The sequence below is a fragment of the Chionomys nivalis genome, chromosome 6, assembly GCF_950005125.1.
Source record: "Chionomys nivalis chromosome 6, mChiNiv1.1, whole genome shotgun sequence".
In the NCBI taxonomy this organism is placed as follows: Eukaryota; Metazoa; Chordata; class Mammalia; order Rodentia; family Cricetidae; genus Chionomys; species Chionomys nivalis.
This window is the reverse complement of record NC_080091.1, coordinates 67,846,561-68,103,708: the sequence shown is the minus strand read 5'-3', so window position 1 is coordinate 68,103,708 and position 257,148 is coordinate 67,846,561. Positions and strand designations below refer to the sequence as shown.

Sequence of the window (257,148 nt, the reverse complement as noted above, 5' to 3'; positions counted from 1 at the left end):
ATGAGTCCATCGGAGAGTAAGAGAGATGCTATAATGACTCATTCTGATACCCTCAGCAGTTCTAGAGAGAATGATGAAGAAGGCTGGAGATACAGCTCATGGTAGAGTGTGCAAGGCCCTGGGTTTAATCCTTAACATTGCAGAAAACTGTGGTGGGAAGATGTATTCCCTCAGCCAGCACTTAAACAGTTCTGTCTCCATCCAGTCTCCACTGTAAACACTAGCATATTTTATTAAATCCACATACCTACCCAATAGGGAGAGAACTGAGGCACTGCGAGGTTGAGCAATTTGCCCAAGGTCACAGAGATGAACAATCTCTGGAATAGGACTTGAACTCTAGGAGAGTGACTCCAGAGTTTAAAGTCTTTAGAGACGTATGTTGCCTTTCACGGATATAAAAACCATAGCTCTGGTGCATGGAATGCAGGCATGAAGCTCTGGCCAGCACTGCATAAACCAGATGTGGTATTGCATGCATGTAACTCCAGCACTTTAAAGGTTAACAGAAGGGCTAAGTCATCCTCAACTACACAATAGGTTTGAGGTCTGCCTGGGATACACGGGACTTTGTGCCCAAAAAGAGTCAAACAACAACACCAAAATGCCATATATATAAAAAGAATATAACTGTTTAGAGGGCCTGGGTGCAGATTAGTAGCAGAGAACTTGTCCAGCACCTTGGGTTCTAGCTTCCCAAATGCAAAATAATAATTGCCATAGATAACTCTGGGTCTGAGTACACACACAAGCATTCATGTCTACTTAGTTTTGTCCTTGTCTTCGGACAGGGTCTTATGTAGCCCACATAGATCTCAACTTCACTATGTGCCTGAGGATGATTTTGGCTTTCTGATCATCCTGTCTTCTCCTCTCAAGTACCCTATGTAGCTGGAAGCTTTTCTGTGTCTCACCCTGTCCCACAGTTGCTTATGAAATAATCACTCAGAGGCTTAATATTAATTATAATTGGCCAATGGCTCAGGCTTATTACTAGCTAGTTCTTACATTTAAAGGAGCCCATTTCTATTAGTTTATATTTTCCACAAAGCTCATGGCTTGTTACCTCACATCTTGCTTCTCTAGTGGCTGTTGGCATTGCTCTCAACTCTGCCTTCTTTCTCCCTGTCTTCAGTTTGACTTTCCTGCCTATGTTCTGCCCTGCTATAAGCCAATGGAGCTTTATTCATCAACCAATAAAAGCAACACATATTCTCAGTGTACAGAAGAACAACCCACATAACCCCTGCTTTTCACTATTGTTGTTTTTAATGTATGTGTGTGTGTGTGTGTGTGTGTGTGTGTGTGTATACATGTGAATGCATATGTGGAAGGCAGAAGTCGATGTCCTATTTCCATCTTATTTTAAAGACAGGATCTGTCAGTGAGCTCACATTTTGACCAGACTGACTGGCCAGCAAGCCTCCAGGATCCAACTGTCTCTGTCCCACCAACGCTGGGGTTACAGGCATGCACTGCCACACCCCACTTTATTTTTCTTAACACAGGTTCTGGCCATCTGAACTCAGGTTCTTGTGTTTGCACAGAAAACCCTTTACCCAGTGAGCATCTCTCCACCCCCTCATTCCGTAACTGAGCTTGACCTTGTTGATCTCCTGCCTCAGTCTTCTGAACTCAGGGTTTGACAGTGAGCAGAGGTCAGAGACATTTGAAGGATAAGGACTGAATGTGTAGCTGTAATTGCTGGGGTGAAGAGGGAGGAAAGAAATGTGGGCATCCTTAGAGAGCCCAGAAAGGTCCCTGATGCTTAGCCTGAAGGAGACAGGACCTCGGTCCTACCCTCTAAAAGATGATAATTCTACTAGCAAGAACTTGCTGAGAAGAGCTCTAGGTGTCAGCAGAGGCCCCGCCCCTTGTGAGACTGAGCATTGAGCTCAGTTAAGCCCACTGAAACTTCTGAGCTCCGAGACGGAGGCCGAGGATACACACAGGTGTGGCTCCCATCATCTCTGTATGCACTAATAATGTGGAACACTGCTACAGAGTCGATACTGCGCAGAGGAAGCAACTGTGGCTCACGTAACTTAACTGGTTAGATTAGGTAGATTAGCAGCAAGAATCAGTTAAGGTTGGATTTGACGTAGGTAGACATTCCTGCCTACATTGATTGCAGATAATGAAAGAGAAATCAAGTGCTCCCTGACTGAGGAAGGGGTGAGTCAGATTCCTACGTATTTTTAGACTCCAACATAAAACTATCCCGCACAATAGCTTGGTTTTCTGCAAGGATGGGATCTGTGGGAGGGGCCGTGTTGGCTTGTTAAGGTGCGTGACTAGTCTCTCTTTTAACTAAAGCACAAGGTGACTGGTTGTCTACACTTGAAGAAGCCGGATGGACATAGGTAGATCAGCAGCAAGAAGCAGCTAGGGAGACAAATGGCTGGTCTTATTTACACACTGAAAACACACATGAGAGAGACCTGTCAGTTTTAAAAGGAGGAGCTATTGCAGTTTGTCAACTCCAGCTTGACCTGCCCACTCCTGTGACCTTTCCTCCTTCCGCCTTAGGGTCCTCCGCTCCCTCCCCTCCCGTCAAAGGGCCTACCTGCTCTCCTTAAGTAGCCAAGCCTTACTAACCCAAGCACGGGAGGAACTAAAGTTCTTCCTGCCTTCAAATATCTCCTCAAGAGGCACTTACTTTTTTATAAGATATGGAGTATGCATGTAGCCTGTGAATAGTGCTCGCTGCCTGTCTTTATAACCTCACCCTATTTTTCATATGTGTGGGGTTGGGAAGGGTGGTGCCAATGTGTCCACACGCCCGTGAGTACCCTGACGCTGGCATCTCCCTCTGTCCTCCACAGGAGTTTGTGAGACAGCTTCTCTCACTGAACCGAGAGCTCACCACTTTGGCTAGATTGGCTGGCCAGTGAGCCCCAGATCCTAGGGGCTCCCTATCCTAGCACTGGAATTGCAGGTGCTTTGTAGATGGGTGGGTCTTGTTTTTTTTTTTAATTCCAATACTAAGGGTTGCACCTAGGGCTGGATATCTGCAGACAAGTGCTCTGCTGCTGAGCTACATTCCCAGTTCCCTGCTTAATTTTTCTTCCCTAGCATTTGACAGCCTGATACACTTACATGCAAAAATGTACAGGGCTAGTGCTATAGCTTAGAGGCAGAGCCTAGCTTGCAGCATGTGTAAGACCCGCAGGCTCCATCCCCAGCACCAAAAGATACTTAGGTGCATTATCAGTTAGGACAGAAGGAGACTTGTTTTTGTTGTTGTTTTAAAATTTATCGATTTATTTTTTTATGTGCGTTGGTGTTTGCCTGCTTGTATTTCAGTCTTGGGGTGTCAGATCCCCTGGAACTGGAGTCACAGACAGTTGTGGGCTGCTCTGTGGGTGCTGGGGATTGAACTCAGGTCCTCTGGAAGAGCAGTCAGTGTTCTTCACCGCTGAGCCAATCTCTCCAGCGCCAGGAAGGAGATTTGTAATCCTAGTGTGGAGGAGGTAGAAGCGAGAGAACTGTGAGTTTAAGGTCACTTTGGGCTATCTAACAAAACTCTGTCTAAACAAAATGAAGAAGAGAGATCAAGCCGGGGGTGGGGGGAGTGGAGATGGGTGGGACTCATAGGCTGTAGCTCCACGGTAGACTGCTTGCACAGGTGCTCAAGACCCCAGGTTTGACCTCCAATGCTGCAAGAATCAAAAGAAGGAAGGAACCCTGCAGCCAGATGTGCTGGAACACTCCGGCAGTACTGGCACTCAGGAGGGGGAAGTAGAAGGATCATAAATTGGAGGGTAACCTGTGCTACATAATGCATACCTTAGGGTTTCTATTGTTGTGAAGAGACACCATGACCATGCAACTGTTATAAAGGGAAGCATGTAATTGGGACTGGCTTACAGTTCAAAGCTTTACTCCACTGTTACAGCAGGAAACACAGCAGCATGCAGGCAGACATGGTGCTGGAGAAGGAGACAAGAGTTCTACATCTGGGTTGGCAGGCAGTAGGAAGGGAGAGGGAACCTTTGGTCCTGGTTTGAGCTTCTGAAACCTCAAAGCCCATCCCTAGTGATGCACTTCCTCCAACAAGGCCACACCTCCTAATAGTGCCTCTCCCTATGAGCCTATGGGGGCCACGACAGGGCATTTCAAGATGGTCTGGGCTTTATGATGAGACTCTGTCTTAGCAAGACACACATACACACACAAAAAAAAAAAAAGAAAGAAAGAAAAGAAAAGAAAAAAAGAAACAAGCTACAACAAGAACAGACAGGCCAACAAAAGTAAGCCAAAGGGGATCCCCACACCTCAGGGGTCAGAAGTGTTCTTTCTGTGAGACACAACAAGATGTTTTTCTTTCAACTAGTGATAAGCGCTAAAGGAGGAAATAGAAGACGGTGAAAGCACAGATGGTAGGAAATGCAGAGTGAACATTACCAGAGAAGACCTTCCTGAAGCATTTCCTTAGACGACGAGACAAAGCCAGCTGTGGACAGACCAATCCCGGCAAAGGGAAGGGTGAGCATGGCTGACTAATAAGATCTCTGGGTGGGAAAGGCCGGCGTACTGCAGCTCCCTGCAAGGTGAGGTGGGGTTAGCTACTGAGGAGACAGGTGAGCACACACACACAAAATAAATAGGAAAAAGACAAAAACAAACAAGCAAGTCTTGTGATGGTGGCGCACACCTTTAATCCCAGCACTCAGGAGGCAGAAGCAGGAAGATCTCTGTGAGTCTGGGGCTGACCTGATCTAGAAAAACTTTGTCTTGAAAAACCAAAGAAGATGACAAAGGAGTAGTCCTGGTGGTGTTAGGAAGCAACAGATAATCCCTAAGGGCATGCCCTCCAGGACCCATTCTATCAGTTTGGATCCATCTTCTAAATTTGATGCAGAGCCCCTGATCTGCCCAACCTCAGACCGACCTCTGAACCTGCTGTATTGGTTTCTGCGTGGGAGCCCTTGAGAACGGTCCCCATCCAAACCCTAACGCTGGTGCTCAGAGCACTTCGAAGCAACTAATTAGTTTTCATAATGATTGTTCTCCATTGTTAATTGCCTGCATCACATTTTACAGGCACTGGGGAAGAGCAGGTGCCTGTAATTTGCCTAAAGCCGTAATAAATTGTAGAACTAACAGCAGCACCAATTAATTCCTGGAGTCTCATGCTCTGCCAGTCTTTAAAGGAGTATTTACTTATCATGTATATGTATGTCTTGGTGTGCACCACGTATGTGCAGCTGCACTTGGAGGGCAGAGGGTGTTAGCTCCCCTGGAACTGGGGTCATGGGTTGTTGTGAGCTGTATGATGTGAGTGCTGGGAACTGAACCTAAGTCCTCTGCAAGAGCAGTCAGTGCTCTAAACCACTGAGCCACCTCTCGAGCTCGCCCCCCCCCCCCATCTGCACTTTTTTTGAGACAAAAAAAAATCTCATTTATGGAGTCCTGGCTAGCTGGAACTCATGGATATCTGATTCCTTAATACTGGGAATAGAGGTGTGTGTTAGCACACTGGGTTTTTTAGTGGTGGTGGTTGTAATGGTGGTGATAATTTTTAAACGAGATAGGGTCTCTTTGTAGCTCAGGCTATCTCTGAAATCACCATCCCCTTGCCTCAACCCTTGAGGGCTGAAATCACAGGCACACAGCACCACATCCAGGTCTGACCCTCTTCAGAAACCCTTTTGGTTAGGAAGGGGAAACTAAATAGCATTTCTGGTGAGAGAAGGGCATGGATTTTCATAGACCTGGCATCATGTTTTGACACTGCCTCTTGTTACGTATGAGACATGGGCGCATACATAACAAAACATTCCTAAGACTTGGAGTGAGGCTCAGTGGCACAGTGCCCGCTGGCAAGTACCTGGCCCTACATAGGATTTCAGCACCAAAAACAGGGCATACTCTGGAGCCTCGGTTTGCTTATTTACAAAATACTCTTCTTTTTATTTGTTTGTGGATTTTGTAGCCAGTCGCTGTCCTTGTTTTTGAAGCAGGATCTTACTATGTAATCCTAGCTGGCCTGGTTATGTAGACCAGGCTGTCCTCAGACGCACAGAGATCTGCCCACCTCTGCATCCCGTGTGTGCTACATGTCTGACCCTTTAAGGTTTCCTTTGATATTTATTCATGTTGAGTGTGCTCAGGTGCCCGTGTGAGCATGTGCACGGCATCAGATTTCCTGATACCCAAGTTATTGATGAGTGGGAGCCGCCAGATATGGGCACTAGAAGCTGAATTCTGGTCCTCCAGAAGAGCAGCAAGCACTAAGCCATCTCTTCAATCCCCAAACCTCCAATTGTATTTTAAACTAGCAATGTCTCGCTTACAATAAGTCAAACAATGAAGCATACTGGGAAAAGCATGGAGCTGGCAAGATAGTAAAGCCCTCATAAGGTAAGGTTGATGACCTCAATTTGACCCCCAAATGCATGTAAAAGTGGAAGGAGAGAAATGATTCCAAAGTTGTCTCCCTGGCTTCTACATAAATGTCGATGTGTGCATGCCTGTATTCTCTCTCTCTCTCTCTCACACACACACACACACAAAATACTAAAACATAAAAAAGTTGAAATATAATTTTTTATTTTAAATAAATATTTATTTTATCATATATGTATATGCTTGTATGTTTGTTTAAATAACTATATTAAAAGGCCAGGAACAGAGTTGCATATCTTTATTGCCTTTATTTCAATACTCAGGAAGCAGAAGCAGGCAGATCTCCATGACTTCAAGACCAGGCTGACCTACATATCATATTACAAGCCAGCCAAATCTACACAGTGAAAGCATATCTCAAAAAAGTAAAAACACAAAAGCTGGGTGGTGGTCGCATATGCCTTTAATCCCAGCACTTAGGAAGCAGAGTCAGGTGGATCTCTGTGAGTTCGAGGCCAGCCTGGCCTATTAAGCGAGTTCCAGGACAGTCAGAGTTGTTACACAGAGAAACCCTGTCTCAAAAAACCAAAACAAAACAAAACAAAACAAAATAAAAGCAAAATTAAAAAAAATTAAAAACATATATACGAGTTCTGGGCTTGGTGATACACACCTTTAATCCCAGCACTTAGGAGGCAGAGGTAGGGGGATCTCTGTGAGTCTGAGGCTAGCCTGGTCTACAGAGTGAGTTCCAGGACAGCCAGGCTACATAGGAAGACCCTATCTCAAAAAATAAAGATACAAATAAATAGGAGCTGAACAGATGGTTTAGCAGTTAAGAGTGCTTGCTGCTTCTCCCAGAGGACCTGAGTTCAGTTCTCAGCATCCATGTCCTGTTGCTCACAACTACCTATAGCTCCAGCTCATGTGCAAATACACACACACACACACACACACACACACACGGAGGGGGAATTAAAAAATATAAAACAAAAGGACATTTAAAGCTGGCTAATCAGTTGCCGGGCGTGGTGGCGCACGCCTTTAATCCCAGCACTTGGGAGGCAGAGGCAGGCGGATCTCTGTGAGTTCGAGACCAGCCTGGTCTACAAGAGCTAGTTCCAGGACAGGCTCCAAAACCACAGAGAAACCCTGTCTCGAAAAACCAAAAAAAAAAAAAAAAAAAAAAAAGCTGGCTAATCAGTAACAAATATTTCATAGGACAGACATAAATCTAGAGTATCATACAGACATTTGCTTATGCCAAAAGAACCTTTCTATATTCTACTCTTACTAGCAATAAGAAATGTGAAATAAGTAATCAGTACAAATATCATTAATAAGTGTCTTAGTTACTTTTCTGTTGTCATGACAGCTCACCATTACCAAGGCTACTTAAGAAAAAAAAGGTTTTTAGTTTAGCTTGGGACCCATTATTCCAGAAGGTTAGCCACCATGACCCTCATGATGGGGAGCATGACAGCAGGCACACTCTGTAGACCAGGCTGGCCTCGAACTCGCAAAGATCCAACTGCCTCTGCCTCACAAATGCTGGGATTAAAGACGTGTGCCTCCACATCCAACTGAGCATGGGCTTTGTAAGCCTCAAAGCCTGCCGTCAGTGACCTGCCTCCTCCAACAAGGTCACATCTCTTAATGCTTCCTAAATAATTCTACCAACTAAGGACCAAAGATTCAAATGGGTGAGCCTATGGAAGCCATTCTCAATTAAACCATCACAATGAGATAGTGACGCCTAGCTTATTATCTTAGTTATTCTTCCATTGCTATGACAAGACACCATGATCAAGGCAATTTCACAAAGAAAGTACTTAAGTGAGCTTACCGTTCCAGAAAGTTCAAGTCTATGATGGCAGAAAAAGGCGTGGCAACAGGCAGCTGGAGAAGCATCTCAGAGCTCACATCTTGATCCAGGTACACAAGGCAGAGAGAGAAACACACTGGGAATAGCATGAGTCTTTTGAAATCTCAAAGCCCTTCCCTAGTGACACACCTCCTCCAATAAGACCACACCTCCTAATCCTTCCCAAACAGTTCTACCATCAGGAGACCCAGTATTCAAACATATGAGTCTATGAAAGCCAGTCTCATTCAAACTACCATACTTATCCCCAAATGATGTCCCCAAACTCAATCTCACTTGCTTAACTGGTACTTCTGCCAGGATAGTGTGTTTCAGTCTAGTGATAAGTACCAGACCTCCCAACTGTGAGACTTCTATAAAACAATGGAGTCAAGTGGTGGTGGCACATACCTTTAATCCCAGCACTTGGGAGGCAGAAGCAGGAGGATCTCAGTGAGTTTGAGGCCAACCTGGTTTATAAGAGCAAGTTCCAGGACAGGATCCAGAGCTACAGAGAAACCCTGTCTTGAAAAGACAAAACAAAACAAAAAACAAAAACCCACAATGGGCTGTTGAGTGTCATGGTCGTGAAGCCAATGAACAGGCTGATGCGATAGCTAGATACAGTGTAAGAGCCAGTGTGGGACCACGGGCAGTAGCAGAAACTGATGAGAATCAAGTAAAGTTCATAGTTCACCTAATAAACTTGCATCTGTGTTGACTTCCTGGCTTTCATCATCAAACTCTAGTTATATAAAATGTGAGCATTAGGGAAGGACGGCTAGAGAGGCCTCTTTGATCAGATTTTACTGAATATTTGCTTCTCCAGTTGCTTAAAGGAGATGAGCGAGGGTAGAAGGGGTCAAGAGAGAGTGATGGGCTGAATATGATCAAAACAGTTCCAAACATGCATGACAATGTCATGATGAAGGATATGAAGGCTGCTGTCATTGTTGTTATTATCGTTTTGAAACATGTCTCGCTCTGTAGCCCAGACAGACCTTGAGATTTCAGTCATCCTACCTCAGCCTCCCAAGAAACAGCAGCCAGACCCTGCTTTATTACGTCAGATGTGTGTCTCCAGATCAAATCAAACCAAGCATGAATTCCTTAGGCCCTAGGTAACTGTGGTGGTCTGCTGAGCAGTTCAAATCCCCCCAGTCCCTCGGCACATGAGACTTTGGCTTGCTGGGCTCACTGCCTTTGCCCCTGAAACCTGGGGAGAAAAGACTCCTTTTCCAAACCAGGGCTCAGTTCTCTGTTTCTTTTTTCTCTAAACAAAAATAGAGGCAAATGTGTGCTATACAATCAGCTAGTGCACAGAGCAGGGACCCCAGCTTCCTGTCCGGAGGAAACACGCAAACAAAAAGTATTGGTGACTCAACTCAACGAGAGAGGCAGAAAATAATACGTTAAGCAGTGCGATTGGGCTAGAGGGGGAAGGGAGGGAGACGAGAAGTCGATTCATAAAGTCTGGTTCATTTGAAAAGGAAAGTCACATGCTACGAGATTGGGATTTGTGCTCGCTGTGCTGAACTGAAGTCCTGAGCCTTTGTCGTCTCAGGGGTGACTAAGCCATTATTTCACCCCGAGCACAAAAAGCTCTTGCTTCCCATGCCCCTCACTGTAATTAACTCTCGCAAGCAGAAGATGAAGAATTGAACCTGAGAGGTCTTTGGCTACCGGCCAAGCACTGGGAGTTATTTATTTTATTTGGGCTAAGGAAATAGAGAAGGCCGTGTCTAGAAAAGGAGGGGTCGACTTCGTGGATCACTTGCTGCGACTGCAGTGCAATGAGATGATAATTGTGTGTTTTTCTGTTGGAGGGTAAAGGGGATTTCATTCAAGAGCCCTGTGGGGCTGGCGCATGCCGTCTTAGCTGGTAGTGTGCTGGTGAACATTTAACCAACAGCTTGGGGGGATGGAGAAGCTGGTTTTTGTATTGTCTCTGGACTTCTGTAGTGACATGTAATTCTGCTCTAGCGCATGGCCGATTCTAGGCTCCTCACCCACCACCCTGGCACACCATGTCACGCTATTCCCACCACTAAAATACAATGGAAAACAGACGACTGTGGTATAATAATCAGGGGTGAAAACAATGAACTATTTTCCACTTTGTTTTAAATGTAATTTATGGAATCAAGTTTACATAATTGTATTTTCGTAATTACTGTGTTTGATTACCAGCTCATCAAATTCTTGGAAAGTGTAAGAACCAGCTATTCATAGTCTGTCTGAGCTAATACCAGCCAGGTATGCCACTAAATAAGTGTATAATTCCAAAGAACAGAATGACAACTTTGGGGTCCTCCTGGGCTGCATAGCAAGTTTCAGGTCACCTGGAAAAAAAGCAGTGAGACTCAGTGTGCTGGGTGCTCTTCTCACTCCTGTGATGAAACATCAGACAAGAAGGACCAAAGGAGAAAGGTTTAGTTCTGCTCATACCTTGCGGGCAGAGCCAGTCCATCACAGTGGGACAGGCACTGTGGCAGGGACACAAGACATTGGTTACATTGTTTCTGAAGCTGGGAAGCGGAGGCAGATGAACGCTGGTGTGCAGCTTTCTTTCTCCTTTTCTCTCTGTCCCAGGTCCCCAACCCATAGGATGGTGTCACCTACATTAAGGGTGTGACCTCCGTGCTCAGTTAAACCTCCTGGAAATGCCCCATAGACATGTCTGCAGGGATGTTTCCACGGTGCTCTGGCTTCCCTCTGTTGCTGCGGTAAAACACCCAGACCAAAAAGTAGCGGAAGGGAAGAATAGGTTTATTTGACTTACACTTCCAGGTCACAGTCCGCCTCTGAAGGAAGACAGGACAGGAATTGGAAGGCACAGCTGCTTGATCTTATTCAGTATCATCACTTCAGATCAGGGAATTCATAGCTCAATCTCTGGCTTGCTCATGCTCAGTCTCAACTACCTTCCTTTTATAGCCTACAACCACCTGATCAGGGAGCGATGCCACCCGGAGCGGACCCTGTCCTCCTGCATCAATTGGTGAAACAGTTCCCTAAAGACATGCACGTAGACTAACCTGAACTCTGCAATTCTCAATCAAGGCTTTCCTCTCCAGTGACTCTAGGCTCTGTGAAGATGACAATTAAGGCTAACCAGGACATGAGGTCTTAATCCAGTCAAGAGACAATGAAATTCATCTCCACCACCACCCCCGAAAAAGATCCAGCGCAAGGAGCTCTGGCACAGGACCACTGCGTAGTCCGGGACAAGAAGCACAGCAGGAACGCGCTTTCATATAGAGCTCAAGAGTTGTCATCAAGTGCTGCTTCTTCTTCTTTTTTTTTTTTTTTTTTTTTTTTTTTTTTGGTTTTTCGAGACAGGGTTTCTCTGTGGCTCTGTAGAACAAGCTGGTCTCAAACTCACAGAGATCCGCCTGCCTCTGCCTCCCAAGTGCTGGGATTAAAGGTGTGCGCCACCACCGCCCGGCAAGTGTCTGATTTTATAAATGAGGAATGGAAAGCAGCAAGTGATGAAGATGGTGATGGAACTGAAGTCTGATCCTCAGGAAGAGCAGCAAGTGATGAAGATGGCGCTGGAACTGACGTCTGGTCCTCCGGAAGAGCAGCAAGTGCTCTTCACTTCTGAGCCCTCTCTCCAACCCCTTATTTTTCCAGACAGGATCTTATGCAGCTCAGACTGGTATTAACTTCACTGAGTGGTTTAGAATGGCCTTGATCTTCTAACCCTTCAGCTTCTATCTCCCCAGCGCTGAATTAGTACTGTCTTTTGACACCATGCCTCATTTATGTAGTGCTGGGTATCACGCCTAGGGTGTTATGCTTGGAAGTCAACCACTTTACCAACTGAGGTTCTCAGCCCTAATATTCTCATTTTAGACATAGAGAAGTCAACACACAGAGCTTCGCATCATTTCTGATTCTACGCTACAAAAAATGCTGTATGAAAATTCTGGCAGTTTGGCCAAATGCTGACGCTCAACATCGTGGTGACTGCACGTATGGTCTGTGGCTGAGGTCGAGTGGGGTAAGAGCAGGTGTCAGGCGTACGTTTCTCAGCTCTTTGGAGCCACCACTGAAAAACTGTAGACAGCAGGATGTGGTGATCCAAGGCAGGAACTCCAGTGCTTGAGAGGAAGAGGAGGGAGACGGTGAATTTCAGACCAGGTTGGGCTTCACAGTAAATTCTAAGCCGCTTTGGTTTAGATAGGCTAGCAAGATCCCGTCTCACAAACAAACAAAAATCAAGAAAATATTTAAAAGAAAGAAAAAATTCAACAATTTGGGGAACTAATCTATCGTTCCAATTCCTATTTCTTATGTGGCAAATAAACGTTTTAGTCATACATGGCGGCACAGGCCTGTAGTCCCAGCACTCAGGAGGCTAAAGCAAGAGGACTGTCAAAAGTTTGACACTAGCCTGAGCTACATAGTGAGTTCAAGGCCAGCCTGGTCTACTTGGTCTACAAGATCTAGTTCCAGGACAGGCACCAGAGCTACACAGAGAAACCCTGTCTCAAAAAAAAGAAAAAGAAAAAAAAAAAAAGAAAATAACCTTTTCATATACTCTTTATTTTTTTTTTACTTTCTTGAATGGAAAAAAATAGTGGTTTTTGTTGTTGTGTTTGTTTGTTTGTTTCTTTGTTTTAAGACAGGGTCTCAACAATGTAATCCTGACTGGCAAATCTGGAACTCACTATGTAGACCAGGCTATCCTCAGTCTCAGAGATCTGCCTGTCTCTGACTTCTAAGTGCTGGGATTAAAAGAGTGGACACACCACATACTTTTTTTTTTTTTAAATAATGTAGATTTATTAGGAAAAAGTGAGGGACTGGAGAGATGACTTGATGACGAGCCCCTGCTTCTCTTCCAGAGGACCTTACATGGCAACTCACAACTATCAGCAATAACATTCCAGGGAACTAGAAGTTATGGTAAAAATTGTGTTGTTTCCTGAGTAGCTATAGCAGGCAGCAGGTTCCGAGACCACGGCAGGCCATGAAGGCAACCGTCCCAGGGCAGGGAGCCATATGGTGGGTGAGAGACAGAGACAGGGATAGGCACACACTGTGCAGAGTGAGGTTGGATATTTTCTAGTGGGTGATGGAGGGGAAAGGGAAAGGGGGAAGGGGAGAAGGGAGAAGAGCAGAGGGGGCAGAGAGACAGAGAGAAACAGAGAGAGGGGGAAGGGAGAAGTGGGGAGAAGGGAGAGAGGCAGAAGCTGCCTCTTTGGGAGAGAGATGGAAAGGAAAAAGCTCAGACTGGAAGCAGAAGGAAGATCTGCCTGCCTCAGTGTGTGTGTGTGTGTGTGTGTGTGTAGTGGGTGGGGTTGTCTCTTAAAGGGACAGGACAGACCATTACACTAGACACCCTCTTCTGACTTCCTTGGACAACAATCAAGCAATATATATATATATATATGCAGGCAAAACACTCAAACACAAAAAGTGAAATAAGCAGGTTATAGGACAGTCAGAGGAAACCCTGTCTAGAAAATAAAATAAAATAAAATAAAGTGTTAGAGGGGTTAGTGATATGGGCCAGGGGTTAGGAGCCCTTAATTTTGCAGACCTGGGTTTGGTTCCTACCACCCATGTGACAACTCACAGTTGGTCTAAATTCCACCCTATTTTGGCTGTCACAGACACCAGGCATGCAGGCAGGTAAACACTCATACATATAAGATAATTTTTTTTTAAGATTTATTTTATTTGTTATGTATATAGTGCTTCTGACTTCCCTGCAGTCAGAAGAGGGCATCCGATTTCATTACAGATGGCTGGGAGTCAGCATGGGGTTGCTGGGAATTGAACTCAGGACCTCTGGAGGAACAGTCAATACTTTTAACCTCTGAGCCATTTCTCCAACCCAAGATAAAACATTTTAAAAGCTTAAATTAAAAAAAAAATAGCATGTCTTTTATCCCATAATTTGTGAGGCAGATCTTCATGAGTTCAAGATCAGTCTGGTCTACTTAGCAAGTTCCAGGAAGGAGAAACCAGATGCAGGAGGAGGAGGAAAGAAGAAGGTCCACGCACTATCTCTTATATCTTCATTTGCTACAGATTGGGTAGATCGGGCAGTTTCTGTTTAAGAAGGAGGAAATAGAAAGTCAGAAAAAAAAATAGTTGGGCCTAGTGAACAACTGGCTAGGAGCAGGTGGAAACTGCCCGGAGCTGGTGAAAGTGGGTGGGGCTGCATTCTAGAGGATTCCTACCCTAACCTCGTCTTGTGACTTTCTCTCAGTGAGGTTTGATCATTGTTTAATAAACAGGGAACTTATCTAAATCTGCCCCAAGGCCATCACAAGCAGAAACTCTGGAATCAGGGAGCCTTGCTGTGAATCAGGCTAACCTAACCTCACTGTGGTTCAGGTTGCCTAGATGTAAAACCACCAGGAGAGACCAGACATGGTGGCTTGTGCCTGTAATCCTAGCTCTAGAGGGCTGAGGCAGAAGGATCACTATGTTCAGAGCCAGACTTGGCTATATAGAGAGACTGTTTAAAAAAAAAAAACCAGATAAACAGACATAAAACAAAAGAAGAGAAAGAAAGAAAGGAAAGAGCGGGAAAGAGAAAAGAAAAAGAAAAGGAATTCCTGCTGTAAGATATAGACTACCATATCGGCTGAAGACAAACCTGAGGTTTTGCTCTACTTGGGTTTCTTTTCTTTCTTCTACTGATGGGCATTGAACCCCACCTTTCACATGCCACAAGCTATGGCCCCAGCCAAGCTCTTTGATGTAGTCCACTGTATCCTGCATTATATCCAATAGGTACACAGTAAATGTTTCTTTAAACCAGGGTCAAATATTTACTCTAGACCCAAACACACTGAGGTGTTGGAAAACATTGTACCAATATTCTCTGTCAACTGCAGTAGGCTTTTAGGACTCTCTCTCTCTCTCTCTCTCTCTCTCTCTCTCTCTCTCTCTCTCTCTCTCACCCCTTTTGGTAGTGAAATATACATACTAAAAATCACTGCTGGGAGGTGGTGTTGCAAGCCTTTAATCCCAGCACTGGGGAGGCAGAGGCAGGCAGAACTCTAAGTTTGAGGCCAGCCTGGTCTACAATGTGAGTACCAGGACAGCCAGGGCTACACAGAGAAACCCTGCCTTGTGAAAAACAAACAAAAAGTTGCTTAGTGCTGGAGGGGTCACTCAACAGTTAAGAGTACTTGCTGCCCCTGCAGAGGACTCATTTTCAGTTCCCAGCCCCCACAGGGTGACTCAGAACAGCTTGTAACTCTAGTTCCAGGAGATCTGATGTCCACTTCTTGAACTCAGGGCTGTGCACATGGCCAGCAAGGACACACTCTACAGAGCTGCGCACATGGCCAGCAAGGACACACTCTACAGAGCTGCATCCCCAACCCGTGAAGAAGGAAGGGGTTAAGAATGATTAAGGATGTCCCTACCTCTAACTGCCTTGAAAGCCTTCCTCCCTCAGTGTGTCTGCAATCAGTTTTGCCTTAGAATGTAGATATCACATGACATTCGTGTGTCCCAAGATGGAATCTAGGGCCCTGTGAATGCCAGGCAAGAGCTCTACCACTAGGCTCTATTCCTGTCTTAGTTAGGGCTTCTGTTGCTTTGATGAAATTCTGTGACCAAAAGGGAAGTTGGGAAGGAAAGACTGAATTCTGCTTATCCTTCAGCATCCATCACTGAAGGACATCAGGGCAGGAACTCAAACATGGCATGGAGGGGTGTTGCTTACTGCTTGCTCAGCCTGCGTTCCTATAGAACCGAGGACCACGAGCCCAGAGGTGGCACCACCCACAATAGGCTGGGCCCTCCCCCATTATTTACTAATTAAGAAAATACCCACAACCTGATCTTATGGAGGCATTTTCTCCATTGAGGATCCCCTCTCTTAGATGGCTTTAGCTTGTGTGAGGTTGATATAAAACTCTCTGGCACAGTTTGCTAGCCTAGAGCCAGATTTTTTTTTTTTACAAGGAATCTTAAGAAATTGGAGTAAGTAGGTTGAGAGTAAAAACTCAACCCCAAACCATAAGCAAATAAAAGTTGGAGTAATCAATGGGAATGGGATGGCTCAGCAGCCTTGCATTGATGATACGGCGAGACCACACCTCCCGGGGTTGTCTGGACCACCTGCTAGAGCCAGGCTTCCCACACCCTTTTGTTTTCAGACAGGGTCCTCTGTAACCCAGGATGGCTTCAGACTCACTGTATTTCCTTCACCGTGTGGAAACCAGGGAATGAGTTCAGGTCATCAGGCTTGGCAGCAGGCAAATGAGGCCAGTACCCAGAACATTATTTTTGTATATATGTGTGTGTTTAATTAAAAAAAATTTACGTTTTAAAATTAATTTTACGCTGGGCGGTGGTGGCGCACGCCTTTAATCCCAGCACTTGGGAGGCAGAGGCAGGAGGATCTCTGTGAGTTCGAGACCAGCCTGGTCTACAAGAGCTAGTTCCAGGACAGGCTCCAAAACCACAGAGAAACCCTGTCTCGAAAAACCAAAAAAAAAAAAAATAAAATAAAATAAATAAATAAATAAAATAAAATAAAATTAATTTTACTTTGTGTATGTATCACCCATGGAGGTCAAAGGACAGCTTCTGGGCGTCAGTTCTCTCCTCCTACGGCGTGGAGTCTGGTGACGAAACTCAAGCTGTTAGTGGCCTTATTTACACAGCCATCTTGCTGTCCCTTCTCTTCTTCTTTAAAGGAACCACCCTGGTCCCTCTGCCCTGACAATCAATGTCTAATTAACAAAGTCAGTTTCCAAAAGGCCAGAAAAAAGCCAAGCATGATGTCACACCTCGAATCCCAGCACTCAGGAGGCAGAGGCAGGAGGATCTCTGTGAGTTCCAGGCCAGCCAGGGCTGTGCCTCAAAAACTAACTAAAAGGGGGTGAGGGCAGAAAGATTCTTTTCTAGCCTTGATGACTCACCAGGACGGTTCACAGTGCATGTGTTTCTGACTACAGCCCAGCCCATGTCCCACTAATGGGAAAGCCAGTGCATCGCTCTGTTTTCTGAAGTTAAACCTGCCAGTTGCTAATCTCTGGGAATGTTCTGGCGTTCTGATGACTTTAGCCAGATGGCACTCTTAGTGACAAAATTGTTGAAAGGAATTTCTATATTTTCTCTCTACTCTTCCTCATATATGTGCATCTCTGCTCATAGACAACCCTGGCTGTCCTGGAACTAGCTCTTGTAGACCAGGCTGGCCTGAAACTCACAGAGATCTGCTTGCCTCTGCCTCCCAAGTGCTGGGATTAAAGGTGTGCACCCACCACACGGCAATAAACACTTTATAAATCCTAAAACACAGACCATCTATGACGGAAATTGGTGTGGGTCACCACCAGCATCAGAGTAGCCTCAAAGCATCACGTAGACCCTGTTTAAGCAGTCAAAGAAAATTATACATATTTTCCTTAGTCACGCTCACATTTTGCGGGGAAGAGGGTGAGAAAGGGTCTCACTACATAGCCCTGACTGACCTAGACCACACTGTGTAGACCAAGCTGGTCTCAAACTTGGGACTAATCCTCCCTATAGCTCGGATAAAGGCCGTGTAACAAACAACACACATCTGTAATCCCAGTGGTTTTATGGTGAGATGTGGGCAGAGTTCAAATCCAGCCTCAGTTATCTATCAAGTTTGAGGCCAGCCTGCGCTGTATGAGATCCCATCGTGGTGGTAATGGTGGGGGGAATATATACCAAGCTGGATGAAGCTGCCGCTCTGATCTTCCCGGTGGACCTTCAAGTTGCTCAGTCTCAATGTCCCCATCTCTAAGAAGTGAATTGCCAAGTGTGATTTATAATGTTGGAGATGAATCTACAGATAGAATGCTAAGAGCCCAACTCAGTGCCTGGCACACAAAGTTCTCTGGGAAGTATTATTAGCTACATCTGGTTCAGATCCAACGGGATAAATACAAGGATTACGTTTTCACTTTAGTTTTTCTTCTACATCCCAGGTTAGCTGCAAATGTGAATCTCTGATCCTCCTGCCTCTACTTCTGATGTGCTAAGATGACAGCCATGAGATGCCATGTCCGGTTTATGCAGGGATTGAACCCAGGACAAGCATTTTGCCAACTGTGCTATACCTCCAGCCCTTTCTTCTTGTTTGTTTGAGACAGGGTCTCACTAATTGGTATTAACATCAGCAGGTCACCTAATGCGACCCTTGAAACGGCACAGTCCTACGACCGAGTAACAAGGCCTCTTTGGAAAATCGCTGCTTTCCAGACAAGACTCTCCTCCCACGTTTCTGTTTGGCTCTTAGGACAGCAGTAAGAGGCTTTCTCGTGACATAGCTAAGCTTTCCTCCTTCAGACTTCAGAACCGAAAGTAGGGTAGTGCGTCACCCTCCCTGCCTCTCACTGGGTCTTTCTGGTCCTAACCAAGTGTAGAAGTGCGAGCCATCCTTACCCTGCCCCCACTTCCTCTCTTCTTTTTGGAGATTTCCCAAAAGTTGAGTCAAAAGTCTATTGCGTGCATGTGTGATTCTGGGACAGGAAGCCAAGGCCCCAAGCAAGCAAGGTGGGCACTCTCCTACCGAACTATACCCTGCTCTAGACTCAGCTCTGACCCCCCCGCCCCCCTGCAGTTGTAGTGTCTGCCTTCCAATGCACTCAAGGGCAGGGCACTTACAAAAGCAAAGGGAGAAAAAAACATGTGCCCAGTGTTGAGTTAGGACTTTGGACACGTGACCTAAATCAAACCATGAGAGTTATCATGTGCTTTGTATTGAATTGCATATGAATTATTTTGACCTAGGTTTCATTCCTTATTAGCAGGGAGGCCTGGGATGGGTCATTTAACCTTTCTGGGTCTCTTTATTTTTTTCATTTGTAGGATAACTCCAAGAGCTCAAAAGGTTGGTTTGTGGGATAAATGGGTGCCACCTGCTTGTCACATGACAGCCCCAAATGCCAACCCCCTGTCCCCTTACCTAATTATTTGCCTTGCTATACTCTGCATTATTGCCCCCACAGCCAGCATGGCTGAACTCTGGTCACTTTGCCCTGCTGGCTCCCTATTTCCTATGCCTCAGGCTGTTTGTTCTTCTCCCTTTCTGCCCAGCAGGGAAGGTCCACTTTCCTTCTCCAGGCTCGGGAGACATGGTTCTGTTTGTTTGTTTGAAGTCTCCTGTTTCAGGGATGGGCCTATGCCATCCCGTCCTATTGCTGAAGTCTTCAGAGGGCATCAGGTCTCCCTTGGCAGCAAACATTTAAAACCTCCCCAAGGCTAGGTTCAGAAAGTCAGCTGAACCGGGTGTGCGGGTGTGCGAACCTCCGGCTGCAGCTGCGGCCCCACCAACTGCTTTGGATGCCTCTACAGGATCGCACCCCCCTTGGGGCTATTTACCCAGCCTCAGCTGATACCAAGTTTGGGTTTTACCACCATCCAGTGATAGAAACTACAAATACAGCAGCTCCCTTTGAGGACTGAAGGCCTTTAGGTGCCTGAGTCTTATCTACAGTCATTTTCATAAAGTGGGCCCACTGTTTGTGCTAGCCCTCAGGCGTAGCTTCCTTCACACCCTTGCAATTTACTCCCTGGATTCCTGGGCAAGGCAGCCAGGAGACCAACCCGGCCAGGAAGGAGAGGGTCCACGTCCTCTCAGATCTTAGGGGCAGGCCCTGTGGGCGGAGCCTCGGAGTTCTAACCTCTTCTCCAGGTATGAGAAGAATGCCCCGGGCCAGGACTGTGGGTCCGGAAGAGGGCTTCTGACTGCGTTCTGTGAGCAGAGTTACACAGGAAATCCGCGAAGCTTGAGGACTCATTTATTCATTCATAAAATATTTATTGGGCTTCTACTCTGTATAAAGCATCCTGCTGAGGCTTTGGTTTACAAAGACGAGTAAGTCACAGTTTCTAGTGAGAGCAAAGTCAAACACGCCCACAGACGATTGCAGGTAGAAGGCTGTGTGAAGGCCCAGGACCTTAGGGGGAGGAAGCCCTCAAGCCAAGGATGATGGAACTCGAAGGGTGGGATATGACGTCACAGAACCTTCCAGAAGGGGAAGCTCAGGAAATAAATGACGTAAGGGCCAAGCCAGGGAGAAGGGGGCTGCTGGTTTGGAATCCCTGGAAGAAGGCCTGGGAACAAGGACTGCAGTGCCGTGGCTCATTTAGACGGTCCCAGGAAGCAGCAGCCCCGAGTTGCCATTGGGGAGGTTACAGGAGTCCTTGTGGAGCACATCTAAAGGTCACCAGGAGGGCAGAGCTGGGTGGGGAGTTGCTCCAAAGAAAAGCCGCAGGAAGAGCACGTGGGTACTGGTGGCGTTTATTTTCTTTTCGTCTTTCTGGGTGTGGCGTGTATGTGCGCACGCGTGTGTGAGTGGATGCCAGAGGACACCACGTGTCTTTCTCTAGGCACGTCCACCTTATTTATTTTTAAAGATTTATTTATTTGTTTGTGTACACTGGATGCCTATGTGAGTTTATGTGCACACACCAAGTGTGGGTCTGTGGAAGCCAGAGAGCCCTGGATCCCCTAGACCTGGACCTGAAGGTGGTTGTGGCAGCTGGGAACTGACTGCAGATCCTTTGCAAGAAAAGTTGGTGATGTGAACCAAGAAGCCATCGCTCCAGCCCTTTACTATCAAGGGGCCGTTGCTCCTGTCTTCCTCTGCTTTCTCTTTTTGAGGCAGGGTTTCCTTTTGGTTAGATTGACTGTCAGGAAGTCTCTGGGATCCTCCTGTCTCTTTCTAGGCCCCAGCATTAGAGTAACAATCACATATGGAAATCTCCAGCCTTTTCTTTTCATTGTTTCTTTCTTTGTCTTTTTTCTTTTCTTTCTTTCTTTCTTTCTTTCTTTCTTTCTTTCTTTCTTTCTTTCTTTCATTTCTTTATTTCTTTTCTTTTTTTTTTTTTTCTGAGGTAAAGGGTCCTGGTTGTTCTGTAACTGGCTCTCTAGACCAGGCTGGCCTTGAATTCTCAGAGATCCACCCATCTCTGCCCCCCCAGTGCTGGGATTAAAGGTGTGTGCCACCGCCGCCCCCCAAGTAATTGCCTACTTGTATGTGGGCGCTGAGGATTCGAACTCAGGACCTCAAGCTTGCACAGCAAGTATTTTACCCGAGTGAGCCATTTTCTAGCCACACCTGCCCCCAAAGCAACGTTTAAAGTGTAAAGTAAATGCAGCCGGATGTGGGAGCGGCTGCCATACTGACTGTTCCTAAGAAGAACAAATGACCTGGAGACAGGAGGGGACGCCATATTTAGGGGTAGGCCATTGAAGCGACAGGGATCAAACTTTCCAAGCTACTGGACTTGCTAAGGAGCTGGATCTCTTTTTTTTTTTTGGAGGGGGGGTGTGGTTTCGAGACAGAGTTTCTCTGTGTAATGGTCCTGGCTGTCCTGGAACTCGCTTTGTAGACCAGGCTGGCCTTCAGCTCATAGCAAACAGTGTCACTAAGGGATCTATAGAGCAGAGTGCCAAGTTCAGAAACACATAGGCTGTGTCTCGGAATGCAGAATGGCACACAGGCATTAGCCCCACCAACACACAGGATGGATCCATTGGCAGCATTTATTTTTATTTTTATTTTTTTTTCATTGGCAGCATTTATAAGGTGTGAATGCATTAGAAGTTCAGAAACCTCAGCCACTATTACCTGCCTGTGTTTATCCGACCAGAACAATGGCTTATAGCTGTGATTTCTGGGTTGTTGTTGTTTTATTTTCTTCCTTGCTTTTATTATTTATTTACTTATTTATAGTGTTTCTTTGTTTTGAGGTAGAGTCTCGCTGTGGAATTCCAACTACCCTGAAACTCTCTAGGTAGACCAGACTGCCCTTGAACTCACAGAGATCTGCCTGCCTCTGCCTCCCAAGTGCTGGCATTAAAGGCCTGAGCCACCACCACACTCTACCTTTTCTTGTTTTGAATTTTAACATTTTTCTTTTTGAGACAGGCTCTGCTGGTCTTGACCTTACCGTTGTCCTCCTGCCTTCACTCCGGAGTGTTGGCATCACAGATAGGAACGATCACGCCTAGCTTGTATTGTGATTTCATTTTCCAGAGCCCAGCTCGCCTTGAAGGGACTAGGGAGATTGCTGAGAGATAGGTCTGTATTCTACCTGGAGTCTCTCCCTGTGCACCTTGAAGGATTATCAGATGCCAAAGAGCACTAGATTGCCTAGTATATGTGTCTTTTGGAAGCGACCTGGAAAGGCAGGGCTGGCAGGATGCAGAATTTTGTAGCTCCTCCTGTCCCTCACCCCACAGAGCACCTTTCTTTCCCCTGTGTAGCTCCAGCAAGCCCTCCGTGGAGCTCTGCCTGATGGGCAACTCCCTGCAAGGTCTTGTGCTGTAGCTCCGGCATCATCAGAGGTGCCTGGACTTTCCCTTTGGCCTTGGCCAACTGAGTGGCCTAGCGCTCTCTCTCCGTAGATGGATAATAGTTGCTCTGACTGCCAACGAGCAGAAGTTATCCCTGTCATTCAACAACAGGATGGTTTTCTGAAGTGGTTGTGTGGCTTTTCCAGAAAATCCCCATGGAAAAGGAAATATCCTAATGGTAAACAAGGGAAAACAGAAGCATCCAGAGTGCAGAAATCCTTCCTTGAAGGGAGCTACACACCCAGTGGTTCTAACACAGACCTCAAGGTCACGGGGATCCAGTTAACAGGATTTTTCTGTCACAGAGTCCATGAATGTTGGGGGGGCGGGGGCAGTGTGATTTACTCCACTCTGTTACTGTAGGCACAATCAAACTTAAATCATTGCGTGGATTTTTTTGTTTTTGTTTGTTTGTTTGGTTTTGTTTTCTTTCCTTTTCTTTTTAGAGACAGGGTTTCTAGCCCTTGCTGTCCTGGAACTCACCCCATAGACCAGGCTGACCTTGAACTCACAGAGATCCACCTGCCTCTGCTTCCCAAGTGCTGGGATTATGGGTGTGCACCACCACTGCCCTGCTTCATTGAGAGCTTTACTACAGTGATGTTAGGAAGAGATTCATCTCATCTCATGAAGGATCAAAAATGTCTTCAGGTAAGACATCTTTCTTAGAAATAACAGAGTGTTGCCCATCAAAATCCCAGCAAAATTCTTCAAAGACCTTGAAAGAATGGTACTCAACTTCATTTGGAAAAGCAAAAATCCCAGGATAGCCAAAACAATCCTGGGCAATAAAAGAACTTCTGGAGGCATCACAATCCCTGACTTCAAACTCTACTACAGAGCTACAGTACTGAAAACAGCCTGGTATTGGCATAAGAACAGATAGGAGGACCAATGGAACCAAATAAAAGACCCGGATATCAATCCACACATCTTCAAACACTGATATTTGAAAAAAAAGCAAAAAATATCAAATGGAAAAAAGAAAGCATATTTAACAAGTAGTGCGGACATAACTGGATATCAACATGTAGAAAAATGAAAATAGACCCATATCTATCACCATGCACAAAACTCAAGTCCAAATGCATCAAAGACCTCAACATAAAGCCAGCCACACTGAACCTTATAGAAAAGAAAGTGGGAAGTACACTTGAATGCACTGGCACAGGGAACCACTTCCTAAATAGAACCCCAGCAGCACAGACACTGAGAGAAATAATTAATAAATGGGACCTCCTGAAACTGAAAAGCTTCTGTAAAGCAATGGACACGGTCAACAAGACAAAATGACAGCCTACAGAACGGGAAAAGGTCTTCACTAACCCCACATCAGACAGAGGTCTAATCTCCAAAATATACAAAGAACTCAAGAAATTGGACACCAAAAGATCACATAATCCAATAAAAAAAAAAAAAGGAGTACAGACCTAAACAGAGAACTCTCAACAGAGGAATCTAAAATGGCTGAAAGACACTTAAGAAAATGTTCAACATCCTTAGTCATCAGAGAAATGCAAATCAAAACACAATTCTGAGATTCCATCTAACACCTGTAAGAATGGCCAAGATCAAAAACACTGATGACAACTTATGTTGGAGAGGTTGTGGGGTAAAGGGAACACTGCTGCATTGCTGGTGGGAGTGCAAACTGGTACAACTCCTTTGGATGTCAGTCTGGTGATTTCTCAGAAAATTAGGAAACAACCTTCCTCAAGACCCAGTAATACCACTTTTGGGTATATATCCAAAGGATGCTCAATCGTGCCACAAGGACATGTGCTCAACTATGTTCATAGCAGCTTTGTTTATCATAGCCAGAACCTGGAAACAACCTAAATGCCCCTCTATCAAAGAATGGATAAAGAAAATATGGTACATTTACACAATGGAGTACTACACAGCAGAAAAAAATTAATGACATCTTGAATTTTGCAGGAAAATGGATGGAACTAGAAAACATTATTTTGAGTGAGGTAACCCAGACACAGAAAGACAATTAACACATGTACTCACTCATAGGTGGTTTTTAAAACATAAAGCAAAGAAAGCCAGCCTACAAACCACTATCCCAGAGAACTTAGACAACATAGAGAACTAAGAGAGACTTACATAGATCTAATCTACATGGGAAGTAGAAAGTAGAAAAAGACAAGATCTCCTGAGTAAATTGTGAACATGAGGACCTTGGGGAAGGATTGAAGTGGGGAGGAGAGAGGTAAGGAGAGGAGCAGAGAAAAATGTAGAGCTCAATAAATATCATGGGAAAAAATGTTTATTTTCATTTTATAAAGGTTGGTTATAAACGATTAATGGGGGGGCTAGAGAAATGGCTCAGCGGTTAAGAGCACTGACTGCTCTTCCAGAGGACCGGGGTTCAATTCCCAGCACCCACATGGCAGCTTACAAATGTCTGAAAATCCAGTTCCAGGGATCTGACACCTTCACACCAATGCACATAAAGATAAATAAATCATAAAAAATGATTAATGTTCAAAATCAATTTCTAAGAAAAACAAGGGGGATATGATATAGAGATGAATACTTTGCACTGGTATGGATCTTGATCTATTGATATATATTTAAGGTCAATATTGTTACACTGTGTATATGTATTTCAGCTGATTTTTAAGGTGTTTGTGAAGCTCATTTAAAATTTAATGTATAGGCCGGGCAGTGGTGGCGCACGCCTTTAATCCCAGCACTTGGTAGGCAGAGGCAGGTCAGATCTCTGTGAGTTCGAGACCAGCCTGGTCCACAAGAGCTAGTTCCAGGACAGGCTCCAAAACCACAGAGAAACCCTGTCTCGAAAAACAAACAAACAAACAAAAAAATATATATATATATAATGTATAGTTAAGAAAAACAGATTAATATAGTCATCTGTAATAATCAAGCTTTTAATTATGATAGTTGAGATTTTCTAGATATATAGAAATTATTTCAATTAGATAGATGTCCTTCAACACTTCAAAGACCTACAGAATATGGCATTTAAAAGGTTTTAAGAGCTGGAGAGAGCCAGGCTTGGTAGCACACACCTTTAATCTGAGCACTTTGGAGGTAGGGCCAGGCAGATCTCTGTGGGTTCAAGACCAGCCTGGTCTACAGAGTGAGTTCCAGGATAGCCAGGGCTACACAGAAAAACCCTATCTTGAAAAAAAAAAACAAGAAAAAAGAGAGAAAGAAAGAAAGAAAGAAAGAAAGAAAGAAAGAAACTGGAGATGGCTCAGAAGGTTATGAGTTCAATTCCCAGCAACCACATGGTGGTTCATGACCATCTATAATGAGATCTGGTGCCCTCTCTGGCTTGCAGGCATACATGCAGGCAGAATACTTCATGCATAACAAATAAATAAGAATTTTAAAAAAGAGAAAGAGAGAGAACAAACAACTTTAGCCTGGCAGTGGTGGGGCACACTTTTAAACTCAGCACTTGGGAGGCATAGGCAGGTGGATCTTTGTAAGTTTGAGGCCAACAAGAGCTAGTTTCAAGATAAGCTCCAAAGCTACAGAGAAACCCTGTCTTGAAAAACCAATAAATAAAAATAAATAAATAAAATGAGTCTACAAGAGCTAGCTCCAGGACAGGCTCCAAAACCACAGAGAAATCCTGTCTCGAAAAACCAAAAATAAATAAATAAATAAATAAATAAATAAATAAATTGAAAATGAAAAAAAAAAAAGAACTTAAACTTTTCACCAATTACTTCAGAGAGGTTAATGGGCACTGAAAAAAGTCATGGAAATTGCCTTCAGTGTGACAAGGGCAAGAAACTGCTCTTGTCTGGACTGCTCGATGGTATGCTATATAAACTGGACATGCAGGACCCACAAGAAAGTGACAGCTTTTGTGAGCTGTCACCCATGCTGGGGTGAGCCTTGCAGCTGTCTGTGAGTCATTTCTGCTCCTGTAAGTAACCCCTCGTCCATACTTCTGTAAGCATCCTCAATAAAGTTTATTGGTTTGTTTTGGTGGTATCTATACTTCAGTCTGTCATGGGCCCCCTATTTGGGTGAGTAAATGTGTGTCTTTAATCTCACTAGGAAAAGCTTTGTTACCCAGAAGTTGTGTTTGAGTTTTCTTTTGAAAACACACCCTTGATCATGTAACTTAATACTCAAAAAATCTTTTCAACTCATAAGAACAAGGATCACCATCCTTTCAAATCTTCCAGTCTGGTCCCTACTCCCCTCCAGTTGGCAACCCTGCTACTTCATCACAGGGTCAAGCTTCTGTCACAGAAGATAGTCACCGCCTTTTAACTCCACCCTACCCACTTCTTGTTCCGGAGTATCCTGGCTAGAGTGTCTTTTTTTTTTTTTTTTTTTTTTGGTTTTTCGAGACAGGGTTTCTCTGTGGCTTTGGAGCCTGTCCTGGAACTAGCTCTGTAGACCAGGCTGGTCTTGAACTCACAGAGATCCGCCTGCCTTTGCCTCCCGAGTGCTGGGATTAAAGGCGTGCGCTACCATCGCCCGGCCTGGCTAGAGTGTCTTGTGGCTCTTTTGCTTTCTCACTTTGAATTCCCAGTCCAAATGTTTCCAACTCAGCTGGGAGGGGCGATGCAGACTTGGAATTGCTGCATTTAAAAAGCTGAGGCAGGAGACTTGAGAGTTTGAGGCTAGTTTGGGCTATATGTATAGATCTTGTTTCAAAAAACAAAAGCACATGTTACCCTTCTAAGAAATTCAACTCAGCCGGGCGGTGGTGGCGCACGCCTTTAATCCCAGCACTTGGGAGGCAGAGGCAGGCGGATCTCTGTGAGTTCGAGACCAGCCTGGTCTACAAGAGCTAGTTCCAGGACAGGCTCCAAAACCACAGAGAAACCCTGACTCGAAAAACCAAAATAAATAAATAAATAAATAAATAAATAAATAAATAAATAAATAAATAAGAAATTCAACTCAATTCAATTCCACCTGGCATTTTGTATCCACTGCTATGGTCTCCTCACTTTGTATGATGGGCACTTATGTATGTTTGTCTTCCATGATGAAGATAATGGATCTTGCTGCTTTTTTCATCTATGTATCCTCAGTGTTTAATTCTTAGTAGATAATAAATGTATACTAAATAAATAGATGGGCGGGTAAATGAATGAATCCTCCTGTGTCTTAGGGACCTCAACTCTTTCTTTCCTCCTTTTCTTTCTTTCTTTCTTTCTTTCTTTCTTTCTTTCTTTCTTTCTCTCTCTCTCTCTCTCTCTCTCTCTCTCTCTCTCTCTCTCTCTCTCTTTCTTTTCTTTTCTTTTTTGTTTTTTTGAGACAGGGTTTCTCTGTGTAGCCCCGACCATCCTAGAACTCATTCTGTAGACCAGGATGACCTCAAAACTCAGAGACCTGCCTGCCTCAGCCTCCCAAGTGATGGGATTAAAGGTGTGTGCTACCACTGCCCAGCTAGGGACCTCAAGTCTTATTTTGTTTTGAGAAAAGATTTTACATAGCCCAGCCTGGCCTCACTATGTCAATAAAGTTGCTTTGAACTCTTAACCCTCCTCCTTCAACCTCCCAGGTACCAGGATTACTTGTGTGTTCTACTGTGCCTGGCTGGACCAGCTTTTCCCTTTCCTTTATAAGTGTTCTTAAATTCTTACTTCAAAAAGTGCTCCCAGGCGGGAGTCCTGGGTCATGCCTGGGTCATGCCTGGGTCATGCCTGGGTCATGCCTGGGTCATGCCTGGAATCCTCATACATAAGAGGTAGAGACAGAGGGGCAGGAGTTCAAGTAATCCTGTGCTGCCCATCAAACAAGCCTGTGTGAGGAAAAAGACAAAGAAGAAAAAGAAGAGGAGAAGAAAAAAGAAGGGGAAGAGGAAGTGGAAACACTGGGCAAGGAGAAACGATAGTGTTGTGACTCAGCAACATGAACTGTAACTGATGCAGTATTTCTCCTAATCTTCCATCTCTTCTCTCCTCCATGACCTGATTGGTCACTACGCTTTGTGACTTTTACCCTCACGTACATCATGAATCCTATCTTCTTCCTCTAGTTTGACACGACCGTGGGCTCACACCGATATGTTTATTTTATTTTGTTTTGTTTTGGAGACAGGGTCTCATTATGTAGCCCAGGATGGCTTCAAAGCCTACATCCTCTTGACTTGGCTTTTTCTGAGTCCTGGGATTGATACCATGCCCCCAACCCAGCAGGACATGAAAACCTTGGGGCTGCACAGGACTCAATTGTAGATCCCTAGCACCCATGTTAAAGGGGGAGCCGGAGAGATGGCTCAGTGGTTATGAGCACTGTGGCTCTTGGCAAAGGACCTGCGTTCGATTCTCAGTGCCCCCAGAATGGCTCACAACCATGGGTAACCCCAGTTCTCCCAGTCCAGGGGATGCAACAGGCACACATAGTGCATATACGTGAGTGTGAACAAAATATCCATACGCACAAAACCAACCAACCAAACAAACAAACAAAGTCAGATGTGATCTGTGTATCTTTAACTCTAACATGTGAGCAGTGGGGTCGAATGGGGTGGCAATGAATCGACTTCCATGTGTGCACTCACACACATCTACCCTACACATGTATGCATGTATACAGTCATACATACACCATACATACATACACCCACACAAAAGAAAACCTTTCTGTAGACAGGTGTGTTGCTGTCTGCCTGTAGTCCTGGAACCTGAGAGGCAGAGGTTAGAAGCATAACACACCTGAGGGCACCCTGGGCTACAATAGTGAGACCCTGTCCTAAAACAAGCGAGCCGTAAGTCCTTCTGCACTCTCATTATGGCAGACAGGATTCCTTATGGCCACCAGCCCACCACTCTCTCAGTTTACTTTCCACTGTCATCTCATCCTCTAGCCCCAGAGAACTCCACCGCGCACTCACGTCCTGCATCTCTTTGGTTTCCTGGTGGCCTGCTGAAGGTACTTCCCCCCCTTTTTTTTAAACCTAGCTAACTCCTAGGCTACCTTCACGCTTCTCAGCTCTGCTTTCGTCTCCCCAAACTGGCTCTTTAGAATGTGTGTGTCCTCTCACAGCCTCCTGGGCTTCCAGGCTGTATGGCCATTGGCTGGTTGTTCATTTCTCTCTAAATATATGCGTTCCTTGAGGATAAGAGCCAAGTCTCGTTTCTCTTTTTTATCTCTAGCATGATGTATAGAATCTGACACATAGTATCACCTGATAAATACTGGGGGATAAAAGAATAGATGGAGCTAGGCATGGTAGTGTACTTCTGCAATCTTAGCATTTGATGTAAGTGGAGGCAGGAAAATTAAGAGTCCATGGGTTCAAGCTCATCCTTCATTCTCTGAAGCTAGCTCGTCTAGGCTGGCTGAGACTCTATCTCAAAACAAGAGCAAAAGATTCCTTCAGTACAAAACAAAACAAAACAAAGGATTTAAGGTCATGTAAACAATCATAACACAAAATGCCAAGATGGAGTTCAGCTGGTTCTGTTCCCAGCACCCTGTAGGCCATTCATGGAACCTCTCTAATGAGATGGGTAGCAATGAGGAGTCTAAAGACCCCAGTGGTCAAGAGACTTAATCATAGGGCATTGGGACAGAGAACAGGTTTGGTATTTGGCTCTAGACTGTGTTCTTTTGGAAGGAAGGTCAAATGGTAGGGTCTCAGGGAACCAGGGCACACTTGAATTCTTGATCCTCCTAAACTGGAATTACAGGCGTGTGACCCCACACTTGGCCAACTGTGTTCTTAACTATTGTGCTTACACTGTGGATGGGATGGAGGCTACCCTGAAGATGGATGGATGGATGGATGGATGGATGGAGTGTACCTTGTGATGAACGCATGTAGTGTACCCTGCAGACGGACAGATGTAGTGTACCCTGCAGATGGATGGATGGAGTATACCCTGCAGATGGATGGAGTGTACCCTGCTGGTAAACAGATGGAGTGTACCCTGTTGATGGACGGATGGAGTGTACCCTGCAAATGGACGGATGGAGTATACCCTGCATATGGACAAATGGGATGAATTATGCTGATGGATGGATGGAGAGTACAAAACCAAAGGTATTCCAAGCAGTGAAACAATAGAAGCAAAGATAAGAATGTTCACTTTGGGGGCTGGTGGGATGGCTCCCTGGGTAAAGGCACATGTATTAAGCACATGACCCAAGTTTGATCCCTGGGACTCACATAGAGAAAGGAGAAAGCTAACTCCCACATGATGCCCCCCAACTTTTACAAGTGCCCCCACAATGCACATACACACTAAATAAGTAAATAAAAATAAATAAAAAATTTAAAAATGTACTTTTTCAAACTTTTATTTTATTATGTGTATGTATGTGTATGTGTGTGTGTGTGTGTGTGTGTGTGTATGCAGGAATGCATTATGGGTGCTCACTTAAACCAGAAGAGGATGTTGGATTCCTTAGAACTAAAGCTAAAGGCGGTTGTGAGTCACATTATGTGGGTCTTAGGAACTGAACTTGGGTCCTCTGGAAGAGCAGGCACTCTTTAGCACCCAGCTATCTCTGTAGCTCCATCTTTTACAAAACTTTGAAGCAGAGTCTCTGCTTCACAGACAAGGTTGACCTCAAACAAGCTCTTCCTGCCTCAGAATGTGAGCCCTAGAATTATAGGGATGGGCCACCATGCCTGGTAGTGTTTACAGTGTTCACATCATTTTAATGTGGTTTTTATGGCCATATGTCCAACTAATTCTTTTCTGTAAAATGGTCATTTCCTATAGTATACGTCAGATTAAAACCTTTGAGAACACACTCCTCAGCCTTGGAAGTTTTTTGTTTGTTTGTTTTTAGTTGTTAGGAAAACTGAACCAAGGGTTTGAAGCAACACAACTAGCCAAGCGTTTTATTTGTAAGTTACAGTCAGAGCCTTGAAATCACCCTTCAGTCATTCTCACACACGACCCTAAGCCAGAGCTGAGCTGAACTAGACTCCACTTCCCCGATCCACCGCTGGAACATTAGGAACCCTACTGTTCAGATGTGCAGCCACACTTTCTACTCAGTGCTAGGCACTATCTTAGTTGTGTCCTGTCCTGCCTCCCCAGCAGCAGCCCCTTCCCCCTACCCCCACCAAACAGGGTTTTTTTTTTTTTTTTTTTTTTTTTTTTTTTTTTTTTGGTTTTTCGAGACAGGGTTTCTCTGTGGCTTTGGAGCCTGTCCTGGAACTAGCTCTGTAGACCAGGCTGGTCTCGAACTCACAGAGATCCGCCTGCCTCTGCCTCCCGAGTGCTGGGATTAAAGGCGTGCGCCACCATCGCCCGGCCAAACAGGTTTTCTTTGGGGCCACCTAGCAGTTCCCAAATCACAACAGAGAGACTTATTGCTAGTTATAAATGCTCAGCCTTAGCTTAGGCGCATTTGTTGCTCTTATAATTTAATTTTTTTTTTTTTTTTTTTGGTTTTTTTCGAGACAGGGTTTCTCTGTGGTTTTGGAGCCTGTCCTGGAACTAGCTCTTGTAGACCAGGCTGGTCTCGAACTCACAGAGATCCGCCTGCCTCTGCCTCCCAAGTGCTGGGATTAAAGGCGTGCGCCACCATCGCCCGGCCCCGGCTTATAATTTAAATTAACCTGTTTCTTTTCATCTAAGTTTTGCCTCGATTGCCTTTTACCTTCCTTTCATTCTGTGTGTCCTACTCCTTGTCTCCCTGGCTGGCCCCCAGTGTCTCCCTCTCCTTCTTCCTCTTTCCTTGTTCTCCCTGAGTCTAGATTTCTTCCTACTACTTATTCTCTCTGCCCATCTCTCTACTATCTAGCTTATGGTTGGTTCAGCTTTTTCTTAGACCAATCAGGTGCCTTAGGCAGGCAAAGCAATACATCTTTCCGTCGTTAAACAAATGCAGCATAAACGAACGTAACACACCTTTACATAGTCAAAATAATATTCCACAATACCCTCCCCCCATTCCCAAGGGTCTTGCTATGTACTTGGCCTTGAATTTACTAGCCTCAATCTGGAAGCAATCTCTGGCCTCAGCCTCCTAAGAATCAGGACTGCAAGCAGGTGCCACCACACCTCACTCGAGCACTCTGCTTGGCCCCATTGGATACAGCCGGGAGGATAGCCACCCGGATTCATATGGTGCAGTCCTAGACAAACATGGCGTCCTGTGAGAGGCCATGGGATGGCCCGGTTAGGACCACGAGCTAGGCTGCCTGGCTCTGCCGCATTCCAGCTGTGGGTCCTTGGCTGTGTCACCTACCTGCTCTGTGTGCTGATGTCTTCATTATTAACAGGAACATCACAGTGGTCTCTACCTCATGGCGTTCCTGTAAGGTTTACATAGTATATGTGAAGCACACGATACTGACATCACAGTGGTCTCTACCTCATGGCATTCCTGTAAGGTTATCATAGTTAGTTATGTAAAGCACACGATACTGTCTGGCAAACACTTGAAGAAACTGTTAATAAATATTAGCAAATTTACACTGGCAGTCTCTTCTGGTAAGTTCTGCAGGTTTATTGAATTCTTGTGTGTGGCTGTTTCCTTTATAAAATAAGCAGAAAACTGGAGATCTGGTGGGAGAATAGTCTTAAAGAGATACAAAGGAACTGACGGCACTTGTTTTGGTCTTGAGTGGGTCTTCAAGGGCCTATAATTTACATTAGTGCTCCCTCCTCTCAGTGGGACCGTCTTTGGCAGAGCCATTTGTGCGAGAGGGACGAAGGTCAAGGGACTCCCGTCTTGAAGTCCTTTTGCAAAATGAAGGATTGGGCTTCTGATTAATGTTCAGAGGGAACCCCTGCTATACTTAATTCTCTTTTCTGTGAACTCAGTACATTTTTAAAATTCAGTTAGAGGCCCTCCTACTGTGTGCCATGAAAACTGCCAAGCCAGACTCCTTCTAATAGATTCCTGAATGGCCCTTCGCACTCTGGGGTTTGGCCACTGGTTTTAATCCTTTGGATTAGAGTGTTTGGGGAGGGGATAATATGTCTTGTATTTGCACATATTAGATCCAGTGGGGGATTTAGTATTAAAGTTGGATATTAAGTGTTTTTTTTTTCTTTTTTTTTTATGATGGGGAGGAGGGAGGAGAGGACTTTGAGTTTGGTTGCATGTTCTACATTAATGTTGGATTCAGTTTTTAAATGATGAGGAAAATATTACCAGTCTCCATAGAGTTTGGGGCCCAGGTGGGTGGTTTTATCTCATCTACCAAAACTTGCTCTGGTTCAGATAAAATTGAAAGAAATGAAAGTGAGAAGAAGGAAATAAAATTACTTTTATTATATCTTGATGATATAGTCAACTCCCATGAGAAATAAGTGTCCCTACCCTAGCCCAACCAATAAACACAGTCATTTATCATGATTTCATCGTGATTATGGCAAAATATTGCTATGTAGAGAAACAAAAGCACTGATACCCTGTTCCAGGCACCGACTTAAGCTCTTTGCACACAGTCCCTTAGGCATCACACGGACCAGTTAAGGGAAATAACTAAGGGATGTAGCTCTGTGGTAGAATGTCTGTCAAGCATGTAGGGAGTCCTGGGTTTCATTCCCCAGCAGTAAGAGAATAGAAATCAAAGTGATTGGTGAGTAAAAACTCTGTGTATGTGTGTAGCCATTCAATCCTCAAAGTGAACAGATAGATTCTGCCATCATCCATAAGGTGACGTTTGGAAAAGAAAATAAGTTAGGACGTAGTAGTCAGGGACTGACTATGTAGCCTTGGCTGTCCTGGAGCTTGCTGTTTAGACTAGGTAGGTGAGGCTGGCCTTGAACTCCTAAATATCCTCCTGCCTCTCTCTGCCTCCCGAGTGCTAGAATTAAAGGCATTGGTCAGCACACCTGGTCAAAAGCCACCATTTTCAGCTCCCTTCATCTGTTCCTCAACTGGGTGCAGGAAAAGCAGCCACAGCTTCCATAGCGTGGACTAGTGAGAAACCGCAGCTCGGCCTCAGTCACATGGTAGAGGCTTGGAGGAATCGCCGCCAGCCTCAGTCTTCTTATCTGAGCACGTGCACGACTTGTGCCTTGCCCATCTTACTACACACAGCTGTGGTGATCAGAACTGATAATTAATGCGTCTTTGGAAGTGTTGCTGTGCATGTGTAGTTCTTATTATATTGTGGTTCTTTACAAAGGTCCGAGGCTTGCCTCTTTAATGAGAATGTCTTGGCATAGCACTGGGCTAAGATTTAAATATAGGGAAGACAATTCTTTTGAGAGTTCTGGAGTAGGTGTTTTCCAGGTATCAAGGGAAATAACATTTCCTGTGTATTTTCTAAGTGCCAGGAACCATGTTGAGAACTCACCTCTCACTTAACTCCTAAAGACCCAGAGGGTAGATGTTGTTTCACAGACGAGGGAACTGGAGCTCAGAGTAGCTCAGCCGTTTGTGCGGCAAAGAGGTTAAACCGAGATCGAATCTCTCTGTGTGTATGTGCGTTACGTGCGTCTGACATACATATATGAATTGTGTATGTATGATCAAGCTTGTATGTGTGTATGTTCATGAGCATGCGTGGAGGTCAGAGGACAACCCTGGGTGTTGGGCCTCACCTTCCAACTTGTGTGAGACACAATCTCTTTGTTGTTTGCCATGGTGAGGGACAGGCCAGCTGGCCCGCAGGCTTCTGGGGGAGTCTCCTATTCCTGCCTCCTGTCTCAGCATAGCAGCATTGGCTTATGTGGGTTTTGTGGGTTCTAACTCAGGTTGCCACACTTGTGCAACAAGTGTTTACCCACTGAGCCAACTCCCCAGCCCAGGGTTCAAATCGTGTTCTTGGTGCTCGCTCTAGAACACCGCCTCTGAGGCGGGATCGGACAGAGGTGGAAGGCCCAAGTCAGGGGTCTCAAGCCTTAAATGACTCGGAGAGTGGGACTCAGCAGGCAGGAAGGTCAGCTACAAAACAGAAATAACAAAAGCTTATATTTAGTTTTCCATAGTCTGTCATTTAAAAAGTTTATTTTAGCCAGGCGTCGTTGCACTGGCATAGGAAGGTGACTTAAGTATATAAGTTCAAGGTCAGCCTGGGCAATGTCGTAAAAAATAGTTTTTTTTTAATTAAAAAAAAAATCTGGGCTGAGGTTTCTGGGACTGTTGGCGAGCCGGGCTTCCTTTTTCCCCCGACATCTTAGGGAGGCTGCAGCGGTCGTCGCCACTCTCCGAACTTCATCATGCCGCCCAAGGATGACAAGAAGAAGAAAGATGCCGGAAAGTCGGCCAAAAAAGACAAAGACCCAGTAAGTAAGTCCGGTGGCAAGGCCAAAAAGAAGAAGTGGTCCAAAGGCAAAGTTCGGGACAAGCTCAACAATCTAGTCCTGTTTGACAAGGCTACATACGACAAACTCTGTAAGGAAGTTCCCAACTATAAACTTATTACTCCAGCCGTGGTCTCTGAGAGACTGAAGATTCGTGGTTCCTTGGCCAGGGCAGCTCTTCAGGAGCTCCTTAGTAAAGGGCTTATCAAGCTGGTTTCAAAGCACAGAGCCCAAGTAATTTACACCAGAAACACAAAGGGTGGAGATGCCCCAGCTGCTGGTGAAGATGCATGAACAGGTTCAATCAGCTGTACATTTGGAAAAATAAAACTTTATTAAATCAAAAAAAAAAATCTGGCTAGGCAGTGATGGCGCACGCCTTTAACCCCAGCACTCGGAAGGCAGAGGCAGGCGGATCTCTGTGAATTAGAGGCCAGCCTGGTCTACAAGAGCTAGTTCCAGGACAACCAGCGCTGTTACACAGAGCAACAACAAACAAACAGAGTCTGTGTTACCTTTACCATGTTCCCAGGGAGGGGAATGGAGAGTAGTATAAAGAATTTTCCATGTTTTGCTTGGCCAGCCTGGGCTACAGGAAATCTTGTCTCAACCCTCTCCTCAATTCCCTCCCTCCCCAGTCAAAAACAAAACTCACAAAGGAATTGCGCCCACTTGGAAGTGCATGCATGCAATCCCAGCCCTTGGGAACCGAAGCAGGAAGATAGCGCCTTCCAGGCCAGCCTGGACTACAGCGCCACACTGTTTCACAGATGAGCCAAACTGTGGCCTACCCAGTTCACTGTGCCAGCGGGCAGAACAGAACAACAGGCAAGGACGTTCAGGTCGCCTTCGAGCATTTTGGCGGGAAGACTCAGAAGCACTTAGGAAGGCTTGCTTTCTGGCTTCTGGGAACCTCGGGCTCTGCTCCCAGGTGCAGCTAGCTCTAGACCACCGGCTTTCACACATTCACCTCCCTCCTAGCCAAGTGCTCAACCTCTGAGCTATGGCACCTCCATCTTCTTCCCTTCCTCTCCCTTCCTTTCTTGTGGACACAGGGTCTTGCTGTGTATATTCCTGACCTTAAAAGACACCTTGCTGGACTTCATTCCAGTGGTTCTTCACCTTCCTAACGCTGCATCCCTTTAATACAGTTCCTCATGTTGTGGTGACCACACCCCCAGCAAACTGTAAGTTTGCTACTGTTATGAACCTTAATGTAAATATCTGATAGGTGACCCCCCCAAAGGGGCCTCAATGCCCAGGTTGAGAACTATTAATCTAGTCTATTATTCATGGTCCTTGCTCCTCAAGGTTTAAACCTATTCTGAGTCCTCCAGTTCAGAATGTCCCTGACGCTAACGAGTCTCTTCAGGCTGAGGTCCTGACAGAAAGGCAAGGACACTCAGGCTACTGCAGAGCTGGGTTTCCAAGCCATCACAGCTGCGTGCTGGTTCCTGCCTGGCTGTATCAACCCTTAGGAACGGATAGTGCAGGAACTGGGGGTCCTACGGTCAGTGATTCCCTGCACACCCGTGCGACCAATTGACAAAAGTAAAGTTCTGGAGTTAGAATCCGGAACCCGGTTAAACTGGTCCGGCTTGCGTTTTGTTGCCTAAAAAGATAAAAGCGCAAAAGGGAGCTAAAGCTTCAGAATTCCTGACTGGCTTCAGAATTACTTTTGTCAATGGGGTTAAGACGTTGCTTTTCCATTAGACCAGAAGGTCAGCGCGCTCAGGGGAAAATTGGACTGATCACCTAACCTCTATACGGACAGTGTCTCACCTCCAGAATTGGGACAGACCTGAAGTGAACTGGGTGAACGTGTAACACAGGCCTCAGCATAAGGAGATTGGGAAGCCAAAGGGCAGAGGCATGGATTCCCTTTTAGCCTCCAGTATGCCTTAGTATTGCTATTTATGAGTTCTCAAAGCATTTTCTGAGGTCCATTGTTACCTAGCACTGACTTTTAACCAACAGAGTAAATCGCAGGAGGACCCTGCAGGCCGGTGCCTAAGTCTGAATCAGAACTATGCACCGTGACACAGGCACTTTTTCCCAGAGTCCACTTGTGCACGTCGTGGACCGCAGAGAAAATTGAGTTGTACACCCCTCTACAAAGACTTGATTTTTCCCTTCTACCTAAGACTGTCCACAATGAACGCAAAACTCCCACCCGTAGACTCTTCCAGAAACTCAGGGTTGACGGCTAAATAATTTGCTCGTATCCTCACAGATAGTGAGGCACAGCGTTGGGCTGGAGTCTCCTAATCTCACTGCACCTTCTCTACTGGAAAAAAAAAGCCATAATACACAATAATATCATTAACAATGGCGGCTAATACTGTATATTATTATTAGAAGTTAGTCTTCTAAACTTCATGTTAATCCATTTAACTAGAGGGGGGGAAATGGTACAGCATTTTTTAAATTAAAGTAGCCCCCTGCGAAACTATATATGTATGTATGTATGTATGTATGTATGTATGTATGTATTTTCTGTCTCTTTCTCAGTTGCATGACACTGCAACCCGAAATCACAACTTGAGGTTCCTGGTGGTGCCCGCTTCCTCTTCTAGTTTGTTTAGTCACAGAATTCGATTCCTGTTGGCCGATTCCGCGCCTGCAAACAGGCTTAGCGCTCTATTGAAATGCGTGGGGCTCCTTAATTCTTGTATAAACAGGTAACCCGAGGGGTGGGGCGGGGACCGCGGCCCTTGGGTGGGTTTCGTGGGAGTGGGAATGGGGTCGGATCTGGAGCCAGTTTCCCAGTGATCAGAGGCAAGGCTAAGAGAGGGCTTGGCTGTAGCTTCTCCAGGCACTGTTTTTGTTCCCTTTCTAGAAACCAGCTGTAACACTAGGTCAGAGCGCATTAAGAATGAGCCACTTTGAACGTGCGGCGCCCAGGCCCCAGGCCCTGCTGTGAAGGCCCCGGCAAAGGTCAGGGTTTGGGCCCCGTGACGTGCCTGCTGGTGCTCTGCAAGCCAAGCTCGGCCCCAGGTAAGGACAGCTCGGGAGGTCCCGGCTTCCTGCAGGCCCGCGGCGGGGCTTGCTGCCGCCCTACCTGCTCAGCGCCTTCCTGCCCCGCGAGGCCGGTGGGGTGGGGTAGTACTGCTCGCCTGGGATCCAGGCGGCGTAGGGTCCTTAGTCCTCGGGTGGCTTACTCTGTACAGCCCCAGGCGGCCGGAAACCACTCTCCCAGATGTCCCCGTGTGGGGCAGGTGCCACTTCTGGGGTCCCTTCTGGATGTCTGAAATGGATGCGAATTTTTTAAGCGGCCAAAGTTCCTATATCTTTTCATCGGGGCCAGTTCGTCATGATTTTTTTCTTTTTAAAAAAACCTTCAGCTAAGGTATCTGCGCTCCTAAAACAACAGGAATGTTGCACTGGCCTTCGGCCAGCGGAGGCTCAGCGAGCTGGATAAAATTTCAGTACAGATTTACGGGAAGTTGCCGGTGTTGGGAGTAAAAATCTGGTTTGGTGAGTTTAAGGGAAGGGAGTATACTAGACAACCTTGCTACTGTGAGGCGAATGGCCTCGGCTGGGGGAGGGCAGGAGGCGGAGGGAGGGAACCGGGAAGAGCCGGGATTGCAGAGGCACAGATTGCTGCCGGACTCCGCCGCGCGCTCCGCGGGATCCGACCCCGCGCCGCTCTGTCCGGGCCACAGCCGCCCCACAGCCCGCCCGTACAACCCAGTCCCGCAGGTCGCCGAGCGCCGGGACCCCGAGAAGCCACGCTCTGGGTTGGGGAGTTTCTCTCCTCAGGTCGCCCAGGTTAAGAAATTGTGACAATCTGGAATTCCCAGAGCCCGAGAGAGTTAAAGCCTAGAGCGAGCGATCTGTTGCTTTAAGCTACACGGTGGGAAGGAGCTTGGAGGCTCCTTAAACTTGGTTTTCTGTTTAAAAGAGGGCGGCCAGAGAAGATGTTGTAGGTGGCTGCCTAGCCTGGCCGTGAAAGGTGTTAATTTCTGAAGTGGGCGACACCAAGTACTTACTGAAGGTAAGGTGGACTTTTGGCAGTCTTGACAACTGTCCCCGAATCTTCCATAGGGTCCTGATTTTTGCAGAAATTTTTGTCTTTCTCTCTCTTTTTCTTTCTTCTTTAGTACTTATCTCTCATTTGACCGCCTTCCTTCTTGAGTGGGAAGTTAAAGGGTTTCTAAATAGATTTTTAAAGCGTCAGCTTTTGGAAAAGCAGATAATCACACAGTCAGCCGCTTCATGTTTCCTGTAGAAATGAGCCTTTTTCCATAGTAAAAAACAGTTTTTTGGGTTTTTTTTCTCCTTGAAAAAAAAAGGGGGGGCCTCTTTGAGGCACAGGTGACTAGCCGGGATTATTAGCGTGAGATTTCGGAATTTCAGGTGACTGGGGCTTCTGAGTTAAGTGCTAACCAAAACAGAGGGGGGTCTTCCTGTAGACCTTCACCTCTGAAGGTCTCCGCTTTGCTGTTGTTTTCAGTGGAAAATTCAATCTGGAGAAACGAGTGTGACAGCTGACAAGGTCTGCCGTTCCGGGGTGTTTAAGAAATCCATGCAAATGAATGGAAGTAGAATTTTTCCAATAAATGACTCTCTAATTAGGTAAAAGTTGACTGGCAAGCTAGTACCATCCTAAGGCACTTTGGGATGTGGCTTCCTTATTAAGTCTTATCAAAGCGATAAAAAAGATACGGTCTTCTAGGCACTTACGGGCCACTTTTGATTTGTTTTTGTGTTTTCCATTGCTTATTTGAATTAAAAGCCAAACTTCTTTCCCTTCCAGTTAGCATGTCAGTGACTCACTTAGGAGTTTTCCTGTGTGCTTCAGGCCCGTGAGGTCTGAGGCTCCTACCCCATGGTGTCCAAATTATCCCCTGATTTCCACTCACGGTAGTGGCACCCCTCCAATCAACCAATTAACTAATAAATTTAATTAAATAAATAATAAGATGTATTCTTAGGTCAGGCATGGTGGCTCATGCCTTTTAGTCTAGCACTAAGCAGGCCAAGGCAGGGATTTGGAAGGTTTAGGGCCGCTGGAAAGCAAGGCGTGGGGGCTCACGCCTTTAACCCCAGCACTTGAAAGTCAAGGGCAGGAGGATCTGTCTGAATTCAAAGTCAGCCTGGAATACAAAGCAAGTTCCTGGCCAGCTGGGACTGCACAGTGAGACTCTATTTTATTTTATTTTATTTTATTTTATTTTTTTGTTTTTCGAGACAGGGTTTCTCTGTGGTTTTGGAGCCTGTCCTGGAACTAGCTCTGTAGACCAGGCTGGTCTCGAACTCACAGAGATCCGCCTGCCTCTGCCTCCTGAGTGCTGGGATTAAAGGCATGCGCCACCAATGCCCGGCTGAGACTCTATTTTAAATAGATTTTATTTAAAATAAAATAAAAGACCAACCAAACAAATAGTAACTAAGAGTCTTACTGCCAAAGTCAGCCTAAGGAAAGCAAAGGGCGGACCACACAACTTGGAGGGTGGGGGTTTGATCACCAAGGGGTGGTTGGTCACCAGAACAGAAGTGTTTGAGAATTGCAGATGTAATGACCGCCATAAGATTATTTTGTTACTGCTTCATAACTGTAATTTTGCTACTGTTATAAATTGTAATGTAAGTGTGTGATGGGGGGCTGCCGTGAAAGGGTCATTCGATCCCCTTAGGGGTCATGAACCACAGGTTGAGAACCACCGCTCTAGCTGGACCAGAGCCCCCAGCCAAGGGGAGAAGGTAGAATTTTGTGGGGTTCAGGCAGCCATTCGTTTATACAGTCGTCTCTCAGAGCCATATGTGATGGCTTTGGGGGTGCTGCTGAAAACACAGCTGTCGGGGGGCAACTTACAGAAGAAAGGAAGGAGAATTTGGCTTCTTGTATTTTCTATGTTCTCCTTGACCTTCCCCTTGCTCTGCTGAGGACACTGGAGGCCTCTGGCCCACCCTCGCCTGACTAGAGAGAATGCACTTGTTTCATCTAGAGCGCTTGCAGTCCGAGTCCCAGTGCCACACAGGAGATGTTGTCCTCATCTGAGGACTGAACTCGGGGTATCTAGTGCACCAGGCCAGTGTGTTACCACCAACTACATTCCCAGCAGTCTTAATTTCATTATATATTTATTGAGATAGGGTTCTTTGCATTGTCCAGGCTCGCCAAAACTTGTGAACTTCCTGTCTTAGGCTCTTGAATAGGTGGAGTTATAAATGTGCATAACACTTGTGCCAGCAAGTGTATTTTTTTTAAATCCAAATTCTTAATATAAACAGAATTATCTTTCTGTCCATTATTGCCTTGTCAGAAATGTGTAGGATTCAGAATTTAGCGGTGTTATTTTATGACAGTCTTTAGTTTTTAAAGACTTTTTAAGTTTATTAATATTATTATTATTTTATGTGTATGAGATTTTTGCCTGAGTGTCTGTGCACCACATATGTATCTGGTGCCTTTGAAAGCCAGAAGAGGGAGTTGAGTCCTCTGGAACTGGAATTCTAGAGGGTTGTGAATCTCCATGTGGGTGCTGGGAATTGAACCCAGGTCCTCTGGAAGAGCAGCCAGTGCTCTTAACCAGTAAGTCATCTCTCCAGTCCCAAGTCGTACATTATTTGTGTGTGTGTGTTTGTGTGTGTATGCTGCATGTGCGTCTAAGGAGATCAGAAGGAGTCATTTGTGAGCTCACTGTGGGGGCCAGGATCTAAACTCTGGAAGTTCTTAGGAAGAGCGGCAAGAGCTCTTGACCTCTGGGCCCCCACTTCAGCTTGTGCAGTGTTTTGTTTTGTTTGTGTATGTATGTGCACAAGTGTGCAGGTACCTGAGGAAAGAAGAGAATGAGGCAGATTCTCTTGAGCTGAAGTTACAGGCAGTTGGGACCAACTCGGTGTGAGTGTTGGGAACTGAACTTGGGGTCCTGATATGCTCTTAACCCCTGAGACATCTCAACAGTTTTCTTTAAAATAATTTAATTTCTGTGGGTGCGCATGTGTGTGTGTGTGTGTGTGTGTGTGTGTGTGTGCATGAATAAGCCCTGGTGTATGTGTCTATGTAGGGCCAAGTGACAGCTTTGTGGAGTTAATTCTCTCTTGCACCTTTTCGTGAGTTCTGAAACTGCACCCATGTTGACAGCGCCTTTACCTGCCAAGCCATCTCTCCTGCCCTCTGTAGTTTAAGTAATCAGCATACTGACTTTTTGAGACAGGGTCTCACAGTCTAGCCCATGCTGGCTTACAACATCTGGTTCTGCCTCTGCTGCTCAAGTGCTAGGAGACACTCTATTTAGGAGACAGAGTTCTACTTTGTGGCTAAGGCAGTTGGTGGTACTGAGGATTTAAAAAAAATCAAGGCAACAATGTTTTTGGATCCATGTTCTCTACACTTATTGAGTACTTAGGGCTTAGTCTCTTCACCTATTCAGTACTTTTAGAACTTAGTTTCTACCCTTTTTTTTTTTTTTTTGTCTCTATACTCAGGACTGAAAGTTTTATACTGGGCTACATGGTAGTCACAAAACAAAACAAATTAAAAGATTACGTTCATTTTTTTCAAATGACAAGAATATGATGATTAAATATGATGATTAAACCTTTTCATTTACTAGTACAACTGTTTTAAGGAATGATTTTTTAAAGGTTAATGTAAATAACATTTTTCTTACATAATGATTGGGTTCGCATTCCATCTTCTATGCCCTTTACTCCCAGGTGCTGGGCGACCCAGGGCCTGAAAGACAGTAGACAAGTCACTCTACCACAGAACCACCCCCTCTCTCCATCCTTAAAACTGTCGATTTTTGTGTTTCTTTTTCTTTTGAAGTGAGTTCTCACTATGTAGCTGATTTTTTTTGTTAATCTCCAATTTTTGTTAATCTCCCTCCTTAGTCAAGGCTAGCCCAGTTTCCCAGAATTACTTTTTTTTTTTTTTTTTTTTTTTTTTGGTGTTTTCAAGACAGGGTTTCTCTGTGTAACAGCCCTGGCCATCCTGGAAAATGCTCTTTGTAGACCAGGCTGGCCTCGCAGTCACAGAGATCCACCTGTCTCTGCCTCCCGAGTGTTGGGATTGATTAAAGGCATGTGCCACCTCTGCCCAGTTCAGAATTAATACTCTTAAGCTCAAGATCAAAAGCAAATTACATTCCAAGTAATTGAGCTTTGACTGGCATAGAAAAAGATCTGCTTGTGTGAGATAGCTCTTACTCAAGACTTCTTCCTGCTTTTCTGGATTGTCAAGGGTTAATATTTGGATGCTAGTGAGGGAATGGAATTTTCCTTAAAATTGGACCTAGGCTAATTTTTCTATGGTAGGATATAACCGTAAGGGGAAAAAGAAAAAAGTCTTGCTCTGAGGGTAATTCATAGGACTTTGAAAAAAATGTGTATGTATGTATGTATATATATATATATATATATATATATATATATATATATATAATTACATGAGTAGAGAATGCACATAGCAGACTTTTATGAATCTACAATGGAGACATTAAACACAGCTTGAAAGGCTTGTCAGAATGATTCCAAAGTAAAGGTCATATTGGAGCCCTTGGATTTCTGGCCTGATTGAGAGAGAGAGAGATGTTTCCTCTTGGGAGCAGTCTCTGTATCTTGTGATGATGTGGATTTTCTGGTCTAATATCATACAAGGTGTGTGTGTTAGTCAAGACAACCACTTGCCGAGACTAAGTCCTCCAGAGAACAGCTAGTTATGGATTTCCCATAGCAGCAGCAGCGTATACATGACTTGGGTTCCAAACTAGGAGGCCTGGTGGGTGGGGAGGACCCCTCCACAGAAATTGGTGTAAAAATGAGCTTGGTTATTCAGTTGTCGCCTCAAATTATTGGAAACACCCTTGACTGAGAGATCTGGGTGGAACTAGTACCCTGTCACCTTCTCTGTGTGGCCCCGAATCCCCAGGTCAGTAAAACACTCCAGAAAAGGTCTGAGCTTGACTCCTCATTGGTTCTGTTTCTCTGATAGTTGCTTCTCCTGTGTTCTGTCAATAACCATGTACCAGAGGGGAGGGGGCAGGAGATAGATGCCCCTTGGTTCTCCCTCAGTACACCGTATTAAACCCGGGGCTTTGCATATGCCAGGCAAACACTCTGCCACGGTTCTCAGTTGTTCTCCTTTTATTTGAAAAGGGAGTCCTGGTGAATTTCCCAGGCTGGCCTTGAACTTAGAGTTCTTCCTTAGCCCCTTGAAAAGTTGAGGTTATAAAGCTACAGAATTTATAGTCTAAAAAAAAAAAACCCATGAAGGGGTGGAATTTTCCACTGAGAGTAGAAAGGAAAGTCTCTGGAAAAATAAGCGACCGAGAAACAGGTGATTGCTGAGTGTGCCAGTCTTGTGGCATTTACCAGGAGCTCACCTGGAGATTACCAATGCCGTCAACTACTGCAGGCAAACTGGCCACTGTGGGAAATCGGGACTGGACTGTCTCCTTTCTGCCTCTCTGTTTGTCTGTTTGTGTCCATTCCTTTCCATGTCCTTGTCTGTTTTTGTGGCTTTCTTTTTTCCTTCCTTTGTTTTGATTTTTGAGACAAGAGTCTCACTCTGGAGCCCAGACTTGCCTTAAGATCGCTGCCGAGCTCCTGTGTCAACCTCAGAGTACTGGGATTACAGATGTGGGCTACTGTACCTGGCTCCCGCCCCTCTCCTACTGTGTGAATGTTCCTAGCAGGCTGCCATAGACACCAGTTCAGATGAGTTCAAGATTCAACCAGAGACCTGTTTGCAAAGGGCATAAGTCCTCCCACAGCGTTTGCTCATCATAGGAACTTAGATTGTATAAAAATGACTTGTGGGTGTGCTTAAATGTATGTGACAGACGTTTATCAAACAGTATAAGGTAAGTATGCAGGTAGGAGAGAAGAGGCAGAAGCACAGCCAGGCGGTGGTGGCGCACGCCTTTAATCCCAGATCTAGGAAGGCAGAGGCAGGCATATCTCTGAGTTCGAGGCCAGCCTGGTCTACATACAGAGAAACCCTCCATGTGAGGGGTGGTGGGGACCAGAAGCACAGTCACGATCGTGCTGAAGGTCATCAAGACCAGGTGTCTATCATTAGAACACAAAGTGCCCTGAAACCCTGTGTGTACTGGGAATGTAGCAGTCCTTTGGTTTCCTGTTTTAAAAATCTGTACTTCATTTTGAGATTACAGTTAGGTCCATTAATCAAGAAGACAGTATCCATCTAGTCTCCCCAGCTCACAACGTTTGTCTTTGGGGCTAGTTTTCATGAATGAAGTAATGGGTATGGTGAATGTCTGGATGATAGGGGTCCCTAGATTCCTAATAGAGCCTCACTTTATCTCCTGGCCAGTTTTGGTCATACTCCTTGAGAACGGATAGAAGACAGCCCGCTCCCGGAAAGGATGGGTGAGCCTTGCATGGGTGAGCAAGGGTTATCTATGTGTTCCGGGATGATGTGGGCATGTGCGCTTGTGCGCAATGAAGACTGCACATTGTGCAATGAATGGGGACAGGGCGCTTATACCTGACAAGGAAATGCCAGACTGTAAAAATTATCACAGAAATATTATTTACCTTGGGGGTAGGGCCATAGCTGGGTGGCAGAACAGGTACTTCACACGTGGGGAGCTCTGGGTTCTATCCTCTGTACGTGGATATAGACATGCACACACGCTCACAGATGGTGTCTACATGTCTTTGTTTCTTAGCACTGTGATCTGGCTTAGTCCTGTGTGTGTGTTTCTGTGTGTGTGTGTGTGTGTGTGGTGATGTGTGTTTCTGTATATGTGTGTGTGTGTGTGCACATGCATATGGAGGCCTGAGTTCGATGTCAGATATCAGCAGTCTCCACCTTACATTCTGAGACAGGGTCTCTCACTGAATGTGGAGCCGACTGATTCAGCTGGCCTCCCCCACCAGCCAGCTCTAGGGATCTTCCTGTGTTCATCCTCCTAGTGCATGTGTTCCTGGGTTGTTATGTGGATACCAGGGATCCAAACTCAGGGATCCATGGCTCTGTAGCTAGCACTGCACCAACTGAGCTATTTCCTCTACTTATAGCTCTCATTTCAAAAAGCATTTCACAGGTCAAAAGAAAGGAAAAATATTGCCAGGTGTAGTTGTGCAGGGCTGTAATCTCAGCACTCGGGATGCAAAGGCACAGGGATCGCCATAAATCAGAAGCTAGTCTGGTTTTTATAGTTAATTTTGGGACAGCCAGGGGTATATAGCAAGACCCTGCCTCAAACAAAATACTTCTCTTCCCCCTGTCCCCCAAATCAACCTTAAGTAATGGAACAGAATTTTAGTGTTTGGGACAGAGACTTGCAACGTTGGCCATCCTGAACTTACGGTGGATATCAGACTGGACTGGAATGGGGGGCAGGGATCCACCTGCCGAGTGCTGGAATTACAGGTGTGTGCCAGCACACCAGCAAGGCTTTTTGTTGTTGTTTGTTTTTTTAATATACTTCCCTCGGGTCAACTGGATTCCTGCTAAAATAATATTTCTTTTTGTTCTTTATTTCCAAAAATAATGACATGGTTCTCAGGACAGCAAGCCCTTGCCAAGGGTAGGCCCACCTTCTCAAGACAAAGTTGCCTTCTGTAAGCACAGCTAGGAGGATTTGGTGCCACGGAGAACTCAATGGGGCACTGCAGCTGTGTTGACAGAGGATCCCATGCCTAACGTTGTCTCTTTGTTTGACATCTTACCAGCGAAGACCTGCAAGGTCTTTCTCTACGTAGACAACCCTGCTGTTTTAGACTTGCCCAGGGAAGAAGTCCTTGGTTGTTGATTCACCATGGGGTTGTCTAGATGACAAACAGCTATCCAGCCTTGAACTTGAGATCCACCTGCTGAGAGCATAGGCCAATACCTCCAGGCCTGGCACATAGCTCTTGGGTTTTTATCTCACATCCTCCTCTGAGAAAGCCCTTTTTTCTGGGGTCTCTCCTAGCTGGATCCATAATTCTTTTCCCAATGTCACATGCAGCTTTCACTGAAAGACCATTGCCAATGTATTTAGACCCTGTTGCTGTGTGACTAAATTTCCTGGGGAAATGCAGCACTTACTCACCCCACATAGGGAGCCCACAACACACCAAAGTTTGAACACCACCAAAGTCCAACTTGGTGAACCACTGAGTTTCATTGGGGTTACTTACAGGAATGTGGGTGAGGGGTTACTCACAGGAGCAGAAATGACTCAAAGGCAGCTGCGTCACCAAAGTCCACCCCGGCATGGGTGACAGCTCATAGCTCTAAGAGCCTGCAGGCAGATCACAGGTTGGAGAGTATCCTCTCCAGCTGCCTCAGTTGGTCTAAACCTCTTCAAAATGACTCAGCTGGCTTTTTCTCTTCCGGGCAGATTGTCTGGCCTTAGAGTCTTCCCAACTCAGCTTCAGTCTGAGGGGGACTCTTAGCTTTAATTGCTTGTTCTAGCAGAATCTAGTCAGTTTCGGGGACTTCCTGGAGCTGTTTTGAGTTGTTTAAGTAGCTTCATGTTTCAATCTCAGAGGAAATTGTTACTTAACATTTTTCCTGTTAGTTTTTTGGTATTGTAGTTGTGCTACTTATAAAGAAAAACACTGTTTAGGAATCACCAAGGAGTACAGGAATGATACCGGTTAGCTGTTAGTGTATTATTGAAAGTGGACTCCGTTCTGGAGGTGGCTAATATGAATTAGATGTTGTGTTTATATAAAATTAAAATACTTCAAACTCGTACAGTTCTTATTGGGCCTTATTGGCTAGCATTAACTAGCCATAATCATTATATGGGACCTGTGTGGCCCCGACTGGCCTGGAACTCACTATGTAGATTAGACTGGCCTTGAACTCACAGAGATCTGCTTGCCTTTCCCTCCAAGTTCTGGGGTTAAGGTGTGGACCACCATGTACTTTTACATATGCACTTTCTCCGGAACGTGGAGTAAGTTCCCGGGAAGCAGGCAGCGTTTGCGTCTGAGTAATAGTCACATCCCTCAGGTTTGTGAGGGCCCTGACACAAAAAGCAGACGTTTCCTCCAAGCACGTTATCATCTAAAGTGACGTTTTTGCATTTCATAGATATGTGCTCTATGTAAATAAATACACTTACCACATAGCATCCTCTGTTTTCTTCCAAAAGCATTTGACCAAAATTTGTCAAAGATAAGATAGGTTGCTGCAGTGAGCCAAGGCGGGAAGGAGCCAGAACCGAGATCACCCTGTAGCAGCTAAGCGTCTGAAGCCATGGCCGAAGGGGTGTGGTGGGGACTGTCGTGGAGCTCAGCTCCCGTGCTCACTACCCTGTTCTGAAGGAGCAGTCTTTAAAATATTGAAGTTGCTGAGCTTTTGTTCTGTGTTTTGTTTTTTTTAGCACTCAGTGCCCGGCAGCTAAACCTCCACACATCCAGCCCCTCTACTTGCTGATGCACAGTTAAGAAAAGGAGAAAAAAGACGTTTCCTCATAATTATGAAATGCTTCTTAGATAATTATTAGGAAAAAGGTAGACTCAACTTAATTTTGAGAAAATCCCAAAGAGGAAGGTCACTCTTGGGTGACTGTCCCAGCCCAGGAGCCTGGGTACCAGTGTGGCTTTTCTGGTGGCTGGAGGTGTGACTGTCAGCTGAAGAGGGATGAGGAAGGACGGTGGTTGTGGGAAGTCAGGGGAGCTACCTCTAGTGAGTTGGCGGAGCACAGAGAAACCAGTGAGAGCCAGTTCCTGCCACCTCAAGTAAGCAGGAGTACTGCCCAGGGAACTTCTTTTGCTTTTTACTTCATATTGTGCTTTCCAGAATCTACCTCGAGGTATATGGAGATTTTTCAGTGAGCAACAGAAACCACCAGCTGAGCTGGTGGTAGTGAGCCAGTTGGACCCTTCATAGCACCTGGGCCCTGAAATGAAGTGCCTGTGACCTGTGTTCTCACACATCCCACAGACAGGCTCTTTCTACTTTGACCGAACTCCTCCCTTGCCTTCTCCCCTCCCCGTGTAGGCCCTGGTCCATCAATCACACCTCAGCCTTCTGAGTGCTGGGATTACAGGTATGTGCCACCAAGTCCATGTTTTATATGGTGCTAGGGATTGAGCTCAGGGCTGTGCATGCTCCGCCGCAGAAGTGCTGTCTGTCTGTCTGTCTGTTTCTGAGATGGGTTCTCACCGTGTTGCCAGGCTTGGCTTGGCTCCAGTTCCCAGGTTCCAGCGATTCCTCTGCCCGAGTCTCCTAAGTTGCTGGCACTGTAGGTGCAGATTACCTGCCCCGGTCACAGCCTCCTGTTTAAAACAGCAGTTCTGTCTTTCATGTTGGTTCTCTCCTCACTCTTCTGACCCCTGTACTCCCCCCAATTCCACTTAAAAAGATTTGGTTTAATTACGTGTGTCTGTATCTGTGTGGTTGTCTGCGCACTTGAATGCCTGTAGACTTTAAAGGTATTGCATCCCCAAGAGCTGAAGTGGTTAGGAGCTGCCTGATGTGGGTGCGGGGGGGGGGACCAAACTTGGACCTTTTGCAAGAGCAGTATGCAGACTTAACCACCGAGTGATTTATCCAGCCTCTATTTATCACTTTTCAGCATGCTGCACAGTTGTGCAGCTTATAGTCTGTCTGTCTGTCTTTCTCTCTCTCTCTCCCTCCCTCTCTCTGTCCGTCTCTCTCTTTGTCTGTCTCTCTCGCCCTGTCTCTCTGTCTCTGACTCTCTGACTGGAATGCCTTGCCTACTTCATTTATTGCTATATCCCAAGCACCTTAGCGGTGTCCTCTGCCACAGAGTAAGGGGCTCCATAGATACTTGTATGAATGAGTAAAACAGCCAGGCTTTTACTTAGCACAAAGCATGATCCCAAATGTATTATACCTTGTTTGTAATCATCAAAACACAACCACGGGTACATCTTCTCAATGAACGTGTGTTTTCTACTCGACCTCTCTTAAGCTGCCATGTTTGTTTCCTGTGGTTTCATTACTTTCTGTGTCCACCAGCTCTTGCTAGAGTCTGATGACTAGATAACATCCGGGGCAGAGCCAAGAGCTGGGATGTCTCAATCCTGTCAGCACTTCCCCATTTCCAAATCAAAGCCGCCCCTTTGGCTGTCTCCCTGTGAATTCCACTTAAGTCCCAGTCCTCCGCGTGGAGCTGGTCTTGTGAATTGCGTGTCCCACGGATAATTGCACGCGACGACTAACTCTTGTTGCTCTATTAATTAGCACATCTTCCTGTTGTTTAATTGGAATGAATGGGTTCTGAAAGTAACTGTTGACAGTGTTCTTCATTGTCTTTTTTGGCTTCTGAGGTGTTGCCAAGTGCCAACTGCTGCTAATGGATTTTCTCCATTATGGTGCGTGTGTGTGTGCGTGCATGTGTGTGGTGCTGGAGATTGAACCTGTGTATGCCAGGCACACACTCTACCACAACTACCCCATCCCCTCACCCCTTCACCCCCTCACCCCGGCAGCCCTTCAGTTAGGTATTTCGCCTTGACCTGTCATGCAACAGAAGTGCTGGTATCTTTACTATTGCTGGAGAACCTTTGCATGAGGCCTTGGACCTGCCTTTTACTGATGAGTGGCAAACATCTTTCTGGTCTGTCCTACCATCCTAACTGTTAGCTCGTTAGCTCTGTTTCTCCTTCCCTTATAGAATTACTTTGGTCACTTTCTCTGCTTTTTAGTTTTTTGAGGCAGTTTCTCTGTGTAGCCCTGGCTGTCCTGGAATTCACTCTGTAGACCAGGCTGGACTTGAACTCACGGAGATCCACCTGCCAGTGTGGGATTAAAGGTGTGCACGCCCATCCCCAGCTACTTTCTCTGCTTTCTGAGGCTCCGCTCCCCTTTGCTTGCCCTTCCTTGTTTTCACTGAAATGGGCTTCCCCAGTGGCTGGTAGAAGCCTGTGGTTGCTAGCTAATGCCTGTGGTTATTAGCTAATATTTATAGTTTTGTCGTTGTTATTGTTTTGAGACAGGGTTTTGCTATGTCACCTAACCTGGCACTCTCCTTGCCTCGGCTCTCCAGTGCTGGGATTATGGGCATAAATCTTCATACCTACCTAATATTTTCATTTTTTTCTGCCATTTATTTTATTTCTTATCACGTATATTGAATGGGATGATAGGGGTAATTTATATTGCATGTAAATTTGAAATTAGATTTTTCTTTAATAAAATACTATGTAAAGACTGTCTTACGAAACAGACACAAAGCTAAAATACTATAAAGGGAACCTGTAGTAATGGCTTACAACAAATAGAATAGATATCAAACTTTTAGTTTAATCTAGATACACTGAAGGTGCCTGTTTTTCTTAGGTAAAGAGAACCTCAACTTTGTCTTTCTTGAGGCACAGCCCCATGTAGCCCAGGCTAGTCTTGAACTCCTGATCCTCCTGCTTCCACTTCCCAAATCCTGGGATTCCCGCCGTGCTCCTTGACACTCCGCTTTGGATGCAAGACTCACGGTTTGGAACTGTGTGTCCGACCGTAGTCACTAGTTACGAAGTGGTGCACGAAGATTGTCCGCTGTGAGGAAGCTGTTTTCCGTGGTGGAGATGGTGCCTGGCAGAATCAACCAGCCCCTGAAAATAGAGCACTCTGGGGTGTTCTGGGATGGCCTGGAAAGGGTGTTCCAGCTGGGCCTGGTGACGCACATCTGGAATAGCAGCACTTGGTTGGCTGAGGCAGGAGGAGTGTGAGTTTGAGGGAGGCTTGTCTCAAAGATAAGAACAAAAATGAAAAGGAGTGCAGGAGAGAGGGTTTGGCCAGCAGTTCAGAGTCCTTGCTGCCCTTTTAGAGGACCCGAGTTGAGTTTCCAGCACCCATGGCAGGCAGTCACAATTGTCTGCAGTTTCCAGGGGATATGTTGGGAGCAGTGAGCCCCCAGATCCTGAATTTCTTGTAAGCAACTTGTTTTCCCCTGATCTGAGTGCCTACAGCTGCTCTGAGCACAAGACCCTCAGGAGTTCCTGATGGCAGGGGAGTGGTTTCTGGTGCTTTTGGCTGGGGCGTGGCTATCCCTATATAAGCTGCCTCTGGATACAATAAAGGGAGCATTCTTGGGGGCATTCTGGCTTCAAGGATGACCTGTCTCTCTGTCTGTGAGTCTTTGTGTGTTTCAATCTCCTTGCCCTGCTCAAGAATGGTTTGGCGGTGCATAGAGCCCAGACAGGCGTGGTGTGCCGCAGGGGTGTGCATATGCCTGAATATATATATATATATATATATATATATATATATATATATGTAGCGCACGTGTGCGCGCGCACAAACACACACACACACACACACACATGGCAGGGTAGCTTATTTGCTAGTGCGCTAACTTGCATGCACAAAAAGTCAGTGTTAGATCTCAGCACTGTGTAAACTAGAAGTGGTGGCTCACACTTGTAGTGAGGTACAAATAGGAAGACCAGAAGTTCAAGGTTGTCCTTGGCTATAAAATGAGTTCCAGACCAGTCTGGGATATATGAGATAATCACATGGATTTATTAAACATTTAATATTTGTATTATATACTTAACATGCTGATTAGTTTTAAATGCCAGGTAGACACAACCGCAACCAGTAACCATCTAGAAATAGTGTCTTACTGAGGAACTTTCTACATCAGGTTAGCCTGTGGGCTCGGGAGTGAGGAACTGTCCTGTTTGCTAACTGATGGGACGGCCCAGTCCATCATGGACCATGCTGTTCTTTCTTTCTCTCTTTCTGGTTTTTTGTTTATTTTATTTTATTTCAATTTTTTTTTTTCGAGACAGAGTTTCTCCGTATAATCCTGGCTGTCCTGGAATTTTCTCTATAGACTAGACTGGCCTCAAACTTACAGAAATTCACCTGCTTCTGCCTCCTGAGTGCTGGGATTACAGGCATGCATCACCCACGCTATTCTTATGTAGAAGCCCTGAACAGTGTGTAGTGAGGGCTAGCAAGCAGAAAGCAAGGCTACATACATTTGTTGCTTGCTGCTCTTACCTGTGGATGTGATGTGACCTGCTTCAGGTTCCTGCCTTGATTTCCCCTCGGTGATAGATTCACCAGGAATTTCAAGTCAAAAACCCCTTCTCCCCTTGAATTGCCTGTTGTCAGGGTATTTTATGACAGCAATAGAAACTATTAAACTTAATGCATAATTCATAGTAGTATAAACCTATTCACTTTTATATCAAATATTGTATTTTCCATAAATAGTTAGTACTGGATATTATTTCAGTATATGCATTGTTTTATATTGTTTAATATATTTACATAATTTACAATATTAAATAACACTTAAACAGCAGGGAAAGCTAAGTATGAATAGTTACATAAACAAAAACCATCTCTTCAACATTATAAAAGATGCAAGGAGATATTGTAGGACGAAGTGGTGAGTTCCCTTGTTAGTTCCAATTAATCAAAGGGATGCAGATTTGTGCTGTAAATATCGATATCTTATAGGAGATACATTTGGGACATCTAAACACCTGTGTTGCCTTTTCTTTACTAACTTTGTAAAAGGTCTCCACACATGTGCCTGTGCTGGGTAAAAACTGAGACCCGTCCAATGTGTTCAGTTATGGGAGGCTGATGTGTGGCTCCGACAAAATCAGGTTTTATCAGTTGGGCGGTGGTAGCACACGCCTTTAATCCCAGCACTTGGGAGGCAGAGGCAGCGGATCTCTGTGAGTTCGAGACCAGCCTGGTCTACAAGAGCTAGTTCCAGGACAGGCTCCAAAACCACAGAGAAATCCTGTCTCGAAAAACCAAAAAAAAAAAAAAAAAAATCAGGTTTTATCATTGGTCTTCAAAGACGAGGTTGCAGGAAGTCCAGGCTGGCCTTTAATTCATTATGTGACTGAAGCTGACCCTGAGTCCCTTGATTTACCTACCGAGTTCTCAGATCACAGGTACCTACTGCCATTCCAGACAGCAGTCATTCTAAGACAAAACACTTATGCTTCCAGATCCATTGGAATAAAGAGTTTAAGATGTTCCCAGCTGTTCGAGCTGGCTGGGAGTGGGAGAGAGGTTAGGGATGGATGTGGTTTTGCAATCACAGCTACAGAAACCCTGGGTAGTTGCAGCAAGCTCTATGTCAATGCCAGAGCAGCCTGGGTAGCGATTGAGTTTGTTATTGCTTAATTGGGTCAAGTGGTGTGGGTTTTGCTTTTGTCCGAGATGGGTTCATTTCCAAAGGGTTGATAGTGCCTGGAGTTTTCCCTGGAGTTATTTCAAGTTTGTTTTAGCAGTTTGAGGGTAAGAAAGGTGGGTTAGCGAGCACCTACAGCAACCAAATGCACGGTGAGGAGGGTGTACCTGCGGACCTGAGGGGCAGTGATTGATGAGGTTAACGAGACAGGCTGGCATAACTCTGTGCCAACACTTGGTCAAGAGTCTGAGGCAGGAAGATGAGTTTGAAGCCAGCTTGGGTTGCATAGTAAGATATCCTCAAAAAAGGAAGGAAGGAAGGAAATAGGGAAGGCAGGAAGGAAGCTTTACAAGAAAGTTAAGAACAAATAGTAATGTCTAGCATTTATTAAGTGCCTATTGTATACCAGGTGTTACCTAACCTGATTAACAAAATCACCCCTAATGAGTTGCTTACACGCTTTAGGCCATGTGTCAGGTGTTGGGACAAAGCAAGGATGTGTTGAGTAACTTGCCCACTGTAAACGCTGGCCAGAACCCAGGCTACTTATAAGGCCTCCTTAACCAGGTCAGGTTTGGGAAAACTTGATCCTTGGAGCAAGACCAGGTCTTCTCACCTAGATCTGCTAACCACACAGCTCTAAAACGTTTTTCTCAAAGTCGTCTTGTTTCCATGGTTCAAATACGAGTCTTTCGTGTGTCTCCGAGGGGAAGTTCAGAAGAGGAGAGAATGGGGGCAAGGGAATTGCTAGGCTAGCTGACTGGTTCTAAATCTCACAAGATTCTTTCAGAGCTGGGTACTGAAACCTGAATCCTATGTGAGACTTGGCATTGCTGGTGTATGGAGCAGGGTAACACCAGTCACTGGTTTTCCACAGGATGTTTTGTCTTCCAGAGAACCTTTGACAAAGTCGGGAGACAGTTTGGTTGCCGTGTTCTTAGGGCAAATGAGGACCAAGCTTTCCTCCTCATAGAGAGTTGATAGAGGCTGGCATGTGCTTAAATATCAGTACTACAGTGTACCCCAGAGCCACTTCCAGCCCAGAATTCTCCTCTCTTTCAGCAGTGTGGAGAGTGAGAGTCTGCTTTCCCGGTGAGTCTTCACTGGGGCCACGGCTGCACGCATGCTCCCAGGACTGTTCGTTCATTTTTTAAAAATATTTTTAAATGGGGAGGTTAGAAATTGAAAAAAAAATTATGTATGTGCACATGAGTGCAAGTGCATGTGGAGGCCAGAAGAGGGCATCAGATTCCCTGGAGCTGGAATGAAAGGAATTTGTGAGCACAAGAACAGTATGTACTGTTGACTACTGAGCATCTCTCCAGCCTGTTTTATGCTTATTTATTTATTGCTGAGGATAAGCCCAGAGCATCACCCCTGCCCCAAGCCCCACCTTGGTTGTGCCCACCTCGTACTCCCTCTCCCCCTTCTCTTATTTCCTCCACTGCAATCCTTTTAACTCACTGGGTAGCTCACTGTGGCTCTGAGCATCTGCTTCCTGCCCAACAGCTTCAGCTTCATTTGGGGTTTACCAAAATGTTTTTTGCTTGTTTGTTTGTTTTATTTTTCAAGACAGGATTTCTCTGTGTAACCCTGGCTGTCCTGTAACTCAGAGACCCACCTGACTTTGCCTTCTGGGTGTTGGAACTAAAGGTATATACCACCACGACTGACTTTTTTTTGTTTGTTTGTTTTTTCAAATCCCAAATGGAGCCAGCCTCCAAAAAAGTATTAGCATCCTTTCAGAATTAAGGACACTTCAAGCTTAAAGGTTTGGGTAAGGCAGAATGAAATTGTCCTGTCAAAACTGATGATGATATCATGTAACATGAAAGCTATTTGAATAGCACTGTCAAGTCCAGGAGAAGAGCTCCAGGAGATGAGTAGATGCCTGGATGGAGCTGTGTGGTCAACATCTTTATGAAAACAGCAAACATCCAAGGATAGCTAGAAACAATCTCTGTGGACTAAGCAGGTGATTATCCTTTGAAGAAACAGTTTTGGTCAATATTTGATGTCCTGTAGATTTGGGACAGAGAGATAAACACATTTGTTCTTCATTGTTTACCTTGTTTCTATAAAGAAGTAATTATAGCTAGCCCTACCATATTCCCAGCCCTTGAGAAGTGGAGGCAGGAGGATTGAGGCAAATGTGAAACAAGTCTTTCTACTCGTGGAATTCTAGACTGGCTAGGGGCTGTAGTGAGACCCTATCTCAAAAACCAAAACGGGACCAGTGAAATGACTGAACAGGTAAAGGCCACTGTCCCCAAACCTAAATGGAACCCACACGGTAGCAGGAGACGTGTGTGCACATAGCAAATAAGTATGATAAAGCACCAACAAGAAAAATAGTTATAATCAAAGATGGAAGACCTGGAGCTTACAGATTTGGCTTGTCTGGCCAGCCAGTGAGCTCCTGGGATCTGCCCGTCTCTGCTCCCACCAGCACTGGAGTTATAGATGTACTCTGTGTTCCAGATTTGGGGATTTGAACTCAGGTCCTTACGCTTGTGTGGCAGGCTGAGCCATTTTCCCAGTGTCCCTTTATGTCCCTTTAGACTGAATAGATGGGAAAGCAGTGTGTACTGAGATTCTGAGAAATTCTTTCACGACTTTTGGTGTTGTGCCAAGCCAGTTAAGTTCAGAGCAATTGTGACAGACTCCTCACTGGATCGGATTAGAGCATGTCTCGTCCTGGTGCGCACCTGCAGCAGGGTTTAATGTATACATATGTGGATTCTGTCATTCACTGAGGTTTTAGCTGTGCAGAGTTTTTTGGTATTTTTTTTTGGGGGGGGGCAGGTTTCTCTGTGCAACCCTGGCTGTTCTGGAATTTGCTCTAAAGACCAGGCTGACCTCGAACTCAGAGATCTTCCTGCCTCTGCTTCTGGAGTGCTGGTATCAAAGGTGTACGCCACCACCCCTGGCTTTAGCTATGCAAATTTAACGCTGGATATGGATTCCAAGTGCCTTGTTTTATCCTCATGCCAAGCATTACAGGTGTCTGAGCAGTGAGTTTGTTCAGCTTCTCTGGGAATGTCTTGTTCAGTCCTCAAAAACTGGCCTTCACACTTTACAGGTAGCTCCTTAAACTTCATTGGAACTCTTGGTTTGTTTTTCCTACTACCAGGTATTGAACCTAGCACCGCATCTTGCTGGTCAAGTGTTCTGTTGCTGCACTGTATCTCAGTGCTGACTTCTTATACTTTTATATTTGAATCTCATTCCTTCTCAGTTTTCATCTCTCGGTTCTAAGGAGGCCCGAGTCCTGTGTGGAGCATTCACACCTTATTATCGGGGGTCACTTCTTTCATATATCTTGTTGAAGAAACCTTTCTTCTTGGATGCTGGGATAAAGATGTGGGCTCTCACAGACAGCATTACTATCATTCATAAGATGCGACATTTTTGTCTCAATTAATCTGGGATGCTCTGTGTTTTTGCCCAGGTCTTGAATACTGATTCAACTTTGTCATCAAAACTCTTCTGCCGGGCGGTGGTGGCGCACGCCTTTAATCCCAGCACTCGGGAGGCAGAGGCAGGCGGATCTCTGTGAGTTCGAGGCCAGCCTGGTCTACAAGAGTTAGTTCCAGGACAGGAACCAAAAGCTACGGAGAAACCCTGTCTCGAAAAATCAAAAACAAAAACAAACAAACAAAAAAAAACAACAACAACAACAAAAAAAAACTCTTCTGCAAGATTCTGGGTGGTATTTGTCTATCACCCATCCCTCTTTCTTTCCTCCTCCCTTCCTTCTTCCATTCCTTTTTTTTAAATATTTATTTATTATGTATGCAATATTCTGTCCGCATGTATGTCTGAAGGCCAGAAGAGGGCATCAGACCTCATTACAGATGGTTATGAGCCACCATGTGGTTGCTGGGAATTGAACTCAGGACCTTTGGAAGAGCAGGCAATGCTCTTAACCGCTGAGCCATCTCTCCAGCCCCCGTTCCTTTTTCTCTTTTTTTCCCCCTCTCTTTTTGGTAGTAATCACTCCTGACACTTCTTCATTGAGTGGATACAGGTTCTGTATCAGGCATCCTGCATCCAGCATTAGAGATAAAATGTGTAGAGGATGCTCTGGGTAGCAAAGGCGCCGAGACATGCAGCAAACGAGGTTAAAAGTCCTTCGTGCTTTCTGTGCTAGAGTCCTCATTCCTTCATCTGTTGGTTTACATTTTGGGACTACGTTGACCTCCTGGAATAAGAAAAGACCCCCTGTTTTAATGTTGCTGTGTTCTACTACAGAGAGGCTGACTATTATGGACTATTGTAGATGCTGTGGTAGGAATCAGTAGCATCTGTTTCACCTGAAGAGACGTCTATAGGAACCTATTTCATATACTTGACACTTGCAGAGCCTTTGTTACGTGCCTGGTTTTGTCCCAAACACTTTGCAAAGATGGTCTCGTTTAATCTGTTATGAAGCTCACCTAGTTATTATCTTTATTTATAGATGGGAAGATAGACCCAAAAAGTTAAGTTGCTCTGTGTTACAGAACTGGAAAGGGCAGAGTCAGGATTCTTTCTAATACAGGCGATTTTGCACCAGAATGAGAGATGATTCTTGAGTGAGTCTTGAAATAGATTCAGAGATGTGCTTTAAAAACATTTCAAAAAGTCCCTCCATCTTTGGGGAATCCCTGGGCTTCAGAGAGCGACAAGGTTAAAAACACAGGGAGAAACTTGGTTATAAAGATCTCACCCTCTGGAAAAGACATTTTATAGACAGCAAAGAAAAATGGAAGCTTTAAAAACTATCAGGAAAATAAGCTGGTGCCGACTTCCCAAAGAACCTTATTTGCTTTTTGTTGTGCATATTCGGAGACAGGGTCCCCTGTAGCCCATCCTAGCCTTGAACTTGCTCTGGGGTGGAGGGTGACTTTGAACTCCTGACCCTTCCGGCTCTACATTCCAAATGCTGGGATTGTAGGCATGTGTGTTAGCTTGAGTGCCCGTTCATACTCTTCTCACATAGCTCTCTCTGAACCCTATGGCAAGTCTGTGTACTTCTGTTTCCCAACATCATCTCACCTGTTCCTTTCATGACCCCTGTGACAGTCCTTGTCCCACTGCCGGACAATGCGGCTCCACGGAGACAGGTGCTTAATCCTTAGTGAACTTAAAATGGAATCCAAATGCTCCAGATTTTCTTTTAGCTGGACTTTTATTATTTGTTTGTTTGCACATATAAACGTGGGATAAAACTCATCATTTAAAGTGTAAATTTCAGGTCCTGAAGAGATGGCTCACTGGTTAAGAGCATGGTCTGCTCTTCCAGAGAAACCCAGGTTCAGTTCCCAGCACCCACATATAGCTCACACCTGTCTGTAACTGTAGTTCTGGGTGATCTGACACCCTCCCTTGCCTTCTTGGGCAGCAGCACAAACGTGGACAGACAAACATGCAGGGAAAACATACACATAAAATAAGTAAATAAAAATTTAAAGTAACAAAGGGTAAATATTGGGGCTGGCAAATGTAGCCCAGTTGGTAGAGTATTTGCCTAGCTTGTGTAAGGCCCTGATTTGATCCCTGTCACCACACAACTGTTTTCATTTTTCTTTGAGCCGATCACTTTTGCTCTACTTGTATTTACTACAGTGGTGGCGCACGCCTTTAATCCCAGCACTTGGGAGGCAGAGGCAGGCGGATCTCTGTGAGTTCGAGACCAGCCTGGTCTACAAGAGCTAGTTCCAGGACAGGCTCCAAAACCACAGAGAAACCCTGTCTCGAACCCCCCCCCCAAAAAAAAAATTTCTCTGGGCATGTCTCTCTGAGTGTGCTGTTTGTGTGGGTTCTCAAGAACAGATTCAGATCCATAGTTGTAGGCAATAGTGAGCTGCCTCATGTGGCTGTTAGAACTATCCTGGGTACTCTGGGAGAGCAGCAAGTGCTCATAGCCACTGAGCCATCTCTTCAGTCCCATTTTTGGATTCTTGAGACAGTGGTTTGTGTTAGTCAGTGTTCTATTACTGTAAAGAAACACCATGACCACAGCAGCTCTTAGTAAAGAACGCATTTAATTGGGGCTGGCTTATAGTTCAGAGGTTCAGTCCATTATCATCATGGCAGGAAGCATGGCGGCATGCATGCAGACATGGTGCTGGAGAGGTAGCTGAGAGTTCTACACCTGGGTGCACGGTTAAGTGAAGCAGTAGGTTCTCCAATATCCATGGTCTCTATAGTCCATGGTTGGCTAGCTTTCTGATACCAGGCTTCATTTCCCTCCTGTTGGTAGATCTTAAGTTCAATCAGAGAGCTGTTGGCTGCCACCAAAATATGAGTCCTGCTATTGCACCCCTAGAGTTATCATACTATGCTGGTTGTCATGATACATAGGTGTTCCAGATGGGTGGGATTATTGGCAGCTTCCTTCCCTTGGAAGCAGGGTACCATAGTACCAGAAGGTGCCATGAAGCTAGCGGAGGACTCATTCTTTATCCTCACTCCTTAGACAAGAAAACCAAAGTCTACAGAACGTTATTTTCTCTAGTTTAGGTGATACCAGAATCAAAACAGTTTCCTCTAGGCCTTGTTCTTTTTGTGGTAACTCGGGGTTACATTGGGTGGAGAGTTGCATTGGGCTATTTTTGATCTTGGGAATTGGGAGTAGTAGAAAGAGGGCGTTGTTTAAGGTGTAGAACAATGGTAAGTGGTGTGCAGAACTTCAGAGGAAGCTTTGTAACTTACTACATCTACCACTAATATGTATATGAGTTCAACCCTTTGTTTCTTCCCTCCCCTTCCCTTCCCTTCCCTTCCTTGCCCTTCCCTGCCCTTCCTTCTCCCTCCCCCTTTCCTTTCCCTTCTTCCCTCTTTCCCTCCCTCTCGCCTTCCTTCCTTCTTTCTTTTTTCCTTAGATATAGTTAAGGGTCTTAAGTACAAATTAAGTGACCAAATTAAGTTACCAGAAAGAGAATGTCATTGACTTGATTAAGATGTGGTTGGAAGGGCCTTGGGTAAACCCCAGCTTTCCAGAATGGCTGTGGAGTCAGAGGGCATGTTTTTCAGTTGGACAGGCCCACAGGGGATTTCTGATTTAACATTTTATTTTGAGTAGAGAAGCTTCTCCAGAATTAGTGGTACTCAGATCTGGTACCTGTGTGCACAGTTCCCTGGCACGGCTGTTCTAAAGTCTAGTGACTTTATTTTACAGAAAAGCAAATAGACTCAGAGAAACTAAATAGTTTTCCCTTAAAACGAGCATCCAATTAGACCCAAACAGACCCAGTCTCGAGGACATCTTACTCATTTATGTAGAAACAGGATCGTAGCCCTCATTGGCCTACAACTCGTTATGTAGACAAGGATCTCCCTCTGTCTCTCAAGTGCTGGGATTAAAGGCTTGTTCCTCTCTCTCCCCTTTAAAAACTAGTGTCTTGCTTTGTAGTCTAGCCTGGCCTTGACCTCATGATCTTTCCGCTCTGTTTCCCAGATGTTGGAATTATAGACGCGCCACCATCATGCTTGGCTAGAATTTTCTCTCATATAACTTTGATCCGTTCTGCCTACTTCTGCCTGCAAGACTAATAACAAGGAAGATCTCTTTTGGGATGAAAGCCACCCTTCCAGGAAGGTGAAGAGTTATATTGGTTTAGTTCACAGAATGTTTCTGGGGCTCCAGTGATTCCCAGTGTCACCAAACCACCTATTAGGTATGACAAGCAGCAACAACTTGTCTCTTGATGGCTACATCTCCGTAACATTGTCCCTCAAGATTGATGAACTTCTAAAAAAGTTTTTTTTTCCCTTTTAGGGCTGGTCATGTAGGCATACCCCTTTAATTCCATCACTTAGTAGGTAGTGGGTGGCAGATCTCTGAGTTCCAGGCCAGCCTGGTCTACATGGTGAGTTCTAGTACAGCTAGGGCTAGAGAAACCCTGTCTCAAAAAACTGGGAAAAAGAGAAAAAGAAAAGAACAGAAAGAAAACAAGAAGTAGATCAGTGTTAGTTCCAGGTCACAGCAGCCGCAGCAGCTGCAGCATCCACCCGGGTTCATTGGAGCGTCCGCGGGAGAAACAGCAGAATTTGCCACACACCAAACAAATCTTTCCTAATCCCGCTTTCCTGGTTGTGGGCAGTAAATATTTTTTTTTTTTCTGAAAGTCCTCTTAGTGAACTATTTTGGAGCATTTGGACTTTCGAGAATTCTTCTTAAATAATCTATTTAGTTATATATCACATTTTTTTCTTTTAAGATTTATTTATTTTTATAGACATTGGTGTATTGCCTGTATGTGTGTCTGTGTGAAAGTGTCCTCAGGTCCTCTGGAGTTGGAGTTACAGATAGTTGTGAGCCGCCATGTGGCTGCTGGGAATTGAACCTGGGTCCTCTGGAAGAATAGCCAGTGCTCTCAACCCCTGAGCCATCTCCCCATCCCAATATCACAATTTTTATCATTGTGAATTATTTATGGAAGGAATAATATATCCACTATCCAAGCATAGGTTTTTCACCTCTCAGGACCTAGGGTATCTTGTATTGGGCAAGTGCTCTACCGCCAGGCAAACATCTCCAGGCTTTTTTTTTTAATATTTATTTATTTATTTTGTATACAATATTCTGTTGTGTGTATGCCTGCAGGGAACCAGAGGGAACCAGAGTTTATTACAGATGGTTGTGAGCCACCATGTGGTTGCTGGGAATTGAACTCAGGACCTTTGGAAGAGCAGGTAATGCTCTTAACCTCTGAGCCATCTCTCCAGCCCCCATCTCCAGGCTTTTAAAAGTTGGTTGAGATAGGGTCTGGATAAATTTTTCTGGGTGTCCTTAAGCTCACTGGGTGTCCTCTTGCCTCAGCCTTCAAGTAGCTGGGATTATAGGTGCCCTCTACCGTGGCAGATCTTGTGCTAATGCTTTGTAGCTAGACCATGTCAGACAAGTGGGGTGTGGCAGCAAATACCTTTAATCCCAGCATTCCTGAGACAGAGGCAGGAGATCTTTGTGAGTCTTGGTCTACCTAGTGAGCCCCAGGTCATCCAGACTACATAGCAAGGACAGAATGATTGGATGCCATGAAATAAATATAGAATGCAAATACCCATATCAGTAATATATCTTTCAAAGTTTATTATATAATTTTAATTATTCATCATTGTGTAAAGCATTTGATCCTTTCATCTTCCTTTTTTTTTAATATTTATTTATTATGTATACAATATTCTGTCTGCAGGCCAGAAGAGGGCACCAGACCTCATTATAGATGGTTGTGAGCCACCAAGTGGTTGTTGGGATTTGAACTCAGGACCTTTGGAAGAACAGGCAATGCTCTTAACCACTGAGCCATCTCTCCAGCCCCTCCTTCCTTCTTTTTAAAAAGATCTTATCAATTGCATTTATTTGTTTAGCGTGTATGTGTGTGTGCTCACGCCACAGCCTGTGTGTGGAGGTCACGACTTTCAGGTGCTGGCTCTTCTCCTCCCATGGGTCTCTGGGACTGAACCCAGGTCATCAGGCTGGGTACAAGCACTTTCACCCTCTGAGCCCTCGCGTTGGTTCTCTGTCTCTCCGAGATAGGATCCCACCTCCTAGCCCTGGCTAACTTGGAACTTGCTATGTAGAACAGCATAGCCTGGAATTTGTACCTCTCCTTCCCTAGTGCTGGGACTTGAGGCTTGAGTCACCGCACCCGGCTTTGACTCTTCCATGTTGCATTTTCAAGTACGATTTCGGTCAGTCATAAATCTCCCGTTGGTATGCTTTGTTTCTCGTTAGAAGCAGCGGCCGGATTCAGGGGCAGTCTCTAGCTGTGTCAGCTGAAGGAGTCCATTTGTTTCTAATCTGTTGATCCTTGTCACACTATTTGGCTATGCAATAATACACTGAAGAATTTTCAGAAGGTGCCGGGGACTCCGTGTAGCTCTCCGCCTTAAAGTCCATTGTGCGGAGTTCAGCTGGGCGCTGGTGTGTACTCTGGCCCCAGAGGGCTGTGTAGAAAACAGGAGCTGCTGTGTGCTCAGGAGAAAGGGACGTCTTGGCACTGGAGATGGCAGTCTGTGTTTTGCTGGACGCTTTGCTTTCTACTGCTGGAGACACTGAGGAAGAAATTCCGTGATAGAGCGCTGATTCAGAACCTGAGTTAACCCGGGCGGTGGTGGCGCACGCCTTTAATCCCAGGACTTGGGAGGCAGAGGCAGGCGGATCTCTGTGAGTTCGAGACCAGCCTGGTCTACAAGAGCTAGTTCCAGGACAGGCTTTTTTAGAGTTTTTCCTAAGCAGGCATGGTGGCTTTGTTTATTTGATTTTTTACAAAAAAGGTCATTTTTGCCAAAAAAAAAAAAAAAGAGTTCTAAACTTGGTAAGTTCATTTTAGCTACCCTTTAAAAACCAAGATTTTAATATTTATTTTTTCTGTTTTTGGTTTGAAGATATTTTTATGTGTGTGTGTGTGTGGTGGATTAGGTGTACAAGCGTGGTCCACAAGGGTGTTGTCGTGTCCCCCGGAGTGAGATAAGTTCTGCGCTGCCTGAGTGGGTGCTGGGAACCGAGCCCGGGTCCTCTGGAAGAGTGGTCTGCAGTTTGAACCACTGAGCTCACTCTTCAACCTGATTTTGCTTTCTAAGATGGAGTTTGCTGTTTAGCCAAGGCTAGCCTCAAACACACAGCAATCATTTTCCTCAGCTGCTTTCGTGTATTGAATTTAGTTTTTTTTTTCTTTTTTCTCCTTTGAGCTATTTTGGACTAACTGTTACAGGGACTAGAACCCCAAACGTTCTGTCCCCAGCCAGAATGAGACATGAAGCGCTAGAGAGAGAGCAGACCTCTGGAACTGTCTCTGGAGTGGCTACTCCTACCCATGACGACTGTGTTACCCACGCTTGTCTTTTTGCTTGAACTACATATTATTTGTACCCACATGCAATTTGTAGGCCTCTTTATTCTTTTTTTTTTTTTCTTGTCTTTTAATTTTTGTGGTTCTGGGGATCAACCCAAGGGCTGCGCACAGGCTAGGTGAGCTCGACCACTGAGCCACAACCACAGCCCTACTTTTTACTTTTTATTTGGAGGCAGGGTCTTACTAAGTTTCCCAGTGGGCCTTGAACTCACTCTATAGCCCAGGCTAGCCTTGAACTTGCACTCCTTAGTCTCTGGAGCAGCCGGGGATTCCAGGCCTATACTACTAGGCCCAATCTTTTCATTCTTTTCTTTTTCTGTTTTTTCAAGACAGGGTTTCTCTGTGTAGCCTTGGTTGTCCTGGAACTCACTCTGTAGACCAGGCTGGCCTTGAACTCAGAGATCTACCTGCCTTTGCTTCCCAAGTTCTGGAATTAAAGGTGTGTGCCACTATCACCACTCACTTTGCATTCCTTTTTTTTCTTTTTTTTTTTATTGATTTTATTGAGCTCTACATTTTTCTCTGCTCCCCTCCCTGCCTCTCCCCTCCCCTTCAACTCTCTCCCAAGGTCCCCATGCTCCCAATTTACTCAGGAGATCTTGTCTTTTCCAACTTCCCATGTAGATTAGATCTATGTAAGTCTCTCTTAGGGTCCTCATTGTTGTCTAAATTCTCTGGGATTGTGATTTGTGGGCTGGTTTTCTTTGCTTTACGTTTAAAAACCACCTATGAGTGAGTACATGTGATAATTGTCTTTCTGGGTCTGGGTTACCTCATTCAATATGATGTTTTCTAGCTCCATCCATTTGCCTGCAAATTTCAAGAGGTTGTTACTTTTTCCTGATATGTAGTACTCCAATGTGTAAATGTACCACATTTTTCTTATCCATTCTTTGGTCGAGGGGCACTTAGATTGTTTCCAGGTTCTGGCTATGACAAACAGTGCTGCTATGAACACAGTTGAGCAGATGTCTTTGTAGCATGATTGAACAACCTTTGGATATATACCCAAACCCTTTTCATTCTTAATACATGGAAAAGTAGATGAACAATCTTTTGTGACTTAAAAACCATCTGAAGTTCACATTTCGGTGTCCATAAGTGATTTTTCTTGTGGGGAATGAAAGTCTTACATATCCAGCAGATCTGAGTAGTTCTGATAGAAGCTGTATGGCTTAAAAAAGGCTAAACTGTCTATGACCATCTCTTGTTGGCATATGGAGACACACACACACACACACACACACACACCAGTAATCCGGTTAGGGGATGAGTGCTGGGAAGTCTGGGCCAGGGGGAGGCCGAAATGAACAAAGTCTTTATTTTTAAAAACCAGGAATTCTCCTGGTCCTTTTATTCTCGGAGATGAGGACTCACTGACTTGTTCTCCCGTCATCCGTCCCCAGAGCACCGCCTCTTACCACTCTGCCTCTTTCCTCTTGCTCTCCATCTTCCCATCCTCTCATCTACAAGCCAGCAAATTCCACCTGTCTGTGACAGAAAGCCCGGCTCCCAGGACGGTTGCCTGCCCCTCTTGAGAGTGCTCTGTGGGCTTCGCCCGTGTCTCCTTTGACTCCAACCGGGCACACCATGTTCCCGTGCATTTGCCTTGGCCTTTGTCTCTTCGGCTTCTTGGCTTATTGCTGGCAGAGACTGTGTTCACACTGGCCGCAGAAAGAGCAGCATGGCGAAACTGAGCACATAAACTTTTAAAGATAGACTGCAGGAGCCAGGCCTCGTAGTGCAAGCCTTTGATCCCAGCACTTGGGTGGACAGTGGCAAGAGAGTCTCTGTGAGTTTGAGACCAGCCTGGTCTACGGCGTGAATTCTAGAGCTACATAGTGAGAACCTGTCTTGAACAAAACAAAACGAAAAAAATAAAAAACAGCACAAACAAACAACAAACTAAAGAGTCTGCGGGGATGAGGTGATTTCAGTTCCTTTTGCGAGTAAATCAGAATGCAGATTCTGAGTAATATTCCATCCTTATTTTGTAATTGAGAGTTTTCTGCATTTCCTACTGAGATTCTGCAGCTGCGGTTGTGGCGATTTCATCTTCCAAGGCTAGCTGAGGAATGTGTAGTGATAAGCCCCAGTGATAATCCTTCGGTGAGGTTCACAGGGGCTCTGGGGCCAGGCTGCACATCTGTGAGCGGTGAGACCTTGGTGTTTGGTTAGCAAAGGAAAGAGGAATGGCTCTTCTAGGGACCCTCAAGGTGCCTGCCAAAAGCAGAGAGCCTGCAAAGATGAGTCATACGATAATTCTCAGGCAGCAACCTTGAAGCGTTGCTAAGTGACGTAAGACTGTGAACACAGAAAATGATGAGGCTCCCAGATGAGCACTCAAGGTCCAGAGCAATGAAGGTCATATAGGAAGGGTACTAGGATGGAGGTGAAGGAGGGGGCCACCTGAAGGAGGCGGCAAGAAAACCACAGGAATGTAGAGCAATATGAAATGTACAATGAGAATGTTCTGGGCTCCGGCCAGCCTGAACAGAGACAACAAAGCAGAGATCCATCAGGCTGTACATGGGAAGCAGGGAGCCAACAGTGCTGGTTGACACCCTCAAAGGGGAGAAGGAATAGAGTGGGGTTGAGGTCTGTCTTGGCAAGGCTGCTTCATGTACCCACATACCAAGTCTTCCCTGCTGAGCTCTGACCTCAGTTCTGCAGGGCTGCTGGGTGACAGAGGCCTTGACTTTCGGTGTCCTGGTCCAGTGTCCCTCCAGGCAGATTTGCTATCTCCTTTCAAAAGATGTCTTACAAAACAGGCAGAAAGAACCGCATTGTGCTTCTGCTTTTGTATCCTCGGGCCTAGCAGAACATGTCCTCTGTTGAGCTGGTGAAAGAGGCCGCGGTCGAAGCTGTCACATTTGAAGTGAGTGGGCGTGGGGGAGAGGAGAACAGTTTCTTTCCCAAGCCCTTCCCTTGGCCCATTAGCGTCGAGCTTTGATGGCTGTGCTGGCACCTGTGGCGTGGCTTCTGTGGGGCCTTCCCTCACTAAGGTACTGTTTGATACTTTTGTACAGATTGATCATAGAGTGTAAAGTTACTTAATGTGTGTGTTATAAAGTGTGCCCCGGGTCGTTTTCATTGACATTAAGTTGGGTAGCAACTAGGGTTGAGAATGCTGTTTGGGAATCTACATGAAGGAACAGGAAGGTCTCTCTGTGAACCCTTGCATCAAAGTGATACCAGACTAGTCCTAAACTTTCAAGTTCCCATCCCAGAATCCCAGACCTGCAAAATAGGGATATGGTTGCAAAGTCTCAGAAGTGTTTGTGAGTGTGTGTGTGTGTGTGTGTGTGTGTGTGTGTGAGAGAGAGAGAGAGAGAGAGAGAGAGAGAGAGAGAGAGAGAGAGAGAGGGAGGGAGGGAGGGAAGGGGGGGAGAGAGACACTAGGGATTGAACCTAGGGTCTTGTTTATTCTGGGTAAATGATCTGCCACCAAGCTATACCTCCAAATCTCTTCTTATATTTTATTTTGAGGCAGGGTCTTACTACTAAATTGCCCAGGTTGTCCTTGAACTTGTGTAACCCAGAGCATTGTTTACTTTTCTGCTGCTGTGATACTGTGATGGATGACCGCAGCCGAGGCAACTTTTAGAAGGAAGGCTTTTTCTTTCTTTCTTTCTTTCTTTCTTTCTTTCTTTCTTTCTTTCTTTCTTTCTTTCTTTCTTTCTTTCTTTCTTTCTTTTATTTTGCTTCCAGTTTCACAGGGAGAATCCATAACGGTGGGAGAGACGTGGCAGCTGACAGCCCGATCAGGAAGCTGAAAGATGTTCTTCAGCCTCAAATGTGAAATAGAGAGAGTGAACTGAAAGTTGGAGCAGGCTATGAGCTCCCACCGTCCATCTCCCAGTGATATCCTTTCTCCAGCAAGGCCAGCAAGGTCATCCCATCTCCCAAACAGTGCCACCAACCAGAACCCAGTGTTGGAATACCTGGCCCTATAGGGGGACAGTTTCATTCAAACCACTACACTCAGGCGGTGATCCTGTGATCCTCCTGCCTCAACATTCAGAGTAGTTGAGATTATAGGTGTGTGCTGCCAGCCTCCAGATACGGGTAGGGCGATCTCTATTCTGACTGCCACTTCAAGGGAAAACAGTTCTTTTGAAAAAGTTTTTCTATGTAGAAAAATATACATAACAGAAAATCTATCACTTAATCTTTTGGTTTGCTTCCCTTTGGGTTTATAGAACAGAACCCAGGGTCTCCGCCACGCCAGGCAAGTGCTTGGCCACTGAGATATATTTATTACCAGCTCTCTAGACATTTTAATGTTTTTATCTGCAAATATTAATTATACATATTTCTAGTGCTGGAGAGATAGCTCAGTAATTAAGAGCACTGTCTGCTCTTCAGAGGACCTGGGTTCAATTCCCAGAGCCTACCTCAGCTGTCTGTAACTCCAATTCCAGGGGACCCTGGACAACATACATGCAGGCAAAACACCAATGCACATAAAAATAAATAAGTCTTCTAAAAATAGAAAAAATGATCCGTACTTCTATGTTTTTATTTGTGTGTAGACAAGTGTGAAAGATAACTTACAGGGATTAATAATCTGCTTCTACCATGTGGGTTCCAGGATCGAAATCAGGACATCAGCGTTGGTAACTGATGCTTTTCCACACGGAGCCATCTTGCTTCCCCTCTACCAACCCTTTACTAAGAACAAAGTTCAAGAGTAGCAAACCTGTTCACAGTGTTGTCTAACCATAACCGCCGTCCATCCCCAGAGCGCTGTCTTCTCCCAGACTGAAGCTCATCAAAGCCATTCCGTCACCCCTGGCAAGCCATGGTACTTCTTGTGTTTTTTTAGGATTTTTGAGACAGGGTTTCTCCGTAGCTTTTTGGTTCCTGTCCCGGAACTAGCTCTTGTAGACCAGGCTGGCCTCGAACTCCCAGAGATCCACCTGCCTCTGCCTCCCGAGTGCTGGGATTAAAGGCGTGCGCCACCACCACCCGGCTTACTTCTTTTCTTGAGGAGTTTGACAACCCCATTTTCTCATAAGCAGTTATATTTATTTATCTTTTTCTTTTTAAATTCTTTTTTCTTGTCTGGTTGTCCAGCTCAGGCTGGCTTTAAGATTCTCTTGCCCAAGGTATGGTGCTGGGATTACAGGTTTGAGTTACCAAGCTCAGTTTAATATTTAATCTTTTTGTGACTGGTGTATTTCACTTAACATAAAGCCCTCAACGTTCTTTCAAACAGCCTGTGTCCTAAATTCATTCGTCTTAAGGCAGAGCAGTAATGTACTGTGTGTGTATAGACATTTTGTTTGTGTCTACACATAAACGGTGGTTGTTTCTACCTTTGAACTGTTGACACTCTCTGGGAATTTGAGGCCAGCCTGGTCTACAAAGCGAGTTCCATGACAGCCAGGCTTTTACACATAGAAACCATGTCTCGAAAAACCAAACCAAACCAACCAAATAAACAAAAAACCAGAATTGTTGTCCCAGGCCCGTGGATGTTGGTAATGATTGCCTCCCTGAGGCTCTGCTTACGTGTGTGCTGGCTCTACGGGTAATTCTTTTTCATTTTTAAAGAAGTGTCCATGTCCTTTTCTGCAGTGATTGTACCACCTCATATTACCCCTTGCAGTGACTTAATCTCAACACTCTAGTGGCAGAGGTAGGCGGATCTCTGGGTTGATGCTAGCCTGGTCTGCCTATTGAGACCTAGTATTTGGAAGGAAGAAAGGGAGGGAAGGAGGAAAGGAGAGAGAGAGAGAGAGGAAGGAAAGAGAAATTGAAAGGAAGTTCAAGTAAAATTGGTACAATATAAAATTTGTTTTTTTGTTTTTTGTTTTTCAAGACAGGGTTTCTCTGTAGCTTTGAAGCCTGTCCTGGAACTAGCTCTTGTAGACCAGGCTGACCTTGAACTCACAGAGATCTGCCTGCCTCTGCCTCCTGAGTGCTGGGATTAAAGGTGTGCGCCACCACCGCCCAGCTTAAAACTTTTTAAGTTTATTTTAAAACTTGGTTTTTATTTAAAATTTTAAGTTTATTTAATTAGGTTTATTTATTCTGTGAGTGTGTGTGCACACATTGAGGTCCCAGGACAACATGTGAATGTGTAAGAATCTATTCTCTTCTTCTACCATGTGGATCCCGGAGATTAGATTTAGGCATCAGGTTGGTGTAAGTGCCTTTATTTACTGAGTAATCTGGGCCCCCGGTTAGCATTTTGAAGTGTACAACTCAGTAGCACTTAGGACATCAGCAAGTTGAGCAACTGTCACTTCTATTTAGTTCTAACACGATTTTAATAGTGTGAAACGACATCTAATGTATTTCTTTGTGTGGGGGGTGGTGGCTGGTGGTTGTGTGCCGCCATGATGCTTCTGTGGATGTCAAAGGACACCTCGTGGGAGTTGATTCTCTCCTCCTACCGTGTGGACCACAGGATTGACCTTGGGTCATGAGTCCTGGCGGCAGGTGCCTTTATCCTCCCCACCATCTTGAAGGACATAGTGCCAACACATTTTCATCTCTATTAGAGGAAACCTCTACAACGTTTTTCTTTTTTAAAAAAAAATCACTTCTTTCTCATCTTCCTCTGGCTTCAGGAAACTACAAAGAAGCTCTCTGCCTACCCTGGATATTTCATATTAGTAGAATCATGCAATTTATGACCCTGTATGTCTGACCTTTGGGATTACATTTACTTACTGGGTTTGCAGTATGGACAATGGTGCATGTCTGGGGGTCAGAGAACAGACTGTGGGACTTTTGCTTCTACCATGTGGGTCCTGGGCGATCAAACCCAGATTGTCGGATTTGGAGGCAAGTGCCTTCACCTGCTGAACTGTCTCACTAGCCTTGTGCCTGTTTTTTTTGGACCTAGCATCAGCTCTTCAAGTTCATCCATGGTAAGGCAGGCTAGTGCACCACCACCTGGCTGTGATCGCCTTCTTGATGTTAAGCGTCATCCCTGCCCACATAGTTCCTCTTTGAGGTACTGCCTGTGACCCTGGTCTCAGCTTCAGCCTTAGTCCCTGCCACTCTAACTGCATCCTTACAGTAATCAGTGAAGGTCCCCCAAACACACCACACGGACTTGCCAATCCTAGCTCTGTCTTTGTTCTAAGTCTTCTTTCTCCTCTCTGGGAAGCCCATCCCAGCTGCCTCTGCAGGTAGACTCATCCTCTGAGTGTTAGTCCATGTGACATATTGAATATTTAGGTTGATAGCTGTTGGCAAGACAGAAATTCTTATTACTATCCATTCCAAATCTGATCTTAGGGCTCTAGCTCACCCAGAAATAGGCAGTGGGGCTTTTAGTACATGGAGTACATTAAAAAAAAAAAAAATCCAAGCTCCAAGAAAGTCATGTGATCAGTACAGAATTATGCATGATGCTATCTAGAATAAATGTCTCTTGTTTGCACACAGCCATTTAAATCCCCTCTGTTTAGCTCATCATTCTGGCATCTGCCTTAAAATGTTGGGAGTGGAGAGAGAGAGTCACCAGTGGGTGGCCTGGTCTGCCTAGCAGCTACTCTTGTTTTTAAAAGTCCCGTTCTCCCGGGATGACTCTCCCAGTTGTCCCTGCGTCTTTGGAATGATGCTGCAGGGTGCCTGGGGAGATGGAGCCAGCACTGAATGTGATGCGAGCTAGAGATCGGTTCCTGGGATGAGCTCCTCTCATCTTTGCTTGCGGCTGATTCTGCGGCATCCTTTACACCACGCCTCCAAAGGCAAAGCCGTCCAGAATGCAGTGCAACCGTGTATCATTATGCACCCACACTTTGGAGAAGGGGCATTGCACCAGAGATGTGCCAATCCCTCTTCTCCCTTAAACATGCCACGTTTTTAAGGAAATCACCTCTCTTGGGCATTTAGTACCGGGCTCTAGTGGTAGAAAAGAAAGAGAAGAAATGCCACCTTGCCTGTTACCTTCCACCCCACCAAAGACACCCACTCTGCTTCTCCCTAAAATGTATTCATTCCTCATTCAAAACTTGTTTCTAGAATACCCGCTGTTTGCCTGGCATTCTCTTTGGTTTTGGACATGGGCAACCAACAAGCATCTGCCCTCCCAGTGTCTTGCTTAGATGACTCCCTGTCAGGATCTTTGTCAGAGGGAGTTAACGGTTTTGTGTGGTCGCGTGCTGAAATGGCCATCTGTGGAGGTGCCTGAGTTTGCTTTGACTTTTGATAAGGAATGTGGGTGCTAAGATGAGTTGGGATTTGAGAATCAACACCACTGTGGCTACTCTGGAGGAGTATGACTGCCACGTGAGGCGAGGTGATCCCCGGCAGGGGGATGTACAGACCTTTGCTTTACAGCTCTTTAAAGGTCAGTTTATTAGAGTCTAATGAAACAATTAGAGATGAATATGGAGTAATTGCGTTGCCTTCTGACTTCAGTAAAACTTGTGGTCCCAGCCCGGTTCTGGTTCTCACAGAGGAGCTTGGTCCTGATTCCCACCCCCCCCCCCCTTTCTTTTTCATTTGGCACATGAATTCCATTCCATACCAACCACCCCCGCTGTAGGCAGCTACGTTTTAAAGTAAACATGATAAACCCCATTTTTTCCCAGTTTAACTAACATGGAAATGCCTAATCCTCTTAGTTCTCTTGATTTTGCAAGCCAAGATTTGTTGGGCTAAGAATCCTTAAGTAGTCAGTCACGTGCACTAGGTGTTCACGTAGCGACCCTCAAGTGAAAGCTGCGGGAACAGCGAACCAGTGGCTTAACGCTGTCTCCCACACTTGTTTGTTCGGCTAATTTTCAACCACAGGTTGAACAACTTCAGTGGAAACGGTGAATGTGAACAATTGATCTTAGTCCAGAGGGAACAGGCACTTCACGTTATTACCTAATGCCCGCTCAGCTTTCAGATCCCTCTATGTTTAGCCTGTGAGAGAAAATAAAGCCCAAAGCCGTGGGCTGTCCAGTTCAGTAGCCGCATGTCATGGTGCGGTCTGGTCAGCATGGCTGGGTCAGCTCAAATCTATATTAATTTCCATTTAAAGACAAGTCATGGGTTGGGTATGGTGGCACACATCTGGAGGCAGAGGCAGGTGGATCTCTGTGAGTTGTGGGCCAGCCTGGTCTACATGGGGAGTTCCAGCACAGCTAGCGCTACCTACCTAGGGAGGCTTTATCTGAAAAAACAAAACAAACAAACAAACAAAATCCGTGGTGTGTTTATGCTATCAGCACCCTGTAAGTACGTTTAGAAGCTAGGGTTAGAATCAAGCACATTTGTGCCTAATTATCAAACCTTCTGTTTTCTGTATTTGACCTCGGGCCAGTGTTTTAGATTCCTTTGGGTTTCTTGCCTGTGAAAGGCCACAGTAGGGACTGCAGAAGTGGCTCCTCGGCTAAGAGCACTGGCTGCTCTTCTAAAGGACCCGCCTTTGATTCTCAGCACTCGCGTGGCAGGATGCAACCATAACTCCTAACTCCAGTTTCAGGGACGTTGATGTCTTCTTCTACTAGCTTCTATGGGCGCTAGGCACAAAATTACATACACACAGACTAAACACCCACACGCATAAGAAAAATGAAAAAATATGGTATAGTAAATAGGCTCTAGTTTATAATGTCTGAGTGAAGACTAAAGGATATAACATGTAAAATACTCAGCCCACAAGAAACCTTTGTTTTCTCGTGATTGCTGTTCCAGATGATGTAGGTTTTGTCATTGTAGTTTGTGTGGTCCTGGGGATTGATTTGAGGGCCTCACACCTCTTAGGCAGAGCATCTGCTGAGCTACTGTCCTATCCCCAACGGTGGTGCTATTAGCATTCTAATTATTTTTTCTTCGAGGCAGAGTTTCTCTGTAGCTTTGGAGCCTGTCCTGGAACTAGCTCTTGTAGACCAGGCTGGCCTCGAACTCACAGAAATCCACCTGCTTCTGTCTCCCAGGTGCTGGGATTAAAGGCATGTGCCACTACCACCTGGCTATTAGTATCTAAGTATTCAGCAGTGTTCCCAAAATCACTCTCTGTCGCCAGGCGATGGTGGTGCACGCCTTTAATCCCAGCACTCGGGAGGCAGAGGCAGGCGGATCTCTGTGAGTTCGAGACCAGCCTGGTCTACAGAGCTAGTTCCAGGACAGGCTCCAAAGCCACAGAGAAACCCTGTCTCGAAAAACCAAAAAAAAAAAAAAAAAAAAAAAAATCACTCTCTGTCCTTTTCCATTGGTCCTTGAAGGGCTTTGTTGGATTTGTTCATTTGAATTTTGTGTTTGATGTTAAAAGTACTTATAAGCCGGGGCTAGAGAGATGGCTCAGGGTTAAGAATGTGTTGCTCCTGCAGAGGCCGGGAGGTCTGAGTCTAGCACCCACGTCAGGTAGCTATCAGCTGCTTGGCATCCCAGCCCCAGTGGATTGGGTACCCCTTCTGTCTGGCTTCCCGGTGCAACCATACTCACAAGTCCTACCCCAACATACTCATACATTTTAAGAAAAAACAATCTTCTAAAAATTACTAGTGTACGTTCTTGTGGCCAAGCCTAATGACCTGAGCGTACCTTGCTTTGATCTCCTTTGTCGTTCTTTGCCCCCATTTCACCGCTAGCCTACAGTCCTGGATTTGCTTCTATTTATCCCCCTCCCCCAAACTTGGCACAGTCCATGTAATTTGCAAAGTTTTATTTGTCGGTGTGTATAAAGCCCCTGTCATAGGCAAGGATCTCTGATTGGTGCTAGGAATGCAAATATGAACAATAAAATCCCCGACTTCCAGGGGCTGGCTAACCTGAAGGGAGTCTAATTGAGGCGCTCACATATCCCTGGTGCCCTAAAAGTGGTGAGAGAGAGAGTGCGGGACAGTGTGGGCAGGGACAGGGACAGCAGTGGCCTCTGCCCAGCAGGTGAGAAGGCTGCAGAGGATGTGACAACCGCACCGGTCTGATGAATGAGTTGGCACCGAACTGTTCTGATGAACGAGTCGGGACCTAACTGTGAGTAGGGCGCAGATGGAAGAAGATAAACCCTGAAAGAGCCTGAACATGTTTAATAAGAGTGGGGTCATGGCATGAAAGTAGGGATTAGGGCCAAGATGACAGAAGACCGACTGGAGACGTCAGACAGGATAGGTCCCACCATGCTTTACTAATAGCGAGTAGCACACCAGAATCTCCGTTTGGGAAAGATCTCTCTGGCAGCAAGGACTCTAGCTGGGGATGAGAGCGACTGTGTGTTCATGGTGGAGAGAGAGAATGAGGGAAGGGAGCCGAGGTACCAGGGTTTCGGCATCCATTGTTGCTTCTCTTTCTCCCCTTGGGTCTGATGTCCCGTGCCAGCGCTCTGATTTACGCATACACCCAGTGCACGCTCTCAGAGCTCTCCAACAGAGTGTGGATTCCTGTGTGCTCAGCACCTCGTACCTAGTACTTGCAAGTGTGCTCACATGTTTGATGCTCATTAGATTCTTACATAAAGCTTCGGGGAAACAACCTTCAACTAAGGCGGCATTCCACAATTCCAAGCAATGGTTGCTTAGTTACTTTGGAAAGTTGGATGTGAGAGAGAATATCCATTTTCTCTCCTCCCACACCTTCCCTGTCTTGCTTTCTCTGCCTCATTCTCTGTGGTGCTAGGGAGGAAACCCAGAGCCTCAACACACACCACACACTGTACTCCTGAGCTATGTTCCCAGTGCCAGACTCTCAGAGAGAAACAAATGCAGGCTCAAGCAGGGTAATTGATAGGAACTAAATAAAATAATTCTCAGGCCAGGTACTTCAAGGAAGGGATGAAAAGTACTGCTAAGAACCCAGCAAAGGGGCTGTAGAGATTGCTCGGCGATTAAGAACACTTGCTACTCCAACAGAGGACCTGGGTCTGGTTCCCAGTACCCACACCAAGTGACTCACAATGGCTGTAACTCCAGCTCCAGAGAATCTGAAGCTGGTCTTCTCCAAGGGCACCAGAACACATGTGCACACACCCCAAGCTCCCATTTACATAAAAAACCCTTAGAAACAAAACCAAAAATAAAAGACCCTAACAAATATAGCTACAGCCACCCTGCTGTCAGCCAGAAGGCGGGAACCTGGAAATAAACTTCCAACCTCTTCTGTCTGGGTCTCCACCGACTCAACATTTTGTGCTCCAGGTCAGGAGAGCTGACTCTGCAGGGATTGGCCTGCAGGTGACAAAGAAGGACAAGGAGTGGGGAGGCCTAGCCTCCCTGGCTGCTACCATTTATCTGCTCACCTGATGTAAACAGGAGAGCGGTAAAGAGCAGGAGCCATTCTGACAGTGTCTTTGTGTCTGCACCCCTGACTAGAATGCCCTGAGAGGGATCCATTCTGTGTGTCCTGTTCTAAACCTAACTGAATTGTGTGTGGAAGCTTGCTAGGTAATACATTCTGAAGCCAGTGTTTTGTGTAAACCCTAGCAATTTAACCTTCCATAAGAACATCCCTGTAGCCGGGCGGTGGTGGCGCACGCCTTTAATCCCAGCACTTGGGAGGCAGAGGCAGGCGGATGTCTGTGAGTTCAAGACCAGCCTGGTCTACAAGAGCTAGTTCCAGGACAGGCTCCAAAGCCACAGAGAAACCCTGTCTCGAAAAACCAAAAAAAAAAAAAAGAACATCCCTGGACTACCCAGATGTCCGGGATGCGCTATAATAAATGGTCCTTGGGTGTGTTGCTTTGACCTTTAAAAATTATTTGCATATATGAATTGTATAGAGAGGTAACATAGTTTATGGCATCGATCATATTCATCTCCCTCTTTTACTTTGTCTTATCTTCCCGACAACATTCCTAATAGTCCTGTTCTACTTTCTTGTTGTGTGTTTTAAAGACAGGTTCTCACTATGTAGCCTGGGCTAGTCTGGAACTCCTATCTAGACCCTGCTGGCCTAGATAGAACTCACAAGATCAACCTACCTCTGTCTCCTGAATGCTGGGATTAAAGGCATGCTCCACCATCCTCTTTTTGAGACAATGTCTAGGATTGCCCAGGTTGGAACCATCTTCAGCAGCCTAAAGTGGGTTGAACGCAGGGTTGTGGAACTGCTTTGTTGGTAACACAGAACTGAAGACTGTCCCGATGAGTCATTTATTTTGCCATGATGGGGCAGGAGAGGACAATGTCCCTGCCAGAGGATGCCAGTGAAGCAGTTCACAGTTGTACTGCCTCTTCTCCCAGAGCTTGTAGGCCTGTTGCCACTGACAATGGTTGGTGAGTCTCCTCTGCGGCATCCATCTGATTACCTAAGCCAACCCTTGTGCACGGGAGTCCTATCTGGTGTCTACAAGGTTATCCTTGTGTTCCGAGGAATTCTCAGAGCCTTGAAGTCAGGAGAAAAGTAGAGTGTAGGTTCCAAATGGAGAAACAAATGTCACTTGTTTGTTATGATTATCTTTCTTTTTAAAACTGTATTTGCTTATTTACTGTGCACTGGAGTTTTTGCCTGTATATACTCTGATATGTTTGTTTGTCCTTTACAGCAAAAGGACAGTTACAGTAGTAACTTGGATCAGGAACATGGTCAGAGAAAGTCACGTGGATTCTACATTAAACTTTTTACATGTTTGTATGTAGGTAGCTTGTGTGTACACCTACGTACATATGTGTGGTGACATCATGGCACACATGTGGGAATCAGAGGGCGATTTGGGGCAATCAGTTCTCTGTACCATGTTATGATTACAGTGTGAGTGGGAACTTGGCGGATCCCATGGCGGGTGAGGACTGTGGGCAGGAGACAAAAAGGGCTTGCAGGCCGAGCTTGAGTGTGGAGTTTATTGAGAGAAGGATAAAGAAGAGGGAGAAAGAAGGGAAGAGCTAGGGGAGAGAGAGAAAGACAGACAGAAAGCCGTGTCCTCAGAGAAAATGGCAGAAGTGGGAGAAAGCAGGAGTAGGTGGGCTTGTCTCTTAAAAGGACAGGGTGCTGTCTGCCATGCATGGAGGGGTGACACAGGACACAGGGCATGACACACTGTGCCACGTTCCCAAGGGACAGGGCCACAGTGTGCCTGGTTACTAACAATGTGGGTGCCAGTCCTAACAGTCTCTGTTCCTTTGCTTGTTTTGTAAAGTACTAGGAAATGTGTTTAGCAAATCCGTACGGAGTGGCATCCTGTGGCTTTGTTCTTTAAACTAAGTTCAGTAGGAAGATGACTTCGTCAGAAGTCAGGGACATCGCTATATTGGAAGTTAGAGTGAATTAGAATTTTGGAATCTTCAAAAAGCATTTCTGGGTTCAAAAAAAATGATATATATTGGACTTGGAGTACGATTTTTTTTTTATATGGAATGATTAGTTTGGGAGAAAGTGTTCCGAGCTCTGTTGGCCAATAATTCTCCTAAGTCCTCTTCCCAACAGAGCCATTGCTCCAAGATGGCTGGGAAGATGGCCGCAGAGAAAGACCACCAGGGAAGAATGTGTTGCAGGTTCCTGCCAGGGCTCCTTGGAAATGTGGCTCTATGCATGGGGGTGGGGTTGCTCTGGTGTGAGAAGGGGTGTGTGTGTGTGTGTGTGTGTGTGTGTGTGTGTGTGTGTGAATTTTCCTCAGGCGTCTTAAATTAGAGAAGCCAGGTCTCCCTTAAGGCACACGATTTTAACAACTTATATGCAGAATTTTACCTATATAGAGAATCTGAACTAGTGGCTTCTACATCTCATGTAGGGTGTGATTTCACCCCATCCCCCCTTTTATTTTGAATCAGGATCTGTGTAGCCCAGGCTGGTCTCCCACTCACAGCAATCCTGCTTTAAGCCTCTCAAGTGCTGGGATTATAGCATACACCACTGTCCTGTCTATTTGATTTAGAATTGACTCCAGCTATGATGTTTTGAGCATCTACTGTGTGCCAAACATTTTGCTAAGCGCTTTTTAAATTCTTAGGCAGGGTCTTATTAGTAGCTTTGGGTGGTCTGGAACTCACTGTGTAGATCAAGGTGGCTTTGACTCACAGGGTTATGCTTGCCTCTGCTTCCCAAGTGCTGGGATTAAAGGTGTGCGCCACCACCGGGTTCCTTGTTAAGAACTTTGTATCCTGTCAAAGCCTGATGAGGAACTGAGGCCTGGAGAATCCTGATAATGTGAGGGTGAGAGACAGAACAGGCTCCCAGAAGGTAAGTTTGCAGGTGTAAGGGCAGAGTAATTGAAATTACTAAACCAGCTAAGGATGTGGGAAGAAAATCTTGAGGCGATTGAAGTGAATGAAATAGACATGCAGGCAGGAGGCCTTGCAGGCTACAGAAATCTCCTAAGCTCCAGGATGGAGACTCCCACAAGCCTGTCTGGTCTCTTCACACAGCGCCTCACTCTGTCTCATCTTCATTTGGTGCCCATGGGGCTACGGAGGAGACTAATGCTGAGTTTGAAACTTGGTGGGAAGACTTTTTTAAAAAATCTGACTGCAGTTTTTTTTAAGCATGGGTTTAATAACTTTTTTTTTTTAAAAAGAGTCTGAAATGCACAAAAAAAAAGGAAGAAAAGCAAAAGAAAAGAAAATAAATGAAGACCAGAAAAGAGAAAATAAGCTTTTAAAATATTTGAGTCAGGATTTCACTGCCCAGCTGTGGCTTTCTTAGAACTCCCTGCGTAAACCAAGATGGAATTAAAGGCATGCACAACCACACCCAGCTCTTGAAAACAAGACTTCCAATAGTCGAGACCAGCCCTGTGCGGTGGTGCACACCTTTAATGTCCTGGAGGCAGAGGCAGGCAGATCTCTGAGTCTGAGGCCAACCTGCTCTTCACTGAGCCAGGGATTACAGTGATAACCTGTCTCAAAAATAAATAAATAATGGATGGCTGGTAGTTGAGTAAATAAATAAATAAATAAACAAATAAAGCCATTCATTCTCTGTCATTGAGCTGTCCCAGGCTGTTCTCTGGAGCCTGGTCTCACCGTGATTAACTCCAGGGCCACGGGATGCTGAGTGTGCTCACAGCTGTTGAGGAGAACCCTCGTGAGCACAGTTAATAGAGGAAGTAGCAACAACTTGGCTTTGCTCAGGGCATGCAGGGAGCTGCGTGTGGGCTCAGAAACCAGGGAGACGGGCCTCCTCTCTTTCCCAGAACTGGAGCCACTGTGGGTCCCTGGCTCAGCTCTGCTCTAGGAAGCCCACAAGGAACTGAGCAGTCATGTGTTCGTAAGCAGCTCACTCCAGACTGCTTCCTATCACATGACCCTCAGGCCACCAAGTGTGGACTAGCTAGGCTGGGAGTCAGCAGTTCATGGCCTTTCCAGGGGCACTCACTTGAGCAACTCCTGTTTTCCTCCTGGGTAGAAGAAACTTAGGGTAGACTGTCTGAACCTAATAGTCATCACTTCTCTGACCCTGGGAGAGCTCATTTCTTGGTGGCTTGCCTTAGTTTCTCCTTCTGTAAAATGGGCACTACACCTTCTTTTCTTTTTTTTACTTTTTTTTGACACAGAGTTTCCCTACGTATTCCTGGCTGTTCTGGATCTCACTCTATAAGCCAGGCTGGCCTTGAACTCAGACATCCACCTGCCTCTTCCTCCCCAGTGCTGGGGTTAAACTGTAAGTCACCATGCTCGACTCTGTACTTGATTTTCTTCGGTGAGCCATCACGGTACTTCGGAGTTAGCGTACCTTAGTGACTTATTTGATAGAAGAATGAAGAAATGTCTAGTGGGCAAAAGAAAAACTAACTAAATAAAGAATTCCTCCAAACAGCTACTTCAGATGAGTTCTGCTTTCTCCTTTGTGTCTCATGGTTCTTATGATTAGAGTTTATTATAACAAAGATGTAAATGTTGTAAAGAGAAATTATCTTCAGTGCTTAAGAAAAGGAAGAATATTTAAGAATATTAAAAATTGGAAAAGAGGGCTGGAGAGATGGCTCAGACATTAAAAGCACTGGCTGCTCTTCCTTCCATAAGGCCAGGCTTCAATTCCTGGCACCCACATGGTAGGTCTCAATTGTCTATGACTCCATATCCAAGAGGCTCTGACACTGTCTTCCGGCCTCTCACACACTTAGCAAACATTCACACACATAAAAAAGTAACTCAATAAATAAGCAAAATCTTTTTGCAAAAAAAATGAAAAAGTTTACAGAAATATGGACTTCTTGTTTTTGTAAAATATCAAAATATTATTGAACATTTTGAGCTTAAAATGCTCATTTGTTCAGAGCTAAATGGGAGGTCGGATGAGAGCAGCTGAAGAGCAGGGCTTAGAATGTTTGTCACATGAGTGAGAAAGACGGTAGTGACCACACAAGGTAGACAAACCCAGGCTGTTCTTCAACCTTTGTGGGGACCATAGGCTATTAGGTTTGGGGGACTTAGAATATTCTTCAAGAGTAGAAGAAACTAACATATTTTTTTTTTACTTAAAAGATAAATTCATTATTTCAGAAATAGCCTGAGTAAAACAAACACCGTGAAAGGAAGTGAAATTTCTAATAAGAAGATCAAGTTTAATTACAGTTTTTCTAAGAAAGAAGGACATTTGATTAGAGGGGAACTAAGGAGACAAACAGAGAAGTTAAACAGAGGAATTCAGGTTAACAAAAAACCAAACCAAAACAAAACCAAAAAAAGCACCCTCAGTGGAATGAATCTCCCCAGACGTCTATAGACAAACCTGTGTTCTGTAGTCATGCAGAGGAAGGACACCTTTTATGGACAAGGTGTATACATCTGTGCCTATTACCTGGAAAACAGTGCGTTGTGTATAAGCTAATCTGCAGACTCCTACTGGGAAAGACCTGAACTGAGCCGCTGGGAAAAACACTGCACATTGCTTCACTAGGTACCCATTGCACTAAGGATGGCTTAGTAGTTATTGCCATTTGACATGGCTCCCTGACGCTAATTGAGTTTCCAAAATCCTGTGTTATATGAGGTATCAGTGAGGCAAGGTTTGAGGTTCTGTGACTTTAGTTGCTGGGTTGTGTTTTGTTTTTATTGTTTTGATAACCAGATCTCACTTAGCGGCCGTGGTACAGGCTTTAATTCCATCACTAGGGAGGCAGAGGCAGGTGGATCTCTGTGAGTTCGAGGCCAGGCTGGTCTATAAGAGCTAGTTCCAGGATAGCCAGGGCTGTTAGTTACACGGAGAAACCCTGTCTCAAAAAACCAATAAAAATAGCCGGGCGGTGGTGGCGCATGCCTTTAATCCCAGCACTCGGGAGGCAGAGGCAGGCGGATCTCTGTGAGTTCGAGACCAGCCTGGTCTACAAGAACTAGTTCCAGGACAGGCTCCAAAACCACAGAGAAACCCTGTCTCGAAAAACCAAAAAAACAAACAAACAAACAAACAAAAAAAACAATAAATAAATAAAGCAGGCTGAGCAAATCTTGAGGTGCAAACCAGTAAGCAGCACCCCTCCATGGCCTCAGCTTCTTTCTTCAGGTTCCTGCCCAGTTAGAGTTCTGCATTGGCTTCCCCCAGTGGACTGTTTTCCAGATATATAAGTCAAATAAACCCTTTCATCCCCAAGCTGCTTTTGGTCATGGTGTCTTATCACAGCAATAGTAACCCTGACTAAGATAGATGGGACGAGCCAAGAATCCTGCTGGGTGAAAACAGAATTAATCTTGGGAAGGAGAGGGGACCTGTAATGCTCCTGCTTCAGTAGCCTGAGCTAATCTCCTAGTTCACAGTAGAGGGATCTGGTTTTGGGCATGAAGCCTCCTGAAGGCTTCTCCGGGAGAACAGGAACGTGTTGCGTTCTGCGTTCCAGTTAGCTCATTTTCTACGTGGAGCAGGTCGAGGGTGGGTGGAATTCTACTGGTATCTGTGAGGAGATAGAAGTTCCAGGCAGTGTGTGTCTTCACTCTCCAGAAACATCTGTGCTTGGGGAAAGTGGGAGGCAACTGCAGCTCAGAACCCCTACGTTTTCCGTCTTGTGTAGCCCAGGCTGACTTCAACTGAAGTTCATCCTTTCTCGGGCTGCTTCTTCGTGCTAGAACTAGGCCTGAGCTACCAAGCCTGGCTGGTTGCTCTTGTAATTTAAATGTTGATCTTAGGAAGCTCTGAATGCTTTTAGAGGGAGCTTAGGGTTCTGCACTTCTTCCTTCCTCTTCTTCCTTCTCCCTCCCTCCTCCTCTTCCTTTTTCTTTTGGACACGTAGCCCAAGCTACCCTTGAGCTCACTACTGTGCACCATCTCACTAGGTGCTGTGTAGGGCTGGAGTTAGAACCCAGGACTTCCAGCACTCTGTAGACAGAGCTACGTCCTGAGCCTGGTCCTGCATCTTCCATGTGGTGAATCCAGATTGTCTTATGCTGCTGAAATTTCTGTCAGATTCCGACCCTGTTAGGAAATTCCTGGAGAATTGTGCAAACTACAAGGGCTCCGGGTGTTTGGCCAACAGCATTTTGGCTGACTCATCAGGCTCTCAACTGTGTGCCTCTCTGGAGTCTGGAGGAAAATCAGAGCGAAGGCAACGTTCCCAAAGTGAGCGTGTGGTTGGGAGCTACTGGGTGGATAATGTTCCCAAAGTGGGTGGGTGGCTGGGAGTGATTTCACAGACGTGATTCTCATGGCTGTCCAGTTAGACGTAATTTAGAAGGGAAAAGAAAGGTAAATATTAAGATAGTCTTAACCATGTGGTTTTTTTTGTTTTTTTTTTTTTTTTTTTTTTAAATTTTAAGATTACTTAGTTTTGGTTTGTTGTGCATGAGCATCAGCTTGGGGCCTCTTTTGTGCCATCAGACAGAACTGGGAACTGAGGAATCACAGGCAAGCGTTCTTTCTTCCACCGTAAATGCTGACTTTGAAGGCCACAACCCACCCCCCTTCATGCTAACGCATCTTCCCGATTTGGGTGGGGCCCTGCAAGATGATGGGGTGATAGCCAATGAACTTCAGGCGGGTTTTGCTGAGTCAGGACTTTGCCCTGGTGCTGGTTGCCCATGGTGAACTGCCAAATAGGATTGTCTGGGCACAGCCTCTACAGTTCTGAAGTGGGAGATGTTTGTAAACACTGGCTCAACACCTGGCTTTCCTTCTTCTTTTTTGCTTTTTTTTTAGATTATTGCAATTAAATTTTATGGTACAACTTCTGTTTTCATTTTTTTTTTAGTTTTCTTTTTTCTTTAGTGTCCAAAGCAGTGTTGCTTTTCCTTTCTGTAGGTAGAATCTCATCCTGCACAGACTGGACTTGAACTATTGATCTTCTTGCCTCTACCTCTCTAATGCCAGGGTTAGAGGGATGCATCACCATGCCTGGCATCGTGTTCATACATACGTGCCATTGTATTTTGCTCATATTCTGCCCACAGCCCCCTTTTGTAGCATGAATATTCAAAACCCAAAGCCAGATATAGAGGTTAAAGCTCAAGACCAAAGAAGCAGAACAGTAAGCTATGAGAGAGACCTTTTACATCGACCACTGCTCAGACTGAAGGGGGTCCTCAGACTGCCCAGACTGCACTGTGTCTCCACCAAACCTCAGACTGCACACTCCAGTGAGTTCCTGTTTCCTCCTCTTTATACTCCTCTCTCTGTCCAGTCATATCGCTTCTGTCTCCCCCTCCCTTGTGCTGGGATTAAAGGTGTGTGACTCCTAAATTCTGGGATTAAAGGTGTGACCCACCACCACCTGGATCTGTTTCTGAATCAAGTGTAGCTCAGGTGGCCTTCAACTCACAAAGATTCCTCTGTCTCTGTTCCTGAGTCTTGGGATTAAATGTGTGTGACACCACTGCCTGGCCTTTAGTGGTTTAGCATTGCACTCTGATCTTCAGATGAACTTTATTTATTAAAATACAAATAAATATCACTACACCCTCTCTTTCCCGAAATAGTCCTGTTTTTGCTTTCATGTCATGTAAATATCATAAAAAATGAAGTACTTGTCTTTGTATCTGGCTTATTTTAATTAACATCATTATCTCGAGTTTCATCACTCCTGCAAATGACATTTGTCTGTTCTTTCTCCATTGCATCTATGTAGGTCCTTTTCTTTATCGATTTGCTTGGGGCTGGGTATCTAGAATGATTCCGTTTGGCTGTTGAGTATGGTGGTACAACTAACACAGATGGGTTAGACTCTCTGGCGTGCTTACTTAGAGGCCACTTGGGTCAGGTGGTCATCCTGCTTTCCACAGTGGCCATGACTTTTCATTCTTGGCTGACTCTCTCTTGTGATTTTATTGAGCTACTAGGTTGTGTCCCGTGCCATCCCACCAGGAATGCTAAGGTGAAGTGAACAGAGACAATAACTCTGATTCCGTGGAGGCCACTGCTGCGGACAGCTGAGCACTAACTGAACTTGGCCAGTATTTAAGAGTACCCAATTTTGGCTGGGAGGAAAGGGCTTCTTTGAGCAATTGGCATTTGACTGAGTGAGACTGGAGGAGTTGAGTTAGCTCTAGCTACTGGTGAAATAAAATGCTGCTGACCGTGTTATGGTAGAAGGTCCCCAAGTGGCTGCAGTGAGCAGCGGGCCACGAGGAGCTGTGGTGGTAAAATGCAGTGGTTCCCCAAGTGGCCCACGGACCATGAGAGGCACCAGATTGCAGGCAGGGAGCCATGTGGCAGGTGAGAGACAGATGGAGAGGCATGCCATGCAGAGTGAAGTTGGATATTTATTTAGCAGGTTATGGAGGGGAAAGGGGGAAGGGAGAAGAGCAGAGAGAGAAGCAGAGAGAAATAAGGGGGGGGAAGGGGAGAAGTAGGGAGAAGGGAGCGAGGCAGCTCAAAAGAGTGTAAACAGAAAGGAAGAGAAGAGACTCAGACTGGAAGTAGGATCTGCCTGCCTCGCTGGTGGACATGGGAGGGAGTGGGCGGGGTTTGTCTCTTAAAGGGACAGGACAGACCATTACATTCTCATCTCTTTTTTATAATAAAAATGCGGGAGGTTAGGCACAACAGGTTAAAGAAATTGGAACAGCAGATTCTCAAGACTGCTTCCTGCTTATTTGTGGGTGTCGTCTTGAGGGGAGAACCTGAGAAAGCTGGGTGCTGGTCACATCCTGGTTTGTGGTATGGAAATGTCTGGTGCCTCTTACACCTGTTTAAGGTACTGGCAGAACAGAGGACAAAGTTAAGTTTAGGAAAAAAAAAATTTAGGACCAGGGAATTGAGAGGGGTGTATCTGACCTGTTTAAGGTGGATCCTTTAATTTGGCTCCCTGGAACTCACAAGAATTTTTGGATTTGTGGAAACATAAGTTTTAAACATATGCGTTATATAAACAGTAGCATATTTATGTCAGAATGACTGTGGCAGATGTTTTTGCACAATGAAAAGTATTTTTAAGACTATGAAAGGCAGCATGAGAGAGAAATTTGATAGCTTGTGTTTGTCCTCACACCTTTATAACTTGCAGGCACACACCTTAATAACTTGTATTTGTGTTTTACTGAAATTTGTTTGTTGAGGTTGTCCTTTTAAACTGACAAAACCTCTCAACTGTCGAACTGCATCAAAGATCTTTGAGAAGGATAAAATTTTACTTGAGGGGTTATTGATTAAAAAACAACAGAGAACTTAACTTGGTTGGCACCTAGAGCTACTCCTCCTCAGGGCCCTCCATGGCCACTGAGGGTTGAATTTGCCTTTTGCTGTTTAGCGTAGGGCCTGCCAGGCTCCAGAATATCCTGTGAGCTAAGAAATCTGTAGGAAGACAAACCTATCTTTATCTGAGCAGCTAGGCTGTTGATTCCAGCAATTCTGTCCACTGTCTGGAGATCTTCAGTTTAGATGAAAGGCAGTTTTTCCCAGTGGTCAGCACTTGGCAGTTGAAAAATAATTGTGAATGGACGTTTTGTGCCCATTTGTCTTCTGTCTTCTTTGGAGGAACTAGAATGCTGCTGCTAGGAGCCAACCTGTCCCTTTTTGTTATGAAAAGTTTTAATAATTAAATACTTAAATGCCATATTCCCCAGATCTCTGAACAGTCAAAGGCTGTTTGCTAGGTATAGATGAGTTATATATATAATTCATCTATATAGTATACAGTATAGAATCCACCTGGAGAGCTGGGTCTGAGCTTGACCGCATTGGCTCTCAAATTAATGGGTCTGAGCTTGACCGCATTGGCTCTCAAATTAATGGGTAAGATTTATATTCGTAAAAAGACAGAAAGAAGAAAAAACTGCTTGCAATAGGTTAATAGCAGAACTGACAATAGTAGAGAACAGCTTAATCCATTTTAAATCAGGGTTGGATTACATATATAGTGGTTTTTTGTAAGAGACTTAAAAGTACAAACCAATTTAAAACATGAGACTTATTATTTTGTAGTCTGGAATGAGATACAGTGAACAGACAATTATAATATTTAACAGCAAACATAGGTGTATTTATGTACACATGTATACAAAGACACAGTGAACAGGAACTGGGCGAAGTGGATACTCTTTGTGGCCCTAACAAAGGCATGCCACTGTGTAAAACACACATGTAACGTAACAGAGTCAGCACTGGGAGACCAGGCAGGGAATACCTAAGTAAAGATGGCGGAACGTGGTCACCTGACCTGGCTCTCAGTTAAGAAGTGAGGGGGAAAGAGGGAAGGGAAGAAGGAAGAAGAGCAGAGAGAGGCAGAGAGGGGGAAGGGGAGAAGTGGGGAGAGGGGAGGCAGTAGCTGCCTCTTCAGGAGAGAGAGGGGAAGGTAAGAGACTCAGACTAGAAGCAGGAAGGAAGATCGGCCTGTCTAAGCATTGGGAGAAGTGGACAGGACAGAGCAGCATCTTTCATTTCTACAAATGATTAGCTTAGAGGATAGAAATAAAAAAAAATCAAAGATGAGTCCCAAACTGGCATGTCTCTACATACTGGGCAACAGTGGAAACCATTCTCCCCTTTGGCCTCTTCTCTTCCTTCTCTCCTATTCCCCTCTCCTCCCTCCCGTTCTTTTGACCAAAGGCTTTCTAGCTCTTTAGACTCTCCATCCTCCTAAGTGCTGGGATTACAGGCATCTATCACAACACTTGGCATTTCCCCAAGTCGTTTCAATGTGGGGCTATTTGAATCATGCCAGAATCCAACCAACACCCACATACACTATTGTGCCCGATACATTGCCAAGTTGCTCTTTAAAAGAAAGAGGTCTCAAGCTGGATTTGACAGCTGGTGCCTGCAACCCCAGCTCTTGGGCAATTGAGGCAGAAGGATCAGGAATTAAAGATCATCTTGCTACATACACATCAAGTTAGAAGCCGGTCTTGGCCACATGAGCAACATTGTCTCAGAAGAATAAAACATGTACAGAGGGAAGGAGACAGGAAGGGATGTCTGGGTGTGGCTGCTAGATTGTCAACTGTCACCTCTGGGATGGTGATGAGATAAAATGGATCACGGGACACTCAAGGTGGGACTGAGGTCCCTTAGCACATTTCTGAGATTTTTTTTTTTTTTTTTTGTGCCATAAACATTTTTGGTCCTTAGGTTCAGAGAGACACTTTTTTTTTTTGACACAAGATCTGGTGATGTAGCCCAGCCTCCAACTCTGCGCTTCTCCCAACTGAGATGAACCCCTAAGCTGGTGGAACAGCTCTCTGGAGTCCATTGTTTCTGTGTGAACTCACAGACACCAGATCCCTCATACACCTGCTTTCTCAGCGGCAGAACAAAGGCCCCCACGGGCCTCTGATCTCAGAGACTGGCTTGCAGAGGTTGCTCACCTACCACGGTCACTCTGGGATTTGACAAATACATGAGCTTTTGTTATTAGAAGAAGGACTTGAGGCAGACCTAAGGAAGGACTTGAGGGTGTTGTTGAAACTAATTTAATTAAAGGATTGAAGTCAGATCAAGCGAGAGCCTTCCACTTTTCAAATGTTAAGTGTTGACTAGGGGTGGCCCTGCTTCAGGGGTGGGGCAGATAGATACATGAATATGCATGCTTATGGTAATTTCTATGTAAGAAGACGAGGAAAGAGTGGGAAGGAACGGAGTGTAGGACCATAGGGCGTATTGACAGGCTCTTTTATTTATTTATTTATTTATTTGTTTATTTATATTTTTGATTTTTTCGAGACAGGGTTTCTCTGTAGCTTTTTGGTTCTTGTCCTGGAACTAGCTCTTGTAGACCAGGCTGGCCTCGAACACACAGAGATCCGCCTGCCTCTGCCTCCCCAGTGCTGGGATTAAAGGCGTGTGCCACCACCGCCCAGCTGACAGGCTCTTTTAATTTTTTGAAAAGATTTATTTATTATGTATACAGTATTCTGCAGGCAACTATGCCTGCGCACCAGAAGAGGGCACCAGATCTCATTAAGGATGGTCGTGAGCCACCATGTGGTTGCTGAGAATTGAACTCGGAACCTCTGGAAGAGTAGCCAGTGCTCTTAACCACTAAAAAGAGTAGTGAGAAGCCAGCGTGGTGACTCAAACCTCCGTGTGTGTGTGCCAACAGGCTCGTGACAATCAGTGGATGGCTCTCAGGAGCTCTCCTTCCATCACGGGCTCTGGGAATCCAAACGAGGTCTTCAGTCTTGCACAGTAAGAGGGTTTTGAGCCATCTTGCCAGTTCTTCCCTTGTGAAGCTGGCCTCCCACTCAGGGCCCTCTGATTCAGCCCTTCCCCCCACCTCCCCAATTGCTGGGATTACATGCAGTCTGTGCTATTGCCCTCAGTAACATTTTCCATATAAAACAGTTGTTAAGGGCCTAGAGAGATGAAGACCTCTGGCTGCTCTTCCAGAGGATCTGGGTTCGATTCCCCACACCCACATGTGGGCTTACAACCATCTGTAACTCCAGTCTCGGGGAATCTGACCTCCTCTCTGGCTTCCCTGAGCACAGACACATGTATTGTGCACAGACATATATGCAGACAAATCACCTATACACATAAAATAAAAATTAACAAAAACCTTTTTGAAGAGTGTTCAGCTGGGCATGGTGGGGCACGCTTGTTATCTTGATACTTGGGAGGTAGAGGCATGAGGATCAGGGGTTCAAGGCAAGCTTCAGCCAATTCAAGGCCAGCCTAGGCTACATGCATGAGACCTTTTATTTGGGGTATTTATTTTTTTTGTGGAGTTTGTTTAGGGTGCATTTTTCAGAAAGATGAGCAATTTGGCCCTCCCTTCTTCCTTCCCACCCACCCCCTCGTTTTGTGTACATTTATTTTGTTTTGTTTTAGGGGACCGGAGTCTCTTGTAGCCTAGGCTGGTCTCAAACTCTGTAGCTAAGCATAAACTTAAACTCTTGGTCTATTTCCACCTTCTAAATGCTGGCGTTAGAGACCTGGACACCAACAAGGCTTCCGTCTTTTGCTTCCTAAACTAATGTCAAGCATTGCCCGTGACACCTGGATTCCCCAGGTTACTTTAAAAACAAAGTTGAGTACCACTTGGTTACTTTTGTTTCCTGGGTGCAGAGGTATCTCGGCACTCCTGAGTCACACCCGCAGAAGGAACCGGAACGTGCAATTCTGCTTTCTTGGCACTGACTTGCCTGGGCTCCGTGCTTGCTTCTGATAGGCTGTCTGGCTCCACCTTGCCAAAGTGAAAGTAGCTATCCAAATATTCCAATTCAATAGCAGTGAACACTGAGATTAAATCATCTATTCAATCTGTCAACCTCAACCCATATTATTTTGTGACAACCCAGTTTTCAAATGCCCCTAGCCACAATAGGGCGTGTCCCTCACAGAGACGCAGGTGGCCTCCCCACCCTCAGGCCTCCTGGTGGGCATCGGTACACAGGCTGAGCTTGCCGCCTGCTTTTGTGTTCAGGAACCACAAGAGGGCAGCTTGCCCAGAGAAACCAGGTAAGAAAGTACTGTTCTTCCGAGGGTGGAAGAGACTTTGGACTTTTTCTAAACGGTTCTTGCACAAGGAAGCCTTTTTACATCACAAGTCACTTTTGTGCACACAGAGAGAGGATGTGCTCAGGATAAGGTTAAGAAGAGCTCTTTCCTGCATATACTTCCCCCTTTCTTTGGATATAAATGTCCACCTCTTCACGTGGCGTTCTCCCCCACCCCCATCTTCCTTACCTTCAGTCTTTATTGCGGTATCGTTTATAGCTCATACATTGTGTGCGTGAGTGCATGTGTGTGTGCGTGCGTGTGTTCTCTGAGCATTTGTACCTGAAAGCCAGGTGTCTTACTCATTTTTGGTTTTTTTTTTTTTTTTTTTTTTTTTGGTTTTTCGAGACAGGGTTTCTCTGTAGCTTTGGTGCCTGTCCTGGAACTAGCTCTTGTAGACCAGGCTGTCCTCGAACTCACAGAGATCCGCCTGCCTCTGCCTCCCGAGTGCTGGGATTAAAGGCGTGCGCCACCACCGCCCGGCTTGTCTTACTCATTTTTGGAGGCTATCACTGCAGACAGCACATTTTGGGGGTCTCTCCCTACACACAGCACAGCACTCTGTTGGCTAGACTGGCTGACCAGTAGACGCCGGGATCTGCCTTTCTCTGCCCACTCTTCCGCGCCCCTTTACCCCTCCCCCACGTTTTAAGGTGACTAGTGTCTGTGGCTTTATATAGAGTGCTGGGAGCTGAGTGTCACCTTGTAGCTTTGGCTTTGCTTGGAGCTCTGTGTAGCCCAGGCTGGCCTCAAATGTACTGTCTCCTTCCTGACTCAGCCTTCCAGTGCTTGCCTGGCAAATGCCAGCTTCCTTGCCTGGCTTCTCTTTAGTCTGAAAATTCTATGTTCATTCGCAAATCTTACTTTTCAACACGTGATCTTAGCCCAAATGCTGAGAACCTGGGAGAGTCCCAAGGAAATCAAACCCAGCATATCCCCAGACAATATTTAGGTTTTTAACCCTTTGTTACCTTGTTTGTTGTTTTAGTCTGGCTCGTGTTCACTGAGAGGGAGAACAATCTTTAGTTACACGATAATTAGTTTCTCATTTGTTGTTTAATGTTTATCTGTGCTTTAATTAGCATTTGTTGCACTTACATATTTAGACTAATTAACTCTAGGAATCCTTCCTATGAGGGAAGTCTGCTTTCTGCCCTGCAAACTGACAGATACGTGAGGAAAAGAGGCCACAGTCACGCTTGAGTGGCGGGGGGGGGGGGAAGAAAGGACATTTATTTCTGATGGCTAAGGTAGTTTTTAAAGAAATACATTTTCCCACATGGGTACATGACTAAAATCCCAGCACTTAGGAGGAGGGACAGAGAGAACAGGAGTTCAAGGTCAGCCTCAGCTACATAGTTCTATCCTAGCCTGGGCTAATAATCAAGGCCGTTCCCGCATTTGTTTCCTTCCGTCTGTTTCTCCTTCCCTTTCTTCCTCTTTTCTCTTTTCTCTTCTCTTTCCCCCTTACTGTAAAAGGCAATGCTCCCACATCTGCCTATGATGCCTTGGGCAGTGTATGCACTGCTATGGTCGAACACACTGACCTCTTGAGTTCCACATCTCTAACTTCGACCCCAAGTGTCCCTGTGCCCGTGTACCTCAGCTCTCCTCCGCATTGTGGCCGGCATGCTCCTCCATGCGGCTGCAGGAAGCCAGTCTCCCTTCTCAGTTAGAAGTCTTCAGCAGCTTCCTGTGCCGTCAGATAGGAACTCCGGTTCCTCCGCTCATTCCGGCCCACTGTCCATCCCACTTGCCTAAGTGGGTACCATTCTCTTCTGTCCTGCCCTCCCCCGTGCGCTCTGGAAGATGTCCTCTCTCCACCCACCCTTCACCCTTGTCTCTTGGACACCCTGGCTCATCCTTTAGGACTTGACTCTCGCCTTCCTTGACTAGTCCAGCTAGAGAAGTCCTGCCTTCCTGGTGTCCTTCCGCGCTCCTTGTGCATGGTAGCTGGCCTCCCAGTTTTATAATGGCCTCCCTGAAATTCTTTGTCCTAGTCATCTGTTCCTGCCTAGAGAGCAGTGACTTTGTCTTTCTGATTCAACATTTCTAGCCTAGGACCTGAAAATATATACATTTTATCCACAGTTGCTGTTCCCTGGGTTTGGCAAAAAGGCCTGGTGTATGATCGGAGTTCATTTAATATGTGTTAAAAGTGTGAGTGGTGGGTGTTTTTAAATGTCCTGAAATGGTTTAGTCCGAGAATTGTGGATTGAAGAGCCATCACCGTAATCAAGTCAAGGTTATATTCTATATGACCTTATGGTACCACAGAGTTTCTAAATTTAATAGTTGCAGATAGAGTGTGTCCCCTTCCTTTGCCTGCTTTCCACCCCAGTCATTTAATTGCAAACTCAGCCCCCTCTGCTCATCTTTGTTGGCCTGCTGGTCCTGAGACATGCTGTGGGAGTGTGGGAAGTTGGCACTGATTGGTTCTTTTGGGTATAGGAAGAAGATATCTAGACGAGGACCTTTGACAGCAGGAGTCGATGTCCATAGTTGTCGAAGCTTGAATTCAAGATCAGAGCGTTCACAAATTGGGGTTTCCAGTGTCCTCTCTTTGGCTTGTGGATGGCTACCTTCTTTAATATTTTTTAAACACATTTATTTGTTGTTGGGTGGCAGGACATGTATGGAGGTCAGTTCTTTCCACCGTGTGGGGCCTAGGGATCAAACTCAGTTCTGGTAGTACTTGATGAACCATCATGATGACCCAAGATGGCTGTCTTCTTGCTGTGTCATCTGGTGGCTGGTGTCCTTATAACTTTTTCTTCTAAGGACTCCAGACGTTATGTCAGGACTCATCCCAGGATCTTATTTAACTAGGATCTGATCTCTATACAGCCCCCTTTTGAGCCACTGAGTCCCCCTTCTGAGCCAATGAGGCAGCAGGACTGAATCCTGTGAGGCAGGGCTTCAGCTTCCACCAATGAGACAGCAGTACTGTGTATCCTGTAGGAGGCAGGGGCAGGGCTTCAGCCAATTTGGCAGCAGGACTATGTATCCTGTATAAGGCAGAGGCACTGACTCTCAGCACCTGTGGTTGCTTCCTTGTATCCAATTCCTGTTTTATAACATGTCAATAAAGAGGAGCCCAGGAACCTTCTGGGAGAGCCCAGTGTCTTCCAGTCAAATTATCTCTCTCCAAGTGCTTTGGTCTTGGGACCATCTTAAGAAACTAATGTATCAAAATGCCGGGTAGAACTTTGGTGTTTTTCTGTCTGGAAATCTGTCCCCTTGTTTTGATCTTTTGGGAAGCTGACCTGTGGGCTGCACACTTCCTTTGTCGAGGGTTTGGTGGACTGGGAGATAAAAGCCAAGTAATGACATGGCACCACCTCCGTTTGCTGTAAGCAAACAGTCGGGTTCTTTATTACCCTTCAAATGGGCACTCGTGACACAGGTTGGACTCAGAGAAGCGAGGCCTTGCCAAATGTCTGTGGGTCAAAGTTCTTTCAAGAACAGTATGCTAATCAAAAGTTCAAGCTTAGTTAGCCTGGCCCCTGCATTGGGGAGAACTTTGGAATAAATGATTACTGAGTTGGAGCGGGAGTTATCACACTTCATAATTTCTTCCTCAGAGGCTGGCTGCAGGAGTGAGCAGGAGTGAGGCTCTTGCCACATCAATTCATTCTCGGTGGAGTGGTATTATAAAATAAAACCTGCTGCACAGAACCTGGCTACTCAAAAGGGTTTTAGTGGCCATAAAATGCTGAACAGTTAGGGAGGCCTCTCTGTGTGAGCATAAAAGCCTGCTTGTAAAGGGCACGCAAAGTTGGAGGACTGTATAGACCCCTTACCCATCTTGATGTCTCTTACATACAATCACAGCACTTGGGAGTTGGAGGCAGGAAGATCGGGAGTTCAAGGCCAGCCTCACCACACAGTAGGTCAGAAGCCAGCCTGGGCTATATGAGACCTGGTCACAAATCAAAGCAAGATAAGACAAATGCCCAAGACTACCCAGTTTGCAGGCAGTAGAGCTGAGTTTGTCACCTTGTTGAATCTGTAGGGTTCTCCTCTCGATTCTTCCTCTCCTTGTCAGAGTGAGACGTTTTCCCCTTGAATGTCATACAGCTAATATGAGTAGCATTGTAAACCCGTCAAAAGGATGTCATTTCTTTTCTTGGGAGAAAAGTCTCATAATGCTTGGCTATATTCCTGGTATGAATGAAAACACCATGTTTTGCTTCTCTTCTCTGCCATTCTTATCAGCAGTTCTTTAAAAAAAAGCAATCAAACGAAAGAGCTTTCTATTACATTTCTTTTCCATGTATAATATGTGGGGTGGGTGAGGGTGGGGAGCGTGTTCCATGGCCTACTCAGAAGAGGAGGGGTCAGTTCTCTGCTTCCATCAGATCAGTCCTCAGGGCTGAATGCAGCCTGTTGGGATTGACAGCAAGCGCCATTACTCTCTGAGTTTACTGGTTGCGCCATCTTGCTGGCCCCTATCAGGGGTTCTTGATAGACTCCTCGTTAGCATGTTTGGGTTACTAATGTCATCTTCTCCATTTCACAGCTCAGGTAACAAGGAAATTAGAAGGACATCTTGCTCTGGGCCACCTAGCCTCACTTGGCAGTTCCCCAACTCACTGAAGTTTGGTAAGTTAAAGTGGCGTCGCCTTGACCACTGCTCGGATGAACATAGTACAAGTGTCCTGCCACTGTCGCCTCTGCCGCTGCCTCAGCTGCCTCCCCAGTTTTTCAACTAAGTCTCTATCATTTTCTTTTATCAATAAAGTCTTGGGAGTCAGATGCTGGGGTGAAAACCTGCTAGCTCAGAGAGGCAGAGAAAATACCCAGCTGACCTTCCTCCTTTGCCAGTGTCCCAGAAAGAGGACTCTTTCCTATGCTGTTTGAAACAAAACTCCTTCAACCTGATGTCCCTCCTTTCTACTTCCTGTGCCTACCCCACCTCCCAACCTCCCCTCGTTCTACATGGTTACTTCCAGTCAACTCGTTGCTTACTCTGCCTCTTGACCCATGGTTGGTTTTATTTAAATAACGCAATCTCATGGTTCACAGTGTGATCAGATGTCCTGCAACACCCAAATCACCTTGTTTTGTTTTTACTAAACATCCCAGGCGCAGTCCCCTGTATGTTTGTAAACACCAATGTCCCAATAAGAGTGGAAAAAGGAATGATTTGTCTGTTTTGCTTAGTACTGTTTTAATGGGCACATTTAGTGGTGAGTTCATACTTTGACTTTCATTGGATTAGCCTTAACTCGGCAATGCCACCCTCAGGACACCCCTACCAATCAACCCAAGAAGTTTGCAATTGGGGCGTACCTCATGGAGACTTAGATTCTGGGAATCCTTAAATAACCCACATGAAGTGTTCATAGGGTGCAGTGCACTTTTTTGGGGGGGTACTTAAATTTCAAGAGGTGACATTACCGCGCTGACTGAATTAATGGGAGCCATGTGCTTACCAAGTGGAAATTTTAGTACGAGAAGCAAAACCGGTACTAGCGGTGTGGAAAATGACAGCTGAGTTGTGCTGTAGAATAAGCAGGCCCTTCCAGATCACATGGCCTCACACACATGCACACACAGGTACCTACCCATGCACCCCCACACAGGAGCCCACGAAAACATGCACATACATGCCTGCAGACTACACGCACACAGTGGAGAAAGAAAACAAATGAGGTTCTGATGTCCGGAGCCAGAGGTTGACCATCAGGGACGGTCCGGAACTTAAGTGACATTTCAGCAGACTCCGAGGTAAAAGAATGGTTTAATAGGGAGAGGAGGGCTGGGGACTGGTGACACTGACTGGGGCAGTCACGTGAGGATCACAGCATAAACCACAAGCACCAGTAGCAAGGAGTAACACAAACCTAATGGGTCCAGGTGGAGCAGAGTGGCTTCAGGTGTAGAACAAGAGTTAAATTTCTGGAAGAATCTTTGATGTCCTTCAAAAGACAGATTTCAAGCCATGGTTCAGATGTTGTCGCTGCTATGTTTGGAGTTCAGACAGAACTCTTTCCAAGTCGGTCACCATTATTCCTGGAGCTGGGTCCCGCATCTGGTTTTCTTGTGAATCCTCTCAATTCCCCTCACCTGCCTCTCTCATGACAGCAGCCAGCTTCTACTGAGAGGTCTGCCTTGCCAACCATGGGCTCCTTTTTCTGATTTACTCTGTTTTAATGGAATCCGGCAAAGGTGTTCATTAGCTTAGTCCAGTTATCCCCACCAAAGACTGCATGGGAAAAAGTCAATGGTGTTGAGTGGAGCACCTGCCCTCAACTCCTTGACTCTGCCTCTTGGGCCTGTTTTCCACCTCAATGCTCTATGCTAGTATCGTCCATCAGAAGCACTGTTCAAGTCAATGTTGTGGCACAGGTTTGTAATCCCAGAACTTCAGAGAGGAAGACAGGAGTTCAAGGCCATCCTCAGTTATAAAACCAGAATGAGCTGTGTGAAACCCTGTTCCAAAAAAGGAACACTCTATCTATCTGTCTGTCTGTCTGTCTGTCTGTCTGTCTGTCTATCATCTATTATCTATCTATTATATATCTATCCATCATCTATTTTATCTATCTATCCATCCATCTATTCTATCTACCTATTCTATCAATCTGTCTATCTATCTATCTATCTATCTATCTATCTATCTATCTATCTATCATCTATCTATCCATCTATCTATTCTATCTATCTATCTCTATCTATCTATCTATTCTATCCCCACCATATATATGCTTAAAACATGAATATGGGAGAGAGAAGGGGGATGGGGGACTCTCACTCTGAATTGATCCTCTCAAGCCTGACAGTTTCTAAGGCAGCGATGAATCTGAGGGTTCCTTTGCTCTTTGGCATTGATCAAAGCTAGATCTTCTCAGCATGTTTATAATCTCTCTCCAGCACCTGCCTCTGAGAATTTTACCTTAGTCTGAGATCAGAGCCATCAGTTTCCAAGCAGAAGAAAACCTGAACTTTTATTATGAACTATTTGTTTCTTCTTTGGTTGTAACTTAAACAACAATACCGTGTGTGTGTGTGTGTGTGTGTGTGTGTGTGAGAGAGAGAGAGAGAGAGAGAGAGAGAGAGAGAGAGAGAGAGAGAGAGGAAGGGGAGTCAGAGTTCCTGATGGGAACTTCAGATTACATAGTTGAACATCTTGAGTCCTTACCCTTTCCAAACAATTGTCTTTTAGATGCCGCCGTTCCAAGGAAATTCATGGATTAGGAGATAGGTAATCTACTAGTTGAAAATGTGAGTTGTGTTTGAAATGGAGAAAAAGTGAGCACATAGGACAGTTCTTTTTTTTAAATTTTGTGTGTTTGTGTGTGTGCATTTGTAGGGGCATGTGCATGCATGCCCTGTCACGCGTGACGGTCAGACAACCACTTTCGGGGTGGCTCTCGCGTGACGGTCAGACAACCACTTTCGGGGTGGCTCTCGCGTGACGGTCAGACAACCACTTTCGGGGTGGCTCTCGCGTGACGGTCAGACAACCACTTTCGGGGTGGCTCTCGCGTGACGGTCAGACAACCACTTTCGGGGTGGCTCTCGCGTGACGGTCAGACAACCACTTTCGGGGTGCTTCTCGCCTATCATTTTGGTCCCAGGATCAAACTCAGGTCCCCCGGCTTGGTGGCAAGCACTCTTAGCCACTGAGCCGCGTCACCAGGATTTTTGTTGCTGTGGTGGTGGTTGTCGTTCAATGGCTGACTGGTTGTGGTCCCGAACTGAAGCTCAGCCAGTGAAATGACAAAGCTCTCAGGACAGCTTTCCATACGACCCCTAAACTCGGTTGGAGAACGATTCTTCAGAAAACAACCCTCTCTTTTCATTTCCAGAAGGCATCTGGAGGTGAGGGCCCTCACGTTGCACAATCCGTGTGGCTTATAACGAGGGAAACTTGGTAAGAGCAAACATCCCCAAAGGTCAGACAGAACTGAGCAGACTGTCTTTTGTTTAGAGTGCACCAGGAGGGTCCTGTCACAGAATGTCCCTGGGTTGCTCCAAACACTCTCGGAAGAGAGGTTCTAGAAGCAAATTTTCGTCTGCTTCTGTGTTTTAACAGAATAGCTGTTTGCTTAGCACACAGCAGTGGTATTTACTATATACAGTGTAACGTTAATACAAAGAAAGGGCGAGGGGAAGACTCAGTTCAACTTGAAACCTGCCCAGGCCCACTGTAGGCAAGATTCTGAGGACTGTGCAGGGGATTATCCCAGCAAACAAGGTCTCTGCGGCAGGATCCAAGAAAAGCCACAAGTTAATAGGAAGTACGAACATTAAGTGTTAACAGCACCCCAAAGTAAATATTCGGAGCCTTCATGTGCATTTCTTGGAAGAGGATGCAGCTGCACTGTAGACTGCATTGCACTATGAAGCCCTAGCCCCAGCATCTCACAAAGCTACCTGCAGTGGTCCATGGTCGGCAATCCCAGCACTTGGAAGGTGGAAGAAAGCCAACCAGAACAGTAGCATCCTCGGCTTCATAAGGCGCTTGAGACTAATCTGGGATATAGAGACCCTATTTTTTCTTTAAGTTTTAAGTCTTTTCTCATTTTACACACCAATTCCAGTTCCCTCTCCCTTTCCTCCTCCTGATCCCTTCACCTTCCATCCCTCCCTCATCCACTCCTCATAGGGGGTAAGGCTTCCCATGGGGAGTCAACAAAGTCTAGAACATCACTTTGAGGCAGGACCAAGGCCCTCCCTCCAGTGTCTAGGCTGAGCAAGGTATCCCTCCACAAGGAATAGGCTCCAAAAATCCAGTTCAAGCACTACGGATAAATCCTAGAGACCCTTTTTATTTAAAAAAAAAATCATCCACAAAACTTTCATAGCTCCTATAATTCCTTTAGCCACCTCTTCTCTGATGACTTGCTTGTCACCAAGTGAGATAGCCCATTTCCAAAATGAAAATGACAGAAAGGCAGATAGGAGAGCCACAGCTTACCCAGTCATGTGGCAGACAAGGGGATGTTGACTTACAGTGGAAGTCTGTCTTCTACAAGGAAGAGGTTCATTCCACTCTGCCCAGGAAAAGGAAAACTGGGCACCCACGAAACGTGTGTTTCTTGGCAGAGTAGCAGGTTGGTGGTTCCATGCTTCGTGGAAGTGCATTTAATGGTTTGGAGAGTAGGAAAACAACTCCCAAGTTATGAGGCTGAATAATTCGGGTAAGGTCAGCAGCAACCCTGTAGGCACATTTCATGGGTGACATTCAAGTGTCAGCAGTGGGCTTGGGAACATAGCTAAGTCATAGAGAACTTGCCTAGTATGGAGCAGGCTCGGGGTTCAGTCCCCACTACCACAAATGTCAGCCCTGAAGCTCCCAGGAACTGCCAGGAGTCTTCATGTCAGTCATTAGAGTGCACCAGACTCAAGACTTCCTGAAAGTATCCGAAAACAGGTTGCTCCCAGATATGTTTGTGGCTCCCACATCAAGGACGGACAAACAGAACTCCCGACCTGCACTTCAACCATGCTCACTGGTATCAATGCTAGAATTAGATGGGGGAAAAAGACAGCTACAGGACAGCCACACTGATTTCATCCAGAATGACAAAATTATGCATCCTGGGGCATTGTTGAAACTGAGACCCAAGGTCGTCAGTACCCAAGGCACTGGGAAGCAAAGAGGGAGCTGGCCAGCCCCAGGTGCCGGGAATGAGTGGTGGTTCTACTCATTAGGCCTTTAAACCTAACCTTGTCAGCATTTACTGAGGGTTTTTCCATTTCCACATGTGTAATCCATCACCAAGCGATTGTCCAAGCCCTGGGGTATTGGCGTGAGAAGGAGCCCTAGAGATGCTGAGACTAACAAAAATCAATGCATTGAGTACTGATTATGTGCCAGGCACACGTTTTTATTCATCTCTCCCACTTGGCTGGAGTCATCTTATCCTTACACTAATCCCACCAAGAGGGATAGGGACCTGGGCATGATGGCATGCACCTGTAACACCAGTACAGGGGGCTGGAGGCAGGAGGAGAGAGTAAGAACTCAAGGCCTGCCTGGCTATGCAGTAAGACCCTGTCTCGGCAAAACAAAATAAGCAAACACCAGCTTTGCTGGCGTGTATCTGCAGTCCCAACACTCAGAGCATAGCAGCAGGTGAACCAGGAGTTCATGGCCAGCCTTGGCTACACAGGCTTTTAAGACCGGCCTGCGCTATGTGAGACCCTGTTTTAACCCCCAACGCCCCTTCAAAAAATGGTTCTGAACCGTGAATTCCAGGAAGATATTCAAAGCACAGAACACGTCAAGGGCAGCAGGAGCCTAGAGAATGTGCTCTTTAACCACTCGCTCTTCAGAAGGCTGAGGGACCTCCAGAAAGGACACGCTTTGGGCGTCCCAGCCAACCCCAGATGTTCTCTAGCCTGCATCAGTGGGAATGACAAACTGTGCTGCAGGCGACAGAGTCTAGACCCTGAGATACAAAACCAGGCAGCCAGAGCTCAGTAGGTAAAATGTGACAAGTCCGCGAGGTTCATCTTGAACTTCAGCCTTTGGTCATCAGGGAACTGCCTAGAACCGTAAACCAGGGTGGCTCAGATCTGGATCCTCCCCACCCCTCTGCCCCATGGGCATCTTGCTGTGCTTTGGACTTCAAATCTGTGTCCAACCACCTACACCTCTGAGTTAGCTCTGATAGGAGCCTAGACATCGGTAATTTTAAAGACGCCCCAATTGAGCACGTCCCATGTGACCAATTGAGCACGTCCCATGTGGGCGAACAGCAGTTTAGACTCTTTTTTTTTTTTTTTTTTTGGTTTTTTTCGAGACAGGGTTTCTCTGTGGTTTTGGAGCCTGTCCTGGAACTAGCTCTTGTAGACCAGGCTGGTCTCGAACTCACAGAGATCCGCCTGCCTCTGCCTCCCGAGTGCTGGGATTAAAGGCATGCACCACCACCGCCCAGCCAGCAGTTTAGACTCTTGCGTTCTAGCCTGGCAAACTGTTCTTTCCTGTGTTTCCTTTGTGATCTGTGGAAATGGGTGGGGCTGGCTTTGAAAACCTTCTGACTCCTAGGAAAAAGCCATTGCCTAGGATGGTGGAGTTCTGCCCTAACATAGAGCTGCTGCTTATACGGGTTCCATGAACCACAACAAAAAATCCTCTTGACAAGAGGCTGGATGTTGTAAGCAGGCCATTTGTTTGTTCCCGGCTGTCCAGACTCCTGAAATAGCCACACAGAAATTGTATTAATTAAATCACTGCTTGGTCAATTACTTTTTTTAAAAAATATTTATTTATTATGTATACAATGTTCTGTCTGTATGCCTGCAGGCCAGAAGAGTGTACCAGACCTCATTACAGATGGTTGTGAGCCATCATGTGGTTGCTGGGAATTGAACTCAGGACCTTTGGAAGAGCAGGAAACGCTCCCAACCACTGAGCCATCTCTCCAGCCCTTGGTCAATTACTTAAGCATAATTGCTAGCTAGCTCTTACATCTAGAATAACCTATCTCCATTATTTTATGTTTTACCATGAGGCTTGTGGCCTACCAGCAAGGTTTCAGCATGTCTGTCTCCAGCAGTGTCTCCATGGCTTCTCCCTCGCTCTGCCTTCCTTCTCCCAGCATTCAGTTTAGTTTTCCCCGCCTAGCTCTGCTCTACCCTATCAGGCCAAGCCACTTTCTTTATTAACCAATGATATTCATAGCATACAGAGGGGAATACCACATGAGCTGGAGCAATGGCTTAGTGGTTAAGAGCACTGCCTGTTCTTCCAGAGGACCCAGGTTCAATTCCTATATGGTGGCTTACAACTGTAACCCCAGTTCCAGGGCATTCAGTGACTTCTTCTGACCCTTGAAGGAACCAGTGCACTTGGCAGGAAAAATGCTCAGACACATAAAAATAAATAAATTGTCTTTAGAAACCATCCTTACAACATTGCTCAGAACATAGAACTAGTTACTTTATAACTAAACTCTGCAGATTGCAAGGGGCTACATGCTACTGAAACAGCCTCAATGTGATGTTCACCTGAAATACAGTAAGGTTCTGGTGAGTGGCACATGCTTGCAATAACAAGATTCAGGAGGGGCCAGGAAGACCAGGAGTTCACACAGGGAGTTTGAGGGTAGCCTGGGATATGTGTGTGTGTGTGTGTGACAGTCTCTCTCTCCATACACATACACACACACACACAAAATATTTCTTCCAAAAAAAATCAAGAGGATGCAGACAAATAGGTTGAATTTTGGGGGAAAATAGCTCTTAGATTCTTAGTTAGGGTTTCTATTGCTGTGAAGAGGCACAATGATCATGGTAACTCTTACAAAGGAAAGCATTTAATTGGGGTGGCGGCTTGCAGTTCAGAGGTTTAGTCCATTATCATCATGGCGGGGAGCATGGCTGGATGCAGGCAGATGGTACTGGAAAAATAGATGAGAGCCCTACATCTTGAAGGTAACAGGAAGTCAGCTGAGACTCTAGGCAGTATCCTGGTGTAGGAAACCTAAAAGCCTGCCCCCACAGTGACCCACTTCCTCCAACAAGGCCATGCCCACTCCAACAAAGTCACATCTCCCAATAGAGCCACTCCCTATGAGATTATGGGGATCAATTACATTCAGACCACCACAGAGTCCATTTTACCTTTCATTAAATATCAGGAGAAAAGATTAAGACTTTTGTGTAGACTCACTAATTGATTCTAAAATCAAGAAATTAAGGCCAGGGGGCTGGAAAGATGGCTCAGTGGTTAAGAGCATTGTGTGCTCTTCTAAAGGACCCGAGTTCGATTCCCAGCAACCACATGGTGGATCACAACCATCTGTTATGAGGTCTGGTGTCCTCTTCTAGCCTGCAGGGATATATGTAAACAGAATATTGTATCCATAATAAATAAATATTTAAAATAAAAAAAGAAATTAAGGCCAAAGCCCAGTGTACTAGCCAAGCTTTGAACTTAGGACTCTTGATTCTGTAATCACCTTTGCAGCTGAAGTTATAGTTTTCACCCCTCATTACTGCAGTAGTCAATAAAAGAAGAAAAACTGAAAGACCATGCATCTAAATATCAACATTCTAGTGGATTTTAGATGGTTGTCATCCTTAGATATCTATGTACACACACACACACACACACACACACACATAAAATTGGATTTGATTTATCGTCATTGTGTGTTTGCACATACGTACGGCTGTGCATTGTTGTTCTGCCTTATTCCCTTGAGACAGGAACTGGAGCTCTGGGTTTTTAGCTAGGCCGGCGGCCAGCAGTCCCAGTGACCCTTCTGTCCCTGCCCCAGAGTTGTCACCCAGGTCCTCACAGTGGCGCAGTAAATTGTGCCAGCCACTGAGCCATCTTTCTAGCCGCCTGGTTTGCTTGCCTGTTTGTTTGTTTTCTGTGTATGTACACATGCGAATGTTCATGTGGGAATGCCGGCACGTATGTGCTGAGGTGTGCAGATGGAGGTCAGATTCTGTGTTGGTTCTGTTTTGTTGTGTGCAGCTTCCTGTCCCTCAAACTTCTAAGGACTTTTCTCCCTGCCCACCCCCATGACTGTGGAAGTTATAGGGTTCTAGAGGATGTTACTGTGCCCAGCTTTGTCTGGGTTCTGGGGATCTGAACTCAGGTCCTAACATTTGTGTAGCAAGTCCTTCACCTACTGAGCTATCTCCCCACCCTGTTTTACATTTTTGCTGAATTGGGAGAAAAGGAAGAAAATTATGTAAGAGAAACTGTGTGGCCTGCCATCATGTAAACTGACTCTGAGCCTGCCATCATCTGACTCTGAGCAGAGGAAACACTCACTACAAATTGGCCTGCCTCGTCACCCTTCCCTACAAATTGGCCTGCCTCTACAAATTGGTCTGCCTCATTACCTTCCCTGTGAATTGGCCTGCCTCCTTACCTTCCCTACAAAGTGGCCTGCCTCGTTACCTTCCCTGTGAATTGGCCCGCCTCGTTACCTTCCCTACAAAGTGGCCTGCCTCCTTACCTTCCCTACGAATTGGCCTGCCTCGTTACCTTCCCTGTGAATTGGCCTACCTCATTACTCTTTTTCATATCATTGTCGTTCACCTTCTGAGACAAGGTCTCATTTTGAAGCTCAGGCTAGCTTGGAACCTGTCATATAGCCCAGACTGGCCTCAAACTTGTGGCAGGTCCTCTTGCCACTGCTTCCTGGGCTTACAAGAATGAACTACCACACTAAACTGATGCTGGCCACTCTCCAGGACAAATCAGCGACTCCTGCACAACAGTTTAAATTCTCGTCTCGGGCCGGGCGATGGTGGCGCACACCTTTAATCCCAGCACTCGGGAGGCAGAGACAGGCGGATCTTTGTGAGTTTGAGGCCAGCCTGGTGTACAAGAGCTAGTTCCAGGACAGGCTCCGTAGCTACAGAGAAACCCTGTCTTGAAAAACCAAAATAATAATAATAATAATAATAAATAAATAAATTCTTGTCTCTGTTTTAGACAACACTGACAGCAGGCGAAGGCACCCTGCCTAGCTGGTGAGTGTAGGGGCGCTGGGACCCCTCACTGCTGTACGTGAAGTCTAGAGCGCAGGCAGGGTGCTGGGACTGGATCAGGAAGCCCAGAGACTATGGTTCTGCTCTTGGCTTGGGGATTCGATGAGTCACAGTTTCTGGCTATGTCCTTGGTAGTCAGCAGCCCCAAGAATCAAATCTGAAGGCATCTTGAAGGAGAAAGACAAGAAATAACACCTGGTTGTATGAGGTCACCAAAGAGGGAGCTCAGCCTGCCCAATTCCGTTGTCAACATTGGAGGATATAAATTGAGTGAGCAGATAAGGGGCCTCTCTCGGGAGGCACAGGGCAGTGCTGAGCCAGGGTCTTCACTCAGGTAGCAACACTGCCAGCCTGGGCCAGAGGGCTTCTCTTAATGACTTGTACTTTCCTCTCTGGTGCTCATTGGCCTTGTGTCCAGAACCCTTGGCTGTCCTCCTCCCCTCCCCAAACCTGCTTTCTCCTGCGATACTAAGTGTTTCCTTCTAAAATGTTCCTCTTAGCCAAGGATGCTAATCTTGCTCCTCTTCATTAAGACTCCAGTTTGGGCTTCTGCTCCCCGTAAGCTTCTTTCTCCCGTCCTTGTTTCACCTAACGTGGCTTTTGGGTACAAAACTGCTGTTAGCATAATCCAACTTCGATAGAACCCCATTGTTAATGATAAAAAAAAAAACAAATCAAACCAAACACACACAAAGAAGAAAGAAATGAAGAAGGAAGGAAGAGAGAGAAAGAAGGAAGGGTTTGAGACTGGAGAGGCAGCTCAGTGGTTAAGAGCAACAACCACTTAACAGAGGACCCAGGTTTGATTCCCAGCACCCACATGGTGGCTCACAACCACGTATAACTTCACATCCTCCTCTGACCTCCTCAAGCACCCTTATGGTGCACATAGACAAATGCAGGCAAAGTCTCACATACATAAAACCAAACCTGAGAAGAGAGTTGATTTACCTTTGGTAGAGAAAATCTTTCCCAAGAGAAAGAGGGGGTGCCTCTCTCTGGTTGGTCATTGAAAGCAGCCCCCCTTTTCTTAACTTCTGGCAAATCCATTTCTATTTTTTTATTACTTTGATGATCATGTAATAGTGGCATGCATATTCTTCCTTCCCCTCTTACTGAATCATTAAAAAGCAGAAAAACAAAAACAAAAACAAAAATAAAAAACAGCAAGCCTTACTTTTTTTTTTTTTTTTTTTTTTTTTGTTATGGAGCCCAAGCTTATCAAGTCTACCTGGCAGCCAGGGCCATGATGATGTAAAAGCAGGACTTTGGTTTATAACAATGCTTGTGTTTGCTTTGGTTGGCCCACACCAACTAATCTGGAAAAATTTCCAGTGCACTCCCAAGGCTGATCTAGGTTCAGCTTAGGTTCCTGGTGGCTTCCCATCAATAGTGAGGAGTGGCATCCTTGAACCACTCTCCATGGTGGGACTCCCAACCCAGAGCAAGATGGTCATCACACACAGGGTAGCGCTGGTTAGGAAAGTCCATCTTGAGTCTAAACCCTTGTGCCAGCTCTGGGTAGCTAGTTAAGCGCACACGCCCACCTCTTGGGTTTCCCTGTTACTCATAGCAGAAAGCACAGCTGTGAGATGGCAGGTGAGCAACAGAGGTTGGCTCACTGAAATTTGAGATGCAAATAACTCGGGAAAGCCAACCATTTTGGGGAACCTGAATTATTCAAAAGACAGTGAAAGGAAGCCTAAGGGCTCCACGCTGAGATTTTGGCGTCTGAGCCGGCAGCTCCAGGCCTTCCTTTCCCAGTCAGTAGCTTCTTTTGGTTTCTTTGGGGGTTTAGTTTTCTCATTTGGATGTGGAAATCAGAGTTACAAGTAGACTTGACACAGAAGAGTTGACGGCCTTTGTCTAGAATTTACTGCTAGGCAGGTAGATTGTCCCTGTAATCCCAGCACTGCACACAGGAGGCTGAGGCAGGGCGATCACTAGGAGTTCTGGGCTAGCCTGGGCTACAGAGTGAAGCTGAGCCCCCAAAAGCAAACAATAAAATCTAACCCAACTCAAACCAAAATAAATAATAAAAATAAAAAAGAACGGTGCCAAATGGTCAGCCCTGAAAACCCTATACATGTTATATTTTTTTTTTTTTTTTTTTGGTTTTTCGAGACAGGGTTTCTCTGTGGTTTTTTGGAGCCTGTCCTGGAACTAGCTCTTGTAGACCAGGCTGGTCTCGAACTCACAGAGATCCGCCTGCCTCTGCCTCCCGAGTGCTGGGATTAAAGGCGTGCGCCACCACCGCCCGGCTACATGTTATATTTATATATTTAGGAATATGTGTATTCCTAGCGCGTGTGCGCACACGCACGTAACAATAATTAAAGAAAAAGAAGCCATGAATTTGAAGATGAGCAGGGGCTGGGAATGAGGAGTGTTGAATGTAGGATGTAGGATGTAGGATGTAGGCTTGGATGTAGGAAAGGGAAGGGGAAATGATACAATTAAATTATAATCACAAAAATATTAAAAACTAACAGAAAAATTTAGCACTCCTATAATCCCAGAACTTGGGAGGTAGAGACAGGAAGATCAGTAGCTTAGGGCCATCCTTGGCTAAGTAGCAAGTTCTAGACCATCTTTGACTACAAAATGTCCTGTTTCAAAATTAACAAAAAAAAGGATGGTATTTGTGTTATTGCAATGCTTGAGAAGTGCAGCTTAAGCAGTGTTTCTCAAAGCTTTTGTCTTTGTATGTCTTAAATATGGATAAAATGTAGTTGGGTGCCCAGTTCCCCAGAGAGCTCACACAAGTACAACAGTTTTTAGTATAAATATGTCCCAAATATTTCACAGAACATATTATACAAAATAACCTTTTTATTTGCTAAATCTGTTAACTCTATGTTCTTAAAAATGAAAGGAACCAAACATGTTTTTATTTTTGTTTGCTTTTGAGATGGTGTCTTGTTGGATAGCCTAGACTTTTCAGAAACCTGTGAAGATACTTTGTTTTCGCCAGATTGGGATTCAATACTAGACAAGTAGTCAAACACTGAGCTAAAGCTCAAGTTCTCATTCAATATGGTTTTTTTTTTCTTTTTAAAAGACTCAGTTTTACTTATGTTTCTTGTGTATCTGGGGGCTGGCCAAGTGCACCCACAGGTGCAGGTGTCTGTAGAGGCTGGAAGAGGGCATCATATTACCTGGAGGTGGAGTTACAGGGTCTTGGCGACCAAACTGTGGTTATCTGGAAGAGCAATGTGTGCTCTTAAGTACTGAACCTTTTCTCCAGCCCCTTCTTTTATCTTAAAAGAAGAAAAAACATTGAATCAGTCTCACTAAGTTGCTGGCTTTGAAGTGCCTGTAGCCCAGGCTGGCCCTGACTTTTCTTGAGTAGTTAGAATTGTAGACCTAACTTAGGAGACTCCTTTGTGAGGGGCATATACGTGTGTGCATCTGGTTGTCTGTGTATGTGTGTGTATCTGTATGTGCCTGTGTGTGAGTGTGTATGTATGAGTGTGTATGTGTCGTATGTGCATGTTTGTGGGTCCATTCACCTGTTCATACACATTTGGAGATCATCATCACTTTTTGCCTCATATTTTGAGGCAGGGTCTCACTAATCCTGGGACGCAGTAATTCTGATGTAGGAGCTGGTCAGGGATCCCCTGGGATCTGACTGTGTCCACTCCCTAGAGCTGGTGTTGCAGGCACCCACACGCAGAGACATTGACACATGCAGGGACACAGATACAGATACACAGACAAACACACACAAACATACACACGGACACAACACACACACACACACACACACACCACTCCTCATCTTGTCCCCTAACATTCTTATTTGATACTAAATTCAAACTCTATAAGTTACCAGTTTTTGTGTGCATATGTGTTCCTAGGAATCGAACCCAGAGATTTGAGCATGCTAAGCGACTGCTCTCCCATTGACCTACGTCATCCCCAGCCTAATAAGAGGCAGTTTCCTAAAAGCTGAGTTGCATTGTAAAATCTCTAAACACATCAGTGAAATTTTTCATGCTTTTTTTCATTGAAGTTCTTGGTCTAACTTGAACTCTCATAGGATGATGCTAAACCATCATGGTCATTTGGAAAATATTGGATTACTTATTTGTAAAACATTGACACATTTTTATTGTATAATACGCATTGAAATTTGTTACTGTCACAAGCAGCCCATAATTACTGGCAAGCTGTCAAGCCCATGGTAGCAGTACCAGTCCCCCACCCCCAATTTTAACTCTCCTTTGACAGCGAGAATTAGAAGCAGCTGCAGTCTGTGAAGCGCCAGGGCAGGCTTACTTCTTTCATTTGCTAGAAAGCGTCTGCCAAGCGCCCGAAGTTGCAGAGCTGTAGCTGATGCTCTCTCTTACAAATGGCTTTCTGGGAGGGAAGTGGCAAGACTGTGGTGCATCTCAGTCACACGGGTGATCCCCCTGAGACAACTGTCGTGACCAAATAGGCACTTTTCTGGGTGAGCTTCCCCGGGTCCCTGGAGTCTCACTTTGAGTGACAGAAGTCGCCGTGGAAGCCAGGACCAGACGGTGTAGCTTCATGGTGTACTCGCTCCCATCGCAGCCTTGTGCTTCTTGGATAATTTGGGAAAACACCAAAAGTCACTGAGGCCTTCTTTAGGGTGTAGGTTGAGGCCAGCACGTGCGACAGGCAGCTTCCAAGGCCATCTGCACCCTACTGCTTGAAGCCGTTCTCTGATATTTGATGGAGCTGGAATGATAGAACTTTAGCCTTCTTTCTAGATTAAACCCCTACCTCTCTTTCTTATCTGTCCCCTAATGTTCCCCAACTCAATACTCCTTTCAAAGATCTGAAGCCATTCTACAGGTTAAATATACACGAGGATCACCGGTGTCTGGGGCAGAGCTGGGCCGCCAAAGCACACAGGTGTCTTGGAAGTGAGCAGCACCCCCTCCATGGAATATTCTGCCTTTTCAGAACTCTGGAGTTGAAATGTCCAGAGGCATCGGAATGAGGGCTTCTGAAATGTCAAGGCCAGTCTGGTCTCTGAAACATCAAGGTCACGTCACAAAAACACAAAGCAAAACAAACCCAAGTGACCCCTGGCATATGGGTGCCCTGAGGACCACGGGGTAAAACCTTGCCCTGGAAGTGTTAGGATTGGGGGTTTGAATGGGGAGATGGGAAGTATGAGGCTAGCTAGGGATACAAAGTGGGGTCCTACCGCAACAAATCAAAGCAAAAAGCCAACCAAACAAGAAAAACATGTGCTTGTGGGGGACATGGGCCTCTCTCAGGGACACAGATCAATCTGTGACCAGCATGAGACAGCGTAGGGAAGTCGCAGCAGGTCCAATGATAGGCAGATCTCTCCGCAGACGGCCCACCGGGTTTAAACATCACATTTGTAACACAGGGAGCAAACCGAAGAGGGGGAGTCTATACTATTTGGTTGGATTTTGTGGTCAAATGAGGGCCCCTCCCCTATCATAGGTTTTCAGTAGTACAGATGATCTTTGGAGGAGTAGGGAAGGTATCGGGGTGGGCAGCACGCAGAATAGAATGAAGAACGGGGTCCAGTGGGTTCTGAACATAGAGGGGCCAAAACTAGAGGAGGCGGATCTCCACTAGCAATAGGCATGCTTGCTAGGGGAGGCTACGGTGTGCATGGCATGTGCTTGGGACTCAGCCTAGAGACTGGTCATTCTCAGTTCTACGATCAGCACAGCGCTGTGCCCCTATGCTGCCTCTCAGCCTGTCCTCCCATAAGTCTGAGCTAAGGGAGACCTCACATAATCAAGTGCCTGGAGTTGTAGACAATTAATAAATGACACTTGGGCCAGGTACTGGTGGCGCACACCTTTAATCCCAGCACTCGGGAGGCAGAGGCAGGAAGATCTCTGTGAGTTTGAGGCCAGTTCCAGGACAGGCTCCAAAGCTACAGAGAAATCCTGTTTCAAGAAAGCAAAGAAACAAAAATAAATAAACATAAAAAAATAAACCACGCTTGGGTCCAGCACACGAGATGCTGTGGCAGAAGGAAGGCAAGTGCTACACAGCAATATTATGTCTTTTTAAAATAGCATGTTAATTATTGTTGTTCATTTATTTGTTGATTGTGTGTATGTGTGTGCACACGCGCGTGCATGCCACAGAACCATGGGGAGATTAGAGAACAATCTGGGAGTCAGCTAACTTTTCACTGAGTCGTGGGACTAAACACTGATTGGGCTATGGCAAGTGCCTTTTCCTCCTGAGCCATCTCTCCAGTCTAAAACTGTGTCTTCAAAAACTAATGTTTAGAGACTGGAAAAATGGCCCAGTGTTTAAGAGTAGTTGGATTTGATACCTGTCGCCTATACGGCTGTTCACAACCATCTGTAATTCAGTTCCAGGGATCTGATGCCCCCTCTGCACACATACACACACACACACACACACACAGAGTGCACTTAACACATGGGGAAAAACACCCATAAAATAAAGTTTGGTTTTAGTTTCTGTTTCTTTAAAATAGAGTCTACTCTACGTAACTCAGTCTAGTTTCACTCCTGGCAATCCTCCTGCTTCTGCTTTTTGAGTGCTGGGATTCTAGACATAAACCACTTATACCTAGCTTTGGATGTTTGCTTTTTGTTTTTTTGAGACAAGGTCTCAAAGCCCACTCTAGACTCAGACTTGGCAATGATCCTCCTACCTCACCCTCCTGAGCCTGGCTCGATGCTTGGTTTTAATGGCTCTTTCATTTGCTATCATTGACAGTTTACTTTGTACATTAATATAGCTATAATATAGTATATGAAAAGAAACTACATTCTTCTTACCAAGTGTGGCCTTTTCTTCTACTGGGATTTAACCAACAGAGTATTCCTTTGTAACTAGACATTTCCACATTTTACTCCTCAAAATCCAAACATGGTGAAGTAGAATCATAGCACTTGGGAGCCTGAAGTGGGAGGACTGGTGAGAATTTGAGTTAGTCTAGGCTGGCTATTGAACTGAGGTCTAGGCTAGTGTGGGCTACAGATTGAGACCCTATATAAAAAATGAATACAGGGACTGGAGAGATGGCTCAGCGGTTCAGAGCACTGAGGGCTCTTCCAGAAGACCCGGGTTCAATTCCCAGCACCCACATGGCAGCTCACAGCTGTCTGTAGCTCCAGTTCCAGGGAATCTGTTTCCTTTACACCAATGCACATAAAGTTAAATAATCAAAAACACGAAAACAAACAGACAACGAAATAGTCAAGTGTATTCCCGCCCAGTCAGACCCAGCACTGGCTCCACGCCAGGGGTGCAGAGGGGACACGTTCCTCTGAAATCTATGAACGCCGGAGTGGAAGGGGGTACCCCAAAGAGGGGTATGTCAGAAAGACCCCTGGGAATGGGATGGTTCTCCCTCCACTGTGAGGTTTGGCCGTTGAGGGTGTGATTTCATTGGGGTGCCTGAAGAGTGTCCAGGAGAAAGGTCTTAGAGGTCAGGAGAAACTGGGAAACTGAGCCTGGGAGCCCAGAGTGAGAACAGAGAGATGAAAAGACCGATCGGGAGGGAGAAAAAGAAAAACAAAAGAACACCACAGCAAGAGGCTATGGCCGAAAGATCACAGGTTCAAGGCCTGCCTGAGCTGAAGAATCCACATTCTCCAACACAACACAGCACGCTTAGGAGGTAGGAAAGTCAGGGGTGTGTGTGTGGGTTCAGGACTGGTTAACTAATTGTGTTAGAGGGCAGTGTGCACAGATCTGTTGTGTAAGCTTGCAGAAGACTGCCCTGGGCTGGCCGGCCCTGCTGCCACACCCCTGTGCAGGCAGATAAAGGGTCATTTGTGAAACCCACCCAAGACAGCCCCAGCCCCAGAGAAGAGAAACTCACTGCTGAGCTGAAGCCTCCGTAACCGGAAGGAAAGGAAACTAAGAAGGGGTTCACACACATGGGTGTGAAGGGGCAGTTGTCACGTCACAGCCCTTCGCACCGTGTTCTGAAGATCCCAGTTGGAGAACTGTCAGCTCCTTGAGGTCTCTTCCTCGGCTCTAGAAGGTTGTTTGTTTGTTTGAAACACTGGGAGGTGGAGATAGTAGCCCAAGGTCACAGAGTCTAGAAAGTCACAGAGTATAGAAAGCCAGGCTCCCAGGCCTGCATTCAGTCAATTTTCCATATCTCTACTTAAAAGTAAGAAGTACTAGATTCTAAATACTCTTGGGGACTGATGGCTGACGCGGGGGTGGGGATTAAAAAACTTTTTTTTTTTTTATTATTTGCCTAACCTGTCTGCCAAAGCAAACTGGCTTCTCGAGGCGGATTTGCTCTCCTTTTAGGCCCATAGGTAGCGAAATAATCATCTCTCCTCACTCACTGTCCACCTCAGAGCGCCAAGAGCAGGTACGTGTGTGTCTCTCCCACATGGGCTCAGGACAGAGGTTCTCTGGACCAGGCGGCCCAGGGAGCTCCCGGTTCCTTCTCTATTTGGTTAACCCAGGTTCTAGGAGGCTCCTGACACGCGGTGGGTGCTGATCGCTTGGTGCCAGTTTCTGTTGTCCCTCAGCTCTAATTGTTAACCAGAATGGAATGCCAAACTTCTGGTTCAGAGCAAAGTTGCTGTTTAACTGTGACTGGCTTTGGGGCTATGGAAAATAGGGAGCAAGTTTGTCATTGGGGAGGATGCCTTTTCCAGGTACCGCCTCCCCAGTAAATAGAAATACTTCCCCAAAAATGCGTGGCTGCTGCCGAGTCTGCAGGTGTGCTGGGGAGTTCTAGCCTTTGTCTCCCTTTATTAACTCTTAATTTAGACACCTTTTCAGTTTGACAAGCCGAGACTTGCTTGCGGATTAGAACAAGGTGATCGTAATGCCACCTTCAAAACAAAACAGAAGGAAACCTCTCAGGCCCCTAGCGTCTCTAGAAGCTCTGCCTGCTAATCCCCCCCCCCCACACACACACACACTACAAATTTGGGTTTATTTCCCCTTCTTAAAGGGAAGTGTGGAAATTTGCTTGTTCATTGACATTATTGTACATTGCAAGACAGCTTTGCTACCATTATATTGTGTTCTCAATGGTGTTTGCTCTGAGGGTGGGACGAAAGGCTGTTTAGTGTCTCGTAAAACATTTACCAAAAGCACTGAGCCATAGTTCTGAAGGGCATTCCGTTGCCAGAGCGTGGGAGGCGAGGGCGAGCAGGGGAAAGAGAGCGCCAGGTGTTTGGCAGGTACTGGTTTCATACTTTGGTATTTATTAATATTTAAAATCATGGGTTGCGTTGACCTCAGACCCCCTCCTCCTGTAAGGGTGGGAATGGTGAGTGGGAAGTACGTGGGGTGGACCGGCGGAAAGAATTTCTTGGTAAATTCTAGTTTGCTGAGGGCTGGGAGTCCGCTCCGCTGCTGTTTTCGGTTTTACTAGAGGGCTGACCTGGGGAGAGGGTTGAGAGTTCCCGGTGGCCTGAGTCTTTGTGTGGACTTTAGCAGGGAGCCAGGCCCAGGGACTCTGAGAGACCAACCAGGTGTCACCTTGTGCCTTGTACCTATTGAAAAGCTTTTGCTAAACGGTGGCTCTGATTTTATGAAAATACTTGAAAATTTCCTTCTCCCCGCCCCCGTCCCTCTTGTGTTAAGTTTAGACAAGATAAGTACAAATTAAAGGTCAGCGTGGAAAAAGGCTTTATCTTGTGATCTGGACTTTAGGCACAGTGATTTCAGAGTCTCTTTCTATTGCCGGCAATGGACTTGGGAATTTCCTGAGTTAATATGCCTTGGGAATACTGAGTCTTTATACTGTAAAGATTAGGGGGCGGGGGTAGAAAAATGTGATCAAGAGGGACCCTGAACTGTATGCATTTGATCAAGTGTCATCGTGATTATGCTGGACGCGGATACTTACAGTTGTGGATAAAATCCAAACAGGAAAGAGCAAAATTCTGAAAAGTACAGCACCAAAAGAGTGGGTGTTGATTCTTGGAGAATGGTGTCGCGGTATATGAAGTGCAGCGGGCGTATGGAGCTGAAGGGCCCTTCCGGGGTGGTAGTGTGAGGTCAGGATTAATGGGTGAGAATTTCATCCCTTCTGCTGGAAGGTGATCCGAGTCAGTTTTGTCATTGCTGCGGGTGGCATGAAACCAAGGGCTCTCTGAACAGTTTCTAGCCACTGTAAAAGATCTGGGAGAGATGACGGTTTCCAGTGTAGAGGAAGCTTCCCCCTCTGCTAAAGCTTCCGGGTTAGCTTTGTGTGCTTGGGCAGATAGGGCTCTGGTCTGACAACCATGGAGGTCAAATGACCTAGTTCCAGGGAGCGATGGAGCACCGCTACATCTGTGGAATAGCCAGTCATTCAACTGCTTTGACGTAACCTTCGAAAAGCGGATTAACCTTTTCTTATACCACCCCCCCCCTTTAAGATTTCAAAACCAGCTGGGTGTGGTGGCAAATGCCTTTGAGGCCAGCAAATTCAGGTGATCTCTGAGTTCAAGGCCAGCCTAGTCTACCGAACAAGTTCCAGGACAGCCAGGTACACAGAGGAACTCTGTTTTGGGGAGATTTTTTTTTTTTCAAAACAGTTTTGAAAACTATCCTGCCACGTAGGCATACCCAACTTGTACAACCACGTGCAAGCTAGACCGTCTGAGGTACCTCATAAATCCAAAAAGGAGACTTTGGCCAGCGGAGGGGTCTGTGTGTCGCTCACACAAGACTCTCTGAAGAAGCTTTATTTTATTTGAAGGAGTCAAATCTGAAGTGTGATTTGGGTAACAGAAAGGCTCTGGGGAAGGGCCTGCTTGGACACGAGCCACTCAAGAGACTCCTAGATCTTCCTTTTGTCTTTTATCTCACGGGGGTGAGGGGGTTCCATTCTTTTAATTTTTTCTAGATAATTCTCAAGTGTGGCAATAAGAACACCAGTGGTTGATCACCAGCGATTATTTTACACCTTAGGGTTTCATCAGTTTGTTGAATGACAAATTTTGCTGCTATTAAATGGAGTGATAATGCTTTTATATCAAGTTATCGATGAGTAGCGGCCCACTCTACAAAAGATTGGTTGCACTACTCCTTTTTTGTTTTGTTATGTTCTTTTGAGGCAGGCTTACCAGCTGAGCCTCAGTTGCAGAGGCTGACCTTGAACTTCTGCCACAGCCTCTGGGTTGCTAGAATTGTAGGTGTGTGTCACCATGCTAGGGCTTGTACTCTTTTTCCTTTTTGAAGTGTTATCTCACTGTATGTTGTCGTAGCTGGCCTGGAGTTTACGATGTAGCTCAGCTGGCCTAGAACTCAGGAGACCCACCTGCCTCTGCCTCCTACACGGTGGTATTAGAAGGTGTAGGATACCACACCCAGAGTACCACGCCAGAGCTCCAGCTGGCCTAGAAATTGCTATATAGCCCAGGTTCACTTCCACCTCCATTAATCCTCTTGCCTTCGCCTCCCAAGTACTGAGATTACAGGAATGAGTAGCCAACTACCTTTTGATGGTATTTAGTCCCAGCCTGTGAGATGAAACCCATACCACACTGCTAACATGGACCAGGACCTGAAACTAGATAAGTCAAGGGCACTAGGGGGAACCTACAGTTATTCTGCTAAAGGAACATGGCAATGAGTCCTACTGACTTGTTGCTGTGCCCATAAATCAGTGTATCACTTCATAGTTAGCTTTCAATAACATCTCTGGTTGTCAGTGAGTAATACCTCTTTACCAGACCCATCCACCCATCCTCCTTGCCATCCATCCATCCATCCATCCATCCATCCATCCATCCATCCTTCCATCCATCCATCCACCCACCCTTCCTTCCATCCATCCTTCCATCCATCCTTCCATCCATCCTTCCATCCATCCACCCTTCCTTCCATCCATCCTTCCATCCATCTTTCCATCCATCCTTTAACTGTTTATTAAAGATTCATTCTGGGCTGTATTCTTTTTTTGTTTGTTTCTTTTGTTTTTTCGAGACAGGATTTCGCTGTAGTTTTAAGAGTCTGTCCTGGAACTAGCTCTGATAGTCCAGGCTGACCTTGAACTCACAGACATTCACCTACCTCTGCCTCCCAGGTGCTGGGATTAAAGGCGTGTGCTCTGGGCTGGTATTCTTATCTCTCAGTTCTTTTTTTGTTTTGTTTTAAGGCAGGGTCTCCCTGCGCACGCAGGCTGCCTTTGAATTAGTGGCAGTCTTCTTCAGTCCCCCCAATTCTGAGACAACAGGTGTTTGCCCCGTGCCCAATTTTATTTTCAGTTCTTAAGTATTTCTCCTTTGAGTTTCTTCTACCAGTTTAGTTTTGGCTGCAGTTGAACTCAACACAAATGGAGTCTGGCGGTCTCTGATCTAGTGTCTGTCTCCACTCCCTTGGCACTTACATCTGTGAAGGTCATCCACTGAGTTACGTGTAGCTCAAATTTATTCTCTTATTTGCTCTCTAGTATTGCTTTGTAGAAACAGACCACAATTTAAAATTCAGGAGTGAAACATCTGAGTGTGTGAGCTAAAACACCATTCTGTGTGCCTGCTCTTCAAAGTTAGGTGACCGCATAAAGGATGGGATGGAAGTGTTTACCTCCTGAAAGGGCAGATGCGGGGTCTGTTTCAGGGAGCGTGTTTGCCAAGTGCTCTGCATGGCCCATTTATTTGACCGGAGCACCTCCCTCAGGAGCAACTGCCACAGTTTTCTATGAGGAGGCTGGCCTGAGGAGCTGTGTGAGTTACAGTGGAGCTGAATTCAAGGGGAAAATTGCTCACCATACTAGAGAGAAAGCCTGTCCTGGAAAAGACTGCTGACCTGGCCCCCACTATGCCCTAAGACTCCCCTACCCCCATTCAGTGCTCGTGGTTGATGCCAGGTTTTTTTTCCCACTTGGCAAGCTCCAGGCCTTGGAGCTACACCCCAGCCTAGCCCAACCTTTACATACTAGTACAAATGCGCAGGTCCTCTGATAGAAAGCCAGTCACTGGCCTGAGCTTTCCCTCGCTTCAGTAATTCATTTGTTTTAAAGATAAGTCTTTCTGGGTTCTAACTTTTGTTTTGCTTATGAATTTTTCTTACTGCATTCATTTGTTTGTGTGTGCGTGGGGCAGGGGCACACACCATAGCACACGTGTGGAAAATGGAGGGCAGCTTGAGTTGGTTCACGCTTTCCACCGCGGGGGTCCGGGGAATTGGTCTCAGGTCGACAGGCTTGACTGAAGTACCTTGTGCTGAGCCATCTCACCAGCCCTTTTTGCTCAGGACTTTTCCATATGCATGCTATGTATTCTAAACCCCATATTCAGCAACTGTAAGATAAAGTTTTGGTATGCACAGACAAAGAATAACCCCCGGAAGAAAGGTAAGTGAGTTAAGTGCAGGGTGCTGATGAATTTCCTGCAAGGCCAAAAGTGGAACCCGAGGAAATGCTTCCAAGGCAAACTCACAGGGGCTTTGCTGGCTGGGCTCGATATCAAGGGTCCCAAGGGTCCGTGGTAGTGAGTAGAGTTCAGGGCAGTGTGCATTCTAGGGAGAGAGTTACTAGACTCTTGTCCAGGGGCCTTTTGCTTAGAATAACAAAAGACAGCATTGCCTTCTCAGTCTTTTTTCTTTTCCTTTTTCTTTTTATTTATTTATTTTTGTCGGTTATCCTCAAATTAGTATTCTTTTTTTTTTTAAGATTTTACTTATTTATTACATATACAGTGTTCTGCCCACCTGTTTGCCTGAAGGCCAGAAGAGGGCACGAGATCTCATTACAGATGGTTGTAAGCCACCATGTGGTTGCTGGGAATTGAACTCAGGACCTCTGGAAGAACAACCATCTCTCCAGCCCCTCAGTATTTTTTCTTAACTGCAAATGATAGGTCATGTTTTCAATGTTGCATTAACCTAGCCTATGTGTTGGAGTGACCTTTCCAGTGAGGCCAGGTAGGCTTCGTGGGTGGAATCCCTGAAACTCCGCTGTTAGTGCCTCCATTGGATATTTCAGGTCACTTCTAGAAAGGGCAAGGGTGTCCACATTCTCTCAACAAGGGCTTTGTTCTTTTCTCTATTGGTAAAGAGCCTTTCATGGGCACCACTTAAAAATCATTAACTTGCCTTGAATAAATCCTCTTTAACTTTATGAACAACCACAGGAATTACATCTTGTAGTTGTACAGTTTTTTTTTAAAAAAATTCACTTTCTTAGCCTGGAGAGGTGGCTCAGTGGTTCCTTTAAAGGACCCAAGTTCAGTTCCCAGTGCTCTCATCAAGGGACTCACAGCAGCCTGTAAATCCAGCACCCTCTTCTGGCCTCGGTAGGCAACTTCACCATATACCCACACACAGATACACATGTAAATTCAGTTTTAAAATAAAACAGATCTTTTTAAAAATCAATTTCTCAATTTCCATGTTTACCCTTTGTTTTAATCTTGCAATATTTAAAAATGTCATCTTTAGCTCTAGAAGGTTGAAGTAGAGAAACCCAGATCATATTTCTAAGTAGGAAAAGGCTGATTTGCAGACTTTCCATCTCCACAGAGCCCAGCTGTTCTCAACGGCCCCCCACTGCCACCCACACAGTGTGTGGTGAGCTGTGTCAGCATTACCAGATCACACAACTCACTGTGTACTTACTGTACATGAGACACTGCACCAAGTGCTTTGTGTGTTCCATCCCCAATTCCCATACAACTTTGCTAGCTCGGGACCATTCACCCCTTCCCATCACAGAGGAATCCAAGGCCCCGAGCTGGCAGGTGATTGGTTCCCTGCCTTCTGTCACAAGTGCTTCCATGCCCACCATGTCACCCGGCACAGGCCCAAAAGCTGTGTTTTTCCATTATCTTCGTCATTACATTTGAGGTCAATACAGGAAGCCTGGGACACTTTTCTTTTCTTGTAAGTCTTGATATACCCAACCACACCCTCCTGATGAAGAGATGTCTTCTTTGTAACCAGACGTAGATGTGATGCTGGGTTAGATCCAGTTTTAAAATTAACCTTTAACTTGCAGGGTTATAGGAAAACCAGGGTCAGTGGCTATGAGACCAGAGAGCCTGCTCATCAACAGGACCAATGACCTCTTTGGGGGACCCTGGAAAAGGCAGCTCCTTGGGCAAGAGATGGGTCAGATGATCCCCAAGAGTGTGTGTGTGTGTGTTTACATGTAGAGGCCAGAGGTCAGGCGGAGAAGGCACGGTAACAGGCAGGTACGGTGGCAGAAGCAGGAAGCTGCCTGCTTACATTTTATCATCACACAGGAAGCAGAGCGAGGGAGCAGGAAGTAGGGCCAGGCTAAAAAAGAAACCCTCAAGTCCAGGAGTTAAGAACACTTGCTGTTCTTTCAGAGGACTTTCCACCCTATGGTAGCTCACAAGTCACAAGTGTCTATAACTCTGTTCTAGGGGATCCAGCAGCCTCTGCTGGCCTCTAAAGAACACATATGGTACCCTTATAGAACACCTATATTGTTATTCAGGCAAAACATTCATATATATATATATATATATATATATATATATATATACAAAATATGAACAAATTGGGGGGCACAACAACCCTTAAAGCCCACCCCCCCAGGGACACGCTTCCTCTTTAAAGTCTCACAACCTTCTTGAGACAAGGGCCACCAACCAGGAACTGAGTGTTCAGATTCACGAACCTATAGGTGACATTTCTAATTCAAGCCACCACGCAGGGTTTCTCACCGGGACCCGAGTCTTGCTGAAATGCTAGGCTGGTGGACCCGTGAGCCCCAGGAATCCTCCTGTCTTCGTCAGCACTGCGATCACAAAAGTCCTTTACCATTGCCTTTTAACGTGGTTCTAGGGTGAACATCTGTGCTCACGTACAGTAAGCAGCGTTTTACTGAGCCGTCTGCCCATCCCTCTTTTTGTTAAGATTTATTTTTATTTTCTATGTATGAGTATTTTGCCTGCATAAATGTCTGTGCATCATGTGTATAGTTGGTACCAGAGGAGCCCAGAAGAGGCCATCAGATTCTCTGAAACTGGACTTACATACAGTTGTGATATGCAATATGGATGCTCACAACACTCTGTAAGAGTCCTCTGTAAGAGCAGTGCCCAACACACTTAATTGTTGAGCCGTCTCCCCAGATCCCTTGTTTTGATATTTTGAGACAAGTTCTTGCTGTGTAGCTCTGGCTGGCCTACTCCCTGCTATGTAATTGAGGCTGGCCTTGAACTTGTGGCCGTCCTCTTCTGCCTCCCGGACACTGGGACTGCAAGCACATACCATACCTGATCCCAGGAACTCTTTTTTTTTTTTTTTTGGTTTTTCGAGATAGGGTTTCTCTGTGGTTTTGGAGCCTGTCCTGGAACTAGCTCTTGTAGACCAGGCTGGTCTCGAACTCACAGAGATCCGCCTGCCTCTGCCTCCTGAGTGCTGGGATTAAAGGCGTGCACCACCACCACCTGGCCCCAGAAACTCTTTTAATTTTAGGATTCTTATGAAGGAAATGGCAGAGGTGCCTCTAAATTGTTTCTTGTTCATCTCTGTGAGTCGTTTTCCTGTTTGGGATAATAGCAGAACTGAAATCAAGTGGTCGCCAAGTAATAAAAGAGGCGGTTGGTGACCAGAATGGTCTCCAAGTTGTCGGGCAGCTAGCGAGGTACCTTGGATGTTGGTGGGATCTAAAAGCCATCGTCCCAAGGTTGACCTCCTGCCTCTCTAGTCTGGTTTTTATAGTAAAAAACCAGTTAGCAGCCGGGACCTTTGCCCTAGTACAGTGGCCTTTTCTGTTTGACACTTAACTTTTTTCCATAAATATATCAACATGGGGTGGGTTTAGGGGGCATTGCTGAGGTAGTGTTTGCTGTGTCATATTCTGGCACCCCGATGGAGTCCAGTGATGTTTGCTGGCCTTCGTTTCCAACAGGATTCCTAGAAGGAAGTTTGTGACCATGAATGAACCTGGGCTCCTAAATGGTGAATTCAGTCGACTGAATATTGGTCCGTGTGGCCTATCCCTCCATTAACGATGTGAAACCCCAACATTTAAATTAACCACTGTTAAATGAGTACCTTCTCTGTGTCAGCTGCGCATGCAAAGCCTGGGAAGAGACCAAACAAGAATTTCATTCTGCTTTCCCAATAATGCATCTTTCAGTAAGAGCACAGGAAACACCTGCTTGCCGTGCTTTAGCTGCTCAAGACAGAATCTCACTCACCCTGGAACTCAGGGTCGCTTCAAACTCATGGTCCTCCTGCCCTAGCCGCCCAAGTGTTGGGCTTAGAGAACTGGGTATCTTTCCTTGTTTAACAAGAAAATTCGAGCAATTTGAGTGCCCTTTCTGTGGTTGTTTTGATGCCTGAGAAAGCAAGAGCTCTTCATGAAGATGGAGACCGAAGGATACTCACCCTTGACTAGAATCCACTTTTTGTACGATTTTTGTGCTATGTAAGAATTTGAATGAAGAAATGGCAGGAAGTGGCTTCTATTGAGGGAACACATAGCCAGGTGAGGGACCCGATTCACCTCTGGGCCTTCCTCGCTCTAGGCCGGGGATTTAGAGAAACTTCCCTCCATTCTTGCCTACTCCTTCAGCTGTTGTGAGGGTTAAGCTTCTCTGAGCACTCTGTTGTTTATACTGTAGAAAAATAGATTTGAAAAAATAGTGATTTGGAGAGTGTGTTTCTAATGGAGAAATTAACTATCCGGAGGTGCTCGCTTATATGATGGTGGAGCATCTTTTTCCCAGCACCCCTTTAGACAAGGCCTCACTCTGTAGACCAGGTTGGCCTTGAACTCCCAGAGATACACCCGCCTCTTCCTCCTGGGTACTGGAATTTAAGGTGTGTGCCACCACACCTGGCAGTGCAGTATTGTTTAAAAATAAGAGTCTTAGCCAGGCTTGGTGCTCACGCCTGTAATCCTAACATTTAGGAGGCTGAAGCAGTAGGGATTATTCAGCGTAAGATCGAGGCCAGCCTGGGCTAAAAAGTGAGACTCTACTTCAAGAAAATAAGGGAAAAAGAGGAAGGGGGGGGGGAGTTTTTGGTTTTATTTTGAAACCCAAAGATACAAGGAAATTTTAGAGGGCTGTTTCCATTTTCACAGTTCTCATTTAGAAATAAGCCTTCCTGCTCATCCCGCAGCTGACCTATTGTCCTCAGTGAGAGAAGGACCACTGGGAAAGAACACTGTTTGCCCTGCCCGTTTTGACTTCTGCCAAGACCTTATCACAGAATTGGAGGTGGGGAGGCAGAGGAGGAAGTACAAGCAGTCTAATTCACTAAATAACATTTGTGGCTTGCAGCTTAAGTGAGAAAATTACTGTAGATAACCCGCGAGTTCAGATGAAGCACTACTTCCTCCTGCTGATGAGCCCAGTTGTTTCCTCTGCCTTGTACTCTATGGAAAGGATACAAGAGGCAGTGTATGTCAGGGGGTCTGGAGAGACGGCTCAGCAGTTAAGAACGCTGTGCCCTTCCAGGGGACCCCGGTTCAATCCTAGCACCCACATGGCAACTCACAGCCATCTATAACTCCAGGTCTTGTGTATCTAACACCCACTTTTTTTTTTTTTTTTTTTTTTTGATTTTTGAGACAGGGTTTCTCTGTAGCTTTGGTGCCCGTCCCGGAACTAGCTCTTGTAAACCAGGCTGGCCTCGAACTGCGGACGGCAGGCAGGAATGTGGTGCCCAGACAGTGTTTGCCTGGGACTGTTTGACTGGGAGATGGCGCCGGTTTATAATCCCAGCAAGGGAGAGGCAGGCAGGGGGCTTGGATGGTCAGCCTCCTCTATACTCTTTGAACTTGGTTCGTGGATAAAAAAGGCAACTTAGTATGGGAATTGTTTTATTTCTGATCTTAAAAAAAATGACAACCTTGAGATTCTAGGCAAAAGTATAAGCATTTATGGTTCTCTGTACTCTTATTTCTAACCTCAAATAAGGCAAAAATCTCCCCTTCTCCAATTCTACTCCTATTCCAAACATTTTTCATTAATAATAATAATAATAAATTTTAAAAACACATATACACACGTAGAACCAAGAAGACCCTTTTAGTAAAGACTTGGGAACTCAGGCTGAAGTCTGTATGTGGAGGTCAACACCCTTACACATGAGAGACAGACTTCAGTGCTTGACCTGAGAATCCACTAATGGGACTGAGCTCTGGAAATGGAATGCACAGTCACAGGACATCTTCCCAGAATCTGGACAGCTTGGTTCCACCCATCACAAGATGATGGTCACAGGCGTGAGGTTTTCAATATCCCTCTTTCCACCTCTTTCAATAGTTTATAAGGAAGCTCTAGCCATTCGTGTGTGTGTGTGTGTGTGCATGTGTGTGTATGTATGATAGCCTACCATTCTACTTTGGCTTTTCTTGAGTTCGATGGCTTACACAGATTTCCAGAATATTCAGAAGCAACATAATGTATTATGTAAGTAAAATTTCCAACATTATTAACATGCGCCTGTTTGTAAATCTGTAAGATAGTCACTAAGCACCAAGTTGAGGGACGGGGAGAGCAGTGACTCTGAGTAGAATTTTATTATTGTTATTAATTTATTTTATATGCATAGATGTTTATCTGCTTGTGTGTCTGGTGCCCTCAGAAGGCAGAAGAGGGCATCAGATCCCCTAGAACTGAGTTATGGCTGTAGTGAGGTGCCCAGTGGATGCTGGGACTAGAACTTGGGTCCTCTGGGAGAACTGCCAGTGCTCTTACCTGCTGAGCCAGCTCTCCCACCCTGTGGGAAGACTTCTAACCACCTAGTTGTGGTTCACCGCTAGGACTTTTCAAACCCTCGAATTGTCTGTAGCTTTTCTAGACTGCTGGTACTCACCACCGACCTGGCCCCTCCTTCAAAGGCAAACCTCGCCACTGCTCATCAACAAGCCTCCTCTCACCCACCATCTGGAGACTGTTTTCTCTTCACAGCACCCCTTACCCTAAACCCCAGCAGAATCTCTCTCTGTGACCATCTTCTGCCTTGCGAGCACCCTTGGGGAGAGGTCCCCTGCCCTGAAAGACCCACATTACTCTATTACTTTTTTTTCTTCTCACTCTGACTTTCAATTATTTAAAGTGCATATTTCAAACTGGAGAGAGTAGAAAAAAGGACAGGGGAGATAAAAATACCAGTCTTTAACCACCGGCTCCAAATCCAAGGTAAAAACCCCACCCCGTGACCAGGCTTAACCAATGCTAACATTGTCAAGTTCCGTGCCATCAAAGGGTTTCTGTTTCAGGTGCAGTAATTGGCCTCTCTCTGCTCACTCCACCCTCCTAGCCAACCACTTGGAAAGGCATGGTCTTAGCTGGGTCAAACATTTCTTAGCAACGCTGGGGGTGGTAGAGGGTGGGTGGGGTTCAGTTCACTTCCTCCTTATGCTTGACTTCCCCTCAATTCAGAGCAGGCTCGATCCATCCAGTGAGGTTCTGTCCTCCTTTCTGTGGACAAAGCAGCAAGGACATATCATTTGCCGTGGGAAAAGTGTCAGCGTGATTACAGTGACAACAGGTGGCATGTCCAACATGGCCCGTTCACCCCTGTAATCCAAGAAACGAGGCAGGCAGTGTCGCCTCCCAGGGTATCAGGAACTCTTATAAAACGCATTTGACCTTGGTGGAAACTCACTGTGGTGTGCTGATTGGACAGCGTCAGGGTGTTTGCTACGGACCATTTTCCTGTTGAAGATTGTACAGATGAAAACCACACTGGGGAAAGCAGGAGGGTGGCGGTGGAGAGATGGGGAGAGGGGGAGAGAATGCGTGCACCCGCTCTTGCGCCCTCTACGCCCTCACGTATTCATGTGTGTAGCGTGTGGGGTGACTGTGGTTGAGTAAGGAGCAGATGTGAAAGCGCACACTGCCCCTGGAGAGGAAGCACTAAACAACAGGGAAAAAAACGGTCGCTGTAGCTACGGAGTTTCATTTGATTCTTATGTGACCATGAATTGAATCTTTTAAAACATCTTTTGAATACTTCTTTATTTTTAATTGCATGTATATGTGTGCTTGAGCCTGTGCGTGGGGTGCCCAGAGAGGCCAGAAGAGGGCGTCAGATCCCCCTAGAGCTGGAGTTACAGATGGTTGTGAGCTGTCTAATGTGGGTGCTGGGAACAGAACTAGGGTTCTCTGTAGGAGCAGAAGGTGCTATGCTCTTAACAATGGTGTCACCTGTCTAGTTTCCACTGACTGAGTCTTAAGAAAAGCCAGCTATTTAATAGTGTTCTAAATGGCACTGGAGATGTGTTCTTCCTACCTTCATGGAAGGCATGGATGATTCCAGCTCCTCCACCAGAACAGGTGTAGTATTCTAAGGATTCTGAGTCTAACCGCCCAGAATCTTCTGTCGGAGAAATGTCTGATGTGATGGCCGCTAGTCCTATTGCCACAGTATAGACAGCACGAGCTACCAAATAGCTTATATTTCCCCTAGTGCTGCCAGGTACTGGGTAGGTCGCCAACAGGAAATGAGGCTTGAACTAGGAAGTCTCAAATGTGTTATTTAGTTCATCAAATATTTCTCAAGTTTACCCAAGCTCTGGGGCCCCAGCAGGAATGAGCCACGACTTTTGGCCTGTAGGGTAGAGCCAGTAGGGTGCTAGGTGGCCCAGATACAGGTTTCATATTCTGATTCATATCAACCTCTTTTTCGAGACAGGGTTTCTCTGTAGTTTTGGAGCCTGCCCTGGAACTCGCGCTGCAGACCAGGCTGGCTTCAAACTCACGGAGATCCACCTGTCTCTGCCCCTCGAGGGCCCTCTCTGTGCGGATGCTATTGATCTCAGGTTTAGGAATCTTCTCATCCCGTGCCACAGGCTCCACCTTGGTCCTTGTCCTATCATGGCATTGCTGGCTCCGCAAGTGTTCACAGCTGAGCCTTGTCTCTCCTGACGAATTATTATTTCTTATTCTCACCTGGAGGGTGGGAGGAGCCCGTTTATGACTATCTCATTCCTGAAATGAGCAGAATACTGGAGAAATCCACCCAGGAAAAGACCAATGTCAACAAGATTACCTCACTGGAGAAGTCCTTGTAGCTGGGGGAGGTGGCGGCACCCCACCGCAATCCCTGTCCTTGGTAGGTGGATTTAGGAAGAGAATCGGGAATCCAAGGCCAGCCAGAGAGCTACCTGAGAGCTTGTCTCAAGAACTAAACCCAACGGCAAAACACCCAACCTTTAGCAGCTACCATTCCGTTCTGCCCGGCAACATAATTAGTGAGGAGGCTTTGCATTTCCTACTCAAATTAAGTTTGTGCTGAGTGTCATTTGGTGACCCATGAAGGAGGGTCGGTGACCAGGTGTCAACCGAAGGTATCCATCCGTGGACACATTGTCCTAGTGAGGTCTCGTATCTCCTCAGCCTATGCTTCCTCTAGGGTGCCATCTACCATGGCTTCCATCTCTCCTCATCACCGGTCACATTTACTGTCTCCAGGCGGCCCATCACTTGGCTCTGTGTGGGACTCTGTTATGTGCCCTCAGCCTCCAGCTCAGAGTGGCAACTCTAGCATTGTTTGGGGGGCTTCTGTGGTCTTTGTTGGGCAGCTCTGACGTCTGAGGTTTGCCCAAGATAACCGAGTAGCATGGGGGAGGGTTAGGTTTTGGACTCAGCGCCCACCATCCTCCAAAGCCTGTTTTCTTTCTATGTCTTGGTCATGCGTTTGCTGTGTGTGGTCGGTCTCTTAGGAATATTGGAGAGCAGCGTTGCCGGGGAGATTAGGAGGCTGGAGAAGGACAGGAAGGAAAGATGAGGAAGGGGACATCTGGCTGAGGTGCAAACGAGAGGCCAGTTACCACAGAAGTGCCCTGACTCTGGGCTCCTGTCCCCACCGGTCCCCACTGTCAGTGAATGCACAGGGACACCATGGGGGCTGGAGGGACAGGTCACACTGGGCTGCTGAGCAAACACAGACCAGAGAAAGCCTTTCGTTGCACTTCTATTCACTGTGAGCATGACTGAGCTGGGACCCTTAGCCATTCGCCCAGACATAAAAATAGCGTCAAAGTAGAGGATTCTCCGATATTCCTCTGCATGGTAAGTATTACGGGTTTGAGTCTGAAACAAGACTGCGGGAGAATATCTAACCCGAGTCTCCCAGCTTACGAAACAGCGCACCTGAATTTCATTCCTTGGAAGAATGGTGGAGCAAAGGCGTCATGGGCACACCTTTGAAAGCCTCCCTTTTGAGGATGGGTGGTCAGTGGTCACACCTTGAGAGCCTCCTTTTGAGGGCGGGTGGTCAGCAGGCACACTTTGAAAGCCTCCCTTTTGAGGGCGGATGGTCAGTGGCAACTCGGTGAGTTTTTTCCCACTTGCACAACTTGATTGTACAGCTTTCTAAAGTAACAGCTTTCTTGGGATGCAATGCACCTGTTTAACGCGGCAGCCCAGGGGACTTGCGTGTGCTCTCACAACTATGTCATCACCAGTGCGGGTCTTTCAGGGGACGGTCTTCACCCTGAAAATCCCGTGTCTGTTACCAGCGGCTTCGGCTCTCTCGACAGTCTATCTTCTGTCTCAGTGTGTTTCATGAACATGGATGTTTTACAATATGGAGTTGTATCATGAGGTCTTCTGTCACTTGGTATACTATTTTCTTTCTTTTAAAAATATTGTTTTAAAAATTTTTTTATTAATATTTTTCTTAACTACAATATATTGATCATATTTCCCTCAACCCCCTGCTCTCCCCATCTCCCTATCCACCCCAAAATATTTAGTTTTAGTTTTCTATTTACATGTACGTTGCAGTGGGGACTAGGGGCATGGGGGCCCAGAGAGGGTGCTGAATCCCCCAGAGCTGGAGACGTGTGACAGCACTGCCTGACTCTGGGACAGAATTGTGTGTCAATACTTCATTACTTTTTATTGCAAAGGAATATTCTATAATTTGTTTAGGTACATTTGAGGGTCCCCCCCACACTTTTTAGCTATTGTAATGCTACTATGACTTTGCAGGTTTTGTGATTGCTTGTGTGTGTGCTCTCCACTGTGTGTGGGTCCGTGTGTGAGTGCGGATACATGAATAGGCCAAAGGCAACATTGGTGTCTTCCTCTTATTTCTCTCACTCTCTACATTATTTGGAGAGTCTGTCAACGAACTTGGAGTTTCCCATTTCTGCTTGACTGGCTAGAAAGGGAAAACCCCACCCTCACAATCAGACTGCCTCAGCCTCCCCTCTCCCCTGCTGCTGGGATTGCCGGTGTAGGCACTGTGTCCGGCTTTTGTTATGCTGCAGAGGATCCAAACTCAGGACTTCATGCTTACACAAGCCCTTTATTCACTGGACTGTCTCCCCAAGCCCTGTTTTTTAGATTTTTGTGACATTATGGCTCTTTTTCTCTTAATGGGATTTCTAGATAGTGTGGTAAATGTCTTTTCAGCATTTGAAGGAGCCATCAGCAATTTGCACAGCTGGGCATCTGACAGTTCCAGCTGCAGTGTGTGTGTGGCTGTGCATCTGACAGCTGCAACAGCAGTGTGTGCACGGCTGTGCATCTGACAACTCCAGCTGCAGTGTTTGTGTGGCTGTGCACCTGACAGTTCCAGCTGCAGTGTGTGCATGGCTGTGCACCTGACAGCTCCAGCTGCAGTGTGTGCACAGCTGTGCACCTGACAGCTCCAGCTGCAGTGTGTGCATGGCTGTGCACCTGACAGTTCCAGCTGCAGTGTGTGCATGGCTGTGCACCTGACAGCTCCAGCTGCAGTGTGTGCACGGCTGTGCATCTGACAGCTCCAGCTGCAGTGTGTGCATGGCTGTGCACCTGACAGTTCCAGCTGCAGTGTGTGCACGGCTGTGCATCTGACAGCTCCAGCTGCAGTGTGTGCACGGCTGTGCACTTGACAGCTCCAGCTGCAGTGTGTGCACGGCTGTGCATCTGACAGCTCCAGCTGCAGTGTGTGCATGACTGTGCACCTGACAGCTCCAGCTGCAGTGTGTGCACGGCTGTGCACCTGACAGCTCCAGCTGCAGTGTATGAAGGTTTTGATTTCTTGTCTTGGTCAACATAGGTTGTTTTTATCTTTTAATGATAGCCATTCCGGTGGATATAGAGTAAATCTCATTGTGATCTTAATTTGCATTTCCCTGAATGACTTAACTAGCCCCGTGTGCTTCTTGGCTGTGGATGGATCTTTGGAGAAAAGTCTATGTGGTTTCTTTACCTATATTTAAATTAGTTTGTCTTTTTGTTATTAATTTATAGTAGCTCTTTACATATTGTAGATAAGCTATTATCAGAAATATGCTTTGCAAATGTTTTCTCCTATTTTATAGCCTGTCTTTTTAATTAGTTACTTGGGGTTTTTTGTTTCACCTGTTTTGTTTTTTGCCTTCAACACAAGGCCTTGAATTAGTGCTGTACTACTGAGCTACAACTCCCAGCCCACAGTTTTTATATGTATATATTTATGGGGGTCCGGGGTACGTGTCACCTCACTTGTTTGGAGGTTGGAGGACAACTTTCAGGAGCTGATTCTCCCCTTTAGTCATCATGCTATTGCTATTTCTTACTTTAGATTGTTTATTGAGTGTGTGCACATGCAGTTGGTGGTGGTGTGGGGTTGGTTTTGTGTCCTGCACAGAGCGTTGAACACACTGGTTTTCTTCCTGTGTCGGGCACTTCATCTATCTATAGTTTTACTTCTGCGTTTCCTCTGGATATAACCTGTGTTTCTTTTCTTTGCCTAATTGCCTTGGTTGGGGCATCCAGTACAGTGTGGAATAAAATGCATTTTTCTCATCTTGTTCCTGATATTGGGGAGGTGGGGTGAGTCTTTTACAATGAAACTGTGGGTTGTAAGATTTTATTTTGTTTTTAATCAGATGGCAGAAGTTTCTTATGTTGTAGTTTACTGATTATTTGAGTTATGAAAGTTTGTTGATTGTATCACGCTTCTCTATGTCTGGTTAGATAATACTGTAGTTCTATCTTTGGTATTGTGTGTTTTCGTTGGTTGATATTTTTCATCTGGTAAACCCATGGGATAAATCATGCTTGGTCATGGTGCATAATACTTTTTAAAAATTGGTTTGACTTTGATTATTTTTTTTAATTTTTTTTTGTGTGTGTGTGTTGTGTGTAAGTCAGAGAGGACAAGCTAAAGAGCTAAAGATGCTAGTTTTTTCCTTCCAACATATGGGTTCTGGGAACAAACACAGGGTGCCAGGCCTTTTGCCCATTCAGTCACCATGCCAGCCCTTTTTGTTGGGTTGATGGTCTCACGTAGCTTAAGCTGGCCTTGAACTCTTGATCCGCCTGCCTTGTATGAGTTACTTTTCACTGTGATGATATTGAAACCAAAGGCAACTTAAGGAAGAGTTTATTTTGCTTTATGGTTCTAGAGGGAGAGTGCATGATTCCAGGGCAGCCAGCAGCAGTTAGCCGGAACGGGACCCTGGCTGATCTCAGGTGTCTGGAGATGCCAGATGAGGGTAGAGATCTCCTGGAGCTGAAATTGCAGGGGCCTTGTGAGCTGCTTGTTATGGGTTCTGGGAGCCGAATTTGAGTCTTCCAGAAGAGCATCAAGCGATCCCACCTCCTGAGCCAACTCTCAGAACATCTCCAGATGTTCTAGGTTCTTAATTTCAGGTTATGAATTAACTGGCATACACTAGTAGGTTGAGTTTTCTCTCTTGTCATTTTAGCTACATGTCTGTCAATGTTGTTATTTCAAAACAAAAACAAAAAATAAATAAAAATCCACTAACTTTTGAATTTCGTTAATTTCATTGTTTTTCTTCCGTCTTTGTGTTTTTTAGTCGTTTGAAAATTTTGTGTGAGTTTTCACCGGATTCCCTTGTCCCCCTCCCCACTCCTCCCAGATCCTCCCCTCCTTCACTACCCAACCAACCTTGTGCCTTTTTTTCTTTTTTTCTTACTTTTTTTTTTTTTTTTTTTTTTTTTGGTTTTTCGAGACAGGGTTTCTCTGTGGTTTTGGAGCCTGTCCTGGAACTAGCTCTTGTAGACCAGGCTGGTCTCGAACTCCCAGAGATCCGCCTGCCTCTGCCTCCCGAGTGCTGGGATTAAAGGCGTGCGCCACCACCGCCCGGCTTCTTTTTATTTTTTCTTACTTTTTTTTAACCACCTTTTTTTCTTGTTTACCACTCATCAAGCTCTGTCTGTGCTGTGCTATATTCATGGACGTGCGACCTTCACCTGGAGCTTGACGTTTGGGGTTGATAAGGTCTTACTGGGCACCCTTGGTTGGCCTGATACTTGCTGTTATGCCCAGGGTGCCCTTTAACTCCCAAAAGTCTTTGCCTTCACCTCCCAAGTGCTGGAATTACAGGTATGTGCCTCAGAGCCCAGCTTTTTTTGCTTTTCTAACCACTTTTATTTCCACTTTGATCTTTACTTCCATGTGAGGCTCATGGTCTGCTTGCCCTTCTCTTTCTGTTTTCTGAAAGCAGAAGGTTAGGTCATCACCGACCCCATTGCTGTCTTCACTCCCCATTGCAGGAGTCTGGGTATGAACGACCGTTGCTAACGCTGAGTGGGAGCCTGCAGACTTCCCTGTACAGACAAGCGGCACACAGAGGACTTGGCCCATTGTCCTCTCACTCCGCTGTGATGGAGTCCATGCGGCTTAGTGGTCCTAGGACCAAAGCCTAGGTTCTGGGGTCTTGTTGACTGGGTGAGAGTTCTCTGTCTGCCACCTACAACTGGGAGACATTGAGCAGAGCATCTAAGTCCTTCCGTGTGTTCTATTTATAGAATAAGACGGTCACTATGGGGGTCATTGTGGGGGTTAGACATTAAGCCCAAAGTTGGCAGCGGCTAAATGCCTACTGTTGCCTAGCTGTCCCTAACTTAATGGCACTGCACTAACACAAGCCGATGATGAGCTGACACCACAGGTAGCTACCGAGTGTGGAGTTGTGTTTCCATTGGCTGCTTCATCTCGGTCACCGCCCTTGATGTTCCTTTACGGCCTGGCTGAGACGCCTTTCCAGCTGCAGCCTGGCCGCCCGCTAAGCCGCTCCGCTGCTCTTATCCTATCACCCATCCAGGGTGAAACAACGATGAACAGCAGCAGGAAATGGATTTCCCTAAACAAATCTTAAACAAGCCGAGGGGCGGGGTCCATAAATTATGAAAATGGTACTCACTGAAAAAGAAATTCTAATTTAGGTCTCCAGTACTTGGCCTTCTCTGTATAAGGCTGGCCATGCCCCTCTGAACTCACCAGCTGACATTGAAGCTCTGTTGTCTGAGAGTCCGCAGCCGGAGCTGCTCTGTGCTTTCGGGAAACGGCTTTTAAATGCATACAGTTCCATTCTCATCCCGCAGCCAATGACCATGCTATTACCACAAGGAAAATAGTGAAGGTATCTGGATTGTTCCTTATTCTGAAACCTTCAGATAAAATTAAAATGTGCCCGGGTTTGGTGAATACACATGCGATCCTGCCACTTGGGGTGATGCAGTTGGTGAGTTGAGGCCAGCCTGGGCTACATAGAGCATGCCCCTGTCTCAAAAGTCCAGAAACAAGCCAAAGAATCCATTAGTTTCAAGGTGAAAACCACCAGTTCCCTGAAGCCTGGTACGTGGATAAAGATGGGTTTTGGTTTGGAGGGTGGGATTTCCTTTCTGAAAGACTAAATTTGGAATTAAAAAGTCAAAAGTGAGTGTACTGCACTCTGGTCCACCGCTCCAGCCGCCTGGATTCACTGTCTTAGGAACAGGTACGGCTCCTACTGTATTCCCAGTGGCTGCGGCCTCACGTGTCCATGGAAACAGCGAGTATCTGAGTGTGCGCTAACTAAATGACATCTGCTTGGATGAACAGCGCCTCCCGTGAGAAGATTAATGCATGCTGTGATAGTTTCACGTTGTGTGCTCTGTGTTATTGTTCCTGTTTTTGAGACAGGACCTCACACTTTAATTTTGACATTCACTGTATAACCCAGGCTTGCTTCAAACATGTAGCCTCCCCAAGTGCTGGGTTTACTGGCAGGGTCGCTAGGCCTGGCACACATTCTTAATTTGTATAAGCAGTAACTCGTACATATTCTTTCCCACATGTCTGAGGACTTGGTGGCACACTCCAGTTCCCCACTCCTGCTCTCCTTCCCTGCTGTGTCTTTCCTCCTGGCCCTGCACAGCCCAACTTCACTGTCTATCACGCTACTGATGACCTCATTCGCTGTTTCCCCATGAGAGTGGGATTTTGGTGCTTTGCTCACTGCGGTAGCCCCAGTCCCAGTCAGACGGGAAGAGCGCTGTGGACAGAGTTGTCATCCATCACTGCTTTACCCGTTAAAGAAGTCAGTATCTTTTTTTTTTCTTTATTTTAAAATCAATCTTAAGTTTGGAGACTTTTCGCTTGGATGATAAATTTAGTTTCTTTTGGTCAGATTTTGAGATCGAGTCTCATGTAGCCCAGGCTGACTTTGACTCCCTTTGTAGCCCAGGATGGCCTTGAACTCCTGATGCTCCTGTCTTCACCCTACAAGCACTTAGACTCCAGGGATGTGCTACGGTGTTGCCTAGATTTTGTCCATTAGACACACACTTGAGTTGCCTGAGAAGAGGGACCCTCAATGGTAGGAATCACCTCCATCAGATTGGCCTGTGGGTCTTTTCTTAATGACTATCCTAAGTTATTTTTTTTTTCTCTTTCTGTGAAGAGACACCACGGCCAAGGCAACTTACAAAAAAAGCGTTTGATTGGGGGCTTACAGTTTCAGCGGGTTATCAGTTCATTTTCACGATCATGGCAGGGAGTGTGGCAGGAGCCACGCAGGCAAGCATGGTGCCAGAAGAGTGGCTGAGAGCTGGCATCTAATCCACAAGTATGAGGAGAGCGGAGAAGAGAGGAGAGACAGCTAACTGGGAATGGTGCGGGCTTTTGAAACCTCACAATCCACCCTGAAGTGACCACTGTCCCCCTAGGCCACGCGGTCTCCCAAGACCACACCTAATTCTCCCTAAACAGTTCCACCAATTGGGGATTGAACTTTATTCAAATCTATGAGCCTGTGGGGGCCAGTCTCATTCACACCACCGCAATGATGTGGAAAACCCAACCCAGTGTGGGCTGTGCCACTTCTGGGCTGGTGGTCCTGGCTTGTATAAGAAAATAGGCTGAGCAAGCAAGCACGGAGAGCATCCCAGTAAGTAGCATCCCTCCGTGGTCCCTGCTTCAGATCCCGCTTCCGGATTCTACTTGAGTTCTTGCCTGCACCTCCCACCCTCAGGCTTCCCTCAGCAATGGACTGTGATGCAGAAGTGTAAGCCAAACAAGCCCTCCCTCCCCAAGTTAGTTTTGGCTGTGGTGTTTATCTCAACCACAGAGAGCAAACTAGAACAGCTACCATGCCCAGCTTGGGTTTAAGTTTTTGTAAATCCACGCAGTGCAATGAAGTAGTTTAGAGAATCATCTTTGGGACTAAAGCTCACCTCTGTGCTTTTGTTTGCTTGTTTGTTTGTTTGTTTGGTTAGTAGGTCAGCCAGTCAGTTTTTAACCTTGGTGTGCTGAGGCTCCAAACCAGGCTGTTGACCGTGCTAGGCGAGCACCATGCCGCTGAGCTAACCCCCTGACCCCCATTTTTAAATTTGAAGCTGAAATACCTCAGGGCTTTCCTCCAGCATATACTGCATTCTGTGCTGAGTTGTGCTTTAGTTCAGTTTTTAACTTCGGGAAGAATACTATGGGGCCTTTGTTCATTCCGGTCTGTGGGAACTTCTGAATATTCCTTCTCCTTTCCTACAGGTTATAATTAGCTTTGTGACCAACTGCTGCTAGCACTATTAACACAGCTTTGTGGCTTCAGTGCCAATGTTTGGTACGGAGTACCACTTCATGCATGCGATGTATGAAGTGTGTGCATGTGTTCAGTGTGTGCATGCGTGCGTGCTTGTGAGCAATTTCTTCCTCTTATACTTTAGTCATGCGTTGATATAGGCAGTAATTTCAGCAAAGTTTTTGGAAATCAAAGTAGTACCAAATGGACTGATGAGGTAGGTGGCCTAGTGGCTAAAGGCGCGGGCCACCAAGCTTGATGTCCTGAGACCCCTGGAAACCTCAGGGCGGAAGACGAGAACTTACTTCTGCAAGTTATCCCCTGATCTCCACACATTCATGCCCCCCTACCGAAAATAATTAAATATTGCCAAATGTATTTCTAGAAACAGTATATTAGTGTTATATGTAAAAGCAAATGCCTACTGGCAAGGTCTTTCCATTGGTCCTCTTTTAACCCATAGATGAATTAAAATTTAAAAATCATTCTATCTTTGTAGTGTTTGATTTGGCCTGATCAGATACCCCCTGTATTTCAAACAGTCTTTGAAGGGCTGGGAATTGCAGAAAGTCCCGTGTTCAGTCCTCACTGAATGTGGTGGTACACACCTATGTCCTGGCGCTTGGAAGACAGAGAAAGAGCACACACCTATGTCCTGGCGCTTGGAAGACAGAGAGCACACACCTGTGTCCTGGCGCTTGGAAGACAGAGAGAAAGCACACATCTGTGTCCTAGAGCTTGGAAGACAGAGAGAGAGCACACACCTATGTTCTAGTGCTTGGAAGACAGAGAGAGAGCACACATCTGTGTCCTAGCGCTTGGAAGACAGAGAGAGAGGCATCAGGAGTTCATCTTCAGCTACACAGACAGTCTGGAGACAGCTTTGGACATATTAAACCCAGTCTCAGAGAAACAACAAAGGCTAAAGCGCTTGCCACCAAGCCTGCCGACCCAAGTTCAAGTCCCAGGATCCACATAAACATCACAGAGAGAATAAGTTCAATAAATTTGTCGGGGCTGGAGAAATGGCTCAGAGGTTAAGAGCATTGCCTCCTATTCCAAAGGTTCTGAGTTCAATTTCCAGCAACCACATGGTGGCTCACAACCATCTATAATGGGGTCTGGTGTTCCCTTCTGGCCTGCAGGCATACACACAGACAGAATATTGTATGCATAATAAATAAATAAATATAAAAAAAGAAAAATAAATAAATTTGTCCCCTCACAACCCCCCACCACACGACTCACACATGTATCATACCTGTACACCCCATAATAAATTTTAAAAAGCCCGAAATAAATAAAAATAACCCATGTAACTTTATAGCATGTCTCTGCCTCCCCTCCCCAGTCTAGGCTCAGTTTTGTTTCTTTCCTCTCCATAACCAAGTCTATCCACCCTGTGCTTTGGCACACGTTTGTGTGGTTTCCTCCTATTTAGACTCTAAAGCCAAAGTGCTTTGTAGCAGCTGAGGACCACTTCTTCAGAAGGGCCTAACTGCTTGCTGCAAGCCAATTGGATCCAGACTGGCTCGCAATACCATGGCCTCTGAGAGACCCTTGCACGTTTTTAATGCATTTTCTCTCCTGGAGGGCTGCGTGGAGCAGGAGAACAATGCTCACAAGAATGAGAGAGCTAACTTCTGCTTTTTTCTGTGTTTTTTTCCCCCTATATTGTTTGAGTTTATTAAAGCCACTTTGCTCAGAGTCAGAGCACGAGGATTTGGCTTATTTTCGTGTTGAAGGCAGACTATAATTGGCGTCATAATTACTGCTTTTAAGTATTCTGTGAGAATCACTTGGTCCCACCGCCTAACTAGCTCTTTTATTTCTGAACTCCAGCGCCCTGCACTTGCTGAGAAAGCGCTCCAGGTTGACTCAGGCCCCACCCTACCATCAAACTTGCCATCCTTAAATGTTTTTCCCAAAGTTTTGTATTTTAAAGTTAGTGTTTATTTTAATGTGCTTATGCATAAATATGCACATTCTCACTTTTTAAAAAACCCCTCCAAACATGAAATACGATCTAATGTTCCAAACACCCTGTAAGCACAGGACTTTTTCTTACAAGGTATACTGTTTTTTAAAGATGTATTTATTTTCGTTTATGTTTAAATGTGTTTTGCAACGTATGTATGTCTTTTATAACACGTGCATGCAATGCTCACAGGAGCCAGAAGGGGGCATCAGATCCTCTGGAGCTGAAGGTAGGGTTGTGAGCCTTCTTATAGATGCTGAGAATTTAGCCCTGGTCTTCTACACGGACAAGTGCCCTTAACTGCTAAGCCATCTGTCTGACCCCAAGGTGCTCTTACATAAAAGCAAATTCTGAGTCTAAGTCTCAGTGAGTAAATGTGCCTGCCACCAAGCCTTCTAACCTGAGTTTAATTCCTGGGACCCACATGGTAGAAGGCACTAACTGACTCCTATGAGTTGCCCTCTGACCTCCGCATGCCCACTGAGGCACATGAGACACCCTAAATAAATAAGTGTTAAGAAAAAAAAATCAAATTTCTCAGTCCTATTTGTTGTTAAAAATTTTGTTTAAAATATATTTTTTAATATACTGATTTACTAACTAAGGAACTTTTGGTTTTCCCTTTGGTTAGCCTAGAAATTTGGTTTCATGTAATAGTTGACATTTTATAATCTTAGATTTGTTTTGAATTTTGACTATTTTTATTTATTTTTTCGTAATATTTTCGTTGACTATTTGGGAATTTCACACTATGTACCCCGATCATTCTCACTTCTCAGTCCTCCCAGGCCCGCCCCCCACCCTTGTGACCTCTCCCTGCTAAACAAAAATGAAAAAACAAACAAAAGAAAAAAACATGAGTCCAGTTTGTGCGCCTGGGTACTCACCCGAGCATGAGGATTTTGACCTTTTATTAAGTTACTAATCTTTCTCAGTATTGATCACTTTATATAGGAGCAATAAAATTTCCTTTATAAAATAGGGATAGAAGAATAAACCAAATGCAGACTTGTCCCCCTGGACTTTTGATCTCCCACACTGTCCACTCAAAACTGTCGTAAATGCAGTGAACTGGGCAGAGGCACAGTAACCTCTAAGGGAAAACCTGCAGTCACAGCTTAGTTGGTATTTTAGGACGTGGCCTCCTGACCTCAGGCTGGCCTTGAACTCCTGACTCCACCACCTCCCCAGTGCTGGCCTTGTTGAGAGCACTTCCCTGCACGCAGCTTCCCTGTTCACACCTGAGGACTCTACCCAGGGCCCTGAGCGTGCTGCGCTCATATACAGGGCCACTGCTCTGTGCCCAAAGGCTGCATTAGGAAGAGAGACAGGTTTTCATTTCTTTTTTTTTTTTTAATATTCTTATGGTTTATTTAACTTTATTTTATGTGTGTGAAGGTGTCAGATCCCCAGTAACTGGATCTTCAGACAGTTGTGAGCTGCCATGTGGGTGCTGGGTATTGAACCCCGGGTCCACTGTGCCGTCTCGCCAGTCCCCAGGTTTTCATTTCTTTATTGGAGCTCATCTTCATCCACGTTTGGAGAGTGCTGGATGTCACATGGGTGCCAAGAGCCCTCTCAGTTTCTCCTCTCCCTCCTTCTCTGATGTCCTAACTCCACTTGCAGAGGGAGTTTGGATTTTTGCAGTTCCATCTCTTGGTCCCTCTAGACGAAGGGGCTCATTTCACCAGCCTCTTTGTCTTTCTGTGCCCCCACTACTTGTCTCGGTCACTCTATTTCAGCTTCAAATTAATAAACAAAATAAAAGGAGGGTTTAGTTCATGTGGGATTTTTGCCTCTTTTTCTATCACATTTATAAATACGATTTTTGGTAGTGATTGGTTGAGATAAAGTGCCCAGTATCCAAGGTTATCTACCTGAGATAAGATAAAGGCGGGGTGGAGGGAAAGCAATGTTTGCTAAAAATACCGCATTTCCCAGAAGCCTCTTCTTTGTCTAAGACTTTGAGGCCGCCTTGCTCGATGAAGCAGACTGGCCTTGAATCGTTGAGCCTCTTACGTCAGCCTCCCAAGTTCTGGGATTCGAACTGTGTGTTACCTTGTCCAGTGTCCCAGAGACAGTGTCATTTTTAAGTGCTTTCTACTTTGCCAGAAACCTTTCTGCTCACTTAAACGTATTTATTTATTTAATCCACACGCGCCCTGTGTGAGGTAGGAATTACTATGGAGCAAGGGCACGGGCGCACGGGCACACACACACACACACACACACACACACACACACGATTCTCCGAAGGGTGACTGGAAAGAAAATCATTGGTTTCCTTTTAGTCGTGATTGGAGCTTGGGTGAAATCTTTCAGTTAAATTTCTTTTCTATGAAATACCAGTGTCTCTGTTGCCTTGGACTTTCCCCAATTTCCTTTTGGTCGGAGTAGGTTTCTTTCGCACTAATTTCCATATGGTTATTAAGCATTCCACGTGACAGCTGTGACCCCTCCCTGCCTTCTGAGCCCCACCTTCAAACTCACTCCAAATGTCCTTAGCAAATGACTCCCAAAGCCCAAACCCATTGGCCAGTGAAGAACCAGGAACCAGGTAGAGCAGAGTCACGTTGCTCCTGGAGTTAGGGACAAAGGTTACTGAAGCCTGGCTGTGGTGACAATGAGCCTGTGCGTCCAGATTTCAAGACTGGAAAGGTAGGGAAACCTTACTTATTTCCATTGAGGTATGAAGAAGGTGGTTGTGGTCACATAAGGCAATTTATTATTAGGTTTACCAAACAATCTGTTTTGGCTTTGTTTTAATTAACAGTGGTATATACATCTTAAGTTCTTAAGAATCTTAAACACTATCTCATTTGCCTTACTGTTGGTAAAACTCCAGCTTTCTAGTTATGGGTGGGATTTGAAAAGCATTCTTTAGTTTTACAGCTTTTTTTACTTCATATACTTGATAAAAATCTAGGTCTTCACAAATATATAATTATAATTGGCAATTTAAACCATATAGTATAAGCAATAATTTGTCTCAGTCTTTAGAGAAGAAAGTACGATAACTAAACATAGGAATTAGCATTATGATAATATATAAAACTGTACCAGTGATATTTCCTCTTGTTTGAGTCACTTTTTTCAAACTGTCAGTTAAGTTTAAGAAATGAAATTATTTAACTGTAGACGCTATGCTTTTTTTACTTTAATACTTTCTATACTTTATGGGTCCATTCTAATATTAATCACGACTGGAAAAGCAGAATCCTTTTTCACCTTTCTACCTTAAAATGAAGCAATTTGGATAGCACTTAAAGTGAAAGCTAACCGTCAAGAAGAACATCTTTCTGGTCATAATGAGCCCTCCTCCACCATCACGGGAAGAAGCTCTTCACTGTGATCAGTCAGTAGGGGCTCAGAGTGCCCGCGAGTTCATTCATCAGCCCTTAGTGTCAGCCTTGTTCATGGCTACTGTATTGTCAGTGTCAAAGGTATACTTGTCTGTAATATTTGTAACTGGTTTTCCACGACTACTTTGTTCGGAAAGTGGCTCAAAGTGGGTTTGTATTTTGTAACATGATGGTGCATTAATCTAAAATAGGCTGAGGCATTGTGCTGTTCGATAAGAACATTACAAAAGCATTTAATGTGTTATTTTTGTCTAATTTGTAAAGAGAATACTAGTGTGCTTATCACTGGATATTAAAGGTGTGTGTGTTCATGCCATGGTGCCCTGTATACATCAGAGGACAACTTCAATGGCGTTGGTTCTCTCCTGCCTCTACTTGGGCTCTGGAGATCAGGGCTCTGGAGGTCAGCCAGATGTCAGGGTCGTGAAGCAAGTGCTCTACCTAAGGAGCCTTCTTTCTGGCCCCAGATTCCCCTTTTCTTGGTTCAATGTATTTATTTAAAGATGTTTTCATTATAAAATATCCTATTTTTTACAAGGTTCGCTCGAAATGCCGTGTTTGTTTTGTTTTTTGTTTTTTTTTTTTGAAGCTCGCTCTAAACGTTGCCTTCAGTGACTCAGCTCTGGTTCTCACTGATCTTTCAGGGATCAGGCTTGGGGGCAGGGCCAGCAACAGTTACAGTGTTAACTATTTACCTGGCTTTGGCTAATACTTGGTAACCATCCTCTCCCTGTTTCTCAACCTCAAGCTGAGGTTCCGAAGGTTCAGATGAACCTCGCAGATCATAGGTCAGACACAGATTGCTGCAGTTTGGAGCTGAATTCTGCCAATACGACAGAATTTCACAGCTATGGATTGCTCGCTTCCAGTCCTGCACACGGGCCGGGCTGGGCGGTTAACAGTGTAATCTGTACGAGTCAGCCTTTGGCCCCCACGTTTAATAAGTAACTAGCTGGTGCCTTAGGTTTCACTGGTACAAGGTGCATGTTATAAAAAGGGTCAGATGTCAGCGTGCAAAGACGAAGGAGGTGGGAGGTGACAGTCTCACAACACCACCTATGAGCTGTACCTAGAGATCCACTAGTTTGTTTAATTTCTATTTCTGTGCTATAAATTTAACATGTTCATTTTCTCGGTCTTCAAAAGATGGGTCCCTTTGTAAAACGTTAACAAGTAAGAGATGTCTGATTAGGGACTATTTAGCCAAGAAGTAAAAAGTGAAGTTGTAGACACGGCTTAATTATTTCATGGGATCTTTTTCTCAAAATATTTCCAAAATGTGATGGTATTTTAACAATTAGGGAACAAACCAGGTGATATGGTGCATGTCTTTAATCCCAGCACTCGGGAGGCAGAGGCAGGGAGATTTCTGTGATTTTGAGGCCAGTCTGGTCTACAAGAGCTAGTTCCAGGACAGCTAGGACTGTTACACAGAGAAACCCTGTCTCAGAAAGAAAAAAAAAAAGAATTTAGGGAACAAGAGGTGTAATTCCAGCACTCTAAAAACTGAGGCAAGATTGCCAAGATTTGGGTCAACCTGGGCTACGGGGTGAGGCCCACCTTTAAAAAAGAGGAATGAATTGGATTATCTTGCCTTGATCTTTTAGAGGTTAGAGTTCATGATTGACGGGCCTTGTTGATTTGGGCCTGTGATGAGGACACATGGCATGGTGGATCCAAGCTGCTTCCCTCAATACCAGGAAGTATAAAGATAGGGCCTAGGACCCCACCATCTCTGTCAGGGCACTCTCAAACAGTCCAAGACTCCCCATGAGGTCCTACCTCTTACTAACTACCCTCCGATCCTCTCACATGTGAGCCTTTGGGGAAACACTGACTATCTAAACCATAGCGCTCTCTCTCTCTCTCTCTCTCTCTCTCTCTCTCTCTCTCTCTCTCTCTCTCTCTCTCTCTCTCTCTTCCCAATTGGAATTTTCAGCTCTCCCATCCCGGACCAATTGGACTCCCTCAGAGAACACACTAATTTAGAGCTCAGGCTCTGGTCTCCGACCCTCCACATTCGAATCTCAGTGTTGCCATAGTCTTTGGTCAGCCTCTCTGTGCTGGTTCTCTGACTCCCCAAAGAGTAGGAGCATAGTTCTTGCTTCCTTATTGTAGCAGCAAGTAAGATGATGTCGCACAAGGGATGCTTAACACAATACTGATGTACAATGAGGATTCAAGGACTGAGCCGCTGCTGTCGTCATTGGCTCCTAGCTGCTGACTTAGCCTTGCCCACCCTCCATTCCATCCCAGCTTGCCTTCCCCTGGGTTCTTCATTTCAGGAAAGGTAGACACAGACGTGTATGTTGGATAAGGTAATAATGTGAGAGGTCTCAAGCAGCGTTCTTCTAACTATCAGGCAGAAGGGTGCTTTAAAATGCCCGGTCCAGCTCTACCACTCTTTGGAGGCTGTGTTTCCTTAGCTAATTGCTAAATCCAAACCTCTAATTTCCCTTGCAAGCTCTTTTTGTGCTTCCAAGCAGTGAGAAACATTTGAGACTTAAAATAAGTTCATAAATAATGCTATACGGATAGGTTGGATTTTATCCTTGGGGGGGATATGCATTACAAAATTGTTATATTTACTGATTTCAAATTTTGCAAAAATGCCAGATGTGAAATGTTTCCTTGAATTTACTCATTCTGTTTCTTTATTATTATCAAATATAGTGGCTTTTGGATTAAAACATGATTTTTAACTACCAGTGACAATGTTAAGTACTTAGCATTTAAAAAAGTCACAGTGACATCTCACGGTAATTAAACACCTGCTCTGTCTAGATGTGAGTCAGACCAGACTCTGCCCTGGTAAAGTTTTAACTTAGCTGAAGATGAGAGTGGTTCTAACAGTTATTGTAAGCTTAAACCATATGCCAAAATTCTGCCATGTTTGTTCTCAATGTGGCAATTTCCTATGTATCAGGAAGAATGTTAGATAACACGGTGGGCACAAGTCTCAGGAGCCTTTCCAGTCTGCTTCACTGGAGGAGGGAAGTTGAAATTCAGCCTGGCCAGGCAGAGAGGGTCTGAGGGGATCTGAAGCACCAGGAATGATCTGTAAGGGAAACTGAGGCATGACATGAAGCTGGGTGAGGAGTGAGGCTCTTCACATCTTGGGAGGATATCGACTTTATTCTAAAGATAGCACCAAGAGGCTGATGGGACCGAGTGGTGTGGGTTTAAAGGCCACTGTCTGCTGTGAGAGCTGGAATCACAGTGGGCAGCAGAGAGCAGGATAAAGGCCGCCCAGGAAGCTACAGAAGCTAAGGGCTGGCCGTTTGCAGTATGCTTCCAAATGTAAGAGCTTTAATTCATGTAATGATACTCAAGTTCGGGAAACACCCGAGAAGGCGGAGGCCTGGACCATTGAGACCATGTCCGAGGTCCAGCAGTGCAAGAAGCCCAGTGGCCGGCAGAAATCTGACGGCTGACCTGCACTGTTCCATGTACTTTCTCCTCAAGAGTGGGCAAGTGATTTATCTTAAGACGGAATCTGTTTCCAATAAAAAGTATTCCTGCCCGGCAGTAGCACACACCTACAAACACAGTACTGGGAGCTAAGGCAAAACTATCAGGCCTTCCAGGTCGTCTTGAGCTTTGTCCTGAGTTTGAGACTAACCTGGGCTACATAAGCTGCTCCAGTCTTACAAAATGAAAGACATAAGTGATTGCTACTAATTCATTTTAATTACTAGATAAAGTAGCATATTTCTTTATGACATTATCCACACCTGGTTTGGCTTGATTCTCACCCCTCCACCACACACACTCCGTTCTGTTGTCCCCCCACTCTGTTTCTCCTGCCCCTTTCTCTACAACGTTCTCTTATCCTCCCCCATCTCCCTGAAAAATCTCATTTCTCCCTCTATGCTCACGAGCTCCTTAGTCGTTTCTTGGCCTCTGCTCACACTTACACCCCCCTAAGTACATGTCTCTAGAAGCTGGTGGAGAGTAGGGGTGGGAATCTTAATTTTAGCCTCAGCTTGTGACTGAGGGTTGAAGCAGCGCAGGTCTTGACTTTAGACTGAGATTTTTTTTTATTAGTTTGTAAGATTGTTGGTTTGTTTGAATATTAGTGTATCATGCCTCATTCCAAAAAGTGAATTTGAAACGACTTTAAAGACCACATGCACAGAGGGCTGGAGAGACGGCTCATCATCTAATGCTTTTGTAGAGGACATGGAGTCGGTTCCCAGCACCGATGTCACCACCCACAACCATCTCTGATTGGAGTTCTCATAGTTCCAATGCCCTCTTCTGGCCTCTTTGAGTACTGCATGGGCATGATGCCCCTATTTACTGCAACAAACTCATAAAATGAAAAAAATAAGAATGAAATCTTTTAAAGAGAAGTTTTTTTAAAAAAAAAAAAAAAGAAAGGAAAAGGACAGAGTTGTAAAGTTTTTGTTTGTTTGGTTGGGTTTTTTCTTTTTTTTTGTTGTCGTTTTTGCTTTACTGTGTGAGACTTCGCTGTAGCTCCGCAGATAACTGTTCTTGCTGACTGCTGCAAGCCTGCTGCTGGAGTTCAGTTCATAGACCTTACATGGAGGTGGAAGGAGAGAATTCTACAAAGAACCGCACATATGTACATCATACACACACACACACACACACAGATGATAGTAGCAATAGTAACAATAATTAATAATAATAAAAATACTTAAAGAATCCCAGTGTGGCATCCAGGCACAGTGGTTTATATCTATAATTATATTTTATATCGATATATTTTTCACATTCATGAGTATAAGGCAGAGGGTTTATTACGGATGCCAGGCCTGGCATATGGTGTAATAACTTGTCTCCAGAACAAAATCCAACTAACCACTGCCACCAAAACCAACAAGCTATGTGTACTCTGACCAAATACAGAAAGAATATGAGCTGAAATGAAGTCAGGGTAGACAGCAAAAATGGTGACATCCGGCATCAGCCGAAGATCCCACCTCGTTTGCTGGAAGCCCCAAGCAGCTCCGATTCTTACTCCAGAAAGAGAGAGAGAAAGAAAGAAAAGAAAGAAAGAAAAGAAAGAAAGAAAGAAAGAAAGAAAGAAAGAAAGAAAGAAAGAAAGAAAGAAAGAAAGGGAAGGAAGGAAGGAAGGAAAGAAGGAAGGAAGATGGATGTATAAAGCCAAGCTTGTGGGTTTTATTTGAAGATCTTTGTGAGCAATTGGAATAGCAAATACTGAAGTTTTTATGAAATGAATTCTATTTAGATTCATTGTAGAAAGTCTGAATTTTCTGGAAGTATACAATTGAGCCTACATGTTATACTTTAAGGGATTTTCTGACTTAAATAGCTATGACCACCCCTCAGTGAGCCTTCTTTCCCTAAAGCACAGCATAAAACCGTGAACCCCAAGTTTCAGTATACATTAATAGTTTGATTTCAGATTACAGAGTTTGTGTCCACTTCTGAGATATTGCCTTGCTAAGGGGGCCCTTTTACTATTATGGAAGTGGGAGCCCTCAAAGTTCTGTGAAGATATCTGGACTTCATAAATATTTCCAGTGAAAGATCTCAGGAGAGCTTGGCATTGGAGTCCACATTTTATTCTGTTGTCTTGACGCTGCAACTAATTTAAGACAGGGCTTATAATTTACACTTTAATTTCCAAGGTTTTATCAAACTGGGATGTTGGATTGGTTGTTATCCATCATGCAACACCCGGGGCCATGTTTTTCAGGAGGGTAAAGACTGTGCATTGAGAGGTCACGTGTTAAACATCCGCTACCCTCCAATTTTAGTGTGGCCTTTTCCTCTTTGAGAAAACCCTTGTTGCTTCAGATTTGACTTGGGGTCCTGCTGAGGTTGTCACTTGTGTTCTTGTAAAGCCATGGCTCCTACAGAACACCAGCCATTCCAATCGAAATGTGGTTAAACAATTTTGCATTTTAACTGACTTTAGAGGCCAGTCAATCAATCCAGAAGATCCCAAACTGTTCTCTGCAGAGCTCTAAAGGTCCTCCAATGTCCCCATGAATTCCCTGGCTCTTGTTTTCTAGGTTTTGTGTCTTTATTTAGCTTATTTTTTGGTGGAAGAATGCATTATACAACCAAAAATTCAACAAATAAATAAATATATAACCCCAAAACAAACAACAGTGACAAACACAGCTCTTCAAAACCTGGCAATTGAACTGTATTTTGCACTTGCACACAAGTGAAAGGCTGCGCGATGGAGGTGAAGACAATGGCGGGTCAAGGCAGTGGTGGCTTGTGCCTGTAATCCCTGCGCTTTAGATGAAGAGGCAGGAGGATGCACATTTCAGGCCATTCTGGGATAGATAGCATGCCTCAGTCTGTCTCAGAACACACATACACCAGGATATGCTCATAATGGAGTTAAAAGTCTCACCTAGCTTCCAGTTCGTGTTACAATTGTAGCGCCATACTGCATTTAGAAATGTGACCATAAGCCATTTGGATCTTCAGGTAGCTTGAGTGGGTCTGTCGGTGGTTGTAAAGGCTGGATAGGGTGTATCTCCTCCAGGCATGGAGTAAAGGAAAGATATACTGTGATACTCTGTACTTTGAACAGTGTTTAACTGGAGCTTTACGTCCCCTTCACTTGAATATTTTTGTACTGTGGCTTCCACGATTAACCTAAAACCAGAACTAGTACTTCTCATTTCTCACAACCCTCGCCTTGAAAGGAAACATCCTCGAAAGTCTTGACTGACTTCAGGACAGAGTAAGCACCGCTCATTGGAGGTGGATCACGAGCGCCTTGTTTCCGTGGTTGTGCGGACCTGCTATGGGATGCAGTCGGGCAGGAGTGATGGTTTGTTAATGGGGGCAGCATTGCGCCACAGAGCAGGGGCAAGGCACCAGCTAGGTATGTGTCTATCAGGAGGCGTGTCTCTTTTGGGCTGCATCTGTACTCTTCTTAAGCAGTATGCATGTCTCTAAGTCGTAGCTACTCCAAAGGTCAAAACACACCACGTGAAAGAAATTGGTAACACTCCTGTCGCAATTTTCCACTTCTTCCAGGGTCAGATAATGAGTTATATTTCTTGCTTTCTTGAGAACATAAGAGTAATGGTTTCTTGAGTAACTGGAGCAGTGACCGTTTATTTTCTGAAGAAAACCTCCTTGATTTCCAGGCACATGTGAAACCGACATTGAAACAGAGCAAAACGAAACATTCTCTAACATCTTTTTTCTTCAACCCTTTAGGATTTGTCTCAAAGGACTCTTCAAGAACTGAATAGAGAAACCCCAAGCAAGCTGCCCGAATCGGCCTGCATTCCCCTGTTCTGCCTTCCGTAGAAAGAACCAGGAGCGGTTGAATTGGTGACATTTAGTGAGTGCACTTCCTGGAATCCTTTCCTTCTTAAGTAAGAACACAGTTTCCCTTCCTATCAAACAGCACATCTGCTGTCAGTTACCATAGGCCTGATGTGTGTTTACACTGTGAATTAGTGTGCGTTACACGTGATGGTGGGTCACTCTGAGGCTGCGCTACAGATCCTTATTTCTTTGTACATGTCATATCTTTGTGGCTTGAGAGGACATATCTTCTCCTGTTTGCCTCTTGGAAGAGACAGAGAGTCATTCAGGCTGCTTACTGTCTGCTTCTGACTTCTCAGAGGGCATTAACATTTTCTTCCTTCCTTCCTCCCTTCCTTCTTTTCCTTCCTTCCTTCCTTCCTTCCTTCCTTCCTTCCTTCCTTCCTTCCTTCCTTCCTTCCTCCCTTCCTCTTTCTGTCCTCCCTTCTTTTCCTTCATTCCCTCCCTCTCTCCCTCTCTCTCCCCCTCCCTCTCTTTTTCTTTCTTTTTCTTCTTGCTTTGCTTCTTTGTGTGTTTTTGAGACAGTCTCTTGTTGTTCAAGATAACTTTGAACCCTTGATCCTCCTGCCTCCACCAGGCAAGTACTGGGGTTACTGGTAGGCGCCACCACAGCCTGCAGCCATCAGTTTTTTGACATCGTTCAATGCCTGGTACACTAGTGAGGCTCTCTGTACAAGGCAGACAGAAGATTCAGTGTGACAGTATTTGTGATTTTGGAGCCATCCTCATACCCCCTGTAAATTAGCCTTCTTAAACTGGGTGGTGGTGACCCAATCCTTTAATCCCAGCACTCGGGAGACAGAGGTAGGCGGATCTCTATGAGTTTGAGCCCAACCTGGTCTACAAGAGCTAGTTCCAGGACAGCTAGGACTGAACACAGAGAAACCCTACCTCAAAAAAAAAAAAAACAAAACAAAAAAAAAAGTGGCTTTCTTGCCTGTTATATAAAGCAGAAATAACTGTCACATCAGACTTTCCAGTTCATGACATTTTGTTCTTTCTTTTGTACCAGCTTACTTCACAAAGCATGTCTTCAGGGTTCATAGAATGTTCATTTCTTTGTAAGACTGACTGTTATTCTGTTGTAAGACACAGACCAAGTTTTTGTTCGTCTTTTATTCATCAGCAGACATCTGGGTTGCTTCTGGTTTGGGGCTGCTGTAAATGGGACTCTCACGAACATCTCTCACTCCTGCCTTTATTTTGATTGACATCTAGCAATGGGATTGGTGGATTCAAAGTATTTATAGGTTTTGTTTTTCCTGAAGCACCAACGTATTTTCCACCATGATTTTACACTGTCACCAATATTGTACGAAGAGGTCCAGTTTGTCCTTTTAACTGGCTATAGTGTGAGAGTTTGTTTGATGACTGCCATTATAATGAGTATAAAATGGTGTGTCAAATGGCTTTGATTCTCTCATCCCTAACGATTAATGATGCTCATTTTTTTCATGCATCTGTTGTATCTGAAGAAATGTGTGTTCGAGTCCCCCGTCCATTGCCTGCTGGCTTTGTGGTTCTTTGTGGGTTCTGGGCACTAGTCCTTTACCAGAAGATGATTTGCACATATTTTCTTCCTGCACCGTGGGGCACCTTTTGTTTCTGTTTTTGTTTATGATAAACAAGATTTGATGTTTTTTTTTTCTTTTGCCATCAGTACAGGGGATGGAACCCAGGGCCTTTGCATGCCAGGCAGGTGCTCTGACACTGAGTCACATCGCAGTCGAGTTTTACATGGTTTTTGGTTTTTGTTTTTGTTGATTTTTTTTTTGTTTGTTTGTGGTTATTTTCTTTTTTCCTTCCTTTCTTTATTTATTGGTTGGAGTTTTTTTGTTTTGTTTTGTTTTTTTCGAGACACATTTCTCTGTGTATCCCTGGCTGTCCTAGAACTCAAACTGTTGACCAAACTGGCCTTGAACTCAGAGGCCACCACAGGCATGTGCTATCACAGCACAGCTAAAGTTTTAAAGCCTTTTATTTTATTTATTTATTTATGTGGAGACAGTATCTTGTAGCCCAGGTTGGCCTTGACACCTGATCCTCCTACCTTGGCCTTCCATGCTGGGGTTACAGCAATCTCCCAACTCATCACTATGCCTGACTCAATTTTTTAAACTTTGTTGAAGTTTATCTCTTTCTTCTTTTGCTACCTATGGTTCTATGTCAAGTCCATGAACCTTTCCTTCCATTTTCTTTTTTAGTTTGGTGCCTTAGATTTAGACCTTTGGCCTCTGTTAAATTAGTTTTTGCATATAGTGTAAAATTAGGGCCAGGATTCTTTGTAAATAAGTACTTTTTAATCCCGCCAAATCTCGGGTGACAGCACGCGCCGGCCGGAAGTAAGTTACTCCGATGGCTTTGACATTCGCATTCAACATTTGTCTGCGTTACTTTTCTAGCAGGCTCCTCGCCCCACAGCTCGATGAGAAGAGCTGGGGAAACAGCTCGCACACGTAACTAGCAGTGTTTTGTCTGATGAAATTCCCAGGAAAATCACAGCAGAAGCTGGTAGTATGTGAAGCGTGTTTTGTGCTCAGCTGTGTGTGAGTGGCATGAGGAGATACATTTGACAGCGGAAGGAGCGAGAGAGGACATGGACAGTGTGGCTGGGGTCAGAGAGCTGTCTGCGGACGGCTACACCGTTTGCACAGAAATCAATTGTTCTTCAGGCCCCGTCAGAGAAACTATAAACTAGTCTACCAACAAAACTGTGGGCAAGCTGTGTTTCCAGAAGTTTCCCTGGTCCCATTTTCCTGTGGACAGAACCTATGTGTGCTTCCAGTATAAAACGTGAAGTCCACCTGGCACCTTCCTGGGCAGAATTTTGAGGAGAAAGAAACCCGTGGCTGTGTGCACTGCCCCTCCTAGTATCAAAGGTCCGCAGTGAGCTGCCTGCTCTCTGTGGGGCTTGAGATAACAGCAGAGCTGCGTTTATGCAACCCACAGTTTCAGGCTCCTCTGTTAGAGCAAGATTCAGTTAGACTTTCAACATCGAAACACTTGGCACGGAGAGTCCGTGTCCAAATTCCAAATCAGTTAGTGTTAAATCTGTTAAGGTTGTCTTCGGGACAGGGTTTACCAGGCCCACCCCTCTTCTGGTTTTCACTGGGATTGATTTACAAGGTATAAACTGTTTTGGCCATTGTGGGTTCTCATTCTCACTTTGCCATAAAATGGGGATTTGGAAAAAGAAGAAATCAGTGAGCAAATTGCCTTTTCTGACCCTGGACAGCATAAGATAGCCCATGCTTTCTAAAAATAACTTGTGAGACTAGCATAGTGCTTGTCCCTTGAAAGTCTATTCACATGTGACTCAGAGCACCCAACATGTCCATGTGAGCTTGGGAAGAAATGATTAGCTCAAATCAGGGGTGTTTTTTATCTGTGTGGTAGGCTTTTGGCTGAAATATTAACTCCAGGCACACACAGTGAAAGCAGAGAACTCATGAGTCATGCCGGCAATCAACCCTAACACCTGTTTCTAGAGCCCTGACAAACCACTCATTTCTTAACCATGCAGTGAACCATGTTTTCTGCTTCCTTCCACCCATGTACTAAGTGGATATTTCGTGGTGGTCTTCCTTATTGCTTTACTTTCTAGAACTGTTGATACAGGCAGTTGTCTCAACTTTTACTGCAGACGTAAGTTGTATAGACTGGGAAATGGTTCTCCCCGCCCCTCTCTTCCCTTCCTCCTGTCTGTGACTTTCGTAGCCTCAGAAGTAAGCGAAGCAAGTTGTTTGTTCCAAATAGCATGCTCATCTGACCTTCAGAACTCGTTTGTAGATGAACGGACATTTTAGGTTCTCATAGCCGAGCTCTCCTCCCTTTACTGATCATGACCGTGTGTGACCATACTGGAATAAATTGTTTCAATGAGCACTAAAAGCAAGTAGCCCTCAGACAGCCACAGAGCTCGATTCCCACTTGTTCCTCTGGGTACTAATTAACCAAGGCCATTACAGTTGGAAATCAGAGATAGCAAATGGGAGCCGTGGGGGTGGGGGACGGGACGGGGACGCATGAACGAAAAAAGGCAAGGGCAAATGAGGATGCACGGCGATGGGACGCACGAGAAAGTGGTCGTCCAGCCCACTTCCCTCAGCGTGGCCCCGCGTGTTCGCCCCTGTATGGAAAGAGGGCTGTGTTAGTGACGGAAGCTGACGGTCAGGGGTTTTGTGGTCTCACATACAGGGACATTTGTGAGCTTCTGCGTTGTATGGTTGCTATCAGGTCAACCTGTGAGCTACTGCCAGCGAGGTCCCCCACTATGTGCTAGAGAACTCCCTAGCAGCAGCAATATTCCAAAGAAAGGTCGCTCAGACTCCATTCCGGAACATTCCAGCTTTTTGTCTTTCACGAGAACATTTACTTCCCTGTTTTCCTTTCTGCAGAGACTCTAGTTGTGGTGTCCTATATACAGTGATGGCATTTGAAAATGGATTTATTTTATGTTTTTAGATTTATTTTATGTGCTTGAATGTTTTGCCTGCATGTATGTATGGGCAGCGTGTGTGTCTGGTGCCCGTGGAGGTCATGAGGTTGTTGGGTCTCCTAGAACTGAAGATGTGAATGGCTTTGTGACCCCATGTGGGTGCTGGGAACCAAACCTGGGTCCTCTGTAAGAGCAGCAAGTGTTCTTATTCTCTGTGCCGTCTCTCAAAAATGTTTTAATGCTTTAAATGCATTTATTTTATTATTTAATATTTGGGAGTGTTTTACCTGAATGTATTTATGTGTACCGTATGCATGCCTAGTACCCGTGGAGGTCAGAAGAGGGCTTCGAAACCTTTGGAACTGGAGTTACAGAGTTGTGGGTGCTGGGAAATTGAACCTGAGTCCTCTATAAGAGCAACATCTGCCCTTAACTGCTGAACCATGTCTCCAGCTCAATGGAATCTTTTTAACTTCAAAAATACCTCACACTCAGCTTAAACACATTTTTTTTGAGAATTTCACATATACCTACTGTAATTACATTATCTCTACCCACGCCTCCTCGCTTCAAACTCCTTCCATGACCCCTCCTACTTCCTCTCAAATTTATGACCTCCTCATTATTTATTCTAATTACACACATACGAGACATACTGAGTCCATGCAGCGTCCTTCAATGTACATGGGTCTGACCACTTGGGATTGGATAAGCTATTGGAGTTACTTTGTCCCTGAAAAAAGCTAATTGATTGCCTAGAGCTCCTCTTCTGGGGCAGGACCTCGTGAAACGTCCCCCGCCCACGCTGGCAGGTCAACTGGTGTTTTCATCACGTAGGTCTTGCTTAGGCAGCCATATGGTTGAGATTTCACGAGTGCAGCTTCCCTGGTGTGCCGAGAAGGTGCTGTCCAGCAGCAAGCATTCTTGCCCTGTGGCGCTCAGTATCTTTCTTCCCCAACTTGCAGTTCTCTCAGCATTAATGTGTAAGGATTGTGTCGTGGCATCCTGGGTCTAGCCCCATCATCACTTATTCTCTGTATTTTGGCCAGTGATAGATCTCTGTATGTGTCTCCATCTGCTGCAATTTAAAAAAAAAAAAAAAAAAACAAAAACCTTCATTTACACACACACACAAAAAGTCCTTGGTTTATTCCCCTTCTTGTGGGGAGTTCTTGGAAATTCTTTCACTGGGACTCTTGCCTTAAAGTCACTGAAATGCTAGGGCATCCACCTTAAGCAGGATCTATGTCACCCCTGCTCCAATGGGAGCAGGTCTTATTTCACAGTTGGAACGGCAGTGACCAATGTTAACCAAACAGCCAGGACACACCCAACACTGGGCTAATGTTTGACGGTGTCGATCCCCTCCAGAGCTTTCGTTTCAGTTGGCCATGTTTCTTACCAAGAGACCCGTGAGATTCTTATAAACTACTATTTCACATAGATCGTCACAAGGTCATACTAGGACATGCTCCAGGGAGCATGTGCTCATAGACCATAGAACTGTAACAGTATTCCATGTTTTCACTGTGTAGCTTTGGGTAGTTCAGAGTGGGAAGACAGAGTGCTGTTGACACACACCCTCAGAGCAACTTCACTTTATATTTGGGGAAGTGCTTTTCCTACATCTCTTGAAAGATTAATTTTAAAAACATAAAAAATATTCATCTTTTTCTTATGTGTGTGGTCTTTCTTTTAAATACGTTTTAATACACCAGTTTTTAATTTTTTAAAAAGACATCCAAGTCTGTTGCTTTCAGACTGTCTGGTTTTATCTTAAATGTAAATTGACATTACTGCCAGAAGTTAAGCATCTTTACTAAATTATAATCCCCAATTTAGTTGTGTCTCTCCGTGGTAAGGTGTTTGCCTGCCGTGTTTAAGAACCTGGGTTCTACCCCTAACATCATGACTTTTCGCTAAGCTTATGATGACCCTTATATTTCATAACTTCTTTAGTTAATATTATTATCAGCATTTCATGGTGAAACTCCCACCTGGGCTGGGGGAGTACTGAGTGACTTTGTGTTTGTTTCCCAAGGATGGAGCAAGGTTGGGAAGGCATATAACTCGGGGTCTAGGTGTACAGACACCCCACACTACTAGGTGTGCAGCCCGTACCCCATTATGAAAGTTAGGTTGTATGGGTTCCATTTAAGTTAGACGGTCAGTGGCGTCTGTGTCCCAGTACTCAGGAAGTAGAAGAAAGCAGATCAGGAGTTCAAGCCCACTCTTGGTTTCTGTTAAATTGAATCCCTGGTTATTGGAAATCCATTGCTGCTGAAGTAATAAGCCAATCAAACCGGATTAATAAATCCAGGTTTATTCTGTGCAAAGCATTTCTGCGTGGCCCCCCGGTAAGTTGAGAAGATTACATGGTGCAGTGACCACCGCTGCATGCCCAAGCACCTAGCACAGCCAGTACACAGCGTGTACCTAATGAGGTTGACTTTAGTACCAACGAGCTGACTGTGGTCCAAGACCACATTTTCAGTGAATGTTCATAGTTTGCCTTAAAAGACGTGACTCTTCCGTGAGAATTGTTATGTCATTAAAGAAGCCAGTGGGGAATTTTGAGAATGCCCCAAGTCTTGGAAACTATGCTGCCAGCTGTTCTCAGGTGTACTGAAAGCAGTTGTTCTCAATTTAAATGAGACACTGCGATAGCTTGGCAGGCCATTCACCCGATTTCAGAAGTCTCATTTGTGGTCCGTCGGCCTGTGGTGACAAAGTAGCCAGACCACAAAATGTGACAGTAGTGTTTGATGGTATTTGTTGCACTTGAAAAATAAAATTGATAGCATTTCAGCCACATTATTAAATAAGTAATGCACTATCACAGATATTGACCTATCCCCTTGAATAACACTGCACATGTCTTGGGCTTAGCAGCCTTGAAAATAAGAGCCAGATCAAGGGTACCATGGTTGGCCTGGTCAGGTTGTACATGCCTGTAATCCTAGCTACTCAAGAGGTAGAGGCAGGGAGGTCAGTGAGTTCTAGGCCAGCTTGGACTAGGACCCTCTGTAGTCTCAAGAGGGATTTGGAGGTGGGTGAGTGGGGAAGAGTTCAAAAGAAAGAAAGAAAGAAAGACACCAGACTTAGGTTGAGGGTAGACAGCATGAAATAACAACTTCTGCTGGTTATGTCCATAGCCGCAGCAGCTTCGAGGTAGATCCAGCTTCTGCCAGTTACAGCCACACAGCTGCAGCTGCTCCAAGGTAGATCCGACGGCACTTCTCCACAGAGAGCAGCTCCGCACATTCCCTACCCCACAAATTTTCAGTGTCTGAAGACACTTCAGGTTGTCACGACATTGTAGGGGCATGTGTTTGTGCATCTCGTGGGTAGAGGGCAGAATGTTGCCAAGCGTCCAACAATGCCAAGCGTGTCCCCTCACAACAGCTGAAATGTAGGTTCAAATTCCTACATTAAATGATACCTCGGGTCCCTGTGCAGCCGAGTCTGGGACTCTGTGAAATGGGACCACATGTGTGGAAAGAAAAAAGAAATGACAACTCCACGTCTCTGCAAGTGACACCATCTGATAGAAACCGTGGCAGCAGCTTTCTCTCTTCTGGCGCCTGCCTGCCAGTCAGACTTGCTGTGCTGCCAAATCTCTCAATGGTTCGGATCTGTAGAGCTGAAATAAGGAGGAAATGATAAGCCCCTCCGATTGTTCGCTGGTGTGGTCTATAGCCCTGGAGGCTCATGTGCACTGCGCGACTGTTTGTTCGTGTTTTCAGCATCGCCCAGTGAACTTGCTAAGAATAAGTGTCAAGTGTGTGATGCCTGTAAAGAAGCCCGGATGATAGATTCCTAGCAGAGTGTGCTGTCAAAGTCCCCCTACTCTGCTCCTTCTGGCAAGTGGCTTCACCCCTGGGAACCCACAGCAAATGCCTCCTTTTCAGGACCGTGTTGATAGAAGCGCCTGGGAAAACTGAGCCTCTTGGCTCTGCTTCTGTTTATCAAGCACAGCTTTTCACTGAATGATGTCTTTTGCCATAACAAAGCCTGTACCAGCATCAATATGGCCGAGCCCTGGGATGCGAGTTCTCCCTCAGTCAGGGGCAACCAGAGGTAGAGACCCAGCATGTCAGCATGCCGTGGGCTCCTGTCTCTTCATCCTTTAGGATCCTTGCAGCAAGGAGGCTCAGAAAGAAGTTTCTTTTTTTTTTTTTCTGTGTGCAAGCAGGTGTGGGGGATGTGGGATGAGCCTGTCCCCCACTTATTGTTTGGGCCCCTAGGTAAATTCCTTGACCGTGGCCACGTTTTGAGTGGAGCTCTTCTTGATTTTTAAGTCTTAGGATTGACAGACGTGGGACAGGACAGACAGAGTGGGAGTGGCCTCCCCGCTGTTTACTCGAGTGGGTGGTAGTGACTTGGCACTGAGCAAAAGCCTGGATGCCACATGTTAGAAGCCTTCTGCAGAAGCTAATCTTCCTTTCCTGGTTTCCTCCCTCTTTCTCACACAGAGTCTCTGTAAGCTGTGGGGTTATTTACAGCGTTAGTGACAAAGCTCTTCCTAAAATTTGAATTCTGGCTTAAAATGACTCCCCCCACCTCTTCTCTTGTCTCTCTTTCCCTCCCAGCCCATACGGTGTCTGCCCTCACACACACACACACACACACACACACACACACCATCTCTGTCATCCAAGTCGACTCTCAACTCTTACCTTCCTTCAGCCTCTTGGGTGCTGGCCTTGTAGGTATGAACCACTCAATAGTGGTTCCAGTCTTAAAAACAACAATAGCAGTTGCTAACCTTCCTGACGTGTTGTGAGTCAGGCTTCTTCAAATGTCACCGAATCCTCTCAGCTTCTGTGTAAGTCACCTCAGCGGTGAGTATGAGACTGGAAGTCAGAACTCATGGGACAGGTCTGGGAAGTGACACACACGTGATTCGAACTCATAGAAACTACACATTTGTAGTTTAAACTTCTCCCCAACACACACACACACACACACCCCTCAGAGAAAGTACAACTACACACAGACCTCACAGAAGGGACACATTCAGAGTTTAACTCCCCCCAACACACACACACACACACACACAGCTTACAGAGCTTTGAACCAAAGTTAACTGTTAGTCCAAGTAATTCTAGAACAAAATCATAGTTGACCGTAAAGACTGGGTTTTGAACCCTAGAAATATTTCTAAGTATATTAGCAACCTTTGCTGGATCAGTTAGAAGCTAAAATCTGAGTGAAAGATATTCTGAACTGCACTAAAAATATAATTCAAATCTTTAAAGATTTCCACTGTGAGTTTCCCTTGTAAGTACAATTGTGACCTAGGCAAAAATTCTAACGGAATCCAGAATAATGATAGCTTAATTGGAAAGTATCTTGTCATGCAGTTGCAGATGCCAAGCTGAGCGAATGGATTCCTTCAGATATTCTGCCATGCACACTAGATGCTGGCAGCCCCCAGAGAGACGTAATGTGTCTTCAGCATGAGCAAAGGGAGCATGTGTTGGGAGGGTTCTGCCTCCCCAGGAATCTGGGGATGCCTGGACCGTTTGCATCCAGGGTGGCAAGTCTCTTCAGGTTCTTTCTGGAACAGCCTTGGCAAAGTGCACTAGGGTTAGGTGAGAAACAGATTTACACTGAGATGCCTGGGCCACATCATCAGTGGAGAATGCCACAGCCGGCCAGCTTACCTGTGACGAATGGCACCTGGGAGGCTGACACACCAGTCTCCACTGGAACTCCCAGGCTAGGCTTCTCACATTGACCGGTTTAAAACTGGTTCTAGGAATCTGTTGCTTGCTTTCCTGTAAACACCGGAATCTTACACAGGGCCAGCATTCTTGTCTCACGTTCAAGTTCAGTTTTTTTGTGGTGACATTCCTCGATCTCCCCCCACACACACTTTTTGAGTCTCTGCCCTAGGAGCCCCTCACAAACCATTTCATTGAATCCTTGCCCTATCATGCCCAATAATTTGGGGCACCCATAGTGTGAGCTCTGAACCAGGCTGACACCATTACTGATGTTCATTACCTGAGACTCTACTTACTTGCTCTGTGTCTTCGTTTCTTTGTCCATAAGGTAGGGACCCTAATAATACCCCCTGTAGACAGGAGGGCTGGAGTGAGATATTCTACATCCATATCCACAGAGCACAGCACTCTGTCTGCTACACAGTAGGGTGTGAAGATGAGTCTGTGAGCTCTCAGAGTCTACAGGGTCTCCCCCGCAGCTCACCACCGGAGGAGCCAGAATGGGCCTTGCTCACTCTGACTCCTTTTATTTAGTGTGCTCTGAAGCCTGAGTTGCTCTACCTGGGCCTGAAAAACAGTTTCCTGCCATGTAAATGAAGCTGAGAAAGTCTATGCTATTTATCTCGAATCTGGACTCTAGATGTTTGGTTTACTCATAGCCGAGAGTCAGCTTCTGCAGTCTGTTATTGCGTCCGTACCTCTGCCGTAAGCGGGGATCTTGCCATCATTGAATATTCAGTACTTGTCTCAGTGTGTGCTATCATGTACTCCTATTCTTCCCTTCTAAAGAGAATATTCTAGGCTATTTTTGTCATTTTGTTTGTAGCCAGGCTAGTCTAGAAGGAGTGACCCTCTCCCTCAGCCTCCACCACCCGGCCCACCGGCCCAATGCTAATTTTTAATTTCTCTCTTTTTTAAATGGATTATATTTGTTTGCTTGCTTATTTGTTTGTGTATGTTTGTGTCTGTGGGAGTAGATGTGCACATACATGTGCACAGGCCAGGAAGCGGTGTGGGCTCTGCAGAGCTGGAGTTACAGATGCTTACAGGACAGCCAACTCACACGGCTGTGCCACAGGCACCATTAACCATTAAAGCCATCTCCTCACCATCTCCCCCTCCCCTTTCTTCTTCTTCTTCTTCTTCTTCTTCTTCTTCTTCTTCTTCTTCTTCTTCTTCTTCTTCTTCTTCTTCTTCTTCTTCTTCTTCTTTTTTTTTTTTTTTTTTTTGGATTTTTCGAGACAGGGTTTCTCCGTAGCTTTTTGGTTCCTGGCCTCGAACTCACAGAGATCCGCCTGTCTCTGCCTCCCGAGTGCTGGGATTAAAGGCGTGTGCCACCACCACCCGGCCCCTTTCTTCTTCTAATCCCCCTCATGTACCCAGCCCTCCTTGTTCACCCTCAGATTCATGACTAATTTTTAAAAGCAAAATTCGAAGGTGTCTGGGCATTGTCCTTGAGGACTGTAACCTTATTAGAAGCAATTTGTTAAGAATGTTAAAGTCTGACCCTTTTGAAGCAGTTCCTGGTCAGTAAGCGTGAGTGCAAAGTACCTTAGACTTCAGCTTCCTTGTGGCTAAGTGTAATCAGCTAGCTAAGGTGAGTTCCTTGAGGACAAGGCCCACCTGCAGCTAGCACAGGATGAACCAGTAGAGGTTGCCCAAAATACAAGGCATGGATGGATGGATGGATGGATGGATGAGTGGATGGATGAGTGGATGGATGAGTGGATGGATGGGTGGGTAGGTGAGTGGATGGATGGATAAATGGGTGGATGGATGGATGGATGGATAGATAGGTGGGTGGTATATGGATTTGGACCCCAGCACCCACACAAAAAGCTGGACATGGCAATGCACTGGCTGCAATCTCAATGCTAGGGGTTGGGGCTTAGAGGGCAGAGAATGGTGGCTCCCTGAAATTTACTGGCCAGCCGGTCTAGTGAAATCAGTAAGCAATCTTGCCTCAAAAATAAGGTGCCAAGCAGCTGAGGAACATATCCAACTTTAAGCTCTGGCTTCTACACGCCACCCCCGACACGCATACACACAGATACAGAAAGTCACTATGTAAGAGTTTCACCTGCCCACACACATACACACAAACACGAACAGAAAGATACAGAAAGTCGATGTGTTAGAATCTTCACAGAGGTCTTGAAATTAATCCATTATCAACCTGGGAAGGAGAGAGAGCGAAAGTTAATGGACTTAGCCAGTCAAATCTTCATGATTTAGCTTGGCGACGTCACTACACGCTGACACTTTCACATCTATGTGTAGTGATTGGCTCTGCACCCAAACCAGGAACTGGGCTAGAGAGCGAGCATAATAGGCTTTGTGGGCCATGCTGCCTGTAACCCAACTATTCAGCTCCTTAACTCCACCATGGCCATCATCCATGGTCCTTTCTTCCCCGACCCCATGTTAAGGATATGGCTTTATAAATAGGGTTTTATCTCAAACAAATGGCAGACAGTATTTGGTCCGCAGCTGGAATTTGCTGAGCCCCATCTAAAGCATTTACAGTTGCTTTAAGTTCAATCTGCTATTGGGTTTGGAGAGAAAAAGTCATTTTTAGGGCATTAAGTAAGTGATTACCTTTTATTATGTCTAAACTTTTGGCCTCAAATTTACAAACCAGTATCGCATATAACTTATTTACCTGTGGCGTGAAGCTAGAGAGAGCAGAGCCTGTAGACTATAAGATTTTCATAAATGTGCTAAACTGCCCCAGTATCTCATTAACTTATTGTTTGCAATGCTGAGGATCAAACCCAAGACCTCATGCGTGCTAAGCAAGTATACCTTTTTGAAAGGTCTAATGTTTGGGAAAGCTGGAGAAATGGCTCAGTGCTTAGGAGGGCTTATTGCTATTGTAAGGATCTGAGCTCAGTTCACAGCACACACATCAGGTGTCTCACAACCACCTGTAACTCCAGCTCCACGGGATCTGATACCCTCCCTGTTCTGGCCTCCATAAGCACCTGCATGCACACACACACACGTACATACACACAGGCACATACATACACACAAAAATAAAGAAGAAATACATTTAAAAGGCCTATCATTTTTAAGGGCCTTTATCAGAATCCCAATTTTGTTGTCTTTTGTTTTTCTTTTTCGTCTCTGATATATTTGCCTTTTTTAAAGGGCATGTGTGTACTAAGGCATAAGTTCCACTTTTGTGACCATCCACCAGTTCCATGTTGTCTGTATTGTAGCACATGGAATCTCCCTCTTGATCATGCCTATGCTTGTATGTGTATTTGGCATCCTCCATTGCAGGTCACAGATTTTAAATGGTCCCCTAAACTACATGTGCTCACCTTCCATTCGGAAGGAGAGAGATCTTCACATTGAGATTAGAGGAACCAATGTATCATTCGAAATGTACACTAAAAAAAAATCTTTACGGTAAGGAGCTTTTGTCAAGCTAACTTATGAGCATTGAAGCACAAAGGAAACAAGATAAACAAATAGAAGGAAGACCTATCCAAAGATACATTTTAAATTCTTTATGACATTTATTTGTGTAGGTAGGGGAGCGGGCATGTGTGTAGAGGTTAGGGGACAACGTGCAAGGTTTGGTCCTCTCCACCCTATAAGCCCCAGGGCTCAAACTCAGGTCATGATGGTGGCAAGTGCCCTTACCCACTGAACCATCTCACCAGGCCCTCAAAGGTATTTTTTTACAATATAGGAATTTTTAATTTTAAAAATACTTTTAAAATATGGGGGAAAATGCATCTTAAAAATTACTAAAATTCAAATAAAAATTGATCTGAGCAGTGTTCACCAGAATTTGAATCAAAGGTAATATCGCATTTCTTGAACTATTACAGTGTTCTGGGCATAGAGCAGAGTTCCTTATTCAAGATGGGTATGGTGTGGTGCATGCTTGTGTAATCTCAGCACTGAGGAGGCTGAGGCAGGAGGATTATGAGTTCAAAGCCTTGCCGGGCAGCAAGTGGGAGTGTCTACACTAGTTACTTTACTGTTTCTGTGATAAGATAACATTACCAAAGCAACTTGGAAAAAAATGTATTTGGGCTTACGGTTTATATTGACCTCAAACCTACAGTCCTGTTGCCATGTGTGTACTGGAATTACAGATGTATGATGTCATACTTAGCTTTCTTTCTTCTTTTTTTAATTTGTGTTGCTGGGTATTGTGTGGGGCCCCTCTCACCTGCCAGTCAAGCACTGTCCAATGTCCTGTCCATCCTCAGCCACTTTGATCATTCTTGAATTTTTCTGAATAATCTCGTGCACAGGTCATAGTTCAACATTTTAAAAATAAACAGTGTTCCTGGTTCTAGTTGAATGATGAAACCTTAGGCTATCACTAAAGTGACATTTTTACAAAGCATGAGAATGTGTGGGAATGTTTCTAAACAGGAAGCGGCAAAGAGAAAGAAGCCATGTCTCAGACACTAGCCCGCAAGATAGGAAAACGGTGGGGAAGTTCTATGGTGACTGTCATTAGGGGGGCACTCAGCCGTGACTCTTGTTTCTTTTTTTGTTATTATTTTTTGTGTATGGGTATTTTGCCTGCATGTATGTCTGTTTACCATGTGCATGCCTGATGCCCACGGAGGTCAGAGGAGGGTTTTAAATCTCCTAGAACAGGAGCTACAGACAGTTGTGAGCCACCATGTGGGTGCTGAGAATCAAATCTGGATCCTTTCGAAGAGTTGTCAGTGCTTTTAACTGCTGAGTCATCCCTCCAACCAGTTCTTAATTTTCCTATAGAATTCATTTGTCCAATAATGAAATAAATTTTGCTGTTTGATAAGTTTATTCTGAGTCGGTGGTGGTGACACATGCCTTTAATCTTTAATCCCAGCCCTTGGGAAGCAGAGGCCAGCTGACCTCCTGGAGTTGGAGGCCAGCCTCGTCTACAAAGTGAGTTCCAGGACAGCCAGGGCTACATCACCTTTTCATTACACGAGTATTGTGTGTAACTTTTAATGGCATCATTACTCTGTGCTCTCTGAATGAAGGCAGACACCATTCAGACCCATGGCTACTTAATTTAAAGAAAAACTTTAATTTAGTTTCTTATGCCCTATTTAAGCTCCATTAGTCCCAGGTGGCCAGTGACATCATCTCCTCCAAACTGTATTGAGTCAGGTGTGGTAACTTTTACCTCTATTCCCAGACCTTAGGAGGTTGTGAGTTCAAGACCACTAAGCTACTTATGGAGACTTGGTCTTTAAACAGAACATATAAAACCAAAAGTTGGGCTTGGTTGATGGCCCACATCTATAACCCCAGCATTCAGGAGCCTGGGGTAGAATTGCCATGAGATCCTAACCAGCCTAGGCTAGAGAATAAGTTCCAGGTCACCTAGGGCTAGTGTGAGCGAGACCCTGCCTAAAGAAATAAATTTTGTTTTGCACAGCACAGTTCTGAAGAAAGATGGAATCTGGAGCCAAATACCCAGGTTCCTGTGTGAACTGGGGCAGTTCACACAACTTCAGCCTCTCTTTCCCCCAAGCAAGTCGAAATGAAGTCAGCGACTGTGGCCGAAGGCTGGGAAGGCGAGCTAAGAGCAGAGATGACAATTCTTAGCCAGGGCTGTCTTTCCCCATAGAAACATTGCCTCGCAGCTTCCTGAGTGAACATGACTCTCTATGAACTGAGCCCCAATCTGCGAATGGTTCATACCAAGATTTTGCCAGAATATTGTAAAAATCGGACTCATTACTAGGCCAGCTCCTCAGCAGTGGAAACATCCCATTTCCTGTTAAAAACTCCAGAAACCCTGTCTCGAAAAAACAAACAAACAAAAAAAACAAAACAAAACAAAAAAACCCCAGTAAGTAACCACCGTGTAGGAAAACATCTCCTTGAAGTTTACTCTAATAATTACATTGCTCTAGCTCTGGAGACATAGCTCAGTGGTAGATTGCTTGCCTAGCTCACACCAGGCCCTAGGTCGCCTCCCCAACAACTCCCGAGCCACCATGGGGGGGGGGGGGGGCAATTATGTCATCCAGTTTCTATTGGTGCAGTGAAAAGGTCTGCCTTTGAGAAAATAAATAAAAAGTCTGTGACCACCAAAGAAATAAGTGAAGTTTGCAGAGTGACCTAGAGAAATGGAATCCGAGTTGACAGTGCAGGGGTTAGACGAAAGTCACTGCTTGCTGCGAGAGCTAAGATTTTCCCCCTAAGACGACAGCAGGCGCTCACAGCTTGACTGTTTTAAGACCACCTGCATTTCCACAGCGGCCTCTTCCATCTAATAATCTCAATTCAGCACGCAATGACCTGCCTGTTCACAAGCATGCCTTGCCAAAGAGTGTGAGCAGAAACCGAGGAGAGCTCAGGACCAAGTCTTTGCCGGGTTTCCCACTCACACTCCTCCCTTCTCTTTCCGTAGGTTACCGCCAGCCGTGGATGCCTTTGACAGTATGACCGCAGAGGATTCCACCACAGCCATGAACAGCGATCCCACAGTTGGGTCCTCGGCCAAGGTGCCAGAGGGCGTGGCGGGCGCGCCCAATGAGGCTGCACTGTTGGCCCTGATGGAGCGCACCGGCTACAGCATGGTACAGGAGAATGGGCAGCGCAAGTATGGTGGACCTCCGCCCGGCTGGGAGGGTCCACATCCCCAGCGAGGCTGCGAGGTCTTCGTGGGGAAGATCCCGCGTGATGTGTATGAAGATGAGCTGGTACCTGTGTTTGAGACCGTAGGCCGCATCTATGAACTGCGCCTCATGATGGATTTCGACGGCAAGAACCGCGGCTATGCCTTCGTCATGTATTGCCACAAGAATGAGGCCAAGCGAGCTGTTCGTGAGCTCAACAACTACGAGATCCGCCCGGGCCGCCTGCTAGGAGTGTGTTGCAGCGTAGACAACTGCCGCCTCTTCATCGGTGGCATCCCCAAGATGAAGAAGCGTGGGGAGATCCTGGAAGAGATCGCCAAGGTCACCGAAGGCGTGCTCAACGTGATCGTCTACGCCAGTGCCGCAGACAAGATGAAAAACCGAGGCTTCGCCTTCGTGGAGTACGAGAGCCATCGCGCTGCAGCGATGGCCCGCCGCAAGCTCATGCCAGGTCGCATCCAGCTGTGGGGCCACCAGATCGCCGTGGATTGGGCCGAGCCCGAGATCGATGTGGACGAGGATGTGATGCAGACAGTGAAGATCCTCTACGTGCGCAACCTCATGATCGAGACCACCGAGGAGACCATCAAGAGGAGCTTTGGCCAGTTCAACCCAGGCTGCGTGGAACGGGTTAAGAAGATCCGCGACTATGCCTTCGTGCACTTCACTAGCCGTGAGGACGCTGTGCATGCCATGAACAACCTCAACGGCACAGAGCTGGAGGGCTCCTGCTTGGAGGTCACGCTGGCCAAGCCTGTGGACAAGGAGCAGTACTCCCGCTACCAGAAGGCGGCCAAGGGCGGTGGTGGCACAGCCGAGGTGGTAGCCCAGCAGCCCAGCTACGTGTATTCCTGTGACCCCTACACATTGGCCTACTATGGCTACCCCTACAACGCGCTCATCGGGCCCAACAGGGACTACTTCGTGAAAAGTTAGTGGAGACTCTTTTCTTGAGGGCCCCCGGGTGTCCAGCCCCCATAGGCACAGGTGTCAGATTGAGCATGGCTGCAAATACTAGGCCCTACCCATTTAGGTTGAGGTTCTAAATGCTGGCTCGCAGTCACTATTGTATTGAAACATGTCTCTGGTTGGGCAGTCAAATCTTTGGGATACTTTGCCCCTTGCTATGGCTTAACCCATATGGAGCAGCAGGTCTGCCTATCCCTTGGGGTTTAAGTAAATTCTGCTCCTGAGCCCCGGCATAGTGGTGGCAGGTGGTGATGCCAGCCTTCTAAAGGGGGAGGCAAGAGGATGCCTGGTTTTGAGGCTTCCTGGGCTACTGCTTCTGAAGTTAAATCTTAGGGTATTGGTTGGCGAAGCCGTAGTTCCTTAAGATCGTTCAGGATAGAAGACCAAGCATGACACTAGAAGACATAACAGGTCCAGGGACCCACTATCAGTTCTCTGGGTCTGAATTAATATCCCCTGCCTTTTTCCTTACGCACTAAACAAGGAAGAGAGGCAGGCACAATCCCTTTCCAGATCTGTTTTCCCCTCTATCACTGAAGTTAAAGTTGTAATCCTGGAAACTTACCTTGCCCTAAGCAGGCAGATTAGAATGGCAAAGTAGGCAGAAGTAGAATGTCAGGAGCGTCTTATTAGTCCGTTTAGGCCAGAGTTGTGGCCACCTGCCACTTAGACCAAGGGCAGGCCAGAGGCCCTGACCGTCACTGCTGCCGGCTCATCCTTCTTTGTGTTGTATTATAAGCAGGCAGCATAAGAGGCCGAGGCCGAGGTGCGGCTGGAAACAGAGCCCCAGGGCCCAGGGGTTCCTACCTCGGAGGATATTCTGCTGGCCGTGGTATATATAGCCGATATCATGAAGGCAAAGGCAAACAGCAAGAGAAAGGATATGAACTTGTGCCAAATTTGGAAATCTCTACTGTCAACCCAGTTGCCATTAAACCCGGCGCAGGTCAGTATAAACCAGGGCAAACGCATCATTTGGCCCTAAACCCCCCACCCTCTCTTTGACGTGAGTCCTGGCTCTTGAATCCATCTGCAAAAAGAAGATCCGCATGTCATGGCCCCACCTCCCACACCCTGACCCCCTAGAATTTAGGGGACTGGTCTAGTTTGGGCCACATTCACATTAGGCTGTCGGGGAGTTTGCACACAGGTGTTAGCTGCCAGTCGTCTGGCTATTTCTCTGTCTGTGACCAAGCGGGCAGACGTGAGGAAAGGGTGGAAGGGAATGGAGCTCCCGCTTCTTCTGTCGCCTAGAACCCAACTCTTCCTTGTGAGAACATAAGCACTGAGCTGCGTGTCGTCTGTGCTTCAGCCACCAAAAAGCAGAGGGCACGGGTATTACCAGTTCTCAGAGAAAATAGGAACTTCTTTTCCAGAGCAAATAGTGCCAGGTTTCCTGGATGGTCTGACAGGCGCCAGCATTCTCGGACAAGGCAGAGGTGAAGGGTTTTACAACTGGAACTCTAGATTTAGAGTAGAGATGCTCAATCCGTTGAGTCAGGGACCATGACCTTTGTTTTTACTACCAGGCCTCACAAAGTTATTTTACCAGCATTTGGTGGCTCCTTGGTCACCCACTATGAGGAAGGATAAGCTTTAACTGTTTTAGTGAGTTTGGCAGACGCATGGTACGCAGAATTTCCACGCCCTAACCTCTGAGTCTGTGGAGAGTTTTCCATGGATAAGCAGAGTAATGTTCTCCCTGGCCTATTGGCCTCACTGGGGTAGGAGGGAGAGCTTTTGAGGGTTGCCTGCTCCTTTCCTAACTGCTCATTTCTTTCCTAGCTGAGAGGCAAGGAATTGGTGTGTTTGGAACACGGGCTTAACGTGTTGAAGGAATTCTGTGGTAACTGGGGAAATAGCCCTGCCATCTTTACAATATAGTGGCTTCTGGCATTGGAATGCCTTAGAAATGTCATTGGCACCAAACAGTCTTTAGCCATGTGAAGTCCTGTGTCCAGGGGTAGAGAGTTCTGCAGGCTGGCAGCCAGAACAACGCAGTTATTCCGTACAGCCCCCACATGGCTTCAACCAGTAGCCCTAGCTGTACGGAATCATTTGAAGGTACATCTTTGTCCTTCTGACAGATACCAGGGCAAGCTAACATATTTGGGCCCAGGACTGGTGGAAGATTTGGTTGGGATGGCAGGTAAAGATATTTGGTTAAGATTTTAGATTGTTTTTTATTAAATGGCCAAGCCATTGTTTATCTTATGGCCGTTCTGTCTCCTTACCTTTGATCGTATCCATCTTAGTAGAATAAACAAGCCTACACTTGGAGAGAAAACAGAAATGAAAGGATTCTTTGTGTGTACGTTTCATGGTCCTGCTTACTCTTTCAGCACACACACAGCATGCACATACACAAGCTCTCTCAAATCGGGGCTAGCATCTCTTCCTTTTGATCTCTTGATACCGCACATTGACATTCAGTAACTCTGTCTGTTTGAATCTCTGCTGGAAGCCGTTCCTTTGGACTCTACTCACAGAAATTATTTGAGTTGGCAGGTTCCAGCAAAAAGCCAATTACCCACTGCTTCACCACTATAAATGGATTATTAGCACACTGGAGATTTTTCCGTTTCTGACTCAAAGCCCCTCCAACTGGATCCATGTAACTAATGTGAGATAAAAGGTGGGGAGAATGTACTCCCATCTCCAAGCTGTCAGGATGAGACCTTCGCTCAACCTGCTTCTTGAAACACTGTGAAAAGGGCAAAGGGCTTGTGTGGTGGTGAGTAGCCTAGGAGAGAGTAAGCAGGCTGCACGCTCACACGTGTTAGAAAACAGCAGTGTAGAAGCCTCACTCTAACGCTCCCTGCATGATGATCTGCGGGTGCCGAGCCAGGCCAATGTGCAGCACAGAGCTGCATGACTATGAACCTGGGCCTTCAAAAACTACCAGCAAGCGAAGGCTCTTCCTCTGTGATCGTGAGTGATGAGCCTGTCTTCTTCCTGCTTCTCCTGCAGTGGCCATCCCTGCCATCGGTGCCCAGTACTCCATGTTCCAGGCAGCCCCAGCCCCTAAGATAATTGAAGATGGCAAGATCCATACAATGGAACACATGATCAGCCCCATTGCTGTGCAACCTGACCCCGCCACTGCCGCCGCTGCGGCCGCCGCTGCCGCTGCCCATGCTGCTGTCATTCCTGCGGTATCCACACCGCCACCTTTCCAGGTAGAGTTCTTGCCGTGGCCACTGTCATTTATATATGGAGCCTCTCTCAATCATAGACTTATTAGTATTCAACACTGAGAATATACTCTGTGCAATGATATTTTTTAAAAAGTTAATGTGAAATAACAGGAAAGAAATTGGTTATCTCTACAAAGATTTTTTTTAAAGTTTATTATTTAAAAAAGTACATATGTAGAGCCGGGCGGTGGTGGCGCACGCCTTTAATCCCAGCACTTGGGAGGCAGAGGCAGGTGAATCTCTGTGAGTTCGAGACCAGCCTGGTCTACAAGAGCTAGTTCCAGGACAGGCTCCAAAGCCACAGAGAAACCCTGTCTCGAAAAACCAAAAAAAAAAAAAAAAGTACATATGTAGATATGTATTTCTATATATACATATATAGATATGTACATATACACAGTGTACATATATATGTGCATGTGTATGAGCCATATATATATATATATATATATATATATATATATATATATCAGCAGATAAAGGTGCTTTTTTCCAAACCCGATGGCCTGACCCCAGGACCCACATGATGGAAGGAGGGAGACCCCTCGACCAGTGCCCTGTGGTGCACAACTTACCCCTCCATGCACATATTATGCACAAAATATATCTATATGGATATCTAATTCATGATGGTGTTTGTTTATGTTTATTTTGGTTTTTCAAGGCAGGATTTTTCTGTGTTTAGCCCTGGGTTTCCTGGAATTCACAGAGATCCACCTGCCTCTGCCTCCCGAGTGCCGGAATTAACAGTGTGCGCCACCACCACCCAGCCTGGTGTATTGCACTTTTAAACAGGAGGGACAGCCCTAGACGGGTTAGAATTAGTGATCTTAAGGTAGATAGATTCACAGCCTCGCCATTACCTGTCTTTGTGAGCTGGCAGAATGCAAGGTCCAGTAAAAGATCCCAGCGTAAGACAACTCTGGGATCTTCTACAACCTCCCCCTGTGACACAGGTTTGAACCCATCAAGCCCCTCAAAGATGACATTTTGTTCTGTGTAATCTCTTTCTCCTTCAGCAAATGTTACCCTTCTTTTCTGCCTCCCTGCATAGACCTCTTCTGTCCCTTCCCGCTGGGGGGCTCATCTTCTCTCCCATCCCCTGGGGTGTTCATCTTCTCTCTCTCCTCCCTGGGGTATTCGTCTTCTCCCTCACTCCCTGGGGTGTTCATCTTCTCCCTCACTCCCTGGGGTACTCATCTCCCCCCCACACCGAATGCTCATTGTTCGAGGATTTGATAAACCTGCACATGCGCTCAGGAAGGATTTTTTTTTCTCTCCCTCTCTCTCAGGGCCGCCCAATAACTCCTGTGTACACCGTGGCACCAAATGTTCAGAGAATTCCCACCGCCGGCATCTACGGGGCCAGCTACGTTCCCTTCGCTGCTCCTGCCACTGCCACCATCGCCACGCTACAGAAGAACGCTGCGGCCGCCGTGTACGGGGGCTACGCCGGCTACATACCTCAGGCCTTCCCCGCTGCTCTCCAGGTGCCCATCCACGACGTCTACCAGACTTACTGAGACCAGGGACCAGAGCCAAGGCAAGCAAGCCACCAGACACCGCTGAAGGAACACTTTATTATTTATGAAGAAAGAACGTGTCGAATTGGCACACGTGCGAAACCTGCAAGTGAAGAATGTTAGCGATTATCACACTGAAATATTTTATATCCATGAAGTTTTCACTTTCTTTTTTTTAAAGACTTTTCAACTTAGCAGGCCCGCGTTCGTTCATACATTTCTAAGAGACTTGCAACGCCTCACGCCTTAATACCATCTTTTAAGATTTGTACGCCCTACTGCATTTGTACAGAGGTTTGGTTTTGTTTTTTAAGGATATATTTTCAGTATGAAGGTTATTTTCTTAACTTCTGCACTCCAGAGATTTCTATTTTGTAGAACCTTTCAAAATATATCAGCTATATATATATATTAAAATAAAGAAGCACATCCGAGCATCTAGGGAACTATTTTAAAAACTATATTCAATATTTAAAGATACAAACTGTAGTGCTTTGAAATGCTACACAAACCTTATTTTTAAAGGTGATACTGGAAAGTGCAGTTTCTAAAGGAGTGGAAATCTCTGCTGTATTTCCGCTGGCATTAAGGGTTGACGATATTGCCATGGTTTCTCACCATGGTTTCTGTTTTGGGGGTTGTTTTGTTTTGTTCTGTTTTATTAACAATCTGTCTTTAAGTCAACATGGAAAAGACTCGTCACACCCAGGGTCTCAACACTGGAAAGCTCTCCCCTGCCCTTGGGCTCTCTCCCTGTGTATTCATCAATGTGCCTTCTTCCCCGCCCCCTTCTCCCCTCCTTCCTATCTCTTTGAAGTCTGGCATAGCTAAGAAAAATGGATAATTCTGATAGAGAAGACAGCTGATGCCTTTTATACTTCTTCCTGGGATTTTGTCGGGGTCTTTTATTATTATTATTATTAGTTTGTTTGGGGGGTATCGCCTTCTTTATGCATTTTCAGTAGCAGAATGCATGGAAGTGCACGATTTTGCCATGTTTTTCTTAAGGCATAGCTGTTTAAATTGTTCAGTATGGGACTTTTAACTTCCTAATGCTTTCATTTTTGGAGTCCGAGTTTTTGGAGGCCAAGAATGTATAAGATTATAGACAAGACCTTCAAGATTTGCCAACAGGAAGTTGCGCTTCTTGTGTCTCTTGCAGAGTGTCTGTCATCATCAGGAAGGTTGGAAGCATTTGTTGAACAAGGCTTCCCTCAGGCACTCTGCGTCTGGTAGATGAACACGGGGCATACACATCCAGGAGGGGGAGCGACCTGTAGGAGTTAAAGGGGCGTTTGTGATAACTTCTGACGCTTGCTTGTAGTCATTTTGTGTTGCCAAAGCTCATGGTGTGTAGTGTGATGCAAACGCAGCTGTTTTATCTCAATATTATTAAAAGTGTTGTTTTTTTTTTTTAGGGAGTAAAAACACAGATGCAGTGTTTTGTGCCTGTTTAAAGGCTTCTCTTTCACAGAGTGAATGTAAAATACAGGAAAATGCTAATATCGTCATCTGCTTCATGAATTACATCAATGTGCATTTTTTAAAAAGGCTCAGTCAGGACCGTGAGGCGTGCAATAAGGTGCACCATAAGGTACAGTTGTATTTTATGTCATAACAGAGTCCATCAAATCTTCCCACCAGCGTTGGCTAATGGGCTTAACTCTTATTTGTAGATTGGTCCTAGGATCATGCCCTTAGCCAATGCTCCTAGATAGCTGTTTAATTGTTTTCTCTTCTTTTAAATTAAGAGATCCCCGAATGTCTTCTTTTTCCCCTTCTCTTGAAGAGATGAATTTTTATATATAAGGATATTTATTTAACTGTTCTATTAAATTGTCCAGTGCCTGCTGAGGCCTTTAAGCATTCCTCTCCATCCTGGTTGAACCGCATAAACTAGCTCTGCGATGTTCTGAGTTGCACCCGCACGGACGGGGTGGGATGAACGCCTACATTAAAGGCAACTCATATCAGGCCCTCCTCCCTCGACTGTGTGAGAGAAGTGCCAAGGACAGCCACAGAGGTCCTCAGGTGAAACACTGTCCCCATGCTCTTGCTGTATTTTACAAGTGCCGGGAAAACTACTATCATAGTAATAATAAAAGGAAACAATGCACTATCTTAACGTGGCAACTACCCTAAGAACAAGCGGCAGTGGTGCCAGTTAAGCTTCAGCGGCCCTGCTGTCTGTGGTCTCACCTACGCCTACCGTTTCACAACCATTTCATGTACACTACTGAGGTAAGTTTATAACTTGAAATGTGAACTTTTTTTTTTAGGATTAAGAACAAACTAATATAAATGTTTTTAAGAGTTTTAAAGTTGTAGACATGCCACTAGTTTAGTTTGTAGCTTCGTATTTGTAAAAGCTTTTTAGACCTCGCTGCATTTACAGAGTACATTCTTAAAATGGATGTGGTAAATAAAGCTTTCTTTAAAGCAGTCTCCAGACTTTCTTTCCTTTAATTTTTTTTTTTTTCAACAATGAAGGGATTGACAAATTCAGTATTTCCAGTTGGGGAAGCTCACAACTGCCTGCCACTCCAACTCTGGGGGATAAGGCACTGGCTTTGAGCTCAGAGAACCACCTGTCTCTGCCTCCCAAGCGCTGGGATCTAAGGCACATGCCATCACCACCTGGCTTGTTTTGTTATTTATCTATTTACTTTTCTTTTGTGTGCATTGAATTTTTTCTGCATGTATGTCTGTGTGAGAATGTTGAATCCCGGAGTTACAGACAGTTGTAAGCTGCCACATGGGCGCTGGGAACTGAACCTGGGTGGGTTCTCTGCAAGAGCAATCAATGCTCTTTACTGTTGAGCCATCTCTCCACCCTCCTTGTTTTGTTTTGTATCTGTGTGTGTGTGTCACGTGCATGTCACATGAATGTGGGTGCCCACAGAAGCCAGAAGAAAGCATCGTATCCCCTGGACCTGGAGTGATGGGGCAGTTGTGAGCCTCCCAATGTAGGTGCTGGGAACTGAACTCAGGCCCTCTGAAATATCACACTCTTATCTCTCAAGCCATTTCTCCAGCCCCATTGCTGTTAAAAGAAATTGTTCAACTCCTTTGCTTGTTTGTTTAAGACAGGCTCCTCTGTAGCCAAAGCTGGCCTTGAACCTCTGATGCTCTGCCTTCTGCTTCCTCAGAGCTGGGATTAACATCACTTGTGGTTTAGGCGGTGTTAATAAAAACAAAACCTACTGTCCTTCTTTAAGGAAAAAAGTCCTCATGCTCTGATAGTATGCTGGGACAGTTCAGACCCGTGCAGAGCAGCCCTGCATCTCTCCTGGCTGTTACAGGCTTGATTGTAGCAGCTGCAGCCTTGTTCCCTTATTCTGGTGGAGCTGCCCTGCTGAGGTGGAGAACACCGGAAGGGGGGCACACCGGATGAGGATAGATATGACTGTGAACCCCCAACTCCAGCTTCCATTGTCCGTGGTTGAGCACATGATAAGCAGTGACGTGAGTGTCACAGATGGTGACTAGCTGAGGCCACAGAGCTGGTGAGCAGCCCAGACTCCATTCCAGGCCCAGGTTCTCCCTGACGAGCCCACCTAGTCCACAGGGAAAAGAAACGCTTGCCTTGTTCTGTGCTTCCCTGTGCAGTGTGAGGAGTGGGGCTGGAAGACAGAATGTTTGGAAGTTCCTGCTGTCCCTGGAAGAGAACGGCATAAGGCTGGCTGGTCAAGCTGTTTACAAGGTTCAAGGATAGCTGTGTAGTGGTGGGGCACACCTTTAAGGGCTTCTATGAGTTCGAGGCTAGCCTGGTCTATAAGAGCAAGTTAAAGATACAAAAAACAAAACAAAGAAAGGGAGGGAGGGAGAGAGAGGAGAGAGAGAGAGAGGAGAGAGAGAGAGAGAGAGAGAGAGAGAGAGAGAGAGAGAGAGAGAGAGAGAGAGAGAAAAGAAGAAAAAGAAGAAAGGCCTTCTAGCCACCAGCTGCCCCAAAGATATGACAGAGACTCACCACGGTGTCAGGAAATCAGTTCCACTCTTCCATGTTTGTCTGATTATTTGATACCAGGGATCAAACCCAGGGCCACACCAACCCTAAGCACACACTCCAGTTCTGTAAGCCGGTCTTCAGCTATGTCCTGATTGGTGGTGGTTTGGTCTTATTTCAGTTTCTTAGTATTTGGGGTTTGGGGGTGGAAACGTTGTTGTTGTCTGAGACAGAGTCTCAAGGGATAGAGCAAGCTGACCTGCCGAAGCTTAGCTGACCTCAGACTTGTTATCCTCCTGCCTCTGCCACCTGCACTCTGGTGAGGTGAGGCAAGGACCACATGCCTAGCTGTTCTCTGGTTCTTCAATAGAATAAGTACTCTCTGGGCTGGGGAGATGGCTCAGCAGTTAAGAACTCTTGTTCCTCTTTCAGAGGGCATAAGTTCAATTCCCAGCACCCATGTTTGGTGACTCACAACTGCCTATAACTCTGGCTCTCGGGGACCTAGTGTCCTCCGCTGGGATCTGGTCCTCCAGCTTCTGAGGGCACCCTTACACAGGTGACATACATTCACACAGACACAGAAATAAAATATTTTTTTTTTAAAAAAATAGAGAGCTGGAGTGACAGTTCAGTGGTTAGGAATACAAATAAATCTTTTAAAAAAGAATAGATATTCCATAAATACCTGTCAAAAATATATGCAGATACTTATTTAGTTAAAAGTCGGGATAATTAGCATTGTCTTGTTTTTTTTGTATATAACCTCAACTGCTGTGTAGTATTTTTATTGTAAAGTTTTCCTGGACACTCAGTTTTTCTATCAAAATTATTTCTATTTTAATTAATTTGGGAAGGAGGCTGGGTGGTTTGGGATAGGGTTTCTCTGTGTAGCCCTGACTATCCTGGAAATTGCTCTGTAGACCAGGCTGGCCTTGAACTCAGATATCTCTGCCTCCCTAATGCTGGGGTTAAAGGCGAGTGTCACTACCACCTGCGTTAATTTGATTTTTCTCATGGTGGTGGGAATGGTGACATTTGGCACAGCTGGTCCAGTGAAATGACATCTTCAATTTTTTTTACTAATTTATATTAATTTTTTTCTGTGTATGGATGTTTTGCCTGCATGTATATCTATATATGTATATCAGGCCTGTTGCCTGTGGAGTACAGAAGAGGATGTCAGATCCATTGGAATGGAAGTTACAGGCAATGTGAGCTGCCATGCTGGTGCTGGGAATTGAACCCAGGTCCTCTGAAAAAGCAGCTAGTGCTATAAACTGCTGAGCCACCTCTATAGCCTGAAATGATGTTTTTTATAAAGACTTACTTTTATTATATGTGTGCAGTATTTGTGTGTGTGTATATATATGTATGTGTATGTGTATATACGCTTGCCTGATGCTGGAGGAGACCAAAGAGGGCATTGGATCCCCTGGAACTGGCTGTAAATTGACATAGAGTGCTGGGAACCGAACCTGGGTCCTCTGGAGAAGCAGCAAGTGCTCTTATCTGCTGAACCATCTCTCCAGCCTCCATGAAACGACTTTGATATTGTCAGCCCCCTTTTAAAACATATTTTCAAGACACCACCAGATAAGAGGACACAAACATACATACCCCTCCACCCTACTCGTTGATCTAGATCCCATTTCTGAGCCCACAGTAAAAGGGAAGTTTGGGTTTAATAAGGAAAAAAACCTTCCCAATTATCTACAGACTGCTCTCCCTGTTTTCCTTTCATTCCAAGGTCTTTTTTTCCTTTTCTTTTTCTTTTCTTTTCTTCTTTTTTTTTTTTTTTTGAGACAGGGTTTCTCTGTAGCATTTGACCCTGTCTTTGGCAATCCTCTGTCTCCAAAAATATTTATATCACAACTCATAACAGTAGCCAAGTTACAGTTATGAAGTAGCAATAAAAACAATTTTCTGGTTGGGGGTCACCACAATGTGAGGAGTTGTATTAAAGGGTTGCAGCGTTCGGAAGGTTGAACACCAATGGACAGCTGTCTCCCTTTCTCCTGTGCCCTCCCCTTGCGAAGTGCGCAGTGCTTTTCTGTTTTGTAAGCCCTCATGCTACTAGGCATAGAAAATGATTATTCAGACACTTCCCTCTACAAGCAGGCTGAGTGTCCCTCTGATCAGCTTGGGTTTCTAATCAGAGTGTCTGGGGAACTCCCAACTTTGCTTCTTACCAGTCATATGACCTTGAAGAAAACAAAATCTTCCAGTCACTTGATCTTGGAAAAAAAAATGGTCACCTGACCACATAAGGTTATAATGAGTTCACAAATCTTAAAAGCCTGATATGTTGTAGGCGTATTTTCATATGACTATGTCCATCCTTGACCCCCATCTACTCCTACCCCGTACACATAGCCCACCCCCAGCCCTGGACATTGAACCCAGGGCCTCACACACTAAGCAAGGGCTCCACCACTGAATTACAGCCCCAGCTCTCACTGTGTTTGAGAAGACGGTCTCTGGTTTGCACAGGCTGGCCTTGAACTTGTTTGGTAGTCCAGACAGGTCTTGTATTCTCAACCCCCTTGCCTCGGCCTCCCCAGTAGCTAGCGTTACAGACCCCCTTACAGGTCTGAGCCCTGGGATGAACATGTATTCCTCTGCATGCAACACCTTAAACCTTTCCATTTGAAGCCTGAGTTGTGTTTTGGGGATTTTTCTTTCTTTTTCCTTTTTGGCTGGGGCTTCACACATGCTGCGAAAACACGCCATCGCTGAGTTACATTCCCCAGCCCAAACCTTTGAATTCTTTTATTCATCATTTATGCAGTAAATATTTATTGAGTGCCAACTCTGTTAGTTCAGAAGGAAAGACAGGAGCCAACAAAACTGACCCTCTGCCTCCTCCCAGCACTGCAGGTGACAGTGTTCTGAGGCAGGGACATCTACACCCCCAGGCTTGGACAGGAAGCCAAGTGTGCTGGCAAGGTACAGGAGGAGCAGGGGCTGAGGAAGCACCTCGAGAATTGTGTTCTTGGGAGCTTCAGGGACGTTGCTTCTGAGGAGGAAGAGGTAGTAAGGCCCACCCCCTTCCCTAACCATTGGGCAGCCTTGTCCTGGAGTCACTGCAAGGGGAAGCGATCTGGCAGCTGTCGCAAGGAGGCTGGGGTTCACTGACATTCCTTCTGCTTCAGGGTTTAAAAAGCAAAACAACAAAACAAAAACTGGTGGTCCTTGGGCCAGGCGTGATGGTGCATGTCTGTAATCCCAGTACTTAGGAAGATGAGGCAGAGGGGTAGCTAAGAATCCAAGGTCAGTCAGCAGTGAGTTCGAAGTCAGCCTGGAATGTAGCGAAATCCCCATCTCACTCTGTGCACCCCTCCCACCAAAACTACAAGCAAACAGGATTTACCCATGTCAATCAACCTGCAGGTGTGTCTTTAACTGCTCCCTGTTTGATGCTTCCTGTCCCCCGGGAGAACATCAGCCAAGCCCAGCCTTGATCCACAGTTTTCAAGCATGGCCAAAGCTTGGAGAATCCTCTACCTGTTCCAGATCCCAGCCTCTAGGATCTTTTATTCTCTCCTCTCTGGGGTCTATGGCAGCTGCTTGCATCTGCCAGGACATCCCCACCACACTTAGACACACACACCCCACCCCCACCCCAACCATGGCACAGGAACACAGGCCTTTGCAGAGGTATTGCTGGCCTCTGTCCCTCAACATGACAGAAAGAGGAGAGTCCCAAGACGAGTCGCAAGACGCACAGGCTTCCTCAGTAGGCCTGTTCTGAGTTCTCCAGCACACACAGACGTCCATATTTGAAAGCAGTACCAGATCCTGTATTTGCAAGAAATACAACCTTCTCGAGCTAATTTTTAGCCACCCTTATTTCTTGGCTTGCCCTGCTTTGTTTGTCAAAAAATCTCCATTACTGATTAACCAACCATGAGGCTTAAATAGGCCTTAGTCATTCTGAGGCAGGAAGGACGTGTCTCTGAAGCCTAATTGTTCCTGAAAGGACTGAACCTGAGGTGCAGGGGTCGAGATGTGTTGAGCTGTGGGATTATAACACCACGTCGTGCCAGTCTGCTTTGGCTGGGATTTTTCCTCTCCTTTCTGGAACTTCTGTTCCAAACTCTTGAGTGTATCATGGGACAAAGCTCTCATTCCCACCTCACCAACCTCGTCTCTACCCCAGTTCAAATCTGACTGTTTGACACTTCCTCAATTGTATAGAAAGTGCTATGCTGACTCAGTGCACAAGCACACACACACACACACACACATAGACATTTTAGAGATGAAACCTGATTCTAAACATAGTCCAGCTTTTACAACAGAGAAAAATTTTCTGAAAATAAGAAAAAATGGACAAAAATAACCTATTTAGCATAATTTCCAAGCCTTTCAGTAGAATTAGCCCCAAGATTAGGAGGTTTAGTCAGGGCCTCCCTTGGAAACATTGCTTTTTCTTGCTCCTTTTCCCCCATATGTTTAGAAATAATGTTAAAAATCTTAAGGTAACCACTCACCAGCAATCATGCCTGGTTCACAGTGACTTCTATGCCAGCAGAACACTTACTGCTTACTAACACTTACACACAAAATCCATTTTATATGAATGATTTTTAAACTTCAAAATTGTATTTCTTTTGTGTGTGTGTATGTTTGTGTGTCTGTCTGCCTGTATCTGTCTATCTACACATGCATATGTCAGAGGACAACTTTTTCCATCGTGTGGATCAAGCCCAAGTCAAGACTTGGTGGCAGGCACCTTGTTTACTAAGAAATCTCACTGGCCCTGCTTCTTAAATTGTTTTTATTAAGAAATAACAAACTCAGAAGTTGGAGAGATGGTTCAGTGATGAAGAGCATTGGCTGCTCTTCCAGAGGACCTGGGTTCGATTCCCAGTATCCATGTAGTAGATCATAACCAACAGTAACTTCAATTACAGAGGAGCTGGTGCCCTTTTGGCCTCCTTAGGTACCTAACATACACATGGTGCGCATTTATACATGCAGAAAATACCTATACAACATAAACTGTTTTGAAAATTCAAAAAGAGTGTATATATCATACACAGGTTAATGGAATTCCACTAAGTAAGTGCCGTGTGACCAGAGGGTTTGTTCTGGCTTATGTACCTACTTCTGATCTTCCAGTGGGTGAGGGACAATGCTATTCTTTCTGCAAGAACTGGTTTCATAGGCCAAGTAAGGAGTTTAATAATTATGACCTGAAGCCTTTCTCTGCTGCTTTCCCCTTTCACTCCCAATGGTTCATGTCTGATTGGTGAACCTGGGGATACCCAAATGTATTGGTTACCTTTCCCATTGCTGTGACAAAAATGTCCCAGCAAAAACCACTTAAGGAAAGGAGGACTTATTTTGGGTCACAGTTCATCATGATCTTGAAGGTGTGGTGTCAAGAGCGTGAGGCAGCTGATCACATCGTGTCTACGGTCAAGAAGCAGAGAGACAAATGCTAGCTGTTTCCTTTGTATTTGGCCCAGGACCATGGCCTATTGATAGTAACATTGTCCACACTTAGGGCAGGTCTTCCCTCTTCAGTTAATCCTTTCTGGAAATGCCATTATTGCCATACCTAGTCGTGTATGTCCACGCGGCTATAAATGTAGTCAAATTAACCTGTCACGGGGCATCCTTGGTTGATCATGTCCCTGTTCCCTTGAGAGGAAGCTTCACAATGGGTTGGTTGTCCTCTGTTCTGCCTCCTGGGTCTCCCAGGGCCTGTGTTTTCTGTGACAAAGTGAAGTGCCTTTGCCCAACCCTGGGGCTCTCTTTCCTGTTATACCAATCACTGTCCTCCAACCCCTTCCAATCTCCATAACTGATAAACAGCATTCTTTAACCTTTATTTTTATTGAAGTAAAATTAACATAAATATTACTGTTTTGTTTTGTTGAAAGCACACCTTTCAGTCATTTTTATTTATGTTTGTGTATAACAATCATCACCATATACTTCCAGAACATCACCATCTTTTTTCTCAAAAAAACCCCACATCCATTGTGGTGGTTTGGAAAAAAAAAAATGACCCTTAAAAGAGTGGTACTATTAGCAGATGTGGCTTTGTTAGAATATTTGTGGCCTTATAGGAGGAAGTGTGTGACTGTGGGGGTGGGCTTTGAGGTCTCTTGCTCAAGCTATGTTCAGTGTGATACACAGTTCACTTGCTGTTACCTTCAGATCAAGATACAGAACTCACATCTGCCTGCACACCACCACATCTTGCCATGGTGACAAAGGACTAAACCGCTGAAACTGGAAGCCACCCTAACAACATGTTTTTCCTTTATAAGAAGTGAGGTGGTCAGGGTGTCTCTTCACAGCAAAAGAAACCCTAACTAAGACACACGTTAAGCATTCACACCCATGGCTGCTGGTGCCTGCTTACCTGTGTTTTGTCTCTGTAGACTTGCCTATCAGGACAGTCACAGAAATAGACTAAGTGCACCGCAGGTACAGCTAGATTCTCTCACCTACTAGAGGCTCCCATCCGTCAGTACGGCTGCATAGGTCAGTAACTTCATTTATTTTTATCTCTGAGTAATATGCAGTTTTTGTTTATCAAGTCAATGGTTGATAGAAATCTATATTGCTTCCACTCTTGTAAATATTGTTGCTATCAATATTCCTGTTCAAATTTTTGTCTCAACACTTTTTTTTTGTTTGTTTGTTGGTTGGTGTTGGTTGGTTGGTTTTCAAGCCAAGGTTTCTCTGTGTAGCTCTGGCTGTTCTGGAACTCTCTCTGTAGAGCAGGCTGGCCAAGAGCTCAGAGATCCACCTGCCTCTGCCTCCCGGAGTGCTGGTATTAAAGGTGGTGCTCCGCCACAGCCCAGCTGAAACACATACTTTGATTTCTGTTGGAGGGCATTTTGCAGGGTGACCTGAAAATTCCGTTTGGCTTCTAGGGAACGGACAATCTGTTTTCCTAAGCAGCAGTCTTTCTTCTTTTCTTTTTCATTCTTCCCCTGAATTCAGCCTTCTGAGTGGCTAGATAGTGGCATCTCACTGTGGGTTTGGTTTGCATTTCTCTAATGACTAAGACAACCCCTGGGCCACTATTTGAACTGACTTTTGCATCTGGTGTGAGACTGGTGCCTGTCTTAGCCTGTTTTTTGTTGCTAATGACACAATATCACAGACCAGGTAAAGTATAAAGGGATTTATTTTGGTTCACAGTTCTGGCCCGTGGTGAAGAGACCAAGTCTCCCCACAGCCTTCTTGCTGGCAGAGTCCTGACACAGCTCGGGGCAACACATGACAGGAAGTCCACATGTCTAGGTCTGTCCTCTGGTCTTTCTTACAAAGCCACCAGGATTCAGTCATGGGGGTGGGGGACTCACCCTAAATGTCTTATCTAATCCTAATCATAGCCCCAAATGCTCCATTTCTTTACAATGTAGTGAGATTAAGTTTCCACCCTTATAACACCTCACAGCGGGGATTAAACTCCAACCTGAGCTGCAGTGACAGCAAACCAACCTCAGACCCTAGTAGGGCTCAGCTTCGTTCTCGTGGAGAGTCGCCTCAACACATTTATTGACGATTATTCTTTCCCTCCGGAATGGTCTTGGCACCCTTTCCTCCAAGGGAGTGACCTCTGAATTGGGCTTCTTTCTGTTCATCGTCCTTTGCTTTTAGCACCGTCTTGATCACCACGGCTTAGCTCAAAACTGTGAAATCAGGAAGACTTAGTTCTCTAAGACCGTTCTTCTACAGAACTCTTCTGTGTGGCGTGCGCTGCAGGTCTGTATGGATTTTAGGATCAGCTTTCCCATTGCTGAAGGAAAGGAAGGTTGTTAAGGTCGTCCTGCGTGCGCCCTATCTGTAGACCACATCGGTGGGGCTTGCTACTCTGCTTAGCAAAATCAAGTCTTGCACCCCACCAGCGCCCCGCCAGCACTAAGTGCCATTGAGACTCAGGTCTTCCTGTCAGCACTGTTTATTAGGTTCGGTCCTAAGCACTGTGCTCTTCCCGGTGTGGTTATAAATGCAGGCATAGACTTGAGTTTTGAATTGTCCGCTCCTAAAGTCGAGGAATGAATCTGGTTTCTGTAGGTTTTTGTGTCCATTTCCAGCTCTTTTTTCATTTTTCAGCTTACCTGAAAGGGGAAATGGGGTGCTGTTTGTTGGCCTCTTAGAGAAACCACCTCTCTCTCTCTCTCTCTCTCTCTCTCTCTATATATATATATATATATATATATATATATATATATACAGAGAGAAAGTACCCCCCTCTGCACTTATCTGCACATATATACTCAGCGGGTGAAGGTGTGGCATGAAAGGGACTGGACAGGAAGCAGACACCAGTGGTTAGAAGTAAAGGTGACAGACTGTGCAAGTCAGAGTAGCCAGAAAGCAATTGTGTTTAACTATTTACTGGTCCATTGTACCGGGAAATTGCTCTTCGTTGGTTTTGTTTATTTTGCTTGAGATGAGTGTACAGCTCTTGTCTGGCAGGCGTGAGGCGGTGGGCTCTAGCCTCAGCACCTCAGAGAGGAAGATGTGGCCAGTTTCACCCTCCGCCATTTCACATATATGCTGCCGCCTGACATTTGACAAAAACAGCTTTACTTTCGGGTGAAAAAAAAAGTCTGGAGACCAGCAAATTAGTCTTCCTCTATGGGTTTTCTTTGCTTATCTTGGGTTTAGGGATAGAGCCCAGAGCCTTGTGCATGCTAAGCAAGGGAGCAATCACTGACTGGACTACAGCCCCAGCCCTACCCATTGCCCAGTCCTGAAGATCTGCTACATATATAAAATGTCTAGAAAATGACTCAAGGTCAAAAGTCGGGTGTCTGTGAATGGAAACAATGGCTTAGAGCAATAGCTCTAACTAGCCTTCCCAGAGGTGAGCCCTGGTCCTGGTCCTTTAGCATTTGTTCTTTCTTTCTTTCTTTCTTTCTTTCTTTCTTTCTTTCTTTCTTTCTTTCTTTTTCTTTTTTTTGGTTTTCTGTAAGAACAGTCCTGCCTATCCTGGATCAGGCTAACCTTGAACTCACAGATATTCACCTGTCTCTGCCTCCTAAGTAGGGCAAGAATAGAACATTGGAAATTTTTATTAAATATTAATGAAATTAATAAAAATATTAATGAACATTAAATGTTATTGAATATTAAAGTATATAAATTTTTAAAGATTTTTTAATTTTATGTGTGTGTGTTATGTGTGTGGACATATGGTCTCAGAGGCCGGAAGAGGGGGTCGGATCCACTGGAACTGGGGTTTCTCAACATGGGGGATGAGAACACAGCTCCTGTCTTCTGCAATAACAGCAAACACTCTTACCCACTGAGCCATCCAGCTCCCTGTCCCTCATAGCTTGAATTTTAATCACTGATATGTTTATGAACTAATCTGATGATTTCTGGAAGTTCAACAGCCATTTGTCACCAAGCAGCGTGGGCCAGTGGCAGACGGGGAGCTGGGCTTGTGACAAAGGGAGAGACTGGGCAATGGAGCAGACAGACCTCCCTCAGTTGTCCTGGGGTGAGAACTCAGGCATGCCACTGACTCGGTTTCTTCACCAGCCGAATGAATGGAACGGTGATCGTCATCTCTCCAGGGGTTTATAAAGACTGGAGAGAAGGGCATAGAATCTCATGCAGGACAGGTGCTCAAAAATGCTAGTTCATGGTTATTCCTTTGCCAGTGATCAGAGCATAGGGACTGGGGATCACCATTAACTTCAGCAGCTAGCAAGATGTCTCAGTGGGTAAAAGTACTTGATTCAATCCCTAGAACCCATGGGGTTGGCGGAAAGAACCAACTCCTACACACACACACACACACAAACACATACACACATATACATACACACCAGTGTTTTTTTATAAAGGAAAGAAAAAAAATCAATATATAGAAGAAGCCAGTTGGCACATAACAAGCAGAGTGTGCCTGAGAAAAGCCCCAATACACAAAGGAGAGAGAGGCGGGTGCTATGCAAATGACCTAGGAAGGACCAGAAGACTCCTGGGGAGGGGGTCTCTCAGAGCACAGTTGCACTAGCGCTTGCCCACTCCCATTCTCGGACGCTTTGCCTTTATCAACGGTTTCTAGTACGTTTCCTGTGAGTCTGGTACAACTTTTGTCGTGGAACAGAAGAACCCGGAAACTTTCAAGTCATGTGTCCTCACCCCACCCACACTCAGCTTAAAGCTCTATTGCTTTAATCATGACTTCAGTCTTTCCGTGTTGGGACAGGAGGGGTGATTGGGAGTTATCCAATGTCCGGCAGGTATGGCATTTGTTTGAGGACTAGATGCAAATAAGTTTCGCTTATATACTTTGCATGGGCAGAACTCTGGAAGCCTCACTCCTCAGGGGTTGTGCAAGGAGGAGCATTGTCTCCCTACAACCCTAGAAACAGGGACATGAGCCTGGTTTAGTGTAACCCCCTTCCTCGCTTGGAAACGTGACGGTTTAACCTTTAAATGTCAACCGTGTTACCTAAAGGGAGTAAAGGTTTCAACCTGTGAGCGCCACACATGAGTCACCTTCTCAGGCAGCCTCTGGGGCAGGGCGCTGTCTGCTGAAAAGAACATTTAATGTGACAGAGGGAAGGAGGGTCTGGCAAGGGCTCCCGCGGTGAAGGTCCGGGTTGACGGACACCAGGAGGAGAAAGAAGGAAACGGGCGGGCATCGGGGAGAGGGAAGGAGCCGAGAAATGTGACCCTGTCCCCCACTCCTCGGAGCTCACACCGTTTTGTGAGAATGCTCACATCCTCTTGAGTCTTCCGTGTCCTCCATCGCAAAATGCCAGCGATATGGTGAAGCAGGAAGTAAACGCACCGGTGTGCCTGGCACCCGATCCAACCTCAACTGGTCTGTCAACATTTCCCAGGCCCCTTGGAGAGGTCTGTGGAAAGATGAATCTAGCAACATAATCCTCTTGCCCCGGGGAGCCCAGGTGTCATTCTCCCATCTCCACCCCCACCCCCAGGGTACTGGTCACTTATGAAACACCAATTACCACCGACCAATCATGTTTGAGACACAAACGGTGCAGTATGCTCACAGCTCATAGTTACAGGAGGGGTAACTAAGAGTGTGTTGGAAACCTGGCTTCCTGCTTACCTAGGGGGTACCTGGACAACTCACCCGGCTTCTATTTCTTATCTGTGAATCAAAGATTATGGTACCTATCCTGCAAGATTGTTGTGAGGAGAATCATACAGAAAAAGTGTTGCCTAACACTAGGTAGCATGGTAGCTTAATTATTTAATAGTTGAGTAGCTAAGTGCAGGTATTACACGGGTCTTTGTGACCTTGGACAAGCTGTTTCATCTCTCTGGGTCTAAGCTTCCTCCTCTGTGTACCTTGGGTCAGATGATCTTGGAGGCATCTGGTTCTCCCATTCTGTTTTTCTCTGGCGAACAAGATTCTCTGCCTCCCTCTGGCCTTGCCTATCTACACAGAGATTAGGCCGTTTGCTTTTGCAATGCTCAGATAGCGAAGACCTTTGACAGTTGAGATGGCTCATTCGCTCCCTCCCCTTGAACTGAGTTCCAAAGCTGTGGGACAAGGGGCACAGGATTAGAAAAGAAGGTTAGGTACTGGGCAGCAAGCCTGGGTGTGGTAAAGGGAATTAAGGTGAGGGTTTACAGAAGGTCCCAGCAGCAGTTCCTGGGATCCGAGCCCCAAATAGACAGGACTGGGGAGATGAGGCAGATCCCCACTTTCAGAAGATTTTTTTCCCTGAACTCTGGCTGCATGAGACAAAGGCCTCTTTTTAAAAAGGGAGGGGGCCCTGTAAAGGGTTGTTCTAAAACAAGAGATTAAAAATGGCACTTAGGTATCCTGGCTGGAGGAAATGAGGGGAGATTGAAAGCTGGGGGGAATAATTCTCCACATGTCCCGATGTCCCTGACTCAGTAACGACACATGGACCAAATACCATGCATACAGTATGCTAGACCTTAGTCAAAAGCCCGAGGAGACTCTGTCTGACCTGGGTCCTGGGGCAGCTAGGAAACACTTGGGGCTAACTCATTGCCGGAACTTCTCCTTTCTTTTCTTCTGTTTTCAAGACAGGCTCTTACTATGTAGCCTTGGCTGTCCCGGAACTCTCTCTGTAGACCAGGCTGGCCTTGAGCGCACACAGATCCACCTGCCTCTGCCTCCCGAGTACTGGGATTAAAGGCATGCACTACCACCACCTGGCTGCAAAACATATTTTTAATGGAAAAGTTAGAATTATATATAGGGCTCATTTTCCATGATGTGAGAATGTTTTGGAGCTTGATTTATTTGGCTACACCCCAATTTCCCATAGTAATTTTTTTATGACAATCAAGAAACTGCTTTGCACCTAGGAGAACTCATTGCTCATCAAGAAAGGCCTAAGAAACCCAGGCTTTCAGATGGCAATTCCTGGATTTAGGTCCCCTTCCCAGCTGGAATGTCTCTACTAAATGACCAGCTTCCCGGCATTTTCTCCATCCATATAGCTTGTCCTGTAATAAATGCTCAAGAGCTGGGTGGTGGTGGCGCATGCCTTTAATCCCAGCACTCGGGAGGCAGAGGCAGGCGGATCTCTGTGAGTTCGAGGCCAGCCTGGTCTACAAGAGCTAGTTCCAGGACAGGAACCAAAAAGCTACCGAGAAACCCTGTCTTGAAAAATCCAAAATAAATAAATAAATGAATAAATGCTCAAGATTACATTTCTTTATTCACGTGTGCAAGAAATTCCACTCCTCACCTTCAGCACAATGGCATCGAGCTTTCCCGCTTTTCTGTGTTTGTTGTTGCTGGGAGAGAAGAAAGAAGAGAAACTCTCAAGTTCCAAAGGGGCATAGAACCCCAGGAGCTACCTAGGCTGGCAGCCAGAACCAAGAATATAAAAAGATGAAAAGTTAAGAGAATGAAAATCACGGGCCGGATGTAGGAAAGGCTGGTTGGGTCTAGGGAGGTAGTTCAGTTGGTAAAATTCCTCCTGGGCAAGCATGAGGACCCCGGTTCAATCCCCAGAACCTGCATAAAACAGGAGTGACAGTGATTGGGAGGACAAGTATTGGGAGGTAGAGGCATATGGATCCTTGAGGCATGCCAGCCAGCAGCCTACACCAAGTCACTAAGAGACCCTTTTTTAAAAGACAGGGCAGATGGAATCCCAGCACCCTAGACACAGAGGCAGGTAGATCTCTGTTCATTGAGGCCAGCCTGGCCAACATAGCAAGTTCCAGACCAGGTAGGCATGCATGTGAGACCCCATCTCAAAACCACAATCGCCACCATGAACAACAGAACCAGGGTAGACAGTTCCTGAAGAACAACATTCAAGGATGACCTATGGCCTCCACGTGCACCTGCACACACGGACGCGTGCACACACATACACACACAAGGAAAAGACAAAATCAAAAAAGGGGGAGCTGATTTTCTTTTACTGAAATGTGGGGTGATGGGGCCAGCTAATGACTCAGCAGGCAAAGGCACCTTGCAACATAGCTGGTGATCAGAGTTTGATCCCTGGCACCCACATGATAGAAGGAGAGATCTGAATCCTGCAGGTCGCCCTCTGACAGCTGCATGCGTGCTGTGTCATGACCCCACTCCCACCAATAAACAGAAACATTTGAAAAAAGAAACATAGAACGTCAGGCTTAACTATTCTCTCCACACAGCTGACATGCTCAGGGAGAAATGCAATTCAGTGCTCAGCACCCTAGCCCTATACAGCAGTTTTATTGGTCCATTTGTTCTTCTCACGGTTGTTGGTACTGCGTGCTCCACCCTATGCCACATAAGAAGGTGTCTGAGCTCACATGCGAATCCTTAGATGAGCACTTGCTCCTACAGTTTGGAATGGTTGCCACCTACTTCAGTTTGCTCCCAGTGTACTCCTGGACCTGCCCCCCCCCCCTTTTTTTAGGATTAAACCCTACTTCCTCACCCTCAGCTCTTCCTGGAGCAATGAACCTAGCAGGGCTCCTCCGTTCTTCTGCCATCCAGTGCCATGGGCCCCAGGGCCGGCTGGTTGGCCCTCAAATGGGGCAATAGTATAGGCCTTTGCCTGACATGGGATTTGCCTGTTACATGTTGGACTGCTCTCTCCTCCTGTTCCAGACCACAGTCTACTACCAGGGTTCCCCCCCAGAGTCCCACACGGGGAGTGGGGAAGAATCCTGGCATTGTGGGGACATGTTTTCAAAGGGACATCAGGGCCTTCGCCTCACTTGCTAACTCAGCTTCCCTCCCTGCTGTACAGCTTCCCCTCCTCACCCCCACTCTGCACAGTCTCCAGAAGAGGCAGCAGACCTAGTTACTTCCTGGGATTCGTAGCTTCCTTATTCCTGACCCTACGGTCTCCACCTAAACCATAAACACAATTATCCTCTCTATCTATGGGAGCTGGTCTATGGTCTGAACCAAGGAGGAGCTAAAGAGATTCATAAAAATCTTACCTCCTGTTTCAAATCTAGGGTTCAGGTTGACATCTTACCCTGAAACCTTGTCTTTGATGCCCAAAACTGAATACTAACTTCCTCTTGATGTTCTTCATCAGCCGTTCTGATCACCTCTTCCCTTCAAAAGATTGGTCACCTGGCCAATATAGAGAAAAGAAACACACATGTGCACACACACATGCACACTCACTCACACACACACACTACTCCCCCGCTTATCACCTCATGTGCAGTTTGTATGCTCAACAATGAACAAGGTCACTTCTTTATTTTTAGAGAAGAGAAAAAAAGGAACTTAGCTTCGTAAGGATAAAAACTAATCACTCCCTATTCTTCAACACAGGGGAGAAAAAGGAAACTTGGTTCCCCGGAAACTGAGCTGGGTATGGTGACTCTGGCCTGTAACCCCAGCACTTGGGAGGCTGAAGTGTAAGGACTGCATCACATTTAAAGCCCGTGTGTTCTTTTCAGTGATGAGTTACAGACCTATGTGGTGAGACTTGCCCCTGCCCCATCTCAATATAAAAAGAGGAAAAGAAAGAAGAAATGCAGAGCATTTTGAGAACTCTGAGAGTGAGCACGGGCACAATCCATCATACACGGGAAGCAGACGGGGGACAGAAGCCATACCAAAGACGAAGGGATGAAGTCCGGGGACTCTACAAATCTCTTCTATTTCCTACTCCTAGTCTTCCCCCAAGAAGGCCAGAGATGACGACAGAGCCTTTTTTCTGGAGTCTGGTGTGCGCCTGTGGTCAACAGCTCATGAGCCTGCATTCCTCGAGGCCACACTTGGCTTGTGGTCTGCGCAACCAGCAGTACGGTATCGAGGAGTACCTGGCTTCTCCATATTTCCAACCCTTCTTGGCAATGCTGCCGACAGGCTGCAACTCTGTGCACTTCTAGGGAGAGGCCGGTTCAACCCCTGTGAACATTCTTCCACTCCAATAATATAAAAGCTGTGGAAGTCGAAGGGTCCCCGGGGAGAGGGGGTTGGGACTTCAGGGGTCTGCTTGTCATTTCTAGAGCCTGTCAAAAAGACTGCTTAAGAAAAAGGTCAATAGGCCAGGCAGTGGTGGCACACGCCTTTAATCCCAGCACTCGGGAGGCAGAGGAAGGAGGATCTCTGTGAGTTTGAGGCTAGCCTGGTCTACAGAGCTAGTTCCAGGACAACCAGGGCTGTTACACAGAGAAACTCTATCTCGAAAAACCAAAAAAGTAAAGAAGAGGAAAGGAAAGGAAATGGCCAATAGGCCTTTTCAAGCCTCCGTTTCCTTCTCTGTGGAAAGAGAGCATCAGCTCCTCCCTCCTGGGTCAGCTGAGATAGGAGATTGCACAAGCCTGTCATAGAGGCTTCCACTTGGCCAGTTAGGGATAAATTGTGCCCATTTTTATGAGCCCCATCTTAAAAACAAAAGCCCCAAAGAAACAAAACAACCTAAGGAAAGCAAAGCTGAAAAATCTGTGAGAGGCACCATTGGTGTATAAGATGAACAAAAGATGGCTTTGTGTGGCCCTTTTCCTCCTTCTGGATAAGGGCGGGAACAAAGGCACTGCCGCCCATGCTCGTGGGTGACAGGACCATCTGGGTTTCTACCAAAATGGCAAAGAACCCTTGACTCCCCCCTGTAGGGTGGGGATCCCACGCTGGGTGTCCAGTCCCTCTACTGGGTTCTTCTGGGGCCTGGAAAGTCTGACTTTGGGCTGGGTGATTTAAGGCAGGGTGTGTTGAGTGGAAAATTCCATTCTTCCTTTAGCTCCCTCACTAGTATGTTTGGTGTTTGTATGATTGAATGAACAAAAGGGGTAGAGTAAGGCAGACCAGAACCAGGAACTGGACTGTCATGGGACTAAGAATTAGAATGGAATTAAAATCTTGATCACTGGGGTTCAGCAGCTGGGGAAATCCCAGCTGATATACCCTTCCTCCTTCCAGATAAAGGCCCAGGAGATCATGAAGGCAGATTTTTTTGCCTGTGCTCCCAGATGATGAATCTGACACTCCCTGCTCCTCCTATCAAACTCCTTCCCTACACCAAGGGACTAGGAAGGAGACCTTCAGAGAGACCAGTCCAGCAGGGGAAAAAAGCAAAAGTCATTTCTATCCAAGCCTCAAGAGCTCCGATTGGCTTAGCTAGTCCTGGGGTGATTTGTAAAATGAAAGGGAATTTGACTCCAAGAACTTCCGCCAGGAGAAACCTTGAGGATGGAGGCCAAGCGTACAAACAAGAGGTTGAAGTTGAGCAATGGATGGCAGCACTCCAGACACAGGAAGGGACCAGATGCACCTGCTTAGCACTGAAGCATGCCGGGACTCGGGCAGGCCTGACCCCAACCCAAGAGAAACGGGAGGAGGGCAAAGCAAAGGCCCTGACTGGAGAAGTTGGCCATGAGCTAAATCCCTTGCTAACTTGAGTATGGTCACTCTTTCTGCATTAGAATCTCAAGATTGAGTTAGAGACCCTGCTCTTACACGCATATCTCCCATTTATCTTCCAACAAATAAACAATTCAGAAGCTAAAAGGTAAAAAGCCTCATCCTTCATCTCTTTGGCTGATAAGGAGACCATGTAGATTTTTAGGACATCACCTCCCATGATTCTGAACCATTTAAAATGACAGAAATCATATGAGTCTGGAGTGTTCTATCACTGGCCTGGGATACACAGCAAGATCCTCTGTCAAAAATAAAAAATAAGGCCGGGCGATGGTGGTGCACGCCTTTAGTCCAGCACTTGTGGAACAGAGGCAGGTGGATCTCTGTGAGTTCAAGGCGAGCCTTGTCTACAAGAGCTAGTTCCAGGACAGGCTCCAAAGCTACAGAAAAACAAAAAAACATAAAAATAAAAATAAATAAATAAAAAATAAACAATGAACAAAAATTGTGGTTATGGTTGGTGATGGTGGACACATTTTGTCTACCACCCTTCTTTGGTTTCTATCTTTCTTTTGGGGGGATTCGAGACAGGGCCTATCTTGGAACTAGCTCTTATAGAACAGGCTGGCCTCGAACTCACAGAAATTCATCTACCTCTGCCCCCCAAGTTCTGGGACTAAAGGTGTGCTCCACCATGGTCCTGCCTAGTTTCTATGTTTTTTAACTGGTTCTTTAAATAAATTCCCCTTCTTTAATGACTGGCCAACTACAGCTACCTGGCTGATGCAGGCTCAATCTTACCTGCAGCAGGAGAAACCAAGGTCTTTTAGAAGGCTAGCATGTACCTTGACTGAAAACCACACTCAACAGAAGATGGAAAGGTTCACGCATCCCATGTTGAGAAGGACATTTGAACCACTGGTCACATTTGCTAGCACAGCTTGCGCATGCTGGGAGGGAGACTGGCCAACAGGTACTAATGACTGTGGTTCTGATGCTGCTGTGCTCCACTGAGTTCAGACCCATGCTCAAGTCAGAACCAGGGCCAGGGATAACTGGCTAGCAGGATAGCAGAGGTTCGGGAGTGGTGGAGTCGGTTAGGTCTTCAAATGTTGAGACGCAAAGGAGCTTTTGTTCCTCTTGAGAAGGTGCCTTAGATGCTAAAGGTCTTGCTCAGACCATAAAATCTGCTTCAAGGACTTCCTCAATCCAATAAACAGCAGAGCATGGAGAGCTAGAGTTCTCTGGCTTACTTCTGACTGGAACATGAGGAGGAGGCCACCCTGAGATTTACAAATGGTGCTGAGAAAGATGTAGAGTCATAGTCCCTAATATCCCCCAATAGACATGATCATAAAAGATGATGACCCTAGGATCTCCTTTCCCTCTTTGCAATAACAGGGATTCGTTCTATTTCCTGTTTCTCCCATCTATGCTATGCATTTCTTTCTTTCTTTCCTTCCTTCCCCCTTCCTTCCCTTCTTTCATTGTTTCTGTCTGTCTGTCTTTCTTCTTTCTTTTTATAAGACAGGGCCTCACTATGTAGCTCTGGGTGGCCTGCAGCCTCTTATGTAGAACAGGTGGGGCCTCGAACTCATGGAGTTCTAGAATTAAAGTGTATGTCACCACATCTCGCACTCTGGATTTCTTGCTGTTCCTCTATCCTATCCCAAATGGTTGCAGAGCAAGAACTTATTCTAGCTACCCCCAAAGACAAGACCATTTCCATTCTTTTAAGGATTCCTTTCTTAAGAATTTCAGAAAATGGGCCTGAGGCATAACTCAACAATTAAGAGTTCACGCTGCTCAAACTCCAGAGGAGTTTGGTGCTCAGAGTCTATGTCTTCAGTTTCAGGACTTTCCATACCTTCCTCTAATCTCTGAGGGCACTTGTGCACCTGACTTAGTGGGGAAAGTGCTTGCTGATCTAGCCTCACAACTTGAGTTTGGTCCCTAGAACCCATGCTTTCTAGTTCAGTTTTTGTTGCTCTGATGGATATCTCTAAGGAAAAACAACATAGGAGAGGGAAGGGTTTATTTAGATTATACTTCTAGGTCACCGTCCTTTATTGCAGGCCAGTCACAGAGACAGGAGCCTGGGACATTTGGTCACATCATATCTATAATAAAGAGCAGAGAGAAATAAATGCATAGAGGCTGACTTATCTAGCTCTCATCTATCCAAGCTTTTTCCTGTCTTATACGTCAGGATTCCTTACCTAGGGATGGTGCTGCCCTCACTGGGACATCTTTCTACATCAATTAACAATCAAGACAGTCCCCCATAGATGTGACAGGAGGCCAACCTGATTTCTCATTCAGGTGCTCTTCCCTGGTGACTCCAGGTTGTGACAAGTTGACATTTGAAACTAACCATCATGCCACTAACAGGTGGAATGAAATCAGCAAAGCTGACTTCCGACCCACTGATATCCCTATGGCGTGTCTAGAATAACGGGATAGTGGGATATCCCAGATAATGGGAATACTGTGACCCAGAAGCTCAGTGGCATTAGAGTAGCGGTACATAGATGGCCTCTTGGCACCTCATGTTCGTGGGGAGTCAGTCCTACCTCTGCAAATGACTTTGTAAAACTACTGAAGCTCCTAAGAGATTCTTGAGAAAGGGTCCTGGCTGTTTAATTTTCTGGGCCTCTGTTGTCTTGCTTTGTGGAGATAGTCTTAGTCTTGCTATGTAGCCCAGCATCACCTGGAACTCACTGTGTAGCCCAGGCTCCTTCTGTCTCGGCCTCCCAAGTGAAGGACTATAAACATTTGTCAGAATGTTTGGTTTAAAGATTATGTTTCAAAGCAGGTCAAGGTTTTTTTTCTATATGAAGATAAAATCTCTTGTAGACCAGGCTGGTCTCGAACTCACAGAGATCCGCCTGCCTCTGCCTCCCGAGTGCTGGGGTTAAAGGCGTGCGCCACCACCGCCCGGCAAGGTTTCTTTCTATATGAAGATAAAATCTCTTGTAGCCAAATATGGCCTTGAAGCCTGATTGTTTCTATGTTCTGCTTCTACCTCCCAAAGGCTGGGATTACAGATGTGTATGACTACGCCAAGTCTCATGTGTATTTAAAATCATCTCCAGATTACTAATAGCCACGAATTCAATATAAATGTTGTTTTGTAGTTGCTATTGTTAAAGGAATTTAGTTGGACAGAAAGAGCATCTCTAGAGCTCAAGAAGAAACTAGAAAGTGAGTGTCTTTTTTTAAAAAAAAAATAAAAATTTATTTATTTTTTTATGTATACAGTGTTCTGCCTGTATGTCTGCCTACAGGCCAGAAGAGGGCACCAGATCTCACTACAAATGGTTGTGAGCAGTCTATGGTTGCTGGGAATTGAACTCAGAACCTCTGGAAGAGCAGCCAGTGCTCTTAACTGCTGAGCCACCTCTCCAGCCCAGGTGAATGTCTTTTTAGTCATTGAAAACAAACTCACGGAGGTGCTGGGAGTCTCAGCAGTAGAGCACTTGATTAGCATGTCCAAAACTGTGCGTTGTCTCTAGCACTGCTGAGAATACAGGTCAATGGAAGAATGGAAGAGCATTCACTTCCCATGCGTGAGGCCCTGGGTTTAATCTCTAGCACTGGGGGAAATGTCTGCCCACCATGCTTTAACCGGACACGGTGACTTATGCCTATATCTTAGAATTCAGGAGAGATAGGAAGACTGTTACAAGTTTGAGGCCAGCAAGGTCTACAGAGTGAGTTTCAGAACTAATGAGAACCTGTATGAGGAGCAGGAACAGGAAGTATCCTAGAAATGACAGGGATGAAATGACTCATGCATTCTTTTTTTTTTTTTTTTTTTGGTTTTTCGAGACAGGGTTTCTCTGTAGCTTTGGTGCCTGTCCTGGAACTAGCTCTTGTAGACCCATGCATTCTTGACAATACAACTGCTAAACAAGACCTGAACCATGCTGGGAGCACCAACAGGCGTGCTAATGTGAAAGGGGGAGTATCAGGGGGACCCACAGCCCAAAGAAGAGCTGCACACAATTAACGACTGCCAAGAGAGGGAGAATCTGTCTCCCCAGGGATGGGTTCTTAAATCAGTTCTCCAATACCCAGTGGTCAGCCCTGAAAATATAGACATACAAGAAATACTAAATGAACTCAGCAGGGTGTGTGTGCATGTGTGCGTATGTGTGTGTGTGTTTGTAAGTATGTATGTGTGTATATGTATCAATAATAAAGAAAAGGAGGGGCTGGAGAGTTGGCACAGTGGTTAAGAGCACTTGTTGTTTCTAAAGACCCAGGTTCGGTTTCCAGCACCCACATGGAGGCTCACCACCTCCTCAGGCACCAAGCATGAATGTGATACACAGACACACATGCAGGCAAAACACTCATACACATAAAATAATAAAAATTACACTGAAAAAAGAAGAGGCCACCAGTTTGAAAGGGAGTCAGGAGGGGTATGGGAGAGGCTGAAGGGAGAAGAGGGAAGGGAGTATTGGCGCAAGTCACAAGCAAAACAGGACTTTGAAGATCCTCTGGGTGGGCCTGGCCCCATAGGGAATAGGGATCCCATGCGAACAATCTAAGTGGTCTCAGAAGGCTCTAGGAGCCATGGGTGGAGTAGATGGACCTTAGGTCATGGAACCTCAACAAGCTGGCCTGCTTTTGTGGGACCCACATCTCAGGTCTAATTTGCTGTGGGTGTATTAATGCCCACATGCTATCAGGTGGCTTATTGGAAGGAAGACACACTACCCATAGCACCCGCCCAGCTCCCTCCCCAGGCAGCTGTTCCTTCACAGAGGACAAAACACCACCTTTTTGTTTTCTTAAAGGGGGGGGGTGCTCCACATCTTCAGCCCAGGGTCATGAGTTTTACTTTTCCTAATAAAGATGCAATGCATTTGCAGACAAACAAACAAAAAACTAGGAATACTAGATACAAAGACTTTGAACATCACTAGAGCTTTGTGATGGCTTCTCGAGGGAATGCAGCCATTAGATATTAGAAAATACAAAAGCAAATAAATGAGAAGTTTCTCTGGTTGGAATTCATCCCACTTGGTAGAGTACTTACCTAGCCTACACGAGATCCTAGGTTCAAATACCCAGATATTGTAAGCCAGGTGTGCTAGCACAGACCTGTGATCCTAGCACACCAGAGGCAGAGGCTTGAGGGTCAGAAGTTCAAGACCGTCTTTGGCTACTTAAAGCCTTCAAAGTCAGACTGGTTAGAAATCTGGTCTTCAGTGAAAAACAAGTTCCTTAAATCAGGAAGTAAAAAGCCGAGGCCTCCAGGACAAGTCTTTAGGTAGAGACTTAGATAAAGAAGCATTGTCCTGAAATCAAGAGTCACAGAGTTGGGGCTGGAGGTGCGGCATGAAGGTACAATAGTCGCTTTGCGGGGTGAGGACCTGAATCCCAGCACATAAAAGTAGAGTGTGGAGAAATGTGCTTGTTACCCCAGCTCAGGTTGGGGGTGTGGAGACAGGAAGATCCCTGGAGCTCATTGGTAGAAAATGCAAGTTCTTCTTTTTCTTCTCTCTTCTGTCTTCTCAGGCATGGCCTGGTCACACAGAGCTTGTCACTACTAACAACTTATTCACAGTCTTGTTTGTTTGTTTGGAGGGGGTGAGTGGAGACAGGGTTTCTCTGTGTAGCTCTGATTGTCCTGGAACTAGCTCTGTAGACCAAGCTGGCCTCAAACTCACAGAGCTCTGCCTGCCTCTGCCTCCTGAGGGAGTAAAGCCGTGCACCATCATTGCCCGACATAAGGAGGAGTTTGGCCTGCATTAATACCCACAATGCGCAGTAGCAAACAATTCCAACATGACTGAAGCCGATCTTCAGGTGACCCTCCTGATGAGACGAAGGAAGACACTTCTTTGTAAACATCTGTTTGATTGTTAGTTTATATGTCCCTACTGTCCCCAAGCTTTCTCAAGCCAGCTTGGGTGGGAATGAGCAGAGCCTGTCTGCCCACCCCATTTAGCCTAGTCCAGGAACTGGGAGGTGGGTGGTGCACACCTTTTAAGTCCAGCACTCCAGGACAGCTAGGGTTCTTACACAGAGAAACCCTGTCTCGAAAAACAAAAACAGAAGAAACAAACAACCCCTCCCCAAAACAGAAAGCAGGAAGTGAACATTAATCCTTATTCACGGTCATCATCAGACTGCTTAGGGCTCGATTTTGTGAAGCCCCTGACGAGTAACAGTTAAACTGATCCTTCATCGGCCCTCAAAGATGGATGGAACTGATATCCTTGTGAAGGTGAAGAAACTGAGGAACAAAAAAAGGCTCTTAAATTGTTCAAGGTCACACATACAGAAAATAATGAACCAGTTTCACACCGGGGCCACCAGATCCAGCCCTTGCTCTTCCTCGGTGATTCCCAGGCAAGAGGAGACACGAGAATCCCAGAAGGATCTGTTAAAACTCTGAGCGCTGGTCCTCTTCGGGTCTCTGATGCATCATGTCTGGGTTAGAGTTCTAGAATTTGTATGTTACTGTTAGTTTGGGGACAAAACTTTGAAAACAAACTTCAAGCTAGTACCCTGTGTCAGTCAGTGGTACCCTATATCAGTGGTATAATGTATCAGTAGTACCCTCTATCAGTGGCTAGTAATTTGTATCAGTGACACCCTGTACAAGTGGTACCCTATATCTGTAGCACCCTGTATCAGTGGTACCATGTACCAGTGGTACCCTGTATCAATAGCACCTGTATCAGTGGCACCCTGTATAAGTGGTACCCTGTATCAGTAGCACCCTGTATCAATAGCACCTGTATCAGTGGTACCCTGTATCATCAGTGGTACGCTGTATCAGTGGCACCCTGTATAAATAGCACCTGTATCAGTGGTACCCTGTATCATCAGTGGTACCCTGTATCAGTGGTACCCTGTATCATCAGTGGTACCCTGTATCAGTGGTACCCTGTATCAGTGGTACCCTGTATCAGTGGTACCCTGTATCAGTGGTATCCTGTATCAGTGGTACCCTGTGTCTGTATCTGTGACAAACTAAACACAGACAACAAGCTAGGAGAGGTGGTTTCTATTTGTAACCAAGCACTGGAGAACTGGGAATAGGGAGAAGTCAGTGAAGTTCACAGGGGAGTGACACGGGCTGGGCTTGTGGTTGAGGCCAGCTTGAACACCAACACCTCTGTTGTTTACACCACTGCCTCTTATTTATATTGATCTCAGAGTTGATGGTCAGACCGATGGCTGGGCTTCTTGCAACAAACAGGAACCCAGAGAAGACTTTTGCTTCTCGTTCAAGGTTGTATCTACTTGGTAAGATAGAGGGAAGTGTTCTTTGCGCTGTTGCACGAAGAGCCAGGGTCTCTACTTAAAGCAATTGCCTCTGCTGTTTGATTCTTCTGCACTGCGGACAGCCATGTCTATCTCCCATGCCCATGATTGTCCAGGGAGAGCAGCAGTGGGGTAAGGGAAAGGGCGTTCTCCCTCAGCCCCAACAAATGAACCTCCCAGTGCTAAGTGGAATCCACATCTCTGTCAGGGATTGGATTTAGGAGTGCATATGTGACTAACTCTACCTGATGAGACATAAAATGACCAATGGAGTCTCCGGAACAGAGTTTGTCTCTTGATCAAAGTAGTAAGAATTTATATAATCCTTCGTATAACTTTTTTTCTTTTAAGACAGGGTCTCACTATGTAGTTCAGACTAACCTCTCACACTTAAGAATCTCATGCCTCAGCTTCCAGTATGCTGCAATTACAGGTGTGTATTATCCCTGACTTGAAAAACCTTTTAAAACTTGATTTTATTGTCTGTGTGCTTAGAACTTATTTATTTATGGACTTCAGGACTCAGTTCTCACCTTCCACCTCACTGAGGCAAGCTTGCTCTCGTTTCTCCTGTGGCTGTGCATACTCTGGGCTGACTGACCCTCCAGCCGGCTTCCAGATGATTCTCCTAGCTCCACCTCTCACCTTGCTGTAGGGGTGCTGGGATTTCAGCTGCACACCAACACCAGTGGCCTCTTATGTTCTGGGTACTGAATCTAGGCCATTGGGCCTGTGTAGCTAGGATGAACCATCTCCCTGGCCCACAATTTTTTTAAAATAGAAATTTCAGAACATTTCTTGACTAATTCTCTTTAAGAATACTGAGTCAGCCGGGCGGTGGTGGTGCACGTCTTTAATCCCAGCACTCGGGAGGCAGAGGCAGGCAGATCTCTGTGAGTTCGAGGCCAGCCTGGTCTACAAGAGCTAGTTCCAGGACAGGCTCCAAAGCTACAGAGAAACCCTGTCTCGAAAAACCAAAAAAAAAAAAAAAAAAAAAAAAAAAAAAAAAAAAAAAGAATACTGAGCCAGTTGTTAAGGCTGGTTCTTGCAGAAAGACAGAACTCCTGGGGTTCTGTATCTTTGCTGCCATGGCTGTTGCCCAACCTGGGGCGGGAACTAGATTACTCAAGGTGCACTCCTGGGAACAAGGAACACCTGGATATTGGCCATCTCTCTTGATGACCCTTGACCTGGGTAGTCTGATAGGAGGATCTCAATTGCTGCCTGTTCTATGGCCATATTGGGTTTGAAGACTCAGATATGCTTGTGGCTTAAATTACTTCCCTTTAAACCAGACATTAAGAATTCAACACAGCTGGCACAGAGCAAGAACAATTCCTTTCTGCAGGTAGGTTTTCTGCCCTATGGGAGCTCCTATGGGCTGTATCTGGACCTTTGCAAATGTTTGGCTGTGCACTACTTATTAATCCAATTAGTTAAGGAAACAAAGATGGCGGCATCCTCTGAGCCGGGGATTCTTTTCACCTTGACCCAAGACTCTCAGGGTACAGCCTCAGAGAGTTCCACTTCAAGGGCCAAAGATTTCAAGCAAAGCAGTTTCAAGTTTCAGGTTTCTGTCTCAACCTTCTCACCTTGGGGACTAATGTGTAAATGGGTCACCAATCAAGGAGGTTCTCGCTCCCCACTTCAGGACAGAAACAGCATGAGAAACACCCTTTTCCTGGTCACAACCCAAAATGGAAGCTTCCAAGAGACGCTGTCAAAGTGCTGTTCTCCAAACCCAAAGAAAATGATGACTTCCCTTGTTCCTGTGAGAATACGGAATTGTTTACAGTTTGCGTTGCTAAGTCACCTCCCCGTCCCTTCTTGCCAGTGTTTCCCTCCTCTTGTTTCTCCACCTTCTATTCCTTCTTCATTCAGGCTCCCATCAAGGCTCTCACACTCAGGATTCTGGGTGTTTCTACCAGCAAGAGTTTGATTATTGAAAATAATAGCTATATGGAGTATGCTTTTCTAAACCAAAGTCACTTCTCCCATCTGCTGGGTCTCCTGAAGGAAGCATTCCCTTTTTGACTTGAAAATGCTCAAGTCCTGGATAATCTTAATCCTTGTCCTTACAATCTGTGGTGAGTCATTTGTTTCTAAATAAAATTAAGGCACAAAGCTTGCAAAGGAGAAAATTTTTTTTATTATATTTCTGTTTCTGTGACTCGAATAAGGAAATATGTAAGCCGGGCGGTGGTGGCGCACGCCTTTAATCCCAGCACTCAGGAGGCAGAGGCAGGCGGATCTCTGTGAGTTCGAGGTCAGCCTGGTCTACAAGAGCTAGTTCCAGGACAGGAACCAAAAAAGCTACGGAGAAACCCTGTCTCAAAAATCAAAAAAAAAGTAAATATGTAGAAGAGGAGAAAAATTCTCTTATTTCCTTAATTTTTCCATCCTTACATCATTACACTTAGTTTTTTTTAAGTAAGTGTTTTTATCAGTGTGTTGCTTAACACAATAATGGGCTCATTATTATATGTCATACATGTATACAATGGTTTTTGACCATATTCATCTGTCATTGACCTCCCGTCCTCACACTTCTACGGATCCCTTTCCTCTTCTCAGCTTCCCCTTCTAATCCCATGTATTTCCTTTTCTTTTGATGACCCAATAGGCTTCAGTACGGTTGCTTACATGAGCATGGATGCAGGGTTCTTTACAGGAGCTTGGGCACCTTATAAGCAGTTACATCACTGAAGAAAATATCTGTCCATTCTGCCATCAACCATTAACTACCTATAGAACCCCAGGGAAGCATGGGGCCTCATGAGCCCCTTCCCACTCCATAACACAATGTTGATGGGTCCAGTCTTGGGCCAGTGAGGGTCATCAGAGCTACTGTGCATTTCAACAGCCATGTCGCACTAGAAGACAGTACTCCACAGTACCTCACCCCTTCCTCTGGCTCTTACATTCTTCTCTTCTGCAATGTTCTCTGAGCCTAGGGGCAGGGTGGGGGGTGATGTAGCCTTCCTATATATGCTCAAGCATTCTGTGGTCCCTTATTCTCCTTATTTTGAGCAGTTATGAGTCTCTGTGGTTGTCACCGTTCATTGCGAAAAGAAGCTCTTTGACCAAAGCTAAGAGCAGCACTGGTCTATGGAGAGAAATGCAATCATTTAGAAAGCAATTTGACGGGCACATCATGTCCATTCAAGAAAACAACAGCAGCAGTTTCTCCACTGGGACTCATGACCTCCCCAGCCGGAAACTTCTGACAAGCTTTACAATACTAGATGTGAATTCCTTCCAGAAGAGCAGGCCTCAGATCACATCAGAAAGAAGCTAGCTACCCCATGACAGACTTCCACTATTGCACCACTGAGCACATCCTGCTTGGCCAACTTACCTATATTATTATTATTATTATTATTATTATTATTATTATTATTATTATTTATTGTTATTAATTTTCCTATCACAGTTGAGTTGCTGGCTATGAATAAATACATTTTACTCTTATTATATTTTTCTTCAGATCATAAAGATTTCGCATCAAATTTCTATATCTGATATGAATCAAACTGTATTCTCTGTGACGATTAGCTTTAATTATCAACTTGATAAAACCTAGAATTACCTGGGAAGATGGTCTCAACGAAGGATAGTCATTGGGTTGGTCTTTGGGCATGTTTGTGAGGGATTGTCCTAATTAAGTTAATTATGTAGGCAGACCCAGCCCACTAAGGGCGGCACCATTCCCTAACGCAGGGGGTGCTGAACTATATTAATGTGGGCAAATCAAGCTGAGCACAAGCAAGCGAGCTAGTGGGTGTGGATGCATTCATTTCTTTCTGCTCTTGACTGCGGATGTGATATGACCCACATTGTAAGCTATTGTCCCTGTCACTTCCCTGAAGTAACAGATCGTATCCTGGAATTCTGAGCTTAAATAAAACCTGTCTTCCCTAAGTTGCTTTTGGCCAGGGTGTTTTCTCACAGCATCAGGAGTGAAACTAGAAACCACCACGAAAGATAGGTTGAAGGCCTCAACATAAACTTACAAACGTGATTTTATTCAGAAATACGGTCTTTCGGGATGAGGTCATTAGAATAAGGTCATGCTGATGCCGTTGTCCTTTGTGAGAAGAGAATTTGTAACTATATATAGAGAGACAACTACGGAGCACACAATATGAAAAAAATGATCGAGAGACCAAGGTAAGCGAGCTAGAAACCAAGGAACGCAAAGGATTGTGGGAAGCTGCTGGGAGCTGGGCAAAGCAAGGGCTCTGCCCTGGAAACAGAAGAGAGTCGCTTCCTGCCAGCAGCTTCTGACTTTAGCCCCCAGAACCATGAGGAAATAAACTGCAGTTGCTCTAAGTCACTGGCTGGTGGCACCTGGTCTCGATAACCATCAGGCAAAGGTTAGTGTGAAGACGTGACGTGAAAACATAACAACACCCCCCCCCCCCCCGCCGCCCCTGCACAATCCCTATCAGCGAGGTGGCCACAGTCTAAGAGAAGACGCAGCTATGACACTTTAAAATGACAAGTAGTATGTCCTAAATATGGATAATGAGATCCACACATGCCACAGACAAGCATTTGGACGTAGCATGGTAGCGTGTAGAAGCTCTGTCGGATAAAAACAAAACAAAACAAAAAAACAACTTTAAGTTCCTTATATTTGCTTTTTCTTTATGGACAAAAACACCAGTCTTGTTGAATGATTTCTTTCTCCCCTTTTTGCTTGGTTTCCTGTATTATCTCCTCTCTCGGTCTGTAGCAGTCGATATCCCCTCCACCCTGGTTAACGTTGATAGCCTGGGCCTTGCTTTCTCCACATGTTCCTAGTAATCGTGTATTCATATGTGTGTGTGATGACATTATTCACTTTACAAAAATTCTGTCATATTAAAAACATTTTCCGTGTCTCTCTTCATCACTCTTTCTTGGTAACTAGATGATATTCCATCCTGTGACTCCAATGTATTTCACCGAGCTACTTCCTGTCCGTCGATGTTAAAAGCTTTGTTTTGGTAGACGACCTTGGTCGTGTATTTCCCACTTGATGCTGTCTCTAATAAAAGACTCCCTCACTCGTTAGCTGCGTTAGGCTGGCTGGCGACTCTCAGGACTGCGTGGATATCTGCAACCCTCGCCCCTTCCTGCCGTGTGAGTACAGATGTGCACCGCCACCCTCCGCTTGGACCTGGGGGCTGGGGACCGGAACTCAGCTCTTCAGGCTTGCACGGCAGCGACTTTACAGATGGAGCTATCTCCCCGGCCCCCAATGTTTTGATTTTTACAATTGAAACTTTAGAACAGTGGTTCTTTTTTTTTTGTTTGTTTGTTTTTTTTTGTTTTTTGTTTTGTTTTTTTTTTGTTTTTCGAGACAGGGTTTCTCTGTGGCCTTGGAGCCTGTCCTGGATCTAGCTCTTGTAGACCAGGCTGGTCTCGAACTCACAGAGATCCGCCTGCCTCTGCCTCCCGAGTGCTGGGATTAAAGGCGTGCGCCACCATCGCCCGGCTAGAACAGTGGTTCTTAACCTGTGGGTCGTGACCCCTTTGGGGGCGTGAACAACCCTATCACAGGAGTAGCATATCAGATATTTACATGACAATTCATAATGGTAGCACAATTACAGTTATGAGGTAACAAAACTAATTTTATGGTTGGGGTCACCACAATATGAGCTGCTTGTATTAAAGGGTTGCAGCATTAGGAAGGCCGAGAACCCTTGACTTAGAGAATCCTAAGTCAATTTTTGTGTAACAAAGACCTTTTAATTTTATTTCCCGATAGGTAGCCTTCTTTCACTGAGTAAAATTACTCCCATTTTCATAATTAAATGCTTACATAGACTGAGATCCATTTCTGCTTTCTCTATTCATTTCTTTTAAATTGGAGGGGGGAGATTTGTAGCCCAATTCCATTTTTTTTTTGTATGTTTTTGAGACAAGGTCTCAATATGTAGCCCAGGCTGGTCTCCAACTCACAATTTCCTTCTGCCTCAGTTTCCCCAGTGCTAGAATACAGATGTGAGCCACCAGGCCTGACCCGGATTTCACTTTGATTTTCCTGCCATCACCTTCAGTTTCTTCTCAAGGGAGAGGCTTTGCTGTCACCCTTTTCACCCTTTTCTGGCATTTGGGTCTTTGCTATGCCTTTGTCCACACGTACGTCAAGATTCGGAGTCGATGAGTATATATGTAATGCTCAACCTGCGTTTCAAACTCAGATTGGAAAACCAGTCTTCTTGTTTCGGTTTCACCAGCAAACAGCAAGAGTGACAAAGACCCTGACTGCTTTCCCAGATGTCTCAGAACCTCAAAGGGCAAGAGAGGCACCAAGACGGTGGGCGCTTTCTCTTCCAAGAAGACAATTAACACCTGTGGGGTGAACACAGGGACACGTCTTGGAGCGTCGGAAAACAAAACCCATATTTTCACCCTCTCTCCCTTTAAGGAAGTTGGCCTTTATCCTGTAAGCATTCGGTTTGCCATGTAAAAGTTTTGAGTGGAAGAGTCCCAAGGCGAGTTTGGCAGTAGGGAGGAAGATGGAGCAGAAAGAGGGGTGAAAGCCAGTGGGGCCTTTCAAAGATGCCTGAGGCCTGACACGAGGCCATTGCCAGAGGCACCCAGAGAACCAGGCAGATCTGAAAAGGACCAGGGGTCAGTTCGATGTTGGCTGGATGAGAATCCAGAGCGACTGACTGCCTGACTTTTAGCCTGGATAATGGAGTTGATGCAGGGAGGGTGAGCGGGGTGTATATCACCCCCAAGTCTTTTCATATGGGGTCAGGAACTTGGGCTCTCTGTCCTGGCTTCGAATGGTCACGGCCTCCCACCTCTTCTAGAGCTAAACACAGAGAACAGAGGAGAAGGAACAGACTTGGGTTGTGGTGTGGACTGTGAGTCTCATTTGGGATCTGTTGAACTTGAAGACCATGAGATGTTTAAGTCGGGGGCAGGGTGCCCCAGATGACACCGCGATTGTCTGGGGGTGGACAGTAGTAGAAGGCCGAGACTGGACAGGGAGATTTAGAATCCCCAGGACAGATATAATGGTCAAAACCAAGGGAGGAGAGCCGAGGACAGAGCAGTGAAAGGCGCTACGCAGCTGCAGCAGCAGGAGAGGACCGGACAGCTTGGGGAACACAGCCACTTAAGAAACCATCCACATAGAGAGTTAAGAAGGAAGTGTTCCAAGAAGGAAGCTGTGGGCTGTGACACAGGCTGAGGACAGACCTCAGAGGTCTCTGGGGCACTCAGCGACTTCCAAGCCCACTGCAAACTCAAGCAGGGAGAAGAGTCAAGTCCCAGCTATACAGTGAAGGCAGAGAGTGAGGAGCTGGCCCAGGTGCCTCCAAGGGTCCCTCACTCTCTGCCTGTCCTTGCTCAGCTCTCTGTCCCAAGGACGTGGTGATGACATCCACAGTCTTTTTGGACTGTTGTATTTGCCCTGGCGAGTCATGAGAGGAGCTTGCAGCAGGGAGGGGGCGGGGGTACATGTTTCTCAAGTCCTTTCATGTGGGATGGGATTCGTGCTTAAGCAGAACTCACTGCTCTGAGTCCTGGCTCCCGGTGACCATGGCCTCCCGCCTCCTCTCTGCTCTAGTGGCAATCGCTCTGCTTTGCCAGGCTGGTGATTTGCTTCTATCTACTCTTGTGTCTCTACCGCCGCAGACAGTCCTTTGTTCAACCCCAGTTGGCTTATCCTGTGTGGAACATGGCATTTGTCTGGTGGAGTCCTACGTGCTCAGGGGAACTTTGGCTAAGAGGAAGAGAGGTAGAAACACAAAGGCCAGGGAAGCTTCGTCCCAGGTTTGTTTTTGAAGGGCTAGGAAGGATTAGCTCTATTGGCAAGCTCATGAACGTCTAGTGCCTGGGTCCTGTTTCAAAGGTGTAACTTGAGAGGAAGGAATACAGCTGCTTGCTGGTCCTGTACCCTGTGACATTATAAGTGTGGCCTCACTCCCATTGCTTCAAGGATCCTAGAACTTGCGTTTCCAGTTTGCCTAAGACAGGTTTGCCCAGGGCTGTGTTGGCAAGGCTTGGTTTGAGCCCTCAGTGGATGGAAAAGTAGACACAGAGGCAGCAGAGGAGAACGAACAAAGACCAGGACCTCGGGAGGTCCCAGGGCACCTCACCAAGGCAGTTGAGCAATAAGCAATGTGGCTGGTGGCATTTTAAGTCTTGCCAGGCTGTGTATAAGCAGGCTGTGTGCGTCAGCTTGACCGCTTTGATGGCACTGCTCCATCCTGCAAACCTGCTCTCCCTTTCTTTTTTTTTTTTGGTTTTTTGAGACAGGGTTTCTCTGTAGCTTTTGGAGCCTGTCCTGGAACTCCCTTTGTAGACCAGGCTGGTCTCGAACTCACAGAGATCCGCCTGCCTCTGCCTCCCAAGTGCTGGGATTAAAGGCGTGTGCCACCACCGCCCGGCAGATCTGCTCTCCCTTTCGCAAATGTATTCAACCCTGTTCTCCCTCGGAGCCTGAGTTCCAGCCTACAGCTGAGCAGTTTCCTCAACACTCAACTTGAACTTATTTCTTCACACCCTCAGATCTGTTCAAACTCTGCTTCCTAGGCAGTTTTGTAAGTGGATTTTTCTCTGTCCCACCAGCCAGTTCCCAAATCACGACATGGAGACTTATTAATTATGAAAATTCGGCTGATGCTTAGGCTTGTTTCTAGCGAGCTCTTATAACTTAAATTAACCCATTTCTATTCTATGTGCTGCCCAGGCTTGTTTACCTCATCTACATATAGTCTATCCTGCTCTCCTGCTTCCTCCTCATCTCTACACAGCTCCGTCCTTCTTCTTCCCAGCATTCTCTCTGCCCTGAAAATCCTGCCTAACTATTGGCCATTCAGCTTTTTATTAAACCAATCCAAGTGACACATCTACACAGCGTACAAAAAGATTATTCCACAATGTTGCTGAGAGGTGCCACTTGTTTGTCCCAGCCGCCCAGAACCGAAATAACTACACAGAAACTGTATTAATTAAATCACTGCTTGGCCCATTAGCTCTAGCTTCTTATCGACTAACTCTTACATTAATTTAACCCATTTCTATTAATCTGTATATCCCCACATAGCAGTGGCTTACCGGCAAAGATTCAGCATGTCTGACTCTGGCGATGGCTCCGTAGCATCTCTCTGACTCCACCCTTCTTTCTCCCAGCATTCAGTCCAGTCCTCCCCGCCTACCTAAGTTCTGCCCTATATGAACCAGTTTCTTTATTCATTAATGGTAATCACAGAACACAGAGGGAACTCCCACATCACCACAACACAATACAGAGCCAACCAGTCACTAAGTTTATGTACTCTTGGTCACATTATTTTGTGATCTGTGATCTTCTATTTTCTTGTCTCTTCTCTCTGGTGTCAAAGCCATCATCACAACTTCTCTGCCTTAGTAAGGACAGACCTGACAGTTCTTCCTGCCTCTTCTCTCTCTACAGTCTTTTAGTTATGAGGGCAGCGTTATTCCTGGACCATGGACCTGATGGCATAACTTTCTTACATAAGATTTTTTTTTGATGTCCCTAGTACTTCTTAGGTAAAGTTCTTTAAAGAAAAAAAAAAAGCAAGACTCAACAAGATCCCCTCGATCTGACTACAGACAAATCTATCCCAACTAAACAAAGTAAATTATGGAAAATGAACAAAAGGTAGTTTTGTGTGGTACGGTGAAACACCTGAAGCAGGCAATTTTTATAAAGAAAAGGTTTATTTCGCTCAGGGGTTTAAAAGTTTGTAATACGATCCTCACAGCACAGGTTCGGGTGAGGGTCCCTCTGGCTACATCACCTCATGGCAGATGTAGTGGCAAGAGCATGTGGGTCACCAAGAAAACACATCTCCAAACAGGCGGCTGAAGAGACAGAGGCCCCACAATTCCTTTCATAGTATTGCCCTCAACTGACTTAAGGACCTCCCATTAGGTCCCCCTTTTTAAAGGTCCCATTAACTTCCAATATCACCACCCTGGAAGCCGAGACACTAACAAATGAATCTTGAGAAAACCCATTTGAACATTTCTAAAGCACAGAACACGAGAGCTCATGCTGGCTAGGGCATTGGTTTTCTTTATCTACTGTACTAAATTGCCACAAACATATATATCTGCTCACCTTAGAGCTGTGGAGGGGCTGAAGAGTGAGGTGGCCTTGGTGTGCTTACGTCAACACTCAACAGGTCAGACAACCTGTGCCTATGGCTTTTCAAGCTACTAGATGCTGGACATTGTAGGCCCAGAGTTCCCAGTTCTCAAGATGTGTGGCCTGGGCCCTTCTTAGACGCCATCTCCTTGGTTCTTCCTCTTCCATTTACAATCGTCCTATGATTACACTGGGCCCATCTGGATAGCCCACGGAAAGTCTGTTCTGGGGTTGTTCAATTAGTGGTGGTGATTCCCTATTGCCAGGTAACTTAATACGCTGGCAAATTCTGAGGATTAGGGCATGGCCATCTTTGAAGACACATTTGATTAAAAATAGGGAAGCAGTTGAGATCCATAGAAAGTAAATTAGGGGTCAGTGTGATGGCTCAGTAGGTAAAGATGCTTGCTGCCAAGACTGATGAGGTTTTTGGTTGGTTGGTTGATTGGTTGGTTGGTTGGTTGGTTGGTTGGGTTTTTTTGTGAACTTTTTGGTTTTTGTTTTTAAAGCAGAAGTTTTAAAAGTAGTTTTGTTTTGGTTGTTGTTTTTAAGGAAAGTGAAATAAAGCAGAAAGTCTAGAATTAAGAATGAGAAACTAGGCCTGGTGGCACACACCTACAATCTTAGCACTTATGAGGTGGAGGCAGTGTTCATGGTCAACACTGGCTACAAAGTAAGCTTGAGAGTAGCTTGGACTACACAGGACCCTGTCCCATGTAGAAGGAGCTGTGGGCTGCGTTCCTGCCTCCCCGGCTCCCGGCCGCCTAGTTAGCTTATGCCCCAAAATAACAACACACAAATTGTATTCATTTAAACACTGCTTGGCCCATTTCTATTAATGTCTGTAGCACCACAAGGTGGTGACTTACCAGGGAGATTCTAGCCTATGTTCATCTTGGGTTGGAGCTTCATTGCATCTGCCCTGGAGCGGAGCAGCATGGTGTCTCTCTTACTTCCTCTTCCTCCCAGCATTCTGTTCTGTTTACTCCACCCACCTATGTTCTAACCTATCAAGCCAAGCAGTTTCTTTATTAATTAACCAATGAAATCGACAGATTGATATATGACACTCCCACATCAGTCCCAGAAACATTAAACAAAAACTAAACAAATAAAAAAATCAAAGAATAAGAATCTTTCAGTCTCTTATTCTTCTACAATCTGTCACAACCTTAGCAGGCGTGGTTCAACTTGAATCCATAGTATTGAGAGTGGAACTTTAGCTTGGGTGTCATTCAAATGTGCAAACACTAACTTCCTAAACCCCCGCCCCAGCTTCTTTCCCTGAGAAGGAAAAGTCGATGCCTGCCTGCCTAGGTCATAAGATTGTCACCATCAGAACTGACCAGGGATCTGTACAGCTTTGCTTTGACACCCATGCAAATGTAAGTCATACCTTTATTATGTGCAGGAGGTGGGGTGGGGGATGGGAGGGATGCAGGTAGGTGATAAACAGACAGTGCTTAAGGAAGTGAATTAATGAGGGAGCTCAGACTGCTGATTCCTTAGTTTGATCAAAGACTTAATACAAGCACAACTTCATCTATCTTATTTTAATTAAAGACTTGATATAGCAAAGGCCTTATCTTTAGAGTACAAAATTGCAAACACTCATGGCATCACTATTATGAATAAAACTCTTTCCCTTTAATACCTGAGACTAGACTTTTGGTGAGACAAAAACCTTGCAGTTGTTATTGCTGTGTTTGTTTTATTTATCTATTTTAGATAGGATCTTATTATATAGCTTTATAGACTAGGCTGGCCTTACACTTGTGGTGGTCCCCCTGCCTCAGCCTCTCCAGTGCTAGAATTACGGGTGTGGTATAGTCACTATAAACTAGCCAGGACAAAATCTTTAATTTGCCATTTGAGACCCGGGTTATAATGCACCCCATCCAAATAAGGTACCCCAAGGCATCTATGAGATTGAATTTACATGAATCTTTTCTTTTTGCAAAAAATCTTTTTTTAAAGACTAGGAGAAAATTAACATGTTTTTGCCTTTTCTTGCTTTAAATTTTATGTGTAAATGCACTGTTTTGTTCATAAAGAGATAGAGATTTGTGTAAATTTGAGGCCTGCCACTCACCATTATGGGAGGCTATGAAAAGGTCCATCTTCACTTCCTTCATCCCCTTCCCCTTGACGGTTTAGATCTCCTGCCTTATTTAACCTGACACAAAGCTATGCTATTGATTGAAGTTAAAAATAAAAGCACACACAACACATCTCCTAAGTTGTATGTGAACAGCAACTGGACTCAAACATTGGAACAGGTCACAGGGGCATTTTATTGAATTTTTTTTCCCAAATATCCAATGCCAACCAGCCCACTCCTTCTCTTTTCTCCTAATCTGCCCTTGCTATGATCAAAATGGTCATGACGAACACCATAACAAAAAAAATCCACATGAAAAACCGGTCTATGACTTTGGCGACTTTCTTCCACTCGCTGCCCTTGGAGTTGGTGGCTTTGTGGTCTCTGAGGCACTTGGCAATGTACTCGATGTTTCTAGTCAGCACTTCATAACGTGCACAGGAACCGTCAGTATTCTGGGGGCTCCCGCCCTGGCACCCCAGGTCATTCTTTAAGAGTTTGTTCATTTCCTTCTTTCTGGAAAGGTCTTTGTTTCTGGATGTTTTCAGGTTGGCCCCTGGGAGTGTGCTATAAACCTTCGTGAGTGGTTCCGCCTCCTGGCTGTGGTGGGGGCCGAGGCAGCTCTCACCCACATCGTAGACAAACAAGATCCTGGACATGTATTTCAGGATGACCACCTTGGCCCAACGTGGCACTGGCCGGGCCTCAGCCCCGCAGAAGTGAATGTTCATAACCATGATGGTAAGGGCCGTGGAGGCCGTGATCAGGGCCATGGTGGCAATGTAGTATTTACCTGGAATGACAGTGGCATTGGCTAAGTTCATTTTCATACTCTCTCCATTCTGATTGAAAAAGAAACAGACACCTTCCTAAGAAGTTGGTTCACGCTAGTGGTACCTTTTGAATCTGAAGTCCAGCATTGTCACCCACTAAACTCAGAACTAAGCATGAAACTGTGATGAACTCCAGCTTCCTGCTCTAAAAAACAAGTGTAATAGCAGTGTCCAACTTACGATATGGTGAGGTAGAGCATAAATGTCCTTGTAAAGTCTTCAGTACCATCCTTGACTCTAATTTAAAAGGTTTACAGATGTTTACCAGGATGTGAAAACACACACAACCTTGGCAAACCAGCAAATGTAGCCTTTGACCTGTTCTTAGAACACCTCCAGGCCTCATTGTTACGGGACACAAAGACAATTGTCTAAGAAAGGGGATGCTGTGCCACTGACTTTAGATGTGATCTGATTCCATAAGGCATTTAAATGTTCATGAAAGGGGGAGATGAAGGAAAGGCACGAGAAGGGCACAGATTCATGAAGAGCAGAAACAAACAAACTAGTAGTTAGAGCCGAAGGGTGGGGCAATGACTCAGCGGGAAAGAGAACCTGCTCTACAAGCATGAGGACCTGATTTGAGTCCACAGCATCCATGTAAAAAGGCGCCTAAGGCTCTTTGTGCCTATAATCCCAGCATTGGTGGGCAGGGGCCGGTAGAGCCCCAAACCTCCCTGACCAGCCAGCCTCGCTGAAACGGACAGATTCATTTAAGGGAGACCCCCTGCCTCAGGGCAGAATGATAGAGAGCAAAATGGGGGGGGGCTGCTCTTGCCTCAGCATGACCTCGAGTGTGAGTGTATGGACATGAGCCCCACCCCCACCCCCGGGCCCACCCTCACCCTCACCCTCATCCTCCATAAATAAAACCAAGGGAAGCTTTTGAAGTGGGGAATAAGATGAGCACAGTGATTGCACCTGTAATCCCAGCTTCGGAAGGTGGAGGTGGATGCTTGTGCCCAGGAGGTAAAGGTCAGCCTGTGCAACATTAGAAAGGGGTCTTCTCCAAAAAGGAACAGAGTGGGGAGAGAAGAGGAGGAGAGCAGGAGCTTTCATTCGAAAAAATAGTAGGAAAAGAAATAGCAGCTCATCTTTCTTACAGATGAATTTGGAAAGTTTTTTTAATAGAATTTTAAAATATCTTTATTTATTTATTTATTACTTTTCAGCTAGAGTCTCGTGTTAGCCCAGACTGACCTTGGATTTGTCAGGCAGCCTAGGTTGATTATGAGCTTCAAATTCTCAAGTCTCCACCTCCTAAGTGCTGGGGATCATGGGCATGCATCATCTGACCTGGATTATCAGGGGCATGCATCACCTGGCCTGGATTATCAGGGGCATGCATCATCTGACCTAGATTATCGTGGGCATGCATCATCTGGCCTGGATTAAACAGGCATGCATCATCCGACATGGATTATCACGGGCAGGCATCACCCGGCCTGGATTATCATGGGCATGCATCACCCGGGCTGGATTTTCATGGCCAGGCGTCACCCAGCCTGGATCCATGAGGTGCTCATTCATGCTAGGCAAGTGCCCTACCCTCATCGCCATGGTGTCTTTTTATTTATTTTTCCGTATTTAGGATTGAATTTAGAGCTTTCTGTGTGTTAGACAAGTGCTCTTCCCTTGGCACATATCCCTGCTCCCCAGAGTATCTTGAAATATCATGATAAAGAGGTTCTGATTGAGGAATCCAAATTTCGATACGGGAAAGCCTATTGATGTAATTCACTGTGTTAATGGGTGAAAGAGAAAACTGACACAGTTATCTTATAAATGCTGACAGGAGGCTTGATAAAGCCTTGCCTCGGACAGCACTGGCAGGCCTGTGACAAAGGAGTTGCGAATGAGTTTGCTAACGACAGAAGGCAGAGTAGAGCTTGTTAGATAAAACGGATCTACAGCTGCAGCTGGCCAGACAGAGAGAAAAGCTGCATAGATGCCGGCCAGGGGCAGCTTCTGTGTGGTGGGGAGTTGCGGGGACAGGCAGGCATGTTTTAGTGTCACGGAGTTCCAGGTACATTGTGGTTAGCAATAGCCTGGCCTTGAGGCAGTTCTGGTCTTGCCACAAGTCAGAAATGGCTCCTTGTGACCTCCTATTCTAAACGCTGAACCAGGCTCAGAATTTACAGTCTTGACTCACTATGATTAATTCTTCCTGGTGTTCTGAGGCTGCAGCGGCCTTGATCTTCAATCCAGCCTGACCTGAAGCAAACACAGTCTTGTTCTAAGGCTAGGATAGCTCAGCACAGCTATCCATCCCAGAACGGCATTCATAATAATGTTGAACATTCACTTATTATTTATTAAAAACGCCAGATTAACACGGGCCAGGAACATACATGAAATGCTACTCGTCATTCAGAAAGTGTAAACATGTATGTGTACTGTGAAGCAAAAAGGCTGGGACTGTAGCTCTTGTCTAACATGCACAAGGTCCTGGGTTCAGTCTCCAAGCGCAGGGTGAGGTGGAGGAGAGACAGAGCTGGGGAGGGGGAGATCGGGAGTTCAAAGCTAGGCAGGGTGGCTTCCAGCACTCGGGAAGCCGAGAGATGAAAATCCAAGCGCAAGGCCAGCCTGGTTGCATGGTGGGATGCTGTCCCTGTAACAATGACAACCAAAGGCAGGGGCACATTTCACAGGTGCTACAAATAAAATGCTGGCACTTCTAACAAATGTTCTCAAGATCTGTGTATACACCTTCTAGAAAGACAAGTCCCACATTACCATAGAAACAATTAATGCTCCCCAAATGCTTGTGAGTCATCTCTCTTTAGAAATGCGTCAGTTGGGATTGAATGTCACTGCTAAGGAAGAGAGGGACCTGTCAATGATCTCACTGCAGACAGAGTTATCATTCCTGGCTTGGTTTCTGGGTTTTTTTTGAGTAAGGGTATTGTGTAGTTGGCACCAGCTCTCACGGTGTAATGGTTAACACTCTGGAGTCCGAATCCAGCGAACCGAGTTCACATCTTGTTGGAACCTCTTCCTTGAGGAAGAGAACTGGTCAGTCATCCTCGTCAACTCAGACCGTGAAACCCAACATAAACGTGTAGCCCATGCATGCTTCAGCATCGCCAGGGGCATGTGTCACTGTTGCGTTGTGTAGTTAAGGCAGGCCTTGAACTCCCAGTCTTCCCTCTGAGTGCAGGGTGACAGGTGTCTGTCACCATGACACTCATTTCTGTCTTCAGAGAAGTAATTAAGGTACCAGATACCTAAACCTTTCCTTTACTAGTGGAGAAGAAAACCTGTGTTTATTTTAGGGGGAAAATTGTGTGTGTGTCTTGTGCCTGTGCACGTGTCTGTGTCTTGTGTGTATCTATGTATGTCTATGTGTGTATCTGTGTTTGTGTGTATCTGTGTGTGTCTATGTCTGTGTGTATCTGTGTGTGTCTATGTGTATCTGTGTTTGTGTGTATCTGTGTGTGTCTGTGTCTTTTGTGTATCTGTGCCTGTGTGTGCCTGTGTATGTATCTGTTTGTATGTGTCTGTCTCTGTGTGTGTCTGTGTTTTCTCAAAGAGACATACAAGGGAAAAGGTATCCAGGTGCGGCAGCGCCATCTGTAATCCCAAAACTTGGGAGGTGGAGGCAGGATCAGAAATTCAAGGACAACCTTCGCTACAGAACCAATTCCAAGTCAGCCTGAGCCATATGAGACCTTGTTCCCCAAAAAACAAAAATAAAAAGGGAAGATGTTTCTATAGAAACTGATATACATCACTGTCTGAATGTTGGATAAGTGGATTCTGTAGTGAACAAAGGGTCACACAGCACCCGGTGACAAGTGTTCTCTATGTCCCCGAGTCCTGTACTTCTCCTGTGTCTTATCTTGAGAAACTGAAATGAGGTTTACTTTGGGTTCCAATGAGCACCTATTATAGCAGCCAGTTGAGGCATTAGCTTGGAGGGGTCTCCTTGGTGGCAGTGGCAGGAGGTGTCAAAGGTAGTGGAGGGGTCTCAGAACAAAGTAGATGGAGAAGCAGGCATGGCAGCCTCAGCCCCCACTTCAACCCTTGGCTGCAGGTTACATTACTGCAGACTGTTGACAACGCGTTCTGCAGGCCGGAGAAAAGGCTCAGCTGTCAAAGGCTGTCACAACCAAAACATAAGAAAATGCATTCTGCTTCAGGATGACCAGATTCCCAAATCCTGGTCAATGTTGCTAACACATTTCTTTTAGATTTTAAAAATAAAACATTTAGTATTTAAAAAGATTGACAAAGCAAATCCTTATTAGAACCTCTGTTCTAATAAGTGTGTGAGGGGTGGTCTCTGTTATGCAGGGTGGAGGTCTGACTTGAGTCTCCGGCGTGTCTTCCTGTCACGGCTACCATGCCTCCTTTGGAGAAGAAAGACCTAGAACTGTGAACAGCATGTATGAAGTTCCGGATTTGATCTCCACACCAAGGTACCAAGTAAACTGGGTTTGGTGGAACAGATCTGCAATCCCAACACTCAGGAGGTGGAGGGAGCGAGGATCAAAAGATTCAGTTCCTTCTTGGGTAAATAACAAGTTTGAGGCCAGCCTGGGCTACGCTATAAAACCCTGTCTGAAAATCCAAAGTTAGATAACTATAAAATAAACAATTGTTCCCTTGTAAACCCGGAGATCACAAGAACCATTTGATGCCAACAGCCATCCCTATAGGCAAAGATGCCATCTGCAGGCGCTGAAGAGACTTTGTGGAAACATTTGGCCAACTGCTTCAGTTTGAAGCAAGCACACCTTCCCAGTTGCTACAAAGCTAAACATATACACTCACCTATCAGAGGCACGTTTTCAGAGGCTGGCATGATCTCTGCCACCATTAGCTGAAACACAGTCATAGCCAAGAGGATGGTCACTCCCAGAGAGACCTTCTCCCCCGAGGCTGCTGGGAGATAGAAGCTCAAGGGAGCGAGGAATGATATGAGGACACAGGGGATGAGGAGGTTGACGATGTAGAAGGAGGACCTCCTCTTCAGGAGCAGGGTGAAGGTCACGTCTGGGTACGGCTCTGAGCAGCAGCCATAGGAGATGACGTTCTTCACGGCAGGCATGCCGTGGACCTCCCATTCCACATCCTCAATGAAGTCAGAGAGATCACCGCTGTCCAGGGCATTGAATATGTCCACCTGGTTGCCGTTGTAGGTCCAGGAACCAAAGGTCAGGTTACACTGCTGGCTGTCGAAGGGGAAGTAGGTGACATCGACCACGCAGGAGCTTTTGGTGATGGCTGGTGAATCCCAGGTGATGAGGCCATCATACCGCAGGACCACATTGGTGTTCACAGGTTCTGAAGACTCATCGTCAGCCCTGGAGAGTAGATGGGGACAATGACAGGTGCTTGCTAAGGAGCCTTACTGACTTACCCCTGAACAGTTCATCACCCCGTGTCTATGACTTCAGCATCTTTGGCAGTGGGTCCCCTTTCTCTGTCCCTCTAGCATGTGAGTTTGGAATCACTTCCATGGTACCTTCTCCTCCACCTCCTGCAAACGATCTGGACCACTTCCCTTACCATCTTCTGTAAAGCATCTCTGCTATGTTCTTTCCATCCCACGTCATTGCTGCCCATGATCTAAACATCCAGAAAAGAAGGCAGTCTGTCAGGGCTAAAATATGATTCTCTGGTTTTGCTGCTGTCCTCAGAGGTGAGTGTGTTCATTTGAAAACACAGAAGAAAAAGTCATTCACTGTAATAGTACGGATGTTCACTATTTCCCAGGGTATTTTCTCTTACTCTGTCAACATCGGCCCCTACTACTTCTAGGTATGAGAACTCTACTTTCTTTAGGGAATTGGTCTTCCTCCACTGTCACTATAAGGCAGAGGTACTGTTGGTATGAGCTCGTGAGCGCATAGCTTGCTGCTCCAGTACAGAGTCGCTGGCGCAGGTTTAACTTAGCGGCTGTGTATGTGTGCAAAGAAGAATTTCAACAAAGCTGTGCACTGTGGTGCCCACTAGAGCCAAGAGGGTAGGGAGAGCCCTGTTTGTTCTGCTTGATCCCCGCGGAGAACTGGTAGAACCTCCAGAAAACACTGAAAGATCATTTATATCAACGAAATTCTCAGAGCTTATTTTGTGGATGAAAGCGGTGAGGGATCCGTGACTCATCATGGAAAGAGGGTAGGGAATGAGGGAGAAGGAGGAGAGAGGGTAGATCAGTGTAATAAAGTCTCAGTTCTTAAATGTTAGCTTGTTTGGAAGGCATGTGAGACATTTTCCTGCTCACTTAAAATGAGGAATGGACAACAGGTCCGCTCTGCAGCTACTGAATTCAAGTCTGAGTTTTATCAGGACCTGTAGGTGATTTCAAGTATACTTTACAGTCTGAGAAACACGACCCATACCTATGTACGCAGGCCCTTGCTCTGAGAAAAAGGAGTCAAAACAGTCCCAAGATCCCATCCTCCCCTGACTCTATAGTCTGAAATCCATAGGACAATTCTAGGTGGCCCATCCTGTTGAATCTTGGTGGCATTTCTGCCACATAATCTTTGGACCATGAACAGGTTAAATCGTTTCTCCAGAAATCCTTACATTCAAGTCCTAGCTTTCCAGCACCCCAAAATGCGAGCTTATGGAAGAACAGAGCTCAGTTGGAATGGTGGTAAACTTGGGAGGCTGAGGCAGAAGGATTGCCAGATCCAGGACAACTCGAGCATCCTGTCTTTAAAAACAAAGGACCATCAACAAACAAACCTGGTAAGAGGAAGAGAAGAAGGAGGGGAGGAGGAATGGTACGGCAGGTGCCCAGATGCCCTGAGTTAAGATGTAGATCAGGCTGGAACAGGGTGTCCGAGAGAGGGGATTCAGGCATGGGGCACACAGAGGGAGACGCCCCCCCCACCCCATGAAGATGAAGGTGAAGATCAAAGCGCTGCTTCTATACCTCAAGAGAATAGCAAACGCTAGAAGCTGGGGCAGAGGCACGGAATAGGCTCCTGAAGGGATCCCACTAACACTTTCATTCTCCTGCTCCAAAGTGTGAGTTGACAAGTGTCTCTTCTTCAAGTGCCCAGTCTGTGCTTAGAGCTTACTTCTTAGGAAACCAACATGGCCTCCGATTTTGCACCTGAAAGGCGGAATATAGAGTTTGATAGTTTCCTTCCAACTCTAGGCTTTCCGGAGCTGATACTCCTATCGTCTGAGAGTTGTACTAGGAACACAGATTCATACTCCATGTGTGTTTTAAATGTCTCCTTGACGTCATGTTGAAGTTTCTACTAAATCTGTAGGTTCACAGCAGGGAAGCATCTGGTCCGAGGTGTACTTACTTGTTGTACAGGACAATGTCGGGTCTCCACACGAGGTCGCTGGGGATCCTGATGGAGTCTAGCCCATCATACTGGTCTCGATCCCATGTGAGGTATGCATCATGCCATGTTTGGCGGATCCACAGATAGGCGGTCAGAATCTGATTTCTCTCGTCCTAAGCAATGAAGCCAGATATCACTTTATCCAGTATAGATTTTCAGCTGCAGGACACTTATTCTTGATAGCAGGAATCTCAAGAAAGCCCATCTCTTCTCTTTCCACCCACAAATGAGAACTTTCAAAATTCTATCTGGTTGATGGATTACCAAGGCTACACCTAATGCCTCCTTGATGGGTGTGCAGAATGTAAAAGAGACAGGTATTTAAGACTTTATATCTTTCTATGAATCAACTGTTCAATTTTCTCTGAAAATGGATCAACTACCAATACATTTGAGTCAGGAGTTGGGAAATATCTACCGTGTGCAAAAGAAAACATCATTCAACTCTCATAACAGTGTGTAATTAAATATTTATATGCAGGAAATCAGCCATGTCATCTTAAAACACTACCTTTTTTATAATTGTGATTAAATCCACATAACATCTAAGTACTATGTTAGGAGATTGGAGTTAAATGTGTGTACAGGGGACCTAAGTTCAGTTCCCAGAACCCATGCTAGGCAGCTCCAACTGCCTATAATTCTAGCACCAGGGGATCTAATGCCGTCTTTTGGCCTCTGCAGTCACTGAAATAATATACACAAGAGAACACACAGGCACACATATACAAGTAGTTAAAATAAGATATTAAAAAGCTCCATTTTAGCCATTTTATAATTGTCAGTGGCTCCCGGTAATTTACCACACTGTATAATCCATCTCAGTTATCTAACTCAGGGACATTTTCATCACACCTAAGAGAAACAACATAGCCATTAAGCAATCGTTGGTCCCTCCACCAGTCCCTGGCAACCAACACTGTTTTCTCTCTGAACGGACAGACCTATGTTGAACACTTTATGAAGAGAATCATACCACATGCGACACTGTTTCTTTTCATTGCTTTAGGCTACTAGTGCTCCTGGCCAGAACTGTAGGTGACAGCAGCATTAGTGACATTCTAAAGTATTTAGTGAAATGACTCATTTAGTAGAAAGCTTCCTTTTCCTGGCTCTCTCTCCTCCTGCAAGTTGTACCCAGAGCTGCCCATGTCACTCTCTCCCGTGGTCTCCTTAAGACATCCCCTTTAGAAGCAAAGGCTTGTTTTCACTGCAGTGCTGGTCCCAAGGTGTCACCCTCCCATGCCGCTCACCATGTCCTTGATCTGAGAAAGCGTGATCTGCAGGGTGACATTCAGAACCGTGTCCGTATCTTCTACTGGACGCAGGGCATTGGAGTAATCTTCAAAAAGATCATTAAACAGTTTCTGAGCATATTTTCCATCTGCTGCTTCTCCAGCTGCTCAAAGAAAGGACCCGGATCAGCATTTCAAGACCAGAACATCGGAGCAGGTGGATGAGTTCATCCTCTACCTGGTGCTGCTTACTCTGATCATCGTGAGTCAGAAAGGGATACGGACATACCTGTGTACGCACATCTGCTCCCCTGTCTTTCCAACCTTACCCCATCTCCCACCAAAGAAAAGGCTCCAGAGGATCCCATAGGGAGCATGGTACTAGACTCTCACCTGTGAGTCCAGAAGCAGCGAAATACATCCAGCAAAAGGAGAGGTAAGAATGGAGCCGGTTCATCTTTTTCCACCCTCTAGAACGCCCCAGTTAGATAACGAGGACTTCCACTTCCATCTATGAAGGGCACAAAGCGCCCTCACTGCCACAGTCGCATAAGAGATGGAAACTGCCTGCCCCTGCTCCTGCCCCCTCCCCGCCATGTAAGCCGAGACTGCAGCTCTGGTAACTGTGATGGTAGGAGCTGGGGGTGGGGTGGGGTTTAGGCAGTGCTGCTCTTGGGGCACAGCACCCTCTTAGCGCATAGCTACCCTCCATCCAGACCAAAGAAGAAAAGATAGAAGCAGGAACCAAGGGCACACTTGACGCCTAGAGACCCCATGTTAGCAAAATGGGGGCTTGCTACACCTGCCACGGTGGGTTCAGTTTGGGTACAGAGTCTAAGGGACACTGAATGACTGACTATAGACACAGAGCTGACATCCAGAGGCCACCCCGGCTCTTCTGGTAGCATCTGAAAGGGGAGGAGACGCGGCTGCCTGGTCTCTAGAACAAGTAGAGGTTTGAGTTTCTTCCCTCCCTGTTTCTGGTCCCTTCTTCCTCTGTCCCACTGGGTACAGATCTTACAGAGAAAATGGGCAAGAGTATACGTGTGACAGGGTCTGCTGAATGGGAGACAATACCTGACCCCAGAAGGGCTGGAGTCAGACACCTGAGTGTAGAGACTAACTCGAACTTTTACTGGCCCCCAAGTCTGGACAAGTTTCCTGGTCATTCCTAGAGTGTTCCTGAGCAAACTGATGAGGAAAATAAGCCCTGTCCCCAAAACTACCAGTCTCCAGCTATGTAGCCAGGACAGCATCGAGGACGCGCTCAGCTCAGCTTCGCAGATTCAGATTGTCTCCATTTACTGAGTCAACCAGGCTTTGCCAGCACTTACAACAAAGGGTTCAAAGGCTAACCAGATCCCACGAGACTAGCTTCTAACCACATGCTGTCACCACACTTTTCAATGAAAAGGTTTCATTAAAACGCTATTTTATATAATTTCATTCACTTTTCACATAACTAATTTTGTACACACACACACACACATACACACACGCCAATTTCCAATCGCATCTGTAGTCTGGAGGTTCACAACTGTTCTCTTGTCTAAGGAAGCTGCATTGGAAACCAAATTAAGACAATTTGGCTGCCTAGGGTCAAAGCAAGGAAATGAGATAGCTCTATTCGATCAGGTTACAGGTAGCTGATGAGTCACCCCATCCCTGTGCAGGAATACACCTCCCATATGGAACAGACACCCAAGCCGCCAGCTGAGAGGGTTTCTAATTGTCCACCTACCTCTGTTCTTTGAGAAGACGTTATCTCTCCCTCAGTCCAGTCTCAGTCATCCAATGGCACAAGTCGTAGGCCCTGGGACCATGCTTCCTTCAACAAACCACTGCTCTCCAGTGTCCAAGGCTGTGGGTGCTTTCGGAGTTTTGTTTAACCCTGAATTATCCTATGGGGAAGCCAAGATCCCAAGATGCATATGGGCTTGCTTCCAGCACCTACTGGCCAGTGATGGGATCCAGGCCACCTACCTGAATGAACTATTATGCTCACAACATAAATGTGCCTGTCCTGGTTTTTAACAGTATGACTTTGGATGCAAGGAAGTGGTATTTTGCTTGCGGGATAAAACTCTTTCTGCCTGACCTCCTGGTTTTTTTTACTCCCCACAGTCCTCTGAGAAGGCTCTGGTAACTGATGCTCAGAGAACACTGGGTACCTGCTGCCCTAGTAGCTGATTCTGGTTACTCATGCTCCACTCTGCTCATTCAGTGGGTCCCTTAGAATTATTACTACTAATAATAATAATGATGAAGAAAACTGATGGTCACCTCTTAATGCTAACAATGTGCCAATTAAGCCAACACTTAACTAATTAGTCAATTAATTGCTTTTTTGGTAGGATTGAGATGTTCCTTGAGGCCAAGCTGCTAACAAATACAAAGTAAACTTTTTTTTTTTACTTTTTTCTGTATTTATTTTTCTTAAGTTTCTTCTCTTTTTAAAATTAATTAATTTTTTTTAAATGATCTTTTCTCGCTGGGTGGTGGTGGTGCATGCCTTTAATCCCAGCACTCTGGAGGCAGAGGCAGGTGGATCTCCGTAAATTCAAGGCGAGCCTGATCTACAAGAGCTAGTTCCAGGACAGCCAGGCAATACAGTGAACATCTGTATCTCTGTGCTCCTAAGAGGTGGAAACAGGAGGATTCTCCAGAGCTCATGGGACAGCGGTGAGGAGCAGAGACCCTGTCTCAAGGTAGGAGGAGCAGCACCCAAGGCTGTCCTCTGACTTCCAAAAGTGTGCCGTGCACCAGCACTCACACATATATTTGTGCACACATACATATTCGTGCACACACAAACTTTACTGGGAAAAGCACATTATATTTATATCATCTATATCTAAATAAATACATACATATATATAAGCTATAGCTAAAATTTATTTTGTTAATTATTTATAATTCTTTCTTCTCCAATAAGACTTCCCCTTCTCTCCTCTCTCCTTCTCTGGGTCTCTCTGTGTGTCTTTCTCCAACCTTAAATGTCTCAACAGACCTTGCTAGAGAACAGTTGCTTTACTTGACAAATAGTTTGTACTTTAGGTGGGAGAATTTCTTTCCTGCTGTTTTCTTGTTGTCCTTTTTAAAGACTATTTTTGTTTATATGAATGTGTATGTGTGTCTGTGTATTTTCCTCCCAAGGCCAGAAGAGGGTGCTCCAGGTAGTTGTGAACCCCATCTGGCTGGGGTGCTAAAATCAGAGACTGGTCCCTGGAAGGGCAACAAGTGCCCTTACCTAAGGAGCCATCTTTCCAGTTCATGGTTGCCCTTTATTCTACAGTGATGTAAATATTATTATCAGTCCACACTAGAGTTGTTTATTTTTGTAATAATATGTACAGCGTATAGGAGGTGTCGAGACAGGGTGTTATGTAGCTCCAGGTCAACCCTGAACTCTTTTGTAGACAAAGTATTACAGGTATGAGCCAGTAAGCCTAGTGGTAGTCGCCTGTACATTGTGAGTTACCCAGTCTAAACCTATCACAGAGATGAGCAAACCCTTACTGTAAAAAAAAAAAAAAAAAAAAAAAAACAAAAACTGAAAGGCAAATATTTCCAGTTTCGCACCATCTGGTCTCTGTAACAAGCGCTCTTCCTGAAGGTTACACCGTGAAAGCAGATGAGTGGCAAAGTGAACAAGTGTGCCTGTGCCTGAGAAAATCGTATTGACAGCCAGGCACACTGACTCATAGGCCTGCAATCTCAGCATTCGGGAGACTGAGGCAGGAGGATTTCTGTATTGCAGCAGGTGCCAGGACAGACATGTTTCAAAACATAAACAGACAAGAAGGAGAGGAGGAAAACAAATCTTATTTACAAAAACAGGCAGTGGGGCATGGTTCATGACCGCTGGTACAGGTCACTGAATTCACAAATCCACATAGCTGTACTTGGGCAATGTGCTGGGGTTCCGTGCCCCATGAAGAAGGGGCATTGCCGGCAGGTAGGAGAGAGTTACAGTGCCCATCCTGGCATGGTAAGGTGCAGGGCCGAGCCAGGGGAGACAGTACCTCACACCATCTTCCATGCAGGCTCCAAATATAGTAAGCATTCTAACGAAGAGTTAGAAATACATGGGACCAACGAGCACACGGTAGCCCCTGCCCCGTGTGATGTGCAGAGGCTGTACAAACCCGTCATAGTCATTAGAGCACCAGGTGAGGAATTAGATTCCTCCAATATTGATTATATACCCAGTGATATTAGGAACTGTGTACAACTGGTCCAAGCATAGGCAGCTGCTGAGAAAATTTAAGTGTTCCGGAAGTGGGAGTCTCTCTGGGGCCCCAGGAATCAGAGCCCAAAGCTGGGAGGAGGGAACGGGCACCGGGTGCTCTTTTGTTCCCAGGATTGTGATTCCCCTCCAGATGTCCCCCAGTTATACCCCAATCCATTGTCTTGGGGGGACTGCCAGGTAGAGCAGAACCGAAGGGAATGAGGAGGGTGGCCTGGAACACGGAAACAGGGGTGCATATTGCATTGGACAGAAAGCATCGTCACTGGCTGTAGAGTCCACCTTTATAGCTCCAGGTATCTAAATAACACTCTTCCCACAGTGCCTGATGATGTTGGAGGTGTCCAATGGACTGGGCACCCCATTCTGCTGAAACCCAGCAAGCCTGGCTTGCCTGGGGCATCTGAGCATCGTGAAGGGAAAGCCTCATGGCCTAAAATAACCTTGGTGAAACTGCCAGGCTTCTGTTCTTTTTCTCCTGCTTCATGCTGTGCCTACCACCACAAAACACTAGAGAAGCAATTCTATGCCAAGCTTTATTTATGGAGCTAGAGGTTTGTGGTCAAGTTGAAAGGGGGCGATGCTGGGGAGATGGCTCAGCTTACTGTTCTTACAGGGGACTTGGGTTTGACTTCCCAGCACCCACACGACAGCTGACAATCATCTGTACCTCCAGTTCAAAGAATCCTCGCATCTGTCCTCCTTGGGCAGCAGACACACACGTTGTGCACAGACATATATGCAGGCAAAATGTCCACACACACTAATTTTTTGTAAATGTCAGCATGGATGGTTTCTTCTGTAATCTCCCTCTCTCTCTTTGATTTATAGATGGCTGTCTTCTTCCTGTGTTCCCACAGCCTTCCTCCTGTGTGCGGGGGCCATAACTGCTTTTTTTGGGGTCACCAAGAAGTTTGGATTAGATTCAAAATACCTGGCCTGTGCCCTCCTGCCTGGTTCAGAATTCCTTTCTCCCACACTTTAAAGTTTGTTTTTTTTTAAATCTTGTACTGAATCTCAAGTAGCCTAGGCTGGTCTCCCCCATTGCAGAGGACACCTCAAACTCTTGATCTTCTGCCTCTACCTCCCAAACATGGACCTCAAACATGCATTTGGGAGTACGCAGTTCAACATCTAATGCTCATATCCAACTGTCAACAGATTCTAGCGGTCCTGCCTCTATAACACGTCTAGAATCCAGCCACCTCTCCTGCTCTTCACCGCTCATCCTGGTCCGAGCCATTGTCCACTAATTCCCACCAGCCCCTCCATGCCTGCCTCTAACAGCCACATGGTGCCACGGGTGGTTTTTCCACCACCATCCACTGAGCTAGCTCAGTGGGTTTTCATCTGAGAGAGGAGCACTGCGCTCACAACACCTCCACTGCAACACTCTCCCTCACGCATCCCACTCATCTCGATGGCCTTCTTCATGCCCCACAGACACACTATGCCCCTCCTATTCCAGTCTTTGGCTCTTTCTGTCCCAGCTATCAGGGGTTTCCTTAGCCACATCCTCTTGGCTGGCTCCCTCTCTGCCTTTTTGGGTCAGCGGCTATGCCTCCATGTAGGAAGCCTCTTCCTGAGGTCCCTGTACTGCACAGCACCCCAGATCTCCTCCTCCTTTTTCCTGTTTTCCTTTTCCTCGTACCCAAGAGCAGCCGAGGTGTGTGCTGTGTCTATGCCCTTGCTTATTTATCATCTGCCTCCCTACTGGAAATTTGGTTCCAGGACAGACGTGACCATGACGTGTTCTATGCTGATCGGTTATCTATGGATTATACAAATGAGTCATGCGTGGAAGAAGAAAGGGGAGCTAAGGAATAAAAAGCTGGAGGAACAGTAGAAAAATAGCAGATACCTTTCTTATTATCTCTAAGATTACAAGAAGATGTCAACTTCTTCATCTCCTCCTTCTCTTCCTCTTCCTCATCCCCCCTTCTTCTCACTTACACTGAGGTATTTATTTAGCCTTACATTCAGCTTTGTAATATTTTGAGCTGTAGCAGGCAAATTTTCCTGAGAACATGAACATAGATTTTACTCTTCTGTGTGCAGCCATGTATCGTAGACAGTCAGTCCTTCCTCAAGGGGAGCCACCTCCAAGGTCTATGCCTTCAGTGCAGAGCTGGGCCCAGAGGCAGCTCCCCCTTATCTCTGCTGACCCTGATGCAGCAGAAAGAATGTTAGGACATAGCAGAGTCCCGTGGCCCAAGATCAAGGCGTGGGCCCATCATCTATTAATCACTGAGTAATAACTCCTGAGCCTCATTTTTACATTTCTGAGCATGAGGCATGATACTCACTTAAAGGGGTTATTGTAAGGATTCAAGAAAAAACAGATGAACTGCAAGCATATACCTGACACATGGCAAGCTATTGACAAAAGATGTCCCCTGTTAAGCCACACAGGCTCCAGGAGTCAGTAAAAACTCCATTTAGTTGCCAACAAAAGAGCCAAATTCATGAAGCGATGTGAGCTGGCACTAAGGGCCGGGCAGTTTCTGGGTCAGGAGGATGGTGGAAACATGACCCCGGGTGCCTGCCCTGGCCAGGTGAGTGAGCTGAGGGAGCACACCAGGCTCTGATGTCTGTGCTTTGTCAAAAGACACACACTGTTCACCCAGAAGTCCCCTAAGGGGACAGAGCTGAGCAAGGTGGGTGTCCGTGTCTCCCTGTACAGTCTGGGGTCTCTCCTCACTGCAGGCTGAGAAGCACTTCTCCTTGGGAACATTCTAGATGTCTTATTAGGTATTCTTGAGTATCCAATCCTTTCTTAGCCCACCGCTTCTACTTCCTCTTTTCACAGCAGACGGTGTGGTCACAGTTACACGGTGTGGCCCCGTTGATTGCCATTACTGTCTTTCTGGTGACAGCTGGGAGGATGATGTGTCTGGGGGGAGACAGATCCTCCTGTCTTGTCACAGGACCAGTCTACGTCAAAGTTGTTAATCCCAGGGAGGAAATATAAGGAAACTCAAGACAGTAACAGGCAAACCAAACTGACTCGCTCCCAGGATATTTCGTGACTAGCTCCCAGTCCCTCTCTCTGTGTTCTCTAGTGTGGCTGTGGCCGCTTGAATAAGAATGGCCCCCTGGAGGCTCATATATTTGAATGCTTAGTCATCAGGGAGTAGCACAACTTAGACGGACTAGGATAGGGAGGTCAAGATCATGACAGAGAAATCTACAGAGACTGCCGAAACAAGCTTGAGGAAACTCATGAACTCGAGACCCACAGCTGTGGCGCCTCCAGGGGACCAAACTAGGCCCCCATGTGTGGGAGACAGTTGTGAAGCTTGGATTGTCTGAGGGGCCCCTGGCAGTAGGACCAGGATTTATCCCTGGTGCAGGAGCCAGCTTGCTGGAGCCCATTCCCTATGGTGGGATGTCATGCTCAGCCTTAATGCAGAGGGGAGGGGCTGGCCCCAACTAAATGCACTAGAATTTGTTGACTCCCCCATGGGAGCCCTTATCCATTGGAAGAAATGGATGGGGGGAGGCCTGGGGGAGGGGAGAAGGAGGCAGGAGGAGAGGTGGGAGGAGTACTGTGGTTGGAATGTAAAATAAAAAAAAAAGGAAAAATAAAGTAAAATCCTGTAAAAAGAAAGAAAGAAAAAGGACTAGGAGGTGTATCTTGTTGGAGAAAGTGGGTCACTGGGAGTGGGCTTGGAGATCCCTTCCTGCAGCCTGCAGAGGAACTCTCAGCTCCTTCTCCAGCACCATGTCTGCCCACGTGCTGCATGCTCCCTGCTATGATGACAAACTAAGCCTCTGAAACTGTAATCAAGCCCCAGTGCAATGCTTTTCTTTCTTACAGTTGCCATGGTCACGGTGTCTCTCACAGCAACACAAGCCCATAGGCACCCTCCCTGGCCCGTTCTGTGCTGCTGCTGTTGCTGCTGTAGATCAGCCTGCGTGACTCACGAGCCAATCCAGCCAATTCTCACACTTCAGAGCCTGGGAATCCCAAAAGCCTGGTGCCGGCTTCTGGGCCTGTTACTACATTACAGTGTGACACAGAGTGTCTTCTGACAAGAAAGGAGGAGTTTGTTGGTTAGCTCCTCTAGGTTCCCCTTGTAAAGACAGTAATCTTTACTCCCCACTAAGAGACCTCATCCAACCACAAAGGCCCTCCTCCTGACACCATTAGCCTGTGAATTCTTGAGGTACATTTCAGGTTGGTTGGTAAAGTGTTTGCTTCACAAAGTGTGAGGACCTGAGATCCCCAGAACCCATTTTTAAACACACACACACACACAACCAGCAGATGCTGTGGTGTGCACTTGTAATCCTGGCCCTGAGGAGACAGATTCATAGGAGTTTTTGGTCAGCCAGTCTAGTCTGAGAGAGCTCCAGGCCAGACAGTAACTCTCAAAAGCAGTGGCTAAGGCTGCCTGAGGGAGGAATAACACCTGAAGTGGTCATCTCTCTCCTCTCTCCTCTCTCTCTCTCTCTCTCTCTCTCTCTCTCTCTCTCTCTCTCCTCTCTCTCTCTCTCTCTCTCTCACCTCTCTCTCTCTCTCTCTCTCCTCTCTCTCTCTCTCTCTCTCTCTCTCTCTCTCTCTCACACACACACACACACACACTATCTCTCCTCTCTCTCTTTCTCTCGCTCGCTTGCCCTCTCTCTCACACACTATCTCTCCTCTCTCTCTCTCTCTCTCTCTCTCTCTCTCTCTCTCTTTCACACGCACACACACACACACACACACACGAACATTAAGGCCCATTGAGATGGCTCAGTGGGTAAACCGTTTTCTAAGCAAGCTTGATGACCTCAGTACGATCCCCGGAACCCTTGTAAAGTGGAAGGAGGGAACTGACTCCACTGAGCACTCTAACCTACTCAAATGCCCTACAGCTTGTGTGTGTCCCTCGCCCAACCTGTACAGACAACACGGATAAATAAAATTTAGTTCAACATAGAGAAAATAAGGTTTCCAACACACAAGGCGTTGGCACACATTAAAATCAAAAGCACTTAGGCAGAAGCTTCTAGGGAGGAAGGGGCAGGAAGAAGGTGTGCCCTTGGGGAAGCAAGTGGGGGTGGCATCCTGAAAATAAGCAGAACTGGGAGACCTAATTCTGGATTTCCCCCCTTCTGGTCACTTTGTGACATTCCGTTCTCCCTTTAGTCTCTCCTGTCACTGCACTGATGCCGGTTGTGCTGAGAGAGAGGAGACCGGAAAGACTACAGCAAGATGGGGCAGCTGCGCGGCAGGGGCAACCAGAATGCCACCACTGAAGTGGATGAAACAGGCAGAGGCCAGGCCCTCGGTGTGCTGGCTCTTCTCACTCCCTATCAGAGCCTTGTTTGTGCCTAAGCTGAAAGAGAAAATCAGCAACACTGATTCTGTGATTAAAACGTTGGTATCTCAGAGCTGGAGAGATGGCTCAGCAGTTCAGAGCCCTGGCTGCCCTTGCGGAAGACCATGGTTCCGTTCCCAGTTCCCAACCACCTGTAACTCCAGTTCTATGGGGTCTGATACCTCTTCTCACCTCCCTGGGCACCAGACTCTCATTGTGGGGATTTGAATGAGAACGGTTCCCAGAGGCTCATATATTTGAGTGCTTGGTCCTCAATGGTGGAACTATTTGGAAAGAATTAGGAGGTGTGGTGTTATTGGGGTAGGTGTGTCACGGGGGTGGGTTTTGAGGTTTCAAAAGGCCATGCCATTCCCAGTTGGCTCTTTCTGCCTTGTGGTTGTTGCTTCAAGATGTGAGTTCTCAGGGGCTGGAGAGATGGGGCTCAGTGGTTAAGAGCATTGCTTGCTCTTCCAAGGTCCTGAGTTCAATTCCCGGCAACCACATGGTGGCTCACAACCATCTGTAATGAGGTCTAGTGCCCTCTTCTGGCCTGCAGACATACACACAGACAGAATATTGTATACATAATAAGTAAATAAATAAATATTTTTTAAAAAAAGATGTAAGCTGCCTGCCGCGATGCTCTCTGCCATGATGGTCACAGACTATAGCCCTCTGGAACTGTAAGCCCCTATAAACTCTTTCTGCTGTAAGTTGCTTTGACCAGGGGGTTTTGTCATGGCAACAGAAGAGTGACTAAGACACTCATACGCATAAAAATGTCTATATTTCTTATACTGAAACATTGCATTGAATTTGGCTTCTAAAAATAATGCATTAAGCCAGGCACAGTTAGTTCCAGCTACTTGGGGGGCTGAGGCAGGAGGATTGGTTGAGGCCACCAAGTAACACTAGTGTAGAAAAGGAAAGAGGAAGGAGGGAGAAATTCCATATAAAGCTATGTATGGTGGCACACCTGCAATTCCAGCACTTGGGAGACAGAGGCAGAAAGTTTGCCAGGAATTGGAGGCTACTCTATTCTACATATTAAGTTTCAGGCCAGCTAGGGTTAACTAGCAAAACCCTGACCAGTCATCATCATTATCATCATCATCATCATCATTATCATCATCATCATCATCATCATCATCATCACTACCATCATCCTCATCTCTATTCATTACTAAGATTGTTTTTTCATCCCTTAGATTTTCACTCACGCTAAACGCCTCTCTTGTCTCCCCCTGGTCCTGACCCCAGTAAGATTTAGTTCAATACAGACCTGGCTAACTCACCTAATGAATGATCTTTTTAAAAAGTTGAGACACTCTAGAAATAATCTAACAGAATCGAAGTCTATTTGTTTTAAATATAGAACAACAATTCTACTATAAGAATTGGAACAAAGGATGCAATTCTTAACCAGCAAATCAAATTTGAGAATTTCAAATTCATAATGGTCTAACAAAGCCAAGGTACTTTGCCTCGCCGGCCACCAGGTGTCGCTGTACACTCCCTGCAAAACTCTGTACAGGGCATAGAAAATTGTCATCAGGGAAACCTGCTGTTTTAAACCCACCTAAGAAACGGCTCCAAAAAACCAGCCTGACAAACAATCACTTGAAATACCACATCTACAGCAAACCACCCATTCATCTAGGATTTCTGGCTAATAGTCAAAGGCTTATGACAATAAAAATCTAACAATTGATTTAAGCCAAGAAATAGATTGGAGTCTATTTGTCCTAAGCAATATATTTTCCACAATATTCCCACTTTCTCTTTCTTCAACCTCAGCCAGATTAATATTTACCCAAGCACAATTCTGTTAGATGGGAACAGAATATTCCAGAACATTCTCAAAGGAGCAATTATTCCCCCCTGCTTTGGAGGACTGAATCTCAATCACTTCTTAAGGGTGGGATTTAAATGGTGTGTGTGTGTGTGTGTGTGTGTGTGTGTGTGTGTGTGTGTGTGTCTACTCTTAGGTAGGTGTGGTTTAGCAGATTGAAATACTCCCTTAGGAAGAGAGAGGAGGCTCGTGAGACTCCAGAGATAAACAAAACGTCACATATCAGGTCAAGTAGAAACTTAGGAGATTCTGGAAGGCCTCTCCCCAACTTCAGAGAGCAGCCAACAATGGCTTGGGGAGAAGATGCTAGCCACCCAAGCTGCAAAGGGAGTTCTCAGACCTGTCAAGCTGCCTGCGAGCTGTGCAGTGTCCAGGCCTGCAGCTTTCTGAGTCATCAGCTGTCAGGGGGTGGGCTTTTCAGAGAGGCAGCTGCATTTTGGAATCTTCTCTGTTCCTTCCGGTAACCCTCACCCACACGCCTGTGAACAAACCCCGGAAAAACTCATAGTTCACCAAAACATTGGTTCACCAAACTAGACAGTACGTTAGTCTGCCATGGTTTCCATTTGTGGGGTGAATAGACTCATATGAGTGTGTTGCAGCCTCCAGAAAATTAGGAGGTGTGGCTTTGGTGGAGGAGATATTGTCACTGGGAATGGCAGGAGACTTGGAGGTTCCAAAAGATTCCCGTCATTCCCAGTGTCTATCTCTCTCTTTTCCTTTTACGTGTGGATCAAGATGTGAGTTCTCAGCTACTGCTCTGGTGCTGTGACTGCTGCCGTGCTCCCTGCCGTGATGGTCATGAACTCCACTACCTTTTGGAACTGCAAGTCCCAGTCAAGTTCTTTCTTGTATTAGTGGCCTCGGTCGTAGTGTCTCTTTATAGCAATAGAAGAGTAAGACAACCCTTCCTGCAACGGTTCTTGGGAAATGGCAGTGACCATGTTCCTTCTGCTTCTCTAGTTTGCCCAAGCCAATGCCCTTCTTCCTTTAGGAATTTCTGTTCCAAAGGAACCACAGAAGCAATGGCTGGTCTTGGTACAGAGTACCTGCAATGGCTTCATAAGCCTACGAAGAGAACACGCTAGAAACTGTCCTTGTGTGGCCATTTCTCTGGGTTTTCACCCTAACTTCTCAGTCAAATCTTCCTTGTCTGTGTGCCCCTTCGACGTTGGGTTTCTCAGGTTGGGTCCCGGGCCTCCTCTCTATGTGTGTGCCATAGGAATTCTTAGTAGTTCTGACGGACATGCAGTGAGGCAAGGGAGTAAGAGCTGGCTCCAGGGTGACAGACCTATGTCATGATCTTCAACCCATGGTAGTAGCATGTTCAAAACCATCACTTCCACAATTATGATGAGCAGTATCTTCTGCTTACCATAAAAGTCATTATTTTTTTAAATCCTTAATTTCACTTTACTAGTTATATGTGTACAATGTAGGTGGAAAAATACTGCTTAGAAAAATGCAATTGCTTAATAAGTTTATGAGAAAGTCATGTTGATCTTGTGGCAGATACATCATTTCCTGCCGATTCAAAATTTAAGTTCCCTTTTCCTAGAATGCACTTCCCCCAATCTCTGATGCCAACTTCCACGCCACGTGCTTAGTGACTCTGACTTGGTGACTTCCATGACAGCAAGGGCTGTTGTCCACCACAATCTTTCTACCTGTGTGGAGTTTCCAGGGTTTGGGAGGTTGCAAGAAGCAGGCATGGCGAGCCTGTAAGTAACCCGTCTGCACCACAGGGCAGGAGCGGGAGAAAAGCGTCTCTTTTTGTGAGCCCACAAGGGCAGAAGCACCGAGTTCCATGAGCTGTCATCTCCCACGCTGATGACATCACTGCTGGCTCGGGTCCTCTGCTGCTCTCTGCAGATAGGGACTCTCAGAACTATGAAGAGTTGGGACACGTATTTCCACGCTGTTTCCTTGGAGGACCAATCTTGAGAGGAACGAGACGGGTAAATATACACCTATAGTCTAGACCTCAATATAAATAATGCTGCTTGCCCATCATGAAATCTGTAGGCTGCTAAGAATGCAAAAGCCTCTGGAAGTGAACCCAGTAACAGTGTGAAGAGACCCTGAGAGGATCTGGATGAACACTACCTGGGTTCAAATCTCGGAACTGTAACGTTTTTGCCAGAATCAGTTTACTTGTCTCTAAAGGACAAAAGCCACACTATGAGGTAGTTCTGAGGACTGAATTCAGGAATACATATTAAGATCTCAAACAGGGATAATGTCTCCAAACAGGAACAAAGGCTCATTCACGTGTATCCAATAACCTATTATAGACACCCAGCTTGAACTTGAACCCAAGACATCAGGTTAGCCTCTTTCCCACCGGCCAGACCACCCACCACTCTGCTGCTCTTGGCTGGAACTCGCTGACATGTTCGCCCTGCGGGCATGATGTGGCCTCCACAGAGCCCTCTTTCCCGTTTCCATGGCTACATTTCTTCTTCTCTGAGTTACTGAAAGCCCTGACTGCAGAGGCAGGTTTATTTATAGCTGAAAAATTAGTGTTATTTGGCTTGAGTTTTTCTGCAGCCATCAGCCCATTACTCTAAGAGCGTCCGTACTCGCAGGCGGCACCCCTTTTTTCCCCAGTGCCCTGGAATCGTTCATTAGTGGCTCAAAACAATGTTGATTGAATGTCTGTGAAGAGAGCAGCTCGACCCAGCCTTTCTCTGTCAGAAGCCAGGGTCCTCCCCAAACTCCGACACCCACAGACCTACCACTGACCACACAGCTGTACTTGGATGTCCCCACCTTAGGTATGGCCAAAATTTAGGTCACCATAGTCTCAATCTTCTCCTGCCCGTGTTTCTGATTTTCATGAACGGAGTCACCATTATCCAGCCTCCAGGACAGAACCTGAGAGCCACCTCATTCCCACCCCCATCTTACCACCACATTCCCAAGAATGTGTCACCAGACTTCCTTGGCCGTCTACGGAAGCCCTCATCTTCGGTGATGATGAAGATGGTGTGTCCCTGACTTGGAGGCATCGCCATGGAACTGGAGCTTTTCTGTATGTTCTTTTTCTAACCTCTACTTCCCAGCCTCATTGCATAGATGTTTCTGTTGTTGCTGCTGCTGTTTTCTCACTCGACTGTATTTTTATTTAGATTGCAGTACTAACAGCTTGACTGGCTCTCACAAATCTGAACCACGAAGTACATAATATTTAAAATATGTTGCTGTGCACAATTTGAGGGTAGCATTATCACTGTTTGGTACTAGGCTCAAAGACATCATTTCGTGTCCCCAGCTTCGGTATACTTATTGACATCAGCACGGTTGCCTGGTCATGCATAGGAAAGAAAGTCAAAAGCAGTATCTTTTTCTTCTGCCAGGTCCTTTGCAGTAAGATCCATTCTCTCACACGAGAAATCGTTAATAGGGAGGCCTTCAACAAGCTTCCAGGACCTGTTCTTGAAGTTGCCAATAGAGACAGTGCCCATGGGCACAAGCGCTCCCTCTGATGTGGCCAGAGATGGCTTTCAGGGCAGACGTTGCACTGGACAGTTTCTGAGTCTTGCAGAGAGTGGTACCATGTTGTTACACAGTTGTGACGAACTCACCCCTGAGCCAGGTGTCGTCTCTTAGGGCGTCACACCCACCAGCTTCCTCTCCTTGCAGTTTCACCCTAACTTGATTGACATCCGGATACGGAGTTGATGGATGCTCTTCCCAGATAATGACCTTCTTTGTGTCAGTTATACCACATTTAAGAGCAATTTGAGATTCTGCTAGGCTGTGGTCCAACCGACTCAGGCAACTGAAGCTCTCCTTGGAGATCGATGGGGCTGACTTGGAGGCTGTTGGACAATTGGTGTTGACTGGGTTTCCTGCTACAATGACCTTAGCTGATTACTGGGCATATTTCTCCAAGGCCGCACCCTGAACTTTGAAGATTTTCACGTTTACTTTCTATGCCTTTCCTCTCTATGCCTTCTCTTCTTGGCGTGGAGCCCACAAGGACAGTCACCTCAGGTTGTTGAAGGAGACCTCTTTTTCTGTTGCAATGGCATCTTTCAGAAGGGGAAGGGAAGTCTTATATTCACCAGGACACCGTCCGGAACACCCATCCTGGGGTTGATATGATAGGCTGCCCATTTTATTTTATTTTTTTGTTTGTTTGTTTTTTCAGGACAGGTTTTCTCTGCAGCTTTGGAGCCTGTCCTGGAACAAGCTCTTGTAATCACAGAGATCCGCCTGCCTCCGCCTTCCGAGTGCTGGCGTGCACCACCAATACCTGGCTAGTTCTCCAGTTCTGAAGATCCAAGGGTGTGTTGGTGTCTGTCGGGTTCTAGAGAGACCCCATGGAAGGATTCCACAGAGAGCAATCACTCCGGCACACAGGAAGCCAGAAAGAGACTTAGGAGCCAGGACTCAGCTTTTACCACAAACCACGGAACAGTTCCTTAAGAGTGACCTTAATTTCTTCCAAGTGAAGCACCCACATAACTCAACGGCTCAGCCACCCACCCACCCACTTTCAATGGTTCTATGCCATCTTTTACTGTCCCACTGGGGGCCAAGCTTCCAACATAAACCTTTGGGGAACATTCACTGTAACAGGCTCCATATATCACTCAAGACCATGAAACCTGGGGATGTGGCTCAGTGGTAGAGTATTTAGTATTTGCCCTGAATAAGAAAGACCTGGGCTCAATTCCTATCACTGGCAGAGAGAGAGAGAGAGAGAGAGAGAGAGAGAGAGAGAGAGAGAGAGAGAGAGAGAGAGAGGATGAACACAAGCATGTGTAGGGCCTGTTTCTAATAAGTGCTTCTGGAGTAGAAAGATGGAAAAACCTGTCTGAAGAATTACCACTTAAGGAAGAGCAGTGGAGACTAAATCTATTTTGCTCTACTCTAGCCAAATACTTAGGGCTGGATAAATGACAAAGACAGGAGGCTGGTGTATCTCACAGTTCTTAAGCAGCCCCATCTCACGAGAGGCTCGTGTTGCATCATAACTCGACAGATGGCGTCACACAGTGAGAGAAAGAACATGAATCAGAGATGTCCATGGAAGCAAGAGACTGATCGAGATCATCCTCAGCTACACGGAGAAGTCCAGCCAACCCGAACCTCGTGAGAGTCTGTCACAAAACAAAACAACAATAGCCATAAGAGGGCCATGCTCCGACACTATCTTTTTCGGGAAATCGCCTTTTCTCGTTGAAGATATGCCTCCTGGGCTGAGCAATGCCTTCTGCAGGCACTTGGGGAAGAACACCTCTCCCAGGAGGCTGGAAGGCTCCCTTGGCTCAGCCCCTCCTCCAGAGCCAGTCAGCAGGGCCGAAGCTTTCTTTGCCCTGATTCCGGTTTTCCATGTTCCTCTTGATTAAAAGCCCTTTGGCTGCCCGGGATTGTCTGTAATGACAGTGAATGGCTCCAGAGACTGTGAGGCAATCTTTTCACATCTTCAGATGCAATCTGTCTCGCTCAGCCCCACACTGTCTGAGTTCAGAGCAAAACCATTGCGGTGTGCGTGGGGGCGTTGGCTTTGGCTCCCTTCTGGCCCTTGAGTTTCCCACACCTTCAGAAACGACTTAGACTATGCTGACCTATGGCAATTCTCATTAACTCAGTCATTCATCAGTAAAAAAGTAAAAAAAATAAAGAACTCTCTGGCTCCTGTCTGCCTCTGGGGTCACAGTAACTCAAGTCCCCGTGACCAAAACTGGGTGGCAAAACTCATTTCTCCTTAGCAGGAGTCTGCTTGCACAAGCCTTTATCTCTGAAGTCTCCCGCAGACAGGCACGCACACACTGTAGCAATGATGGAAATGACCATGATTTCCCAAGCCTGTTGCCTAGGAACCACTCCTTGTTTCTGAAACTAATTTAAACATGAGAATTCAGCCCGTGACTCAGGCCAGCCATGCATGGCATGGCTTCCTCAGTGTTTTGCTTTTTATTTTCTTTCACATCACAAAATAATGCATACCTATTCCAGGAAAAAAAAATGAGAGGAATATGAAAACAGAAGAAAGGTCTAGAAGGCACAAACCAAAAGAGTCTCGTATAATCTCATTATCAGAGACAAACACTGTTGTCTCTTGGGGATATTTTCTCTTTATTTTTAATTTTCTTATTTACTTGTGTTTTTCCTGCATGCATGTATACAAACCACATGTGCTCCTGGTGCCCTCAGAGGCCAAAAGAGGACGCTGGATCCTCTGTGAGCAAGTTCTAGACAGACGGGAGCCATCAGTGGGTGCTGGAAACCAAACCCTGATACTCTGCAAAAACAGCGAGTGCTCTGAGCTGCTGAGCCATCACAGCCCTTTGGGGGTACGTTCTTTTAAACATGTCTTTACCTACTTACTATTGCGTGTGATGTGGTGGAGGCGGGGAGAGAGGAGTGTGCCGCAGCTGTCACACGGAGGGAAGACAATACATCCGAATAGTTGCTTTTCTCCTTCCGTCTTTGTCCAGTGCCTCTGGGCACTCTGAGGTGAGACAGCCTCCAAATGTTAAACATCATTGAAAATAATTCTGGCATGTACATTAAGATTAAATTTTCCAACTTTTTTTTTTTAAATCTACATCATAAAGCAAACCATTTTTCTTTGCTTAACTGATCTCTGAATGCTAAACATTTTGGTTGTTTCCAACGATTACCATTTAAAGTGCTTTCTGGGTCATTTTAATACATTTTTATTGTTGTTGTTTTTTTATTTTTTTGAGATAGTTTTCTATGTAGTAGCCCAGGCTGGTCTTGGACTTGCCATCTTCCTGCCCCAACCTCCCTAATACGTTTTGCTACTATACCTGACTAGCAAAAAGCAAGAGGAGTTTCAGAGATCCTGAACATTTTATAGCCATTTTAAAATACTAAACTAATATGTGTTTGTGACTCTATGTATTGAGAGGGAGGAGCACTGGAGATAAAAACCACACCTCAAACTCAAACCACCGAGCTTTGTATCCGGCCTTCGGATGCTTATCTTCACATCCTATTCATGTGTAAGGGTAAGAGTTCTCCTGCATTTGTTTATTTATTGTATATGTGTCGTCATGGCACAGCCGGTCTGCTGGTGGGAGTCAGTCTCTCCCTTCACCGTGTAGTCCTGGGCACCGATCTCAGAACGCCAGGCTGGCAGCAAGGCCTTTACCTGCTGAGCTGTCTCACGAGCCTGAGCTCATATACATGAGCACAAGGACTCACGTGTTATAACATGTGTGTGAAGATGAGAGGAGACCCTCAGGAGTCAGCCCATCTAGTTCATGGCGTTTGAGAAAAGGACTCATCCTGCAAACAGCTAGCTAGTTGGCTGCCAAGTTCCCAGACATTCTTCGGTCTCACAGTAGAAGCATGGGAATCACAGATGCACGATGGGATATTACTCCTGCTCTGTGTGGTTTCTGGAGACCCAACCAGGGTGCTCCCATTTGCGTAGCTAGTGCTTTACCCACTAGCCAGCTCTCCAGCCTCATGACATCTCAAGTACATTAAAAAGCAAGGCCCCCTCTTTCCCCTGGCTAGCACAGTTCCCTTGAGATGGCCACTGCCACCACAGGTTTCCTTTGTTTGACAATATACCTGGTTCCATCTTGTGTTTATTTCACTTGCTACATCTTTCCAAAGAGAAGTGCTGGAACATTCCTTTGGATGACATCCGTCATTTATTTATTCTAGATGGGCCTCTAGAGGCACAGGATCCTCTTTCAGCGGGAGGGTTACTCTTGTGGAGATGGTTACTTTGTTTCTTCCTTGCTGAGGCACAGAGTGTAGCAAAGGAAACAAAAAGCCTGGTTGGAGTTACTATTATGGCCTAACCCAGGGGTCTTCAACGTTTTTCTGAACTAGCTGTATTTTTTAGTTTTTTGTAATAGCAGAGTTGAGAGTTGGAGTTTATTAAGGAGAGATTTTTTTTAAACATAGATTCAGGCACATGAGTTATCAGAGAAAGATTAACACATACACATAAACACACACACATATACAGATATACACACACATACAGACATACGCACATATACACACGTACACAGACATACACACACATATACAGACATACCCACATGTACACATACATACACATGTACACATACACACACAAGTTGTGGGCTTCTCAAGAGTCTTTCTCTGTGTTCTCAATTAAAATTTTCATCAAGTACTTCCAGGTATGTGTATTTTTAATGTGTAAATTATGTTCATCTATATTTTCATAAATATATTATTATCTTCATGACAAAAAATGCACAAAAATAAACACAATCACCAGCCATGGTAGAATATTCCTGTAACCCCAGCACTTTAGAATCTGAACAAGAAAATTGTGAGTTCCAGACCACCCTGGGCTGCATAAGAAAATCTTATTTCAAAGCAACAAAACCCAAAAAGACATTTAATGAACAGAATTAAAGATAAAATGAATAACATTAAAATCATTTGTTTCTATGCTAATACATTATATAAAACACAATACTAAGAATAGCAATGGTAATTTTTAGCTCTTTAAAGACAAACGCTTGATTGACTTTGCTGTATGACAGGCATCTCTATCAAACCTCACTCCCCCTCTGCCCAGACTCCGGGAGCAGGAAAGAAAAGCAGGCAGAAAGGAAGCTGGAGGAAGGGGAGGGGTGAGGTGAGATGCTGTCCCCTAGACAGGACATGCTCTTGAACACATATGAGCAGCAGCTTGGACACCCACACAAGACACACACAAGATCAAGCCAGTTAAAAATGATGGAGGAGCTACTGAGTCCCCAAACCTAGCCAAGGAGCTATTAGCAGAGAAGAGTGTTCTAAACCACGTTCAGAGTCACATCCATAAAAGTGACAACCTTCTGGTGTTTGCATTAAGTTTACCATTGATTTGTGGTTGCTCTGCAGGAATCTTTTAAAGCTAATTATACACGTTATGAGCTTTAGCTTAATTAAATCAGACACTGTGTTCCCTGAGTCCAATCCTGACTCCCATGTGCAAATCCTGACTCGCAGTAGTCCACCCAAACTGTCGCTTCCACCTCTTCTCCATCTAGGCTTTACCAACTTCAGGTAAACCGCGAGCGTCTCCCACCCACGTCTCCTTGACCATTTCTCGGGTTCCATATGGAATTCATGAACAAATCCCATCAGCTTACCTGTAGGACATCCACAGACCCCCATGAAATCTCGTCCCCTGGTCTAAGCCATCATCGTCTTTGGTCTACACTGTTCTAGGGACAGCCTGACTGTGTTCCCTGACATTTACACTCCACAGCCTTGGCATCCCTGCAGCATGGGGGAGCTCTCGGGCATTTGTACCTTCAAGCACTTTCGTTTGGAAGAAATTCAAATGTATAGAACAACAGCAAGAATAAGAACAGTAACAGAACGCCTGTCCCAGCACCACATATCCACCTAGGCAGTTGTCCTCTGGTATCTGTGGGGGACCAGATGATACCACCATGTGTATCAAAATCTGAGGATGCGCAAGTCCCTGGCATTACACGGTAGAGAGACTATACTGTGCACAAATCCTCCCACATACTGTGTCATCGCTGCTTTGCTTATAATACCTAATATAATGTAAATGCTATGCAAATAGCCATCGTTCTGGGTTGTTTAGGAAGTCATGACAAGAGAAAGGTCTTGCATGTGTTCAGTGTAAAACAGGGAAAGATTAGTTTTCTCCAAAAATACCAGTATCAGAAAGACAAAGGTTTCCCCCTCAGCATTTTGATTTGTGGTTTGTCGAATGCACAGAAGTGGAATTCATATTTAAAGGAACAACAGTAGTTCATGTTTCTCTCCTCTATTATTTTCCTACCTCTCTATCTACGCATCCTTCTATCGTCTGTCTATCTGTCTGTCTGCCCACTTACTATGTCTCTGGCCTTTACTCAGAACTCCCTCAGTGTGTCTTTTCTAAGAACAGCCCTGCTTTCTTGCATACCCCTACTATAGCCACCAGCCTCACTAGATGGAATGCTGATAGAGTAGCTGCCCAACACTTGTTGTTTCTGGATTCCCAGTTGTCCTATTAATGCCCTATATGTCGTTTGATTGTTTTTAGTACAGAAGCAAGTCTAGGATCAGAACCTGATATGGGATTTAGTTGCCATGACTTTTGTGTCTGTTGATTTAAAACATCTTATACCATCGTTATTTTTTTTTTTTTGATATAGTATTTTTGGAGAATACTAATACCTTCTTTCCTCTGTGTGTGTGTTCATGTATGCAAGTGCAAGTACGTGCATGTGCGCATGTGTGTGAAGGCCAGAGCTCAGCCTTGGCATCTTTTTATGAGACAGAGTTTCTGTGGTGGTTTCAATAAGAATGGCCCCCATGGGCACATATATTTGAATGTTTGGTCACCAAGGGAGTGGCACTACTTGAAAGGGACTAGGAGGTGTGGCCTTGATGGAAGAAGTGTGTTACTGGGGATGGGCTTTGAAGTCTCAGATGCTCAAGCCAGGCCCAGTGTCTCACTCTTCTTCCTGCTAACATGGAACTCTCAACTATGTCTCCAGCATCATGTTTGCCTGTGTGCGGCCATACTTCCCACTGTAATGATAACGAACTAACCTCTGAAACCATAAACCAGCCCCAATTAAATGCTTTCTTTTATAAGAGCCGCCGTGGTCAGAGTGTCTCTTCACAGCAATATAACACCGACTAACAGTTCCTTACTAAGTCACAAGTAGGCTAGGCTGGCTGGCCCGTCTCTACCTCCTCAGCACTGGGATTATAAGAGCACACCACCATTCCTGCATGATGTCTGGAGCTCAAACTCAAGCCCTTATGGCTGAGCAACAAGTACTTTTCTGTCTGAGTTATCTCTCCACCACCCCTCCCCTCTGTTTTTAAGTAGAATTTTTCTCATTTAAGAGTTTTTTCAGGTGTTTCCTTGTTATTAGATTCGGCTTATACATTCCTAGCCAGGATGTCACACGAGCAACACTATGCCCTTTAGAGCCTATCATGACTGGAAACACACAGGTCCTTCCACCCCTTAGTGGCCGCAAAAGTTTGATCACTTGGCCAAGATGGCCTTTGACTTCCCACAGCACAGTTATCTCTGCCTTGCAAGCAAAATCATCTTGGTTGGTGGCACATTAAGGCTGTACAAATATATCGTCACTCCCGAAAGTACGGGGCCGGGGAGATGATTGACGGGTGAAATGTTTGCTGGGACCTGAGAGCAGCTCCCCGGCGCTCTCATAAGCTGCCAGGAGCGAGAGAACATGGCTGTACCTGCAGCACTGGGAGGCAGAGGCGGTGGCTCCTGGGGACTTGTTGGCCAATGAACCTCCCTGAAATGAGGAGCTCTGGCTTCCGTGAAAAACCCTGTCTCAAAATGTAAAGTAGAGAAGTGGAGAAAGACACCCCACGGTTAACCCATGGCTTCTGCACACACGCACACTCCCGAGCACATGCCTGCACACATGTGCACACAATTTCCCGCTTAGTGAGGTGCAATGTATATTAGCAAACTATCACCTGGTTTCTGAACTCACTAAGAAGCAGGCTCTGAAAGTGGGATTGGTTCCCATTTCAGGCCCATTGTGTCCTCCCTTACCTGTGGATGGGATAGGCCTCTACCTCTGCTGGGTAAGGGAGGGCACAGAAAGAAGCTGAAACGTGAATACATGTTCTCCTGGGGGAACAGCTAGAAGGTGAACCAGTTCCCAAAGAGCTTATTGTTGTCCCCTTGCGATACAAAAACCCCTGCCATGGCAAAGCAAGGGTTCAAGTTCAGCCATGGGAACGCGAGATGACTGCTTCAATGTCCCCAGTTCGTTTCTGCTGGATGATGTCGTCTGTCTGTGGCTCTTGGTTCTTGAGAGCCTCTTTGGAGGGAGAGGACACACTGCACGACCCTGAACCCTCAGTGGGGAACTCCCGCAGGCTGCCTTGACAAGGCTTCCTCGGTCGGCTTCCACTAGATGCTTATTTGATAATGCACTGTTCTGTACCCATGTGCTCCTTGCTATTTATTCTTATACACTGGCTTGTTGTATAAATTAATAAACTCATTCATTTGCAACAATGGGGCTGGAGAGACAGATCTCTTATTGCTCTTCCAGAGGACCGGAGTTTATTTCTCAGCACTCTTTTTTTTTTTTTTTTTTTTTTTTTTTGGTTTTTTCGAGACAGGGTTTCTCTGTAGCTTTGGAGCCTGTCCTGGAACTAGCTCTTGTAGACCAGGCTGGCCTCGAACTCCCAGAGATCCGCCTCCCGAGTGCTGGGATTAAAGGCGTGCACCACCACTGCCCAGCTTTCTCAGCACTCTTATCTGACACCTTACAACCACCTGTAATTCCAGTTCCAGGAGACCCAGCACCCTCTTAGGGCCTCCTTGGAGACTCTCGCACACATGGCGCACACACGCGATACACGTACAATAAAATAAGAAAACAAAACCCTAAAGTATGGCTACCATAGAGTGTTCTCTGGACCATACAATACATAAGGCTGGGCTGTAGCTCAGTGGTACAACTTGCACCCGGCCATAGGTTCCACCACCACCACGAACAAAAGTCTGCTCAGACGCAGTAATAACAGTCTTGCCTGAGCTGGTTTTCATTCGGATGATTGCAGATGGTGGTTTCTCAATCCTAGCACGTTTGCCAATTAGCACTCCACATTCTACTGCAATCAGGAGCCCTCCCATCCCCTTAAACCACTGCTGTCAGTACACACACGTGGGCTCTGTGTTGTAACAGTTCCTAATGCACTGCTGTCCTCGAGTGTTTGGGTGCCCAAACTGTGCTATATTTGGCTGTTAAGCCTCTCACAATGGCTTTTGAATACTTGCTTTAAATTGTTCTAAAGCTCCGATCCTCGCTGGCTACCCAAACGAAGGGCCCATTTTTAGCAATAGCTGCTGGGAACTCTCTGGAAGCATTAGCACGCTGACTTTGGAGATGAGAAAGGACAGGCTGGGAATCTCTCATGAGGAGGCTGTTAGCGGGGAACACAGTGCTTGTGTATGTGCTGATTGAATTACGGACTCTGCTTGAGGGCCAGCCGGTGCACTGGGCCTCAGTACCGAGGAAGAGAGAGCCGGAGCCCCCGGGTCAAAGGCGAATGAGCACCACACAAAGCAGTGACCCAGAGCGCAGACTTGGGGCCCCACTCTCTGCATCAGAACCCAGCTCTTCCGGCTCACAGGTGTGTGGCGTTAGCAAGTTATCTGAAGTAGCTTGTCTCACTTCCCCATCTAGACGCTGAGGGTACTGGCCGTGCTGCTGGCTGACTGCATGGAATGACCGAATGAGTTCGTACAGGTAGAGCACTCACCTCAGTGCCGGACACTCCGTGAGCCCGCCCAGTGTCCCTGGTCATGCAGGCAGCATTTCATTTATTTTACGAATGCTTCTGGATGCTCTGCTTTCTGTTCTGCCTTTGTGCTCCTCCCTCTAGCTTCTTCTTTTCCTTGTACATCATCCCCCATGACATAGCGACAGCATTTCACTACAGATGCATCTTTCAAACCTTACTTCGTCTTGGTTGGGACTGACCCACTGCCCATCTTGACCCCACCTCCTTAGACTCTAAACTCTGCACCAAGCCTGTCCTGTTTCTCTCTAGGCATAAGCACTGGGGAACTGGGCAGCCAGTCCAGGGCCTGTGGAATGAAGAGGCAGTATGGTGGACAGCATGGACTCTGGAACAATAGGGCACCAGGCTCCAGGCAGCAATGGGGCTGTGCCATGACCTGGCTGTGTGGCCTTAAGTCACTGAGTGGGGTGGGAAGCCCTTCTATATATGTGTTGCTTTTGTTGGCTGATGAATAAAGAATCTGCCCCTAAGTTAGGGTAGAGTAGAGCTAGGCGGGGAAAACTAAATTGAATGCTGGGAGAAAGAAGGTGGAGTGAAGGGAGGACATGGAGCCTCCGCTGAAGACAGACCAAGTCGCCAGCTGGAACCTTGCCCATACGCCATGAGCCTCATGGTAAAATATAAAAGAATGAAAATGGGTTAATTACAGATGTAAGAGCTAACTAGCAATACAATCAAGTGATTGGCCAAACAGTGGTTTAAATAATACAGTTTCTGTGTGGTTATTTTGGGGCTGAGCAGCCGAGAACAAACAAGCAGCCTCCTACTATAACTGAGAGTCTGGCTCAGTTGCCTGATCTGTAAAGTGAGAGTAATCATAATCATGAGATTAAATTTTTTAAAAACACATTGAGTATCAGATAGAAGTATCATGAGTTTGAGAACAGCCTGGGCTACATAATAACACTCTACCTCAAAAAGCAAAAAGCTGGGATGTGGTACAGTGGTGACATCCCTGTCACACAATGTGTCCTGGCCAGTTCGTGTCAGTTGACACAAGTTAGAGTTATCTGAAAGGAGGGATCCTCCACCGAGAAAATGCCTTCCTAAGATCCATGTGTAAAGTATTTCTTAATTAGTAATTGATCAGGAGGATCCAATCATTGTAGGTGGTGTCATCCCTGGCCTGATGGTCCTGGGTCCTATAAGGAAGCAAGCAGAGTAAGCCATGGAGAGCAAGTCAGTAAGCAGCACCCTCCATGGCCTCTGCATCAGCTCCTGCCTCCGGGTTCCTGCCCTGCGTGGGTTCCTACCCTCGCTGCTTTGGATGATGAACTGTTCTATGGAACTGCGAGTGAAATGAACCCTTTCCTCCCCAAGTGGATTTTGGTTGTGGTGTTTCATCATAGCAATAGTAACCCAAACTAAGACACAATTACATAAAATAATAAGAGAGGATAAAGCCTATGAGAACAGTGCCTGACACCTAGTGAACCCCAGCAAACACCAACAGTCAAACTGACCACCTAAAAATGAATGAAGAGTTGTGTCGGATGGCTCGGGCCAAGGGCAGGCAATTGTTAACACTGACTGACGTGGAGGATCCAAACCACCTGTCAAACAGGAGGTCAAATGCCCTAGAATGGAAACTCCTGCTGCTTGACTGAAGCCAGACAGATTTTCACCAGCCTTCCTGATACATTCGGCCTTGTTCCAGAACTTTCTGGACTCCTTCCCTTTCCAGGTTTGATCTTCCTGACCCTAAGGCACAGCCTACTGAAAGGAAAATGTCATATAGCTCTGTCCACCTAGGAGAGGCTGACATTCTTGTCACAGGATGTCCTACCACCACCCAGCTCGTCCACTACGTCACATACAGAGCCCTATGGCTCCAGAGTCCATGCTGTCCACCATGCTGACTCTTCATTCAACAAGCCCTGGACTGGTTGCCCAGTTTCCCAATGCTTGTGCCTGGAAAGAAACAAGACAGGCTTGGTAAGGAGTTTGAGTCTAAGGAGGTGGGGTCAAGATGGGCAGGGGGTCAGTCCCAACCAAGACGAAGTAAGGTTTGAAAGATGCATGTGTTGCTATGTCATGGGGGATGATGTACAAGGAAAAGAAGAAGCTAGAGGGAGGAACGGAACACAAAGGCAGGATCTCGTAGCCCCAGCAACCAGCCAGCACATAGGTGCATGCTCTGGCCTCAAGAAGCAATCAGCAAGGCTTTTATGTGCAGGCTAGCTATTTCTTAAAAGTCTAGCTGCTGGGACCAGGGGTTGTGTTTCAGGAAGTCAAACGACTTCCAGCAGATAAAGCTTTTCTCCTTGGGTGGGATAGGAGATGTTTTCCCAAACACAGCAAGTCTGAGTAACTGAGCAACTGAAAGAGTTCTAAAAGGTTGCCTCACTGTGTGGTTAATCCAGGTGCCCTGGGCTCCCCAGTTCCTCAAGATTATCGTGGCAGGTGCCCTCCTTATCAGCTGGTTGCAGAAGCTTCCTGCCCCGCCGTGGTTTGAGATAGATGACCACAGACACTACCACAGGATATAAACAGAGACGTTGCAACCGGGAGGGTTTCATCAGTTACTCTACACTGTCCGTTTCCAAAGGCCTATGATAAAACAAAGAGGATGTCCTGGCCAAGGAGCCCACGTCTAGGCAGCTCCTGCAGGAAGGTGATGCGTGCTACGGAAGGCACTAAGTTAAAAGGCCTTCATCTGTCCTAAGTATCTACAGCCTCTAACACTCACGGGAGAAGGAAAACAGACACATCAGTCCCTCCTACCTGTGGAGGAGACGGCAAGACCTCCAGGGCAACTCTGAAACATGAGTAGTTCTTCCAGAGAACCTGGTTTCCAGCACCCACATACAGCTTCACAACTGCCTGTAAGACTGCTGTCCTCTTCTGGACTCTGCAGTCCCTGCACACACGTGCACATATTCATGCATGCCCACATAATTAGGATGATAAACATAAGCAATTTTTGTAAAAGAGTAATTTATAATTAATCATAGACAAAATTAACATTAACAAAATAGAACACTTTGTAACAATGCACCCCAATAAAAGTTATATAAATGAAATTTCTTTCTGGAAACAAAACAAAATAAACAGTTCTTGTCATTCTGTGACAAGGTTTCACCCTACAGCCTCAACTCAGAAGGATCCCCCTGCCTCAGCCTCCTGAGTATTACAATTACAGGAGTGAGACAGCAAGCCCAGCTTCCTGAATATATTTTGTATTTGCTCTTCTTCCAGCACTGTGAGATTCTGCAATGCCTAAGTGCTGGGATTAGCATCAACGCGTAAGAGGTACTTAAATGTATGCACCTTGGTACTGGAACAGCTGATCTGACAACTGTGCTGGCTACTGTTTGACACGTGGGCAGGGAGCATACACAGCAGGGCTACCCTGGACAGAGGGGTGACTCCCCTCCTGGTTGGCAGGACAGCACAAGATTTTACTATGCTACCAAGAACAAAGTCTATTTGAAATTTATGAATTTATCTCTAATCTTTAAATTTGATATGTTTTTCATCTTTCATTAATTTTTGACATTTTTACATATGTCCAAACACACATGGCCCATCCCTACCCCCAGCTCTCCTCTTCCACTCCGACCCCCAGACGGCCCAGCACATCCTCCTCTCTCCCTTCATGTTTTCTCCTTTTCTAATTTTTCGAGCCCTCTGCTCCGATTGGTGCTGCCTGCCAGCACTCTGCTGACTTGACTTTATGCACACAACCATAAGCACAGTCAGTTTACGAGAGCAATGACTATGTAGTGCCCAGAAGATGGCACCTCGCAGCATCCCCTCCCAGCCTCCAGCTCTGACACTCTTTCCACCCTCTCTTCTATGATGTTAGAGCCTTAGAGAGATGGATACAGACGTCCTATTTAAGGTCGAGCATCCCAAAAATCACTTATCCTCAGCACTTTCGCTCTTCATGAGCCTCTGCAGAAGTAAATGCCTGCTACAGAAGTTCCTCCAGCCAGGATTGGGAGCAGCACTGACCTATGAATATAAGCATAAATATTTAGAAGACGGTTTGACAACATGTCCATTTAGCAAAACAGCAGTAGCAGGTTCCCCATAGAGTCATGGACTTGGGGCCAGATTTGCAGTATCATGACGCACAGATTCCCTCCTGTGGTGCAGGCCTTGATTCCCATCAGAGAGTGGTTGCTCACCTCTTCTGACCGGCAGGGCACCATTGCACCAGTGGGCAGATCTTGCCTGGCAGGTCAGTTTTGCAGCGTCCATAGTTTGTTGCTGGATAAAACCACGAATGACTTTTCTCCTCCAGCAGCCTCAGGTGAAAGCCGGCCATTAGGGAAGAAGCTTTCAGGCCAGGTCTAATTTGACTCTCTGTCCTGTAACACCATTTAATATCTCTGGACTACAGCCAACTGCAGGTAACACAAGTCACAAAAACCAAACTCTAGATCAGGGACTGCGGTATACCCGTCTTCTGTTTGACTGCTTGGTTCACAATGGCAAGACAGTACTATATAAAGTCACAATGTGTGTTAATCAGTTTTCTGCCGCATGGTTTGGTTAGACTCCTCTCTGAATTGTGCTTCCCTGTGTGAGGCACTAGGAGACGTTTCAACACCAACTGTAATGTGAAGTGGGAGCAGGAAGTGACCCGGTAGCACTGAGTTGTTCCTCTGGGAGCCTTGACTCCACCACCCCACCAGGTCCAGCTGTACTTCCACAAGGGCAGAAGAGAAAGCAGGAGCCCACTTTCAGTCTGGTCCAACCTGAAGCTAAATGTTTCTCACAGTCTCAGCAACAGACTTGCAAGATGTCACTCATCCCCAAATCCACCTGTCCACTCTTAGCAATAAATGTCAACTGTGAGAAGTACCATGGCTGCCTGGGAATAAAATTTCAATATGTCTTACAGTGAATCCTGCCCAAGTCTTTCTCAGTGAGAGAACACTTACTGAGGTTTCACATTTAAAGGACCAGAGAGTACACTTCTTGGGACCTTCCTTCCTGACTAGGGACCGGAATGCTGACTCAGACTCTAGAGCTGGTACAACCACCTGGATCTGCAAGTTAGAAGCCTAAATTTTTTCTTCTTTTTAGAAACCCAGTAATTCCAGCTTTTCATTTTCAAGTGGCGTAAAAATCAATCTAATGCTAAAAATAAAACTTTCTTTTGAAATTTTCTTCTAGAATTACCTGGCAAGAAATAGGAAGATTCCTCCCCAAGAGCTTGAGTCCAACTTAAAGAAGAGGGTCTCTGGGCTTGGTGGCACATGCTTTTAATCCCCACACTCAGAAGGTAGAGGTGGATGGATCTCTGTGAGTTCAAGGCCAACCTGGTCTACACAGAAAGTTCTAGGACAGCCAGAGCTGTCTTAAAAAATCAAAATATACATACACACACACACACACAGAGAGAGAGAGAGAGAGAGAGAGAGAGAGAGAGAGAGAGAGAGAGAGATATTCTACTGATACAATTGAAAACCAGATTCCCTATATATAAAATACAGAGAAGCTGGATTCCAGTTTCATGTGATATGCTCACACACACACAGAATCCATTTCACCTCCTACTGACTTGAGTTCATCTGGTTTTTGTTTATTAACATAGTCTCATGGTCTCCCTTTAGTTCAGGCTGGCTTAGAACTCTTTATGTAACTCAATGGCCTTAAACTTAGAGTGAAACTTCTGCCTCAGTCTTCCATATGCAGGGATTACGGGCATGTACTGCCAAGACTGGCTTCATTTGCTTTGTTAAAGTCTTTAAACTCTTTAAAACTAGTGCTTTCCGGGAAAACACGCACATTGGTGGATTACCCCTGAGCATCCCAGCATCCTCAGCTGGCTTACAAGAACTTAGGGAGAAGTGGAAGTGGGTGGCTTTGGATGTGCTGCAAAAAAGGGGGGGGGGGCACTAGAAAGGCTATAGGCCAAGCTTCAGTAGGACCACTGGAGACAGGGAAGGAGAGGTGAGGGGCCGTGAAGCCTAGTATACCAGACTCTCTAACCTGTTCTCGGGATGCAAGAACCTGCACTTGACCAGCAGAGGGCAGCAGGAGATGACTGTCCAGGGCTCTTCATAGGCACATGGCTTCAAGTCTTCGTATAGACTTGTGTCTCCTGCGTTTCTATGTCCAAAGTCATTTTGCCAAAACTGTCCGATAGAGTCACTTCCTGAGCAGAGAAGGCTGGGTCCACATTCGTTTTTATATGCTGGCCAAGGCCTTTCTTTCCCTTCAATACAATTCTTGCCACTGCTACTTCATGTTCAATGTTTTCTTCAAGTCCTCTTCCCTGTGCTATTAAAGTCTTTGAAATAATAACTGATATAATATGTATATAAATTATCACACTGATAGCGCCTCTCAGCCGAAAGTCAAATTGCCGCAACCAGTTAACTAATCTATTAATTCCTCCTTAATCCAGTGCAGAAGGTGACATTACAATCTCCATCTTCCAGACAGGAAACTGAGATACAAACAAGTTAGACAGATTTCATGAGAATTTTCACAAAAGCTGGTATTCTAACCAACTTGATATTTTCAACTGTTTGACTTGAAGAGGCCCCTATGACTCAAGACAGGAGACAGAGAAACCGCCTGCTTGTCAGGGTCAGAGGAAAGTGGGGCTGACCCCCACTCCTGCTAGAACATCCCTCACCTACAGCTGGGCTCTCTTTCCTCCTCTGGGCTCTCTCTCCTCATCTGGGCTCTCTCTGCTTCCTCCTTTTTCCTCTTCCTCTTTTGTCTCCAAAGAAGACAATCTTTCTCACCAAACCAGAACACTCCAGAATGCATTCCTTATGAGTCAAGGCTGCCAATTCCATAACAGAAATGGAAGTCAATTTGGGGGAAAGGTTGTCTTCATTTAGGTGAGGAGGAGGAGGTCGCTGTCTGCCCTGGCCACACCGGCAAAGTTAAGGAGTTGAATATCCCTCACAGGGTCACAATGCAGCTGTCTGAAACGGCCCAGAGGAAGGCCTACAACCTAAACTGGATCCTGCACTATGTGTCGAGGTGACTTCTCATCCCTGAGAATAATGGTGACAAGTGAGACAGGAAGAGAAACCCTGAACTCTACCACTTGCTGGCTGTGTGACTTTGGGCAAGTCATTTCTCCATTCCCAATTTCCTCATCTGTGGGAGGATAGCAATTCTTGTTGCAGAGGTTTATCATGACAACTAATAAAGAACCCATAAACTAGTGTAAAACGTACTTAAAAAAAAATATGTGATGGGCGAATGTAGACAGAAGTTTCTGTCCCACCCTGAGCCATCAGTCCCAAAGAATCACACAGAGGCCTATATTAATTATAAACTGTTTGGCCTATTAGCTCAGGCTTAATATTAACTAGCTCTTACAGCTTAAATTAACCCATAATTCTTGTCTATATTTAGTCACGTGGCTGGGTACCTTTTCTCAGTGCAGCATTCTCATCTAGCTTCCTCTGCGTCTGGGTGACAACTGCAGACTGAGCCTTTCCTCTTCCCAGAATTCTCCTAGTCTGGTCCCCCTGCCTATACTTCCTGCCTGGCTACTGGCCAATCAGTGTTTTATTAAACCAGTATGAGTGACAAATCTTTACAGGGTACAAAAGCATTATCCCACAGCAGGGGCGTGTTTGTGTGTGTGTGTGTGTGTGTGTAGATGTCACAATGGTAGGGTCATTGAATCACCTGGAATTCTGAGCCACCTAATGTAGGTGCTGGGAACTGAACTCAGATCCTCTGCAAAAGCAGTCTGTGCTCTTAACCTCTGAGCCATCTCCCCCAGCACCACTATTTTCTAAACTACTGTAAAAGCCAAAAGGACTTTTATGTTAAGAATCCAGTCAACTTCAGGTAAATAGCAATAGTTGGCAAATACTGCCTTTTCTACTTGCAGATTTTACCTGAAAGGGGAAAAAAGAGATAAGGTCAAAGACTGATTCCAAAGGCAAGAAAAAAATTGCTGAACTGACCTATTCCTGTCTCAAACTCCTACTTCAGACCCTGCTTCTCTCTGCTTCTCTTTCCCTAATATCCACAAGAGTCTGAGGGCTCACAGGAAAAGCAAGCAGGAGAGAAAGATGCTCTTGGTTCAAATTAATTTTCTTTCCTCCCAAGCACCGCAGCATCGCAGCTGGAGAGCTGTTGGCCACAACACTGAGAGCTACACTTCTGCTTCTGTCCACTCCAGTCAGACACTCAAGGAGCCTCGGGTCTTCTACTTCATTTCCTGGCCTCATGTGAGAGTACGTCATCATTTTCCCAAGTCCCAATCGGACACACACATGATGAGCAATGTTACTACCATTCTAAGGCCTACCATAGGACACTACAAGATGGTTGGCTATGGAGTAAGTAGTGGGGAGCAAAAGAAAACATCACGAGCCACAGGCCAGTTCCGGGAATTTGTGTGCAATGCAATCAGCTCAAGGAAACCTGAATACCGGGTTTTGAGCTGGAGAGATGGTTCCGTGCTTAGGAGCACTGGCAGCGTTTCCAGAGGTTCCAGATTCAATTCCCAGCACCCATGTGCAGGCTTCCAACCATCTGTAACTCCAGTTCCAGGGGATCGGATGCCCTTTTCTGGCATCCATGAGCACCAGGTACACACATGTACATAGATATACATGCAGGTGAAACACTCACATAAATAATTTTTTTAAAGAAAGGAAGTAAAAAGGAAACCAGAGGTTGCCTGTTGTCATAGCCACTACCATTTCCTATGACGCCTTGCCTGGTCTCCAGGACCATCTTCTCTGATTCAAACAGGTCGGTCTCCGCCATGGTCCCAGGAACCTCTGGAGTACTTGCTCCATTGGTTCCCATCTGATACCTTCCCGACTCCCGTCCAGAGAGTCCAGTCTTCCCAGACTCCTTCTGTAAAAGGGGTTTAATCCTTCAGGACTGGAGTGGAGTGTTGCTGGGCTGCCACCCAAATACAGACACCTGGGCCCTCCCGCTCACCCCAGCCAGGCTGCCTTGTCAGCAGCCACATCTCACACCTCTACTCTGTTTACGAGAGCCGTATCTGTCTAGCTCCTTAGAGCACTGGCGTCTAGAACTGGGAGATGCCCGACTGTGGCAGAGAGAGGAAGAAACGATGCCAAATGCTAGGTTAACGGTCCCCTGGAGTCCACGGGAGCTGGTGTTTATCTCGTCCGAAGAGCTGGTCGTTGGTTTGGAATGGAATTGTGCTGACTTCGCTTAGGAACTATTTTATCACTAAATGAAAATAAAGAGGTAAAAGATAAGAGATAATAACAGCAGTACTAATTAAAAAGGGAAATTGACCAAGTTCCTCTTGGTATTTGGTGTCTCCAAACCCTGAATTTGGAAATTGTTTTCTCCCCTTTTTTGACAAGACAGAAATGGACGTAGAATCTGTTTTTAGAAAAAAAAAAGCAAGCTGGGTAATTCAAAATGACTTTGCCAGGAGTCAGTGAAACACACTTGCCTAAATGTGCGGGACTGCTAACTATTCTCCCTAACTCTCAAATCGCAACCCTTCTCTGCACCGGGTGGCATCTACAGTCACTCAGCAAAGCCTTCCGTGAGAGTGTGGCCAATGTACTGCTTTGGCTTAGCTTGCCGTCGGTGAGCCCTCCCGTGTCTGTCTGCCGGGGCACCATCGCTTCCCCCTCAGAGCTCACAGCTGCACGCGGACTTTCCTCTGGGCACTGTGGGGCTTAGGATGACTTTGTGCAGGTGTCTGAGGTTCTCAAGGTCTCTGTCTCGCTTTCTGTCTTCATCTCCCGCTCCCATTACAAACTCTCTTCAGTCAGTTACTTCCACCCTTCTGAAGAGGAGTGAATAAAGAAATAAAAACACAAATAAAGGTAATTTAAAGAACATTTACAATGTCCTACCCCATAGAATTTTTGACACAACTCAGTAGGACAATGTACATAAACTCCACAGCACATTTGGTGCTCCTTAGATAAATCTTTTTTTCCCCCAAATAGTCCTGGCTTGGAAGGCCCTTGGACTGTACTTAATATGACTGTACTTAATAGTCAGATGTTAGTAAGGTAGCTTGAATTTCATTGGTTACTTCTGCTCATTACTCAGAAGAACCATGAACATGTCACTTTGAGTGCTTGCCTCTGGGGACACAGTAACACCCTTCTGCACAGGCCATTTTTATAACTGGCTCTTTGTCCTCATGTAACACAACAAGGTCCTCTCAGCTCGAAGCCATCAGAGTCTTCAGGGGTTCGTGTTTCAGTCCCTTGGGGATCAGAAAAGTACCAAGCAAGAACTTTCTACTTCACTTCCGCTTCTGAGAAGTAGGAGGGCTGCCTGCTCAAGTGTGGCCTCTAAAGACTAGGTCGGGGGAGAAAAATAAATGAGAATGTGGTCCATTGGTCTGTGATCCTCAACAAGTGGC

At 45.7% G+C, this 257,148-nt stretch overlaps 3 protein-coding genes and 1 pseudogene across 7 annotated transcripts; 2 read left to right on the top strand and 2 right to left on the bottom strand.

Moving 5' to 3' along the window:
* Positions 1 to 35,590: 35,590 nt before the first annotated feature.
* Positions 35,591 to 36,057, top strand: LOC130876433 (40S ribosomal protein S25-like). Its single transcript, XM_057772957.1, has one exon. The coding sequence runs from the start codon at positions 35,630 to 35,632 to the stop codon at positions 36,005 to 36,007; it is 378 nt and encodes a 125-aa protein (XP_057628940.1). The 5' UTR covers positions 35,591 to 35,629; the 3' UTR covers positions 36,008 to 36,057.
* A 2,283-nt stretch (positions 36,058 to 38,340) lies between these two features.
* Rbm47 (RNA binding motif protein 47) lies at positions 38,341 to 174,887 on the top strand. Of its 5 annotated transcripts, XM_057772953.1 has the most exons (8): positions 38,341 to 38,394; positions 38,553 to 38,710; positions 96,808 to 96,890; positions 149,917 to 150,043; positions 166,589 to 167,748; positions 168,526 to 168,732; positions 170,757 to 170,965; positions 172,276 to 174,887. In XM_057772953.1, exons 5-8 carry the CDS (start codon positions 166,620 to 166,622, stop codon positions 172,504 to 172,506), a joined length of 1,776 nt encoding a protein of 591 aa, XP_057628936.1. In that variant the 5' UTR covers positions 38,341 to 38,394; positions 38,553 to 38,710; positions 96,808 to 96,890; positions 149,917 to 150,043; positions 166,589 to 166,619; the 3' UTR covers positions 172,507 to 174,887. The 5 variants fall into 5 exon arrangements, with proteins under 5 accessions (XP_057628936.1, XP_057628939.1, XP_057628935.1 ...); XM_057772956.1 differs by lacking the exons at positions 38,341 to 38,394; positions 38,553 to 38,710 and adding an exon at positions 39,331 to 39,710 and having other exon boundaries at positions 168,529 to 168,732; XM_057772952.1 differs by lacking the exons at positions 38,341 to 38,394; positions 38,553 to 38,710 and adding an exon at positions 39,331 to 39,710.
* Positions 174,888 to 212,997: 38,110 nt separating this feature from the next.
* On the bottom strand, positions 212,998 to 222,587 carry Chrna9 (cholinergic receptor nicotinic alpha 9 subunit). Its single transcript, XM_057772781.1, has 5 exons — positions 222,524 to 222,587; positions 222,149 to 222,294; positions 220,854 to 221,008; positions 218,356 to 218,888; positions 212,998 to 213,539 (listed from the first exon to the last, which is right to left on the bottom strand). Exons 1-5 carry the CDS (start codon positions 222,585 to 222,587, stop codon positions 212,998 to 213,000), a joined length of 1,440 nt encoding a protein of 479 aa, XP_057628764.1.
* Positions 222,588 to 236,851: 14,264 nt separating this feature from the next.
* Positions 236,852 to 237,634, bottom strand: LOC130876261 (malate dehydrogenase, cytoplasmic-like; annotated as a pseudogene).
* Positions 237,635 to 257,148: the final 19,514 nt, after the last annotated feature.

Coding starts and splice junctions, on each gene's coding strand:
- LOC130876433 (XM_057772957.1), top strand. CDS start 35,630: ATGCCGCCCAAGGATGACAAGAAGAAGAAAGATGCCGGAAAGTCGGCC.
- Rbm47 (XM_057772953.1), top strand. CDS start 166,620: ATGACCGCAGAGGATTCCACCACAGCCATGAACAGCGATCCCACAGTT. Junction 167,749..168,525: donor CAGGGACTACTTCGTGAAAA/GTTAGTGGAGAC, acceptor TTGTATTATAAG/CAGGCAGCATAAGAGGCCGA. Junction 168,733..170,756: donor TGCCATTAAACCCGGCGCAG/GTCAGTATAAAC, acceptor CTTCTCCTGCAG/TGGCCATCCCTGCCATCGGT.
- Chrna9 (XM_057772781.1), bottom strand. CDS start 222,587: ATGAACCGGCTCCATTCTTACCTCTCCTTTTGCTGGATGTATTTCGCT. Junction 222,295..222,523: donor CGCTGCTTCTGGACTCACAG/GTGAGAGTCTAG, acceptor TTCTTTGAGCAG/CTGGAGAAGCAGCAGATGGA. Junction 218,889..220,853: donor GACATTGTCCTGTACAACAA/GTAAGTACACCT, acceptor TCTACTCTCCAG/GGCTGACGATGAGTCTTCAG.